Raw genomic sequence first — 254,150 nt, forward strand, 5'->3', positions numbered from 1 at the left:
AAAAGCAAAAATCCCGTTATTTTGTTTGTTTTCTTTCATTTCTCATTACACTTTTCTTGGAATAAGAACTTTGTTTTTGTCCAGCTAGCTTGTTCTACACGAAACACTGTGCATTGTGGTGAATTGACACTAAATGTGGGGCTAACTCTATGGGCCAAGGAAGGCCGCCTACAATGCGAAATTCTGAACTCGTGTACGTCGAAATGCAGCTAAATATCAAAAACAAGACCGCGAAGTAATGGCGTAAATTCATTTTATTTGAAGACTATTTCCACCGCTTTTTAAGTATAAACTACACCGATATCAATTTTGTGGGCGCTATTTATACATAAATGGGTCGTGTGAATAAACAATAAGAAAAAACGTTTCCTTCTAGATTTCAGGAATTTGAACAATAGTTAATTGTTTAAGTTAAAGCAATTTATACAAAGGAAATTTTTTTTTGTACTCGACCTATTATGGCTTGAGTAAATTTTTGGTTTGAAGTGCCTAATTAAAATTTCAATGGCCTTAATTATGAAAAAAACAAAATATTTACACAGCTTTTTAACATAACATTTCCATAGAAATTTCTTACTATATTAGATTTATATTTTTATGAAAAGAACAAAGCGTAAACTTAGTTAGTTTTATTTGTTTCCAAACTGCTTTTATGTTCACACACTTTTAAACCTGCATAGAAGGAAAAATGAGTAGAAGACTGAGCGAATATTAGTAGCGTTCCATTGAGTCATCGAACTCGTGAGCCACGATCAAATCTCATTAGAATGGTCAGGATCAGTACTCTGAGAGTTAATAGCACTCAACAGATGTGTACACATGATAGGGTGTATGTTATTTTCAACCTTTTTTGCCGAATCGCTCCATAAAATTTTACTAAAAAAGTAGGAACAAATTATCAAACTTATAACTAGTATTATTAGTTCTTTAAAACATACCGAAAATGGGATATATTTTTCATATAAATTTGTATGGGATTTTGCACTTAAAAAAGGTTGAGTACTAACAGTTAACAAAGGGATCGCCAGTTAAAATACGTAGGAAAATGTCGGTAGAGGTACCAAAAGAAATGTTTTAAATTAAATAACTTTCGTGCCCAGGCTGATATTAAAAATTTTACTTTTGTCAGGATGTTTGTGCAAAAAGCGATTGCACATTGTGTATTTAACAAAAAAAAATTTATGATTTTGTATCATGATTTGAAGTGAGTATTATGCAATGTTATGGCTTTAATAATTTTTTTCACACACAAAGCTAAAATGAATGGATTGTAGAGTGGAAAAAATATATTAAATATGGGATGCCCTAGTGCACATGTCTGTGCTGCCAAGAACTTAGGGTGTGATGTCAACAATTTCCCACAAAAAACAAACCAACAGAGCCACCCGGCTAATACGAAGCTGATCCGGATAGATATAACGATCACAGCGTTGTTGTTGCATTTGCATGTTAAATATCTATTCGTATCTGGATCACGCTCCATTAGAACGCAACTAATATACTATTTGGTGGCGTTACCAGAATGCTTCATTCCATACAAATTTTGGTTACCTCAAACATTTAAGTACTTGTATCTGTAGAGTGACCAGATCTTTCGGACGCCAATCCGAGACGCCTTGTCAAAATATACATAATTGGGTGGTGTGATTCAAGTATTAGCAAACACATTTCCTTCTAGATTTCAGCCATTTGAACAATAGTTAACAATACTTCTATATTTAAGTTATAGCAATTTATACAAAAGATTTTTTTTTTGTTTACTCGATCTTAAGCAAAATTTTGTGTTGAAGTGCCTAATTAAAATTTCAATGGCCTTAATGATGAATGTTAAGAATATTTGTAAGTGTGGCCAGTACATATTTTCATGATGACACGGAAGCCCTTAATCATATCTACGGTGAACAGCTGTTTTCGATTGCTTTGTCAATCTGTTTTCGTTTTTTTTCTCTCTCTCATCTCAACCACCAAACCGACTGGATCTGCAGGTTTTAATACTGAGTTACAATATAATACTTTGTATTTTGATGATTGAATTATAATTAATAAAATTTAACATTGAGCACTAAACTAACAACATTGTGATTCTTCGTAGCATTTTGGCATCCCTTGCGGGGACCCTTCTCCGTGCATATTAGGAAAATCTTTAAAGTGCATACACAAATTGCAACTACGTGTTTAACCTCAATAGCAAGTATGTACGTAACATTCCTCGTGGTCACTTTAGCAAGGCGTAAGCGTGAATAACTATGGCGCTTGTAAAAGAGGAATCGCTATCAAAGTTCATTCAAAACTTTGGGGCAAACACACATAAAGTGGCGAAAACTAGAAAAACTAAAGGATATCTCAGTGCAAGGCGGAGTTTGCTGGCCGAATACTGGACACGGTACCAGACTATATGCGATGAGCTTGGAACAATGCAGGTAACTGAGTCTAATTCGAAAGCGGTGGCTGACGCACTGTCAGGAACATTTTGCTACTGTTGAAGCAGCATATTGCGATGCGATGGGTGAACTTAATGATGGCATTGATGAACTTTCAGAAACCACAACTGATAGCTTAAGTCAGTCCACACTGATTCGTACCATCCCTAGTTCGCACTTTCATAAACTTCAAAAAAGGAAAGTGGGAAGAATATAAATCTGCAACAGACAGCAGCTTTGCTGCCCTCCCTATCCCGACTGATGCCCGCCAAGGGGAGCGTGCCTTCCGTAAGGTCATTGAATCCGCCTCAGCACATTTCATTCCCGCCGGGAGAATTCCCGAAATCCGGCCCACTTCCCGGCGGAGCCCGCGAGCTTGGCGAGGGAACGCGACCTTATAAGACAGCTTGATCCAGGCGACCCCCAAATAAGGGATATAAACCAACGCATCAGATTGCTTGTGGACGAACACAAGCGGGCGAAATGGGAAGACCACCTAAGAGGTTGTAACCTCTCTACCGGTGTAGGTAAACTTTGGTCCACCGTAAAGTCCCTATCGAATCCGGCTAAGCACAAAGACAAAGTTTCCATCGCCTTTTGCGATAAGGTGCTGTCGGATGCGAAAAAATGCGCGAGCGCTTTCTGCCGACAATATATAATGCATCCTACGGTCGACAAAGATAGACGGAGAGCCAATAGACACGCACATAAACACAAACTCAGCGCGTCACCAATTACCATCACCGCTAGAGAGGTTGAGGACGCCATTGGTCGCGCTAAACCATCCAAAGCAGTGGGCCCAGACGGCATAGCCATGCCGATGCTTAAAAACCTAGGGAAAGAGGGTTTCAAATATTTAGCGCATGTCTTCAACCTGTCTCTTTCCACCTTTGTCATACCCGAGAAATGGAAAATGGCCAAGGTGGTCCCGCTACTAAAGCCTGGGAAACCAGCTAACGTAGGTGAGTCATATCGTCCGATATCTCTCCTATCGCCAGTGGCAAAGACGCTTGAAGCCATTTTGCTCCCTTATTTCCAAGCACATTTGCAGCTAGCCCCTCATCAGCATGGCTTCAGAAAACTCCATAGCACTACCTCCGCGCTAAATGTCATTAGCACCCAGATAAATTGCGGTTTGAATCAATATCCCCACCATAGAACAGTACTCGTAGCGTTAGACCTATCAAAAGCTTTTGATACGGTCAACCATGGCTCGTTACTGCAAGACCTGGAAGGGTCCACCCTTCCCCCATGTCTTAAAAGGTGGACCGCAAATTATCTGGGTGGTCGGCAGGCATCGGTGCAATTCAGAAACGAAACATCAAAACAAAGGAAAATTGGTGTCCTATCCCCGCTTTTGTTTAATTTCTACATATCTAAGCTACCTTCACCACCGGAAAGAGTCACAATCGTTTCCTACGCCGATGACTGCACAATAATGGCCACAGGCCCAGGCCCAAAGATCGATGAGCTATGCAATAAAATAAACGGCTATCTCCCTGATCTCTCCAGTTTTTTCGCCTCGCGAAACCTGGCATTGTCACCGACTAAATCTTCCGCGACCTTATTTACAACATGGACGCCCCAAATGTCGACCATATTGAACATCCACTTCGATGGCACTACGCTACCGACTGTCCTACACCCCAAAATCTTGGGTGTGACGTTTGACCAGGATCTACATTTTGGTGCGCACGCAACCGCAATTGTTCCAAGAATTCAGAGCCGTAATAAAATCCTCAAATCCCTTGCTGGCAGTACCTGGGGAAAAGATAAAGAAACGCTCTTGACCACATACAAAGCAATTAGCCAGCCGATTACGTGCTACGCGTCACCCATATGGTCGCCAAGCCTAAAAACCACCCACTGGAAGAAACTACAGGCCTGCCAAAATACTGCTCTCAGAATCGCCACGGGCTGTCTTCTTATGTCCCCAGAACACCATCTGCCTAATGAGGCGAGAATACTCCCCATCAGGGAGAGAAATGAGATGCTGACCAAACAGTTTCTGTTGAATACCCAGAAACCTGGGCATCCCAACAGACATCTGATTGACGAACCAGCACCGCCTAGGGGCCTAAGGAGTCATCTCCGTAAGCATTTTGAGGAAATACGGCACCTGAGAACCCAGCCGTATGAAGCGGAAAAACACAAGCAGGTCCTTGGTGAACTCCATAGACAGGCGTCGGACCTTTATGTCGGGAATTGCCCGGTGAATCCATTACTTGAAGAAAAATATCCAGAACTCGCAGAAGAGGAACGCATACTCCCCAGGGAAACGCGTGTCACTCTTGCTCAACTTCGTTCTGGATACTGTAACAGGTTAAACTCTTACCTATCCAGAATCAACCCGGACATACAAAATGTATGCCCTGCTTGCAATGTGTCCCCACATGACACCAACCATCTCTTTAATTGTAATGTGGAACCAACGCCTCTAACACCCCTTTCCTTATGGTCCACCCCTGTTGAAACGGCAAGTTTCCTTGGACTCCCGTTAGAGGATATTGATGACAATTTGTGATCGGTCGCGGCTATTAGGTGGGGCGAGCATTGCTACAACAACAACATCCCTAGTTCGCCGCGAACAACCCTTCCTAAAATCGAGCTACCAAAATTCGATGGCTCATTTCAAAAGTGGCTTAGCTTTAAAGATATGTTCATCACATGTATAATTAACGATATTTCGCTTTCCAATGTTCAGCGTATGCATTACCTAAAGGGCAGCCTGCAGGGTGAGCCGGACGCTATGCTCCGCAGTCTCAACGTGATGGATTCTAACTTTAAGATCGCATCGGATCTGCTCCTACAGAGATACGATAATAAACGCCGAATAGTTAAATCGTACTTACGCAACATTGTCAAGCTGCCAGCCATGTCATCCGAATCGGACACATCAATGCGAAAACTGTTGGGCACGGTCACTGAAGCCGTACGCGCGTTAGAACAGCTCGGACGTCCAACAACACAATGGCATGATTGCCTAGTATTTCTTGTAACTGAAAAACTTGATCCGGTGACTTTAAAGGATTAGGAAATGAGTTTAGGGCTTCCAAGCGAAATACCAGAATATGGTGCGTTAACAACCTTTCTGGAAAAACGCATTCGAGGGCTAGAAGCGATGGGATCTGTGGGAAAAACCAAGTCAAGGGAAATGGTACAGACCCATTCGCAGCACCATCAAGCGGTGCGAAGTCATCAAACCATGCTGTGTGGGTAAGCATGCCATTGTGTACTGTCCGGAATTTCGCAAGAAGTCATCGTCGTTGAAATTAGAGTTAGTATATAATGCAAAACTCTGCAAAAATTTTCTCAAAGCTGGTCATACAGTAAATGAGTACACATCAAGTTACACTTGCCAGAAGTGTTCACAAAAACACCACACCCTTTTGCATGATAGTGTATTGCAACCCTCAAGCATTATTGCAGCCCATCACGTGTGATCTGAGAGTTCGGCTCAAACCCAAGATGGCCTCACGTCAAGCCTACTTGCCACTGCCGTCGTTCGAGCGCGCTCTGCCTCAGGCCATGACATTCTGCTGCGTGCCCTGCTGGACAATGGATCACAAGCGTCGTTTATTAGCGAGTTTGCTGCACAGCAACTGCATCTTAGCAGAACTCGCCTCCACGTACCCATAACTGGTATAGGCGGGTGTAGTGTAGGTAAATCTTAGGGCGTAGTCCATTTCACTGTGCATTCACAAACTGAGCCTGACTTCAAGTTCCATTGCTCAGCTTTAGTTCTTCCACGATTGGGTCACCTGATGCCATTGAAACGCGTTGATCCGACACCATTCTCTGATTTTCTTGATCTGCCACTAGCAGATCTAAAGTCCTACGAGCCGGGTTCCATTGATATAATCATCGGGGCGGATCTCTACGGTCTTCTCTTGCGTGGCGAGATTAAGCGTTCAGCCAACAGCTTCTCTACTGCACAAAGCACACATTTAGGGTGGGTGATTTACGGACACTTGGCCAATGCTTCTACCTTACAACTAAATACCACGTTTTGAGCAACCACCTCGATCGAGTTAAATGAATTGGTTCAGCAATTGTGGAAGTTCAATGACATTGACGGCGTTGAAAACAGCTGTAATATTACGCAAGACGAGATTTTTTGCGAGAAGTTGTTTGAGCGTACCGTGCGTCGGAAACCCTCTGGAAGGTATCAAGTTCAATATCCTTTCAAGGAATCTTGTGACCTAACTATACTCTCCGATTCTAAATCAGGCGCCTTTAAGTTATTTGCATACCAGCAGGCTCGGCTGAAAACCGACCCAAAAATGAATGAACTGTACTCAGCATTCATGGGAGAGTATCTGAACCTTGGGCTTATGGAACCAGTTCCAGCCAGTAACAATATGCAGCCAGTATGCTATCTACCTCATCATGGTGTATATAAGGAATCCAGCTCCACCACTAAGTTGCGCACAGTGTTCAACGCTTCAAGGAAATACAATGCAGGCGTTTCTTTGAATGATTGTCTTCACGTCGGGCCCAAGCTCCAAACAGATTTGAACTCTATCATTTTAAAATGGCGAATGCATCGAATCGCGTTTATTGCCGACATTGAAAAATGTTACCGACAGATTTTAGTGAGCAGGGCTAACGCTGATATGCAGCGAATCATCTGGCGTGACGATCAAGGGAAACCCACTATATTTCGGTTGCTCCCGGTCACCTATGGGTTAAACTGTTCCCCATATCTCACCATCAAGGTATTGCACACTCTGGCGGCTGATGAATAGTCAGACTTTCCGGCAGCATCAAGAGTTCTAAAGCAGTCGTTTTACATGGATGACTGTCTTCATGGCGCTGATACGGTGGATGACGCTATTGAAATAAAACAACAGCTACAGAAGTTACTACAGCGTGGAGGTTTCAATCTTCGTAAATGGTGTTCAAACTCAGCTGAATTAAGGCGACGACTCTATTCTCTTGAAGACGATTCAGACCTTTGCTGTGATTTAAGGCGTGATCGCGAAACTAAAGCCCTAGGTATATACTGGTTATGTGACACAGACTGTATCAGCTATAAGGCGAACCTAACGCCCGTATCAGGAAGCATCACGAAAAGGCAGCAACTGTCAGATGTAGCTAAAATCTACGATCCACCTGGGCTTTTAGCACCAGTCGTAGTCAAAGGAAAGGCTATCTGCCAGCAACTATGGTTAACGGGATGTGACTGGGACGACCCAATTCCCGATCCGCTTCAACAAGAATAGCGTCGTTTTAGAGAAGAAGTTCCCCAAATCGAGCAGTTGAAAGTGCCCAGATGGGTCGGAGCCTCACCTAGCATACGTAGTTACCAACTACATGTATTCTCAGACGCGTCAACTGTCGCCTATGCTGCAGTAGTATACCTTCGACTAGAAGACGCAGACAACAACATAAAGGTATCAATACTAACTGCCAAAACTAAAATCGCACCATTGAAAAGGATAACCATCCCGTGTTTGGAGTTGAATGGTGCTCTTCTCGCGGCAAAATTATCTGCTAAAATTCTGTCAACAATTACAATGCCAACAATTCAGACATACTGCTGGTCCGACTCTAAAACTACACTCAGCTGGATTCGGTCAAGTACGGGCAAACATAAACTTTATGTCAGCAATCGTGTAACCCAGATCCAAGAACTCACGCATATAAACTCTTGGAATTATGTACCTACTGCAACTAATCCAGCGGACATTGCCTCCCGTGGTGTGGACCCTTCTGAGCTCGCTAATTTGACATTATGGTGGAATGGACCTCCATGGTCACTCCGCACTGTGAGTGGCCTGACCAAAGCAAAATTTCGTCCCATCTGCCAAACGAGGAATTCGTATCACTGGTGACAGTTCCCACTATCCCAACGTCGACACTCACTGAAACCTTACTTAAAAGGTACTCCAATATAAACACGCTGTTGGCAGTAACGAGCTGGTGTAAGCGATTCATTGCGGCGCAACTGAAGCTGCCACACGCCAAAACACCTTGGTGCACAGCCGCAGAAAGAGCAGTTGCATAGGCATTTTGGATAAGATATGTACAACATATACATTTTGCCCATGAGATTTTTTGTCTTCGCAATAACAAACAAATTAGCTTAAAAAGCAAACTGTTAAAACTGAACCCAATGTTAGACAACAACGGCATTTTACGTTTAAACGGGCGGTTAAAGAATGCAGATATGCCCTTCCATGAACGATACCCATGCCTGTTACCAAAAAGGGACCCTTTGTGTACGTTATTAATTAAACAAGCGCATGACCACACTCTGCACGGTGGCCTTCAAGCCTCTCTCAATTTTTTAAGAAGACGCTACTGGATGATTGATACTCGATCAGTTATTAAGAGTTACATACACCGTTGCATAAGATGTTATCGTTTCAAGGGCCTGACAACCAATCAAATCATGGGGTGCCTTCCCTCTCAACGTTGTAATGTTTCAAGGGCTTTTAGTCACTGTGGCATAGACTATGGCGGACCTTATCAAATTCGCACCACAAAGGGAAGAGGCCACAAAAGCTACAAGGGATATATCGCCCTATTCGTATGTTTAAGCACGCGAGCTATTCATCTGGAATTGGTCAGCGATCTGAGCACCGCTACGTTCCTCGCAGCACTCCGAAGATTCTTCGCTCAGAGGTGCTATAGTGCAGATATTTACAGTGACTGTGCAACAACTTTTGTTGGGGCAAATTCGGAGCTCCGAGCAGATCTGAACGCTTTCAAACAACAATTTGACGCAGCAGCACGCTATGCGGCAACACTTGGGGTGTCGTGGCACTTCATCCCGCCGGGCTCTCCGAATTTCGGCGGCATATGGGAGGCGGGCATCAAAAGCACGAAACATCATTTGAAACGAGTTATGGGGACGCCGAAACTGACATTCGAGGAATTTTATACCGTGCTTAAGCAAGTCAAAGCTGTACTTAATTCGAGACCAATATCTGCATTGACTGATGATCCAGAGGATTTTGCGGCGCTCACCCCTGGGCACTTTTTGGTAGGCGGTCCGCTCACAGCGGCTCCAGAACCCACCTTACTAGATATCACTCCAAACCGACTTAAAAGATGGAAGCAGATGCAGCAAATGTACCACCACTTCTGGGCTCGATGGAGCTGTGAATATCTACGTGAATTACAAGCTCGACGTAAATGGTGTCAAACAAGTTCAAATCTTTCGCCGGGCGATTTGGTTTAGTATACGATGAGCGCTCTCCACCAATTCAGTGGATGTTAGGTCGGGTATTAGAAACGCATCCAGGAGCTGATGGCATTGTCCAAGTGGTTACGGTTCGCACATCGACCTCCACCCTCAAGCGAGCCATATCGAAGCTAGTGGTACTTCCAATTGAAAGTCAATGAGAACCACACGGTGGGCGGTCGTTATATTTCGTCAGTAATATGACGAGGTGGGTGGAATGTTAAGAATTTTTGCAAGTGTGGCCATATATACGGTGAACAGCTGTTTTCGATTGCTTTGTCAATCTGTTTTCGTTTTTTTTCTCTCTCTCATCTCAACCACCAAACCGACTGGATCTGCAGGTTTTAATACTGAGTTACAATATAATACTTTGTATTTTGATGATTGAATTATAATTAATAAAATTTAACATTGAGCACTAAACTAACAACATTGTGATTCTTCGTAACATTTTAAATATTTACACAGCTTTTTAACATAACATTTCCATAGAAATTTCTTACTATATTAGATTTATATTTTTATGAAAAGAACAAAGCGTGAACTTAATTAGTTTTATTTGTTTCCAAACTGCTATTATGTTCGCACGCATTTAAACCTGCATAAAAGGAAATATGAGCAGAAGACTGAGCGAATATTAGTAGCGTTCCATTGAGTCATCAAACTCTGAGTCACGATCAAATCTCATTAGAATGGTCAGGATCAGTACTCTGAGAGTTGGCAGCACTCAACCGATGTGTACACATGTTGGGTTGCCTGTTATGTCTCAAAAATCATCACGAAATAAGCCTGAGTGATCCCCAAATCACGCGCAAATGATCAAGAAATTACCCAGTAAGGACTTCGGAATACGACCCCAAAATAGCTCATAGCAGAAATTTTAAGCCGACGGCTTTCATGAATTTTTTTTTTTTTTGTATATCATTTATATTAGCCAGGTTCAACTAAATTTTTGAATTCTCATGGGCCATCGGATCAAACAAAAGAGATTCGTAGCATGTTCCTGGAAAATTTTTCAAAATTCTATGATTACGACTTTGGACTCAGTTTTCGAGAAGGAAACCGTTTCAAGGAGTTGAAATTATTTTTCGGTTCCAAACAGTTCTGGTTTTGATTTTGAAAAATTAAATGATTTCAGTCGGTTGTGGTTAAGCCATTGATTTCCGTCCGAATATCGACCGCATAGCACCTTTTCTAAGCTGCCGTTTCGAAGACGTCCTAACTTAGAAAACTTTTGAAACACGCCCTATTTCGGAATTCGGTTGAGAAACGCTCTACCTCAGATTTTGTTTCAAAAACGACTTACCTGAGCTAAGGTTAGGTTAACAAGGTGTGCGTGGTTATTGCCGACACTTCCACGCGTAGAAATTTTTGTCCATTGTGAGTGCCCACTGTGTGTGCCTGGTGTCGGCACACTCGTCCAAGCGAGTTACATCCTCGTGGCCCTCAACGTATAACTTGCTCTTCCTGATGAAGTTAAGTGGAAGTGAAAGATCCACCCTCCCAGCCAGACTGTCAAAAACCATGCACCCCGAAATGTCAGTTGTCTTGTTTGCAGTACTGGACATCGGCAGAGAAAGTGCTGAGTTGATTTCTCTTCCTTTTGATCCTGATAGCTTCAGCACAGGGAGCTTGTTGATATGCGCCACCGTCGGAGCACTGGTGCAATGACCTTTTATGACATCCGTTAATACTTTTAATGCAGGGACCTTTTTCTGCAACTCGATTTGTCGGCGTATGCGACTTCCCTCTTTTTTCTTTTCTGTATAAAGCGGTTTCGAAATGGCAGCGGAAATAGCATGATATTACCCTCAGCCGCCGATATGCAATACACGAATTTGCATTAGGATGTTGGAGTAACCGGTTAAAACGACAAGTTGAAATTGCCAAATTTAATATCCCTTATCTATATATATAAAGAAGGATGTATGTTTGTATGCAGCCTATGGCCTCCGATGCCAATCCGCCGATTTTATTCTAATGTGCAGAATAGCTTCACAGCAACCTGTAGAGTTTTCTTGTGAAGTTTCTTTACGGGAAGGGTACAAGGGACGATCTATTCGAACAAATTCTTATCACGGTTCGATTTACCTGAAATTTGGTATATAAGTAGCCCTTTGTCTAGATTAGTATTTACGACAATTTTTTTGGGGAAATGAACCAGGGACCGACTGGGACTGGAACTCATTCTGGGAATGGGACTGGGACTAGGACTGGAACTCATTCTGGGAATGGGACTGGGACTAGGACTGGAACTGGAACTGGGGCTGGGACTGGGAAAATAAGTAAGGGTAGAAAGGGACTGAGAAAGAGTTAGACGAAGATTGAGAGATAGGGATAGGTGGAGCGGAAATGAAATCAGGGAAAGGACAGAAAGGGAGGAAGAGATGCCGAGAAAGAGAAAGGCAGAGGAAGAAATGAATTAAAGGACAAAGAAAAGGGGAGAGTGGAGGAGGGAGAGTAAGAGGTAAAAACTTGTTAAAAGCCATGCAGATAGACCAAAGTGTGGGCAGAACAACGTCTGTCGGGTCTTCTAGTACTTATATATATAACACTAATTCACATACATATAAACATATTTCATGTTTCTCCTCTCTTACCTCTTAGTGCTATTTACCAACACAACGTACTTGGCCATGGCGCAACGATACAAGGTGGCAGCATGGAACAGCTGATTATAAACTTTTTATACTCAGTTGAGCAGAGCTCACAGAGTATATTAAGTTTGATTGGATAACGGTTGGTTGTACATATATAAAGGAATCGAGATAGATATAGACTTCCATATATCAAAATAATCAGGATCGAAAAAAAATTTGATTGAGCCATGTCCGTCCGTCCGTCCGTCCGTTAACACGATAACTTTAGTAAATTTTGAGGTATCTTGATGAAATTTGGTAAGTAGGTTCCTGAGCACTCATCTCAGATCGCTATTTAAAATGAACGATATCGGACTATAACCACGCTCACTTTTTCGATATCGAAAATTTCGAAAAACCGAAAAAGTGCGATAATTCATTACAAAAGACAGGTAAAGCGACGAAACTTGGTAGATGAGTTTAACTTATGCCGCAGAATAGAAAACTAGTAAAATTTTGGACAATGGGCGTGGCACCGCCCACTTTTAAAAGAAGGTAATTTAAAACTTTTGCAAGCTGAAATTTGGCAGTCGTTGAAGATATCATGATGAAATTTGGCAGGAACATTACTCTTATTACTATATGTCTGCTTAAAAAAAATTAGCAAAATCGGAGAAAGACCACGCCCACTTTTAAAAAAAATTTTTTTTTAATTCAAATTTTAAAAGAAAAGTTAATATCTTTACAGTATATAAGTAAATTATGTCAACATTCAACTCCAGTAATGATATGGTGCAAAAAAATACAAAAATAAAAGAAAATTTCAAAATGGGCGTGGCTCCGCCCTTTTTCATTTAATTTGTCTACACTTTTAACGCCATAAGTCGAACAAAAATTAACCATTTAAAATTTGGTAGGGGCATAGATTTTTTGACGTTAACTGTTTTCTGTGAAAATGGGCGAAATCGGTTGATGCCACGCCCAGTTTTTATACACAGTCGTCCGTCTGTCTTTCCGCATGGCCGTTAACACGATAACTTGAGCAAAAATCGACATATCTTTAATGAACTTAGTTCACGTTCTTACTTGAACTCACTTTATCTTGGTATGAAAAATGAACGAAATCCGACTATGACCACGCCCACTTTTTCGATATCGAAAATTAAGAAAAATGAAAAAATGCCACAATTCTATACCAAATACGAAAAAAGGGATGAAACATGGTAAGGTAATTGGATTGTTTTATTGACGCGAAATATAACTTTAGAAAAAACGTTATAAAATGGTTGTGACACCTACCATATTAGGTAGAAGAAAATGAAAAAGTTCTGCAGGGCGAAATAAAAAACCCTTAAAATCTTGGCAGGTATTACATATATAAATAAATTAGCGGTATCCAACAGATGATGTTCTGGGTCACCCTGGTCCACATTTTGGTCGATATCTGGAAAACGCCTTCACATATACAACTACCACCACTCCCTTTTAAAACTCTCATTAATACCTTTAATTTGATACCCATATCGTACAAACTCATTCTAGAGTCACCCCTGGTCCACCTTTATGGCGATATCTCGAAAAGGCGTCCACCTATAGAACTAAGCCCCACGCCCTTTTAAAATACTCATTTACACCTTTCATTTGATACCCATATCGTACAAACATATTCTAAAGTCACCCCTGGTCCACCTTTATGGCGATATCTCGAAAAGGCGAACACCTATAGAACTAAGGCCCACTCCGTTTTAAAAATACTCACTAAAACCTTTCATTTGATACCCATATCGTACAAACAAAGTCTAGAGTCACCCCTGGTCCACCTTTATTGCGATACCTCGAAAAGGCGTCCACCTATAGAACTAAGGTCCACTCCCTTTTAAAATACTCATTAACTCCTTTCGTTTGATACCCATATTGTACAAACAAATTTTAGGGTCACCCCTGGTCCACCTTTATGGCGATATCTCGAAACGGCGTCCACCTATGGAACTAAGGATTACTCCCTTTTAAAATACTCATTAACACCTTTCTTTTGATACCCATATTGTACAAACAAATTCTAGGGTCACCCCTGGTCCACCTTTATGGCGATATCTCGAAACGGCGTCCACCTATGGAACTAAGGATTACTCCCTTTTAAAATACTCATTAACACCTTTCTTTTGATACCCATATCGTACAAACGCATTCTAGAGTCAACCCTGATCCACCTTTATGGCTATATCCCTAAATGGCATCCATCTATAGAACTATGGCCCACTCCCTCTTAAAATACTCTTTAATACCTTTCATTTGATACACATGTCATACAAACACATTCCAGGGTTTCCCTCGGTTCATTTTCTTACATGGTTTTGTTCCCTTATGTTGTCACCATAGCTCTCAACTGAGTATGTAATGTTCGGTTACACCCGAACTTAACCTTCCTTACTTGTTTTTATTTTATTTGATACATCAACTTCCGGCGCAGTACTACGATTTTGACATTTGGCCATCGAATTTACAAAAACAAAGTACATGAAATTTTTATTTATGTTTGTAGGTATGTCACCATGCTGCCACCTTGTATCATTCCGCTATGGTACTTGGCAATGCCGGCTGTAAAAATCTCATATACCAACCTATGACGGGGTCGGATGATTGCAATGAAAATCTTTATTATTATACCAGTGAGAGGCGAAGAAAGCGGCACGTCGACATTAATGTGAAAAAATATGAAACCTAATACTGAAGAGAGCGTGAAAGGACTTGGATGGATCTGCTGATCAAAAGCTTTGTATAAGTCACTCTGTTAAAAAGTATGTTTCGGGAAATGATGTTATTATTGTTGCTGTGAAAGTGTTTCAAAATTCGTACTGTACTTTTTGATTATGAGTTTCGATATGTGTATAGATGTGTGTATTATCTACTTACGGTTGTTTCTGTTAATTTGAATGTAAAAATGTATGAAAAAGAATCTGCGCAAGGAAGCTAAGCAAAACTTTTGGCTATGTTTACGTAAATATCGAAATTAATTTGATAAACGCGTAAAACAAATCTAGTGAAAAACGAAAAAATGTTGGTGTTTTTAGTTTATTTTTTCTTTTTTATTTAAAAAGTAAAAGCAAAATGCAACATAAACTAGCAACAACTGGTATGAACCACCAAGCACCACACACTGCGATGCTTAGGCCCAGTTTTTCAGTACAAGTTCAACTACGGCTATAGTGGTACAGCGGAATCAATTACAGGACGAAAAGTACCCGATTCCGTATGTGTGCGTCGGAGGGGCTCTTAGAGCCGCAATAGAGGGTAATGTTTTGTGCAAGGGTTCCCAAATGGCGGACGAGGCGATACACGTGTACACCGATGGTTCCAAAGTAGTGCATGGAGTAAAGCCTGCGGCATACTGTGCTAATCTGGAAATATATCCTACAAGACGCCAAATCACTTTAGCGTTCAGGCAGAAGAAATAGCCGTAACCAAAGCAGTCGAAATACTAGAAGAAAATTGCTTAAACTGCAGCCGCGTCATCTTTTATATTGACAGCCAAGCAGGAATTAGGGCAATAATTTAGCATAGCATAGCATCTAAAAGTGTGAATCGGGATAGGAAGAAGCATACATTTATGTTGGGTCTCAGGGCATATGGAAATCTATTGGAATGAAGAAGCAGATGAACTAACTAAAAATGGCGCATCCATCCATGCTTGCTCCGTAGACGTCCGAATAAAATTGGACGAGATTACGAGAAGTCAAGAGTTGCACATGATCGACCAAGGGCGAGTCTGTAAAGTGTCGAAGATCATGTCTAGGTTTTAAATTATTACACTAACACAAATACTCGTATCATTATAACGAGAGAACTGTATGCTCATGACGGATATTCTTACTGGACACTGCCTTCTGGTGTCACATGCCTTTAAATTAGACTTTGAGCAGATGAACGAAGTGCGGGTTGGAAAAGGAAACGATCGGGCACGTTTTGCACTCGTGCCCTGCGCTTGCCAAACTAAGAATCGAGCTATTAGGAGTGATAAAGCTGTCAGATCTAGAAGGAGCAAGTGGCATAATTCCTGAAAGCTTCTTGTATATGCCAAGAGAACTGAGTTTTTTTTAAACATAGGCCCTGGTTTTTGATAGGCGTGTTCAGTTTGGTTATTAAATACGAACTCTGGTAGCACTACGGACTCATTTAGTCTGTGTGAGGTCTTCACAGACCGGCCAGTTCAACCTAACCTAACCTAACTGAAGTTTAAACTGAGGATAAAAAGCCGATCTGGTTAAAACAGACGCAATAAAACCAGACAGGTGAAGTCAGAAGGACAACAACAAACATTTGACGGTCCTCATAATCCTGTCATGAGCTTAAAAGTAGTAGGGAGGGAAAATTTTCAGAACTATTTTGCTACTTCTTTAAAACCTTAGTAATGCAATCAATATAACTCCTCATTGCAAACGGTGGCATGAAAGAAAAGTGTAGAGAAAACAGAGGAAATGGAAGAACATATAAAGGAAGTTGGAGGGACGTTGGAAAAGTAGAGAGAACTGGAGAGTGATAGTAAAAGAATGAGATAAAGCGAAAAATTGAGAATAAGGATAAGTGTTAAAGTAATAGTGAGATTAAGACTTGGTATGAGCAAGCGGTAAGAGTAAGAGGAAAAGCGGGGAGATTATGGTACGAATTTGAAGTAATGGAGAAATTGAATGAGCCAATTATGGTTAACTTGGAAATTCAAAGGGGAGAGGAAATAAGAGAGGAAGAGGCCTTGACAGAGGAGAGGGTAGTGGATAGATAGAGAAAGTCAGAACAATGTCTGTCGGGTTTGATCATACGGCTGGGAGTATTGCATGTTTGTCTGTTATTTTCAAAATATTTCGTAAACAGTAATTTAAACTAAGTAACCAACCTGTCGCTGTGCTACTGTACAAACCAGGCATCATAGTTGGCTTTGAAAAAAATGTCTGTTGCAATTCCTTGATTGTCTTTTTTAATATCAAAAATGCGAGTTTAGTGAAATTGTCAAAAGTGTGAAGATGTCGCGTAATCGGTAAGAAAAAAATATTTAAGCCTATTTTGTTTTGTTCTGTTTTTTGTATATTTTTATTAAAAATAGTTGTAGAAATTGAGGTACACCAGTACTGGAAGAGTAAAACCCAATTATATGTGATTTTTGTTGATTTATTTGCTGGCGTACTACATGTAGTACGCTCGGCATTAGAGTACAAAAAAAATTTAAAAAAAAACAACAAATTTTTTGTTTTCAGTTTTTAACTTTAAGTGGAATAATAAGTACTCTAGAAGAATAAAAACGATTTTTCCTATATAACCAATACATGTACATAGTACCCTAACAAATCGTTTAAAAAATATATATATTTTTAATTTATCTTAATTTCTGTAATATTTTATATTAAAAGAACGGTATTAAAAAAAAAATTTGGAAATTGCTTCATCGGGAGGTCCGTCGGCATATCTGGGTTAAAATAAACCTCTGATAAGCCGAAGTTTTTTTTGCCATCAAGTAAATCTATAAGCTATAATTTGTTGAAGCATCGTTGCTGTAAAACTTCCCAGTTACTCATTTGCAACTTTATGATCGTCAATTATCTCATTGACCTCAGCAGTATGTTTCCATATTCTTTAGTTATTTATAATGTGATACTCTGAAGATCCAGCCATTCATTTACATTGACTAAAACTTTCCTATTTCCTCGCGGGAAAAGGAAATAAACTCTCCCACAAAACTGAATACAGACCGCAGGTACAGAAAGAAATACAGACCGTACGTTAATTCATATTTCAAAAAAGCATTAACGTAGTGTTTTTTTATAATATTTAAAAAAAAATCAGTGCTGCAGATAAGTCAAGAAGCAACACTTAAATTTATAAGGGAGAGTATTGTCAAGCGCGACTCCACTTTGTAAAGGTTTACAAGTAAGATATGTATCAGCTGTCCGTTCATATTAAAGCTCATCTGACCTTAATGCTTGTTCTATCTCATATTTCGGCAGCGTTGCACTAATCTGGTACAAAATAGTGTAGAAACTGTAGGGTAGTAGGATGTGTACTAGCTGTAGTACTGTTTTTCGCGGATAACTTTCGAACGGGTCGAAAAATTTTACTTCCGTGTTTGGACTCTTAATGTTGATACACAACTACGCGTCTTTGGATACCCTGTTCTACGACTTTTCTAAAATTTTCGACAGGTCCCATATATACATAGTTCATACTAAATTTGTCTGACAAAATTTACCATCACAGCAACCCATATCTGAAATTTCGCACCTTTTTCGCTAATTATTGCATCGCTGCGTCTATACCATGGCAGCAACCTCGGCAATTTTTACACTTCGGTCCGTGTCAAACGCACGTTACACACTGTTTTGACACTTCGGTTAGTGTCAAACGGCGTAGTGTTAGAAAGCGAAAAGCAAACATATCTTACTTGTAAATCTTTACAATGGCGACTTCATTTTGTAATGTTGTCTTCACCTGTCTGGTTTATTGCAGTATTAAACTGTGACGGGAAAACTGGTCTATAGTTTAACTGGCGTTAGTTAAACTTAGTTTAAGATAAGCTTAACGAACTATTCAGAAATTTGGCCTTAGTCGTAAATATAGAATTTTCATAAATCGGTTCATTGATTGCCGATCATTGTGTAAATGGGCACAATCAATTGAAATCATTTATTAACATGAACACATTGATCGAACAAATTATAATTATGTGATGTGTCAAAGCGATGCCGGTCGTATTTATATATTAAGATTATGTTAAGCTATGAGGACTTTTAGTGTATGAGATTATAGTGCTGGATGTGTGTTACATACGGTTACAGTGGTACGAGCAAAGACAAATTGTGTTCATTCTTCAAAAATTAATCGAATCCGAATTCTCGAGCCTTGAAGTAGAGTAAAATGACGAGGGCCGTAGAGGCGGAGGTGTTGTTAGTAGACAAATAGCTCAATGATGGCAATAAAAAGATACGACCAGAAACTAAAATCAGCAGCAAAAAGCCATTACGTGTGCGTAGCATTTGGGTAGAAACAAACAGCTTAATGGCGCTGCGAGTAACGTGGCGTTGCTCGAGCGCTGATACAGGAGTCATGGCACTTATCTGGACTCAGCGCATCTGTGTTCAGCGTTTATTACGCAAAGACGGGAAGCAGTGTTAGAGCTGCAGTCATGGTAAGGAAACAATTAAACGAGTGTATGCTCTCAAACTGCAGCACTGGAAACCGAGCGGTAGTCGGAATAGATTAGACAAAAGAGCCGTTGCTTATAAAATACGATTAGGCGAGGTCAAAAGAAGTTGCATATGATCCATCAAATAGGAAAGGCGTGGACAGAAGCGTGGAGCTGAAAAATTTCTAAGACCATCTGCAAATCCTACCACGTTACGCTCACAAAGTTGCTCATATCTTTAAAGAGAGAAAATTGATACCTTAAGATGGGCATACGGCCTGGGCACTGTCATCTGGCATCACAAGCTAGTCCTCGTCAGTAATAGCAGAAGTAGGAAGGGTGAGCTGCAGGAAGAAACGGTTAAGCACGTTCTGCGTTCATGGTCTGCGCTCGTAAGGGCTAGGCTACAGCTACTATTGGTGCTAGATCGCAGAAAATTTCTAGTACTCGTCAAGTGGACGGAGTTGTTCTATAACTTAAGCCCAGCCTCCAAATTTCAAACTTCTCTAACGCCGAAATTCCATCTCCAAAAATAACTAAAACAGTGTCATATGCGCAGAAAAGTATGCAACATTTAGAAGCATTTAGGTAGTAGGAATAACAGCCTTCGTTTTCGCCACGCATGCGATCGATTTCTTGGCCTTTGGGCATCTGCCCTGCGCTCGTGCCCTGGACATGATTTTTACCCTATAGCAACCTGAAGATCTGGTATTGGTGCATTCCATCAACTTAACCCCTCGCCGACGCAAGGGATGGAAGCAAGGGATAAAGCTAAGAATTAAAATTTTTACTGATCTCAACTACCCAATGACACGTTCGATTAATTCAATTTGTCGTTTTGATCGTTTATATCGACCAAGGCTCCCAAGGGAGGGACAAACCTTAAAGCTGATTTGTACTCTGAGAGGGCTATCTTACTAACCCTACTTCGTACCCTTCCTTAGTCTTCGACTCTGCTCGTACTTGCAAAAGGACCCCTTGTGAATTTCCTAAATTTTTTTTTGGTGATACCGAGTGCGCTGGGGGATTTGATTTGAAAATGTGAATAACTTTTTAAATAATGAAAAGATATCTGTTTGATTTGATCGCACCTCATATTTAAAAAAATAAATAAAGAAATACTTGGTGCGATTACTAGCGATAGGCTGTATAATGTTGATAAATGTTTTTATTTTAATAAATTATTTTAACCCTCCCGATGACTAGTGCTTACACTCGCAGTGTACATCACCATCATCATTCACTTTGTAACAAATCACCACAGCCGTCCCTGTTTTGCGATAACTGACGTCAATTGAGAGCACCAAGAGAGGTAAATTCTTGCTCAACCTGCCTCTTACAATTCAGTGGACGCCTTGCCCTTTCTCTGCTTCTAAACTGTCCCAAAGTCTTTGGTTTTTTCCGCTGCACTATCTTCATATCTGCGTAAAGCTCATACAGCTCATTATTATACCTCCTTTGATACCCAGTGTTGACAACACGTACAAGACCATACATCTGTTGGAGATCTTTTCTCTCGAACACTCTAAGAGTAATCTAATCTTTCCGCGACACCGTCCATGATTCCGAGTTATAGATCAGAACTGTTGTCATGAGTGACTTCTAGAGCGTGATTTTTGTTCTTCGAGGGAAGATTTTAATATCTTAGGCCAAAATAGCACTTGTTGGCATGAGTAATTCACCGTATAATTTTCGAGATGTCATTGTTTTCGCTGTTGAAGCTGGCTAACAGAAGTCCTTCACAGTCTTGAATTTATGTATATCCGTCAACAGTGACGTTGCTGCCATTGCGCGAATGCGCCGCTTCTCTATTGGATGGCAGCGAGTGCTTCATTTACCGCAAGACCGACTTTCTTGGACTCTTTATCTAAACGAGAGAAGACAGAAAATCTCTAAAACTGTATCAAGCGCGCAGAGAAGCATGCAAAATTTAGTGCTATAGAACTTAGGCGGTTATGACCACATGAATAACAGCTTAACTGCTATACTTAACTTAGGAATGAGACTGCTACTCCTTATAACCGTATGGTATTGTCACGGATATTAACATCACTAAGTTATACCATCAGTAAGGCGATGCCAAGGCCACGATAAGCAGTATTTACTATAAAAGCGGGGCAGGCGAGTAAGAAGTAATTCAGTTTGAGTTGAGCTATCAATCAGTTTGATTAAGACCGCGAGTAGCAAAGTATAAGTGTTATTGTGAAGTACTTTAATAAAGGCCATTTTTCCATTGTTCAATATTGGAGTTATTTATTCAACAGTTTAGTGATTCGAACTTAGCAGAGGAACCTTTTTTTCGTTGCGGGTTGTATAACAGCACCAAATCTCCTTCCTGAAAACCTTCTGAATTAATTGCTTTATCATATCTGGCTTTCATCTTGTCACTCATAATCTTTGTTCGTTGCCTTATCAGATCAAGTATTTCTCTTAGCTCTTCTTCCAAATCACTAGTGGATTTCCTGACATTTCTCTCCGCATTGGCATCTATCCCAAACTTCAAATCAGCTGGCAGTCTAAGGTCATTGCCAAAAATTACTTTTGCAGGGGTTTGCATTGCAGGAGTTTGCTTCGGATGTTGAAATGTTGGCTCATCTCGCAAATGCGGACGCACCCGTGGAATACACCGAGAGGGTAAAAATCCAGAGTTTTATAAATGGCATACGAGACGTGGAAACGAAGCGAGCTACATACGCGAACCCAAAACTGGCATTTGCTGAAACGGTATCACATGCATTGACTCAGGAAACTGCCTCCGTATTGAGTAAACCAGCATATAAGGCTCATCGTGTAGAAGTAGAAAGGCCAGAATGGTTAGACACAATTTTGGAAGCACTGAAGGGATCACAACAGAAAAATGCCGGAGTTATTAAATGTTTCAAGTGCGGCAACCCAGGTCATATTGCACGACATTGCAGCACCGGTCCCAATAGCTCCAACAATGTGGGTGGCCGTAAACGCAGAGCTGAAGGAGATGAGCAAATCTCCAAGTCCACTCAATCGTTAAACTAAAGCGAGTCAGCCGCAAGGGGCGACAGCTGGCTCCCTCAATTGAATGCCCCATAATCTCTATCTCACAAATTGGAAGAAGGTCAAACAATCTTACTGTCGGAGGACATGTGGATGGAAAGGAACGTTTACTGACTGTAGATACGGGTGCATCTCACTCCATCATTCGAGCGGATTTAGGCCACAAGAAGATAACACCATTGCATGGAGCAAGATTGCGTACAGCCACTGGAGAAGACAGCACGGTTCTAGGAGAAGTATCATGTGAAGTCGCAATTGGGAACGTCACGGTAGTACACAATTTTATAGTGGCAGAGATTGTTGATGAAATCATAATTGGAGTGGACTTCATAATCGACCAGGGCATCAAGATCGACATGCAAAGCAAGACTATGCGATATAAGAACATGGATGTACCACTTAATTTCGGCTACGAGAGAGGCTACAGCAGTAAACGAGTGCTGGTGGAAGAGAGTCAGCGAATACCACCAAAATCCGAAGCAGTCATCTGGGCAAAGGTTGATGGAGATTGTGGGACAAACAAATTGTGGGTTGTCGAAGCAGCAAAGAAATCAACACTGAACATACTTGTAGGAAAAACCCTGGCTATGACAAAACAAGATGGACGTATTCCGGTAAGAGTACTCAATGAGTTCAATTCACCACTCAAACTGACTAAAGGAGCTATTTTGGGAAGATGCCAAGAGGCTGAAGTAGTTATTAACTGTGAACAGCTCCAGGAACACGTTTCAGCTAGTAATACTAATCTTTCAAATGACATCACGGCATGGACGCAGGGGCTAGAGGAAGCATATCAGAGTAAGGCAAAGCAACTGCTCCTAAAGTACGCGAACATATTTGACCAGGATGGTTCTAAACCAGGCCGCACCAACGTTGTGAAACATCAAATTGACACTGGAGATGCGAGGCCGATCCGTCAAGCTCCACGTAGTGTTCCACTGGCGAAGCGGGAAGTTGTGAGTCAAATTATACAAGAAATGAGCGACAGCGGCGTCATCGAACCATCAGCTAGCATCAAAATTTGACATAGATTTGATTTATTCTAGTATAGTAAAAATCAATTTAAGATTTATTCTTATAAATTTAGTTTTAGAATACAGTTTAAATGTTTAAAAATGCTTTTTCCTGCTTTTCCTGCCGTATTCGGTAACATTTTCTCTTATTAACGTCCAAATATAGTCCCCCATTATGCTTTCTGTATACTGGCCTTGGTAGCGTTTCTCAAACTCCATTATAACTTGATGAAATCGCTCCCCGTGTTCTTCTGAATGAGCTCCCATATTACCTTTGAATTTATCCAGATGTGAATGTAACATGTGCATCTTTAGCGACATTCTACATCCGATGGCGGAAAAATTCGTAATCATGCCAGTTATCAGCTCATCATAATTTTCATCCCTATGATTTCCAAGAAAGCCATGAACTACTGCCTTAAAACTGTTCCACGCTAGTTCCTCCTCATTGCTAAGTAGGTCCGGGAAAATATCGCAGTTCATAATTTTTTTTATTTGAGGGCCTCTGACAGCTTTGGAAAAAAAGTCTGCAAATATTTGAAAGCTTTAGACTCAATATTAAGAGCCTTCACAAATTGTTTAATAAGGCCCAATTTAATGTGCAATGGCGGCATCAATATATTTTTAGGATCGACAATTGCTTCATGTTTAATATTAAATCTGCCCACTCCATACTCAGTACGTTCAGGCCAATGTTTTTGGCGATAGTGGGCGACATCATTTCTGCTATCCCATAGGCAAAGATAACAGGTGTGTTTGGTATATCCACCTTGCATTCCAGTAAAAAAACAAACCATTTTGAAGTCTCCAATAACTTCCCACTTGTATTCCATATATTTGATTGCAGTTAATAGCATTTTAATACTGTCATAATTTTCTTTGAGATGTATGGAATGTGCCAGTGGAATAGATGGAAATTTGTTCCCATTGTGTAGTAGAACTGCTTTTAGACTTTTTGTCGAGCTGTCGATAAAGAGGCGCCATTCATTTGTATTACAAGGAATACCAATTGCTTCTAAACCTTTCACGTCATAGGAAAAACAGAGTCCATCTTCCTTATTGTAGAAACAAGAAAATTCTTCATGGCGCTTTCTTTGCCGAGATATTCGAACATCAGAAGTAAGTAAATTTCGTTGTTTAAGCCGCGATGCTAATAACTCTGCTTTGTCTTTTTTAGATTTAAGTCTTTTATTAAGTCATTGAGATCTTCAGAGTTGATGAGATGTGGTATTCCTGGTTCAAATTGAGGAACAAATTCGAAATGTACGGATGCAGATGAACTCGGTGTTTGAAAGCTGCCTTGAGGTAATAGTTGCTTTTCCAACACAGGTGGATCAGGTACAGGATTTTGTTCCGAATGTGGTACTGGAGCGGACGTCGATGGTAGTTCCGGATATATTGTTTTCCTTAAACGTTTCCCTTTCAGTAGTTTCACTACACAAAAATAGCAATCAGTGTTATGATTACTCGGTTCCCTCCAAATCCTCGCCACTGCGAACTTCATGGCTCTTTTCTTACCCTGGTACCAAACTATAATAAAACGTAAAGCATTTCATAACAATTTCAGTTATTATGCAATTATATATATATGTATATATATGTATATATATATGAAACAGTTAGTACAATAAAAAAGAGAAAATAAACTTACGCTCCAGAATGCTTCTGCAAGAGTTACATGAAACATATGGAGCCCATTTTTTGTCCTGGTTTTTAACAGGTAGACCGAAGTAGGCTAGGTAGGTCTTGAAAATCCTTGTGTTTTTAGTTAAATCAAACTTTTTTTGTCTTCTTTTAATACATTCGCTACATATATAGCAAAACGAATTAGCCGCCCGTTTACAACTTCTCGAAGACATCATTCCTCTTTGATATGCAGTGTCGCCCACAACGAGTGACACAAGAAACTACAGCTTCTTAAAATAAATTTTACTTACAAAAACGCTATCAGGTAGCTGGCATGCTCTATTGCAGAGCCGGCCACACAAATACTAAAACAATTGCATAAGTGTGTGTTAAAATTGAGTGAAAACTCTCCACAATGTGCTAAAAGAAAATGTGGACTGTGAAGTTTGAAATTAAAAAGGACTTTGGTTATTTGATTTCAAGCTAATCCTGACTATATTTACTTATATTCGTATAACTAAGAACGCGGAGGTCGAGCTAGTCAGATAAAACTTTTTTATAAAAGAAGGTATGGTGTTTATTCAATGCAAAAGTTACTTAAAAAATTCACTTTTTCATTAGGAAAGAACTATAAAACAAAGTAAATGTAAAGATAGAAATATATATTTTCAAAACATAAAGTTATTCAATAAAACACATTTATGAAAATTAATAAAACTAAGGAGAACGTATAAAAATATATTTATATTAAATTGTCAATATTAATATGTATGTTCAAAGGAACTGAATAATACTAACTAAAACGTATTAAAAGTCACTTTAACATTGCAGCATATTGTTTTTATTATGTGCCCAAAAAGTAGCATGGACTTTTCCTTTTGCATTCACTGTTGATTTTAGTGAGTGACAAGCGAAAGCAAACGATCGTGATTACACTTCGTTAGTGTCGGTGTGAAAATACGAACTCAAATTGCACAATGTGCAACTTTTGGCCGGCTTTGCTCTATTGCTAGGCCTGCCAATCCGTCAGTAAAAGTTTCGATGAGTTTCTTAATATGTACTTAACGAATTGCCAAATCTACCTAAAATCATGTGTATATGGGACATTTTATCTCCTTTTTACTGTTTCTCAGCCACATTTTTTTTGGTTTTTTTTTTAAGATGAGTATGTTGTGCTTTATGTAGATCTTTTTTTCGATGCATCGCTGCATCAGGTAGCTATCCGCCGCCCTTTATCGACCGAAATAGCGCGAAAGGACCTACATTAGCCTGGTGCAAAAATGCAAAATTTTCAAATCGCTATAACTTCTACAAAACCAAATATTTTTGATTCGTAATTGCATTTTTTTTTTATCGAATTGAACATAGAATCCGAATAGATAGGGCAAAACCCATGTACAAAAAAAAATTTTTTTTGTTGACCTGTGTTATCATTACTTGGACTGCGCTGTTTTTATGCTCTCAGTCGCCTCGTTCGCCTGTTTCTCACTGGGTGCAGACCTTTTGCGAAAAGCCGTTTCGAACGATTGCCTATTTATTTCTTGTTTCTGTAGCTCAAAGCTGTTTATTTAATTCTATTTTCCGTTTGTTGCGCTTTTAGCTGCTGTTTACACGTGTGTGTAATAACGTTTGAGCTCTTATGCGCTCTCACTGTTATCTTCTATGCATATGTGTATATATGGCTGAGTTATATGCGCTTTTTATTGTTGTGTACATGTATGTGTGGCTGTTTTCAGCGGCATAGGGACGTATCGAAACTGCTAATATTCGCCGCAATTATTATATACAAAAGTGGGTGTGATTACCGTTTTGTCCTTTAGAAATCTGTTGACACAAAACAAAAACAACAAAATCAATAGTGGAAATAATACCAATGAAAACAACAAAAATTTTAATGATAGCAACAACAAAAGCCTCAAGATAAGAAAGCAGGTGGTCTTGAGAATAATAAAATGCATAGTGTCAGTCATTGTGGATGAGACAAGTTCCCTGACAAGGAGTCAAAAACTTCATCTTGAGTATCCTGTCAGAACTATTCACACTTGTTTTGCACACAATGGCGTCAATATTACCAACACAATATTAAGGGTGAGCTGTAAGAATTAGCCATTTCGATATTGGTATTGCAGGGTGGTTCTTATGTAGGGCGGAGCCGTGTGTAGACGCAAGTGGCTAAAGCTTCTGACCGTCATTCACCAGGGAATGGCCAAGGCGATTCTCTTACATGCAATTGAAGAAACTCACCACAGCCGGTCGCTTGGTGCCAAGTATCCTCTGAGTAGCCATTGAGCATCCGTTTAGTGGTGAGCTAATGTGAGAAGGCCAAGATATGGCTGGGCCACTCCGACATAATCGGCCAAGAACTCGCGGGGGGATTTCATCGGCAATGTCTGGCCACCATATGACTCGCCAGGTAAAACCTCACTCCCGTGAAAATACTATACAAGCCTCGGATAAAGAGACACACCCTTGCTGATGACGACCAATGTAAATGTCCGTTGCCTTAATGGAATTGGTGCAGATGCCCGGCTAGTTGAAGGCAAAAGCTGACATCACCGCCATCCAAGTAACTCGGTGGATGATGCAACCAAAGAAAGACAGTCATAAACTGTGACATTTACTAAAGTGGCCATGCAAATAATCGCAGTTTCGGCGTTGGATTCGTGGTGGGTTCACGCATGTGGGCGAACGTTTCGCCGCTATCCGCATAACATCACATATTTTTAATATTTCATTAATCTGCGCCCGAGCACCGATAGAGGAGAAGGACGATGAGGTTAAGGACGCATTCTACGAACGCCTAAAATACACTTTTAGAACGATTTTAACGCCAGGGTTGAAGGAGGACACTGGCCTAACCCAGTCTGGTAAGCGGGCGTCGTAAAAAGAGGGAATAGAATGGGCGATGAGCCCTCCAACCCGCACTTCCTAAATCTGAAAAGACTGGCAGTGTCCAGTCTGAATACCCATCATGAGCCTACAGTCATTTCTCTTCAATGGTAGGAGGAACTTAATTAGTCTAGAAGAGCATAGATTTAAGCTTACATAGGTTGTTAACCGCAAAATCCAAGACCATTGGGAGCGACTCCATTTTTCATAAAGTTTTTTGAAGGATTATCTTTTTGCTGTTTGTTTCGAAAATTGAAATTAGAACCTTAGAGCAGAAGTATTTAACCCACTGTACGCCACGATTTCATACGATTGTGCAATTAATGTTGAATTTTAAATTTAGCTACAGCCAACGTAGGTAAACTTAAAAGAAAAGCCACAACAGTTTGACGCCGGGACTTACGACAAAAAAAATTTGACTTGTGTATACTTTTAACTGTGCATAAGGGCATACGAGTATTTGTATTATAATTCTTTTGCGGCCATAATTATTCTAGCTTCTGCATCCCCATAAACGTGTCCCACCTAGGGGAGCTTCAATGGCACGTTTAGTTTCTCAATTGGAAAGTTGGGTATACGACTGTTTAGGGTTAAGTTGAAGCTACTACCATCTTCTCTGTTTTTGCGCTGAACATTTTCGTGTATCAGCTTATGAAGCGAAAGACCTCCACACACGGAGTGCCTGGACGACATCAATCAACTCTTCACATGCGCCCTCAAAACAAACTCAACGAACACAGTTTTCTCCTGATTCTTCTTTGTCAACTCAAGCTCCGATCTCGTTTTACAGCGGCTGCAATTATTTAATATAGCGGTTTTGGTGTGAACTCTTCCGGAATGCATACACATTAGGGCGGGTCGATTTAAAAATCGCTCATTGCTCTGTAAAATCGTATTCTAGGGATCAAAATAAGAAACTTTGCCGAAGGAACCATACCTCTAAAACGAATTCTGATGTCCCCCAATTTGGGTCGAACTTTTGGGTAGGGGCAAATTTTGAAAAATCCCACTTTGACTCATTTAGAGTGCCCCAATCGAGTCCAAGTGTATGACCGCCCCCACTAACTTTGGAGGCCCGACCTACCGATGCCAGTGGCATACCCCCTGGAACCCCCCTGGGGGTTCACCATACAAACATTTCAAAAAATCGCCGGTTTTGCACTTTACATGAAAAAATCAGCTAAATGGCTATGTGGTAATAAGGCCAATTGACCTTATGGCCGTTGACCTTATGTCACCACACCCTCACATTAATGCATTGTCATCGGTCCTTGATACGTATGCAAAGCTTCAAATAAATCAGACTTCTAGAAACCCGTGAAAATTAAGATCAAAGATTCCGTTACATAGAGGCCAAGCTAATAAAAGCGTGCTAAAAATGAATTTAACTTAGTATATAGAAAAGAAATTAAAAAAAAAATATTTGAAATTAGCGTTTTTACAACCCTTTTAAAACCAAGGCATCACTGTGACCCATTTGCATGTCGTAAACATAGTTGTGTGGGTTTTTTATTCAACGGTTTTAAAAAATGAAGGTATCACTGTGACACAATTGCAGATCGTAAAATTGCTTGTGTTGTTTTTTTTAAGGCACCATAAGACACAGCAGGTAAAATTGAAATTACCATTTCATTCTTATGACCAACGTCTCGTAGACCATATATAACGCAACAGTTTTTGTGAATGCATGAAGTCGTTGTGAAGAACTCAAAGTGTGAAGTGCTAATTTCAGATAAAAAAATATTTCAAAAAAAAATATTAAGTGAAGTGACCATTCCAAATCAAAAAGTTTACAATGAATCCACCATCCTCTACACCGCAAGATGAAGCAACTACATCAACAACTATCGAAACCCCAATGAGTCATAATATACTCGCTGAGTATAAAAGTATGTCCTGACAACAGAACTCACTTCATGGATGTGCACATCGGTTCTTCCACTGGCCTTCTGCTTCTGCAGTTGGTGCTGTTCCAAAAGCGCCGATTCCCCGTATTTTGCTCTCATCTGTTCTATGATGGTTTTTGGTTCCAGAACCAACCACATGGAAGGATCTAGATTCAAGTGAAGGAACAATTCATATGGAAATGCTTTAGAAAACTTTACTAGATGGAGTCGGTCCGCGACTGGCATTGAGAAATTACTCAGTGTATGGCAATTTTTTTTAGGTTTCCATGGTTACGAAGAGTTTAAATGAGTTGTCTATTTATCAGTGTTGCCAGGTTAGCCTTTTCGAGGCTAGATTTAGCCTTTTGTTTTTGCCTTTAGCCTCGAAATTTTAGGTTTAGCTTCGTGCCTTTTTTCTAGCCTTTTTTAATCCGAATGTATTTTTAATAATTTCTAAAATAAAATAATTTCAATAGTTCCTGTGAACACCTAATACCTAATAATATGAGTTCTCTACAAAAGATTAATTCTTTTTCTGCTGAAAATTCGTTGAAAGTTTCAAAGCCAGATGTATTTTCTTACTTTGAAAAAGAGAAGTATAGTTATTCTTCAAGTCAAATAGCATTAATAGAGCTGCAGTGGCGAAAACCTTTAACTATACAATGGAAAAATGTACACTCCACCATGGAATTTTGGTCGGAAGTCCGAGAACATAAAAATGCATTAAACGAACCACCTTTTTTAGAACTTGTCGAATTCATATTTAGTTTTTTAGTATTACCACTCAGTAACGCGGAGGTTGATAGAATTTTTAGTGGCATGAAAATTCTGAAAACTAAATTAACGAACAAACTAAAAATTAAAATGCTTAATGCGCTGCTTAATATTAGATGCTCGTTAAAACGCTTATCTAAATGTTGTAATGATTTTGAAATTAACGATGATCTCATATCTATGGTAAATAGCCAAACTTTATACGCAGACTTAAGCTCTTCTGATTTTTCAGACGGGGAATATTTTATATAAATAATTAGTTTGTAATATTTTTTTTTTTGTATATACACATATGCAATCATTTAAAGTAATTCCATGTGCTAGTCAAGGAAAATGTGCCTGATATATTTTGAAACAAGAAGTTATGTTTAAGTTATGTTTATAAGTTTTTATTTACAAATGTCTAAACTAAAATATAAAAAAAAAATTTATGAATTAACCAAAAAAATTTCTGGCCTTTTTTTAGCTTCTTTTTTTCTAAATTTAGCTTTTTCTAACCTTTTTTTTGCCACTAGCTTCTTTTTTTCATCATCTGGCAACACTGCTATTTATCATTATTTTTAGGAAATCTTAGAAGAATAGTAACTCGTATTGGTTAACCAGGTTCCAAAGCCTTTGGAACACATCCGGTCTTATCCATATTTATGTGCCTCCCCGATTTATTTGGCGTGTTTGAGTCCAATTTTTTGCTATACAGGACGCATTACAGTAAAAGCTACTTCTATACATCTTAAGCAAACTTCATATTCTGGGACCGGATCGTGTTTTACGATCCGTGATCGAAATCAATTTTTTAAATCGCAATAGTTCCGAAACGGTGTGTCGGATTAAGAATATATGCGAAACAGTGGCTATGAGTCCTCATTGGATGCATAATTTACTATAATTTTTAAGAATAGTTTGACGGATTCATAACTACAATTTCAGTGAGTTTTTGTCCTTACGTGATCGTATAACACGATACGAGAATATTTTTGAAAAATCTTTCTGAACTTTTTTTTTCATAAACACCAGATTTTCAAAACTTTTGCAAAAAGTTATAATCTTCGCTGAAAAAGTATTTAGGCTGCCAGTTAGAATGCTTCTTCTTTCAACCAATTACGATGCTGTTGTTGTTGTTTTAGCGATAAGGACACTTTTTGAAGGCCATGAGGAGCTTGGCGTCACCAGAGCCGTGGCATCTAAAGAAACAGGATTCGCCACGGGTAGGTGAGGTTGACTGTTGGGTTAGAGCAGCTATAAATTGCGCTTGAAAGGGTTGCGCTTAGTCGCCTCCTATGGCATTCATACCTCCCGTGCCCTAACCAGCTGGGGAAACGAATTACGATCTTTGGACATTGTTAAACTGAAAAGCTGGGCATAATCATATTAGTCACACAGGACTGTTGAAACTCAATCGGCACGCTTGGGATTGAAATACAATGCCTCAGGGCAGGAAGTAACTGTGGAGCTCTTTCTCGCGTCAAACTGCATTGAATTAAGTCTCAGGTAACGCATCTTTGAAAACAAAAATTGAGGTAATTTTTTTTTTTGAATAAACTGCTGAGTTCGGAGTTTACTTATTATTATTAGGCCTCGATACCTTACGTCCTTTATTTAGATCTATTGTGCTTGACCCTTTAATATACGTAAGTACCTCTTCAGGCTTTTTACTCCATTTCACTAAGGGATTAAGAATCACGCAACATATATGAGAGAGCGTTGGGAGAGAGACGCATTCGCAGAAAATGAGAACCGGCGTTTCGTCTTACAGCTCAGATATATTTGTGTATCGGGCGGATTTAACTCACTAAGGTAATATCGTAGACTATAGTGTACTGTATAGTACCCATTGACAGTTCGCATAACGTCTCTGTATAGATTAATGAGTTATGGCAAATACTCTCTTAGCTGGGAGTATAAAAAATTGGCATACCATTTGCCCTGGGAACTCAATAAAGCGTCTCTTGAGCTGCTTTGTTTCCCATTACTTATCGTGTCTCTAGTGTGTGCCTTTGTGAGTTAACAAAAGGACTATGGGCCATAAAATGCTGCTAAAACACCCTGCTTGGGCACGGTATACTGCCTGTTCATTACCTGTATGTCCATGATACCCGGAACCCATCCTAACATAACTTTGTTTTCGCTCACAGATCATTTAGAACTCCAATGTATTTATCCATCAGCTTGTAAGGCTGCAAGGCACGTAAATCTGCCTAGCTGTCTGACATAATGAGGACACTCCTCGAGAAAAAGCCTCTTCGTAGACACTCTCTACAGCAAATTTCTGTTGCATGCGTTTCTGCCTGAAAAATAATGAAGTAGCATCGCATTGGTATCCATTTCTTGAAGTTCGGCCCATAGATACCAGCTCTAGGTCAGGGTCAGTATATGGACTCCCTATTTCTTAAAGAATTCTGTCCACAATGGACATCTCAACAATCCGTGGGATTCTGAGCGTATAGGATATTGCATCACGTAGTTGCATTGAATTTTCTTATAACTTTCATATACCTCGTCATGTTTCCGCTCTTTGGTTCAGAGATATTTTCAAGTCCTAGTGCAGCAAGTGTTGCCACTTGGTTTATTGGAATAGTGAATGGGGACATTCTCATCGCAAACTAGCCAACGCAGTTAGCTTGGTGTACCCAGGGATGGTTGTGGCATGTATAGTTTTCTCCTCCGGGTAAAATGCACTGATATCACATAACCTGTCTATGATGCGCAGGGCTTGTTGCAATCGATTGAATACTGTTTCGCAGTGCATCCCTGTGATGCGGATTACTAAGTCATCTGCATACAAGTATGCTGGTCAAAAATTTTCTCCATACTCTTTAGGAGAAACGAAATGAGGCTAAGTGGTCGTTACGACGAGGGCAGTTGCTCGGGTTTCCCCTTGTTAAAAATACTACCTTAATCTCTGTCCACGAGTTTGTAATGTAGCCGAACAGTAGATTGCAGTCGCTTGACATTGGTGGGCTTCGTTGCTATGTTTTTTCTCTGCCACTAATAGTCGGAAAGCCTTCCATTAAATGTGAATGTTGATAACCTGCTATACAGTCTGGAATGTGAGTTTTAAGTAAGAGCTTACATGTTGCTTCCGGCTGCTTAGTGTAGTTCCCATCTGCCTTATTCGGAGTGGTTTCTAGAGAGAGCTTTTTGGAGTCGCACTGCTATTGGAAGAGCATTGATCCTTTCACAATGTTTTCTCCAGGTAGCCCAAAGATGGTGTTTACCCGATTCAAAAAAGTTTCCATACCGTTGTACTCAAATGTACTCAGTGCTTCCCACCACTAGTTCTTGCACTCAGTCAACGACATCTTATCTTATTACTTTAAACGAGCAATTCTTGTTTGTTTGTATAGCCGAACGGTCTCGAGAACGGCTCAACCGATTTAAATGAAATATGGCACAGAGATAATGTATCACCTTCTAAGACTTTCTACCTAAGTGTTGCACCTTAACGTTAAGCTAATCGTTTATCAAAAAATTTCCACCGTTTCCGTTGAAACACTTCGAAATATTATCGATAAAGAAATTATCAAGATAAATTTTATCTCGTTTTTAACCGAAACGAAAAGCTTTCATTAACGTTAAAAACGTTAACAAAAACGTGATAATGTATGTTTGAATTGTACTGGCAATGCTATAGCCATGGTGAAGCCGTAAGGTGGTAACAGCGAGCGGACGCACACACAAACTCCATGTAATTTGTTCGTGTAATTCGTAGGTGGTAATGTCAAAAATACTCTGAGAAATGTTCGCACTGTCAAAATTCATGAGAAAAGTTGCAATCAGCTTGGCTAATGCTTTTACCTTTAATGACTCCGCCATCAATCAGCTTTGCCAGCATAGTTTGAAATTAATAATCAACGAAATGACTTTGTTTCGTTTATTAACGTTAATTATCGTAACGAAATGATATCGGTTCGTTGGCATGCCTGGTTGTCACTCAGAATGTTTCGCAAGGTTGCCACCTTTACGAAATTAAAAAAAAATTGCATGAGATATGCCGATATGGTATCAAACGAAAGGTAATTCACACCGCATTACAATAGGGACATTTTTGAGCAGGGTTGCCATTCAGGTTTGCCACCTATTCGAAACTTAAAAAAAATTGCATGAGATATGCCGATATGGGTATCAAACGAAAGGTATTTCACTCCGCATTACAATAGGGACATTTTTGAGTAGGGTTGCCATTCACTCATATTCTATTAAAGCTTTAAAGGAGACCATTAAATTTAAAAATCTTGGTAAAAAATCTTACACATGATTCGACTTAATTTTAAATAATTTTCTTTTAAATGAATAATTGCAATTTCTCACAGATTACTATTAGATAGATTTCTCAGTACAAAGAAGCGTTGCCGAGCGAAGCTCGGTCGCCCAGGTACTAATTATATTAGGGGGACTCATGTAACCGTATAAATGCCTTATAAAGTGTGTAAACGTATAAATTTATCTAGTTTACGCAGGAGCTGTCAAATTTTGTATGAAAAATCATTTACACAATTTGTATAAATTTACGCGCACATTTCATTGTGTAAACGCGGTAAACTCAAAGGAATGCAACCTTGCAGACATTACAGCAGGCATTTTCATCAGAAATCTCCAATATCAGCAAGTAAAGGCGTTTTAGTTTTGATTTTTCACTTAATCTTGGTATTTTTTAATTTGTATAACAATCAAAAAAATGTTTTTGGAAATAATACAGCTGAAAAACAATCAAGTTTATCAAGAGTATTACTAGGTGCGTTCATATAACCGCGTGTGTAAATGGATATAATTTTACACCTTATAAATTTATATGCTATCATGAGTCCCCCTATTAAATAGCTATAATTGATTTTTAAATTCGTTAGTGAAAATTTGGAGGTCACACTCACGTCAAATAAACGGCAGATACGTCATAGTATCTGATTTCCTGACCATACATACGGAACGTTTAGGTTAGTAATTAGCCTCAGAGGATTAACAACAACAAACATCAACAACAAAAGTTTTAAATCATTCATCGGTTTAAGCGAATTTTCAAACTTATTTTACCTAAATTTAAAACCTCTCAATTAACTGCTCTATTTTTTAACTTTGTTAGTTTTAAATTTTAAATTTTACTGAATAATAAGTTTAAAATCTCAGAATTTGTATAAAATAAAACCAAAAAATTTAAAAAGTCTAAAAATAGAAAATAGTTAATGTCTTTGTGTATTTAATTAGCGAGACGTGCTCTTATTGCTTTGTAGAACTGTTTTTGTTATTGATATTAGAGAAAAATTGCAAAGTTTACAAACGGCGATGGTTACTAGGACATGTTTTTCAATTTCATTTCTTCATCACCTGGCTTCTCGGGAGCTGAGTATTGAACTCGAAATCTCCAACATTCATACTTTATACTAGTGTAAAGGCAGATGGCTTTATCCACTCAGCCTGCTTATAAAAGCTTTGCTATAAATCCAATCTCACTAAGCTCTTGATAGCGCGCCTATAAGTATTCCACACAATTGACATTGAAAACATATAAAATTAGTATGTACCTAATGGTGTATAAAGGAATAGCAACAAAAAGGCAATAGTTAGGGACCAATTGCAAAGCGAGCAGCGGGGCATCCATATGGTTGAGTGGATAAATGTATCTGTCTTTACACTAGTATAAAGTATGAATGTTGGAGATTTCGAGTTCAATACTCAGCTCCCGAGAAGCTAGCTGATGAAGAAGTGAAATTCAGAAACATGTCCTAGTGAATGCTTTTGGTTTAGAAACAAAACCAAACTGTAAAAAATTTAAATGTTTCTTCAAAATATTGCGCTAAACATAAGTCGTATTTTTATATACAGCTGTACATGTACACAGGGTATAATAACTTTGATTGGATAACGGTTGGTTGTACAGGTATAAAGGAATCTAGATAGATATAGACTTCCATATATCAAAGTCATCAGTATCCAAAAAACATTTGATTAAGCCATGTCCGTCTGTTAGAAAGATAACTTGAGCAAATATTAGGATGTCTTCACTAAATTCGGTATACGTGCTTATCTGGACGATGACACGCCCACTTTTTCGATATCGAAAATTTTGAAAAATGAAAAAAATGGGATAATTCAAAAATTAATACTGTTAAGCTGATGAAATTTGGTACGGGGATAGGCTCTATGACGCAAAACATAAATTCCAAAAAAAATTGTAATAAGGGCGTGGCACCACCCACATTTAAAAGAAGAAAATTTGGAAGTCTAACAAGCCGTAAATCATAAGCCGTTAAAGATATGACATTGAAATTTGGCAGAGACATTATCCTTGCCAAATTATATATGTAGGCTGTGTGAAAATATCGGAAGTTTCTTAGAATGTTGAAGGGAAATTAGCAAAATAGTCGAAAAATTAACATGAATGAATATTTATGTTTCTTTTTAATTCAGCCACATATTTTTTTTAAGCATTCAGAGCTCCTCTGTGGTTACGACAATATGAATTTTTATTATATATTTTTATTTTGGCGCTATTTGCGTGTCAAGCCACTTTGACAAACCAAGTTTCATGTGCATTTACATGTAAAAAATATCGGTTGCCCTTCGAAGCGACTACAACTTAATGAGTTAATCGACTTGGGCATGATTCAAACTATTTCTGAATCAAAAATCAAACTTTTTAAAACTGTTTTTATACTCAGCTGAGCAGAGCTCACAGAGTATATTAATTTTGTTCGCATAATGGTATCCTGTAACGGCATAAACTAAACGAGATAGATATAGACTTCTATACATATATCAAAATGATCTGGGCGAAAAAAGAAATTCATTTAGCCATGTCCGTCCGTCCGTCCGTAAACCCGATAACTTGAGTAAATTTTGAGGTATCTTGATGAAATTTGGTATGTACGTTCTTGAGCACTCATCTCAGATCGCTATTTAAAATGAACGAAATCGGACTATAACCACGCCCACTTTTTTGATATCGAAAATTTCGAGAAACCGAAAAACTGCGATATTTCATTACCAAGGACGGATAAAGCGATGAAACTTGGTAGGTGGGTTGACCTAATGACGCAGAATAGAAAATTAGTATAGTTTTGGACAATGGGTGTGGCACCGCGCACTTTTAAAAGAAGGTAATTTAAAAGCTTTGCAAGCTGTAATTTGGCAGTCGTTGAAGATATCACGATGAAATTTGGCAGGAACGTTACTCCTATTACTATATGTACGCTTCATAAAAATTAGCAAAATCGGAAAACGACCACGCCCACTTAAAAAAAAAAAATTTTAAGTCAAATTAAATAAAAAAATTAATATCTTTACAGTATATAAGTAAATTATGTCAATATTCAACTCCAGTAATGATATGGTTCAACAAAAGACAAATATAAAAGAAAATTCCAAAATGGGCGTGGCTTCGCCCTTTTTCATTTAATTTTCTAGAATACTTTTAATGCCATTAGTCGAACAAAAATTTACCAATCCTTGTGAAATTCCGTTAACACGATAACTTGAGCAAAACCCGATATATCTTTACCATGGCTTAATTATTAAAGGTTACCCATGTAGCTCTAGACCACCCTGTGCTCTTCACATACCAAACTCCCAAGTCGCTCCTAAAAATAAAAAGTGTAATTTCTTTCCAAACTCCTTTCTGAATAATGAACAAAACTTTAAAACAGTACTGAAAGTCTTACTTTTCAGAAAAAAATCTTAATTTGGTACACTTTTTTAATTTTGATAGTTTCTTTTGATAACATTCGTGATAAATTGAATAATTTTGCTGTAAATTTTGGGTAAATTACAAATAAAAACGCAATTTTGTAACAATGCTGATTAATTTAGCTTTGCATTTATTTTGCAGATGCCACAAATAAGCGCAAATCCTGGTTGCTGTGCTGCACGTTCGCTAAAGTCCCGCAAGTAGAGAACGACGTGCTGTTTTAGTGCACATTCTTGCTGCTGTTCAATAAGGTTGTTCGGTACTCTTTTGAAAACATTTGGTTCAGCCGATTGAACTTTCTGATCTCATTAACGGAGTACTAAGCAACTTCCGGAAGTTGCGTCTGTGTGTAACAGCCAATAGTTTGAAGCCTAGCGTGTGCTGAAGCTGGGCATAGCTAAAGGTTTCTTTGCAGCGCTCCTCGCCGCAGCTAATGCCAATAAAAAGGGATGCCCTTACTTTTTCTTGCAGGCCAGCGACCAGTGATTGTAGCAATGATCCTAAAGATTTATTTTCTTAAATGATGCATCCCGACCACCTATGCTACATCCAGCAGTGCCTGTTTGCGTAGTTAGCTACGGCCTGAAGCGACCTCGTGCAGCTGCTGACCGTCTTAGACTAAGTGATTGGGGAGTTAAATGTCATGAGCGCTGCTTGAGTAAATGCCCAGATGTCTTATTATGTAACCCCATTATTATTTGATTTGAAAGCTTTTGAAACGCAATTTTCTTCGAATACAATTACAGGATAAGACACCAGGACTTCTGCTTGGAAGATACTAGCCGAGCTTGAAAGACGGGCTGACAGCGACAGATAAAGTTGCTGAAAAGGCTTAGGCTCTAACACCGCGGTTCATATATCCCTCTTAGGATTTATTTGAAACGCGATATGCACACCATCGGAAAATTATATCAACTCAGTGTCAAATGTGACTAACAGGTTGTTTACTACGCCCACATTCTCTAAAAAAGCCCTTTGCTAACTCATCGTGTCTCAAAAGGGAATGACAAGATTAAAAAGTTGCAAGTAAAATCTTGTAGTGAAAATTTCCTAACGTGTTTTGATGCTTCACTATATTCCATTATTAGCTCTATTTGTACTCTCTAAGTTCATCCGAGTTAAAAAGATTATTTGCCGTTATGATTAAAACTTAAAATGTATACTTTATTTTAAGGTAATCGTTCACACTACTTTCCATATATTTTTCTCGAATTTGTGGCATTTTTAAAAAGGGGATTTAATTTTTCCCCCTTGTCCTCTCCTTGTAAAAAACAACCATGAGTGTGGAGTGTCACACTTTTAAAAAAGCTACATCCGAAAGCTTGTATAATTGAATCATGTATCTTTACTAAACTTAGTTCACGTATTTATATGAACTCAATTTATCTTGGTATTGAAAATGGGTGAAATCCGACTATGACCACGTCCACTTTTTCGATATCGAAGTTTTCGAAAAATTTAAACAATGCTAATTCTATACCAAATACGAAAGAAGGGATGAAACATGGTGATTGGATTGGTTTTTTGATTCAAAATATAACTTTAGAAAAAACTTTGTAAAATGGGTGTGATACCTACCATATTAAGTTAAAGAAAATCAAAAAGTTCTGCAGGGCGAAATCAAAAGCCCTTGCAATCATGGCAGGAATACTGTTTGTGGTATTACATATATAAATAAATTAGCGGAACCCGACAGATGATGTTCTGGGTTACCCTGATCCACATTTTGGTCGATATCTCGAAAACGGCTTCACACATACAACTAAAGGCCACTCCCTTTCAAAACCCTCATTAATACCTTTAATTTGATACCCATATCGTACAAACATATTCTAGAGTCACCCCTGGTCCACGTTTATGGTGATATCTCTAAAAGGCGTCCACCTATGGAACTAAGACCCACTCTCATTTAAAACACTCTTTAATACCTTTCATTTGATACCCATGTCACACAAACACATTCCAGGGTGACCCTAGGTTCATTTTCCTATATGATGATTTTCCCTTATTTTGTCTCCAAAGCTCTCAGCTGAGTATGTAATGTTCGGTTACACCCGAACTTAGCCTTCCTTACTTGTTAATATATGCACGTTGTCTCTTTAACTTTAATTTCCTGCTGGGATGCTCATGCTCTTGCTATCACTAATACACTTACATTTACATTTTTGCCGACCACTGATGTAAATGCAGAATGCAATACACAGCTAATATTAAACAGCTCTGCAAGAACATGATGTTAGATTACCACTGGTTTCAATGGATTGATATTGATATTAGAAATAAGTACCTAGTCTTTGTTTAAATTATCACCCCTATTCTGCATTTCGACTTGGATTGGAATTTTTCGGTTTGGCAAATTTGTTATTCTGTGTTCCAATCTCTTTCGATCCAACTTCGAATCGTTCGATTTTGTGTATTCTGCATTTCGATCGTAGTTCCGTTTTTGTAAGTTGCAAATTAGTTGGCGGAAAAATATTTTCTTTTTATTTTTTTATTAATTTATAACAGAATTTTAACAAAAATGTAAGTAAAACTTGTTAAAAACGTAGAAGGCTTCATGATGATCGTTTTTTATATGTTTCCAGGTTAAAAACAACATGTCGATGTCGAAGTTCTTGGACGTATTTGGCCCGCAAAAGTATCTAAAACATACTTGAAAGCATCCTTATTAAGTCGAAAGTTTTTTTGAACCTAAATAAGAAAATAAGTCATTAAACTTTACCACTTTTAAGATCAATTTCTTACAATTCGTCACTCATCTCAAATGGATTACACAAATCTCGCAATACTTGCCTTTCCATTCTCGCCTGGCCATTTTCGTATGCGTTGCTTCCCAACTCCACAAATAATTCCGCGGCTATTGATTCTATTATAATAGACAGCTATAATTTGTGTCTGTTCGTTGGGTCCAGTTATATGCCAAAGCAAGCTGCCGGATTAGAGGAAGGGGACGCGAAAACGTAAACAATCATTGCGGAAAGAATAAATAAATCTTTATAAAGTATTTTAGACCAATGCAATGAAATTAGCATCCATAAAATTCAGAAAATGTCAACTATATTCGTGCAGGAATCCGTTTTAACAAAACTTGGTGGCCACGGCAGGGAATTAGCCAAAAGAACGACAAAAACACACATACAATTATGAAAGCGCTTCACTCAAAAAAATATAACACTGAGGCAATATATTCTATTGTTTTTTTTGTACAAAATGACGTGGATAATAAAATATAAACGTTTTTCAGTGTTTTTTACAAATTTTCTTTAATTTATTTTGTTCCAATGTTCACACATTCCGTACAAATAGCTGATTTCGAAAAATCATTTGCTCTTCATCTTCTCGTTACGATTCCGTCGTAATCCATAATACCCAACTTCGACTAAGCGGAGCGTAGAACGGGAACGTAATTGAAATGCAGAATAGGGGTGTATTATGTCTTGTAGGGTACTTTTCGTTTCATGGTTGCTATGGTATTTGGTATGGTGATTTACTAAGGCACATTTTCAAGCAAATGCATAACTTTGTCATCTCATATGCAATTAATCGTGAATTGCTATGCACGTAGGAAGAATCTGATTCAAAACTAAAGACGGAGCACACAATTGTTTCATATCTAAGCTCAAACTTTTAACCGTGTAAATACCTACTTAGGCCCGGTTTTTCAGTAGTTGGTTAAGCTAAGCTTAAACTAAGTTTGCTTAAATTCTAGTCAAATTTAAATTCCAGTTAAACTACTGAGCAGTTTTTCAGTCACAGTTTAAGGCCGCCTTTGGGGTATGCGTTTTGTGTGGCAACATTGGTTTTTTTATTATATAAATAATTTGTAGATACGGCAACAGCTGGATTTTTTTACACAACAAACATGGAAAAAATTCTCCGGCGAAATATATATCTAGTTCCGGAAGTGATATCCAACATCATTATTTAAATATTCTGAAACCAGATAGTTCTCGAGTTGATATCCAACTTCATTCCCAATCACTATCCAACCTTTGAGACATTTTTTAAAATTAAAAGTTTTCCAGTTGATTTCCAACGTCATTAATATTTTCCAATTATTATCCTAATTTCGAGAGATTTTGAGAAATGTATAGTTCTCAAATGAATATTCAACCTGTTGATATCTTACATTATATATTGAGTTGAGGTGGATTTGAAAAAAATCTCCAAGGTGGTACCAACAAAACCAACAGCTGTTTATTGTGACAAATAAAAACAAGGTTGATAGCAGTAATGAAGCGTAATTAATCAAGAATAAATTATATAGGCGGCCGCCGTGGTGTGGTGGTAGCGGGCTCCGCCTACCACACCGAAGATCCAACATCAACATCATAGAATCTTACATTTGAGCCCAGTTAGAGAACCACAAGTTGTTAATTACATTTTTTCAACTTAAGTAATAGCATTTTTTGATTTATAAAAATTCCCTCTTTTGCTGAGTACGCTATGATTCTCGAGTTGAGCCACTATTTCGAAACAACTCTTGAGATTTTAGAAGTATGCCTAGTTATCAACATGGGCTCTAATGGTACTCAAGCCCAAATGCTTGTTGGGTATTTTCGACGCCATTTCGTACGAACGCAGATAACTGATAGGTTAACTGGAGTTTAACCCTGGCAGTTCAGCCGCTTAAGCTTAGCTTAAACTTCAGTTAAAGTAGCTGAAAAACTGCAGAATAAGTTTAAGCGTAGTTTAACTGACAAACTGAGTTGAACTTGTACTGAAAAACCGGGCCTTAGTAAAAAAGAAATTAAACTTTTGATAACTGTACATTAGTATATGTGTACGTACATGCGTATGCATGTTTTATATATGAAAGCGTTTAAGCAAACAGATGGTGAAAGCTTATTTGAAAAAATTATCAAATTTTTTGATTCGGTCCAAAAGAAATGCGTTCGAAATTTTAGTAAGGAAATAAGTCTTTTCAAATTTGTCTTGTCTGTATACTAAGTAGATACTATACCAAAGATAAGAAACTTCGCATTTTATTAAAGATATTGTACAGTGCTGCGTATATTCATGTGTAAGGTAAAAAGAAGAGTTCTTGAATGTTTATTTTAAAATAAAATTTTGATAAAATTTCATTCATGGGAGATATATACAAACGCGCCGGTAGTTTTGCCTTGTCGGGATTAGATAAAGAAACGGAGAATAACTCTTGCCAACAACAACTTTGAACTGAGTAGGCAATTGAAAAGTAAAGTCCCCTCTCGACAAACAAACTTCACGCTCTACAAGTCCTTCATCATACCTGACCTGGTGTATGGCTGGTAAACGTGGACGGTGTCGAGAGAAGATGATATGGCTCTTGGAATGTGCGAGAGAAAAGTTCTCCGGAAGATTTATGGTTCTGTCCATGATGCTGGCGAGTATCGAAGGAGGTATAATGAAGAGCTGTATGAGCTCTACGGAGATATGAAGAATAAAAACCTAAAGGCCTTGCTGCCTAGGTCAAGTTACGCGAATATACGAAGACGCTCTGGCCGAGAATGTATTTCAATCGACACCGCAGTTTGGAAGCAGAGGACGGGGGAGACTTCCACTGAGTTGGGAGAGGCAGGTGGATAAAGGACTTTCCCAAACTTGTCAACGAAGGTCGGAGCTTTAGCGAAAGAGCGTTATCTTGAAAGACAGCAACACCCAGGCGACTCCCAAATCGTGGACATAAACCTGCGCATCAGACAGCTCGTGGAAAATAAAAGCGGCCGAAATGGGGGGAATACTTAAAAAACTGTAAGCTCTTTGCCGGTGTAGCTATGCTATGGTCGACCGTAGAGTCCTTCTCAAGGCCGACATATAACTATGACAAAATTTGTATCGCGTTCCGCGATAAAGTGCTATCGGATGCGAAGAAATGCACGACCACCTCCTGATGGTAATGCGAAATTAGTTTCTCCGGTCTTTAGACGACTTGCCCACAGAGGCACATGAAAGCATAAACACAGGGCGTTTCTTATCACCATCATCGCCACAGATGTTAAAGAAGCCATCGAACTTGCTAAATAGTCTAAAGCAGTAGGCTCGGACGGGCTGGCCGTACTGATGTTAAAAAACCTGGGCTACAAGGGACTAAGTAACCCCCGTCGCTTTTCAATCTGTCTATGGCGCCTTGCGTCATCCCTGAAGCATGGAACATGGCGTGGAAGGTACTTCTCCTAAGGCCTGGGAAACCAGCTAACGTTGGAAACTCTTATCGTTCGTGCAGCTCAAGAACGTAACATCAAAGCACAGAAAACCAAACAAGGGGCGCCGCAGGGTGGTTCCCTATCCCCACTTTTGAAATTTCTCCAATACGGTCGCTTAGCCTAAAAGAAACACACTGAAAGAAAGTGAAGGTCTGTTAAGACAGCGCACTCAGAACTGCCACGGCATATCTACTTACATATGTCCTACAACATCAACTAGACAGTGAGGCAGAGAACTCTCCATTAAGGAGAAAAAACAAACTTTTTGTAGTGTAGTTAAATTGTTAAATTAGGTTTGTAGACAAACCGGTTTCGGCGTTGCGCCATAATCAGTGTCGATTTTCGTTCCGACCCTTTGGTTGCCGATAGAGAATATTGATGACAATTTGTAAGTGGTCGCAAATATTGGATGGAACGAGGCACTGGTATAACAGCAACAACCAAGCAGCTAACGGAGGAGTGTTTGGTCGTTGTCGCTACATGTCGGTTCACGTGATGTGCACATACCTTTAAGCCTCTGCATAGACCTGCCAGATAGATATAATTTATATTATATCATATAAATACACACGTGTCATCTTCCAAAGTAAAGGGCAGTGCCGCATGCAGAGATTCTGCACATCTATTTTGGGCATTATGATTAAATGCAGGCAACGTTTTTCTTCCTTACTTACTTAATAGGCGCTTAAACGGTTATTGCTGTCCAACAAGGCGCGCCAGTCGCTTCTTCTCTCTGCCAACTGGCGCCAATTAGTCACAACAAGGGAGTTTAAATCGTTTCCCACCTGGTCAGGAGTGGGGCCGCCCTCTTTCTTTGCTTCCATAGGCGGGTTCCGATAGAAACACATTCTTAGCCGGAGCGTCATCTTTCATTCGCATAACATGGCCTAGCCAGCGTAACCGCTGCGTCTTAATTCACTGGACTATGTTGATGTCTGCGTAGAGCTCGTACAGCTCATCGTTAAATCATCTTCGGTACTCGCCATCGCCAACGCGTAGAGGTCCATAAATATTTCGAAGAACTTTTCTCTCGAACACTCCCAAAGCCGCTTCATCTGAGGTTGTCATAGTCCATGCTACTACACTATATAGCAGGACGGGTACGATAAGTGACTTGTGGAGTATGATTTTCGTTTGCCAAGAGAGGACTCTACTTTTCAATTGCCCACCTAGGCCAAAGATCAGAGCTTATTTTGTTGTTGTTAGTGTTGATGCTGGTTCCCAAATAAACGAATTATTTTACTATTTCGAAATTATGGCTGCCAACTGTAGGGTGGTTGCCAAGGCACATATGCGCTGACTCTTTGCTCGATGGCAGCAGGTATTTCGTTTTGTCCAGGCATGCTTAACCAACGAACCGATATCATTTCGTTACGATAATCAACGTTAATAAATGAAACGAATTGACTTTGTTTCGTTTATTAACGTTAATTATCGTAACGAAATGATATCGGTTCGTTGGTTAAGCATGCCTGGTTTTGTCCTTATTCACCATCAAACCCACCTTTACCGCGTCTTTTTCCAGTTTGGAGTAAGCAGAACTAACAGCGCGGGTATTTAGGCCGATGATATCAATGTATCAGCATATGCCAGTAATTCCACGCTTTTATAGAATAATTTTCCAGGGCGGTTAAGTTCTGCAGCTAGTATAATTTTCTCCAGCATCAAACTAAAGAAATCGCACGATAGCGGGTCACCCTGTCTGAAACCTCGTTTAGTTTCGAACGGCTCGGAGAGGTCCTTCCCAATTCTGACTACGCTGATGGTGTTGCTCAACGTCATTTTGCACAGCCGTATAAGTTTTGCGGGGAAATCAAATTCAGACATAGAGGCATATAGATAGATCCTTTTCGTGCTGTCGAAGGCGGCTTTAAAATCGACGAAGAGGTGATCTGTGTCGATTCTTTTTGGCGGTTTTTTTCCAAGGTTTGGCGCATTGTGAAAATCTGGTCGATGGTAGATTTACCATGGCTGAAGCCGCATTGATAAGGTCCAATCAGCCGATTCACGGTGGGCTTCAATCTTTTGTACAATACACTTGGCAGGACCTTATATGAGATATTAAGAAGGCTGATTCCGCGATAGTTGGCGTAGTTTGCAGTATCGCCTCACTTGTGTACTGGGTAAAGTACACTTAGATTCCAATCGACGGGCGTGCACTCGTCCGACCATATTTTGCGAAGAAGCTGATGCATGCGCCTTACCAACTCCTCGCCGTCGAATTTGAATAGCTCCGCAAGCAATCCATCAGCGCCCGCGGCCTTGTTGTTTTTCAATCTGGTTATTGCTATTATGACTTCGTCATAATCGGGTGGGGGGACATTTATTCCATCATCATCGATTGCGGGATCGGATTCGTCATCCCTGTGCGGTAAATCGCTGTCTCGATTTAGGAGGGCAGAGAAGTGTTCCCTCCATAATCAAAGTACTCTCTGGACATCAGTTACAAGGTCGCCGTTTTCGTCCTTACAAGAGCTTTCCGCGGTCTTAGAACATTTTTCGGAACTTATAAATACTTAAAGCACTGCACTGTACATTTATACATAAAAGTCAAGTCGACAGATTTCATAATTATATTTATTATATAGTTTATATTATTTGCATGCTTATGGGAATGTAAATAAGTATAGTTATGTTGTTGTATATATGTAGCTATGTATGTACCTACATGTGTATATATGTCTATGTACTAGGGTGGTTTTTAAAATTTTTTTTTCGAATTTTTACAGGTGCTCAGTTCTTAAAATGGGCTGTTTAGTGCAGAAATGCAATTGCAAAAGTTTGAGCTCAATCGGACTTTGCTTTCCCGTGCCTAAAGACCCCTGAAGTTGGTCAAGTCACAATTTTTCGCGAAAAATCATTTTTTTTTTCATTTGCAATATATTATAAATGTTGAAATAAATTTATTGTCAAATGAAAGGAAATTTAATGGACTTTAAAGTATTTAATAGACATTTTCCTATAAAAATGGGTGGTTTAATAGATATGTAATATTTAATGGATCACGTTCGTGTGAAGTGACCTGGTATGGTATTGCGCTGTTCTCTACAATTTTGATCAAGTCAAGTTCGAGTTTATTGATGTTCTATAAAACTTTTTAATATGAATATTTTTAGCACCGTATACGTTCACACCACGTTCATATTGAGCCATAAGGTTTGTTTATTGAGCTGCTCTAGCTTACGCCAGGTTGAATTATTTCACAAAATTGTGTTTCTTTAACACTTTTCTTGCTCTAGGTTGCTCTATCTTTTGTTTCATGAGTATGCTCAAAACAAAACTAGAGTAATCTAGATCACAAAATTTCTGCTCTTGCTTTTTTGTGGAGTAAGTTAGAGCAGAGAAGTAATTGTCAGTCAAGAAAAAATTAATTTTTGAAATCTTCAAAAAAAACTACATAGCTTGCAAGAAAAACCACGATTTAGCATACGTGCATTTGCATTAATTTTGAAAATTAAAAAAAAAAAACCAAATAAATGGAAACTATCGAGATTGAAGTGTTTCATGTCATTTCTGCTCTAAGTTGCTCTCTTTCTATTTTGTCAGCTGCCCTACTCTGCTCTGCCCTAACCTGCTCTGAACTTTTTTTGTTCATTAAACAGTACAAAATAAAGTCAAAAACGTCCCATAAATAATAGTTTATGACTCAACTTGAATATAGTCTAATATTTTTAAAATTCAATTATGCGAATATTGATACTTGAGACTTCTGGCATATTTTAGTTCATTTGATATTTATACATAAAAGGAATTTGCATTGCCCAACTTTGCAGTCGTGTTGATTTTTAAAATTGCCTAGTGTAAACGGATCGTAAAAAATTGTATGCAACAAAGTTGGCAACCATTCGACTATTGAAGAAACTTTTTTTCATGCAGCCCTGTGTTTGTTTACATTTAAAATGGGGAATCCCCTATTTGCTTTTGACGTCACGCTAATAAAAAAGCTTGAGGTGAAATGTTCATTTAATGTTTTTGTGCTTAGTGAATGCAGGATATTTATTTCTACATTAAATTCGAATGGCTTCTACTTCGCTAGTGTTCGCCTCCGAGCTAAAGCTCGAATCTATTTATATATATAACGAATGGAGATCACTTCAAAGAAATTCAGCATTGAAGACAAAATGCCAGGAAGGTAAGAATCTTGCATTCAAATCCAAGCTGCCCGAACTTTTTGATGTAGCAGTGGAAGATGCCATTTCCAAAATGTCGAATAAAGAAGATGTTCGATTTTTGGGAAGTCAGAGAATGAATGGTCGCAAAGATCACATGGAAGGTGTCGATAGGAATACTGCTGGAGCTGATCAAAGAAGAGTGGTAAGAGAGAAAAGAAGAGAAGAAATAAAATCTAAGGAAGAACAGCGCAGAGTACAAACTTCACTATCAGATGCTGGTGAGTTTATATTATATTTTTCCAATTTAAGCCAAAAAAAAACATATGTTTTTAGAAGTTATAGCTTTTATTTTTACCAAATTCAACAGCAGATTTCTCCTACGAACTTTATTTTCTTTTATCACTGCAGCGTAAAGTATGATAATTATCATTAGAAAAAAATAATTGTTCTGGCCTTGAGCTCGAATCGAACCTTGAATCATTTACAAAAAGGCCGATAAAAACAATAAACAAAAATCCAGCATTATCAGTGATTTGCACCAGATGGCGCAACACTGAATAAATATAGTTGGTAAAAGGAATAGAAGTAACAAATTTGCCAGTTAAACAAACCACCGCTGTATAGCTAAATGGTTAGCGCAGCGTGCCTAAAGCGTACTGATGATGAAGGCTTAGCACCCTTCGTAATGGATCTATCTGCGCAGCTAAGGCAGGTTGTCTGAAAAATTTTCTACTTACTATTCCAAAAACAAAATACAATTTTTCAAATTTAGAAAAATTAAAAAATAACAATAAATATCATTAGAAAAAAATTATTGTTCTGGCCTTGAGCTTGAATCGAACCTTGAATCATTGTATTTTTATATCTAATAGAACATTTCTAGAAGTGAAATTTCGGAGAAAAAGAAACTACCCTGTATTGCAAACCCACCCTACTATGTACATATACAGTAGATGTGTTGAGGCTTAACATTGTCTAAATTCTTAAGATAGTTTTGTTTTTTTCTCCATTTTACTTTAAGATGCAACCCTTCCTATCTGTACAACAATATACGCTCGCATGTTTTTATACTCAGTTGAGCAGAGATCACAGAGTATATTAAGTTTGATTGGATAACGGTTGGTTGTACATATATAAAAGAATCGAGATAGATATAGACTTCCATATATCAAAATAATCAGGATCGAAAAAAAATTTGATTGAGCCATGTCCGTCCGTCCGTCCGTCCGTGCGTTAACACGATAACTTGAGTAAATTTTGAGGTATCTTGATGAAATTTGGTATGTAGATTCCTGAGCACTCATCTGAGATCGCTATTTAAAATGAACGATATCGGACTATAACCACGCCCACTTTTTCGATATCGAAAATTTCGAAAAACCGAAAAAGTGCGATAATTCATTACAAAAGACAGATAAAGCGACGAAACTTGGTAGATGAGTTGAACTTATGACGCAGAATAGAAAATTAGTAAAATTTTGGACAATGGGCGTGGCACCGCCCACTTTTAAAAGAAGGTAATTTAGAAGTTTTGCAAGCTGTAATTTGGCAGTCGTTGAAGATATCATGATGAACTTTGGCAGGAACGTTACTGCTATTACTATATGTATGCTTAACAAAAATTAGCAAAATCGGAGAAGGACCGCGCCTAATTTAAAAAAAAAATTTTTTTTAAAGTAAAATTTTAACAAAAAATGTAATATCTTTACAGTATATAAGTAAATTATGTCAACATTCAACTCCAGTAATGATATGGTGTAACAAAATACAAAAATAAAAGAAAATTTCAAAATGGGCGTGGCTCCGCCCTTTTTCATTTAATTTGTCTAGGATACTTTTAACGCCATAATTCGAACAAAAATTAACCAATCCTTTTGAAATTTGGTAGGGACATAGATTTTATGCCGTTAACTGTTTTCTGTGAAAATGGGCGAAATCGGTTGACGCCACGCCCAGTTTTTATACACAGTCGTCCGTCTGTCCTTCCGCATGGCCTTTAACACGATAACTTGAGCAAAAATCGGCATATCTTTAATGAACTTAGTTCACGTGCTGACTTGAACTCACTTTATCTTGGTATGAAAAATGCGTGAAATCCGACTATGACCACGCCCACTTTTTCGATATCGAAAATTACGAAAAATGAAAAAAATGCCATAATTCTATACCAAATACGAAAAAAGGGATGAAACATGGTAAGGTAATTGGATTGTTTTATTGACGCGAAATATAACTTTAGAAAAAACTTTATAAAATGGTTGTGACACCTACCATATTAAGTAGAAGAAAATGAAAAAGTTCTGCAGGGCGAAATAAAAAACCCTTAAAATCTTGGCAGGTACTACATATATAAATAAATTAGCGGTATCCAACAGATGATGTTCTGGGTCACCCTGGTCCACATTCTGGTCGATATCTGGAAAATGCCTTCACCTATACAACTACCACCACTCCCTTTTAAAAATCTCATTAATACCTTTAATTTGATATCCATATCGTACAAACTTATTCTAGAGTCACCCCTGGTCCACCTTTATGGCGATATCTCGAAAAGGCGTCCACCTATAGAACTAAGTCCCACGCCCTTTTAAAATACTTATTAACACCTTTCATTTGATACCCATATCGTACAAACATATTCTAAAGTCACCCCTGGTCCACCTTTTTGGCGATATCTCGAAACGGCGTCCACCTATGGAACTAAGGATTACTCCCTTTTAAAATACTCATTAACACCTTTCATTTGATACCCATATCGTACAAACGCATTCTAGAGTCACCCCTGGTCCACCTTTATGGCGATATCTCGAAAAGGTGACCACCTATACAACAACCACCACTCCCTTTTAAAACCCTCATTAATACCTTTAATTTGATACCCATATCGTACAAACACATTCTAGAGTCACCCCTGGTTCACGTTTATGGCGATATCTCGAAAAGGTGACCACCTATGGAACTAAGGATTACTCCCTTTTAAAATACTCATTAACACCTTTCATTTGATACCCATATCGTACAAACGCATTCTAGAGTCACCCCTGGTCCACCTTTATGGCGATATCTCGAAAAGGTGACCACTTATACAACAACCACCACTCCCTTTTAAAACCCTCATTAATACCTTTAATTTGATACCCATATCGTACAAACACATTCTAGAGTCACCCCTGGTCCACCTTTATGGCGATATTTCGAAACGGCATCCACCTATAGAACTAAGGCCCACTCCCTTTTAAAATACTCATTAACACCATTCGTTTGATGCCCATATTGAACAAACAAATTCTAGGGTCACCCCTGGTCCACCTTTATGGCGATATCTCGAAAAGGCGTCCATATATAGAACTAAAGCCCACGCCCTTTTAAAATACTCATTAACACCTTTCATTTGATACCCATATCGTACAACCAAATTGTAGAGTCACCCCTGGTCCACCTTTATGGCGATATCTCGAAAAGGCGTCCACCTATAGAACTAAGGCCCACGCCCTTTTAAAATACTCATTAACACCTTTCATTTGATACCCATATTGTACAAACGCATTCTAGAGTCACCCCTGGTCCACGTTTATGGCGATATCCCGAAAAGGCGTCCACCCATAGAACTAAGGCCCACTCCCTTTTAAAACACTTATTAACACCTTTCATTTGATACCCATATTGTACAAACGCATTCTAGAGTCAACCCTGGTCCACTTTTATAACGATATTCTGAAAAGGCGTCCACCTATAGAACTAAGGCCCACTCCCTTTTAAAATACTCATTAACACCTTTCATTTGATACCCATATAGTACAAACAAATTCTAGAGTCACCCCTGGTCCACCTTTATGGCGATATCTCGAAAAGGCCCACGCCCTCTTAAAATACGCATTAACACCTTTCATTTGATACTCATATCGTACAAGCAAATTCTAGAGTCACCCCTGATCCACCTTTATGGCGATATCTCGAAAAGGTGTCCACCTATAGAACTAAGGCCCACTCCCTTTTAAAATACTCATTAACACCTTTCATTTGATACCCATATAGTACAAACAAATTCTAAAGTCAGCCCTGGTCCACCTTTATGGCGATATCTCGAAAAGGCCCACGCCCTCTTAAAATACGCATTAACACCTTTCATTTGATACTCATATCGTACAAGCAAATTCTAGAGTCACCCCTGATCCACCTTTATGGCGATATCTCGAAAAGGTGTCCACATATAGAACTAAGGCCCACTCCCTTTTAAAATACTCATTAACACCTTTCATTTGATACCCATATAGTACAAACAAATTCTAGAGTCAACCCTGGCCCACTTTTATAACGATATTCTGAAAAGGCGTCCACCTATAGAACTAAGGCCCACTCCCTTTCAAAATACTCATTAACACCTTTCATTTGATACCCATATGGTACAAACAAATTCTAGAGTCAGGCCTGGTCTACCTTTATGGCGATATCCCTAAATGGCGTCCATCTATAGAACTATGGCCCACTTCCTCTTAAAATACTCTTTAATACCTTCCATTTGATAGACATGTCATACAAACACATTCCAGGGTTACCCTAGGTTCTTTTTACAACATGGTGATTTCCCTTACTTTGTCTCCACAGCTCTCAACTGAGTATGTGATGTTCGGTTACACCCGAACTTAGCCTTCCTTACTTGTTTTATAATAAAAGCAAAATTTTATATACTCAATACCGACACATGCATACATCTATACACACATACACACGTGCATATGCATATTGATACACTTCATTGCTTACTCGTTTTAAATTTTAAATTCAGTCGTTATTTTGAACTGTAAGTGCGCGGTTGAACAAACTTCCGGAATATCTAACTAATAACGGTTCCATAGATCTAAAAGTGAAAGTGCTAGAAGTGAATCCTTTTAAGTAAACGAGCGCGAGTTTGAATTAAAATAAATGCGAGTTTGTGATTAAATCGAAATTATATAAAATATATAGTTCTGCTATTTTTTTTTTTTAATTAAGATTGAAGCAGTTTTAATTATAAATAAAGTGAGTAGTTTTTATCTTTATTTTTTTTTTTTATATTTCATTATTTTTTTATATTCGATTACTTTGAGCCTTAGCAGGCAAATTTATCTAAATTGTCCACACTGTGACTCAGGAGCGTAGGACGTGAGACTCTGCTCGACTTCGGGATGAACACCAAATTTTTTATGGGGTTGGAACAATTTTGTTACTAGATCTGTGCCGGGTGTCCAGTGGATCTCCGGGAATCGTGGCTTTTGTAGCCAGTGACACTGTTTTCCGATACCAACTACAAATACTCTGTATATTTTATATAAATTTAAAAAAACATGCAATGGGTGCATAAGACTGAATCATGTTCCGCATTCTTAGAGAACTACTCGTTTAGCTTTCCTACCAAAAGAAAACGGGACCATTAGTTTAACAACATTTCTGTTCAAAACCTTTGATAGGCTGATAGATACATATGTACATAAAGTCCAATGTGGATGAAAAACAGCTCCCCACAACGCAACATGCGTACATCTAAGGCAAGTCGGTATACACTGCACTGCATAGGGTGGTTATAAGCTTTCTCTATACCCTGAAATATAACAAGGATGTCTTAGGAGTCTGCTTAGACATTGCCGTGGCTTTCAACAATGTGTCTAAACGTGCGATCATGTATGGTCATAACTACATTGAAGTACATCCAACCATAACTAGATGGATCGGCTTCATGTTAAATTGCAGGACGATTACTTTACCATTGGCCACGAAATCAGTGAACAAAGGTACGCTGCAGGATAGGGTGTTATTACCTCTGCTGTGTGCTCTGGTTATCAACCAAGTGCTCAGGCCGTTTGACGAGGGACATATCAAATTTACTGATGCAATTGTCGCAAGTGGAAAGTGCCCTCCAACGAATACCTCTTTGATGGATCGGGCGTTTTAGGATATACATACGTACTTGGGCATTAATGTCGGGTTGACCACCAACGCGGAGAAGAGGGACATGTTTTTGTTTACTAACAGGTACAAGGACCCAAATTGAACCAGGTCTAAGCTCGGAGGGGTGATCGTGCAGAAGAAACTTTGCACACAATATCTAGGAATCATTCAATACACAGAGTTGTCGTGAAAGCTAAACGTGGAGGAGAGAGCGATGAAGGCCTCGAAGGCACTTAATGCATGTAAAGAAATGTTGGACTGTACGTGGAGTTTATCGCCCTCTTTCTCTTTTTACTGGTATATACAGCGATTTTAAAGCCTATCCTATACTGTGGAGTCCTTGTTTGGTGGGCAGTCACACAAAAAAGAACCAACCTCAACAAATTAGAGGGTGGATGCAGGCTATTAATGCTTAGCATAACGGGAGCCCCGAAAACAACCTCGACGGCTGCACTGCATACCGGTCTGCATATTGCACCTGGAGACCCGCAGGCAAAGGGATTCAAGTGCAATACACAAATTTATAGCTTCAAAGCTTCCGCAACCAAATTGTCAACATCACCTAACCGAGGGATACCCTGTTACAAATATGAATGTATCATACACATATTTAGCAGGCGAGGCTCTGGCGACCCCAATTTCCTGATGGAAAAAGCGGGTAGGGAGAGCGGGATGGCGTAGAATGTTTAATGTGGTCATATCAATCGTTAACGAGATGGTGGGGCTAGTACCTTAATGGTGCTTTTTTACCGGAACGTACCGGATCTATATCCGGCAAGCGACCATAGCACTCCCCAAAGCCTTCGGGGAGTGCCTTTATCGTTAACACAACAACAACAACCCGGAGGAAAAGAACATAGCGTTAACAAGTGCATGGAGACTCAATGCCTTGGAGCACTTGAGCGCAAACCATATGACCATAGTAGTAGAACGTCAACAAATATTGGACGAACAGATTACCTAGTTCCCTATCTGCATTTCGATGGGTCTCTTGGACCCACAATATTGGTAGAAGGTTGGCGGAAGGGCGCTAAGATGACAAACGAGGCGATACACGTGTACACCAATGGTTCCAAAGTAATGGAAGGGATAGGGTCTGCGGTATACTACGCTAATCCGGAAATAAACAGACCCTGGAAGCTGCCAGGTCATTGCAGTGTTTTACAAGTGGAAGTAGTAGCCGCTGTTGCTAGCTGAGGACTGTCTTAAGTAACTCATCTTTTTTACCCTGCGCTTAACTTGGCTTAGTAAAAGTTTAGAAAAGGCTGCTTTCAGGCATGTCAAAAAGATTGAATTAGCCAAGCACAGAGGGCTATTTCACCTGTTATCCCTAAGTGCTTTTTTGACGGTGAGTCATTTCGCATGTTAGATACCTTAAGTATCAGGAATTCCCTGAAAATGTTTAGTACATATATGTAGTGCTTGCTCGAAATAGCAGTTTGAAGATTAAGCATACAATCCCATCTGGGTAAAGAACCTTTGACGTCCATCGTAACCAGTAGAACCATTCGTCTTGTTTGTGGTACGCTGTTTTGGCTTTCCTGACTGCATCAATCCTTTCTGCTTGTCATCTAATGTGGAATGCTCTTCCCCGAAACCTTGTTATCGGCTAGACTGTTCTACTCCGTCCTCTATTGCTGACGTGAAGCAGAAGGTTATCTATTATTTTTTCTGAATTGTGCTGCATGTAGAAGTTAGGATTGCCTTTGCTTAATTTTCTGCTCGGGTATTCCGTCAGGTCCTCGGGCTTTCCTAGACTCCATTCATCGCAAGGATGTATTAGGGATTCTGGGTAATACGCTCATCCTCTTTAAGTTGAGTTGGGTAAAAAATTTCCATATTTCATACTGTCCCCTTTCCTCACCTAGCTGGATGGGCGAAGTTTCCTCATTACAATTTTGCATTCTTGCCCTCAACGGCTTCGATCAACTTCTTGGTAAAGCGCTTTCCAGCGCGTGTGTTTGCTTTGTTTTTGTTTAAATCCGAGAATCTTTTCCAATTTTCGTCGTGCTCTTTTTAGTTTTTCCTACAAATTGGCGGGACGGGACCTACATGTTTTATGCCGCCTCCGGTCGGTAGCTGCACGGTAGTTGAGTTTTCATTAAGAAGCTTTTCATGGCAGAAATGCACTCTGAGTGTTTGCCAAACCACTGAGGGGCGACCCGATAAGAAACCCCTTTTTATAATTGAAAAAAAAAAAACTTATTTAAAAATTCTTGATGTTCCTTTGCCTGGAACTTGAACCCAGAATCTTCGGTGTGGTAGGCAGAGCACGCTTTAACCACACCATGACGGTCGCTCTCTTATTTGTTACCAACTTTTCCAGAGCCTCCTTCCACACAAGCAGGTGTGGCATAACCTCCACAGTATTTTTGCTCCTCTTCGTTTTCCTGCATAGCCTAGAACATTGCAAGCTCAACTGACACATGACTATATCTCTCTTTAGCGGTCTCTTCCGCCCTTGATGACAACTTTGTAGTATCCACCTAGAAAGTGTATCATATAAGCGTGGCAAGGTCGGTATTTGCTTTTAACCGGATTTGTTGCCGTGGAAAATGATGTATTTGTGTTAGCTGATACTAACGGTCTCCATCACTTGCTGTCAAAAAGCGCTCGGAGGCAAGCTGCCTGATACTTTGATAATATCGAGGATCTGAGGATCCAAAGCCCGGTCGAGGGTATGTTAGGGTCGTGACAGTGCTGAGTACGGTCGAATGGAGCCCGTTAGTCAGCAGAATTCTCCCTTCGACGGCTTCTTCTTGAAAGTCACTTGAAACTATGAAGTCACCAGTTCAACTTCTCTGCTCGTCTTCAATAAGTTCTAGTTTATTACTGAATTTGCAAATGAGATGGCTAGGAAAGTTTTCGAAATAAATATATATAAGTGAGGCGGACAGCTTCGTACGGGCTATATCCTGAGGAGAATCTAGGAATATGCGAGTAGGGCAATGGACTCGCTGTGGACAAACCGGAAAGATTGCGAGTTCTTCAACTCTTCTGTAATTTCAGACAACAACAACAACATTGCGAGTTCTCAAGGTCCTTATGGCCATGTTAGGATAGCAAATGAATTTAATTCCTTGTAAAGCTAAACAAATATGCAAATGAGAGTACTTACGGGTATCATCACAGGTCATTATGCTATTTCGCCAATGCTCTCTATTCATAACTTTCTATGCTGATGTCCATGGTTTTTCGACAGTCTGGCAGAGGTTGGGAAGGTGGATATTTCGCTTCTACTTAAGTTAATCAGAGAAAGCAATATTTGAGTGGGATAATCAGGGGGCAAGTAGGAGGTGACTATTGCGGTATTAGCAGCAGTTACACGGACGTAGCCTTGTATGTAAACAATGCTCACAAACATTAACGTTAGCGTCCGCTATCCCGATTGCGAAAGTTCCGGCGGTAAAGTTCCCTGCGGATTACTCAGTTGGCTCTGCGTGTGCTGCCAGTTATAAAATAATAGCAAACATTCTTGTGCCTAGATAGATCTACTTTCCAATATCTACTTACCTACCAAGTGCTAATTTCCAATAAGTTGACAAAAGATCACGGCTTACCTCATAAAAACTATTAGGCGTTTTTGTTGTATATGCGATAAATTAATTTATCAGCTTAATTTTTATCTAAACTGAATTCCCTTTTGCCAATAAGTTCAATAAAATTTGCATACACTTCTTAATAAATTTATAATTTTCCGGGAGTTAAGCCCTTAAAAAATTGCCAACATTTAACCAGCAAAATGTTGAACATTTCCTTTGAAAAAGTTGTTTATAGGTACTTACGACAATTATCATTCGCCAATTAATAGCAATTTACAGATTTACATAAATAGATAAACAAATAAATAATCTTGATCGCTGTTTTTTGTGCAGAATGGACCTATGTTTGTTGACATCAATTAACAGAGTTTGAGTGTTATGGACAGATTTGACCGTTTTTATACTTAGTTGTGGCATCGTTCCTACAAGTGTTGGGTCAGGGATTGGCAGCGAAAGGGTATCTACGACTAAGAGAGTTCAACACGTGGAAATCAATCGAATACGGGAACGCTACGATATAGGATGGCATAACAAGACGACGCTGAAACGGAATTACAACTGACTTAATGTCTGACAGCGACCTTATCACGGCGGTTTTGGACTTGCAGGTGCACAACATAAAATATCCTTCAAGGGAGGAAAACGAGGAAGACCTGGACAGTGGTAGGGGAATTACAATTTACACAAAAGCATCGGTGCAATTTAGAAACGCAGCATCCAAACAAAGAAGAATTGAACAAGGGGTACCACAGGGGTACCCCACTTTTGTTTAACTTCTACATATCAAAGCTACCTGCGCCAACAGAAGGAGTCACTATCGTTTCCTATGCCGATGCCTGCTTAATAATCGCCACAGGCCCAGGCCCAAAGATCGATGAGCTTTGTAACAAAATAAACATCTATTTGCCTGATCTCTCCAGTTTCTTCGCCTCTCTAAACCTGACATTGTCACCGACTAAATCATCGGGGACCTTATTTACAACGTGGACGCGCCAAATGTCGACCATATTCAACATCCACGTAAAGGCATCACGCTACCGACTGTCTTACACCCCAAAATCGTTCGATCAGGATCTACATTCTGGAGAGCATGCAGCCGCAATTGTAAAGAAAACCAAAAGCCGTAATAAAATGCTCAAATCTCTTGCCGGCAGCATTTGGGGTAAAGATAAAGAAACGCTCATCACCACTTACAAAGCAGTTGGCCGGGCGATTGTATGCTACGCGTCCCCGATATGCTCGCCAAGCCTAAAGGTAACTCACTGGAAGAAAATACAGGCCTGCCAAAATTATGCCCTCAGAACCGCTACGGGCTGTCTTCTTATGTCCCCAGAACACCATCTACACAATAAGGCGAGAGTACTCCCCACTAGGGAGAGAAATTAAATGCTAACCAAACAGTTTCTATTGAATATCCAGAAATCTGGGCATCCCAACAGAGATCTGATTAATGAGGATACACCGCCCAGGGGCTTAAGGAGTCATCTCTGTAAGCATTATGAGGAAATACGGCACCTGAGAACACAGCTATATGACGCAAAGGCACAAGCAGGTCCTCATTGATATCCACGAACAGGCGTCGGACCGCTATGACAGGATTTGCCCGGCAAATCCGGTACTCAAAGAAAAATAGCCAAAACTAGCAGAGAAGGAACGCACTCTCACTAGGGAAACGCGCGTCACTGTAGCTCAAGTTCGATCTGGGTACTGTAACAGGTTAAACTCTTACCTATCCGGAATCAACCCCAACATACAAAATATACAAAACATATGTCCTGCTTGCAATGTGCCGCCACATGACTACACCGATCTCTTCAATTGTAATGTGGAACCAACGCCTCTAATACCCCTCTCATTATGGTCCACCCCTGTTGAAACAGCAAGTTTTCTTAGACTACCGTTAGGAGACATTGATGATTGTGTGATTGTTCACTCCTATTGGATGGAGCGAAGCACTACTATAACAATAACAGCAACGCCTTGTAATAAAAAAGGTATCTAAAGCTGGAATGAACTCAATGCATCTGCAGTTAAATCAAACATATCCCCTTCCTGATTCATGCAGTGTCTTCCAGTCAGATGTCTATGCCATAGAGAGAACAGCCAGACTTCTCCAGGATAGTACGGTACCAGAAATCAATGTTACGATCTTTTCCAACAGCCAGGCCATCTTAAAGACATTAGAATCCAATGTGGTGGAGTCTTATATCGTACCTTTGTTGAACGTAATGAATTTGCTGATGGGATAGCTAGGAAAGTTTTCGAAATTAAAATAAACGAGGTGGACAGCTTCGTATGGGCTATCTCCTGAGGAAAATCTAGGAATATGAGATTAGGGGCAATGGACTCGCTATGGACCAACCAGAAAGATTGCGAGTTCTTAAGGTTCTTATGGCCATGTTGGGATAGTAAAAGAATTTAATTCCTGCTCAAGATCATCCCAGGTCATTATGCTATTTCACCAATGCTCTCGATTCATAACTTTCTATGCTGATGTCCATGGTTTTTCGACAGTCTTGCAGAGGTTGGGAATGTGGATCTTTCACTTCTACTTAAGTCAATCAGAGAAAGCAAGTCGTTCGTTGAGCACAACTGGGGAGTGTTCTGGTTGGACGAATGTGCCGCCATCCGGCATTCACATTGCAGAAAAATGTATGGAAGTGTGGTATGGGGTAATGCACGCCCTCTTAACTTTACCTAACAAACACGGAGCTTATTTGTTGTTGTCTTTGTTGTTGTAGCGATAAGGACACTCCCAGAAGGCCTTGGGGAGTGTTATCGATGTTGATGGTCCTTTGCCGGATGCAGATCCGATACGTTCCGGTAACATGCACCATAAACTAGACCGACCATCTCGGGAACGATTTGGTATGACCACATGCAACTTTCTAGGCCATCCCGGCCTTCTCTCCCTAGATCCATCAGGAGTTCAGGGTCGCCAGAGCCTCGGCTTTTAATGAAACTAGATTCGCCACGGGAAGGTGAGGTTGCCAATTGGGTTGGAGAAGCTATATATTGCGCTGGCTACCCCTTGAGAGCATTGCGTTACACAACCCTTTGAATTAATTTGGTATTTTAGTCGTCTCTTACGACAGGCATAGCTATCGCGGGTATATTCTAAACCCCCTAACCCGCTGGGGGTATGGAGTTTAGTAATTCTATTCTGTTAACAGTTCATTGTGGGCTGCAGTAACGAATTGAGACTTCCATTTGTAGGTATATACAGATTCTCAGGATAAAAACAAGAATTGAGTAAGCCATATCCCTCCATCAGTTCATCTGTGAGCGCGATAAGTTGATCATATTTTAAAATATCTTATCCTGACTTTTTTGTCGTTGTTTGAAATGGATTAAATCGGATGATAACTACGACCACTTCCTATATACCGAAGACCCTTTTTGATCAAACATTTTCCAATGTTTCGGGAGCCATAACTTGAAGAGGAATTCGCTTCAGCGTCATAAAATTTTGTACATATGTATGTATGTATATTTCACTTATAATGAGAAATTGGCAAAACCAAGCCCACTTTATAGAAAAATGTTAAACTTCGGATCAGCAATACATGAGAGGTCTACCTAAACAAACTCCCTCTGTATAGGACTCAATTTGCATATCAGTCAGGAAAAGCCACGAAGCCGCTATTCATAGCACCACGGAAAAAATTTAAAATGCTCTGGAGTCTAAAAATATAGCCGCGCTGTATTGGACATCTCAGGGGCTTTTGATAACACGACACATCAAACTATCTTATAAGATATGATTGGCAAGGGAATAAGAAAAATCATTATTGAGTTAGGGAATGCTCTCAAGGGGTTGAACTGTCTGCTATCTTGTAGACGCTAGACATAAATGACCTCCTTCAGTTACTTAAATTCAATGGATTTAACACACATGGTTATGCAGATGGCTTAGTATCCTGCAACATAGAGATGCATTTGGAAACAATATCCACTCGCATGCAACAATTCCGGCACATCATAGAAAGGTGGTGTGTGATACTAAAGTACTGTCTATCAATTCTAACAAAACTCTCTTAGTGCTTTTTAACCGGAGAAGAAAACTAACTATCCGTGCTAAAACCATCCGTGGGTGGCACCAAAATCCGACTTTTAACGGAAGCAAAATATCTATGGTAATTCTTTACTTTAGGTACAACTGCTAAAACTCACCCAAAAATATCGGGAGAGGTGTTAAGACGCATTTTGATCCCAGGACCACGAATCCGAAAGCGGAAATTCCAAATTTTATTTCTGTCAAAAGATATTTCCAAAAAACTGGAAATTACAACAACCACATGAAAATTTTCAATTCTGTTTGCAAATATCTCCGAAAAGAAATAAAATTTCCGCTTTCGGATTAGTGATCCCGGGATCAAAACGCGTCTTTTGACACCTCTCCCGATATTTTTGGACGAGTTTTAGCAGTTGTACCCTTAAGTAAAGTATTGCCGAGCTTTCTTCTTTGCGACTAAGCATGGGTGCTATATTCCAAAATGGTATACTGGACATTTGATACTGTTAGGAAGCCAAAAGTCACATATACTGCCTTTGAAGGCCAAAGAACACGTCAGCAACAGCAAAAACAAAACTAGACAAACTGCATCAACTACTTTGTATTGGCACAACGGGTGCGATAAGAACGTCTGCTGTTATTGCACTTAGTGCCTTAGTGGGAATATCTTCTATCCATATTTTAGTAGAGAAAGGGGCAACACTCACGGCATCAAAACTTCAAAATATCTCTAAACAGCGGAAACATGACAGGGCATATGAAAGTAAAAAGAAATTTTCTTACAAAATCCCGTATCTCCCGAATCTCATGGGATTTTTATGAGTCCGTTGCGGACAGAACTTTTTTGAAAACAAGGAATCCATATACTGACCCTGACTCTACTACACTGACGGATCAACATTTGATGACGGAAAAACTTCAAGAAATTGATACAAAATACTAGCCCACCAGTTTTAAGGAAGTTTACGGTAGAGAATGTCTACGAAGAGACTTATGTCGTATGTACGTGCCCTGCAGCCTTACACAATTACTTCTACGCGTCTCTTAATAGTGCTTACGGATATGACTCCTTAAGTTTCTGGGAGGCGGGGCCTCTTTATGCAGTTGAAAAGCCCATGTTTATAGTTATTGTCAAGGCAGCCGGTTCTATGCAACGGAGGGACTTGGAGTTTTACTTGAATAAGTGATATAACTGTAACCCCATTTCATTTGTTGCGCCCTCCCATGAATTGTAATTTTGTTCCCCGATCTGTTCTTGGCCTTCTTCCGTGTTTTGATAGCTGCGATATTTTTCAAATATTATACTCAAGCTTTTTCACCACGGCACGGCGATCAACAATCCCCAAAACTCCGTTATACAGTGTTGCCCGTAATTATTGATTATTTTATTTGCTGATAAATTGTTTTTGCAGATTTTTTATGTTCATTCATAGATTAAGATTTATATATTTATTTAAATAGATTAATACAAAATCTTATTTACATTAAGAGCATTGAACTTGATCGAGAAAAGTCATTAAGTGGAACGATTTGCAAATGTAAAATATTCTATTTCACCATTTTATGTAAATATAGCAAACATTAGAGTGCCACCCAAAAAAAGTAAATTGTTTCGAGCAATAATTATAAAATCTATATAGAACAAGTAAGGAAGGCTAAGTTCGGGTGTAACCGAATATTACATACTCAGTTGAGAGCTATGGAGACAAAATAAGGGAAAATCACCATGTAGGAAAATGAACCTAGGGTAACCCTGGAATGTGTTTGTATGACATGTGTATCAAATGGAAGGTATTAAAGAGTATTTTAAGAGGGAGTGGACCATAGTTCTATAGATGGACGTCATTTAGGGATATCACCATAACGGTGGACCAGGGCTGACTCTAGAATGCGTTTGTACAATATGGGTATCAAACGAAAGGTGTTGATGAGTATTTTAAAAGGGAGTGGGCCTTAGTTCTATAGGTGAACGCCTTTTCGAGATATCGCCATAAAGGTGGACCAGGGGTGACTCTAGAATTTGTTTGTACGATATGGGTATCAAATGAAAGCTGTTAATGAGTATTTTAAAAGGGAGTGGTGGTAGTTGTATATGTGAAGGCGTTTTCGAGATATCGACCAAAATGTGGACCAGGGTGACCCAGAACATCATCTGTCGGGTACCGCTAATTTATTTATATATGTAATACCATGAACAGTATTTATGCCAAGATCCCAAGGGCTTTTGATTTCGCCCTGCAGAACTTTTTCATTTTCTTCTACTTAATATGGTAGGTGTCACACCCATTTTACAAAGTTTTTTTCTAAAGTTATATTTTGCGTCAAAAAACTAATCCAATTACCATGTTTCATCCCTTTTTTCGTATTTGGTATATGATTATGTCATTTTTTTTTTCATTTTTCGTAATTTTCGATATCGAAAATTTGGGCGTGGTCATAGTCGGATTTCGGCCATTTTTTACACCAATACAAAGTGCGTTTAGATAAGTACGTGAACTGAGTTTGGTAAATATATATCGATTTTTGCTCAAATTATCGTGTTAACGGCCGAGCGGAAGGACAGACGGTCGGCTGTGTTTAAAAACTGGGCGTGGCTTCAAACGATTTCGCCCTTTTTCATAGAAAACAGTCATCGCCCTAGAAGCTAAGCCTCTACCAAATTTCACAAGGATTGGTAAATTTTTGTTCGACTTATGGCATTGAAAGTGTCCTAGACAAATTAAGTGAAAAAGGGCGGAGCTACGCCCATTTTGAAATTTTCTTTTATTTTTGTATTTTGCTGCACCATATCATTACTGGAGTTGAATGTTGACATAATTTACTTATATACTGTAAAGATATTAACTTTTCTTTTAAAATTTGATTTAAAAAAATATGTTTATTAAAAAGTGGGCATACCAAATTTCATCATGATATCTTCAACGACTGCGAAATTACAGCTTGCAAAACTTTTAAATTACCTTCTGTTAAAAGTGGGCGGTGGGTCATAAGTTCAACTCACCTACCAAGTTTCATCGCTTTATCCGTCTTTGGTAATGAATTATCGCACTTTTCCGATTTTTCGAAATTTTCGATATCGAAAAAGTGGGTGTGGTTATAGTCCGATATTATTCATTTTAAATAGCGATCTGAGACGAGTGCCCAGGAACCTACATACCATATTTTTCGATACTGATGATTTTAATATATGGAAGTCTATATCTATCTCGATTCCTTTATACCTGTACAACTAACCGTTATCCAATCAAAGTGAGCTCTGCTCAACTGAATATAAAAATATTCGGATTTAAAGGCGCTGTACGAGTATGGGGGTCTGTTAAGCGTCTGTAAAAGTAAAATCAACAAAGCTTGTAGAGTCTGTGTAAACATTGGACTCTTCAGCGTACCTGCTAGGCCGAGTATTAGCGAAGGCAACTGCAAAAGAAAGCGACTGGTCTGGGATTACTCCGTGATGAGGCGCAAAGAAATATACGACTATAGCCAGTTTTGATCTCTTTATAGCATGTTCTACGGAGATACCAATTGTACCTATTTACGCCTGAACAGGTAGTGTCGGAATGGTTCTGTCGGACAGATCCTTTTTCTACTCTCTTGTATACCCTGGATACTATTCGAAGATCCTTTTTTTACCCCTACAGGTAGTGGCGTACATGTCCTCCTTGTCCCCCTATGGATACTGTCGGTCAGACTCTCTTCTTACCCCTGCGAGTACAGTAGGACAGGTTCTCTTTCTTCGTCTTACTGTCGGACAAGTACTCTTTTAACTTTCTGAACTAAGATTTACATATACACTTAAGTTTTCCCTAACCATAACTTTGTACATAATAAGTTAGCTTAAAAAAATGTTCATTTGATTTGAAAAAAAGATTTGTATGATTTGAAAAAAGTTGAATTTTTCTTGAAAATGGACTCAACAGAAATGAGTTTCATTACACTTGAAAAAAAAATCACTTGATTTTAAAAAAGTTTAATTTGATTCGAAAAATGTTTCATTTGATTCGAGAAAAAGTTTCATTTGATTTGAAAAAATTCCTCCTGATTTCAAAAAAGTTTAATTTGTCTTGAAATTGGACTCAACAATAAAGAGTTTTATTAGACTTGAAAAAAAAATTCATTTTATTTTAAAAAAGTTTAATTTGATTCGAAAAAAGGTTTCATTTGATTTGAAAAAAGTTTCATTTGTCTTGAAAATGGACTCAACATAAAAGAGTTTCATTAGACTTGAAAAAAGATTAATTTGATTTAAAAAAAGTTTAATTTGATTCGAAAAAGGTTTCATTTGATTCGAGAAAAAGTTTCATTTGATTTGAAAAAATTCCACCTGATTTCAAAAAAGTTTAATTTGTCTTGAAAATGGACTCAACAGTAAAGAGTTTTATTAGACTTGAAAAAAAAATTCATTTTATTTTAAAAAAGTTTAATTTGATTCGAAAAAAAGTTTCATTTGATTTGAAAAAAGTTTCATTTGTCTTGAAAATGGACTCAACATAAAAGAGTTTCATTAGACTTGAAAAAAGATTAATTTGATTTTAAAAATGTTTAATTTGATTCGAAAAAGGTTTCATTTGATTCGAGAAAAAGCTTCATTTGATTTGAAAAAATTCCACCTGATTTCAAAAAAGTTTAATTTGTCTTGAAAATGGACTCAACAGTAAAGAGTTTATTAGACTTGAAAAAAAAAAATCACTTGATTTTAAAAAAGTTTAATTTGATTCGAAAAAAGGTTTCATTTGATTTGAAAAAAGTTTCATTTGTCTTGAAAATGGACTCAACATAAAAGAGTTTCATTAGACTTGAAAAAAGATTAATTTGATTTAAAAAAAGTTTAATTTGATTCGAAAAAGGTTTCATTTGATTCGAAAAAAAATTTCATTTGATTTAAAAAAATTCCACCTGATTTCAATAAAGTTTCATTTGTCTTGAAAATGGACTCAACATAAAAGAGTTTTATTAGACTTGAAAAAAAAAATTTATTTGATTTTAAAAAGTTTAATTTGTCTTGAAAATGGACTCAACAGAAAAGAGTTTCATTAGACTTGAAAAAAGATTAATTTGATTTTAAAAATGTTTAATTTCAACAGTAAAGAGTTTTATTAGACTTGAAAAAAAAAATCACTTGGTTTTAAAAAAGTTTGATTTGATTCGAAAAATGTTTCATTTGATTCGAGAAAAAGTTTCATTTGATTTGAAAAAATTCCTCCTGATTTCAAAAAAGTTTAATTTGTCTTGAAAATGGACTCAACAGTAAAGAGTTTGAAAAAAAAAATTCATTTTATTTTAAAAAAGTTTAATTTGATTCGAAAAAAGGTTTCATTTGATTTGAAAAAGTTTTATTGATTTGAAAAAGTCATTAACAATATCACTTATTGTTACCTAACCACCAATGTCATCTTTACTGTTAAGTAAAACAAACCTGCTTCCCGATAATTCACTCCAACGCTTGTCGCCCACAACTCAGTCGAGGTCTCCCGCTTCCTCTGCTTCCAAATGCCTGTGACGATCGCATAACATGACCTTAGCTAGGACTTTTTATATCACGAAATATTTTAATCTTGGCCTTTTTACATACCTACTGAATGTTGGTTCCGTATAAAAACGTAGTATTGCAAACTTGTCTGTTGCTTTTTAGGCTTGGTTAGGTTAGGTGGTAGCTGACCTGGTAGCGGAAGCTCACTTGGACAGCATGAAGGTCGGTTGTAATACCACGCTGTTTCGTCCGGGCAAAAAAAATTTACTTTTATTTATGAATCACCCTAATATGCATATGTAAAACTTAAATCTATGTCAATGATTTCTCCATCGTAATCGAAGTGCATTATTCTTATAACGATTTTATTGTAATTATTCTTGTTTTTTTTTGTTGTATTAACAGAAATCAATGAAACAAGATTGCTGTTTTATATGCAAAGGTCGTTTCTCAACGAGATGGACATGGGAAGGTTAAGGCTTAATGCTTAAAAGATAGATTAGATTGTGTGGCGGAAGATTATAAGCAGGAGAAGCTCCTTCGACAGCACAAAACTGTCAGTAATTTTAATCATTAATAAGATGTGTTGTTGTTGTTGTAGCGATAAGGTTACCCCCGAAGGCTTTGGGGAGTGTTATCGATGTGATGGTCCTTTGCCGGATACAGATCCGGTACGCTCCGGTAACACAACACCATTAAGGTGCTAGCCCGACCATCTCGGGAACGACTTATATGGCCACATTAAACCTTCAGGCCATCCCTCCCCAAGTTGCATGAGGAATTGGTTGGATTGGTTGGAAGCTATATATTGCGCGACACAACCCCTTCAATCCCAATAAGTCGAGGGATCAAGGAAGTCGAGACGAGCTACTTTGACTTTGTTTGGTGATTTCACTAAGTATTATCCAGTCTGAAAGATTGGCGTGACAAAGTGCCGCGATGTTGAGGCGATTTAGTTGCCACTACTTCGTATGCGCATATCTCTGCGCTACCCTTCAATTTCGTCATAACTATAAAGGACATCTTTCTCACAGCAGTCCAACAATCTATTTGTCTGCACATTCGGGGAACTAAATCTCTAATGGAAGGCTCCACTCCAAAACTCGGCGTACAGAGAGTCTTTCGCCGTGAAACCAAGGGCAGTGAAACATTACATGTTCTGCGCTTTCCAATTCGGAGGGACAGTTTGGACAGAAAGGATCCTCCTCTATCCCACGCCTATGTAGCTACTGCTTGAAGCCGGGGAGCTTACATAGACTGAATGAGTTCATAGTGTGAATCATACGGATACTCGTAAGGGAAATATAAATGTTAAGAAATTAGTGGCTAAATGGGGCCGTCGCTACACCATTGGGAGTAAGCACGCAGCGCAGGTGCCACGAATTGTAATGATATGTAACTCCACAGACACGACTATGCTTATGTCGTACTATCAATCTAAAACTTTCCTTGTAGATTCTTGGACGTTAAACTAATATAAGAAGACCATTGAATCTGTCATCATGCAACGTAAAGTGAGCCGACCCAAAGGTTGGATCGTCAAACATATCGATCCCACAGCAGTTGATAAAGGTGCTTTTCCGAAGCGTACCAGTTTTATATCAGTTGAAGAACTGGCTTCATGGGGTATACGCGCTTGAGTCTTAGGAGGTTTGTTCAGCGTTACAATAACAGTCACAGATGGAGCTAGATGTGGAGTGTTGAGCACTATCAATGGGAACTGGACTCGGGAGAGCTAAATATTGTTAAAAAATTACCAAATGGTTCAATTTAGTTTCAGTATTTAAGAAAATTATAGATTTGCTTTCTGAAATTCTGTGAAGACTTCTATACAAACTATTTAACATCATTATCATTAGTTTGCGCTTATCCGTCTAAGCCACTTTGGCCGTTGCGTAACAGCCGTTACGTCAACTATCCCAATTTGGCGATAAAGCATACCATATGTGTGTAATAACGTATATCAATTCTTCCTCCAACTGTCGCTCCTAACTCAGTTTAGGGAAACAACCTCTGTCGGTTGTATTCCGGAGCTTTGAATTGGGTGCATGTTTTGTGTGAATGTCCGGAGTACCCGGACATTAGAGATTTAAATAATTTTGGTGTTATAGTTAATGATAATGGTTTCGATGTAAGTGGGGCTCTCTCCACTAGTCGGTCTGTTAGTTTATTGAATGAGTATGGAAGTTTTTCGACGGTGTCGCAATTTGGTGTCCAATGGTGGTTAGTGTGAATGGATGTGTGTATGTGTGTATGAGGTGGGGCTCCAACCCCATCTCGATTTTCTTTTAATTTTTTCCCGGCGTCGCCCGGAGTAGGTGGATACTCAACCGGTAGTAGCTTCGGTTGCGAAAGTCATACCAAGACTTTAAAGTGGTACCACGGAGAGCGATAGCCCGCGGAACTTGCTCCGTTTCTGTTCGCTTGCGGTTGGCCCCTTTGGGGAGCATCGTGATGGTTGTGGTTGATATCCGAATGCGGTAAGAGTTAGTCAGCTTGAATGTGGAGTTGCATTGCAACCGGGTGCCATGACCCTTAGAATGGAATAGGTTTTAGATAGGCCTTCAACCCCACCAAGGTGATGGTGCGTTCACTCACATCATCAATTGGGACAAGGTAGTGAGTCTTGGGCCGGACATGTGTGCATGGATGCACCGTGAGGTTAGGCCAACAATGGCAGGTACTCACGTTGAACTTTGCACTTACATATGTCGCGTGCATACCATGTGCTTAATCTTCCGAAGAATTTTTCTCTCGACACCGTCCATTATTTCGAGTCATACAGACAGAACATTTATAATTAAACATTTGTGTAGCGTGATTTGGTTCGTCGAGAGAGAACTTTATAATTGCGGGACCGCTACTTACTCCAAATGGATACAAATAAATCGAATCCAGGCATTCGAGAAAGTGAATATTCATGCTCCTGGGATTTTGGCACATTGACTGACAATTGCAGCAAATCACAGCGACAATAAATCCTTTTGATTGACTAAAATCACACTTACCAATAATAACTTATTAGCTATAGATGTCGCAGTAGACAGCGTATGTACCAAATACTGCTGTACTGTATTAATTGATCTATATTGTTGCAGTGACGAGAGCTTTGAATGCGATTAGCTGTAAGAGTGATTTTTAACTGCGATTTTTAATGCTTGTCGTACTGTTCACAATTAAGGTAGAAAATACGCTGGGACTGTGAAGTTATAGCCACAGAGTATGTTGTTTCTCAAAAATCGCAGCATCTGTCAACTTTAATTCAGGTGCCACCCCGTGGATAAGTACCCGGGCTAACATTTTTCCTCAAACATGCATATTCCGCTATCCCCTAAAAAGTTTGAATACTTTTACAACCGTGATCTTTGTTGGAACGACTAGGCTAATAATGGTAGATAACTTGGAACTTCAATTGGCATCAGTTTTGAAAAAAAAGAGCAGTAATTTTAAGCGCCAGGCTTCAGGCTTTTTGCTCCACATTACGAAAGGAATAAGAGTCACGTCACCTAGTTGAGAGAGTCTCTGTCGTGCCAGAGCGACGCATACGCAAAGAATGTAAATCGGCCTTTCATCCATTAGTATAAGAAAGCTACAGATTTGTGTATCGGATAGATTTTACTTACTTAGCTGATATTGTAGACTACAGTGTCCCGCATAGTACCCAGTGAGAGTTCGTCGGTCCTCTCTGTTTAGATTAATGAGTATGGCTGATACTTTCGTTGTGGGAGTATACAAAATTTGGGTCAGTCTTTGCCCCGAGCATTCAATCCAGTGTTGTCTGAACTGCTTCGATTTGCAGTTACTTATGGTTTCTCTAGTGTGTACCTTTGCCAACTCACAGAAGTGCTATGAATCTCAGAATGCTGGTATGGCACCCTGTTCGCCCGGGAAGCCATCCTTCCTTTTTTGGCTTCCAGATCATTTAGGACTCCAATGCAATCATCCACTATTTTAGAAGTAATTGTGTAAGACTGCAAGGCGCCTAAGGCTGCCAAGTTATCTGGAATAATAAGAATACTCCTCACGGATAAGCCTCTCTTCCGCAATAGAACATGTACTTCAGCCTGAAAAATAGTGGCGGCGTTACCCACTGGTATCGATATCTTGAAATTCGGCCTATAGATGTCAGCTGCCGTTTTCTCGTCAGCAAATTTGGATCCATCCGTGAATCAGGATCAGTATATGAACTCCTTGTTTCCCGTGACAATTTAATGGTAGGCGCCGAAGTTGCAATACGGGATTTCCTATGAATTTTCTCATTACCTTTATATGACCTGACATGCTTCCTCTCTTTAGCTCTGAGATATTTCGAAGTCTTAGTTCAATAAGTGTGGCCTCCTTCTCTGTTAGAATAGGGGAGGGGGATATTGCCACTAAGGCACTAAGTTCTCAGCTGGGGATGCTCTCATTGCACCTTTAATGCCAATACAATCTAGTATTACATTAGGAGGACTAGTTTTGACAACTGACACTTAACATTGTTATGTCCTACGCAATTGCAATGGGGGCACCTTTGTGGCTGCCTTTGATTGATCAATTTATATGCACATTGTTCAGATTTAAGCACTGTTTGTATAAGAATGACTGCCAACTGTACCGGTCTGCATCCGATTAGCACCAGCTCGGAGGTAGTCATAGAATCCGTAGTGTTAAACTGTCGCATTGCGTTACTGTCTCCTATATTCGCCACGGGGTAGTACATATATGTATGATTCGTTTCCGACGTTTCTCGCAATTGGCCTAAGATCAAATACGCCGATACGGTTAAAATCGAGGTAAATTGCATATGTGTTGGTGGAAACCTTCCGCATCAATTTCATCAGAGGTAAAATCGTTGCTAAGTTAATTTGATTGTGATTATACCGGCGGTGGATGCAAAAGCTCGGCAATATAGTAAAAATATGTTGGCGCTTGTAGTATGCTAGCGTAAGAATTTGATTGATGCCGATTTCAGATAGGCAACAAACATTCACGACGTACATAATTGTTTATGATTGTAGAATAGTGGTCCCCGTGCGGGTAAGGGGTTAGAATACACCCGCGCTAGGTATATTGAACGAAAAAGGCGAACAAAATACCAAAAAAACTCGAAAGGGAGCAATGCGAGCACGTGCATCGCTTACGTGACCCTATCACGGTCAATAAAAGCTGTAACGCGGGGAGCAAGATAAGCCAGATGTGACCTGTACATAGTGTATCGCTTGATGCTTGTGCACAGGTCTCACCTCCTGGATGATGCACAGTCAAACACACAGACAAACAGACAGACAGACAGACAAAAATTTTAAAAACTATTCATTTGCTCAGTTGCTCTATCTTCAATGTACAGACATCGGCCTGTTAAAAAAAATGTAAGGCGCGATAACCTTTGAGGAGATTTACGCCGAGCTTCTCTTCCAATTCGCGTCGTGGTCCTTTTAATCTTTGCACATATTGGCAGGATGAGACCTACTTGTCTTATGCCGACTCCATCTGCAATGCAGATGAGTTTTCATTCGGCCATATTCCGTCTGTGCGGCAGTCTGTTTGTATGAAAACTAGTGCGTCAATTTTTGAGATATCTTAATAAAATTGGTGAGGGGGTATATCCGATTAGCCATTTGTCGGAACCGGCCGGATCGGACCACTTTAGCATATATCCTCCATACAACCGATTTTTTAAGAAAATGGGATTTTTGTCATATCATCCTCAATTTATCAGATTGAAGCATCAAACTTCACCATATGCTTTTGTATATAGCAAATATTGGTGTCTGAAAAAATGATGAGATCGGTCGTGTATATAGCATATATCCCACACAACCGATTGTTTAGATAAGAAAGGTTTCATAATTTCTGCCCCATTTTAACAACTAGAACTTCAAATTGCACTAAATGCTAACGTATATAGCATATATTGTTGTCTGAAAAAATCATAGAGATCGGTCGTATATATGGTGTGTATCCCAACCGATTCTTTAGATAAGAAACTTTTCGCAATTTCTGTTTATCTTAAAAATCCCTTAGGTATGTACATCTGTTCACTATATATTTTATATCGCATAGAGCGGCTTATTTGGATATTACGAATGGGATAAGATTGATCAGCCCAATTCATGAAAGGTATGAAGTCTTCGGCACTTCTTCACTTTGTTTTTTTTTAAGAATTCGAGTATTGAGAGCGAATACCGGATATCAACTTTCATTTGCCAGATTTGCCCCTCACGGCTGCGGCTGCAATATTTACATGGTAATAATGATATTCACGCGTTTCTAATCGCCAAATGTTGTAACAAAATGTTGTAATCAACCTAAATCATGCTCCACCTCAACACGTTATGCATGCAGCATTCGATTTTCACAATCCAAAGTTCCAGGGCCGGATTAACAAGTAGACAGAATAGGCGGTTGCCCTAAAATCGGGGGTCCCCGAAAAATGAAAGACTTCTAAAATTTTCTTAGAAACATAAAATTCTAGAGAGTGAAAGGAAAATATAATCAGAACTGTAAATAAATTTTACTCAAATAAATAAAACTCAATTGACTGTATTCAAAAGGCGACGACCGACAAACTAGACAAGGTTCCTAAAAAGGACATTTCCGACTCATTTGACAAATTGTATGAGCATGCAAAGAAGTCTATCGAAGTGAAAGGAGATTATATTGAATAATAAAAAAGGTTTATAACTTTTCTTCAGTTGGAAGGTCATACTGGTGAAAGTATAGCGAATCAAACTTTAAAGTTTCTTACTGAAGACTGTGGTTTAGATATTCAAAATTGTAGAGGACAATAATATGACAACGCATTAAACATGTCCGGGAAGTATAAAGGTGTGCAAGCAAGAATATTTAGTTTGAATGAGAATGCGATCTATGTTCCCTGTTCCGCGCATTCTCTTAATTTGGTTGGATGGAATGCAGTGAAGTGCCGTTTTTATGCAGTAGATTTTTTCGCCATTATGCAGACTTTATATAATTTATTTCCGCTTCCACCTATCGTTGGGGCGTATTAAAATATAAAATAAACAATGAGAATACTTTGAAGACATTGTCAACTACACGCTGGGAAGCACATTCGAATGCGACGAATACAGTTTACGATTCATTTGATTCATATTAGAGGCTCTAGAAATCATTGCTGATGATGAATCACAAAATACTGATACTAGTTATGAGACGACGTGTATCGCGAATAAAATGCAAAAATTCCAATTTGGTTTCATGTTGATTTTATGGAACTCTATTTTGACTGCTATGCGTTCAGTTAGTAAGTTATTGCAAAGTGAAAAAGCAGATTTGCAAACGTGTGGTTTTTTGTACGGATTGTTAGAAGAGAGTTTAGTTTCATTCCGTGAAAAGTTCAATGATTTCGAGGAAAAAACAAAACAATTATTACCTGTAGTGGAATTCGCTAACTTATAACGATGCGATTTGTTGAGATTTTAATTAACGATTTTGTCGGTTGCCTTAGTTTTAACGACTCGAAATAAATGACATTTAAATTTTGTTTTAATAGTAGAAAGATGGCAGCACAGCTTTGGTAGTTAACCAAATATTTAAATATTTATTTTTTTAAAATATTATGTTATTTATTTTTGAGTTTAAATATTTTCCAAACTAATTAGAATTTTCTTTTTTTGAAGTTATTCAAAAATTTTAAGTTAACACGAAAACTCAGTTAAAAATTATTTTAAAACTTAAAGTAAAGAATACAAAGTAGTTAACACTATATTTACTCCCCCTCCAAGAAAATTTTAAACAAACAAATTTTTAATTAATATTAAATGTAACCTTTTTTTGTTTTTTGTTCTTTAATGTATTTGTATTTAAATTAGTGTTAATAAGTATGTTTGCTGGTTTAAGTAAATCAATTGAAATATTTTTAATAGCATTTTTGTATTGAATTGTAAATGTTTTATGTTTCTTAGAGATAACTTTAAAAGGTCCTTCATAAGGTGATTCTAAATTAGATTTACGGAGAACTTTAACAAAAACATACTCACAATTTTCTAATTGTTTAGGAACGAAAAAATTTTCTTTGTTATGATGAAAAACTTTAGAACGAACAAGCGAAAAATATTCTCTTATTTTATGAAGAGCGTCATTAGAAAATTCATGTTCTTTATTACTATTTGAAATAATTAATTCACCAGGTATACTAAGTGTTTGGCCATAAACAAGTTCAGCAGATCAACATTTTAAATCTTCTTTAATAGAAGTTCGTAAACCAAGAAGAATGAATGGTAAAATGTCAGACCAATGAACCGAGTCGTTTGATGCTATAATTGCTGCTTTTAAAGTTCGATGAAATCTCTCTATCATGCCATTTGCTTGGGGATGGTAAGGAGATGTATGAATTTTATGGGAACCTAAAAGTTTAGTTAATCCGTAAAAAATGTTGATGTGAATTGTGAACCTTGATCTACTGTAATATTCAATGGTATACCAAATCGTGGTATATAATTTTGAATAAAAGTTTTTACTATAGTATTTGTTGAAATATCTTTAAGTGGATAAGCTTCAGGCCAACGTGAAAATCTGTCAATAATTGTTAAAATATAACAATTTTCATTTGAAACTGGAAGAGGTCCAACAATATCCATATGAATATGTTCAAAACGACCTGATGGTATTTGAATTTTTTGAATAGGAGATTTAGTATGTCTTGAAATTTTGGACCTTTGACAATTGATGCAAGATGAAGTCTAATCGTTAATTTATTTACGCATGTTAGGCCAATAATATTTATTTTGAATTAATTTTCTAGTTGTTCTTATACTTGGATGAGATAATGAGTGAATTTTGTCAAATATAATTCTTCTCATAGAATGTGGAACAGAAGGCCGAAAAGGTTGTAGAGAAACATCACACCATATATTTAAATTAATAACTGGAATATGAATTTCTTTTAAATTATTTTTAGAATTTTGATCAGAAATGGTTTTTGTAAAAATGTATCAGTTTGTTGTTCTTTATATAAAGTTTCTAAATTTATATCTTGAGTTGAAATTGCATTTATTTCTGAAATACGGGAAAGTGTGTTGGCAACTATGTTGTCTTTTCCACGTATATATTGAATATCATTTGTAAATTGAGCAATATATTCAAGATGACGTAGTTGACGAGGAGATCTATCTACTTTAGAATTTAGAACATGAATTAAAGGTTTATGATCAGTATAAATAGTAAAAGTTCTACCTTCAAGAAAATGTTTAAAATGTTTAATTGAATTATAAATTGCCAAAAGTTCACGATCAAATATTGAATATTTAGTTTCTGTTGTAGTTAATTTTCTTGAAAAATAAGCTAAGGGTTCTAGTATGTTATTGCTAGTTTGTTGAAGAACTGCTCCAATAGCAACATTTGGTGCATCTACTGCTAATGATAAAGTACCATTTTTGTCGAAATGTGTAAGTAAAGTATTTTTAGCAAAAAGTTGTTTAACATTTTCGAAAGCTGTTGTGGTTTCATTTGTCCAATTCAATTGTTTGAGTTTGTTTTTAATTGCATGTGTTAACATTTCATGCAGAGGACTAAGTTCTGTTGCTAACATTTTAATATATCTGTGATAGTAATTTATCATACCTAAAAATTTTTGTAATTTATTTATAGAAATTGGTTTTTCAAAATGTGTTATGATTTCAATTCTATCTAAAGATGGTTTAATACCTTCGCCTGAAATTTCGTAACTTAAAAAATTTAATTTATTTACACCGAGAGTACATTTTGAAGGTTTGATATTTAAATTATATTCTTCAAATCTTTTGAAAACTGCTTTTAAATGATTTATATGTTGATCTTCATTATCACTGGCAATAAGAATATCATCAATGTATGTAAATACAAAATCGAAATCAGAAAATACTTCATTAATAAAGCGTTGGAAAGTTTGAGCACTGTTTCGTAAACCGATAGGCATTCTTACGAATTCAAACATTCCAAAAGGGGAAGTTATTGCAGTTTTATGAATGTCTTCTTCTGCCATTCGAATTTGGTGGTAAGTACGCACAAGATCAATTTTGGAAAAAAATTGTTTGTTTTTTAAATCAATTGTTAAATCGTGAATATGTGGTAAAGGATACCGATCTGGTGTAGTAATAAAATTAAGTCTTCGATAGTCTCCGCAAGGTCTCCAATTATTTGGTTCTTTTTTAGGAACAAGATGAAGTGGAGATGCAATAGGAGAATTTGAGGGTCTGCATATACCCGTTTTAACTAAAAATTCAAATTCAGCTTTAGCTATTTTAAGTTTGATTGGATCAAGACGTCTGGGTTTCGAAAATGGTAAAATACCTTTTGTTTCTATCCTGTGAACCGTATGGTGTTTAACTTTTTTAGTATAATCTGGTTCACAGGTAATAGATGGAAATTCATTAAGTAATTTTGAAAACTTATTTTCGACAATAGGAATTTTGAGTGAGAAAATATCAGAAAATCCAGAAGATCCAGTAACTTTAATTTTTGTAGTAGAATCCATTATTTCTTTATTTTTAATATTGACAATAGTTCCGAATTTTTCTAAAAAGTTTGCTCCTAAAATTGGTGTATCAATATTCGCAATAATGAATGGAAATTCAAAATATCTTCTTAAACCTAAATCAATTTTAAGTAGTTTTGTACCGAAAGTTTCAATTGAAGAACCGTTTGCTGCGGTCAAAGTAAGATCCGAATTTCTTTTATAAATTTTAAATTTAGAAAAAGGAATAACTGATACAACTGCGCCGGTATCGATAAGAAAATTAAGTTTAATTGAATTTATCAAATATGAATAGGCGACGAGTAGGTTTAATAATAGTTCCATTATCCGTCACCGTCATAATGGATCGTTTCAGTTTAAATTTTGTTCGCAATTTGAATTACGATTTTGATTAAAATTGCATGGGGGTATACATTTAAGAGCGTTATTCTTAAATTTTTTGTGATACCAACAAATAGTTGTTTGTGAATTAAAATTACGATTGTTTGAAAAATTACTTGATCTTGAAAAATTTCGAGATTTAGATCTATTTCTATCTTTAGATCTTGAACGGATTTGTAATTGATTAATATCATTAGACATTTTATTTAAATTTTGATAAATAGCCGTAGTTAATTCAGTTAAATTTTTAACGCATTGTTCTAAAATATTGTTATTTATACTTGAGGCTACAGGAGATTTGGAAGAATGAGGTTTATTGATTAAATCAAAAAGTTTGTCAGCTAAAATAATAATTTCATCTCTGTTTTGATTCTTATTGGAAGTCAAATGAATTTGTATATCTTGTGGTAATTTACGAATCCACAATTTAAAGAGTAATTCTTGGCTAACTATGGAGTCAGAACCTATAAGTGATTTCATAAATCTGAATAATTCAGATGGTGAACGATCACCAAGTTCAGTTTTTGAAAATAATTGTTTAATCGTTTTTCTTCGCTAAGAGAAAATCTTTCACATAGAATTTTTTTGATTGTATCATATTATTAAAAAGAGGAGGAGGGTTAATAACATCTAAAATTTAAATATAGTATCTCGTTGAAGAGTAATTAGAACATTTTGAAATTTTAAATTATCATCATTGATATTGTTAATTTCAAATTGTCCTTCCACAAGTAAAAACCAGGCATCGGGAGATTCTTGCCAAAATTGTGGTAATTTAATAGATTTAGTAGAAGAAATATTTGTAAAGTTATCTTGTGTTGAAGTATCTTGTGTTATATTAGAGATGTTGTTTTGTGTTGTATTAATGTTAGAATTTTGAATTGTATTGTGAGTCATTGTGTTATTTGAATAATTGTTGTTTTGATTTTCCGAATTTGTAAACTTACGGGTTCGTATTGGTGAACGTAGAACCATATAAAAAAAAAAAATTAAATGAATAATTTGAAAATTAGAAAATATTTAAGAATTTTCTTTTGGAAAGGGAGTTAACAACAAAAAGATACTAATAAGATAATAGTTGATAGATAATATTAACAATTGTATATATATTTATATTTAAATCAATAATATTAAAAAAATAAATAAATAATAATTAAATTTAATTAATTTTATATTATAAATTCTTTAATAAAATAATTATTTTAAATATATATATATATATATATATATTCACATGAATATATTAACATAAAAAGTTAAAAAAAATATATATATATTTATTGAAATTTTTATTGTTGAAATATGGATTGATGATTTGCAATGGCATTTACGTTATTCGAGAAATTTTAATTGTTGATATTGATAAATATTTTCGTTTTGATTGTAGTTGGAAGTCTGGCCAGTCTGGTGATGAGAAGGTCTATTGAGTTATGTATATTGATTTCCCTGATGAGCAAATAGCTTTCATAAATGTAGAATGCACAAATTATACAAAATCTCAATATGACTTTAACTGCGATTAGAATATTAATTAAGTTTGTAGTGAAAGTCAAAATCTCCTAATCTACAAATCCATTTCCTTCAATGCAATCTATATGTTATTTAATTGAAATCATTTTTCTTCTGTAAATTTGGTTGCTTTTGCAAATCAAGTCGTGCACTTAAAAATGTTATATGTATGTCTGAACATAATGAAATATGTACATATATGCAATCATTCAATTAGATATTTGACGTTTAAGTTTTGGTAGATATTTCTTGTCTTCTATTTTGGACACAAAATTTCACTTAATTAGATTGTAATCCTAATCAAATTTTAAAATAGGATGAATTTGTAAATTTATGATATATTTTCTATCAAAACTTCTATGTATTATCATTAAATATGCGTCAATGATTTTATAGTTGCCGCTGATGTTTGTTGTTGTTCGACTATTTGTCGTCTAGCTGCTAATTCAGTTTATTTCTTTGTTGTTCACTTTATTTCGCAGATATTTCACATTTCGCCACAGTTATTAAGTTAAGTAGATGTTTTGTTTTCAAAGTTTAATTATGTATTTTATTTTACAAGTTCACACTTAAATGGTGTATATCTTTAGTGAGTTTGAATAACAAATAGATAAAGTTCTTTTGTGTTCAATTTATGGTAAAATTCTTAACAATTAATTGACCGATTCAAGTTATTGTTGTTCGTTGGCGCTGTCAATTTTTACAATTCTATAAAAGATTCGCGCAAGATCGTCAATATATTTGGTAGTTAACCAAATATTTAAATATTTATTTTTTAAAAATATTATGTTATATTATCTTTGAGTTTAAATATTTTCCAAACTAATTAGAATTTTCTTTTTTTGAAGTTATTCAAAAATTTTAAGTTAACACGAAAACTCAATTAAAAATTATTTTAAAAATTAAAGTAAAGAATACAAAGTAGTTAACACTATAACAGCTTAACGAAACCGCGAAAAGCACAAAATGAATGCCAAAAATAAATAAATTCCGTATAATAACTGCTTTTAAAAGTCATTATTGTGTAAGTTTTTACACATTTTAACAAAAGGTAAGTAAATGCGGTATTAATTTATTTTTTCCTCTGTTGTTATGGCAGTTATTCTTGTACCCCTTAATTGATCGTCAAGTTGAGAAATAATATTGTGACGAATATTAGCAACACTAATGGATACTATCATATCTAAGCCGATACTAAGCAATGACTTGTATGCACATCAACAAATCAATCATTATGTCTACCCATATGTACATACACGCAGCGGAGAGTAACGCCAAAACACATGCACTCCCAAAAGTATGCAATCATTTGTGCAAGTATCACTCACATATGCACGCGCATGGGCTATGAGAGAAGCTATAAAATCGTGCATCTGTAGTTATAGCTAAGAAATTTATAGCTTGTAAACGAGAAGTAAATTCTAGAAATAGTAACGCCTAGAAGTATGCGAACGAGAATTCACAGAGTATAAAAAGAGCTAAAGCTGAGAATCAGAATGAGTTTGATTTAAGCACGCTATCTGTCGGGAAGTAGTAGTGTTATTTTGAAAGTAGACTAATAAAGACCAATTTGTATTATCGAATATTGGAGTTATTTATTCAACAGTTTATTGATTCGAACGTTAGCAGAAGGTTGCAAATAAGAAGAATTGCACTAAATTCGTTACAATTGGTGTCAGAAGAGGAATTGTTGAATAAATTCTGAAGATTTTGAATACAACTTAGACAATGCAAAGTTGACTGAATTAATGATCCAGCAACTGCAAAAGGAGTTGGAGTACCGTGGATTGAATACAACCGGCAATAAAACCGAACTTCAAGCACGGCTACGAGAGGTAATGGAGTCGCAAGGAATTGATGTGGACGAGTATGTCTTTTATACTGATGTGGAAGAGCCAGCGACTAAAATGGAGGAGAAGATAGAGACTCCGAATCCATTGACAAGTGTTCACATTAATGCGATACTAGCAGTGTTGAAGCAAATGTCGTCACAAATATCAACCGAAATGTCATCTCAGCTGGAATCCCAGAAGACATATATGTCATCTCAACTGGAAGAACAAAAGACAAATATAACATCTCAACCGAGATTGAAACACTGAGAGGTAGTATATAGGAGTTGCAACTAAATCGCCCAGCAGTTTCAGCGAGTAATCCAAAGGTAAAAACACCATCCTTGACGGTTCTGTCCCTTTCCAGATGTTTAAGCTCCAGTTTGAGAAGACTGCATCAGTGAACAACTGGAATTCTGAAGATAAAGTTGCTGCACTGTTCGTGGCATTAAAAGGGCCTGCAGCTGAAATCTTGGGCGGCTACCGTGGTGTGATGGTACCGTGCTCCGCCTATCACACCGTATGCCCTGGGTTCAACTCCCGGGCAAAGCAACATCAAAATTTTAGAAATAAGATTTTTCAATTAGAAGAAAATTTTTCTAAGCGGGGTCGCCCCTCGGCAGTGTCTGGCAAGCGCTCCGATTGTATTTCTGCCATGAAAAGCTCTCAGTGAAAACTCATCTGCCTTGCAGATGCCGTTCGGAGTCGGCATAAAACATGTAGGTCCCGTCCGGCCAATTTGTAGGGAAAAATCAATAGGAGCACGACGCAAATTGGAAGAGAAGCTCGGCCTTAGATCTCTTCGGAGGTTATCGCGCCTTACATTTATTTTTTTTTATTTAGCTGAAATCTTGCAGAGTACAACGGAACAACTATGAAACATTGATGAGCGCTATAGAGAGGCGATACGGAAGCGAACACAGGAAACAGATATACCAAATTGAGTTGCAAGACCGTTACCAAAAATCTAACGAGACTTTGCAGGAGTTTGCTTCAGACATTGAAAGACTGGCTCACCTGTGAAATACACTGAAAGGGTAAAGGTTCAGAGTTTAATAAATGGCATACGGGACGTCGAAGCAAAGCGATCTACATACGCAAACCCAAAGCCAACATTCGCAGAAACGATATCTAATGCTCTGATTCAAGAAACAGCGTCGCTTCTGTGTAAGCCAGTTTTCAAAGCACGCCGTGTGGAAGTAGAAAGGCCAGAGTGGATAGACGCAATTTTAGAAGCTTTAAAAGGAACGCAACAGAAGAATAATGGTGCAATCAAATGTTTCAAGTGCGGTAACCCAGGTCACATTGCTCTTCATTGCAGCACCGGTCCTGGTAGTTCCAACTTGGGTGGCCGTAAACGCAAAGCTGGAGGAGATAAGCAAGAGCGAGTCAGATGTAAAGATCGAAAACTTGCCCCAGCTATTGAATGTCCTGTGATATCTGTGTCGCAAATTGGAAGGAAATCAAGCAGTCTTACCGTCAGAGGGAATGTCGATGGCAAATAACGTGTACTGACTGTAGATACGGCGCTTCCCAAGGCAGTCGGTTCTATGTACCGGAGCAAGGACTGTCATTTCAGTGTAACCCCATTTAATTTGTTGCGTCCCTCCCACAAATTGTCCTCCTCCCAGCAGCTCCTTGCAGGAGGACTGCTCCATATTCTCTTGCTCCGGGAAGGTATCGAATCCAATCCGGGTCCGTCTCCTGACCCCGGTCCTGAGAAATGGTTTTGCTGTATCTGCCGGAAAAGAATCTTTTTAGGACGGTCATACTGTGTTCAGTGTGTCTCGTGCAAGGGATGGTTGCATCGGACAGGTTGCTCTGGGCTTGATCCCAAAACCCCACGTCCACGTAACTTTTATAATTCTTTTGCGGCCACTTGCTGTTCACGCCCAAGGGCGTCCCGTAGTCTACGCCTAAGCGCACCCCCCCCCCCCCCCCCCCCCCCCACTACTTTCCAGCAGCCCCGCTGCTCAGCAAGCCACAACAAGTACCCGCTGCTGCTCGCGCCCCACGGCGCCAACAACTCAAACAGCTGCTACCACTCATAACTACTATCTTCGTAGTAGAGTCGGTTGCAATGCTGAGCATCAGCCCCTGCCCCCGTTTTCTCCCCCCTCTTTTCCGGCAGCAATCGTGCAGCTCTGGGAAACAGACTCTTAGTCCCAACCTCCGTTTGCACCGTTTGCCGGCACAGAATATATCTGTTTGCGAAATCCGCCCTATGCAGCTCCTGCTTTGGATGGTGCAACTTCCCTAGATGTTCTGGTCTCCGCGACGGCAACCCCCCGACGGGTTTCATCGCGCCATGTTGCCAGGTCACAAACCCAAATTATCCGGGGACCCCAATGCTTGCCCAAGGACGCCCAGTCCCAGAGCCACAACAGAAATTGCGTCCTGGCCTTCCACAACCCAGGCGTAGTCACCCGTCGCTTACCCTCAGAGTGGCGACGTCTCCCCCTATGCACTTCAGAATTCTGCAGTTAAACTGTAATGGACTAACTGGGAAGATTACGGAGATAGTCGATTTCATGAAGCGGCACAACATCCGCATTGCTGCGATTCAAGAGACTAAACTCACAGCAAGATCTGCATTGCAGACCTGCTCAGGGTATAATGTCCACAGAAAAGATCGCGAGAGCGGAAATGGAGGCGGCCTCGCGTTTATCATACACCACTCCGTGCAATATTATATATTTGATCCTGGCATCGACCGCAGGGACAATGTCTTAGAAGGTCAAGGCCTATCTAACCGGTCAGGCGATGCAAACCTAGAAATCATCAACATCTACATCCCTCCTGCCACTTGTTGCCCCAGTGGATACCGCCCTAATATCAGAGCCTTACTCACTGGCAACAATCGCATTATCTTAGGCGATTTCAATGCCCATCACGATCTATGGCATTCAAATTTGCGGGCGGACAGTAGGGGTGAGATGTTGGCGGATCAAATAGAAGAAACGATGTTCTGCACAATAAACGGAGACGCCCCCACACGTATGGTAGGAAGCTGTCACAGTTCGCCATATATCTCAATCGTGAGCGCGGAACTCGTAAAGTGCGTCAACTGGCAGCCGATGGTAACATTGGCATCCGACCACCTGCCTATACTTATTTCGCTCGAGCGTACCGCCGACTTCATCGTCACCGAAAAACGCACTTTCATAAACTTCAAAAAAGGAAAGTGGGAAGAATATAAATCTTTTACAGACAACCTCTTTGCTGCCCTCCCTATCCCGACTGATGCCCGCCAAGGGGAGCGTGCCTTCCGCAAGGTCATTGAATCCGCCCCGGAACGTTTCACTCCCGCCGGGAGAATTCCCGAAATTCGGCCCCACTTCCCGGCGGAGGCCGCAAACTTAGCGAGAGAACGTGACCTTATAAGACAGCTTGATCCAGGCGACCCCCAAATAAGGGATATAAACCAACGCATCAGATTGCTTGTGGATGAACACAAGCGGGCGAAATGGGAGGAGCGCCTAAGAGGTTGTAACCTCTCTACCGGGTAAACTTTGGTCCACCGTAAAATCCCTATCGAATCCGACTAAGCACAAAGACAAAGTTTCCATCGCCTTTGGCGACAAAGTGCTGTCGGATGCGAAAAAATGCGCGAGCGCTTTCTGCCGACAATATATAATGCATTCTACGGTCGACAAAGGTAGACGGAGGGCCAACAGACACGCACATAAACACAAATTCAGCGCGTCACCAATCACCATCACCGCTAAAGAGGTTGAGGACGCCATTGGTCGCGCTAAACCATCCAAAGCAGTGGGCCCAGACGGCACAGCCATGCCGATGCTTAAAAGCCTAGGGAAAGAGGGTTTCAAATATTTAGCGCATGTATTCAACCTGTCTTTTTCCACCTTTTTCATACCCGAGAAATGCAAAATGGCCAAGGTGGTCCCGCTACTAAAGCCTGGGAAACCAGCTAACATAGGAGAGTCGTATCGTCCGATATCTCTCCTATCACCAGTGGCAAAGACGCTTGAAGCCATTTTGCTCCCTTATTTCCTAGCAAATTTGCAGGTAGCCTCTCATCAGCATGGCTTCAGAAAACTCCATAGCACTACCACCGCGCTAAATGCCATTAGCACCCAGATAAATTGCGGTTTAAATCAAAACCCCCACCATAGAACATTACGCGTAGCGCTAGACCTATCAAAAGCTTTTGATACGGTCAACCATGGCTCGTTACTGCAAGACCTGGAAGGGTCTACCCTTCCCCCATGTCTTAAAAGGTGGACCGCAAATTATCTGGGTGGTCGGCAGTCATCGGTGCAATTTAGAAACGAAACATCAAAACCAAGGAGAATTAAACAAGGGGTGCCACAGGGTGGTGTCCTATCCCCACTTTTGTTTAATTCCTACATATCTAAGCTACCTTCACCACCGGAAGGAGTCACAATCGTTTCCTACGCCGATGACTGTACAATAATGGCCACAGGCCTAGACCCACAGATCGATGAGCTATGCAATAAAATAAACGGCTACCCCCTGATCTCTCCAGTTTTTTCGCCTCGCGAAACATGGCATTATCGCCGAATAAATCTTCCGCGACCTTATTTACAACATGGACGTCCCAAATGTCGACCATTTTGAACATCCACGTCGATGGCACTACGCTACCGGCTGTCCTACACCCCAAAATCTTGGGTGTGACGTTTGATCAGGATCTACATTTTGGTGAGCACTCAGCCGCAATTGCTCCGAGAATTCAGAGCCGTAACAAAATCCTCAAGCCCTCGCTGGCAATACCTGGGGAAAAGATAAAGAAACGCTCATGACTACATACAAAGAAATCAGCCAGCCGATTTCATGCTACGCGTCACCCATATGGTCGCCAAGCCTAAAAATTACCCACTGGAAGAAGCTACAGGCCTGCCAAAATACTGCCCTCAGAATTGCCACGGGCTGTCTTCTTATGTCCCCAGAACTCCATCTGCATAATGAGGCGAGAATACTCCCCCATCAGGGAGAGAAATGAAATGCTGACCAAACAGTTCCTGTTGAATACCCAGAAACCTGAGCATCCCAACAGACATCTGATTGATGAACCAGCACCGCCTAGGGGCTTAAGGAGTCATCTCCGTAAGCATTTTGAGGAAATACGGCACCTGAGAACCCAGCCGTATGAAGCGAAAAAACACAAGCAAGTCCTTGGTGAACTCCACAAACAGGCGTCGGACCTTTATGCCGGGAATTGCCCGGTGAATCCAGTACTCAAAGAAAAGTATCCAAAACTTGCGGAAGAGGAACGCATACTCCCCAGGGAAACGCGTGTCACTCTTGCTCAACTTCGTTCTAGATACTGTAACAGGTTAAACTCTTACCTGTCCAGAATCAACCCCGACATACAAAATGTATGCCCCGCTTGCAAACACCAACCATCTCTTTAATTGTAAGGTGGAACCAACGCCTCTAACACCCCATTCCTAATGGTCCACCCCTTTCCTTGGACTCCCGTTAGAGGATATTGATGACAATTTGTGATCGGTCGCGGCTGTTAGGTGGGGCGAAGCACTGCTACAACAACAACAACAACAACTGTAGATAAGGGCGCATCTCATTCCTTGATTGGATCTGATTTGGCCAACAGGAGAGTAAAGCCATTACCTGGATCAAGGTTGCGTACGGTCACTGGCGAGTATAACCAAGTCCTGGGAGAAGTGATCTGTGAAGTCTGAATTGGGAAGGTCATGGTTCAACACAAATTCGTTGTGGCGGAGATCGTTGATGAAGTCATATGGACTTTTCAGTTGACCATGACATCAGGATCGATATGCGGAGAAAGATTATGCGCTATAAAAGCAAGAATGTACCACTTAACTTCAGTTTGGAGAAAGGGTTCAGCAGTAAGCGAGTGCTGGTAGAGGAGATTCGACAGAGACCACAAAAGTCAAGGACAGTAGATCGGGCAAAGGTTGATGGAACGAATGGACCAAACAAATCAAAACCGAAGGTACCTGCGAGAGAAACACTGGCATTGAAAAACGCTAATGGACGCACTAAAACGAATGAAAGAATTCCTCAGAATGAATGCAAGGGTGGTTTCAAGCCAGGGCGCACTACTGTTGGGAAACGTCGGAACGATACTAATTATGTGAAGCCAATCCGTCAAGAGCAAGCTCTACAAAGTAGTTCATTGGCCAAACAACAGAGTGCGAGGGAACAATCCAGGATAATGAGTAGTGAGATGAAACGCAGGTACGATGAGAACAATAATTCGGAAGGTTTCTTGGCGGGAGATTTGGTACTGTTATACAACCCTCACCGGCGGAAAGGTGTTCCATCCAAATTTCGGTGCAGTTGGGAAGGCCCGTACAAAGTTGCGAAGAAGATCAGTGATATCATCTACCGCATACAAACAATTGGGAAACCACGAAATAGAAGAGTGGTTCATTTGGATATGCTGGCGGCGTTTAGATCGGGGAAATTGTCTGATCGGGAAGATCAGACTTGGGTGGAGGGCAGTGTGACGAATATTAGCAACACTAAGGGATACTATTATCTCTAAGCCGATACTAAGCAGTGACTTGTATGCACATCAACAAATCAATCATTATGTCTACCCATATGTACATACAAGCAGCGGAGAGTAACGCACAAACACATGCATATATCTGAGATACTCCCAAAAGTATGCAATCATTTGTGCAAGTATCACTCACATATACACGCGCATGGGCTATGAGAGAAGCTATAAAATCATGCATCTGTAGTTATAGCTGAGAAATGTATAGCTTGTAAACGAGAAGTATTTTCTAGAAATATAAACGCCTAGAAGTATGCGAACGAGAAATCACAGAGTATAAAAGGAGGTAAAGCTGAGAATCAGAATAAGTTTGATTTAAGAACGCAATCTGTCGAGAAGTAGTAGTGTTATTTTGAAAGTAGTCTAATAAAGACCAATTTGCATTATCGAATATTGGAGTTATTTATTCAACGGTTTAGTGATTCGAACGTTAGCAGAAGGTTGCAAATAAGAGGAATTGCACTAAATTCGTTACAATATCATGATCCAAGTCTGGGGCTAGTCGGTACAGCTTTCGAAACTCTGTTGCATGCAAGTGGAATGGGTTATCTACTTCTCTAAGAATGCGTCTGTCCACTGGCGATGAACTTAGTAATTCTTCATCTTGTGATAAAATGTACGTCAAGTACATTTGATTTATAAATAAAGCAACTTTTCGTGTTTGAAAGTATTTAATTAAAGTTCCGATTTTCTTTTATAACTAGACTTGCCAGAAATGTTAATTTCGTGATTTTTAACGCAGTTAATTTACTTGCCGATGATTTAACAACACAGCTGATACAAAATAGTTACTGAATAACGAAATCGTTATAGTTATCGATTCGCAAATAAAGTGATGGAAAATGTCGTTAAAAAGTTAGTGAACTGGTGTATGTTATACAGAAATCGTAAAACGTACTCGTCGTAGAAAAAACCAACGTAATGACGGAAATGCGCCAGAAGTTCAGAAGTAGAATTTTCCCCTCGCGATGATCAGGCCCGGCGAGAGGGGGGGGGGGGGGCTGAGGGGATAATTTACCCCGGGCCCCGGCTTTGGAGGGGTCCGGGAATCTCAAAATGCTATTCAAGCTTTTTGCTTACAGAAAGTAAACAAACCACACCTTTAATCACGTTTCTTAGATAGCAATCATTTTAATTTTCAAAAGATTTTATAAATCTCTTAACGGGTCTGCACCCCGCATAAGGTGTTGTTGGTTTTTGGCGTCGGCTTTGTAGCATAAAGTTGAGTTCGTTTTCTGTTGCAGCAGAACAATTCGGTATGATGCAAATTCTTATACAGCGATATACATGTATGCATATAAATATGTAAAATATGGTAATTTTGATGTTGAGATTTGGTTCATTTTAGTTTGGGGGCCCTTATTTTTTTGCCCCCGGGCCCGGATTTTCTCTCGGCGGTTCTGGCGATGATTTTAGGACAAAAGGTTTCCTCGAAATCATCGACAATCTTCACAGTCAACTCAAACGACGTGCGGAAGTGTATATGGAAGTTTCAGAGCGATTTGAATTTCTCATAAACTTTTATCTAAGTGATGGAGACCTCCATGAAGCTATAAATAACTTAGTTCGTTTTTATTCTCTAGATTTGGAAGACTGAAACAATTCGAAAGTTACGTGAACTCCAGATACACTGATGCACAAAAAAGTCATAGTCATTTGGATAAGATTTTAATGGAACATCAATTAGCCAATGTATTTCCTAGCACAGAAATAGCTCTTCGGATTTTCTTAACATTAATGATCATAAATTGTTCTGCCGAACGATCCTTCGCGTATTAAAAATTATCAAAGCTGCTGAAAGAGCTACAACGCGACAAGAGCGATTCGAGATGATAGGTATACTTTGCATTGAGTCAGATTTATTGAACAAAATCGATATTGATGATATAATTGATGAATTTGCCGAAAACAAATGTAGAAAACGACATGTTTAAAATATAGATAGTAATTCTATTTATGTATATTATTACATTGTGACAATAAAACTTGTATGAAAGATAAAAGTTTGTATTTTTTAATCGAAAAAGAAGGGAACGGACGTGGAAAAAAGGACCCCAAATTGATGGTTGCCTAGGGCCCTTTGAGGGTTGATGCGGCCCTGCAAAGCTCTTCAATCGAGATGCTTATTAATTTAGAATAAAGCAAAGAAAAAGTTTTTAATTTAATATTAATTGCATTTATTTGTTTAAATTTAACATTTCAATGCTTGACAACTAGAAAGTTTACACATACCTATCAATGTCATTATGCCTACGTCACACTATCACAAATGTGTAGCCGATGAAGCTTTTTCGCTCTGCAGCGAGAGCTTACGTATCAATAATCTCAAAAACGGTATTAAAAGCGACGAAGTGGTATGTACAACAATAAAATAAAAAAATGTTATCAATTTTGAAAAGCTCTCACCCTACAGGTCGACATCAATTGCATTACGGACGATGCGCCATCTACCGGTGGCGGCAAACGTGACAAATGGAATCGTGAAATAGAATTTCTTTTTTCGTGCATTGCTCTCTCTGTGGGTTTGGGCAATGTTTGGCGTTTCCCTTTTATAGCGCTAGAGAATGGTGGTGGCGCTTTTGTTATTCCGTATGTTATTGTGCTCTTACTTATTGGACGTCCCATTTATTATATGGAAGTATTAATTGGACAATTTGCGAGCCGTGGAGCGGTGAAAGTGTACGATATGGCGCCCATTATGAAAGGTGAGTTAGCGAACAAAACACATACCGTGAAAGAGAAAAACGTTTTTTTTAAATTGAGAAAATTTTGTATGTTTTTATAAAGCCCACCATTGATATGATGAATCGCACGGCTGCGGATATTTCTACCTGTGCATCCAATGTCGGGTTGACTACTAACGCGAATCTGTTGTTGTTTATTAAGAGGTACATTAAGTGTCACCTTATTTGATGCAGCCGCAAAAATACCATTAGGCGCCCATTACTTTTGAACCAAAAAAGTTATTTGATAAAATTGTTTTCTACTTAAAAAACATGTCACGTATTAAAAACTTCTCACTTAATCTTTGCAAATCAAAAAAAAAAATGAAAACCCAGTATTTTGATTAAAATTAGGCGTTATGACCAATTTGTTTTGAAGTGCAAGTTATATAAACTCCACTTGTTCGACCCTACGTTTCGCTAGGCTTCCTAGCTTCCTCAGGGGTGATGTATTTATTTGCAACAACAAATATACATTAGACATCAAAAACGAACAGTCATGGTATATACGTACAAACATATAACAATACTTACAAAATTTACCACTACTTCTGGTATCCACTACCACTTTTCACTGGTATCATTGTCATACTAAATTTTGATTATAAACATAAAAGGTATGTAGCTGCAATAAAGTCAGTATCTTCTTTCTTGTTTACTGTGTTTTATGTTTATAATCTAAACTTAGTATGACAATGATACCAGTGAAGAGTGGTACTGATTTATGCCCTTTTGTGTAAAATAGCATTAAGATAAATTTTGTAATTATTGTTATATGTTTGTACGTATATACCATGACTGTTTATTTTTGATGTCTAATGTATGTATATTTGTTGTTGGAAATAAATAGATCACCCCTGAGGAAGCCCAGCGAAACGTAGGGTCGAACAAGTGGAGTTTATATAACTTGCACTTCAAAACATATTGGTCAGAAAGCCTAATTTCAATCAAATTATAAAATTAAATCGACCGGAAATACAATAAATTAATGAAAACCCAGTTTATTTAGTATGAGCAGTTTATTTGATGCACTCAGCTTTTAATGGTAATGATCACGTTACTTTAACGTTTTTGGTAAAAAAATTAAAATTATATTTTTTGTCGGTTGAATTAGTACATTTTTTTAGCGTTAATGAGTAATTTGCTTACTAAGAACAAACTAATTTTTAAAAAGTGGGACGACGTACCAGTGTAGAAAAACGAGAGTTGGTAATTCACCACGGCACGGGAAAATTCATCGTTCAGTAGCTGAAATGGTAAATACTCCATCGTCTACAATTCAGCCCATAATCGAACGGTTTTAAAAAGAAAATAGTGTAAAAAACAAAGGTAGAGAAGCGCCAGATAAAATATTGACACAAACTGGGGAACGATATGTCTTTAGAAAAATTAGTGAAAATCCCAAATTATCGGCACAAAAATTGGCTGATCATATGAAAAACTTCCTTGGGAAGGAATGTAGTGCATCAGCAATCCACCGTATCTTACGATCACATAATTTTCATGGTGGAGTTTCCCTCAAAAAGCCGTTCATTAATTCAAAAAATAAGGTTAGTCATTTGAAATTCGCCAAAAATCACCTTTTGAAGGATTCGACATTTTGGAATACTGTAGCATTTTCTGACGGGTCCAAGTTTAACATATTTGAGTCGGATGGAAGGTCGATGGATTGGCGTAAGCCCAACAATCAGCTTAATGCGAAGAATTTACGTGCGTCTATGAAATAAGGCGGAGGGAGTGTTATGGTTTGGGCATGTATGGCTGCTTCGGGCGTTTTAAGCCTTGTTTTTATAGATGGATTCTTGGATAAGAACATGTATCTTAACATTCTAAAAGAAATCTTGCTCCAAGTGCTGAAAAACTGGGTCGGCGGAGAAACTTTAGATTTTATCAAGACAATGACCCAAAACATAAATCTGGAATTGTGCAGGAGTGGTTGGTTACTCCTTTTTCATTACTGTTTTGTTTGTAAGGACTAAATTGAAAACGTCTAGTTTTTAAAAAGATTGTTTAAATCAAAAATAATGCTAATATTACCATGTCCTTTAATTTTTTTGAATATCTTTTTTTAATCAAAAGTATGGGCTTTGAAAGGTTATTTTTGTGACTGCATCAAATAAGATGACCCTCACTGTATATGGTCCTCAACCGGACAAGGCCTAAGCCAGTTGGGATGGCGTTGGAGCAGAAACCTTGTACAAAATATCTAAGAACTATTCTAGACAGGAAGTTGTCGTAGAAGCGCAACGCGTGAAGGAGGCCTCAATGCCACTTTATGCATGTAAGAAAATGCTGCGACTTATTACCCTCTCTATCCCACTGGGTATTAACAGCGATTCTAAAGCCTAATATATACTATGCAGCCCTTTTTTGGCGGACAGCCACACAAAAATGAACCTCTCTAGAGGCTGTATACAGTGAACCTCAATGCTTGGCATAACGGGAGCCCTGAAAACAACCCACACGGCTGCACTATATGCCAATATGCAAATACCACTTGTAGACGTGGTGGCGAAGAACATAGCGTTAACAACTGCAACAAGGCACAATGCCACGGGGAAGCTTGAGCTTTGACCATGCGGCCATAGTTGTTTAGCGTCATCAAATATTGGATGGGCAGATTACCTGATCTCGTGCCTGCGCTTCTTACGGATTTTGGAGCCACAATAAAGGTGGAAGGTGGCGGACGAAGCGATACACTTGTATACCGACAGTAGCTAATTGGATGTGTAGGTAATGATAAAGAAAGAGGTGTAGGAAGTTTGCAAGAGGAAACTAGGGCTAATACCACCAGCTCTAGGAGTGACAGCAATTAAATTGAGAAGCATCAATTCGAGCAAGCTTCTAGAAAGAGCATGGACTTGTTCGGTGTATGTGAGATCCTCACGGACCGACTAGTTCAAGATAACGTATGAAACATTATGAACACATTGAGTCACATGTGTGATACTTACGGACCGTGGCCAGTTTAAACCATTTATTTGAGTGAACATAGGTTCTCAACCTTTTGCAATCCTTTTCATTTGATCCCAATAGGACTTAGCAGCATCGTCTGCCCTAACTGTCGAAACTTTTAGTAAGCTACAGAGTTGACAAATATTGATGAACTTACCTGTATTTTGTACAGGGTGAATCTATACAAGGTGATGGCAAGGGAAAGCTAATGACACCTGGTACTGAATTCGCTTGGGTTTTGTCCTAGCGGATGAAAGATCGCAGAAAATCGCAGCAACAGCTTCGTAGAAATCGCCGTGACTGTAATGACAACCTCTTCTTTGTCACAACCAGTCCTTCCAGTAGAGGCAATAGTAGACCCTAACGCCAATTGGCCTGCGACTGAATAGCGCTGGATGTCGCAGAGAACTGAGATGGGAAAAAATCACAGCGACTTAAAAAGGCAGTAACAGATAATCTTCCATTCATAGTATGTTCTAAGCGGGATAGTAAAAAAATCTCCCAATAGTTTGTAGTTCTATCAAACGAGCAATGGAGTAGTTGTATATATCCTATTAAAAACCTTCCAAAAGAGTAATCTCTTATGACTTTTGCGACAAATTTGTAGTCAAAGCGGTAAATTACTAAGCACAGACCAAGGAGGAGCTGCCGAACCATTATCAAAGTATTCTATGTTAAGACGGCATCAAACTCAACCACTTGCATTACGTTACCCTTAGCTCGGAACACAGGTACTTTCAGGAGGCAGAGTGTTCAAACCAAGGCTACCGCAGGTGCGAAGGCAAGGCCAATGCAGTCCTAACCTGCCATGGTCCTGACGATAACGGACTCCTCCAGCGAGTAACTTGTCTATGGCTTAATCCGAATCAAACTTCACCTCTACGTCAAGGGGACTACCTTCTCGGTCCATTTTTAGTTGAGCTATTTAAGGTCAACTGCCCAGTGTTATGAAGTGAATGGTGGGAGTGATTCGATAATTTCTGCAGAAATAAAATGCTGCAAGAGTCATTTCATTCGAAAAAGAGTCGCCCCTGGTACTGCAGCCACGGTCCGATAGTATGAGGTGCGTGAAGTGCCTTTCACGCACCAAACAAGTCACTCAGGAAGAAAATCCGCTAGATTTCAGATCCAGTTTTCATTACGGGTGATGTGCTTTCCTGTTTACCTGCCCCGAATCTGGGAGCCGGAAGAAGTCCATGATTATTCATGGCTCACGAAAATAGTAGAAATTGGAAAGGTAGTGAAGGTTCTAATCTGGTGGTAAGTGGCGCATGCTCTCAGGACTCGCTAAAGAAATTACTTGAGTCTCTTTTTTAAAGGTTTCTCTCATAGTTTATTGGACCAGGTGAGTCGTGTTACAGTTTCTGAAATACACTTACATAACTGGTGCCTTACCAGTCAAACGATTTTGGCCTTCGAAAAAGTCCCGCCAGTCGCTTCTTCGGGAACTTAAGTCATTGATTCGTTCTGTTTTATTGATTTTCTTAAATCTTAAAATTTATTTACATACTTTTTTATGCTGCTGTCTGCGTAAAGCTCGTACAGCTCTTCCTAAGTAAACGCCTTAATAAACTTGCAGCTATATACACCCGACACTATAAGTAGAAGGTTATTCAAACTGCATACAGCATCCCACCTTGAGGTAATACAGGAGCCATGGGTTTGCAGACTAAAGATATCTGGCCCTAACAACTGACGTACTATTCAACGAATCCTCAGTTAGGCAGACGGGTTCGCAAGTTCTGTGTTCGGGTCCTGCACTCGCCAGGTCAAGGCTCCAGCTATAAGGGGTAGCGGAAGAGTTGCCAGATCTCGAGGTAGCAATTAGGCTAGGTCCTACAAAACTTCTAGTATTTGCCAAGAGGACGGAGTTATATTGTAACAACAGTCCTGCGTGCTAGACATATGACTCCTTTACGACGCTACCCCCAGGGATAGAGGCGATATTGGGGAATACGAGGACCTCCGAAATGTCCTTTTGATTTTTCGGGCTTGTTTTTGTAAGTTGTGTTTGTGTGTGTAAATGCATTGTGCCGAATGTTAGCCTCACTATGCTGTTAATAAATAAATGTACAACAATAATAAAGCAAGCAGCCACACTTGTGTACATGAACATAACAAAGTAATCCATTTACACACGTTCGTAGAAGGCGATGAAGAATATCTCACATACACATATCATCAGCTAAGAGCAGAAGTTTTTACTCACACATACACACGTATATAGCTAAATAACTAAGTATGCGATACAACTGTTCCATGTTCGTGAAAATTCTAGACCTTAGGAGAAATATGCGAACGAGGCAACATAGAGTATAAAAACAGCGCAAGCTGAGGAATAACTAATCAGTTTGACTTAAACACGCTATTAGTTGTGAAGTATAATTGTGAAGTACTACTCCCAAAGTAGTCTAAATAAAGACTATTTTGCAATACTGAGTATTGAAGTTATTTATTCAACAGTTCAGCGATTCGAACGTTAGCAGAAGGTGCAAAATCATCGAAATCCCCCAAAATTCATTACTATAAATTATATATTCTTAATTTTCTATTTGCAGGCATCGCCTATGGCCAAGTTTACGCTACAGCATTGGCGTCTACTTACTACGCAGCCATCATGGCGCTTACAATCAAATACTTACTTGCGTCTTTTTCCGAAATATTACCTTGGTCAATATGTGAGCCGGCATTGGGTGGTAATTGTGTTTCGATGTCTACATACAACGCAGGCAGCACTGGAAATGTATCCCGAGAAAATATGATCTCCTCTGCGGAATTGTATTTTACGTGAGTAAAAAGTGTTTCTCAAATGTGCTCATGAAATCATCAAATAATTTCTTTTTTATCTGACCAAATAGTAAAGTAGTGCTACGTGAAAAAGACAGTCTTGATGATGGTATTGGGCTGCCCAGTTGGGATCTTGTGACGTATTTGTTTTTTGTATGGGTAATGATTGCAGTGACGCTGATTAAAGGTATTTAGTTGGAAGTTTTCTTAATAAAGTTGTAAAGTTAAACAACATTTTTCTTTCCACAGGTATTCAAAGCTCTGGCAAAGCTTCCTATTTCCTCGCGCTTTTCCCATACGTCGTACTTTTCATTTTGCTTGGTCGTGGTATGAGTTTACCTGGTGCTTTGGATGGTATTGTATATTTTCTAAAACCACAATGGAATCAGTTGCTTAATCCTGATGTAAGTAGCTTTTGGGATTCATTTTACACTTTTATTGATTTATTTTTATTTGTGTTCTTTGCTAGGTTTGGTATGCTGCGATCACGCAGATGTTCTTCTCTTTGGTGATTTGCTTCGGCACATTGATCATGTATGCCTCCTATAATAATTTTAATAAGAGAGTAACCAAGTGAGTAATTTTCGTGGGATTTTTTATTATCTCTTATATGTATATTAAGCCTATTCACTGGCATAATTTCAGTACAGATACTCCCTAGATGATGTATTTTCTCCGCTAAATACTATGGTTCGAGGTTGCTAAAAAACCTCCATGACATACTCCCAGGAGGCTGGCAAACGACAGCTCACATGGACATCTTTGCTCTCGCTACAGCCGCATTCCATGTTTGTGGAGGAAAACAAGGGTAGTTTTCATCCCAAAGTCGGGAAGAATGGGACACGAGCTGACGAGCCGTTTTAAAAACACTTGAGAGACTATTTGATACACTCATAAGGGAACTTATCGTACACGTCCTGCTATATGGTGCAGAAGTATGGAACATGACAATATCAGATGAAGCTACTCTGGGAGTGTTCGAGAGAAAAGTTCTTCGAAAAATTTATGGGCCTCTACGCGTTGGCGATGGCGACTACCGAAGAACATTTAATGATGAACTGTACGAGCTTTACGCAGACATGAACATAGTCCAGTCAATTAAAACGCAGCAGCAACGCTGGCAAGGTCATGTTGTGTAAGTTAAAGATGACGCTCCAGCGAAGAAAGTCTTTTTATCAGAACCTGAAGAAGCGACTGGTGCGCCTTGTTGGACCGTTTAAGCGGTTAAGTGCCAATTGAATAAGTAATAAGGGAACTTCTTGATGGGACTGATTTTAGGTTCATTCCTTCCATGATGAGTGAGATCATGGATGTAATGTTGGCAAAAGTAGGTAGCTGAGCACAGAATATGTGACCTTGAGGCTAAATCCGGAGAAGACTGATCTGCTACTCTTCACGGGTAGTATAAATCACCTATCTTTGAAATACCAAAGATAAGCCGCCAGCAATTAGCCCTATCAAATTGTACCAAGTATCTGGGGCTACCAATCAATTGGAAACTCAACTGTAAAGCGAGCGTGGAGCTTCTTCCTAGGATATACATGTACATTCTATGTACGTCGGCGTAATCCGCACTCATACCCAGAAAATCTGGGGACTGTAAGGATACTCAGAAAACGCATAGTAGTATCCTCACTTTACGTCCGGCTCGAACTTTTAATTCCGAAATCAATTATTATCCACGAAAACTGCAGGTCAAGGGCAGCGTTAATAATAACATTCCAAATAGGAATGCTTGGAAGAGGGATGCGGTTGCAACTACCTACAATATACAAATCTACAACGACAGCTCTAAAATGAACTCAGGTGTGGGGACTAGAGCATCAACTAGAAAATTTTTTTAGTAGGTCATGAAAAAAACCTTAAAAATCAAAATCGAAAAAAAGTCGCAGGCTTCAAAATTATTTTTTTGGGTATGCGTAGTGGAACTTTTTGTTCCTGAGCTCAAATCGTATCGAAAAACCGATGGCGCTACATCGGTTAATAAATCGACCCAGTCTAATGTACATAGCATTGTTTTCGGTTTGTCGGAGAGTACTATAAATAGAGATTGTTGATTTAATGTTATCCAGCCATCACTCAAGTAAGAAGCTCAGTATTTTTCCGACGCTATGGGGAACTTAAAGCGGAATTACGTACTGGTATTCTACGCAAATAGCGTGTTAGTATCCTATGGGAATTTGAGACTTTCTACTTACTAATAGTAACACTTACTTTACCCTTGAAAGTGGATGAAGATCAACTAGTGCCTTTGGATCGAAGTCTTATCTGTGTCCCTGATAACTATCAGTGGGTGTTGTGTTTTAACGACGAAATACTCCTCCATGAATTTGGCAAGTTTTGCCAGTAATCCAAGGCCGAAGTTTCGTAGCTCTGGCGTTCTGATCTCACTGTTATTGCCTTGGCTTGCCTGACTAGATATGTATCGAATGTGTTATGAAATAGAAACCTCGAAACTACACAGACTTCCAGAGCTATGTAGCGCTTAGTCGTACTTCTTAAGTTCGCCAAATCCATTCTTTCTACTACGTAGTAAATTAGCAGTGATGTTTTCCGGAATCCGTTGAGTATATCTCAACGATTTAAAAAGCGTCCCTCCAAGGTGTTTGTTTGTTTACCATTTGCCACCAGAATATGTATAAATATACTTAGGAACAGATGTTACTTAAATCTTCAAGGGAATCATCAGTCATCATTGATTTGCCGCCTAATCGCGGGTCATACCCACTAGAACTGACACCAATTGGGAGCATCAAGGGAAAGGAAGCCTTTGTATTTTTGTTTCCCCAACTCGGGTAAGATTCAAGTCTCAGCTTGCTCAGTTGTCGATAGAAATTCTTTCTGGTTTTTTTTATTCATTCGCAAAACCTCATCGGATCAGTATGCTGATACACCTCACCATCAAATTTCCTTCGATAAACGCCATTTTCATCCCACGAAGGGTCATAAAATTTCCGAAGAACTTTTCTCTTGAATATTAAATCAGAACAAGTATGATTGGAAACTAAAAGGGTTCCAAGTTAAATTTCCTCTCATTCGGAACTATATCGTAACCACATGAAGCATTCGAAATGTCGTTATCTAACCTAGCAAAACTTTTACCTCCAATCTCTCATATTCTATGTTATATTACTTAATTTTTCTTATTTATTATCTCTATCTTCCCATCCAGAGACGTCATGATTGTCACCACAGTTGACACTTGCACCTCATTACTCGCTGGTTGTGTAATCTTTGGAATTCTAGGAAATCTTGCGCATGAAACCAATACCAGCGATATATCAAAGGTAGTTAAAGGTGGCGCGGGTCTGGCTTTCATCTCATATCCAGAAGCTATAGCGAAGTTTAAATTATTTCCACAATTCTTCGCAGTGCTTTTCTTCTTCATGCTCTTCGTGCTAGGTAAGTAGGAGGGAGGGGGCAGGGAGGGAGGAGACGAAAGAGTGAAACAAATGACAATCCCCGCGTGCCAATGGACAGTGATCCAGATCCCGATAAAATCTTTACATGAAAATATAGCAACAAATTAATGCATAGGGATCGATTGGAATCTGGATCACTGTGAATTGGAACGCGAGGAATGTTGATGAAACAGGAAAAAAGTGTCGTTTCGCTCAGTGTGCACCTAACCTTCTTCCAGGCGTCGGCAGCAATATCGGTATGTCTTCTTGCGTTATAACTGTGCTTAAGGATCGTTTTACCCACATACCACAATGGGTAATAACAATCGGATTTGCGATCACCAGCTTTCTTTGCGGTCTAATCTACACGACGCCAGGTGGGCAGTTTCTACTCAATTTGGTAGATTTCTTTGGTTGTTCGTTTATAGCGCTCTTTCTAGCGATTGGCGAAATTTTGACTATTTCGTGGATTTACGGTAAGACACACAACACGACTTACGTGTTAGTGAGTTTCTTATGACCTTTTTACTATGTCCAGGCGTTAAACGCTTCTGCAAGGATATCGAATTCATGTGCGGCATAAAAACGGGACTTTATTGGCGCGTCTGTTGGGCTATATTTACGCCAGGGCTAATGTTTCTTGTGCTCGTCTACACATTAATCAATTATAAACCGCTCGAATATAAGGGTGTGGCATATCCTGAATATATATATAATATTGCATGGTTATTGTGGTTTATAGGCGTAGGTCAGCTGCCATTCTGGGCTCTACATACCGTTTATAAGCAACCAGGGGCGACATTGAAGGTGGTGAGTAATTATTTTTTTTTTATTCTTATTATTTTTACGTATTTAATCAGCGAGACAGGCTTATATTGCTTTATACAATTTTAATACCCAACGTGTACTTGCATTTTTTGATTGGATAACGGTAGTTCGTAATGGAAGAAAGGAATGGAGTTAGATATTAACTTCCATCTATCAAAATTATCCATCCGTCTGTCCGTTCGTCCGTCCGTTAACGCGATAATTTGAGTAAAAATTGAGATATCTTTGAGAAAATGGAGAAATCGCCCAATAGCCGCACATTTTCGATATCAAAAATTTCGAAAATTGGAAAAATTGCGAAAATTCATTACCAAATACCGATAAACTGAAGAAATTTAATACATATATTGATCATATGATAAGAAATACAAATTTGGAAGGATTTTAAAAATAGGCGTGGAACTACATAAACAAATATGTATAGTCATTCAAGCTATAAAAAAATACCAAGCCCTTGAAGATATCATGTTAATATTTCGCAGGAGGATGGTCCTTACCATTGTGGCGAATATTAGCATCACTATGCTGTTAGTACATAATCACAACAACAAAAACAACCAGCAGCCACACTTATGTACATGTACACATTAAAGCAAGCAGCCACACTTATGTACAAGGCAACGAAGAATATTCCATACACGTAACCAGCAGCTTGAAGCAGAGAGATTATTTCAACAACACATATGTAGTCATCAGCTAAGAGCAGAAATTGTTACTCACATATACTCACGCATATAACTTAATAACCAAGTATGAGATGCAACTGTTCTAGAAGTCATGTTCGTGAAAAGTCCATCTTAGGAGAAATATGCGAACGAGGCAACAGAGAGTATAAAAGCAGCGTAAGCTGAGGAATGACTAATCAGTTTGATTTAAAAACACTATTAGTGAAGTATAATAGTAATTGTGAAATACTACTCCCAAAGTAGTCTAATAAAGACCATTTGCAATACTGAATATTGGAGTTATTTTTTCGACAGTTCAGCGATTCCAACGATAGCAGAAGGTGCAAAACGAGCGGAACATCCCAAAATTTATGTTTATTTATAAAAATTGACGAAAACGGTTGATGACCACGCCCCTTTTAAATAAAAAAAATCGAAGATGAAATTTCGGTTATACGTTACCATAGATAGATAAGGCGCTGGAACTGGGTATGTTCGTTGACTTTATGACGAGAAAGACAAATTTAGTAAAATCTTGGAAAATAGGCGTGGCACCGCCTACACTTATAAGTAAAATGTTGTAAAGTTTTGCAGCCCGTAAATGAAAAGCCATTGAAAATATCCTGCTAAAATTTAGCACGAAGATTATCCTTACATTCATTTATATGCTGTCTGAAAATAAACGAAATCCGCTGACGACCACGCCCACTTTAAAAAAAATCCCTTTCGAAATTTCGAAGAATGGAAGAAGTGTGCTATAAATGTTTGGCCCCAGACCAATAAATTAATGAAACTGCATATGTGGATTGACTTTGTGACGAAAATTAGAAACTTGGTAACATTTTGGAAAATGGGCGTGGTACTGCCCACAATTAGAGGAAGAAAATTTAAAATTGTGAATGCAGTAAATGAAAAACTATTGAGGATTTGGCATTCGCTATTATAAATAAAATAAATAAAATAAATGAAAGGCGCGATAACCTCCGAAGAGATCTAACGCCGAGCTTCTCTTCCAATTTTCGTCGTGCTCCTATTGATTTTCCCTACAAATCGGCCGGACGGGACCTACATGTTTTATGTCGACTCCGAACGGCATCTGCAAGGCAGTTTTCACTGAGAGTTTTTCATGGCTGAAATACACCCGGAGCGCTTGCCAAACACGGCCGAGGGGCGACCCCGCTTAGAAAAACTTTCTTCTAATTGAAAAACCTTATTTCTAAAATTTTGATGTTGCTTTGCCCGGGGTTTGTGGTAGGCGGAGCACGCTACCATCACACCAAGGTGGCCGCTATTATAAATACAACTCGCTAAATTAACGAAATCGGCTTACGACCACGCTCACTTAAAAAAAATGTTTCCGATATAATTAAATTAGACTGATTTACCACCTCAGTAGTGATGGGGTGTAGCAAAGTAAAAAAAAATAAAAAAAATAAAGACTTTGTAAAATCGAAAATGGGCGTGGCGCCGACAGTATTTAAAAGAAGTAAATTTTAAATTTCTGCAAGCCGTAAATCAGAGCCGTTAGTGTCACTTTGCAATTTTGCAGAATTATGTTTATTAGTAATATATTTAGATCTGAGGAAACTTCGTCAACGAGCATGTCTACAGGCAATATTTGCATGTTTATAAAGGGTATTTTGCAGTTTCATATCATTTTATGTTTGCGACATCCTTTTTTAAATGGATCCTTTATATGTGTACTAGCAACCCGCACCTTGTTTCACACAGGTTGCAATGTTTAAATATGGTAATTTGTTATTGCATTTTGAATTAATGATTCAATTAAAAAATAAAGATAATTCATATCCTTTCGTTTCTTTTCCCTCTTTCTCTTCCTTTTTCATTTCCTTTCCTTTCCCGTCCTTTCCTTTCTTGTCCTCTTGTCTCCTATTCTTTCCTTTTCTTCCGTTTCCTTTCCTATTCTTTCATTTCCTGTCCTTTCGTTCGCTGTCAGGTCCTGCCTTCTCCCTTACTTTCCTCCCCTGTAATTTCCTCTCCGTTTATTTCCTTATTGTGAAAAGCTCGGCTCAAAAACTTATTTGAATCGTAACAATAAATTATTGTTAAAATATTAAACTGCATGGATGAAATTTAAGGAAAAAATTATCTTAATTAATTGTTTCCATTTCCTCTCCTTTCATTTCCTTTCCTTTTCTTTTCATTTCCTTTCCTTTCTCGTCCTTTCCTGTCCTCTTTTCTCAAATTTCTTCCTTTTCTTTCATTTCCTGTCCTTTCGTTCGCTGTCCGGTCTTGTCTTCTCCCTTCCTTTCCTCCCCTGTAATTTTCACACCTTTCATTTCCTTTCCTCTTCTTTCCTTTCCTTTCTATTCCTTTCTTTCTATTAGTTGTCAACGACAACCCTATTAATATAAAAGCACTACAAATCATTCCACAACATATGTTAGTTATGATACACAAAAGCACTACAATATGTTCCACAATATATGTTGGTTACCATACACATATACACAACATTTAAAATTAGAATACACAAGCTCTTAATAGCAATGTAAAAGCTCAGCACCTGTTGCTATAAAAGAAGCGCTCTCAAGTGGTCATCTTTCACTTTGCGATTTTCGTCCACTTGAGAGGTAAGCTAAAATACTAACGTATGTGCAATATTAGTTGAACAGTGATAAACTGGTCGCTAATATTGTTCATCATAAATAATTAATATTAACGGTGCTTAGTTGAACAGTGATAAACTGGTCGCCAACATTGTTAAATATAAATAAATAATATTAACAATATCTAGTTGAACAGTGACAAACTGGTCGCTAGAATTGTTAACAATAAATTAATAATATTAACAATATCTAGCTAATAACATTTTTAACACGTACTATAACCCTACTTTTGTAATCCTTTTTTATTTAAAGTTTTTTTTGTGTACTATACTACACTGAATTTACACTCCCACAGCCACATCTAAATAAAAATCATTGTGAACCCAGTTCCTCCACTTTTATTTGGAATAAAATAACTTATAATTGGCGCCCAGCATCGTGGCAAACCTCTCGAGTAGTTTAAATACATATCGCCGAAGCGATAGAATTGCAAAGCGAACTAATATTAGTAACAATAAAATGGCTAATTTGTCTCCTGAACTGTTTCAAGAGCTTATCAATATTGTAAGCCGATGTAATGAGCGTAGTGGTACGTTAAGCACTTGCACTGCTCGTTACGCAGGAGAACGCGATTCCACAAAAGTTGAGTAGTTTATTGCAGCTGTAACTACGTTTAAAGTTGTAGAAAAAATAAGTGATGCTGCCCCTATCACTGGTCTTCCCATGATTCTAAGGGGTGACGCAGCAGAATGGTGGCGCGGTGTACAGGCACCTAACACTTTTGAAGATGTTATGCGTATGTTGCGCGAATCTTTTTGTCCCCCTAAATCTGACTGGTGAATATATTCCGAAATCGTAGAACCAAAACAAGCTAAAAATGAACCGATGGACACTTTTGTTGGCAAAAAGCGTGCTCTTTTTTCTCAACTCTCGGATGCTCCGAGTGAATCCGTCCAAATCGACCTTTTTTTGGCATGATTCATTTGCAAATTAGGGACAGGGTGTGTCGTAAGCGCATTAATACATTCGACGATTTGTTAGCCGAAGCTAGAGAAGCAGAAATGACCCTGCGCGAACACAAAATGTCGACCGTGAACGCTGATAAAGCTGTTGCTAACGCAAGTGGTCCGGTACGATGTGCTTTTTGTCGCAAAAAAGGGCATAGCGCAGAAGCGTGTTTCAAAAAGAAAAATGAAGAAATTAAAGTAGCTCAAACACAAGCAATTGCTAACGCAATAGTAACAAAGCCGAATTATGCTTGTTATGGTTGTAACGCACCTGGCGTTACTCGCGCAAACTGTCCAAAATGTTCAAAATAAACCATCCACTAGCCATGGTTCGGTAAGTTTCAATTCCATAACAGTTCCAGTTGGAAGAGACATTCCGATTGCAAGTGTAAGTCTGTTTGGGGTATCTGGACAAGTCCATTTTGATAGTGGCACTCGAACTAGTGTAGCTAGCGCAAACTTAAAGCGCGTAATGGACTTTAAAGGGTGCACATACCGCAAAGTTGAATGGGAAATTACTCTTGCCGACGGAAGTACGAAACTTCAAAATTGCCTCACAACCAATTGCGATATAGTAATAGGTGGGCGTACCTTCAAAATTCAATTTATGATCCTACCAGAATCAGTTGGCAATAAAACGCTAATTGGCACAGATTTCTTGGAACAAGCGGAAATAGTTTTAAATATGGTTCAAAGATACTGGTTCTTTGAAAGTAATCCAACGCAACATTTCGATTTCGCTACCCCATTGCCACTAGAATTAAACATTATTGAAATTATACAAGTAAGCTCAACAAAACGTAAGCCCGAGAAAGCGGCAGTCAGAGAAGTTGAACAGCAAAAAGTGTATATGTCCGAGTTTGAGTATTATGGTCCTGATTTGCCAAACGATTACTCACCGCGTATTGTACAAAGTATTTTTAGAGATTCGATTCCACCCAACATGATTACACCTGAAAGGCCAATAAATCCCAATTTTTTTACTGGTGTTACCTATAACCAAAACATTGCTGATAAGGTAGACTTATTTTCTATTGATTTTAAAGTACTGAAGGAAAAAGATGGCTCAGGGTTGGAAGTATCAGAGAAAATTGAACTCGACAATATGCTCAATCCCACGTAAAAGTTTTTGCCGCTTCGTGTGGACCGACGCCATATACACAACATTTTATTGATACTGGCGAGCACGAGCCGATTGCATCACCAGCGTATAGATTATCATTTTCTAAGTTAAAGGAACTAAAAGCTGAGATTCACAAAATGCTCGAAAATGATGTTATAGAAGAATGTGAGTCAGCGTGGTCATCACCTGTGGTTATGGTGCCTAAAAAGGATGGTGGTACTCGTGTATGTGTGGACTATCGGAAGTTAAATGCTATAACAAAGCCCGACCGATACCCCTTACCTCGTATGGATGACCTATTGCACGCTGCAAAAAGCACAAAATTTATGACCACTCTAGATCTTCAAAGTGGGTATTTTCAAATCGCTGTTGCTGAAAGAGACCGAGACAAAACATGTCTAATTACGCCTTTTGGTACATTCCGGTTTAAAAGAATGCCGTTTGGTCTCTGCAACGCACCTTCCACATTTCAAAGACTAATCGACCGTTTTAAGGCAACGCTGCCAAATGTACACATTTTAGCATATCTTGATGATATAATCATTTGTTCACCATCATTTACAGAACACTTAAATGACTTAAAAAGCGTACTCTTGAAGCTGGAAAAGTTCAAGCTGCGCGTTAATTATAGTAAATGTCGTTTTTGTTGCGCAAGTGTTAAATACCTTGGTCACGTCTTAACGACCGCAGGCATACAAGTTGACCCAGAAAAGACTCTGGCGATTACACACAGGAAAGAACCAAGAAATATCAAAGAATTGATATCATTCATACAAACCTGCTCTGGGTATCGGCGCTTTATTGACCGATTCGCTGAAATTGCCAAACCGCTTACGGAGTTAATGAAAAAGAATGCTGAATGGAAGTGGAGTACACCACAAATGTCCCTTTCATCATTAAGGCGGACGCAAGTGCTTATGGCTTGGGAGCTGTTCTTATCCAGGGGGAGAAAGAATGCGAACATCCTATCGAATATGCGAGCCGACTTTTGACAACAGCAGAAAAAAATTATTCAACTACCGAACGCGAAGCCCTCGCCATTGTATGGGCATGTGCGAAATTCAGAGGCTATATAGAAGGCACTGAAGTGTTATTGGTGTCCGATCACCAACCGTTAAAATGGTTAATAACCATAAAGTCACCAACAGGCCGCCTAGCAAGGTGGGCACTACAAATACAGCAGTATAATTTCAAAATCGACTACACACCAGGGAGAACAAATTCGGTTGCCGATATGTTATCGCGACCACCCTGTAACGAGGAAGAAATTGAAACAAACTGCATTTGTGCTTTGTGTAATAAACCTGATGAGCTGCGAGAAGAACAACTAAAAGACAGCTACTTGAAAAATATAATTCATTCATTAGAAGAAACCAACGAAAATGCCAACTTATGGTACACTCGTGGCTATGTTTTGAACAACGGCGTATTGTATTGTTACGCAAACGAGGATGCAGATGACGCACAGCTCGTCGTACCTGATCACGAGCGCGGAAGTATTTTGAAAACATATCATGATGACAGCACAGCTGGCCACTATGGAGCAGAGCGAACTATAGCACGTATTCTAAGTCGTTACTTCTGGCCAGGAATGCGAGCCGAAATTACAAAGTACGTTAGAAACTGCATTGAATGCCAGCGATACAAAGCAAGCAACATGAAGCCAATTGGATTGCTTCAAACAACAAGTAGCAAACAACGATTCGAAGTCGTTGCCGTAGATTTATTTGGTCCTTTGCCAAAAACGGAAGATGGCTATCAATGGATCCTGATTGCAGAAGATGTCGCTAGTCGTTGGGTAGAATTGTTCCCTTTAAAAGAAGCAACTGCCGAAAATTGCGCAAAAATCTTAATCGAAGAAGTTTTTTTACGATATGGTGTTCCTAGGCGTCTTAAATCTGATATTGGCGTGCAGTTCGTATCCGCAATTAGGCAGCAAATAGTTTACTGCATGGGAATTCACCAAGTTTTTACACCTGTTTATCACCCTGAAAGTAATCCAGTCGAACGCAAAAACAGAGACCTTAAGGCTCAACTAGCGATACTTGTCCAAAATCAACACAATGTGTGGACTATAGGTTTACCGTCCATACGATTTGCAAAGAACTCAGCTAAGTGTCAATCAACCAGCTATACAGCAGCTTATCTCACTTTTGGAAGAGAATTGCGTACATTCGATGACGTAGAGCATGATATACGCACAATAACAGAAAATGAAAATTTTATTCCACAAATTACACCGTATCTGAAAACAATTGCAGAAAATTTTAAAAACGCTCGAGAGGTAGAACAAAAGAGCCAATATCGTAACAAGATGTATACTGACAATCATAGACAACCACAGGCTAAAATCGATATGGGAGACGAAGTATTGGTTACAACTCACGTACTGAGTCAAGCAACGAAGGGTTTCACCTCGAAATTTGTACCAAAACGTGATGGGGCTTATATCGTCAAACGAAAAATCGGTGCAACCTCATACGAAATTGTATCAAAAGCTGATCCAAACGTACCACTTGGGACATATCACGCATCCGCTTTAACATTATACAAAGGTACCAATGCAAACCAAAATCCAACTACAGTCCAACCTATTCGGAAACGAGGAAGAACAAATAAACGTGTGATGGCCGCTACGTTTACTTCACGTTCATCAAAGGGGAGACTGTAGCATAAGTATAATTTAGTAGTATAACTATTTACTTTTAGTAGTATAAATGCTCATTCAGTACTATTAGTGTTCAACGACAACCCTATTAATATAAAAGCACTACAAATCATTCTACAACATATGTTAGTTATGATACACAAAAGCACTACAATATGTTCCACAATATATGTTGGTTACCATACACATATACACAACATTTAAAATTAGAATACACAAGCTCTTAATAGCAATGTAAAAGCTCAGCACCTGTTGCTATAAAAGAAGCACTCTCAAGTGGTCATCTTTCACTTTGCGATTTTCGTCCACTTGAGAGGAAAGCTAAAATACTAACGTATGTGCAATATTAGTTGAACAGTGATAAACTGGTCGCTAATATTGTTCATCATAAATAATTAATATTAACGGTGCTTAGTTGAACAGTGATAAACTGGTCGCTAACATTGTTAAATATAAATAAATAATATTAACAATATCTAGTTGAACAGTGACAAACTGGTCGCTAGAATTGTTAACAATAAATTAATAATATTAACAATATCTAGCTAATAACAATTTTTAACACGTACTATAACCCTACTTTTGTAATCCTTTTTTATTTAAGGTTTTTTTGTGTACTATACTACACTGAACGTACACTCCCACAGCCACATCTAAATAAAAATCATTGTGAACCCAGTTCCTCTACTTTTATTTGGAATAAAATAACTTTTATAATTTAATTTGTCTTTACGACCAGCATACAAATTAGCATAAGAATTATATTGAAGAATTAAATATACCTAGTGCACAAATATTAGCATATACATGCAAACATACCAAAAAATAAAACCTTTGTTTAAGAGTTTTAAGGAAAACTTCAATATTTTTAAGGAAAGTGTATTTTTCAAGAGATGTGTGTGTTCTTAAACATTTATGTTGCATTAACTTGGCAGCACACATAAATGTACATAAATGTACATACATATGTCAAGCGTATATGATATGAAAATCCATACATACATCCATACCATATAAATATAATCCCGAAGTTAAATAACGCAGCGAATGCTATGTATGTACGTATGTGACGCATCATGCCTCACTCAAACTAATTTGCGCGCACAGTTGACGCACTGCATTTGTTGGTAAAAATATTACTTTTGTTTAAACGAGTTGGCTGATATAAGAAAGGAATCAAGTACTTTTTTTGATGCAGGACGAAGGTAAATATTTCAAGGTTTTACTGTAAAGTAGAATTTTCTAAATCCTACTACCCGTTTATGAGCTATAGCTGTGCAAACAAAAATGTTATGATTTTTTACTACATTTTGGCAATGTGACACGCCCCTATAATACATACCTTCAAATTATATTGAAAATATCCATCTCACGTAGCTAAGCTTTCAAATGCAAAAACCCGTTTTAAAATCGGAGCATTCTGAGTGAAGTAATGTGCGTACAATGACATTTAGCGACTTTATTTTATAAGATTTATAGATATAGAAGATAGATATACATATATATCAGAGCACACTTTGGGTATATAATGTTCGGTTGCGCCCGAACTTAGACTTTCTCACTTGTTCTTTTTGTTATTGATGTTAAAGAAAAATTTCAAAATTTACATACGGCGTTGGCTACTAGCAGATGATTATGAATTTCACATCTTCATCAGCTAACTTTTCGATTGCTGGGTTTTGAACTCGAAATTACCTGCATTCATACTAGTGTTATGGCAGATGCCTCTTTCAACTCAGCCATCTCTCAGTATTAAATTTTTGTTGCTATTACTTTTATGCACACATACATACTTCCTCTATGTTTTTAACCTCAATTGTGTGGAATATTTGTGTTTTTAAATTCAATGTTACTGATCATGTTCTGTTGAACGAGCTCAAAGATATTCCACACAATTTGGAATAAAAACACAGAGCTGATATGTACCAGCGTATCAAAGGAATAGCATTAAAAAGACAGTACTTAGAGATAAATGACAAAGCGTGCAGTGGGGCCTTCAAATGGCTGAGTGGCAAGAGGCATCATCTGCCATTACACCAGTTTGAATTCAGGTACTTTCGAGCTCAAAACTCAGCACGCGGAAAGCTAGCTGATGAAGAAGTGAAATTCAGAAACATGTCCTAGTAACCATCGCGCTGTGCTAAGTCTTATTTTAACTTTATTATTATTTTTTTTTATGCTTTCCAGAAATTCCAGCAAGCCATCAAACCCAAAACGAATTGGGGTCCTGCCTCTACCGAGAAGCTAGAAAAGTATATTCTTTTTATGAAAAATGGCCAAAGCTACAATTACGAAGATAGTTGGACAACTCGCATTTATGAGAACATTTTTGGTTAATATTTAATCGAAAATTATATAAGTTCTTAGGACCTAGTTTAAAATAACGAGATTATCTTGATTGTTGTACTTAACTCACAAACGTTAAAACTAGATTTCCCATATAATCTGTAATTACGAACAATTTTTATTTATTTTTTTTTTTTTTTCAAAGAAAAAGGTCCACCTCAGAGTATAATCTCTAATTGGAACCCCAAAATAAAAGAGAAAAGTGAAAATTTTTACAGAAAATGATTTATTTCCCAGCGATGGAACTTATGTAAACGCGTAGATTATTATATATTGACAATTTATTAGTAGATTAAGGCATGTGTAAACGTGGTCTAAGAGTGTCTTACCTTTTTAAACAAATCCACAATGATGTTTTTGTTATTTGCTTTTAAGATAATTGAATGTAAGAATCACAATTTTAGTTTATAATTTATTTTTAATATTTTCATTACGGTTTTTAGTTTAATTACTTATAATACAATTTTTAATGTTTTTTTTACTGTTAATTAAAGAAAGTATTTAGCTGCTATTTGTATTAAAATACATTATTTTAATAAGTTCTTATAGAATTTTTTTTATTGTGTACATCATTATAATTTGATATGCACTTAATTTTTATAAGTACTCTATAGAGACGCATTCGAAAGTAGCAGAAAGGGAAAAATGTGTATGCTACTTTTTGCAGAAATCGGATGTCGGACTGTCATATTTCAAACAAGCGCCTACAATTTCTTTCCTTTTTAGTTATAAATGGTATTAATTTGTTTTTTACAAAGCAGCTGATTCATATATTATGTGGGACGAAAGTACTTATTTTACTATTGTACTATTTTGGTATTTTTTTCAATTATACGCAACTCAGTTCTTTAACTTATTCTAGAAATTGAGATAGTATAAATCATAATGCAATAAAACCAGACAGGTGCAGTCAGTAGTACAAAAAAAAATGGCCCTCATAATCAGGCTATGAATTTTTAAGTAGTAGGGAGAGAAAATTGTTGTTACTATTTCCCTACTTTTTTACCACTTTATTAATGCAATGTGCGGAAAAAGTCAAGTTCGGTATAAATCCACATTTGAAAGGTGAAATCTACAGAGAATTAAAATTAAAAAACAGGAAATGGAGAAGGGAAAGTAGGGAACGTTGGAGGGAAGTCGGAAAAATAAAGGAAGCAAGAGGAAGAGGGAGAGTTAGAGTGACAGTAAAAGTAAGAATATGGGTAATGGTTCGAGAAAATTATGTATATTCGAACGAGCTCAGAAGGACGCATGGAGAACCACAAAGAAATAATGAAAAGAAAAATAAATAACACCTGGACGACTATGAGATATACTGGAAAATTAACCTATAAATTGGCAAACTTTAAAAAAAAAATACAACATTAACACAGCGTTCAAAACATTGAACAGTCTAGGGCGAAAACTAAGAACTAATACCAACTCAGAGGCTCCATTTAACAGCCACGGCGTTTACAAGCTTACCTGCGAACGCCAACACAGTTACATAGGACCAATAGGACGGCAAATAAGAACGAGGTTCAGAAAACACATTAGAGATTACAACAAAAAAACATCGAATCCAAACATTATAGGGTCTAATTTCGCGAATCACATGGTCGAAAATAAATGTTCCCCAGCAAACAGCAAGAAAACAGTTAGGGTCCTTCACATACAAGCAAAATGCCGAGGTCTCAAAGTACAAGAAAATATGGAAATCTACAAATAGAAAACATTTGACGGTAGAATAATAAACGAACAGATAAATACAATTTCTGACAAAATATTTGAGCCATTCTAACTTGTTACAAGAAGCAAAGTTATCACACAGGTACAACAGACAAACACAAAACAATAAAAGTACCAAAGTAATAAACTCACAAAGAAGGTTGAACGATTAGAATTACTGGCTTTTACCTGCCTCAGCCAGCCACACAAATCGATCAGTAAAAACCACGCTCGGTTCTGTATGAACACACAGCACATACGCATAACTAAATGTACATAAGCATCAATTCTGACAATACCTGCTCATGTACCTACGAACTATAAATACAGGACAAACGACAACAACAGATCAGAACGAAAATCGACACTGATGATGGCACAACGCCAAGCCCGGTTTGTCTCGAAACCGAATTTGACAAGGGATGACGGAAAATCGTTCCAATATACATCATTTATCTGCCCTGTCGGAAAATCAACAAAACAAGTCGGTTTGAGAAAAAGTAAGAATAAGAGCTTAACACCAAGATTAAGGATAATATTAGGATAGGATTAAGAGTAATAGTGAGAGATGTGTGATATTCTACGAATCGACCTTCGCGAAGGCACACAAATTCTCGGCTAAGCAGATGGCTATATCTTCGTATCAGTGGCCAAAAAACAAGATCTGCTGCAAGCATTATGCAATGACGTCATAGGAAGAATAAAGCAATAGCTGGCGAATATGGGGCTGAACATGGCATATTTATTAGTTAACATTGTAACTTTAAGCTACCAATGCAAGGAAGTTTCAAAAATAACTGGAACCCTAGTGCGAATAATGCACAACATCGGCAGGCGAAGCGAAGCTACCCGTCAGCCATTTTCCAACGTAATCAGCTCGATAATATTATACGCAGCACCAGTATGGCATATAATCTGCTTTTACACCATCGCAAACCAACGTAAGCAATCTACGTGCATGATGAGATAATCGAGCTAGGGTGGCAGCAAAAAAGGACGAGGCCTTGCTTTAGGAGGTCGGTCACTCCCGCTTACTACACTTAAGGGCTCATCGCGTTTTGCAGCATATGTTCGCCATCTGCAAGCAGGCAACTGCAAGATGCAGGACAATATGCCTTGCTAGGAGTGAAGCACCAGACCTACACATCCATATGAGTCCCTGCGCCATCAGGATATGCGGTTGACGGGAGTGAAGTTACAATAAACTAGAAAACAGATAGTACACTCGCTAAAAGCCGACGTGACTTTAAGAACATGTTTTTCAATTTAAGAGCCTGAGTGGGCCAGCAGGACGGCTTTTGATCCTAAAGTCGCGAAATTCAGCCTGTATGATGTACTTTTCTAGTTGCGATTGATTGACTTCGGAACAGAACATCTGTTTAACAGTCCAACCGGCTCTTAAAATTCTCGAACCGACAATGTTACTAAGCAGTGAGGGCATATGACGCACTTAATACTTACCGATAGTGATAAAGAGGGGCTTAGGATGATGCTTGCTACGATAAGTCCACGAAAACTTTAATAGAAAATCTGCGAGGTATAGAGGAAAGTTTTACGATTGGGTCAATATAGTACCGGAATGGAAGCTATGAACAAAATCGTATGCTTATTGATATAGATGTCGCAGAAGATGACGAGCCCACCAAGGCGGTTAAGAGCCAATTAGTGATGATGATTACATATATTTAGCGATGCCGCAAAAAACTTGAGCTCATCTCTCTTTTTGCACCTAATAAGAAGCAGTTATCGGTAAGCGTTTGATCACCGTGAAATGACAATTGATATATACAACCGACTACTTAGTTCCCTACCTGTGCTTGGATAGGTGTGTTTGAGCCACAATAGAGGTGGAAGGCAGGCGAGGCGATACACTTGTACATTGATGTTTCGAAACTAATGTAAGAGGTCGGATCAGAAAACTTTCATTGGACTTGGAAAAAAGTTTCATTTGATTTAAAAAAAATTTATTTGAAATGATGTGGCTTGAAAGACTCATTTGAAAAGAAAAAAGTTTCATTTGATTTGAAATAAGTTTCACGTGACTTGAAACAAAGTTTATTTGCAACGAAAAAAGTTTGAATTAAGCGGGGATTGCCCTAATTGATTTTAAATGTATGAAAACATTTGATTGAATCAATTTTTTAAATTAATTTATTCAATAATTTGGGAAAAATTTAAACAACGTGACATCAGGACGGACAAGGCGACAACTATTTCGATTATACCTTGTAAATCTCTGCAAAGCCTTTTCTCCCTGGAGTGGGATTTAAACTCGCACTCCTACCATGGTTGAAGTGTTACAAACGCATTAGACGACATTGGTTAATTCTTTATATATATAGAACAAAAACAATAAAACACCAGTTTCTTTAAAACCTGCCAACAACAAAAAGCATATTTTGGCGAATATGTTACTAAATAAACACAACAACAAAAACAGCAAGCACCCACACTTATGTACATGTACACATTAGGGCAAGCAGCCACATTTATATATAAGGCAACGAAGAATTTTCCATACATAATACCATCAGCTAAGAGTAGAAGTTGTTACTCACACATACACACGCATATGACTAGAAGAAAAGCATAAACTACAGATATACACGTACATATGGGGTATTCCATGCCATTTCGACCAATTTTGAACCCGACCCTTTAGAATTGGCTGGAAGTTTTTCTTCTTTTTCTAGCTTACGAAAGACGTTTTTCAGAAGTTTTTCAAATTTTTTCATCCTACTCAAAAAAAGTTATGAATTTAAAAAAAAAACACCGTTTTTGTTTTCAAAATGCTATAACTTTTTCAAAAATTGACCGTTTGGGATCTTTTTTGTTTTAAAAATTTGTTTTTAAATGTACTTTTAGGAAAAAATTACAAACAATTTTTAAAGTTTTTTTTTTATCTTCTGATTATTTTCGGCCTTAGATTTATAAATTTTAAATATTTAACGAGCTCGAGGCCATATACATATATATTCAGATTAAAACCAGTATAGATTTTATATATATGTATATATATATAATTTTATTTAGTCGATATTTCGACCTCAATCTGAGGTCATTCTCAAGACAGTAAAAAACAAACATGAAACATTAAAATCATAAAACATATAAAAACCTATTTATACAAGAATATACAAGAAGGCAATAGAACCGAAAAAAAGGGCGAAATTCGAAAAATCTCGAAAAACTGAAAAATTACAACAAAAAACTTTAAACATTTTTTTTAATTTTTTCAGAAAAGTACATTTAAAAACAAATTTAAAAAAAAAAAAAATCCCAAACGGTCAATTTTTGAAAAAGTTATAGCATTTTGAAAACAAAAACGGTGTCTTTTTTAAAATTCATAACTTTTTTTCAGTTGGATGAAAAAACTTGAAAATTTCTGGAAAACGTCTTTCGTAAGCTACAAAAAGAAGAAAAACTTTCAGCCAATTCTAAAGGGGTCGGGTTCAAAATTGGTCGAAATGGGATGGAATACCCCATATATAGCTTAATAACCAAGTATGAGATGCAACTGCTCTAGAAGACATGTTCGTGAAAAGACTAGACCTTGGGAGAAATGGGCGAAGGAGGTAACCGAGAGTATAAAAGCAGCGCAAGCTGAGGAATCAGTAATCGGTTTGATTTAAACATGCTAGTAGTGAAGTATAATTGTGAAGTACTACTCCCAAAGTAGTCTAAATAAATACCATTTTGTAATACTGAATATTGGAGTTATTTATTCGACAGCTGTCGCCTTGTACGTCCTGGTATCACGTTGTTTAATGTTTTCGAAAATTATTAAATAAAAGTTTTATTTGATTCGAAAAAATTTTCATTTGCGCTGAAACAGCTATATATAATTGAAATTAATAGTTTAGATCACCGTACACCGTTATTAATTAAATTAATTACGAAGGCTATGTGAATGCTCTATAAAGTGTATCAAAATCAACGCTTGGCAGGACTCATTTCTTTTCGGCGGCGGTAATAGCAAGCATATAAGAGCTGCGAAAGTTAAGATAATGATAAATTTATATTTGTAAAATTTTTTCTTTATTTCATAATTGCGGAGCTAATTCGAAAGAATAATTATTTTTACAAACATTGTTGAATATTTTTTTTTGTTTTTTACGTTTGTATGTACGTATAGCGTTTCTTAATTTGTTTTATGCCTTAGTTTAGTTTAGCACGTTAGTGTTCTTAATTTCTATACATTAAGTAGATGGATTGGAAAACTATTTAAACTTGTCATAAGCTATTTTTAATTTTACTTCAAAAATTCTTAATTTATAAATTTTTTTTTTTTTGTAATTTTTAACAGCAGCTTAGTGTTTTTTTCTCTGAGTGTGTGCTTGAAATTTCGCATAATTGATTTTTGTTTAATTTATCACAGCATTTTTGTTTGTTTGTTAAGATATTGCTATTTAATTTCTTGATTCCTTAAATGTTTACTACGTATTTTAATTTATCAGTTTTGATCACAAATTTTAAAAAGATAAATATATTTTTTTTTTATTAAAGCTAAAATGCTTAGAATATAATCATTCCGAGCTCATATTTTTTATACTTGACGATTTCTTAAAATTTTTTTATTCAGAAGCATAAATACTCATCAATTAATTTGTCAATCTTCAAGTTCTCTGAGTTAAATTTTCGACCGCACTGCATACCACAGTCACCTTTCCTAATCTTTTAGGTCCTCTTTCGACAACTTCTATAGTCCAATTAAGCTCATCGATCTCTTTAATACCGCATATATGGTTCCTTATAGCGTTTTCTGAAGCTCCATGGAAGACCCATAATAAAATCTGCACCTCTTTAACACGCTTATGTTATCTTCACTTGTTTGTAACTCTCCAGACTAGGCGCGCAAAGGAGAGTTAGACCCATCCTGGTTCAAGCATTATGTAATGACGAATAGGTAGAATAAAGGAATGGCTGGCCAATACGGGATTGGAGTTGGCTAGCCAAAAGACAGAAGTGCTATTAGTAAGCTCCAAAAGGTCGACGAACGAGTTAGTCTTAACTGTTGGGTATCACCAAATCACCTCAAAGCATTTTCTAAAATACATAGGAGTGCACGTTGACTCTAAGTAAGTTAACTTTCAAAAAGCACTTCAGAGCGGTGGGAGAAAAGTACCAAAGTGAATGGAGCACTTATGCGAATAATGCCTAACATTGATGGTCCGAGCAAAGCTACCAGTCAGCTATTGTCCCCAGTAACCAGCTCATAATATACTATACCAGCGTAGTACGGATCTAAACGGACCCATCAAAAAGATATATTAGCAGCATACCGACTTGCAGCTATAAGAATAGCAACTGCTTATCGGACGGTGTCCGACGACGCGATCCTGGTTCTAACCTTGAAAATCCCAATGAACTTACTGGCCGTTCTGTATAACACTAATATCAAGCGACCATCTGAAGACGCCAAGAAAAGTATAAGGATACAAACAATATCTAAGTCAGAAGAACGGTGAAAGGCCTCGAGTAAAGGCCGTTGGATCTTCACGTTAGTTTGGGACGTAGCTCAATGGAATGAGCGGAAGCACGGAGAACTGAATGACCCCGAAGGTTTAATGTGGTCATATTAATCGTTCCCGAGATGGTCGGGCTAGTACCTTTATGGTGCTTTGTACCCGGAACGTACCGGATCTGTATCCGGCAAAGGACGATCAACATCGATAATCACAATCACACTACCTTCGAGGAGTGTCTTTATCATTAATACAACAACAACAACAGTACTTGGTACTCATGGAAAGTTCGGTGCTGATCTCAGAAACCCATTTCATGTTTACTGGCAGAAATAATCGATTTCGTAATAACTTAAATGCCTGCAGTGTTTGTGTTTATTTATTTGTTATTTTGTTGAAAAATCGAATAAAGTATTTGGCTAAAGCTTTCAGAGATTGTATTGAAATCACGTACATACACACACAACGATGCGAGTGTTTGTGTGTGTGTGTGTGTGTGGGATGCTGCGATTTGCTTAAGCAGATATAAAAAATCTCATAAAGTTTCGTGTACTAAATTTTTATTTTGAATTTACTTGTATATGTATTTTTTTTTTAAATCTATTATAATTATTTAGAATACAAAAAATATATGTATTTTTATTTTCATATTTATATAGTACGTAAATTTTTCTAATTTATCATATGTCTCGAGTTCTTGCCAAATACATACACAAATTTACATACTTACATACATACATATCTACTTAACTCAAAATTGCACCAATATTATTGCCATCGCTTTTCATTCTACTTAATAGCTGATTGTTTAAAACGGCGTTTGCTAAGCATTTTTGTTTTTTAAATATTTTTTTTTTTCTTATTTTTTTTTGTTCATTATTTTCAATTATGACTAAAGTTTTAGTGATGCTTACTCGCATTGCAATTTTTTTATTATTATAAAACATTTTTTTCAAAATTTGATATTTTCTAGTTAAGTGCGCATAATTTCTTTTTCTACAATTTCTTGTTTTATAAATAAATAATATTTTGTTTATCAACGAGTCTACCACTTCTTGCTGTTCGCTTATTTCCTCTTAATTTTTTTATTTTTTTATTTTATTTAAATTTTCTTATTTTCTTTGCTAAAAATTTCTACAATTTTTTTTAGTGCTCTTACTAATTTTTCGAATTTTTATTGCTTCTCATTATTTCACTTGAGTTTTTTTTGGCCAACTTAGGTTCGGTTTTTCAGTACAAGTTCAACTCAGTTGGACAGTTAAACTACGCTTAAACTTATTCTGCAGTTTTTCAGAGAGAATTTTTTATAAAGCAAAAACTTCTATTATTTAAGTTGAAAAAATTTAATTTCCAACTTGTGGTTCTCTAACTGGACTCAAATGTAAGATTCCATGCTACAGTATTTCCAAGAAAATAAAACAAAATATGTATAATTTATTTTTGATTAATTACGCTTCATTATTGCTATCAACCAGGTGTTTATTTTTCACAATAAAAAGCTGCTGCTTTTGGCGGTACCACCTTAGAGATTGTTTTTCAACTCCACCTCAAACCGATATCCAATGTAGGATATCAACTGGAGAAATATGTTGGATATTCATTTGAGAATTGTACATTTCCCAAAAGCTCTCAAAGGTTGGAAAATATTTGATAATGATAATCAACTCTCGAACTCTAAATTTTACAAAATTTCTCAAAGGTTGGATAGTGATTGGATAATGAAGTTGGATATCAACTGGAGAACTATCTGGCTTAAGAATAATTAAATAATGAGTTTGGATATCCGGAACTAGATATATATTTGTTCCATGTTTGTTGGGTAAACAAAATCCAGCTGTTGCCGTATCTACAAATTATCTAGATAATAAAAAAGCCAATGTTGCCGCACAAAAAAGCAAACCGCAAAGGCGCCCTTAAACTGTGAAACTGAAAAACTGCTCAGCAGTTTAACTGGAGTTTAAATTTGACTAGAGTTTAAGCAAACTTAGTTTAAGCTTACCTTAACCAACTACTGAAAAACCGAGCCTTAATACGCTGCTTTAATTATTTTGCTGAAATTTTGTGCTTGCGGTTGTTTTGTGTTATTCTTTAAAATATTCCTAGAACACTTGTATTGGCTTGTAAAGTCCTGTATAGCCGCAAAGGCGCGCTCTCAATGCAGGAATCAAAAAGGCAGCTGAGGAGATATCCTTGAGCAATTCGGCACATTCGCACACTAACAAATACATTTTATCACCTCGTTGTGATGTACTTTTATGTAATGCAATACGACGTAGGCCAGCGGCGCGAGGTAAGTAACTGTTGGTGTGAGTAAGGAATGAGGAAGTAAACGAGAATTTAATATTTTTGTTAAATTTAGCAAATTTTTTTACATAAAAGTAAGATTTTTTATTATTGGAAAGGTTAGGTTAGGTTCAAGTGTCTGCCGTACGCGTCGGAGCGGCACACGCAGTCCTCTATACGCCCATTGTGAAACCACACGGATTAGTTCCTACTCTCCTAAACAAACCCGTTTCGTTGAGTTTGTGAAACCAAAGATTATCGAAAAGTAAAGATGTTGCAGGCGCAAACTTCGGTGGAAAGCAGCGGAGCGTAACAAATTCTAGTAGGTCACTTTCACCACACCAAAAACTTTAACACAATTTTTAAAATAATTTAAGCACAGAAATACACTGATTAGAGTTAAAGTTACAATTCTGAACACATGAGCTGAATAAAAAGTGTACAAATACAAATATCCTTTCCGCATGCGGTCCAATACAAACGTGACCAGTAAGAAGCCCCACAACTAAGGAAAGAGCCCTCTAACGGAGGGTGAAAAGCTCACGCGATCTCTTCTCATTCCATTCCGGCCGTGTGACATCTATCATGGTGCTACTTTATTTTGAGCTTGCAGGTGGAGAGCGGCATGCCCAACCTCTTCCAGGTTGGCGAAAGTGGAAGGGAGGTACCCTTTATTGCAAGCTCAACCGCCATCTCATTATCTGATATGCCCCGGAACCCACACCAGATGCAGAGTAAACTGTTCAGCCATCACGTTAAGTGATCTGCGACAGCCTGCTACAGTTTCAGAATTAGTTGTGACAGAGTTAAGGGCTTTCAGCGCTGCTTGACTGTCAGAGAAAATATAAATGTGCTTCTGTGAGACTGCCTTCTGCCTAAGGCAGTCCACAGCGTCTTGTATAGCCACAAGCTCGGCCTGAAATACGCTACAGTGATCCGGAAGGCGGAACGATCTTTGTATGTCCAATCGTTCCGAATATACATCCCTTCGACCATGTTATCCAGTTTGGAACCATCTTTGTAGATTTGAATGGGTCATTCTGGGATTGATATCTCGTATCCCTTGTTAAAGTTGGTAGGTAGTTTGCAGAAATCTCTCCATTCTGGTATGCAGAATAAGTCCAGAATATCAGTATGGTGGTCAGTTTCCTGAGCCTAATTGCTGCGCATGCCGCATATTTTATTTTTTAATAGGTTCAGATTGGAAAGTATTGTGCCTAAAATTTGCAACAGCGGTTAAGATCGAAAAAATTAAAGCATGATCGGTGTTAAATGAGGCACGATTTTACCAAGAGCAATCAACATAGAATGGAGAAGGTGCAAACAGCCAGGCCGCCTTAAAGACACTAAAAGCCATCGTGATGAAGTCGCATATCGGGCGGTAGTGTCGAGCCGCGTTGATGTTCATAAAGCAGCTCAATATCTCTCTTTGCTGGGTCCTTGGCACAGCGTTATTGAAGGGAAGGAATTAGCGCAATACATACCAGGAAAGGTTCCGAAATGGACATAGCTGTTGCAAAACCAAAAGTAATCTATGTTTCCTTAGTTTGGTGGTCGAAGACCAAGCAAAGAACCGCAATAACAAAATAAGCAAACTGCCTCGACTAGCTTGTATTTGCATAACAGTTGCATTGAGAATGTGCCCTGCTGATTCTCATAGTGCCTTGGTGGGAATAATACCTCACTCCCCTATTCTAATAGAGCAAAAGGCAACACTTGCTGCACTTAGACTTCAAAATATCTTTGATAGGGCATATGCAAGTACGCTCAGAATTTCACGGAATTTTTGTATCCATTGTAGATAGAACTCTTTGGGAAACAGAAAATCAATATACTGACCCTGACTCAGAGGTATAGTTCACTGATGGATCAAATATTTATGCCGTAAAAACGGGAGCTGCCATCTATGGACCAAACTTCAAGAAATCGATACCAGTGGGATGCCGATGGCCGACTATTTTCCAGGCAGAAATTCATGCAATAGAAGTTTGCGGTAGAAACGTCTTTGAAGAGGCTTATAATCGAGTATCCTCACTATACAGAATGATAAGATGACCACGAAATGTTCGGAAATGGGCATAAGCAAGGTGGACAAGCCAATGAAATCAACGCACGAGATTAGAGCAACGGATTGGCTGTTGACCAACCGGGTTGATTTTAAGATCTGAAGGTTCTCAAGGCCATGTTTTGCTAGTAAAAGAACTAGCTAATCAAATCTGCCAGGAGTGAGCTTTCGACCGGTGTCATCACTGGTCATTGCGCAATTGCACCAATGCTCCGCCACCACATGCCATCAAGCTCCCCTGCAGAAGCTGGCAGTATGAGGATGAAGAGGAGTAGCTTTATCGCTTTCTCTGCCGGTGTCCAGGACTGCAAACAACATCTCTGGTAGCACGGTTTTTCAATAGCCTGGCAGAGGTTGTCTATCTAATCGATCACAAAAGGATAAATTAGCCATTGATAGTTTATTCGTGCTCTGCTGTTATAGAGCCCATATGTTTTTAAACAAAGAGAGTATTAAAATACTTTATTCTTGAAATTTTGACAATAGAAGTTGAATAGAATGCTTCTATGTAGGCAGCGTCTTTTCTTTCGGTCGCAACGCGACATTTTTCATTATTACAGTTTTTTTTCGTTGGTCGCCGGGAGCCAATTTTTTCCTCGGCAACAGTACGAAGTGCTTTGGATATATGCTCGCACTGCTCTTGCATTCCATCGGGTTGAGTTGTGCTCTCAGAGAGAAGATGTGAGAGTTGAGTTGCGAAATCATTGGCAGTCTGTTGCGATTGCAGCCTTTCGACGTCTAGATTTCCTTGTAGTTTTTGTTCTCTGGTTTTAGCCCGGCAGAGGTGGGAACGTATTTTGGCTGCAACGAGATAATGGTCCGAGTCGATGTTAGGTCCTCAGATCGTGCACACATCTAAAACACTGGAGGCGTGCCGTCCGTCTATCACAACGTGATCGATATGATTGCGAGTATTTCGATCGGGGGAAAGCCATGTAGCTTGATGTATCTGTTTATGCATAAACCTCATGCTGGATATGACTATGTTTCGAGCACCCGCAATTTCAATCAGCCTCAGTCCATTATGAGAAGTTTCGTTTTGTGGGCTGAACTTTCCGTTAAAAACAGCTTCTTTGCCCACCCTGGCGTTAAAGTCGGCACGACTTTTATATCATGGTTGGGACAGCGCTCGTATGTGCGTTCTAATCTTTCATAGAAAGCGTCTTTCAACTCACCGTATTTCTCCTCTGTCGGTGCATGGGCGAAGATGAATGATATATTAAAAAAAAATTTTATTTTATTCGGATAGCGGCGAGACGTTCGTCCAAGGGCGTGACCGCCAATACTTGGCGACAAAGTCTCTCTCCCACCACGAATCCGATGCTCAAACTGCGCTTATTTGTATGGTCACTCCAATAGATGTCACAATTTTTAATCCTCTTTCTTCCTTGCTTCGTCCGATGCATTCCTTGGATGGCGGTGATGTCAGATGTTGCTTTGACGAGGACGTAAATTTAAGTGCCTCTCCCCCCCCCAACGTTCTTTTATTAGCCATATTGAATATATATAAATACTAAATCACATCATTTCACTCACCGATATAACATTCGTGCTCCCGTCCAGTATAACCAATTCTTCTCGAATCGTTCACCATCATCACCTTCGAAAACCTAAGGGAAAGTATTCAATTGAATAAAAAATATATATTAAATATTTCACTTATGTATGTAGGTAGGTATTAATGCATCTTACAACATAAGCAACAAGCTGCGAAAAATGCTGCTCGTACAAAAACAAAATTAATTCCGCTTCTATGGAAGGCAAATCCTTGTAACTGTGAAGCCTTGACAATGCATTAAAAATGCTATCGCATACCTCACAGTAGTAGTCACTTCGTCATGTGTGCCGTTACGAGTAACGTGTAAGTCGTAAGTGCTTTCTAAGTCTTGGATATACATATAAAAAACAATACACCTACATACTTTAAAGCCCCAAGTAACCCAATAAACATTTTTGTTCAAGGGAACTCGAGATGCATTTGAGAACTAAAGTTTGAGAACTTCTCTTCCAATTTGCTCCCTTAAATTTTTCCTACAAATTAACGGGACGTGACCTACATGTTTTATGCCGACTCCGAGCGGCATCTGCAAGTCAGATAAATTTTCGCTGAAAAGCTTTTCTTGGCAAAAATACACTCTGAGTGTTTGCCCAAACACTGCCGAAGGGCGGGCGCGCTTAGAAAAACAGTTTTCTTAATTTTTGATGTGGCAGGGGGAGCACTCGCTTTGTTGGTTGTATTCTCAATTTGAATGTTCCTTAACTAACAACATGGATCGATCTTTTTCAACAATTATGTCGCCTTAATGGTATTTTTAATCCAATTTGATGTAATCGAATATCGTGCGGAGGTGTCGAGCCACGCTGGCGTCCATAAAGCATCTCAATGTCTGCGTTTGCTGGGTACCTGACCACAGTAATGTTGACGATGGTAAATTTTCGGATGAGAGGGCCAGGAAAGGTTTTGAGATGGGCAAAAGCGAGACGAATAACTCCGTGTCAGTACCGCCGGTTTATTTCCTGATAAAAATCAAGGAATATGAGATTAGGGCAACGATATTGCTGTGGACCAACCGGATTTATTGTGAGGCCTCAGGGTTTTATGGTCATGTTTGGATAAGAAAGTAGCTAGCTTTCTTCACAAGCTCAACAAATCCGACAGTGGTGCATACCACCAAGCTCCCCCTGCAGAAACTGTCAGGATGAGAAAAAAGAGGAGCATATTCATTACTTTCTCTGCCGATGTACAGGACTGCAAACAAGACGACTTAAACTTCTTTACGCGCGGCTTTTCGACAGTCTGGTAGAAATTGGGAAGGTGTATCTTTGACTCCCATTCAAGCTCATCAGGCCGTGAAGAACATGTCAAAATTGAACACTGATAAAATATCAAACGCCTTTGATGACAAAGTGCTGCCGTATTCAAATAATGCGCAAGATTCCAAGTCTCATATGAATTTTCTTATTATTTTGTCCCGTGCGCCACCTATCAGGCATTTTTTCTCCTTTTGTTGCATTGTCAAAGTGACCTGATCTAAGTGTAAGATCTCAAGTTTCCACGTTAATTGGAAATTATTTAAAAATGTATCGCAAAAAGACTTAGCTGGCAATCTGTCAGCCTAACTAGAATTTCATGTTTCTTAATATCCCTTCAACATAGCTTTTTGGATACCACAATTAAATTCATTTCAGAAAATAAATGCCTCCTGAGGTATGGGATTTACTAGTAAGCGCGACTTCGGAGCCAGGAGTCGACTTTTCGATGGCTGTTGAAAAGACTCGAGGAGCATCTTAGCATGACTGACCGTCCAGCTGCATCGAAATTTGCAGCTTATCAAGCCGAAAGGGGAGTAAAACGAGGGCGAAGATAGTTTCTTCTTCTGCTACAATGATAAGCAGGCAAAAGGTAAGAAAGGAGGGATCAGAGCTATTCGAAATAGGAAGCTACTCCTACACTCTTCCTCCTGTTAGAAGTATAAGCGCACCAGCAAGCGAGTAGAGCCCAATTCTCTGGTTGCATCAGCTAAACGGGGAAAAGGGAGAAATATTGAGGTGATATCAAGAACTAATATTGGTTTCAAAGATTTGTACTCACAGAAAGCACCGTGTACCTAAACCCAGATTGAACCTTATTTTAAATGTTTCGCAAAATGGGCTCTGCATAAGTGAGGCCACGCAGAGCTTATTTGTTTCTGGTACAGCAGCCAATGTTGAGGGGTTAGCAGCTGTGGCATGACGCCATCGAGGTAAAGTGTATTCACTGAGTAGGGCACTCCGATGGATGTCAGATTCAGAAAGTAAAATGTGATTTGGAGAAAAATTGGTCAGGCCATCTGCAACGCCATTTTTCGTTCAAAACTGGTAAAATTACCAGAAATCCACTGATAATAACATTACTGTTGCAAGGGATGGGAGGTCTGTACTGAGTAGGAACTCCTCCAATAAATTTCAGATTAAGGTGACAAACCGGGTTCGACGCTGAGTAATTTTTAGTGCCATATTTGGTACAAGAATGGAAAAACCCGAAAATCAACGGATACGTTTACTGTTTCGAGTAAAGGACGGTCTGAACTGGGGGCACTCCAATCGATTTCAGGTTGAGAAAGTAAAAAATTTGGTTGAGAAGCAAAACGTATTCGGTGTTAAGCCATCTTCAGTGCAATTTTTCGTACAAAAATGGAAAAAGTCCCCAAAACGTGCCACTTTTTTTATAACAATATGGAATAAATTTCCGAAATCCAATGGCGATTACATTGAAGTTTCAGTAAAGGCCTCCAATGAGGACATTCCTATGGATTTCAAGCTCAAAATGTATAGACGCTTTCGGCGTTGAGCCATCGTCTGTGCTATTTAAAGTACGAAAATGGAAAAACTGGAAATACCTTCAATGTTTCAATCTAAGACATAACTTTACTGAAAACGGACCTTAGTCATCTTTGCATGGAACGAAATAAAACTTGCTTATGTTCTAATATTTTAGTTTACTCTTGATTACATACGAGTAAAAGACCGATTACCCATAATTCGATCTCTATACAAGTATTTTTCGATTAATAATCCAAATGCACTTTCCCGTTCTCAATTATTAAAACAAGTTGGAAATTAAAATTGGAGAAGAGGTTGTGTAGTCGCCTAGTCTCATATGATGAGCCACGCCAAAAAACAAACATTGCATGAATATTTCTCAAACCTTGCGATATTCACAGAACATCAAGCGACATTCCGCAACTCTTCTTGAGTTAAACTTAGTTCTCAACTAAAAATAGAATATAGCTCGGATTCGCAACAGAGATATTCGTAGTATGGGAATGAGAAAAATGCACTTTGAAATTCGCACTCTTCTTAGATTTCAGCTTGAACTCAAGGGTAAAATGTTTACTGGGTTGGTAACATTTTGTGCATTCACACTTACATATATACATACATGCATACCTTAAAAACACTGATTATATAGCCTGTTTCTGGGGTTTGCGATTTCTTAAAGCTTCCACTTTCATTAGGCGCCAATACCAATGGCGGACGGCATATGGCAGCCACTTCGCTGTACAAGTCCAAAGTATGAGCGGCAGTATATCTAAATAAATAATAAAAAAATATAAAATAAAAAACGAAGAAAAAGATAATATTCAATTATGGTTTAGGTATGTACATATATGTAAATATTGTAACGAATTTAGTGCAACTCCGCTTATTTCACACCTTCTACTAACGTTCGTATCGCTAAATTGCTGAATAAATAACTCCAATATTCAATTATGCAAAATGGTCTTTATTAGACTACTTTCAAAATAACACTTCTACTTCTCAACAGATAGCGTGCTTAAATCAAACTGAATGGTCGTGCCTCAGCTGGTACTGCTTTTATACTGTTCGGTTTCCTCGTTGGCATTTTTCTAGGCGTTTCTATTTCTAGAATTTACTAGTTAGTTACCAGCTATACAATTACCAGCTATAAAATTACCAGCTATAAACTATGTTTATAGCTTCTCATATGCGCGTGTATATGTGAGTGGTACTTGCACAAATGATAGCCTACTTTTGTGAGCATCTCAGATAAGATATACGCATGTGTTTATGCGCTTCTCTCCGCTGAGTGTACGTACATATGTGTAGACATAATGATTGATTTGGTTATGTGCATACAAGTCACTTAGGCTTAGAGATGATAGTGTCCCTTAATGTTGCTAATATTCGTCACAATATGTAAAATCCAATAAATCGTTGGGGGATTGTTGAACGGGTGCAATGAAGGGATTTATGATACTTTTTTTTCGGACGAATAATCTCTTCGATCTAAGAAATACATCATCGTCATTAGTGATAACTCCCACGAAGTGAGAACACCAAAGGAGTTCAAGTTTTCCTCCATCTGAGCGCCTTCGACTATTCTCTTAACATGGCTCAACAAACGAAGCCTTTGGGTTTTTATTCGTACACTTCTTTCGATACACACCATTGGCATCAACAATTCTGTATAATTTTTTTTCTCGTATGAGGCAAAGGCCATCACATATTTTCTCTCCGAAGTCCATAAAATAAATAAATGTAAGGCGTGATAACTTGCGAAGAGAGTTTTCCGGCGGAGCTTCTCTTCCAATTTTCGGCGTGCTGCTTTTAATTTCTCCCACAAATTGGCGGGACGGGACCTACTTGTTTTCACTGAGAAGCTTTTCATGGCAGAAATACACTCGGAGTGCTTGCCAAGCACAGCGGAGGGGCGACCCCGCTTAGAAAAATGTTCTTATAATTGATAAAACTTTTTTCTAAAATTTTGATGTTGCTGTCCCCGGGGCCTGTACCCAGAATCTTCGGTGTAATAGGCGGAGCAGTCTACCATCACACCACGGCTGCCGCCATCCATGCTGCAGTACATACTTTCCAGCAATAAGAAACCTAAGGAGCATGATTTTTTTTCGTCTTCGAGAGGACTTTATTTGGCAAATCCAAACAAGCTTTACAGGTAATACAAAATTCGACAAAGCTGCATACAGACAGTTCCATATTAAAAAAATCTTTGAGCTAAACAAAGATATCATGCGTTCAGGTTCTCTTACCCTGCGCGTCTTCAAGGATTTGACGTAGTGTGAAATTCGGATGATAGAACTACCAGGTCTAAGGCCGCACAGATTACTTCCAATCAGGATGTCGACTTTGGGCTTCACTCTTTCGTCAAATTGGCTACGCGATAACTGAACGAACTGCGGAAATTCCTTTCTTGTGGATTTGGCTGAGCTCAGTTAAAATTAAATTGACAGGTTTCGGCGTCGGTGATTGAATATTTCGGTGGGTAATTGTTTATACTGGATTCTCACCTCGTCATAGTTGGGTGGCGGAGCATATGTATATTCCATCGACCCGACTACCCGGGTTATTCATCTTCCTCCCTTTCTAGCTATGAGGAGAAGTAATACCTCCCATAACTTAAGTACCCTCTATACGTTGGTGACTATTGTCATTATTGCTGGACTTCACAGCGGTCACCGCTGATAGCACCACTCAGTCCCACGTTTTTTCCTGCTAAGTAGGCGTCTCTCTTCCCTTTTCGCGTTGCTGCGGCCTGCTCTTACTCATCATAAAATCTTCTTTTCCGAGACCTTCTTCCATGAGAAATGTGCTCCCACTACTCGGTTACATTCGTCAGGTCGAAGACTGCTCTTCGCAAGCAGGTTTAAAAGTAGTAATACTAAAATCGGCCAGCCATCGCGACTTGGACTTAACGTAATTTCGCTTTTAAAAACATCAATAAACAGGGATAATTGAACTTCATTCAACCCAATGCGTATTTGTCATCCCAACGCGCAAATAAAGTCCCCATTACCTTAAAAGAAGTTGAAACTGAGTTTGCTTTGAATGAAGCCCGTTCGGGATAGAGCAGACTACACTGCTCCTGTTTGGGAACCGCAGACTACTTTGTTCCATCGTAATAACTACTTGGGAACCTCTGCGATATCGTCATACGTCGGAAGTCATTCAACTCCTTCAACATAACATCATATTTAATACATAATAACTGCATAGCCTACTAAAGCTGTTGAGCGCTCACTAGCATGTATTTGCCTAATAACAAGCGTACATACATATTTACATATGTATGCCTATCCCTATGTACATACAAAGCGAATGCAAGTTCAATGCCAGCAGCATCATACGATCCTACCGCTACGCGGTCAATTGTTACAGTCCACTTATTGGGTTTCAATATTTTCTATTATTTTATTTTTTCTTGATTTCATTGTTCTCTAATTTCCTTTGTTAAACCCTTTACCTATGTAATTTATTTAATAAGTAAATAGACACCTTTTTGGTAATTGAAATATTAAAGTAAAGTCAGTCAATTTTTGTGCTCATATGCATACCGACGCGATATTACCGTCGGTAAATCAATAAAAAAGTTAAAGTCAACTGAAAATACTAAGAGTTTTATTTTAAACGGACTTAGTGAAATCGGTTGCTGGAAATTAGCACACGGGCTAATTAGTCTTGTGTTTATCGTTCGTTACCATAAAACAATTTGGTCCTTCGAGCCGGATCGTGCGGGTTCCGGTCTCTAATATCGATATTTGAAAACTGATTCGCGTGGGAATCAATCAAGTGCGAACGATAAAAATAACAAAAACTGTGTATTTGCAAAAAACTTTAATATTTCATTTGCCAATCATCATTTAAAAACTTGTGAATCGCATCAAGACAAACTTAATCGGTTATGTCAAAAAAACTACAGATATAGTGTAGTTGAGAAAAAAAATTAAACATTTCATTTTGGAAAAAAATATCTAAAAACTAAACTGTGAAAGTGGCGATACTCTCTTATATCGAAATCATAAAACAAATACAAGAGCTGTGTATTTTATTTGAACAAATTACAAATTTAAATTTGGTTTGAAACCATTAACTTTTTATATCCAAACAAAAACAAGTAAGGAAGGTTAAGTTCGGGTGTAACCGAACATTACATACTCAGTTGAGAGCTATGGTGACAACATAAGGGAAAATAACCATGTAGGAAAATGAACCGAGGGAAACCCTGGAATGTGTATCAAATGAAAGGTGTTAAAGAGTATTTTATGAGGGAATGGGCCATAGTTCTATAGGTGGACGCCATTTAGGGATATAGCCATAAAGGTGGACCAGGGGTGACTCTAGCATTTGTTTGTACAATATGGGTATCAAAAGAAAGGTGTTAAAGAGTATTTTATGAGGGAGTGGGCCATAGTTCTATAGGGATATAGCCATAAAGGTGGATCAGGGTTGTGTCTAGAATGCGTTTGTACGACATGGATATCAAATGAAAGGTGTTAATGATTATTTTAAAAGCGAGTAATCCTTAGTTCCATAGGTGGACGCCGTTTCGAGATATCGCCATAAAGGTGGACCAGGTGTGACCCTAGAATGCGTTTGTACAATATGGGTATCAAAAGAAAGGTGTTAATGAGTATTTTAAAAGGGAGTGATGCTTAGTTCCACAGGTGGCCGCCGTTTCGAGATATCGCCATAAAAGTGGACCAGGTGTGACCCTAGAATTTGTTTGTACAATATGGGCATCAAACGAATGGTGTTAATGAGTATTTTAAAAGGGAGTGGGCCTTAGTTCTATAGGTGGACGCCGTTTTGAAATATCGAATATCAACTTAAAGGTATTAATGAGGGTTTTAAAAGGGAGTGGTGGTTGTTGTATAGGTGGTCGCCTTTTCTAGATATCGCCATAAAGGTGGACCAGGGGTGACTCTAGAATGCGTTTGTACGATATGGGTATCAAATGAAAGGTGTTAATGAGTATTTTAAAAGCGAGTAATCCTTAGTTCCATAGGTGGACGCCGTTTCGAGATATCGCCATAAAGGTGGACCAGGGGTGACCCTAGAATTTGTTTGTACAATATGGGTATCAAAAGCAAGGTGTTAATGAGTTTTTTAAAAGGGATCCTTAGTTCCATAGGTGGGCGCCGTTTCGAGATATCGCCATAAAGGTGGTCCAGGGGTGACCCTAGAATTTGTTTGCACAATATGGGCATCAAACAAAATGTGTTAATGAGTATTTTAAAAAGGAGTGGGCCTTAGTTCTATAGGTGGACGCCGCTTCGAAATATCGCCATAAAGGTGGACCAGGGGTGACTCTAGAATGAGTTTGTACGATATGGGTATCAAATTAAAGGTATTAATGAGAGTTTTAAAAGGGAGTGGTGGTAGTTGTATATGTGAAGGCGTTTTCCAGATATCGACCAAAATGTGGACCTGGGTGACCCAGAACATCATCTGTTGGATACCGCTAATTTATTTATATATGTAATACCTGCCAAGATTTTAAGGGTTTTTTATTTCTCCCTGCAGAACTTTTTCATTTTCTTCTACTTAATATGGTAGGTGTCACAACCATTTTATAAAGTTTTTTCTAAAGTTATATTTCGCGTCAATAAACCAATCCAATTACCTCACCATGTTTCATCCCTTTTTTCGTATTTGGTATAGAATTATGGCATTTTTTCATTTTTCGTAATTTTCGATATCGAAAAAGTGGGCGTGGTCATTGTCGGATTTCGTTCATTTTTCATACCAAGATAAAGTGAGTTCAAGTAAGTACGTGAACTAAGTTCATTAAAGATATGTCGATTTTTGCTCAAGTTATCGTGTTAACGGCCATGCGGAAGGACATACGAACGACTGTGTATAAAAACTGGGCGTGGCATCAAACCGATTTCTCCCGTTTTCACACGAAACAGTTATCGTCGTAGAATCTATGCACCTACCAAATTTCACAAGGATTGGTAAATTTTTGTTCGACTTATGGCCTTGAATGTATTCTAGACGAATTAAATGAAAAAGGGCGGAGCCACGCTCATTTTGAAATTTTCTTTTATTTTTGTATTTTGTTGCACCATATCATTACTGGAGTTGAATGTTGACATAATTTACTTATATAATGTAAAGATATTAAATATTTTGTTAAAATTTTACTTTAAAAAAAAAATTGTTTAAAAGTGGGCGTGGTCCTCCGATTTTGCTAATTTTTATTAGGCATACATATAGTAATAGGACTAACGTCCCTGCCAAATTTCATCATGATATCTTCAACGACTGACAAATTACAGCTTGCAAAAATTTTAAATTACCTTCTTTTAAAAGTGGGCGGTGCCACGCCCATTGTCCAAAATTTTACTAATTTTCTATTCTGCGTCATAAATTCATCTCATCTACCAAGTTTCGTCGCTTTATCTGTCTTTGGTAATGAATTATCGCACTTTTTCGGGTTTTCGAAATTTTCGATATCGAAAAAGTGGGCGTGGTTATAGTTCGATATCGTTCATTTTAATTAGCGATCTGAGATGAGTGCTCAGGAACCTACATACCAAATTTCATCAAGATACCTCAAAATTTACTCAAGTTATCGTGTTAACGGACGGACGTACAAGGCTCAATCAAATTTTTTTTCGATCCTGATTATTTTGATATATGGAAGTCTATATCTATCTCGATTCCTTTATATATGTACAACCAACCGTTATCCAATCAAACTTAATATACTCTGTGAGCTCTGCTCAACTGAGTATAACAAGTAAGGAAGGCTAAGTTCGGGTGTAACCGAACATTACATACTCAGTTGAGAGCTGTGGAGACAAAGTAAGGGAAATCACCATGTTGTAAAAGGAACCTAGGGTAACCCTGGAATGTGTTTCTATGACATGTGTATCAAATGGAAGGTATTAAAGAGTATTTTAAGAGGAAGTGGGCCATAGATCTATAGATGGACGCCATTTAGGGATATCGCCATAAAGGTGGACCAGGCCTGACTCGGGCATTTGTTTGTACGATATGGGTATCAAATGAAAGGTGTTAATGAGTATTTTAAAAGGGAGTGAGCCTAAGTTCTATAGGTGGACGCATTTCGGAATATCGTTATAAAAGTGGACCTGGGTTGACTCTAGAATGCGTTTGTACAATATGGGTGTCAAACGAAAAGTGTAATAAGTGTTTTAAAAGGGAGTGGGCCTTTGTTCTATTGGTTGACCCCTTTTCGGGATATCGCCATAAACGTGGACCAGGGGTGACTCTAGAATGCGTTTGTACAATATGGGTATCAAATGAAAGGTGCTAATGAGTATTTTAAAAGGGTGTGGGCCTTAGTTCTATAGGTTGACGCCTTTTCGAGATATCGCCATAAAGGTGGACCAGGGGTTACTCTAGAATTTGTTTGTACGATATGGGTATCAAATGAAAGGTGTTAATGAGTATTTTAAAAGGGCGTGGGTCTTAGTTCTATAGGTGGACGCCTTTTCGAGATATCGCCATAAAGGTGGACCAGGGGTGACTCTAGAATGAGTTTGTATGATATGGGTATCAGATTAAAGGTATTAATGAGAGTTTTAAAAGGGAGTGGTGTGAAGGCATTTTCCAGATATCGACCAAAATGTGGACCAGGGTGACCCAGAACATCATCTGTTGGATACCGCTAATTTATTTATATATGTAATACCTGCCAAGATTTTAAGGGTTTTTTATTTCGCCCTGCAGAACTTTTTCATTTTCTTCTACTTAATATGGTAGGTGTCACAACCATTTTATAAAGTTTTTTTCTAAATTTATATTTCGCGTCAATAAACCAATCCAATTACCTTACCATGTTTCGTCCCTTTTTTCGTATTTGGTATAGAATTATGGCATTTTTTCATTTTTCGTAATTTTCGATATCGGATTTCGTTCATTTTTCATACTAAGATAAAGTAAGTTCAAGTAAGCACGTGAACTAAGTTCATTAAAGATATGTCGATTTTTGCTCAAGTTATCGTGTTAACGGCCATGCGGAAGGACAGACGGACGACTGTGTATAAAAACTGGGCGTGGCATCAACCGATTTCGCCCATTTTCACAGAAAACAGTTAACGTCATAAAATCTATGCCCCTACCAAATTTCAAAAGGATTGGTTAATTTTTGTTCGACTTATGGCGTTAAAAGTATCCTAGACAAATTAAATGAAAAAGGGCGGAGCCACGCCCATTTTGAAATTTTATTTTATTTTTGTATTTTGTTGCACCATATCATTACTGGAGTTGAATGTTGACATAATTTACTTATATACTGTAAAGATATTAAATTTTTTGTTAAAATTTTACTTTAAAATTTTTTTTTTTTTAAGTGGGCGTGGTCCTTCTCCGATTTTGCTAATTTTTATTAGGCGTACATGCAGTAATAGGAGTAACGTTTCTGCCAAATTTAATCATGATATCTTCAACGACTGCCAAATTACAGCTTGCAAACCTTTTAAATTACCTTCTTTTAAAAGTGGGCGGTGCCACGCCCATTGCCCAAAATTTTACTAGTTTTCTATTCTGCGTCATAAGTTCAACTTATCTACCAAGTTTCGTCGCTGTAGCTGTCTTTTTTAATGAATTATCGCACTTTTTCGGTTTTTCGAAATTTTCGATCTCGAAAAAGTGGGCGTGGTTATAGTCCGATATCGTTCATTTTAAATAGCGATCTGAGATGAGTGCTCAGGAACCTACACACCAAATTTCATCAAGATACCTCAAAATTTACTCAAGTTATCGTGTTAACGGACGGACGGACGGACGGACATGGCTCAATCAAATTTTTTTTCGATCCTGACTATTTTGATATATGGAAGTCTATATCTATCTCGATTCCTTTATATATGTACAACCAACCGTTATCCAATCAAACTTAATATACTCTGTGAGCTCTGCTCAACTGAGTATAAAAAAGAAAAAAGTTAAGACGTTGCAACATAGAGTCGTTCATTTGAGAAAAAATAACTAACTGCAAATAGTGAAATACCTACTTGAAATTTTTATAAAATATTTAAATTTAAATTAACAAAATGAATGTTTTGACGAGAAGGCGTGGTTGGGCTAAGGCAACCATATCCCGTGCATATGATGCAGCTCAAAATATTGAGGAGACAGTCAACGCGGAGCTTTTGGCAAATCGCTTACAAAAGCTAGAGCTAAGTTTTAGTGAGTTGTCTGAATTGAGCAAGCAGCTCTACGAGTACGAGGATCAAGAAGGGTTCGTAGATCCAGTAGACGACATACTGGACTACGAGGATAAGTATTTTACGGCTCATGCATTGCTGTCCACCGCACTGAAAGGCAAGACTCGAGACCTGCCAGGTGCGTCGAATGAAGATTCGATCAACAAGTTGGCTGGTTAACAAGCTGCTTTCCTCGAACGCCTAAATGAAACACAAACTATTTCAAATATCCACTTATCAAAAGTCCAAGTACTAACGTTTTCCGTTAGTTATCAAGATTAACCCTCGTTCAGGGATTTATTTACGGGTGCCATCGATCAAAAGAATAATCTAACACCGACACAAAAATTTCATTATTTGAAGTCCTACCTAGCTGGAGAAGCCTTGCAGCTGGTGAAGCATTTGGCGCTGACAGATGCAAATTATTTGGAGGCATGGGATCGTTTGACACAGCGGTATGATCGTAAACCGCTTATCGTACGATCGTTTATTCAATCCTTTTTATCTCTTCCTACTTGCCACACGGCAAATGCGAATTCTTTGCGGAAAATAACTGACGGAGCAGATGAAGTCATTCGAGGACTTAATGCTCTCAATTCCAACCAACGTGATCCATGGCTTATCCACATACTTTTGGGCAAGGTGGATGACGAAACAAAGAAGGATTGGGCAGAATCCAGCGACGTTATAACGGAACGGACATTTGAAGAGTTGCTGCAATTTTTAGTTCGCCAGTGTGATTCTCTGGAATCATGCCAACCTAGTACTCATTCAGCAGGTCGGCGGGCTGCCGTAGCACATTTTGCAAATTCATCAAAAGTGAAGCACACTAATCAGTGTGTAATGCAATGCACAGATGTGCACACCCTAACTCATTGCCCTAAGTTTAAAGCACTTGATATTAATGCCAGACGAGTGACTGTGAAAAATAAGAAATTGTGCTTTAATTGCCTAGGTAGCTCCCACCAGTTTAACAAGTGTTTGAGCTCTGTGAAATGCCGTGTTTGTTCTTCCGCCCATCATACTTTATTACATTTTGAAAATAATGCCAAGCCCAAAGATTTAGAAAGACAAAGTGTAGCCAATGTTGGAAATGCAACAAGTAGCAAAAATAGTGCAGTTCAACCTATTGTGAGTAATCATACAATTCAAAAAGTCAAAATCTCGTCGCAAACAATTTTACCTACCATTCTTGCTAGGGTAAGTGATAAATGGGGCACTGTGGTAAACTGTCGAATGCTGATTGACACTGGGTCAACAGCTTCATTCGTTACAGAAGCATTTGTTCAGTTGGTAGGCGTAGAGCGCAAACATGCCCGTGTTCCAACTGTAGGGCTCTCGTCGAAAAGCGTCGGCAATATTCGAGGTCGGGTAGTTCTTATACTACTCTCTGCAAATAACGAAAATAATGTTGAGATTGAAGCGCTTATTCTTCAGAAGCTGACTTCAATACTACCACCTCAATCAATTCATTTATACGAGCAAACCCGTAAGCAAATAAATCAGTTATCATTAGCAGATCCAACTTTCGGAATTCCTGGTCCAATCGACATGATTCTTGGTTCTGATCAACTTTGGAAGATTTTAACGGGTGAAAAGATACAATTAAACAATCAAACTTTGACTGCTTTAAATAGTTCATTCGGTTGGGTAATCACTGGGTCATGTTTATCTGAGGTGGTGTGTCCAAGTCAGGTGTCAGTAAATCACGCGTTGGAAGATGTAGATTACCTGGTTCGATCACTTTTTGAAATGGATAGTTTACAATCATCGAAGAGGAAAATCATCGAACACGATCCGGTAGAAAAGTATTTTTCTTCAACAATGCAACGAGCTGAGAATGGGACATACGTGGTCAAATATCCATTTAAAGCCGATATAAAACCCATCGATGACACTTCGCCGCAAGATATTTCGCGCCTTAATAGTATGGATGCCAAACTGCAACGTCAACCTGCGCTAAAACAACAATACACAGCATTTTTAAATGAATATCTTGAGTTGGGACACATGGAATTGATTCCAGAGCAGCAGATTAATGTGAGTACTTCAAAACGTTTTTATTTAGCACATCATCCCGTAATTAAGACTGACAGTTCAACAACCAAATGCCGGGTAGTTTCTGATGGTTCGCTTAAAGATTACTCTGGGTATTCATTGAATGATCGGTTACATATTGGTCCACCGATTCAACGCGATTTGTTTGGTGTCTTTTTACGTTTCCGCCAGCATCGGTATGTGTTCGCAACCGATATTGAGAAAATGTTCCGCGGCATAAGGGTGCATCCAGAACAAACTGATTATCAACGCATTGTACTCAGGCATGAACAAACAGCTAAACTTCAACATTACCGATTGCTAACTGTTACTTATGGGCTTGCGTCGTCTCCTTTTCTGGCTGTGAGAGTTTTAAAACAAATTGCGGAAGACTACAAAGCAGAATATCCCAATGCTTCACGCGTTCTTGAGTACGACGCATACGTAGATGACATACTCACTGGATGCGACACCGTCGAAGATCTGATAGCTCTGAAGAAAGGACTTATAGAACTCTTATCAAAAGCTAATTTCAACTTGAGAAAGTGGAGCTCAAATTGTTGGCCTCTGCTTGAAACTTTACCAAAAGCAATCTGCGAATTTAATCCAATTGCCATACACTCTCAAACATCGGAAACATCTGTAAAAATTCTGGGGCTACATTCGAATCCGTTTAGCGATCAACTACTTTTGAATATTGGTGATCCTGTAATTGAGCCGAAACCTACGAAGCGAATGGTGTTGTCAGAAACTTCGAAGATTTACGATCCATTAGCACGCCGTCGTCGAGAGGGTTACAGTGACTCCTTTTTATCCACATACGAGCTCCAACAAGCTAGAATCCAATTACTGAAAGGCGCGCAAGCTCATGCATTCTTTAAAGACATTGATCAATTACAAAATTTACAACAACTACATTGCAAATCTACGCTGATCTGGTATTCACCATTCATAGACGAATCAGGTGTACTTCGGGTTGGTGGTCGCATAAAACATGCAGATATAAATTACAATATAAAGTTTCCGATTATACTACCTAAAGACACCAAAAATTTCGCTACTCATCGTAACACATACGCACGAAATCAATATGCGTGCAGGTGTCGAAGCGACGTTCGCTCTTGTTCGTCAACAATTTTGGATTTTGGGCTGCATAAACTTAGTAAGGAAGGTCATATTTGGTTGCAAAACATGTTTCTTGCAAAGAAGAACAACCAGCACTCAACTTATGGGTAATCTGCCATCAGCAAGACTTCAGCCCAGTCGGTGTTTTCTACATTGCGGACTTGACTACGCTGGCCCTGTACGCATAAAGTATTCAAAAACGCGAAATCCAAAAATTGGTAAAGCTTGATTTGCCATATTCGTCTGTCTGTCTTCTAATGCCCTACACATCGAATTGGTGAGTGATTTAACAACCGATGCCTTTTTAGCTTCTTTTCGCAGATTTATTGCACGCCGAGGAAAGCCCAGTGACCTTTATTCCGATAATGGTACCACCTTCCACGGTGCAAAACGAGCTTTAAACGAACTTCAACGGCTCTCAATATTTCATGAAGATCGGGCAGAGGTGGCTCAATCCTTAGCAAACGAAGGCGTTAATTGGCATTTCATCCCACCCTCAGCACCACATTTTGGAGGATTGTGGGAAACTGGAGTACGATCTATAAAATTACATTTGAGAAGAGTGATTGGAGACAGCTTACTTACGTTCGAAGAATACAGCACGGTACTATGTCAAATTGAAGCTATTTTAAATTCACGGCCTCTGTGCAGCATTTCTGATACAGATCTCGATCCTCTTACTCCGGCACATTTTTTAATTGGCGAACCGTATACATGTATGCCTGAGCCATCTGCTTTAACTACAAATTTTAACCTAAAGCAACATTGGCCCAATCGGCAGGCTATGGTTCAAGGCTTTTGGAAACGCTGGCATACTGAGTACTTAACCTCTTTACAACAGAGAAATAAATGGCAACAGTCCACTACTAATCTTGAAATCGGCAAACTGGTCGTATTGAAAGAACCTAATCTCCCACCATCAAAGTGGATTTTAGGACGCATCGTCGAGGTGCATAAAGGAGATGATGATCTAGTACGTGTGGTTACCATCAAAACGAGCAAAGGAGAATACAAGCGTCCAATTTCAAAGGTAGCGACATTGCCTTTCTGAACGCGTCGTTCAGGGGTGGCGGTATGTTTGGGAACCGCAGACTACTTTGTTCCATCGTAATAACTACTTGGGAACCTCTGCGATATCGTCATACGTCGGAAGTCATTCAACTCCTTCAACATAACATCATATTTAATACATAATAACTGCATAGCCTACTAAAGCTGTTGAGCGCTCACTAGCATGCATTTGCCTAATAACAAGCGTACATACATATTTACATATGTATGCCTATCCCTATGTACATACAAAGCGAATGCAAGTTCAATGTCAGCAGCATCATACGATCCTACCGCTACGCAGTCAATTGTTACAGTCCACTTATTGGGTTTCAATATTTTCTATTATTTTATTTTTTCTTGATTTCATTGTTCTCTAATTTCCTTTGTTAAACCCTTTACCTATGTAATTTATTTAATAAGTAAATAGACACCTTTTTGGTAATTGAAATTTTAAAGTAAAGTCAGTCAATTTTTGTGCTCATATGCATACCGACGCCATATTACCGTCTGTAAATCAATAAAAAAGTTAAAGTCAACTGAAAATACTAAGAGTTTTATTTTAAACGGACTTAGTGAAATCGGTTGCAGGAAATTAGCACACGGGCTAATTAGTAGTGTGTTTATCGTTCGTTACCAGCTCCCATAGGCTGCCACGTTGTGCCTCACGCCCTAGCGAGGATTCTATTTCTATCAACACTCTCTGTTTGAGCAGACACAACTCTTCGGGAAAGCGCCAATATAAAGGTTTTTCGTTAACCGCAAAGAGCAATAAACAAAATCTAAGTAGCCAAACTTCTATTGACTCAATAGGTTGATAACCTTTATAGCTTATACAACTTTCACCCCCGCCGATCCGAGGGAATTCTGTTGCAAATATGACACATATTTAGCAGACCAGGCTCTGGCGACCCAAAGCTCCTCATAAAACTAGGCGGTGGAAGCGATTTAATATGCTCCCAAGATAGTCGCGCTAGTACCTTAATGGAGCTCTTTACTGAAACGTAGCTTATCCATAACTGACAAAGGATCATTAGCACCGATGATACTTCCCATAACCTTCGGCGTGTGTCTTTATACCTACAACAACAACAATAATAACAGCCAAACTTCTACATACACTGATACTCACTTTAATGCTTTCGGTTCGAACTTCGAAAGTGAGGAAACACGTATGCCCGAATAAAAGTTCGATGGATCCGTTTGTGTAGTATTGATCAAGTAATATGAAATGAAAGGAAAATCCGCTGTAAAAAAAAAAAAAACAAAAACAAATCTCATTAAATATTTCATCCCAAAATTAGTGCAGATAAGTGCGTGCACTCACCATTCTTTTCCATATTCGACAACAACATCCCACCAACAGCGGTATTCGCTTGCTGTACCTCCGAAACGAGCTCTGATGCAACAGCGCGTTGTTTCAGCAATGGATGAGACAATGGTGATTCGAGCATTGGATCAATAGGTTCTAAAGGACTCATCAAATGTACGAGTATGCATAATTTTGGATCAGAAACTTCGAGAATGCTGAGAGGACTGTTGGTCTTGCCATCGGCCGAGGGTGCGGGTAACTGTGGAGGATGTTAGACTATGTTAGCGAAAACTTTTAATTGCATTTACTAAGCTGTTGTCTTACCGGTATTCCCGCTGGCAGAAAACGGTCGACGCTATGTACTGGTATGATGAAACAATCACGATCCAACGCTGACAACGAAATGGGTTCGGAGCGTACGGCGCTCGAAGTACCGGCCCCATTATCGGCGCCAAAATTGACTGCAAAAATTCAAATTGATTTAGTATTGATTAAGAATTGCATGAGAAGTTTTAGTATTCGTTTCGTTAGAAAAGTTATTATGTAAGAAAACATTTTAGAGGTAATTTTTATTTTGATGCAAATCTTTGTGAAGCTTTTATTTTAATAGATTTACAAAGCTTGGTAATTAATAAACAAATGCATATAATTAGTTAAATCTTTTACTTCCAGTAGTTTATAGAAAGCTTTGATTAAAACACATACACATACATATATGGCTTATTGTCGTATTATTTTCTAGAGCTTTTCAACCCCTTGCACAGCCGAGCCAATGAAGTCTGCTTTAAGGCAATTATTATTAATCATTGAAGATTGAGCTGTGACGCTAACTTTATAAACCTGAATTCCAATGTCAACACCTGTCTAAAATGCCACTGTGGACATAAGCTGCCCCGAGGCACTGAGTCTCGTTACAGTTGTTGAAGCTGTGTTCTTTGCCACCATGTCTACAAGTGGAATATGCCGAATGGCGTACAATGCAAAGAGCTAATCGTTTGTTGTGACAATTGCAACTTCATCTGCGTGAGCCGAACAGCGTTCACAGCAGAGGTGATAACACCCCACCCTGCCGCGTGCTCCTGTCGACTGATGTCGTGTCGTGTACGTTATGGCTAGATGTACTTCAATATAAAATGTCTTAGAAGACTCGTAAGGCATACTCCTTATAATCTACGGTTTTCTTTATGTTTATTACCGCCCTATGTAGTGCAGTGTCTACCGGCTTGCCTTTGGTGTACGCATGTTGTGTTGTGGAGAGCAATTATTCATCCACATTGGACTTTATGTACACATCTATCGACCTCTCAAAGGTTTTGAACAGAAGTGATGTCAAGCTAATGAGCCGGGTGCCTTCGGAATATATGTATGCGACCGATCACCCCCGCCTTTAATAGGAAAGCTACACGAGCAGCTCTCAAAGAGTGTTGTACCTGTTTCAATTTTATACATCCATCGCATATTATTTTAAGTCATTCCACGAACGTTCTACTTTAAATTTGTAACATGGCTGCGAATATACCATCTGGGCCCGGCAATCGAAGTGTAAGTGCTCTACTTCGGCTCCTCCGAATCATCTCCCGATGGGAAATGTGTGTCGAAAAGCAGCTCAGGGGAATCCACTACTACGCGACAATTCCTCGTTCGCTTTCTTTATTAGTCTCTGTACTATGTTTCTTTTGCTAGGACTTTCCTTAACTGCGCTGTTTCACTAGAGCACTCGATGTCCGCGCAGAAATTTTTCCATGAGAGTCTCTTCGCTTTGGAAATTTCACGCTTGTAGATCATCAGCAGATCCCTATAATCGTCCCGGCACGCTTTGCTTGTCGCGTTCTTTGCCAGCTTGCACATTGATTTGACCTGTCTTTTAAGACGACTGAGCTCATTGCACCAATCAATTGTCTACTCAGTCCAAAAGTAGCCCTTGTTGGCAAAACCTGTTCTCCGTTTGATTTCTAAGCTGACATTGTTTTTGCTAGAGAGAAGAGAAAAGAGGAAAGAAGAAAGATATAGAGCGGAAAAGCCGTAAGGGAAAAGACGGAGAGGGAGAAAGAGACGCAGAAAAAGAGAAATGCAGAGGTAATAGTGAATAAAAATATAAGGAAAAAGGAGAGAGAGGCTAAGGGAGAGTAAGAGGTAAAAACTGCTTAAAAGTTATGCAGATAGACCAAAGCTAGGGCAGAGCAACGTCTGCCGAGTGGTCTACTAGGGTATGTATATATTCAAATTAAAAATTCAGAAAATAAAAACAAATTATGCTTGTTGTAACCAGTGTTGCCATTTTAGCTCTTTCAGCTAGATTAAGTTTTTTTTCTCCGTTTAGCTTGAAAAGTTGTAATTTAGCTTTAGGGTTTTTTTTTAGAAATTTTTTACATTTTTTTGAAAATTTTTGAAAATCTAGGTTTAAACAAGTGAGGAAGTCTAAGTTCGGGTGAAACTGAACATTATATACCCAGCTGTACACTTTAACTGCTGTTGTTGTTTGTTTTTTGTGCTTAATATTATTACAAGGCTGCGCAATAATACATATACGTATGATTCTATACTGAACTAATTTTTCTTCGAGTTATGGCTCCCGAAGCATACAAAATTGCTTAGTCATAAAAGGGGCGGTGCCACGCCCATTTTTTAAAATTTGAAGTTTTTCCTATTTATTGTTATAAATCCACTTGGGTAATGAAATACCATTGATATACAGCTCTTTTTTGCAAAGATATATCTTATTTTATTCGTCCACGACCCTTTTAAAAATATTTTATATAAAAGTGGGCGTGGTCCCTAACCGATTTCGTTAATTTTTCTTTAAATCATTCCTTATAGTAAAGGCTCCCTCTCTGCCGAATTTTGTTACGATAGGTTTAACGATTGTTTATTTATGGTTAAAAATATTTGTAAAAATGATTTTATCACAAGTGGCCGGTGCCACGCCCATTTAAATTTTTTTTTTTTAATTTTTTTCAAGGGGTTCAACATTCTATGTGTATTATTTACTAAATAATCATGTTTTTTGTGTTTTCCAAAATGTTATATATATAAAAAGTGGGCGCGGTTATCATCCGATTTCGCTCATTTTCAATGCCAATCTATTCTGGGTCCAGATACGCTCGTGTACCAAATTTGGTGAAGATATCTCAATATTTACTCAAGTTATCGTGTTAACGTAAGTGCTATGCACACAGAGTATATTAACTTTGATTTGGTAACGGTTGGTTGTAAAGGTATGAAGGAATCGAGATAGATATAGACCTCCATATATCAAAATCATCAGTGTCGAAAAAAAATTTGATTGAGCCATGACAGTGGTTCATTTGCTATTCAAAATTGAAAAAATAAACTACGGTTTTTGAGGTTGCGTATTTGCGATGACGTAGCAAATGCATAGCCGTATAAAAATACTACACCAGTTTGCAAATGCACTGATGCTAGGCCATTTGCACAAAATCCTGAACTCCCTTATTAAGGGATATTTATTTGAAATATACCGTTGAGTGTAAGGCTTATAGCTCATATAAAGTAAAACTTACACAAGGATTATTATAAGCTACTAGAAGACCCTGCAGACGTTGTCCTGCCCTAAATTTGGCCTATCTGCATACATTTTAATAAGCTTTTTCCGCCTGACTCTGCCCCCCCCCCCTTCCCTTTTTCCTAATCCTTTCATTCACTCCTCCCTCCGTTTTTTCGCTTCATCTATCTCCATATTCGCTCATTCTATGCCTTTCTCAATCTCCTTCTCTCTTTTCTTTTCTCTCAATTCCTTATCATTCTTTTGCATCTCTTATTGCCTGTCCCAGAGGGTGGTATGTATTTTATTCTAGTCCCAGTCCCAGTCCCACTCCGAGTCTCAGTCCCAATCCTAGTCCTTATCCCAGTCCCAGTCCGTCTCTGGATGATATATTACTCTGTACCAAAGCACTCATCAACAGCTTTCATTTGATATCCATATTCTATAAACACATTCTAGATGTACTCGGGTCCACGTTTCGGCCTATATCTCGAGACCCTGTACGTCGATCGCAACCAAACCTATGTAGTATCCACCGCGTGAGGTTTACGCAACTTGTGTGAAAGTTTGAACAAAATCGACCGACGCATCTCTTCAAACACCGGCAACCAACTAACGCACATTTAGCCTTTCTTTATATATATATAGATTTTTATTTTTCACACTTCACTATAATATTAAAACGAAATGCAGATTTTCGTTGCTTTTGAAATTCGGCTTAAAAATTGCACATGGAACAACTAAAGACTCTCCTGAATTAAAAAAAATATCATAGTACCTCTAAATCGCGGTCCCCCTCAGAAACCCCCACCCTCTCGGCGGGCCTGGTGATGTGATATACTTGATATCATTCGCTATAATATTTTTTATTGATAAGCACGTTGTTTAATTAAACACCAACCAATTACACGGAAGTATATCCGCACCCCTGAAAATGTGAGTGCCGGTGCGTATACGTAACATTTTATTATTACATATAAACATATAAAAAAATTGCAATAAAATGATATTGCGACTATAAACTGAGATATAACCTATTCTATCTTTCAAGCTAGGTCAAACTACAGACGGAGTTCAAAACAAATTCGAAATCGGTTCAGTAGTTTAGGAGTCCATTTGCGCCAAACATAGTGACACGTGCTTTTTATATATTAAGATAAGGTAGAATATAACAACCTTATTATAAGGCTTATGGATCAACAAAAATAAGGCTTACTTACATACGGCCTTATTAAAAGAAACTACTTGCTGTATTAGGACCTTTTATATAAGGCTTATAAATAGTCCACCTAAAATACGGCTTACATAAGCTGTTATAATAACGAGGTTGAATAAGAATTGGTGTACCATAGAATAGCCTTATTATAAGTTTTATTGCACATATAAAATTGCTTATAATGAGACACGGTCTGACTTCAAATTCCTTTATTCATATTCATATCAACCTATTTCAAAATTTTATTTAACTGGTGGTCACTCATCGGCAGTGGTTCGGCCAGCACAAAAAGTGTCATGAAAATATTCACTCCAAAAATTAATTTGCCAGATATCGTTTGGAGTCGGTGTAATAGAAAGTTGCCTTAAACTATTAGCTTTTTTCTTCTACTTTATTTTCTCTATATTTTTCCTGTATTTTCTTTAATATTTTTTGTCGCCCTCCCTCCTAATACGTTTTCAGTACTGGTGTAAACTATATTAAAAAAAAAACTAACGAAATACAACGAAATACTAGTTCGTTAAAAACAAATGACCTAGTTTGTATTTTGATAGATTTTTTTGACATTCGGCCATTTTTTCTTTATTTTTTCTGACAAATGAAAATTTGTTTTCAGTTTGAAAATTTTGTGAATAAAAATGTATCTAAAATCAACTTTCTTGAGAAAAAAGTGAACCATCAGAGACCAAAGTAATTTTCCCGTGTTATTTACATTGTTTTAATTGTTAAATATGTTAATGAAAAATAATATTTAAATAAAATAATTAAAAAAAAAATGTTTATGTTAAACGGTTTTATTGAAAACAATACTTATATTAAGTAATAATAATACTAAAAGCTAGAAAATAATTAGGTAGGTCCTAGGTACTAGTCATCACACTCCTCATCAATCAAGGGCGTTGATCAGACAATTAAAGAAATAAAATTAAATTTCTAAAAATGTGATGCGTAACATAACCTGATTAAGGTTCAGTTGGTCTTACTTATGACTATCAATAGAAACTTGACGCGTCCAACGCTTTTATTTAATTGGCTGCTCAGCGCCCTAGATTGATGAAGAGTGTGATGACTAGTACCTATGACCTACCTAATTATTTTCTAGCTTTTAGTATTATTATTACTTAATGTAAGTATTGTTTCAATATACCGTTTAACTAAATTTATTTTTTTGTAATTATTTTATTTTCAAGTTTTTAGTCTTTATTCAATTGCCAATTATTTCTCATTCTATTTAGTTCATTTAGTGACTCATTATTACAAGGACTCTTTCCTGACAACTTGTTACGATCTAAGTCCTCAATACATAATCCTTCCAAAGAATTTACTCGTCTGTGCGCCACGTATGCTTGTCCCACCTCGAACTCAAAGTATTTTGATGTCACTTCTACAGGACTGTATGTAATATGTGTTCAAAATATGAGCCAAATCGGACCACAAATACGATTTTTTTGAAATATTTCGATCCATGCGCCACCTATCGAAGTTTTTTTCTTATTACATTGTCATCGGGTTCTGAACTATATTCCAAGTTTCAAGCTTGTAGCTTATCGGGAAGTTACTTAAATTTCATTTACAAAATTCGTGCCAGCCAGCATGTCAAATCAAGGTAAATAAAACCGTTTAAAAATAAACAAAAGCATGTCAAACTCACTAATTTTGGGGGAATAGCGGTCTCGCTTTTTCACGGTAAAAATTATTTTTGTATTTTGAAGTTCCGATAAAGTGTAGTCAGTTTTTCTAGCTTGGAATCCAAGACAGCTTTTTATTTTTGGCAATCTAGCCTTTTTTCTGAAAAAGTTCTGGCAACACTGGTTGTAACCTATCCGAAAGCAACATCGACATAACACAGTGTTTAGTGAGCTCCTTTGCTGTTTATGCATATTCATGGCATCAAAAAGAAAAAATCAAGGTCAAAATATTTGAAGTTAAATTTGTTCAAATGTTTAAATCTAGCCAAAAAATGTAATCTCTCAAACGCCTTTTTGAAAATAATTGCTCTCTTGAGGTAAATAATTTTAGCTTTTCCTTCACTTGCCAGGCTTTCGTTGCAATGTTAGGCTTAAAAAGTAGTGAAATAAAAATATAAGAGGGTAAAATATTGAAAAGAAGTTAAGCAGGTGGATGGGCGTGTAAAGTGCTGAGGTTGATGGTAGCGATTAGTATTGATGTCATAAGTTTAATATAAATGTATTTTTTGTTGTTAAAATATTACAAAAGCGTTTAGGATTTATTTTTACAGCGAAAAAACAATTTTAGTTTTTAAACAACAATTTTATTTTTTTTTTTTGTGTTAAATATGTAAACATGAATTCAGTGTATAAACTTTAAATTTGCACTTAGTTAATATGACACTTTGTTTATTTATAAAATGTATTGTTTTTTTTTTTTTTTTGGTCAGTCGTGTTAAACATTGACATGAACTGAGAACAGAAAGTCAAACCTTGCCTGCCAGCTTGTAAACGGGCTGCTGTTGTTGTTGCTGCTGCCGCTGCATTCGAAAGAACCGTAGCGACCTTATCATTTCGTTCCCTAATACTACTATTCCATCTTAATAACGAAAAGGACGGTTTACGATCAACCAACGGCTGCGGTGCGTCCATTTCATATTGTTGTTGTGGTAGTGAAAGTGATGTTGCTGTAGTCGATAATTGTGTGCCCGCACCCGAAAAGGCAGTGCACCTTTCTGCAATGAGTTCTGTTGATTTAAAGGATGTTTTGTTTTGCTCACTTAATTATTTTTGTATTTTCGTGTACGATTTGTTGTTGGTTGATTTTTCTTTGTATTAGTAATTGTGTGTTGTAATGGTTTTTTTTTTGTGGTTTGTATGGGAGTTATGCTTAATTTTAAATGTGTCTGTGTGATTTAGATTGCGATTAGAGTGTACCTTCATAGTTTAACTCAGCAATATGTCTAAACTCATTTTTTAAATCGACTACCAAAAATTAAAAAAAAAAACATAAAAAGGGAAACTTGTAGACTTTTCTTATTTTGAGACAAAGCTAACAAACTCGCGTCGCCTCAGAGACGAATCCCTCGTGTATTTGCACTATGTTAAACGATGGCAACATATTATTTGACACTTACTTTCACCTTCCTGTTTGACATAACGTAGGAAACGTAACGGCCGAACGAAAATGATAGAGAATACCATAGCTAGACGAAATCGTTTGGAAGCGAATCGTTCGTCTGAGCTATCGTTCGCAATACATAATTAAGCCCTTAATTAACTTCTTAAAATCGGAATCTAGCTCAGCGAGCAGAACACACGTCTCTTATTCGGACAATGCCGTAAAGCTAGGGAAGCTTGTAATCAGGTAGGGAGTGACCTGCCAGCCAGAAAAGGAAAATCAAGAACAAGATAGATTGGTGAAACGCACCCTAGCTCAGTGACGGGCAGAATTAAGAATTTTCCAGGGCTAAGGTGCAGTAGTCTAGATCCAACCGCAACCAAAGTAGCAAGCGCTGACATTGCAAACTATTCAGTGGAAGCAGGTTGAAGCTTGTTCGCTGACAAAGACTTTGCGGTCTCTTAGCCTAGCATCCTGCTACATGGTTCACAGGGTCAAGTGAAGACGAGATGATACTTGTATGTGTACAATAATATATTGACGGCTAAGTGGAATAACACTCTATCTCAGTTGTAGTTTCGAAAACGTCCTATCTCAAAAAAACGTTTCAGATGACGACCTACTTTAGCATTTGTTTCAAAAACACACTCTCTGAGCTCAAATTCAACACGTTTTAATATCAGCTGGGGCGTTTATGAATAAAATCCTGAGATAGGGTGTCCTTCCCCCCAGCGGTTTAGGGGGCTCAGAATATACCCGCGGCAGGTATGCCTGTCGTAAGATGTGACTAAAATACCAAATTGATTCAAGAGGGTGTGTATCGCAACCCTTTAAGGTTTTGCCAGCGCAAAATATAGCTTCTCCAACCCAATTACCATCCTCACCTACCCGTGGCGAATCTTGTTACTTTAACAGCCGAGGCTCATGGATCTAGGAAGTGGGCGTTATGGCCTTGAAGGTTTCATGTGGTCATACTAAATCGTTCCCGAGATGGTCGGGCTGGTGCCTTTAGGTTGCTTGTTATCGGAACGGACCAGATCTGCACCAGGCAAAGGACCATCAACAACGATAACACTCCCCAAGGCCTTGGAGGAGTGTTGTTATCGCTACAACAAACTACAACATAAGGTGTCCTTCAACCAAGTTCTGTAATAGGACGTTTTTCAAAAAAATTCTGAAATAGGGAGTTTTTGAAAATTCAATTCAATTCTAAAATGGGGTGTTTTTGAATTGGCAGCCGAGATAGGGTAACATGGAATATGCCATAATTGATTGTCTTCTGAGCATGATATAGCACGCATAACTGGATGGTCCTTTGGAGGCCTTCATTCTCATAACATGCCTATATCAGTCCTTCACGGATACAAGGTCTTCAAAAGCAAGAAGAAAGGATCGTCGAACAGCAAGCCTATCTTGGTCGCCACATGCGAAAAGTCTCTGGAGCAGGGTTCCATAGCACAAGCAAGCGAAAGGGCAATCAGTTTAAATTTTTCCAGACCCATGCTCTAGAGGCGGACTTCCAGATCTCCATTGCCATTCGCATGACCAAATTGAAGGTCTCTCGCAGTAATATCATCCCGGATAAGAACAGCACTAAGGGGCTAGAAGGGACAGATCAACTGGTGCAAGGTGTCAACAGCCAACAAACTTTACTAACAACAGTGGCAATTTCGTTCATTAGCCAATGCAAGACACATGGTGTGGGGTAGCTCCTCAAACAACGAAAAAAGTGAGTTCCTTCTACATATTTTCACGTGTATAGTCCCTAGTTTGGATATATTTCAAGGCTGAGACGAAGTCCTAGGTCTAACATTGCCTATGAGTGTCAGACGCTGGTCGAAAACTAGAAATACTACCTTTCGGAGCACCGGTGGATTTTCTTCGACTTACAGCTAAGATCAGGCCAGACTCTTTGCTACATGAACCCTAGAATATCAAATTGGAATTGATGTGTAAGACTCCCAACACCAGCATTGAAGTTGAGCGTGTACAACTCTGACATAACCTATCCACAAGAAGTAGTAAGAAAGTTTAAGCTGGCGGTAACAACATTCTTCAAATTCACCCATTTAGTATTAGAAAAAAGAAGTCGCCACACTCGAGTCATCCAGACTGAGTAAATTTCTGTCTAAAGAGTTTTGCAATGCTCTGTACATGTGTTCTCAACTATAAGAGGAGCTGATAGTTGGAAAAAATAAGTTCCAAAAAAGCCCTTACCTATCCTTTATATTTAAGGCACTTGAGAGGCTTTTGGACATCCCCGAGGGTTTTGGGGGTGTTATCGATGTCCCTTGCCGGATATAGATCCGGTACGTTCCGGCAACCAGCATTATGAAGGCACTACCCGACCATCTCGGGAACGATTTAGTATGACCACATGAAATCTTCTAGGCCATCCCACCTACAAACCCCCTAGATCCATTAGGCTGCTAAAGAAACAGTATTCGCCACGGGTAGGTGAGGTTGACAATTTGGTTGGAGAACATATAAATTGCGCTGGGAACCCTTTGAAAGGGTTGCGCTACACAACGCCCTGAATTAGTTTGGTATTTTAGTCGCCTTATATGACAGACATACCTGCCGCAGGTATATTCTAAGCCACCTCGGGAGACAAGCTCGGTCATCACACTTACTGATGTGCATCAAAATGGCGCCCAGAGCGAAAATTGGGCCCTGTCTGTCCGACAATCATCGCATATCATCCATTGCATGTATAGCACAGTCATTCACCGATGGTACGGAGCTTTTGTCTCGTGTTTCACTTGATGTCTCTACAACTCCGTGTAGGATTGGCCGCGAAAAGGGCTCTACGAATAAAAGATTCTTGGTGGAAATCAACCAAATACGGGCACGCGAAGATATTAGAGAACATGACAATGGACAATTAAGCGGAATCATAACTAAACCAATGTCAGGCACCGACCATGTCACGACAGTTTTTGACTCCCAGGTGCAAAATATAAGATCTTCTTCAAGAAAAGGATAGGAGGAAGGCTTAGACAGTTGTGGCGATATTACCATCTACAACAAAGGCTCGAAAGTAGAAGGGGAAATTGGAGCTGGAATGTTCTCTAAGCACCTGCAGTTAAATAATACGCACCGACTTCCTGACTCATGCAGTGTCTTCTAGGTAGAGGTCTATGCCATAGAGAGAGTAGGTTGACTGCTTCAGGAACTAACGTGATGTTTGAGAGCCGCACCGCTTTAAAGGCATTACAATCCAACGCGATAAAGTGGGATATAGTGCGGAGGTATTGATCCTCGCTGCCGCTCATAAGCTTCTTAATGGCTCTTTTTGTTGCGTCTCTGAGCACAGCGAAATCTAAGGGAATGAATTCGCAGATGACACGAACAGGAAAGGTTGATAAATGGCCATAAGCGATGCGGACAGCTCCGTATGAACACAGCTGCGTATTTCCTAGAAAAAATTGCGGAATATAAGATTATGACAACGGACCTGCTGTGGACGAACCGGGTTGATTGCTAAGTCTTAAGGTAGTTATGGTTATGTTTGGATAGAAAAGGAACTAAATTCTTTCTCTAGCTACTCAAATCTGAAGTGAGGGTACTTACGGCTGTCATCACAAGACGTTGCGCTATTAAACCAATGCTCAGACAGTGGCGCATACCCGCAAGCTCCCTCTGCAGAAACTGTCAGGACGGGGAGGAATATAAGTTGACTCATCACTTTCAATGGCGATTTTCAGGACTGCAAATAAGGCCAATCAGATTTATGGGTGCATGGTTTTTACTAAGTCTGGCAGACGTTGGGAAGTTGGATTTTTCTTTTCCGCACACTTAAGTTCATCAGAGGAAGCAAGTTCGTTGAAGACCACTATGAAGCCATCGACTTGGACGAATGTGCCACCACCCGACAGCTACTGAGGGCACTCACAATGGACCAAAAAGGAATTCGAATATAAGTGTGTGAGTTTCTCACGCACGCCCTCTTAACATAACCTGACCTAACATAAGATTTACTAAACATTAAAGCGAATTGTTCTAAAAAAAAAATGTTTAAATATATTAATGAGTGATTAGTATAGCTGATGTTGGTCTTAGTTATTGTAGCAATGGGAATGGGTATGCCTTGGACACAGAGAGGAAGATACAAATTAAGGTTAAAAAAGGTAAAGAAGAAAACGAAAAAGTTATAATGCGATGTAGCAATGCGTGCGCCTAAGAGCGCCTAAGAGCCAGCAATAATTTCTACAGGTGCTCCTCTAATTGTGAGTTTGAGTTAATTGTGCTTTGTTGTTGTAACTCATGATACAAGAAACAAGGTAATTCCATTGTAAAGAATCACCAGGACAGTCAAAGCGAAGTGTATCGTTCGAAAGCTTTAAAAAAAACCGACATATTGCGTTGCCCGAAGAGATTAAATGCTTCCCTTGTCAGTTTATCTAAGAGGTGTTCTGCTTAAAAACCGTAGCATTCAACTTTGACGTCTGGGAATTCCTAACCACCAAACTTCTGGTAAATTTTAAATTCGATCAAATCAAGCTAATATCCCCATTATTTCAAAAGCTACTCACATTTTCAAGTTAAATTCTTCGGCACATTTTTCCTCTCTACAAAAAGTGTTAGGTCAAGTCGAGCATTCACGAGAGCTACAAAGTCTGTAAAAAAAAGTACTACGCCTATGCGCTCGTAGTGATTATTTACGACGATCAGCTAGCAAGCTTCATGTCTGTCAACTCTGCCTACTTTAATACAATCCCTGAGACTTATACGAATGCATTCTCGTATGTTCACGAAGTTAAGTATTAGGGCTTCGTAAAGACGGTGTCTCACTGAAAGAAATCTGGTCCAATACGCTGACCCGCGATGCGACATGAAAAATTATCAAATGCCAAAGGATTTCTTTCTTCTTGATACAGAGTAATGGCCAAGGAGCTGTACTCATAAGTATGGCGTTGGTTATATATATATGTATATACATATAAAGTTTCTACTAACGACTTTCGCAAATTTTATAAATATATTTATCTTTTACATCATTTAAAAATACAAATCTCTGCTACAAAGAACTAACGGCACTAAGTGTTTCATCAAGGAAATGGCATTTCAAGGGGTCCTAAGGCTTCGGCCGTTGGGCCTTTGGAGGGAGCGTACATATGGGCACGGCCGCATCCTGCTCAATATTAACGACTCCTGCATCACGTCAAAAACGGACTACATATGTCAAGGGCAGCCTTGGACACAAACTAGACAATTCTCTTTCCCACAAGGAAAGATTTGAAAGATGGGGGACCACTCAGAAATTCGACATCTCGGTTTTCACGGAAGGATTTAAATAGCTTGCGGAGTGGGAGCGGGAGTATTTGCGACTATCCCACCCACGTACTTATGTATGCGGCTTCCCGACTCGGCAAGCGTGTTTCAAGCTGAGATTTTCGCTATCCACTAGGCGTGTAAAGCGTTAATGGATATCAATAGTAACGGTAACAGAGTAGCCCCATGAAACCTTCTAGGCCATAACGCGCTCCCACCTCCTAGATCCATAAGGAACTTCGGGCCGCGGCTGTTAAAAAAGGATTCGCGACGGGTAGGCGAGGTTGACAATTGGGTTGGAGAAGCTATATATTGCGCTGGCAATCTCTTGAAAGGGTTGCGCTACACAACCCCTTGAATCAATTTGTTATTTTAGTCTCATCTTACGACAGGCATACCTGCCGCGGATATATTCTAAGCTCACTAACTCGCTGGTGGTTGCTTATTATTTAGGTCTAGCCAGTAACAGCAGGTCAAGGAAGTGCGAGCTGCGGGAACAAACGGTTGAGCACGTTTTGTGTTCATGTCCTGCGCATGCCAGGTCAAGGCTCCAGTTACTAGGGACGGCAAAGTTGGCAGATCTCAAGGCAGCAATTAAGCTAGGTCTTACAAAGTTTCTAGTATTTTCCAAGAGGTGCGAGTTATTCTATAACATAAGCCCTGATACCTGTTTGGGGTTCTTCCGTTTGGACGTCGAACAAATTCTGGTAACACTATGGGCACATTCAGTCTATGTGAGGTCTTTTTATTGACCGGCCAGTTCAACCTAACCTAAACCTCACCTACATACATATATTGGATTGGGCAACACTTACTAAGTTTTGACATAGAAAGCAGCTACAATAATCTATTTTATTTTTCTAACAAAATTGCCAACATAACAATGGAATTACTTCGTTTCTTATACCACGGTAACTACGAAAAGGAGTATGTGTATTTGATTGTTATGGAAAATATATATTTTTTAGATTGTTTACGGAAATTTGGTGTGTATAATTTTTTTAACTACAATTTTTATTTATTTGTCAAATTTCTTTTCAAAGCGACTTATTGCAGAATGGTACAGCAATCATTTATCATCATCAATTAAAGAAGTACGCCTACCTTCCCCTACATCCGCACCTGGACGACTTGGAGCAAAAAATAAATGTGTACGATAATGAATATCCTCCTGTTGTGTAGCCATGTCACGTGAACGTTTTGTACGATTAGCTTTCGTTTGCAGCTTAGTGCCACCGCCACCAGATTTTCCACCGCCTCCACCTTCGCGAAAATGCTTACGAAACATTAAATTCATTTTCAATATTTGTGTTTATTTACTTAATTCAATTTGTATGTATGTAGTATATGAAGTTGTTGTAGCTATTGTTTTGCATTGTAAATGTTTTTATTTTTGTTTTTTAACACACAGATGTACATTTATTTACTTGGTGTCGTGTATGACATGGCGTATGAGTAATATTTTTATTGGCAATTGATGTGCAGCTGAACCGGATTTGGGTTGGCTCTTATTTCCGTTGAATTTGCATTAAGTTTGAAGAAGCAAACGTTTTAATGAAGAAGTGCGCAGTTTTTGTTTGTGTAGTTTTTGTTGTTGTTTATGTTTTAGTAAGTATCATTGCTCGTCTTGCTGACGTTGCTGTTTAGCGACAATTTCACAAACTTTTATTAGAAGCGGTTATAGTGCTTGGTAGCGCTTGTTGTTGTTTTTGTGAGCAGAGTTATGGTTTATCGCATATAAATTATTAACATTGAGTTGCGTGTGAGAAGTTTTGTTTTTTTTATTTAATATTAGAAGATTTTGTTCTGAGCGAAAAAATTGTCCCGTCTCTCCCTCTCTCTGTTTTTGTTGTTGTAGCGATGGGGACACCCCGAGAAGGTCTTGGCGAGTGTTATCGATGTTGATGGTCCCTTGCCGGATGCCCTTAACAAGCACCATAAAGGTACTAGCCCGACCATCTCGGGAATGATTTGGTATGACCACATGCAACCTTCTAGAACATACCGCCCTCCCACCCCCTACATTCATTAGGAACTTGGGATCTCCAGAGCATCGGCTGCTAAAGAAACAGGATTCATCACGTGTAGGTGAGGTTGACAATTGGGTTGGAGAAGCTATATATTGCGCTGGCAACCCCTTTGAGCGGGTTGCGCTACACAACTCATTGAATCAATTTGGTATTTTAGTCACCGTTTACGATAGGCATAGCTACCGCGGCTATATTCTAAGCCCCTTAACCCGCTGGGGCACACTTCCTCTCTCTCTCGTTCCCATTAATCCTCTCCCATCCCTTGTTCTCCACCCACTTCATCTCTCTCTCTCTAACTACTATGTTGTTGTTGTAACTGCAAAAACGCTCCTCGGAGTTTTAGGGGAGTGTAGCGGATGTGTGCAGGCCTTTGCGTTTAGGAATCTGGTACGCTCCTGCACCAGCACGTTGTAATACTAGCCTAACTGCCACGAGAACCACTTTTGGGGGCTTGTATTATGTCCGTGGAAAGAGGCTAGTGAAATATACAGACTCGAGGATTCCCAGGGAACCCCTAATAACTCATTACAGATTTCCAGTTTCTACCGTGAAGACTTCCAGAGAAATACAGCATGAGTGTGGGCGATGCCGGCATGATTACCAAACTAATTCACGGATCGCTCCAGGGTAAAGAATTGAAGCAAAAAAATAAGAATAACACTTGGTGCAACTGATCTCCGAGGAGATTAAGACTGAGCTTCTCTTCTAATTTGCACCGTGCTTCTTTGAATTTTTCCTACGGATTGGCTGGATCACAGCCAAGGGAGGCCCCATTACAAACACCTTTTCTAATTCTAATTGAAAAAACTATTTTTTTCCTTTTCCGGAATTTGAGTCATATCGGGTGTGATAAAATTCATCAGCAGATATCTAAACTGTAGAACTGTCATATCTAAGTGCGGGAACGATAACTAAAAGGAAAGTGAAAACTCTTTGGCTCTAGCTAGAACACGCATAGAGTGTCTGAACAAGCACTTAATTGCTTATTTAGTGAATCTTGGGTCCGCTGAAATTGAAGGCATCCAGCGCTACATTAGACAAATTAGACAAATTGGTTCAACCTTTTACATATATAAAGGAGGAAAGACATCAGATCATTCAATGGTAACAACATGGGCCAGCTTGCTCCACTGCTTTGCTGTAGGGCAGCCGTTATAACCTAACCTAAGCTTATTAACATTTAACGACAGCATTATTTTGCACAAATAGCCGCTTTCATTTTACTTTACTAAATTTCTTCATGGAAGAAAATGGTAACGCAGACATAAATAATATAAATATTTTTGCTTTAAATGTACAAATTTTTCAGTTCGGCAAGCTGTCATCAAATTAATGACAAAAAAACAATTATGCAGCCAATTAAATCCAAACACAGAAATGTTGCTAATTTTTCGCAGTCAAGTGAGAGCCGCACACAAAGTTGTTGGCCGAATCGTCAAAGAAGAATTTTTGCCAAAATGTTCCAAATGAAAAGTTGGGGGGGCAGAGAAGTGAGAGACAGAAAGAGAGTACGAAATATTATGTATGAAAAACACATTGAAAACGAAATATAGGGGAAGGGGGAGATCAAGAGAAAGACCCAAAGAGGCCTATTTAGTTGATGCATGGCATGAAAGTTTGCGTGTCCGCTTGGGTAAAATAAATAAACAAAACAAACGGCAATATAAAAACGCTAAAAATAAAACAATAAAATAAACAAACAAAAAAGCAAACACAAAATCCCAAAACCGGCAAACGAGCAAGGTTAAATTGCAATAAATCACTACAAAAGCGCCAGCAGCTACTCAACTCACTCACTCACCCTCCTTACATACTCAAACGCTCATACTCAAAATCAGTCAACCACACTCACTGTACTCACACTCACGCATTCGCTTGTTAGCTCATTATTTATACAAACACTCACACGCATATATCCACCCTACTCAATTACAATCAATACTTAGCAAATAACGGAAATTGCCATATCCGCTGTAACGGTAAAATTAGAGGAAATAACAAATTGCCACATTTAAGTGCAATATTGACTTGAAACGTCAATAAACACGCAATGTTAGCACGCATTTGTGTTTAAAATAAATTACGTTTGCTTGTTTTTCCTTGTAATTACACAATGTTATTTGTTTATAATTTTAATTTCTTTGTTGTTAGCTTCTAACTACAAGTCCAAGCCGTTTTGCTATACCCAGTGGTTATAACATTTGGCAAAGACCTTGATCACGCTCACATAATATGTATTTAAGAAGTTCGTATAGAGAGAATGGGATCACAAATGACATCTCAACTCAAAAACTTCCCAGAGAGGAGTCTCAACGTGGAAATCAAGTCATTCCTGAACAACGTAACCGGATACAAGTCATTATTTGGTTCTAAAAACTACTACGAGGAGGTATAAGATACCACCTCTCTCAACTCCAGTGCTGGCAAACACAGTGCTTAAGTTAAGTGAGTCCGCCAACTATCTAGGGCTCATACTTGATAAGAAATTGAACTGGACACAAAACACCACGGAACGTGTCCGTAAGGCCACGGTTGCCCTCTACACATGTAAGGGGGCAATTGGATGGAAATGGGGTATGTCCCCTATGATAGTACATTGGATATACACGGCCATAGTTAGACCAATATTGCTATACGGGGTGGCGGTATGGTGGCCCGCCCTGAATAAATCCTCGACGGTTCTTGCTCTTCAAAAGTTGCAACAATCTGCATTACTATGCATAAGCGGAGCCATCCGCACAACTCCAACGGAGGCTATGAATGTGATACTGCTACTACTACGCATAGATATAGTAGGCATAAAATATGTAGCATGTGCAGCTATTAGGCTGAGGAAACTGACCACATGATCTCACTGCAACCATACTGAAATTCTCGACAGATTCTGCATACCAGAATGGACAGATTTCTGCAAACCACATACCAACTTTAACAAGGAATACGAGATATTAATCCCTGAGAGAGAAAAGTGGGTGAATGACCCTGATTGGCCCACTGACAGCATTCAGATCTATACAGATGGATCTAAACTGGATAACAGGGTCGGAGGGGGTGTATATTCGGAACGATTGGAGATACAAAGATCTTTTCGCCACCTGGACCATTGTAGCGTATTTCAGGCCGAGCTTGCGGCTATACAAGACGCTGTGGACTGCCTTAGGCAGAAGGCAGTCTCTCAGAAGCACATTTATATTTTCTCAGACAGTCAAGCAGCACTGAAAGCCCTTGACTCTGTCACAACTAATTCTGAAACTGTAGTAGGCTGTCGCAGATCACTTAACGTGATGGCTGAACAGTTTACTCTGCACCTTGTATGGGTTCCAGGACATAATAATGGAAGCGGAATCCAGGTGGAAGCATCATTATAGTAGCCACACGGCAAAACTCACATGACCGGAATGGAATGAGAAGAGATCGCGAGAGCTTCCATACCAGGTAATGAGATGGCGGATGAGCTTGCAAGAAAGGGTACTTCCCTACCACTTTCGCCATCCTGGAAGAGGTTGGGCATGCCGCTCTCCACTTGCAAGCTCAAGATAAAGGAGGCTCTACTGATGGAAGCGGGAGCCAGGTGGAAGCATCATGATAGTAGCCACACGGCAAAACTCACATGGCCGGAATGGAATGAGAAGAGCTCGCGAGAGCTTCTCACCCTCCGTAAAAGGGATTTTCCTTAGTTGTAGGTTTTCTCACTGGTCATGTTTGTATTGGACCGCATGCGGAAAGGATTGGCGCTCCAATTAATGATTATTGTAGAAGCTGCGGCAACGAAGAGGACCCTGCAACTGTTAGGCATCTACTCTGTGAATGTCCAGTGCTCGGTAGAAGAAGGCAACGTTTTATGGGCAAGATGTTTCTCGTAGATCTGACTGATATAGCTGAAGTCAATACACGACGCTTAGTTAGCTTCACAAACTCAACGAAGTGGTTTGATTAGGAGAGTAGGAACAAATTCGTGCGGTTTCACAATGGGCCTATAAAGGCCTAGGTGTGTCGCTCCGATGCGGACGGCAGCCACTTGAACATAACCTAACCTAACCTTCTAAAAACCAAAAGTCAACGATATGTTCCCTACCGTCACCAATACAAACAAAAAAAAGCTATAAAAAGCACAAATCCTATAAATCTGTGGCCGTAGCTAAGCTTTGTGGAGCTAACTCGACGCATGTCAACATATTTTCCGTCTCCACTTAAGCAATGAGAGTCATATCGTCCAATATTCCTCGGCTGGGCTATCAAATCATTACCGCGGCAGTATGGCAAGTACCAAAAGTGCTAGATCCTGAACGTATGGCATTAATTAACTTCGGAGAGTGTTTCTTTAGTTACAATAACAACACTATACTCTTTTATTCCATTATTGTTCCCATGTTCACATAAGCTGAGAGTGTTATATCATCCGAGATTCCTTATTGATTTCATTCCCCTAAGCAGTAGCGGTTGCTTCGTCTGAAAATCCTTAGTACTATGAGGTGATAGATTCAAAACGTGCCGTATTTATACTCGCGTACCTGAGGGTAGCCAGTTATCAACATGGTTTCCGCAATGTATATAGCACCACCGCTGTGCTGAGCTCATTGAAAGATTTCGAATAGTCAACCACACAATGATGATCCTAGGCAAAGAAAACATTTGGCTTCACCCTGCACCGAAGAAGTCGATTGCGAATTACCTGAATGGTTTAATCTGCGGCTGTGTGTGTAGGGAGTATAAATGGCTGCACCTCAACGGGGCCTTCGCGATACCATCAGCCTAAAAAAAAATGGTGACCTTAATACAGCAGAGGCTATAACTTCTTTTCTTTCTCATATTTAATATAAGATCGCTGAGTCCACTCTGTTTGTCAGATGGTATTGCGATCAGGTGAATAAAGAAACAGCAAAAGGCCGATGGTGGTATGCTCGCCTCTAAGAGGCAAACAACTCATAAAATGACTGTAAAGCAGGCTAGCGGCATCGAAAGGACATGCAGATTTTAAGGTTAAGGGATGCCAGTAGCTACCGCGAAGGAGAAGAGACATAAGTAGTGGCGATAGGGCAACAAGAAAGTTCATGATTTTTAGTAAAAAAAGGACGTGTGGCACTCGGGGACTGCCGCGGTAAAGCTATTGTATATTATCAACTTATGCAATTATAATATTTATACAACATTTTGTTTTCTTTGATATTAATTCAAGTTAACCTTTTTCGGCGTGGTGACCGATAAGAAAAATATTTTTTACTTTTATTGAATAAATGAGAAGTTAATATTTAATTTTCACTTTAAATTTAACTTTAACTTTATTTTTAACTTTAACTTTAACTTTCACTTTAACTTTAACATTCACTTTAACTTTAACTTTATTTTTAACTTTAACTTTAACTTTAACATTCACTTTAACTTTAACTTTAATTTCAACTTTAACTTTAATTTTAACTTTAACTTTAACCTTAACTTTAGCTTTCACTTTCACTTTAACTTTAACATTCACTTTAACTTTAACTTTAACATTCACTTTAACTTTCACTTTATTTTTAACTTTAACTTTAACCTTAACTTCAACTTTAACTTTGACTTTAACTTTAACTTTAATTTAACTTTGACTTTAACTTTAACATTCACTTTAACTTTAACTTTCACTTTAACTTTAACATTCACTTTAACTTTAACTTTATTTTTAACTTTAACTTTAACTTTAACATTCACTTTAACTTTAACTTTCACTTTAACTTTAACATTCATTTTAACTTTAACTTTAACTTTATTTTTAACTTTAACTTTAACATTCACTTTAACTTTAACTTTAACTTTAACTTTAACTTTAACTTTACCTTTAACTTTAACTTTAACTTTAATTTCAACTTCAACTTTAACTTTAACTTTAACCTTAACTTTAACTTTAGCTTTAACTTAAACTTAAACTTTGACTTTAACTTTAATTTAACTTTGACTTTAACTTTAACATTCACTTTAACTTTAACTTTCACTTTAACTTTAACATTCACTTTAACTTTAACTTTATTTTAAATTTAACTTTAATTTTAACTTTACCATTCACTTTAACTTTAACTTTAACATTCACTTTAACTTGAACTTAAACTTTAACTTTAACTTTAACTTTAACTCTAACTTTAAACTTAACTTTAACTTTAACTTTCGCTTTAACTTTAACATTCACTTTAACTTTAACTTTATTTTTAACTTTAACTTTAATTTTAACTTTAACTTTAACTTTAATTTTAACTTAAACTTAAACTTTAACTTTAACACTCACTTTAACTTTAACTTTCACTTTAACTTTAACATTCATTTTAACTTTAACTTTAACTTTATTTTTAACTTTAACTTTAACTTTAACTTTAACTGTAACTTTAACTTTAACGTTAATTTTAACTTAAACTTAAACTTTAACTTTAACTCTAATTTTAACTTTAACTTTCACTTTAACTTTAACATTCACTTTAACTTTAACTTTATTTTTAACTTTAACTTTAATTTTAACTTTAACTTTAACTTTAATTTTAACTTAAACTTAAACTTTAACTTTAACTTTAACTTTAACATTCACTTTAACTTTAACTTTCACTTTAACTTTAACATTCATTTTAACTTTAACTTTATTTTTAACTTTAACTTTAACATTCACTTTATCTTTAACTTTAACTTTAACTGTAACTTTAACTTTAACTTTAACTTTCGCTTTAACTTTAACATTCACTTTAACTTTAACTTTAATTTTAACTTTAACTTTAACTTTAAATTTAACTTTAACTTTAACTTTAACTTTAACTTTAACTTTTACTTTAACTTTAACTTTAACGTTAACTTTAACTTTAACCTTAACTTTAACTTTAACTTTAACTTCAACTTTAACTTTAACATTCACTTTAACTTTAACTTTCACTTTAACTTTAACATTCATTTTAACTTTAACTTTAACTTTATTTTTAACTTTAACTTTAACTTTAACATTCACTTTAACTTTAACTTTAACTTTAACTTTAACTTTAACTTTAACTTTAACTTTAACTTTAACTTTAACTTTAACTTTAACTCTAACTTTAACTTTAACTTTAACTTTAACATTCACTTTAACTTTAACTTTCACTTTAACTTTAACATTCATTTTAACTTTAACTTTAACTGTAACTTTAACTTTAACTTTAAATTTAACTTTAACTTTAACTTAAACTTAAACTTAAACTTTATCTTTAACTTTAGCTTTAGCTTTAACTTTAACGTTAACTTTGACTTTAACTTTAACTTTAAATTTAACTTTAACTTTAACTTAAACTTAAACTTTAACTTTAACTTTCACTTTAACTTTAACATTCATTTTAACTTTAACTTTATTTTTAACTTTAACTTTAACTTTAACATTCACTTTAACTTTAACTTTAACATTCACTTTAACTTTCAATTTAAATTTAACATTCATTTTAACTTTAACTTTATTTTTAACTTTAACTTTATTTTTAACTTTAACTTTAACTTTAACTTTAACTTTAACTTTAACTTTAACTTTAACTTTAACTTTAACTTTAACTTTAACTTTAACTTTAACTTTAACTTTAACTTTAACTTTAACTTTAACTTTAACTTTAACTTTAACTTTAACTGTAACTTTAACTTTAACTTTAACTTTAACTGTAACTTTAACTTTAACTTTAAATTTAACTTTAACTTTAAATTTAACTTTAACTTTAAGTTTAACTTTAACTTTAAATTTAACTTTAACTTTAACTTAAACTTAAACTTTAACTTTAACTTTAACTTTAGCTTTAACTTTAACTTTAACTTTAACATTCACTTTAACTTTCACTTTAATTTTAACATTCATTTTAACTTTAACTTTAACTTTAACTTTATTTTTAACTTTAGCTTTAACTTTAACATTCACTTTAACTTTAACTTTAACTTTAAGTTTAACTTTAACTGTAACTTTAACTTTAACTTAAATTTAACTTTAACTTTAACTTAAACTTTAACTTTAACCTTAACTTTAGCTTTAACTTTAACTTTAACTTTAACTTTAACTTTAACATTCACTTTAACTTTAACATTCATTTTAACTTTAACTTTAACTTTATTTTTAACTTTAACTTTAACAAAAAAAAAAAAAACTTTAACATTCACTTTAACTTTAACTGTAACTTTAACTTTAACTTTAACTTTAACTTTAACTGTAACTTTAACTTTAACTTTAAATTTAACTTTAACTTTAACTTTAACTTTAACTTAAACTTAAACTTTAACTTTAACTTAAACTTAAACTTAAACTTAAACTTAAACTTAAACTTTAACTTTAACTTAACTTTAACTTTAACATAAACTTTAACTTTAACTTTAACCTTAACTTTAACTTTAACATTAACTTTAACTTTAACTTTAACCTTAACTTTAACTTTGACTTTAACTTTAACTTTAACTTTAACTTCAACCTTAACTTTAAATTTAACTTTAACTTTCACTTTAACTTTAACTTTAACTTTAATTTAACTTTCGCTTTGACTTTAACATTCACTTTAACTTTAACTTTCGCTTTAACTTTAACATTCACTTTAACTTTAACTTTAACCTTAAGTTTAACTTTAACTTTAACTTTAACTTGTGTAAAAGTGCTGAGATCGCCGGTTTTAACAACCCCCGCTAAAGCGACCTTGTCGGTAATGCCCACACAAGGCACCGAATCGGCGGAAAAGACAAAGGCGGCGAAAGCACAGCTGCAGAATAACCCCAGCCAGTCAACACCTGCTACTGCAAGGGAAAAAGCATCGGTCAGCTCACCCAGTGTCGTTGCACAGCGCGCTGTTGGGAAGGAGAAACGTGCGACTCCGCCAAGAGGCTCACTCTCATACACAAGCCTCGAAGGGAAGAGCCAAGACGAACTGCTGGAGTACGCGGTATCAGTGCTGCGCGAGATGCAGGAAACCGCTCTCAAGCAGAAGACCGTGTCCAAGGACATAAAAACCGGTATGGCTCTTCTCGAGGAAGCGTTAAGCTGCATGGGATCGTTAAGGGCCCAAAAGGTAGATGAGAGCAGAGAATCGGGCCGAAAAAGCAAGAGGGCACGGACGAGCTCAGATTCCCACTCGGAGGACTTGGAAGCCAAAAAGAAACGAGATGAAAGAACAAATACGCTTTCACAAGGTGAGTCTTGGTCCAATGTAGCGCGCCGGAGGCTGAAACCGCGGGCCCAGCCAGCCAAGCAGGCAACCCCCGTCCAAGCTCCTAAAGCTCAAAAACGGGCGAGAAAGAGGAGACAAGCAGCAACGTTTGTGGTAAAACCTGTGGAAGGCAAAAGCTATGCCCAGGTACTAGGGGCCATACGCGGCCAGCTCCGCCCTAATGACACAGGTACGGTGGTACGGTCAGTACGAAAAACCAAATCTGGTAACGTACTGATTGAAACGGCGCGCTGCAGTGACCAGACGGCCTTCAGAGCAGCTATAGGTAGTGCAGTAGGAGAGGTCGGTGAAGCACAACAGCTCTCCAAGCGGATGAAGTTGGAAGTACTTGGCATGGACTGTCTCACAACTGAAACAGAAATCCAAGACGCAATAAGGAGGGAGGTCGGAAAAGAAGAAATCACTAGACCTCTCAGTGTCTCTGTGTTCGCAGCAAACCAAAGAGAACAGAAAATGGCGGTCGTCGAAGTGGACGAGAATATTGGCAACGCCCTACTCAAAAAAGGTAAAATTCCTATCGGATGGATACAGTGCCGAATCAGACAGCGAGCAGAAGTACAACGCTGCTTTAGGTGTCTCGGCTACGGACACCGGAAGGCAGAATGCAAGGGTCCAGACAGGAGTAACGCCTGCTGGAAGTGTGGGCAAAGCTGCCACAAAGCTTCGGCCTGTACCGCAGCTCCAAAATGTTACCTGTGTAATACACAGAAGCTCGATCATGTCCCTGGATCTGGAGCATGCAGCATTTTCAGAGCGGCACTCGCTGTTGCAAAGGCCAAAGTCTCAATTCAAAAGTGATTAGTTTTATCCAAGGCAACCTAAACCGGAGCAGACTTGCTGATGAGCTACTACAACAGTTGGTCTTAGACCATAAAGCTAACAGCGTTATCATCAGCGAACCCTATAGAGCCCGAAATGATTGGCATATAGACAACACCGGCACCGCCGCAATCTGGATGACAGATGCAAACGCCAATATTGTGAACCGTGTTGCCGGACAAGGCTACGTCCGCCTAACTACGAATAATACCACAATAGTAAGCTGCTACTTGTCACCGAATGATCCCATTCAAACGTTCAGGGACAAGCTTGAACTTATTGAAGACGACCTGAGGGACTTAACTAGTAACCTGGTTGTGGCGGGAGACTTTAACGCAAGAGCCGTCGAATGGGGAATGCCGCAGGCTAACACCCGTGGAAGGTTAGTCCTTGAGATGGCAGCCAGGCTCGGTTTGAACGTGAGTAACACTGGTACGACCCCTACATACCGACGGCCAGGCTTTGGATACTCGATCCCCGATGTAACACTAGTGTCAGAAAGCCTGCTGCTGACCGCTGATGGATGGAGAGTCATAGAGGATCTGACTGGCAGCGATCACAACTACATCACTTTCCACCTAAACGATCCCGGTCAGAGGCAGATTCCGAACGGGCCACGCAGAACAAAAGCATGGGACGCATCCAAGGTCGACTCTGCCACGTTCTCCGCATCAGTACTGGGGGATGCCCGACGGATAATCAACAACTCCAGTCCGACGGAAGAGACGGTTGAAAAGACAATGAGCTGTCTTCGCCACGCTTGCAACCTCTCTATGCCACGGAGGGGAGTGTGGAGGGGTAAAAAGCAGGTATACTGGTGAAATAGCGAAATCGCGGAGCTGCGGAAAATATGCCACAGGATGCGAAGGCTAGCAACTCGCGCGCGCGGCAGGCCTGAGGCTCTAGAAAAGTCGGAAGCGTACAAAGGAGCGAAGACTGCTCTTAGTGCTGCCATTAAGCAAAGCAAGCTTAAGTGCTGGAAAGCGCTTTGCGAGGAAGTGGATCGAGACCCATGGGGGCAGGGATATAAGATAGTAATGAAGAAGTTCCGTCCGCCAAACCAGCTGATGGACGAGAATCAAATAAGGAACATTGTGGATGGCCTGTTTCCCACCCAACTGCCTAGGGAGGGCGGGTACGTTACCCATGAAGATCGCAACGTGGAACCATTCCAAGAAGAAGAGCTTAAAACTGCCGTGCGAACTATGAAACCTAGGAAAGCATCTGGGCCCGCCGGAATACCCGCGGAGGCAATTAGACTAGCTGCAAACGACTGCCCAGAATTTATGTTGCACATGTACAACAAATGTCTCGAAGAAAGAATTTTCCCCACCATATGGAAGACAGCACGACTGGTTCTCATTCCAAAAGGGAAAGGAGATCCCAACTCTCCATCATCCTACCGTCCCCTATGTATGTTGGACACAGCAGGGAAATTGATGGAGAGTCTCCTGAAGCAACGCCTCACCAGAGCGTTACAGGACGCCGGAGGACTGTCGCCCAGACAGCATGGTTTTCGGAGGGGGCACTCCACAATCGATGCCATAGCAGAAGTTATAGACGCAGTCAAGAAAGCCGAGACAGCGTGCCACAGAGCAAGACCTATAGTGTTGCTGGTCACGCTGGACGTCAAAAACGCTTTTAACTCAGCTAGGTGGGAGGACATGCTTGAGGCACTAGAAAGCACTTTCAAAGTACCGCAATATTTGTTAGAAATTTTAAGGGACTACCTAAGAGAGAGGTATTTAATATATGAAAGTACTCACGGTCAAAAAAAGGTAAAAATAACAGGTGGAGCAGCCCAGGGTTCGGTACTAGGTCCCGATCTCTGGAATATAACTTACGACAGTCTTCTTCGATTAGACATGCCAGAAAGCACCTTCTCGTTGCATTTGCAGACGACGTGGCAGCTGTGATAACAGCACCAAGCTGCAAGCTGGCACAGCTAAAATTAAACCAGGTCATGCGTAATGTAAATAGGTGGATGGCTGAGCACGGTCTCCAGTTAGCAACAGCCAAAACGGAGATCGTCATCCTCACAAAGAGACGTATTCCCACTACCAGGAACATGATGGTTGGGGACCAGCCAATAGAAACACTCGCTTCAACGAAATATCTGGGAGTGAGGTTAGACAGCAAACTCAACTTCTCGGATCACATACGAGGGGCCTGCGAAAGAGCTGCGCGCATAATAGCGCAGTTGAGTAGATTAATGGCAAACACAGGTGGCCCAAAGCCATGCACAAGGAAGTTGCTTGCATCAGCCTCGGATTCTATACTCTTATATGGTGCAGAAATCTGGGCGTACGCAATGAAATACCGGAAGAACCGAGTCGCCCTCACCTCGGTCCAACGCAGAGGGGCGCTGCGAATATCTTCGGCTTACCGCACGGTATCAGCTGAAGCTGTCCTGGTCGTTGCGGGAACCATACCGATATATCTTCTCGTTGAGGAAAGAAAAACAATATATGACAACGGATCGCAAGCAAGTAGAGCTGCTGTTGCCATGCAGGCGCGTGAAGAATCGATCCGATGTTGGCAAGATCAGTGGAGCAACAGCATCGTAGGAAAGTGGACTAGGGAACTAATCCCTGAACTGAATCCATGGTTGAAGCGACCGCACGGAGAGGTAGACTTTTACCTGACCCAGTTTCTAACGGGACATGGTTACTTCCGCAAATACCTACACAGAATGGGTAAAGTTGATAGCCCGAGCTGCCTGTACTGTGGGGAAATAGACGATGTACGCCACACCTTCTTCGAATGCAGGCACTTCTCCCATCAGCGAAGGAGGGTAGAAGAGGTACTTGGCGACCTATCCCCGGGCAGTGTCATTAATAACATGACCTGTCGAAGAGACAGATGGAATACGGTCAGCACATATGTGAGGCATATACTTACCAGTAAACGAGAAGACGGATGCCTAGCCCATTAGCGTGAGAGTAGCCATAGAGCTCACGTAGCGCGCACCCGTACCCGAAGTAATGCTAAACGCGGTCCCAGGTACGGGGATTTGCGCGGGCCGTGGGAGGTTAGGTTTTAGTGGGTAGGCCTTCATGGAAGAAGGGATTCCTACACTCGAAGAGTCTCGCAGTGAGGCTTAAATATCCCGGTCAGTGCATAAAGCATTTCCTCCTTCCACGAAACACAAAAAAAAAAACAAAAAAAAAAAACTTTAACTTTAACTTTAACTTTAACCTTAACTTTAACTTTAACCTTAACTTTAACTTTAACTTTCGCTTTAACTTTAACATTCACTTTAACTTTAACTTTAATTTTAACTTTAACTTTAAATTTAACTTTAACTTTAACTTTTACTTTAACTTTAACTTTTACTTTAACTTAAACTTAAACTTTAACTTTAACTTTAACTTCAACTTTAACTTTAACCTTAACTTTAACTTTAACTTTGGCTTTAACTTTAACTTTAACTTTACCTTTAACTTTAACTTTAACCTTAAATTTAACTTTAACTTTATCTTTAACTTTAACTTTAACTTTAACTTCCACTTTAACTTTAACTTTAGCTTTAACTTTAACTTTATTTTTAACTTTAACTTTAACTTTCGCTTTAACTTTAACATTCACTTTAACTTTAACTTTAACTTTAACATTAACTTTAACTCTAACATTAACTTTAACCTTAACTTTAACTTTAACTATAACTTTAACTTCAACCTTAACTTTAAATTTAACTTTAACGTTCACTTTAACTTTAACTTTAACTTTAACATTCGCTTTAACTTTAACATTCACTTTAACTTTAACTTTACTTTAACTTTAACTTTAACTTCAACTTTAACCTTAACTTTAACTTTAACCTTAACTTTAACTTTAACTTTCACTATAACCTTAACTTTATTTTTAACTTTAACTTTCGCTTTAACTTTAACATTCTCTTTAACTTTAACTTTAACTTTTACTTTAACTTTAACTTTAACTTTAACTTTAACTCTAACTTTAACTCTAACTTTAACTTTAACTTTATGATCCGGGGTGGGCGTGAGCATAGCACCTGCTAACAAGCCAACCTAATATAAACGCACGCAAGTCATTTTCTGTCAAAAATGTCTCATGCACATACAACTTGTATGAGAGCAACTCAAATTGAATTTGCTGCGTGAAAACCTAACTCGATTTCCAATTTTTGTTCTGCGTGACATTTAGATTTGACGTTTGCACACATGCTTTACATTGTCGCAACGCATGCTTATTTGGGTTAGGGCAAAAAAACGCCGGTTGTTTGCTTGTGCTAAAAAAACGCAGTGCGGTCTTATTAGGTTGGTTTGTGAGCGTCCATATATGTATACGATAAGCAATAGCACAATGGCTACTTCGTGAAAATCAACGACAGCTCTTATAGTTTGATTTCGATGGTCGTACGGTGAGAAAGTGTCACACGCGCGCTTAAAACAGAGTACCAAAGGGTGCGTATGACACATGTTTACCGTTCAAGCATTGAAATCAAACGACTCGCTACGCGTTCGTGTTTACTAACGCATTCTCAATTTGGTAACCGTGTAAATGTAGTGGTGCCCACCGCTGTTTATGATAGAGATCCAATTTTATGTATTTGGCCTGTTGCTAACACCGAACCTTTACGAATCTTTTCAAACCTTTTCGAGCCTTTTCGGATCTTTTTTGACAAATATCCGTTACGGTTTTTTTTTTTGATTTAGTCGCCAAGCCCGCGATAAAATCTATGCAATAGCATAAAAAGGTTAACCTTCGCGTTCTGATAGAGGAAGTACTTTAGGTTTAGTTCGGATTTGTATGTGTAGGATCAGCGCGTGTCCTTTTCGGAACTGTTTCGAAAATATTTCCAAGCCGTTTTGGAATTATTCCAGGATCATTTCTTTGTTAGTCAACCGCTCATATCTTTACAAACGATATATGTATAATTAAGACCAACTGAAACTGAATCAGGTTATGCTACTCCTCACGTTTAGCGCCTTATGTAGTATGTGTTCAAATATGAGCAAAATCGGAGCAAAAATACGATTGTTTACGAATTTTGTAATAGAAATTTAAGTAACTTCCCGATAAACTACAACCTTGAAACTTGGTTGCTCGCTACACAGAGTCAAGCTAAATAAAACCGTTTAAAAAACCGATGACATGACCAAAACCAACCAATCTTTCCTTCCATAATATTACAACTCGATAATTGGTCGTTAACTAACCTATAACTCTCCGATTACAATTGGATATCAAACCGATAAAACGTAGATAAAATATTAATTGAAACAAAACGACAACAAAAATTCGATAATTTTTAGATAATTTTGTTAACGATTCGATTACAATTCCTTAAAGATTCGATAAATCCTCGATAACGTTGTTATCGATTATAAACCTAGCAGAAAAACAGAGGAATGTCCTGCAAAGAATTTTAGAAACAGACAAATCAATCACTTTATGATGAAATTTGGTCAGATATATTCTGACCTCTTTTCAGTTTTCTTGTTTAAGGGACAAAACTATGTATAGCGCAATGAGTCATTTTTTCTCGTGTGAACCAAAATTCCTAATAAAAGACCACTTTTGGTATTATATAGTGGTAGGTAACTGTGAATGTGAATGACTGCGACCTGGCCTCAAACGTTTAACCGATCATTCTGACATCTTTTCAAAGAACAGCAAAGGATTTAAAAGTCACAGGTGGCCCCTGTTTCCCTATTTATCCTCAAAATCAAATCGCAATAAAATTAAAATCCAAAAACAAATACCCCCAAATCAGAATCCCCACCTTCTGTGTGAAAAACATTCAAAATCTCAAGAAAAATGTGGGGTTCCGTTTTGGGGCTACTGCTTTGATATTTCTAGTTTGGGGACAATGTAGTTTGAAATTTTTTTCGATGGCACTGCCTTTCTAAGAGTATAGCCATTTTGACCTTCCTTAAAAAAATGATAACCATTCAAAACACAGTAAGAGAATATTTTACGGAGAGCCACAGCCTGGTATATAATGACTCATTTCAACTGGGCTCACATGTTTTCCGTGTTTGTACCCTCGAATAAGCACAGTATTTTTGTACAATAAAAATGAAGTGACACTCGAGATTTATAACAGTTGTCATTTTTAAAAAAATGTAACGCAATCAATTTTAATTACTGTGAAAAGTGTGTAATTTATTGTTGCGTTGAGTCGTGGGAGTATATCAGTTACACCCACATTTCCATGCCCATACACATACGTACATTCATACGTTTGTAGTTTGATGTGATTAGAGGCCGATTTTTCAGCAGTTAAACTCAGTTTGTCAGGTAAACTAAGCTTAAATTTTTTTTTTAACCTGTTCAGTCGACTTACTGAAGCTTATGCTGAATTTAAGCAGGATTGTTAAGTTATAGTAAACCTATCAGTTATTTGCGCGCGTTTGCAATGACGTCGAATATACCCAACAAGCAATTGGGCTTCAGTACCATAAGCGGTCATGCTGATAACTTGAAGACTTCTAAAATCCCAAAAGTTGATTCGAAAAAGTGGCTTAACTAGAGAATCATAGCATTCTTACCACAAAAAAGGGAATAATTTATGAAGCACAAAATGCTGTTGCTTAAATTGAAAAAAAGGTAAGTTCCGAACTGTACTCAAGTTTGGTTCTCTCATTGAACTCAAATGTAAGATTAAGTAAGTGGAGAATGATGTTGGATATCAACGAGAACTGGATATACTCATTTCTCTAAGGCTGGATATATATTTTTCATGTTTGTTGGGTAAACAACATTCATCTCTTGCCGTATCTACAAATTATCTAGATAATAAGAAAACAATATTGCCATACAAAAACATTAAAGCAGGCTACACTTGTGTACATGAACACATCAATCATTATTTACACACATTCATGGAAGGCGAAGAGAAGTACATGCACACACATAACTAGCACCTCGAAGTGAAAAGATATCTCACCCACACACACATGTAATCATCAGCCAAAGTTCTTACTCACACATACACACTCATATAACTAATTACCAAGAAGGAGATACAAGAATGCTAGAAGGTGAAGCGTCTAGACCTTTGGAGAAATATACGGACGAGGCCACAGAGAGTATGAACGCAGCGCAAGCTGAGTAATAACCAGTCAGTTTTGATTTAAACACGCTATTGGTTGTGAAGTATAATTGTGAAGTACTACTCCCAAAGTAAGCTAAATAACGACTAGTTTCCAAACTGAATATTGGAGTGATTTATTCAAAATTTAGCGATTCGAACGTTAGCAGAAGGTGCATATATAGCAGAAATCCCCAGAATTCGTTACAATACGATCACGGATCGAAAACTATCTTCGCTCAAGTGATACAAATTAGGCTATTCAACTATCTAAAAAAATAATAATATATTATGGATGTAGTGAGTACGCGTTGTCCCTAGTTCACATATTTCATTAATCGGATACACTATTTCGGAGGTATTGTGTTTTGAAAAACGGCATTCGATCACGGATCGTATGTTACGATTCCGCCCTGGTCTGTAGTTTAACTGGAGTTTAAATGTGACTGGAGTCTAAGCTAACTTAGTTCAAGCTTAGCTATACATATGTACGTCATAAAATGAAAGTGCACATATGCAACTAGTAAAAAAAAGTAAAAGAATAGTAAAAATATACGAACATCACTTTTATTGTATGCAGATTGACTTTATCGTTTTTTTTTGTGGTTGAAATGAATGCAAAGCTTTCGAGGGGAAAATGGACATTGGTATATTATTTTTATGCAAATATGAAAATTTATGTTTGATTGCATATAGAGCAATATTTCAAAGTGGGATTTTTGCTGTATGGAAAGTGGCGGAGCTTGTCCAGGTTAAATTGAAAACTGCTTCACTGTATGATAATGAACGATAAGAACTTAACTCGATGTAAGCATATATTCTTGGTTTCGCTAAATAACATAACACAACAAAATTATGGCGGTTCGTTGCAAAAGATTAATCTTATACTTATGTATATCTCAGCACTAAGCAGCTAAGGGCCACAGGCCTCTTTGAACAGTTTGTACAAAATTTTTATTATTAACGCAGTTCGGTTGTTAAAGAAATGATTTTATCCAAAAAAGAAATATTGAGTGTAGGCCGAAATAGAGCAATTTAGAGAGCAGAATTGAATGACTTACTTTATCAAATGCTTTTGAGAAATCAATATAAGCAGTATTAACTTGATGATGGCTATTAAAAGCAGATAGAGAAGATTTACAAATAAGTCACATTAGATCTACCGGACACAAAACCTGCTGAATGTCAATAAATAAACGCCAGATGGCAAAATACTGTGGCGAATTTTAGCATCACTAAGCTGTAAGTAAATAAAGGCACAACAACAAAAACATTAAAGTAAGCTACACTTGTGTACATGAACACATAAATCATCATTTATACACATACATAGAAGGCGACGAAGATATATCTCACACACACATGTAGTCATCAGCCGAGGAAGCTACTCACATATATACACGCATATGACTTTAAACTACAAATTACATGTATATAGCTGGTAACCAAGAATGCGATACAACTGTTCGCGAAATTACTAGACCTCGGAGAAATGGGTGAACGAGGAACCCTTGATTATAAAAGCAGACAAGCTGAGTAATAACTAATCAGTTTTGATTTAAACACTCTATAAGTTGTGAAGTGAAGTATAATTGTGAAGTACTTACGAGGTAATTTAAATAAAGACCAGTTTTCAATACTGAATATTGGAGTTATTTGTTCGACAGTTCAGCGATTCGAACGTTAGCAGAAGGTGCATAATAACCAGGATTTGCCTAAATTCGTTACAAAACTTTTTTTGGTTCACAATATACTCAAATAGTTTTGAAACAGTTAACAACTTTGGGGCGGACCTATAATTTGCTACTTTGTTCTGTTGTTGTTGTATGAGGGCTTTGCCTCATCCAATAGGTGCGACCATTCAAAAATTTGCATCAATATTATCTAACTGTAGTCAACATGAAACTTGCAGTTTCAACAGGGGTGGACCAGAGTGAGAGGGGTGTTAGAGGCGTTGGTTCCACATTGCAATTAAAAGAGATGGTTGGTGTCATGTGAGGACACGTTGCAAGCAGGACAACATGTCCGGGTTGATTCTGGATGGTTAAGAGTTTAACCTGTTACAGTATCCAGAGCAAGATTGAGCCAGAGTGAGGCGCGTCTCCCTGGGGAGAATTTTTTCCTCTTCTGCGAGTTCAGGGTATTTATCTTAAAGAATGGTTGCTGGTCTATTCCTGGCTTGGAGGTCCGACGCCTTTTTTTGGATATCATACTTTGTTCCAATTGCCACTTTTGATAATTGGGCTATTGAAGGCTATCTTCATACATCGATAAACTCACCACCCTTGAGGGATTTGTTGAAAGTAACTAGAAGTGGGAGCGCCAGTGCCAAACATTTTTTTGAAAAGATAAGACTATAGGTCGTCTATATCGGTATGTGTTGATGATTTTATGTTTTTAATTTCCTCTACCACATCAATAATGGTTAGAGTCAACCAATTGATTAGTGGAGCTATTACCCTGAGTATGATTAACGCTTAAGAAAATGTCAATAAAGTAAATCTCAGAAGTATATTTATATAGTAATATTTTTGGAAACCAAAGTATAACTCTTACAGAAGAACACTCAATATTAGCAGATTAAAGCCTCCTGTTGCTGTTGTTGAATTAACGATAAGAACACTTCCCGAAGGTTTTGGGGAGTGTTGTCGATATTGATGGTCCTTTTCCGGATATAGATCCGGTACGTTCCGGTAACAAAGCACCATTAAGGACTAGTCCAACCATCTTGGAAACGATTAATATGACTACATTAAACCTTCTAGGCCATAACGCCTCCCATCCCCTAGTTCCATGAGAAACTTTGGGACGCCAGAGCCACGCCTGCGAAATATGTGTATAATATATTCATATTTGTTACAGGAACCTCACGTGGGTGAGGTTGACAATTGGGTTGCGGAAGCTTTGAAGCTATAAAGCTTTGTATTGCGCTTGAATTCTATTAAAGTCTCCTAATATGCAGAAGATACTATTACCATAAAAATTAAAAATATTGTATACATATGAATTGTAGAGTGAGTCCAAGAGTTTAGAAGGTGGAATGTAAGACGCGCAGATAAAAATATCAGAAAGTCAGCGAACTGAGACATAAAGTGGGTGGAAAAGGCAATCTTTCTTACTTAGTTCTACAAATTACGATTGGAAGTGATGGCGTATAGCTATAGGGACTTCACCACCCTCGAGAGCCCTTTCTTAGAAAACTTTCGGTCGTCGCGTTAGCATTATATAAATTGGCGGGAAAGAATTTGCCATCCAGGAATTCAGAGTTGACCCAGGTTTAGATTAGGACAAAAACATCATAGTCCATGTGCGCAGTCAAATTGAACAGTGAGTTGACTGCTATCTTCCATCAACGGTTAACCGTTAGTTAATGTGGTATCACAACGCCCCTTAAAAATGTTCATATGAGCTGGTTCCAACTAATAGGAGCAGCAGCCACCCAACTTAACTTAATCCAGGCGAAACGTTGACCTCGTGAGCTCAAAATAAGAAAATGAAATATGCTTAATCTATTCCTAGTAAAACCTACGCTTTCTGCATAACCCGTCAGTATGACATCAGCCCATGTGGGGCCGCAAGTCTCTTCTTTCGATAATTCTCTATAATACTCCCTTGAGAGAAATAAAATTTGTTGAAAAAAAAAATTTATTGATTTAACAAACTTTTTTTATACCCAGCTGTAGTTGTACACAGGGTATTATAACTTTGATTGGATAACGGTTGGTTGTACAGATATAAAGGAATCGAGATAGATATAGACTTCCATATATCAAAATCATCAGCATCGAAAAAATTTTGATTGATGTCCGTCCGTCCGTCCGTCTGTCCGTTAACACGATAACTTGAGTAAATATTAAGATATCTTCACCAAATTTGGTACACGAGCTTATTTCGACCCAGAATAGATTGGTATTGAAAATGAGCGAAATCGGATGATAAACACGCCCACTTTTTATATATATAACATTTTTGAAAACACAAAAAATAGTAAATAATACACCAAGAATGTTGAAATTTGAAATGTGGACTGATATTGAGTATCTTGATAAAAATTTGAAAAACATTTTTAAAATGGGCGTCGCACCGCCCACTTGTGATAAAATCAATTTTACAAATATTATTAATCATAAATCAAAAATCGTTAAACCTATCGTAACGAAATTCGGCAGAGAGGTTGCCTTAACTATAAGGAATGCTTTGAAGAAAAATTAAGGAAATCGGTTAAGGACCACGCCCACTTTTATATAAAAGATTTTTAGAAGGGTCGTGGACGAATAAAATAAGTTATATCTTTGCAAACAAGAGCTTTATGTGAATGGTATTTCATTTCCCAAGTGGATTTATAACAATAAATAGGAAACACTTCAAATTTTAAAAAATGGATGTGGCATCGCCCCTTTTATGACTAAGCAATTTTGTATGTTTCGGGAGTCATAACTCGAAGAAAAATTAGTCCAGTATAGAATCATATGTATATGTATTATTGCGCAGCCTTGTAACAATATTAAGCACAAAAAACAAACAACAACTGCATTTCAAGTGTACAGCTGGGTATGTAATGTTCGGTTTCACCCGAACTTAGGCTTCCTTACTTGGTTTTTGTTATATATTGCTTAAGCCCGTAGACGAGATTTGTTAATTTATCAATAACACAAATTTAGATTAATGCAAAAATTAATGGGACACACAAAAAAGTATGTTTGAGTGTATGTTAATGGATTCATTTTCCTATGAATTTTTAATATTTTAGTGACGTAACAAACATATAAGAACACAAGTGCATACAGACAGATAGGTATACATAAGCCAATTTTTTTTTGTTTGTTAAGAAGGTGAATAGTAAGAAAAAAAACACTGTTCAACGCTCTCCAATCTATACTAAATTCTATTCACTAATAGGAGGACGTTTTTTTTTTATTTGAAAATTGGAAAATTGTTACAGTGCAATATTTTCTAAAATATTTTTTTAGAATAAATTACTATTCCACACGCGAACCACTGTAGACATACGTTGATTAAATAATAACTTTTTTCTTTTTTTGAAATAATAATTTTTATTATTATGCAATTTTTTTCGCGCACGTAAAAGTCTTTAACTTTAAAAAAAAATTTAAGTTCCAGCAATTTATTTTTTTTCATTAACATTCGTAATACGTTTTTTAAATTTGCACAACAATTTTAATTAAAAACTGCAATCAAATTTTGCACTTCACATGCGAACAAAGAAAGTCACGACGTGAAAAAAAATTGTATCTCGCGCGCGTCACGGCTTTTGTCAAAGGTCTGCCATTGACATTCGTCGTCTGCGTTGCGTTCGTATGCCTTAAAATATTATTTAAAAAATAGTTTATAAATAAATTCTACTTGTGCTACATATAAATAGCGACACGTTGATATACAACCGAAATACTGAGAGTACGAAAATCTTGTGATTCGTTTGAAAGTGCTGTTGAAAGCACTTTGCACTTGGCACTTGAAAATGTCATATAGCTGATCGTGAAAATTTTTAACAGCTCTCAAATAAACGCAAATCGAGAGAGCCGTTTTATATGTTTTTTGTTTGTAGAGTAATTTTATAATTTTCAAGCAACAAAAAAAAAATAAATAAAATTTTAATTAATTTGAATGCATGCACTCATTTATTTTTCGAGCTCTTTTTTTATACACAGCTGTACTTTTACACAGAGTATTATAACTTTGATTGGATAACGGTTGGTTGTACAGATATAAAGGAATCGAGATAGATATAGACTTCCATGGAACGAAATCATCAGTATCGAGAAAAGCCATGATAAAGCCATGCCCGTCTGTCCGTTAACACGATAACATGAGAAAATATTGAGATATCTTCACAAAATTCCGTATACGGGCTTATCTGGATCTAGAGTAGATTGGTATTGGAAATAAGCGAAATCGGACGATAACCACGAACTTTTTCGATATCGAAAATTTTGAAAAATGGAAAAAATGGTCTAATTCAAAAATCAAACAGATAAGCTAATAAAATATGGTGGGTGGATTGATTTTATGACGCAAAACATGAATTTCAAAAAATTTCGGAACATGGGCGTGGCACCACCCACATTTAGAAGAAGAAAATTTGAAAGTTTAACAAAGCCGTAAATCAAAATATATTTAACGGGTATTAAATTAAAATTTTGCAGGTACACTATCTTTTGTCAAATTATATTCACTAAGTGAAGATAATAACAATCGTCTAAGAACCACGCTCACTTTTCCTAAAGGTCTAACCTTTACAAAGCTAAGAACAAAACTTAAAAATTTTCGAAAATGGGCGTGACCCACCCCTTTTTTGTTATTCTTTCGAACAAAAATCTCCCAATCCGAACGTACATTTTTGCATAGCTTCAACTGTTATACATTTTTGCCCATTCAAGGTCATTAGTGACAGCCTCTGTATCCTTTTTGCTTCTGATCAACGAAAATGATTTCCGAATAGAACAATAACAAAGCAAACAACAACCGCGTTTCATACTTATTATTAAAAATGCATAAGCTTAACACTGGCTTATAATAATTGAATATTCAATTATTATGTTTTTCTAAGAGAAACTAAAAAGAAAGAAAGAAACATTTACTGGCATATTACGATGGTACCATTTCGCAAACCGCCAACGTAATCATCATCAAACAATTTCCTAATGTTATCAAAGGTTTCACCGAGATTCGAAACGCGAATCACACTGTGAAACTGCAGTTGCCTTAACCACTAGGCTATCCTGCTAGTATTTGTTTGCATGCTTATTTGAGTTTTTCTCATTTCTATACTAACAACACAATTGAGACGTTCTGGCTCTTTCAAGTCCACAGTTGGGTATGTAATGTTCGGTTTCACCCGAACTTAGACTTTCTTACTTGTTTTGTTTCGTCACTCATACGCTACGTATGCTTTTTGAGCGTCGCATGATTTTATATTGAACGCTTTCAGCAAACGCAACCGTTGATTAACCATTGACTGATTACTTGCTGAACGCACTCTTGAGTGTTTTTTATCTACGAAATGGTTGGAATTTTATGTCAAATTATTGGCCTTCAATGTCATACAATTTTTAAGCTACATTCACGCAACGGGTTTTGATCGACTGTGGGACAGTTATTTGACAATTCAGGGTATTTTTTATGAATACAAATTTGCCATTTAGTATTATAGTTAATTGTGAAAAATACTTTAAGAAGGTTTTTTCCTTGAAATAATAATTTAATTTTGGAGCTAACCCAACTCGCCGTTCATATAACAAAATTTCTATCACTAAACTAACGGGAACATGTTTCCAACATACCAGAAATAGTTGACTTCAGTGAAAACGACCATTAGGATTCGGCTTATTATGCAAGTTTAGTTAAGTGGAGATACACTCAAAAAAATAATGTCTGATGGTAATGGTATACTCAGTGCAGTCAATACTTCTTATTCTGCAGCTGAGACATCTTATGTTCGAAAAAAAAATATGCCATACGCCTTCGTTGCTGCTTTGTCAACTAGTGTAGTTACTAATACTTCCTCTTCTTATACCTCTTTTTCTGCTTCTACTGGCCAAGAATCAATGCTGCCGTCCCCTCATGATGCTGCTCCCGCTACTGGTACTCCGACTGCGGCGCCAGTGTTTCCAACCCATATGAGTGCAACTAATTTAGATGAACCATCTGCAGCTGCTGATAACCAAAGCGATTGGAATACTGTGCGTAAAAAAAAGAGGTCTAATAAAAGCAAAAATAAATCCTCTGGTTCTAGTACAGCAAATTCTTCCCAAAGCGATTTAAATTCAAATCTGTTTCAAAATTCTGGTAACAATGATTCCAGGGCAAATATCAACGCTAGCCCCCCAAAAAATGCAAACCCTCGGAAATTAATTAAACCCTTAGTTATTGGGTCGAGCTCCAGTAATGAGTTACGAGCTGTTGTCAGAAGAAAATGGCTCCATATATCTCCCTTTTCTACTTCAGCAACAGCTGACCAGGTAAAACAATATATTGCTAGACATACTGGTATGGAAGAAAACTCCATTATTTGCAGTAGTCTTAGCAAGAAAGGTGTGGATCCGAGCTCTTTGAGACACCTTAATTTCAAGTTAGGCGTTAATGCCAGCTCATATGCGATGCTGTTGAGGCCTGAACTATGGCTTGCAAATATTGTTGTGGGCCCGTTTAAATTCAAGCCAAAAAACGACGAAATCCAACCGATGTCCGACGGCAATCGGTTGGGTTAGATGGAGGAAATAATCACCTAAGATTATATATGAAGAATATGGCTGGTGTTAGAACAAAATCCCAGCTGGTGCGGCTATTTAGCTCCCATGAAGAATATGACGTTTTCGTCTTCATAGAGAAGTGGCTAAATGAAAACTTTTTCAGCGAGGAATATTTTGATCCTTTGTTATACAATGTTTTTCGCAAAGATAAAAATTCAAACCTTACTGGTTGTGCACGAGGTGGTGGAGTTCTCATTGCGGTACATTCCAAACATCATGCTTCTGAAATCATACGGGAAAATAATAGTGCGCTACTTGACCAGCTATGTGTATGCATTCGAGGCTCATCAGACCCTGTTTTGGTTTGTGGTTCATATACACCGCCCAATAGTAACCACGACTTATACACTGCACATGCCGATAATATTACGTCACTGGCATTTAACAAAGTTGGTGGTGATCATCTCTGCGTGCTGGGTGATTTTAATCTGGGTAATGTTAAATGGTCACAGACTATGTCAAAATCGGCTTTAATAGCATGTGAGGTCATTGGTTCCATTGAAATATATTTAATAGATAGTTGTTTAAGTATTGATATTAAACAAATTAATCGTTTTTCAAATAGACTAGGTCGTACTTTGGATTTGATATTTTTATCTAATAATCTAAATTTTTCACTTTTTGAATGTATTTCTCCTATTAGAAAATCCGATTTGCATCATGTTCTATTAGTTATTGATCTGGAATTTTATAAATTTGCCGAAGCTAGTACTACCAGCTCTAATTTTTCTTTTAATTTCAAGAGATGCGATTTTTCGAACTGTTCAAATAAATTGGGATAATTTGTTTTGCAGTCTTGAGGTTTGAGATATTTAAGTCTACTGTTCTGCAAATTTGTAGAAATGTTATTCCCTTGGCTTCCAAAAAGAAATACAAGGTGCCCTGGCATAATAGAGCCTTGATGAAACTCCGGAATTAGAAAAATAAATTTTTCCATAAATTTAAAAGAACTCAAAATCCAACGTTTTTCAAATTGTATAAAGAGTATGATAAGAAATTCGCGTGTCTGTATAAATTCTTACACAGAAATTATATTTTAAATTTTGCAGAAAACTTTAAATCTAACCCAAAATCATTTTGGAACTTTGTCAACTCGAAGAAATCGGTTTCGAATATTCCGTCCTCTCTTTTCTTGTTGAAAAAGCTGCCGATACTCCGGAGGACGCGGCAAATCTTTCTGCTGAATACTTTATGAACAATTTCACTTCTGATTCTGTCAATCATGATAATATTACTTTTAATATTCAGGCTTCTATTGACTTCGGTAATGTAGTACTGTCTAAGGAAGATGTTCTTAATGGGCTTATTCGGCTTAAGACGTCGACGAGTATCGATATCGATGGGTTCTCAGCAATTTTGTTTAAACAATGTGATTCCCTAGTATATCCACTGTTGTTAATTTTTAATAATTCGTTACAGGTACTTTTATTGATGCGTGGAAATTAGCGTTCATTACACCTATTTTCAAGAGCGGCAATAAAAATGATATTACTAATTATAGGCCTATTTCAAAACTTTCCACCATTGCGAAACTCTTTGAATGTATCATCCAAAATAAATTACGTTTCTGTGTTAAGAATTTTGTGTGTCCAGCGTAGCATGGATTTTTTCCAGGACGTTCAACTGTGTCTAATTTGACTATTTTCTCGGATGACTGCCTCGCAGCTTTTCAGGCAGGATATCAGGTTGACGCTGTGTATACTGACTTTTCCAAGGCATTCGATCGGGTTTCCCATGTTATTTTGATAAAAAAGTTAGCCTGTTTGGGCTTTCACTCAGTATTTTTGAGTTGCATTGAATCCTATTTATTCAATCGCCGTTGCATGGTTGTAGGTGATGGTGTTAGGTCTCATCCATTCGTTGCTTCCTCCGGTGTTCCACAAGGTAGTATCCTGGGTCCACTGTTTTTTGTCATGTTTATTAATGATATTCGCTCTTGCTTCTCTAAAGTAAGATTCTTGCTGTATGCAGATGACCTTAAGATATACTTGCCTATTCATAGCCTTCATTATGCGGTATTGTTGCAAGAAGCTTTGGATAAACTTAGTAACTGGTGTAATAATAATCGGTTATCACTTAACCAAAAAAGTGCTTTCAAATAACTTTTTCGAAGCGTGTCAACTTAATTGATACCGTGTATCAAATATCAAACTCGCCCCTGTTGCGGGTTAGTGAAATTGAGGACTTGGGAGTAATATTTTTTCGTTTTCGTTTTCAAGTCATATTAATATGTGCATTGCTAAGTCGTATGCTATGCTAGCTTTTGTTAGGCGTCATAGCTTGGATTTCAGTCACCCGTATACGCTAAAGCTTTTATATTCCGCGTTTGTGCGATCCAAACTTGAGTACGCTTGTTTCATCTGGTCTCCATATTATTCCTGCCATGTTGCAAGAATTGTACGAATCCAAAAAGTATTCGTACACTTTGCATTACGCAGTCTGCGCTTCTCGGATCCTACCCCCACTTATAAAGCTCGTTGTTTATTGATTAACTTAAAAAAATCATTGCAGGACAGGAGGACAATTTTATCGCTGTCGTCCGTTTTCGATTTGTTACGTGGGGTTGTTGATTGCCCTGTGCTCTTCGAGAGGATTTTCATTAATATACCGGCTAGAACTCTTCGTGCTTCTGAGTTTTTTCATATTGGTGTTCTTAGGGCTCTTTATGCGCGGAATACTCCAATTACTAGAGCCTTAATTTAGTTCAATAGAATTTCTAAATTTTGTGAGATAGATTTTTTTTGTTCGAAAGATGGCTTTCTGAGTATTTTAAATACTTTTTATAAGTAAGGTAATTTATATTAACATTATTAACTACTTTTTACTTTTATAATTAGCCTACAAGATTCTTTTTTAATTGGCTTAAATAAATAAATAAATAAATAAATAAATAAAAAAGACACCAGAAGAAGGTTCTAAGAATGGGCATAAACCAAATCAGAACAAAAAGTGTGGGAATTAGAAGAATAAGGAAAAACCGTAGTGAAAATATAAAAAGAAGTGGAAATTGAAAGGAATTTCATGGTAAAGGGAAAGGACTTATCCCTTCTAAAATAAAGGAAAAGTTAAGGAAAGTGGAACAAACGAACAGAAAGACAAAGGGACGGTATGGCGTACAAGGTTTATTGTGGTCGCATTAATCTATTCCGAGATGGTCGGGCTAGTACCTTAATGGTGCTTTGTTAACGGAAAGTACCGGATCTGTATCCTGCAAAGGACCATCAACATTGATCACACTCCCCAAAACATTCGTGGAGTCTCTTTATCGTTAATACAACAACAACAGCAACATGGTGATAATGATGATGATGTTGGTGGTGATAAAGATAAAGAGATAAAGAGAAAAAGAAAAGGAAGTCGGTGATGAAGATGTCGATGAAAACTAAGTCAAAGTCGAAGTCAAGAGAAGAAACTTATCCCTTACGCTCACTTGCAGAACTTTTCAACTCAGATTTTGTTTTAGAACTTGTCAAAATTGTTTGAGTTTAACCACTCATGAGAACTAGCTGTGACTTTAAACGATAACTTGCCGTTCTGCAATTGGGCCTCTATTCCAGACTGCTGACAATATTCGTATTACCGGTAATATTAAATTCTGGTGGGTTATGGGCCTAAGAGTTTTTCCGCGGTAAGGCAAACCTTTCGTAAAAAGCGACTGAGCCGACAGTTCAAAAGAACGGAGGTGTAAAAAAATTGTACATGAATAACTAAACTCATTAAGCTACATACTTGAAATCTCACACTCAGTTGGTTACGCCGATACAATACAAAAGAATTCCGTTGAATGGTGCTGAGGTTGAGATAATCAGAAAATTCTTAACAGACTTGGACTTAAGCGGCCTACTTTGTTTGTTTGCCGCTGCACTAAGATTCAACTTATTATACGGCATTACGGTATTGCGGCCGGGCACTCAAGGGAAATGACACAATCTGAAAAAAAGGTTAAGACAGCGATGAGGGGCACTTTCCTTCAGACCCACAAATGCTGTGAAAGTCTCTGCTCAAGTTTATTTTACTCCAGCTGTAATTGAATACAATTATGAAGCGGTATCAGATTTGACTTTGTCAGCATTGTGGGGACTATTTCTTAATACTTCTGTTAAGTGGGCTATTCTCCGACCCCCCCCCCCCCCCCCCACCTATAGATAACAAGTTTTCCATTAAAATCCTACAAAGGCATATATAGCTATACTCTGGGCAGTGGTAATTACTCGGAAATCCTTCGCTCCCTTTGTGTATAAAGATGCCGAGCAATTGCTGTGACAGTCAGGCGGACCTAATAGTCATAATAGCCGCTCTATGGCTACTATGTTAGAATTCACTCCGACAGTCAAGCAGCGATCAAACTCCTTCAGGGTAAATAAAAGATCTACATAGAAGATTACTGAAATTCACTCAACGGACTGGGATCGTGGTACACCATTGCCGTGATGAGGGTCAGAGCCGTGTACCCGGCTACTGTTAGGCCGACGAACCAGAGAGGAGGGACATTGGTCAGGAGACAGCTTAGTTGTTTGATGATGGAACCTGTTACTACAGATAAGCATCAGAAAGCATCTTACGAGTGGCTGTGAAGTCGATCAACGTTCACCCGCTGATGGGACAGTAGATCGAAAGACCCCTTATTTGCCTACTCTGTATGTAATGTCGCAAAGCATGAAGATATTACGGTGGGGACAGTGTTCTGATGGGCTTTCAATTTGTCACAAAATGAGTCATCTGATGGCGTTAAGACACAGATAAACCTTATGAAGAAGAACCAAACCTTGATTTGGATCGATGCCCAACGCAAAGTCACAGCAGTTAGTGTAGATTTTGAAAAAACTGCGTCAACTGGCAACCGATGCTAACCATAGCCATCCTACCAAGAAGAGTTCAAGAAATTCGGCCAACTTCTCCAGTAACCTTCAAATCAGGGACATACACTTGCACATCAGATAGCTTGTGGAAAAATAAAAGGGGGAGAAACGGAAGGAATATCTAGAAAATTGTTTAAGCCACCCTGATCTCTTATTTCACTGCAAACCTTTGTCTTACCAACCACCAGCATCTCTTCCCAAAATTACATAGCACTATTAACACTCAAACACCCTTGAACCAAAAACCATATCACGGAACAGTACTCGTACCGCCATCAAAAGCGTTTTATCAAAAGCATTTGACAAGGCACATTGGTAGAAGACTTGAAAGGGTCTACCCTTCCCCCTAGTTGGACCAAAAACTATTTGAGTGGTCGGCAGGCATCGGTCCAGTTCCGTCACATAACATCTAAACCAAGAAAGAATTAAACAAGAGGTGTCGCAGGGTGATGCCCTATTCCCAGTTTTGTTTAAATTTTACCTCCCTTCCCCACAAAAAAGAGTGAATACTGCACCCTACCCTCACAAGAAAGTATAAGAACTACATCGTACGCCGGTGACCGCACGATAATGGCAATAAGTCCTGGCTGCTCCATAGATGAGCTATGCTATAAAAATAACAACATCTTCCTACTTTTTCAAGTTTTTCGCTTCGCGCTACTTAGCACTATCACCGACCAAGTTTTGGAGACTTTAGTTAGGATGTAGACGTGACAAATGTCGGCAATATTAGACATGCACTCGATGGTATTATGCCACCATTGTCCGATACCCAAGAATACTGGGAGTGACGTTATAATTAAAGCTCAGAGCTCTCACAAAATCCTGAAGTTCCTAGCTGGCAGCGCTTGTGGTAAGGAAAAATAAACGCTCATTACTACTTATAAAGCAATTTGCCAGCCGCTCGTAAGATACGCGTCGCCCAGCTTCAAAGAAACACTTTGAAAGAAGCAGCAGGCCTTTTAAAACACCGCGCTGAGAACTGCCACGCGATGTCTTCTAATGACGGCATAGTAACATCTGCAAATGAGGCGATAGTACTCCCCATAAAAGAGAGAAACGAAATGCTGGGCAACCAGTTTCTTTTAAACACTCAGATATTAGAGCATCCTAACAGACATGTAATTGATGAGGTCTTGTCTCCAAGGTATAAGAAACATCTCCGCAAGCAGTATGAAGAAATCCGGCATACAAAGAATCAGCCGTTTGAAACAAAAGAGCATAAAAAGGTCCTCGGGGTCATCCACTAAGAGTCGGACAAGTCTTATGCCGATGTAAACGCGCCGAACCTTGTTCTCAACGTACCATATCCGGAACTAGCTTTTGAGGAAAGCAGACTTCCCAAGACGAACCGCGTTACCGTCGCACAACTTCGACCTGGGTACTGTAAAAAGCTAAACTCTTACTTACCCAGAATAAACCCCCAACATAAGCAATGCATGTACTGCTTGTGACGTCATCCCATATGACATCAACCATCTTTTCAATTGCGATGTGGAACCAATGAGTCTGGGACCCATGTCTCTTTTATTCAACATTGTTGAAACTCCAAGTTTCCTTGTGTTTTAATAAGACGTACCGATGAAAATTTGTGAGTGATATCACCAATTAAATAAATAAATGCAAGGAGCGATAACCTCCGAAGAGATTCAAGGCAGAGCTTCTCTTCCAATTTTGGTCGTGCTTTCTTTTTAATTTTTCCAACGAACTGTCGGTCCAAAACCTACATGTTTTATGCCGATTCCGAACGGCATCTGCAAGAGAGATAAGTTTTCAGTGTAAAACTTTTCATGGCAGAAATACACTCGCAGTGTTTGCCAAGTCACTGTCCAGGGCGGGCCGCTTAGAAACACTTTTTTTCTAAATTTTCGATGTTGCTTTACCTGGGGCTTGAACTCAGTATCTTCGATGTGGATAGCACCTATTTCGATAGGAAATGAACTCCCTTTTGCCTCTGAAGTACGTTAGTCTAGTCTCTTTCCAGGAAGTTAAATAATATCGATCAAAAGATTCCGATTTCATATGCTATTTGTTATTATCTCAACCCGTGCACAACATAGCGGAACTTTTGTCTTTTGTTGTATTGTGTCAGTCCCTAGCATGGCGGAACTATACAAGCTGGCAGCATGGTGACATACCAAACATAAATAAAAGTTCCATCTACCTTTTTTTTGTAAATTCGAGGGACTAATGTCAAAATCGTACAACGCCGGAAGTTGATGTATCAAATTAAAAAAAAAAGTACACAATCAGCTGTCCCATACTGCCTCTTGTATAGTTCCGCCATAGTCCCTTGAATTATGTGTGAGGTTTCAAGTTTGTAACTCAATGGAAAGTCTCTTGAAAACTGAAACCCTTAAATTTTCCTAAATATCTAGATCTTTGCATCACCTAACAAAAAATTGTTCTCTTTTTGTGGCTATTTCACGCTGTTCGGACTCAAGCTTCTAGCGCAATGAGAAGTAACTTACATGCGATCGCAAGACTACACATGGTCTAAAGGGATCTACCGAAGATCTCTTACTGTCTCAATCGCAGCCATTTAAAAGTTTCAAGTCCCTAGCTCAATGCTACTTATAATTTACCAAATTCGGACTGGTCACGATCCCTGCGTCATCTAGCGACAGTTCTTCCTCTCTTGTGGAATTGTCATCGTGTTCTGTAATATGTGCCAAGATTAAAAAACCTTTGACCTATTTAACTATAATAGCAATTCCTTCACTTTCCTGAACGCATGATTGGAGCGTACAACGTTTTTCGAGCCGCCCATGCATTTGCCTTGAGCGTGATCATCAGACGAAATCGTAATGCGACAGGCGAGATGCATCAACTAACTAAATTACTGGCTCGTTATACGATTTATATTGAGTCGTGTTCATACAACTTAATTTAGCTTACACAATAGTAATTTGATAGCTGGTTAGCCCATCTCTACAGCAACAACATACCTTTCTTCAGACTGTCAAAATGTACGTGTTGGTATTAGTATTGGAATGGAATGGAATGAAAACATAAAACATTGAAATTTTTGTGTGTTGTAAGAAAATGTGTTCAATGTTTTGTCTTCATTTTAAGTTTAACATCTTCTTTTGATAATCCCTACTCCAGTGAAATGAAAAAAATAAAATCAGCTGATGAGATGAGCCAACCATATAGTTGAGCCACCCGTAACTGACGTCTAAATCTATTCAATAAACACACTTTACATGGTTGCATTTTCAGTTTGAAACAATTTATTACGCAATTTTTTTTTAATTGCCAATTAATTATATGATAAATTGCGTAATAAATTGCCGAAATGGTATAAATTGTCAATCTGGTGTGTGTTTGTACATAGTATTATTCAACTAACCTATCAAATCGAATCATTAAAACTTTGTCCGCACTCATTAAATTTAGCACTACTTGCTGAAATTTTGCCAATTAGCAATTCCAGTCTAAATACGTTTTCGCTATTATGTTAAAATGCTAAACTTTTATATAAAGCAAACGTAGGAGAAGGAGAATTAATTTCCTTTAGCTGAAGAAAAAAATGAAGAGTTGAAGCAAATAATGAACCAACCGGCTTTAGTTAACACTCAATTAACATTTTGCCGGCAAAAGCAATGCCAATTTTAGAAATGCTTAATGCTTTTGTATGGCAACTTAACCCATTCTTTGCCATCTTTTACCTATCCATTGAATTCTTCACAATTTCAGCAAATAAGCAAACAACCAAGCAGATGCAAAGACGCGCTTTCCGGCAAATAGAATTCCGTATGAGAGTGAGAAGATTGTTTTAGTGTACACACCTGTAGTGCTCATGAATTTGTGTATGGCTGTATATGTGTGTGTGTGTTTATATGGGCTGATTTTTATTTGCTTACACGAAATGAATGTCCTTGCCTTTTGCAGGCGACCTTACTACATACATAGAAAAATAGTAAACAAGAAAGCTCTCGAGCGTTAGCAACAGTTCAACCAAAGATGGACGTATTCACATCATCGGCCCTGCAGTGAAATCAACTACATATGTAGCTTTCAACTAAAAAGCAGTAGTCTCATTTAGATCTGTGGACTACTATGCTCACACTAGATGATACAATCGGCCTATATATTCTTACTGTTTTTTTGAATCCTGATCCTAGACGAAACCTTCAACTTACTGAAAAGAATTTGATTTACCCACAAGAGCATTGAATGATGATCAATATCTGAGCCCTGCTCATCGAAGAAAGATTGCATGATACAAAGTATCTAATGTGCTGTTTCCATTTACCCGGAGAAGAAACAATCAATGTCAGGGCAGCTTCAGATTTCTACAGAAACTAAGCTGCGAGGGCTCGTACTAGGCGAAATTCTCAAGTGGAAGTGTAATTAGGAAGCAACCCTTAACAAAGCGACAAGGGCCCCCTTGCCGCAGCGAATAGTTCCATGTAGATTAGGACTACACAAAAGCCGTCAATCACAAAATTAAGTAAAGTAGAGCGTTTCGAAAAGTTATCGATTTTCTATCTGAGCCCTACCAGTTTGTTATCGGCGTTATCGATTTGTTAAAATTAATTGAGATGTTATAAAATATTTATCAATTTGCTATCGGAAAGTTATCGATTTGTTATCGCAGTATTCTCGCTCTGTTAACGGCGAGTTATCGATTTACAATCGAATACTCATCGTTGCAAAGGCCTATCGAAAGTTTTCGATTTTCTGTCTGAGTCTAACCATTTTGCTAACAGCGTAATCGATTTACTATCGATTGATGATAACTATTGATCTGTTATCAAAAACTTATCAATTTGCAATTGAAAAATTATCGATTTGTTGTCGCAGTATTACAACTTTATAACCGGCGTGTTATCGATTCACAATCGTAACATATACCAATAAAACTTCAACCTAAAATGGACGACACATCTGTAACCCGTCGATAACAAGCCGATAGCAAACCATACCGCAGTCCATGGGACGGCGATAACAAACCAATAACAAACCGATAGCTCAACGATAATTTTGCTACCGACAATAAGTCGATAATAAAATAATAAGCAGTTGTTACCTACAATAAGTCAACAAAGTTCTTCTCAAATATCCTGAAATTATTTGTTTCTGGTTAAGTTACGCCTACATTTTTGGCAACGTAAAGCGAGGAAATGCCTTAATCGGGTTATTAACCCTTTTTACCACTCATTGTGAGGCAGCAAAACCTTATCTTCTACAGCCTTCGCACTTTTCCTCTCTGGTAAAACGTTTAGCACTATTTGAAGTACAGAATAGCACTGCGTAAGCTTTTTAGCTAAACTCACGTAGATGGGCCAGGCAACCATCTTCTCGTTTCGCGTGGAGAACATTCCTCCTATATCTATGGATCATATCTCATCTGTTACTTATGCATCATATCTTCTAAACGAATCTGTTCGGGGTAGGTTACCAAGTATCTATTCCAACTTTCTCCGCTGTCGTGCAAAGTGATCGCATTCAAAAAAGATGTGACATTTATGAAAATGGCAATGACCAATCAGAAATTGGGTTAGGAAAAAAACGACCGCTAAAATTAAGGCATTAGTTGCCTAGTATACTTTGCTGCAGCACGCCTGAATGACCTGGAAGTTGTTGGATGGACGCCTGCTATGACTTCGTTTAAATGGTGTTGATCTTAGCAGTGTGCTCAAAGCTAGAAAGAAGGAATTTAAGAAAGATTTTTCTGCGAAGTCCGTAAATCTAACGTAAATCTTTCCTGTAAATACCGAGTCACTATAGCTTTTTCCAAGTCGAACTTTCGACCATTTTAGAAATTGCAAAACATTGTAAGTAAATTCGTCTTCGTAAAGTAAAGACGTCTTACTTACCACTACATACGCTCCCACTGTAAAGCGACCAGCAAACGAATGAAAGGCATAGACACAATGCACGTGATCACTTACCAGAATTTCATTCGCGATTCATTTGCTTCCGCTGTGCAATTGAATCTTAATCTTAAGTACAAACATTTGCCCCGATTAGCAGCTTGCCATCATCGGTTGCCAATCGACCGGTTCTTCCTCCTCAGTTCACCGCCGTCGACATTAATTGGTCAGTCATTCACCGTTCACCCATCTCACTGTTTTGGCTTGACGTATCCGTTCCCCGACTAAAGGTTGACTCCTCAATAATTTTCCTGGTGACTTTGAATATCCATCGTCCGACTTAATCGGCAGTTTTGGTTCCATGCAACACTTCTCCTCTTAGCATAATCAGATGACCTAATTCCACGCTTTCTTCTTTTTTTGGTCAAACTGTGCTCTCTATTGTTGCCGATTTTTACCTTATTCGAACCGATTTCACTTCGTCTAGGTAACGGTGCGTCATAGTATCGGATGCAGTTGTTGGCAAAGAACACTTTTTTCTCTCGATGAAGTTAGAGGGCACATTTGAGTATCGGTATTTCGCTACCATGGCTTTAGCTATCACCCTACCTTCTATGTTCCCTGCTTCTAGCATATTCTGTTTGTTATCAGTGGTAATTCTCTTTCTGAGGCGTTAATACATTCTCCACTAATTTCAAGCCATTTTCCTAAACTCTGCCTACAACATATTATCTGTCGGAGTACTCGGTTTTTGACGCTGGCCTCTAGTATTGTGTGCATACGCGACCGTTCCACCATATCCAAGTGTACGATTGTACCTTACCTTTGGAGGTCTGAACAATACTCCATTTAGCCATCGCAAGGAAGCATGCTGACGTATTTGGTTCGCCCTGCATCAATCCTACTACAAAACTAACTAACTAACAGCAACTTTTTATAGATCATCATTTTTCAGTGGACGTTAGTCGACAGGATTTAATGCGATTTGTGCCACGGTCCGGGACTACTTTGTCTTTTCGTTCATTTTCTCGAGAATAACCGTACACGCAGCGTCCTTTAGAAACTCCGAGTATGCTGGCTTATCTCCGTAGCCTTCACTTTAATTTATCAACCATTTCATGACTGTTTAAGTGACTTAAACTATCAACATTTTCTTTCGTTTGTTTCATTAGTCATTGATTGCGCTTGTAATTCTCAACTGGTTAGTGAAATATTCTGAAGACATAGTTTACATTTTTTATTCCAAAGCGGGGTTTTTCAAAGCAAAATAAGGTGGATCGCCCCCACTGAATACATAAAAAGTGTAACAGGCGCATAGCGCCCTCTCTCTGAACAATAAAATAATATACAGTCCACAAAAATTAACAAAATAATATAATTATAAAAACCGATTCGCCCTCCGAATCACCAAAGCTTAGACAATCACTTTTTGGCATATTAACACTATTTCCTTCCTCTCTCTATCTGCTTTTTCATAATGCGAGGTACGTGGCTCCTAGCTATTTCGAGTTCCTCCTCGTCTCTTGCAATCTTCATAGCAGCTAGCTTGCCTCACGATCCCAGGAACTGAGTCGTTCCCCCTCACTACCGTATTTTAAGTACAGTCCAGTCACCTTCAGCCGATCACTGCCCCTTACTCCCAGAAAAGTCCAGCCCTCGCACAGCATCCTCCGCGTCTCGGGCTAGTTCTTTGTAACCGATAGTCCCCTGTCTCTCTATGACGCGGAATAAAATAGATAAAGGCTCCTAAGCCGCTGAGTCGTCCCAATAACGGGCGCCATGGAATTCAGCTATGCGCTCACACTCGTTACAAAGTGCCTACCCTAGTAAGGACTGACAGCGGCATGATCTGTAATATTGTTTAGCGAATTTTGGCAGCGATGCTTTTACATTGTATTAGAATTGCCAAGAAACCTGAGGCGAACCTCAGAATCCAAGTTTTCAGTGCATGTTACCTATCCTATCAGAAAACGCGACTTAGCTTGTAATTATGATGTGGCTTTATCAGACTCTTGTAAGGAGTGCTTTTCGATTCCAGCTTTTTATCTATCGCAGGGGACTCATGAGAATCAAGGAAGTCTTCCAGACTACCTTGGGTGTAAGACTAAATGAAATTGGACTATATAGAATTGTAGAATCTGTCTGTAGGTTTACATTCGTGATGTGGTGCCTTGCGGCCTTTTTAAGACTAGTTCGATCGCGATTGTTGACTTAGTCCTTTGTATAACTTGTGTGGTACGTCCGTGTAACGGTGTTACACTTACAAGTGTATGTGTAAGTGTGCCTGCCTTAGATTGTGCCGTGTTTATAGGCAATGCCGGCGAAAGCCAAGGAGATAATAAAAAATGGGGACATTAATGACAAACACATTCAGTCAACGATGTTATGACTACTTAAGTATTCACATACAATGAGTACAAATAAGGAAATGTAAAAATCCAGATTAAATGTGCAATAAACAAATATAAATAAATCAAATTGCAATGCATCATGATTGTTAAATAAATTGTTACATAAACGAATTTCTTTTTCGTGTGCAGTTAAAAGTAGATAATTTATTCGAATGCTATTAAATCAAAAATATTTAGGTAAGAAGCAGAATATTTGTAACTTTTTTGAAAGCAAGCAACTATGTTGTGGCTCAACCCTTTCAGGAGGTTGCTAGCCCAATTAGGAGTGAATCCTGTTGATCTAGCAGGAGAGGCTCTAACGACCCCAAGTTCCACACGGTAAGAGGGGGTTGGATGATGTAGAAGGTTCCACATGGTCTCCAAAACCTTTGTAAAGTCTCTTTATCGCTACAATGGCTTCTAAATGGAAAAGGAAACTGAAGCTGGGATATAAACAAAGAACTCATAGGTCAGACATCCTACCTGGCATCTTGGAGTCATCAGCAACTGAATAGAGCTTTGGAAGCATATTCGACTGTCACCTACATGTGGTTGAAAGCAGCGATTAAAATTCAGCAGAGCAAGCAAAAGAATCAGATTTAGCTATGCTCGGAAATTCTTCCCACATTATAATTGTACACACATACTATCAAAAAAATATAGTTGCATTCGAATATAGTTGTCAATTGCATAAGAATTTCGGACCTCGTATCTCAATAGTCTCCTTTCACTGGGTTTCTTTGCACAAAGAGAACGAAACTTCTAATGAGATGGCCAGGAAAAAAAGCTTCCGAATGAACTTTAAAAAAGCTGAAACTAAAAAAGATCATCATTGTGTGAATCCATGGCGAAAATCGAGGAACAAAATCTTAGAGCAATGGACCAAGCGAGAAGTTTTCGAAGTCTCAGGGACCATTTTTAGATAGAAAAAATGTTTGCTTCTTAATATTAATGTACAGTTCCCAAGTTCCCATTCCTCGAAGCATCCATGGCCACTCAGAAACTATGTCAGGTAGACACAGCCGAAGTAGCAGTCACCTACCACATTTATATAACTGTTATATAGCTGATTTCGATTGACGCTTCCAAAGTTTTTCGCATCTCGTGTCAACCAATTATTTGCCGAAGTCGAATGAACCTCCTTGCACTGCTCTTTCTACGAGCACTTTTCAGACTCGTGCTTCGGCTCTCCAATGATGACACTTCCAAATTAAAAAATCTGAACGGGTTGCTTTTACGCAGTAAGCAAAGCGGGAAATAATTCAATCCCCTTCAGCAAAAATTATAGTAGAAAAGTAGCTTTAGTAATATGTTAGTAGCGATAATAAATTTATAATTGACAACAGGTTATAGGGGAAATAATTCATTATCTACTAAATATTTCGTAAACCGATAAGCGTTATGTTGGTTTGGTCATTCTTTCAGAATTTGTTTGAAGAATGCCGTACGTCAGCGTTCTATTCAAAAATATACTATCTCAAAATTTATTGCAAAAACTCCCTATCTGAGCATAAGTTCAATGCATTTTGACATAAGAGGGAGTTAATGAAAAGCATTCTGAGATAAGGTGTTCTTCAACCTACATAATTCTGATATAGAGCGTTTTTGTGACTCTAAGTAATTATGGCTGTTATGATGTTGTGTAGCAAAGTAGTTTCACAAAACCATAAAAGTTAAAAATGAAGTATTGAAATAAGATACTTTGCCAAGATAATCACAATCACAAAAAACATTTTTTTGCGGTTTATTAAACTTCCTTTACAAACCAAAATGCCACAAAGAGACTGTGGAAATAAATAACTTCCATAAAATATGTCCTTGTTACTAGAATTTATTCAATTTCGCTCAAAAAATATCAGGTGACTTTCGTATTTTATACTTTTTCTCCGTTCGTTTTGTGATTGTTGTAATGCTGTTGAGTACGGCCTATAAAAATTATTTTGTTACAATAACTGAAACTTATATGAGTACCAACGTGAGTAGTTCAACAAAATAGTCCATGTGTAAGTATGTATGTATTTATTTATTTATTTTTAGAACATAATAAACCCAGAAAACATTTACGACCGAACTAAAATAGTATGAGTCATAAAGGGGTTTGAACATGTAAAATTTATTGTCATATGCATATGAGTCATATATGACTCTCTAAATAATAGTGTGGCAAATGATAGCATCAATATGATGTAATTAAATAATGCACAACAACAATAAAGCAAGCAGCCACACTTAGGTACATAAATACATCAAAGTAATCCATTTACACACGTACATAGAAGGCGACAAATCTCTCCCATACACATATGTAGTCATTAGCTAAGAGCAGAAGTTGTTACTCACACATATACATGCCTATAGCTAACACGGTTGTCACTTTGGGTCCATTTGGACCAAAAATGGTCCCTTCCAACCCCATTTCGTCCACTGGTCCAGTTTCTTCAATTTTGGTCCTTTTTCGTCAGTTGCCACAATTTTGGTACTTTTCTTTCTTTTTCACTCAGGTAAAAATTCACAATATTGGCCAAAAAATTTGCAGCACATTCGTTAACCCACATATAATTTTGAATTTACTTGAATGGATTTCTCACCACAAAAAATTGCTCAGTCAATAAAAATGTACGAGAACAGTGACATTTCACCTAGGAAATAATTTATGCGAGTCGTTAATTGTTGATGAAACATCCAATTTATGAAAAAAAATCTTGTTTAATATTTATAATAATAATGACTAGATATTTCCATCGGTTATTAAATACTTAGTGAAAGATTTTTGTCACTAGTAGAGCTAAAAGTATGTATTTCAAATGCACTTGCGCCTCTAAGAAATTTGACAAGGCTTGCAACTGATGACGCGTGGAGTTCAATGAATTGAAAACTAAGTAAAAGAATGAAACTAATTTATTTTGTATTAAGTATACTTGCCACTTACCTAGTTCAAGGCTACTGAGAGATATTGAAGGTACGTCGATATTTAAATCTATTTTCACCCAGCACAAGAAATATTTTATCTGGAAGGCAGAAATACTTCTTGAAGGCGATAACTTTATAAATGTAAAACGAATGCGATTAAAAAATTTTATTTTTATATTCAGCTTTTGAAGCAAATGCAGATTTTGGAAGAAATATTTTGTGTAAAATTATCCCCGTAGGTGCTAGCATTAACCCCTGATGCCAGGTATCAAAACTCACACTTACTGAATCTATGCTAGGATATTGTAACGAATTTACTGCAATTCCCCTTATTTGCAATCTTCTACTAACGTTCGAATCACTTAACTGTTGAATAAATAACACCACTACTAAATAATGCGAAATGGCTTTTATTAAAGTACTTTCAAAAATAACATTGCTACTTCACAACCAATAGCTTGCTTAAATGTAACTGATTTTTGATGCCTCAGCCTGCCGCTTTTATACTCTTCGGTTTCCTCTTCACCCATTTCTCCTAAGGTCTAGTAATTTCGTGAACCTGATGCTTGTTTACTAGCTATATACACGTATATTTGCAATTTGTATCCATATGCGTGTGTATGTGTGAGCGGCTGATGATGGCATGTGCTTGTGAGTATCTCTCTCTGTTGCACCGCACGTATGTGTGCAGACAATGATTAATTTGTTTACGTACATACAAGTGTAGCAGTTTGCTTTATTGTTGTTGTGGCTTTATTTACTTTGTATCAGATTAGTGATGGGAGTATCACTTAGTGTCACTAATATTCGTCATAATATAAAGTTTAAACGTTAAGAGAAAAAGTAAGCATCTACAGAAATAGAACTAACAAAATTGCTTAGTTTCATTTATGTTCTACTGAGTTTTCCACATAGTTCGACCAGAACGCAAATTTTTGAACCCTTCCTTACTAAAACTTCACTGCGCTATACATTTTATTTCATTGCAACCAAGAACATAATGCTGGAACTAAAAGCTCTAGGTTCACAACGTCCGGTTGGTGAACGACATACACCTATTCTAGAAATGTGAAAATATAATACCATGAACTACATTTTATTTTTGTTTGTTCCTTGAAATTAAGCAAAGTATTTATTATGTCCAGTAAAATTTTATATAGAAAACCATGGAAATATCCTAAAGTTTTGTATTTTACAACGAATACGACCTCCTTATATACCAATAAAATAAAACAAAAATTTGGTCCCTTTTTTTGAGATTTGGTCCTTTTGAAAACATGGTGTGGCAACCGTGATAGCTAAATAACCAAGTATGGGATACAACTCTTCCATGTTCGTGAAAAGTTTAGACCTTAGAAGAATTATGCGAACGAGGCAACAGAGAGTATAAAAGCAGCGCAAGCTGAGGAATAACTAATCAGTTTGATTTAAACGCGCTATTAGTTGTGAAGTGAAGTATAATTGTGAAGTACTACTCCCGAAGTAGTCTAATAAAACCCATTTTGAAATCCTGAATATTGGAGTTATTTATTCGACAGTTCAGCGATTCTAACGTTAGCAGGTGTATAATTATCAGGAATTTCCCAGAATTCGTTACAATAAGCTATAATTATTATTATATGGCCAAAAAAGTGATACATGACTTATTTAGAGCAAACTCTAAGCCAACTAAGACGCAAAATATATCGAAATGCACTCAATAAGGATATCGAGGCGCGAACTCGCAACTGGAATTGTGACTGGAATCGACCGAAACCGTATTAGAGACTGAATTCGAAATAGTCTCGATAACCAGAACCAGAAACTAGAAGGGATCAAGATACCCGAAACAAAACTGTAATCGATACCGAGGTAGAAGCGCTCTCCATAACTTAAACCAGAAACCGGAGCAAATCTTAATTCTGGAAACGCTACTAGTATTGAAACTTATATTGAAATCGAAACTGAAATCGGTATAGGAGTAGGAGCCGCCTCTATAAGTAGAACCAGAAAATAAAACGGGGCTAGACACCCGGAACCGAAATGGGAATTGAAATTGGAATCAAAACAGGGAACTAGACGCTGAAACTAATCTGCAAGAAATATCGTCTAAGAATCCATTTCGTATGAGCTATATCAAAAGGCTAATAACTAATGGATCTCCTCTTTGGAGGAAATTTTAGAAGCTCGGAATTCTCAACTGTCGGATTTTTTAAAAATTCACGATATCTGGATGGATTGATCACAACAAAGAAAGCCTTGAATTGATATCAAAATCTTTAAGCCACTCGCTAGAATATGCCCCATGGACCTATAAGAGGCAAGAACACATTGAGTTCTTTGCTTACCACAATGTAAAAAGCTTGCTTCATCCCCAACAATACTCCAACAGGATCGACGGATGCAATAGAAATTTTCGCACCTACGAAATCCAAAGAGCTTAAGACACATTGTCCAATTTTGAATAATTAACTTGATAGGTCATGATGGATGGACTTGAACATTCATTATATCCAATTAACGGCAGTCTTCGAATGCCCGACGTCAGTGATGCGGGGTCTGGTGGAATAAGAGTTGACGCTTACAAAAACTTAGCCAATGGCAGCAATAGAATACCAGATTCACATCGGGAGCATTGCCGTCCACTCCTCGAAAACTTCGGTATTCTTATCAAATTTCAATCTGATCGTCCTTGACCTTAAAAAAATTCAAAACTATAATATTGTAACGAATTTACTGCAAATCCTCTTATTTGCCCTTTTGCTAACGTTCGTATCACTAAACTGTTGAATAAATAACTCCAATATTGAATAATGGAAAAATGGCCTTTATTAAAGTACTTCACAATAACACTTATACTTTGCAACTAGCTTGCTTAATAACCAAACTGACTGATAGCTTAAATGAAACTCTACTATTGCCCGACAGATTGCGTGCTTAATCAAAAACTGCACATAGCGCCTCTGCCGCTGATGCTTTTATACTCTGTGATTTCCTCGTGGCATCTTCTAGGCGCTTCCAGAATTTTACTTAGTTAGTTATAAATTTCTCAGCTACAACTACAGATGTATAATTTTTATAGCTTCTCTCATACCCCATGCGCTTGTATGTGTGAGCGACACTTCCACAATTACAATTGCATACCTTTAGGAGCACCTCAGATAAGATATCTGCATGTGCCTGTGCGTTGCCTCTCCGCTGCGTGTACGTGATATGTAGACACAATGATTGAATTATTGATGTGAATTCACGTCACTGTCCAGCATCGGCTTAGAGATGGCAGTACCCCTTAGTGTTGCTAATATTCGTAACAATATCGATTGCGTCGATATTTTCACCTACAGCTCGAAGTTTTATTTTCAATGAAAATTCTACTTTTCAAATGGCCCAGAAGGTCCACAGTTCTTTCGTCAACCTTCTCTTTCTAACCAATGATCACAAACTCGATCTTGTAAAGGCTGCCCAGGCAAGTCTCGCCCAGCCTTAATAAAAAAAAAAGATGTACTTCATGCTGTCCAATCGGCTGTCTTACAGCCTGCTACTAAGAGCGAGTCACTATTTGAAAATGACACATGCCGCATATATGAGACCTTCTACAAATGACTGCTGCTCCAGAGATTACGATGAAGTGGAAAGCCCTGAGCAAAGCGATCCCCAAACGAACGATTCTTTGATTATCAAGCAGATTTTGACTCTAAAGAATCGAGGTGGTTAGTTTTCAAAGCTCTTCGAGAATTTACGGAAGACCGAAGCGATATCGGAATGCACCAAAAGACCTATGAATTTCGGCCTAAGAGAAGGACAGCTACCCTTACCCATCTTATATTAAGGTTCGGTACAATAAGAGTAATATCGGAAGTCAATAAAGGAAATACAAATTATATCAGGAAGGCATAATAATATCAAAATATGAGAAAAATAATCTTAATATATAAAAACCACGTGTCACAAAATTGTTCGGCCGCGATGGACTCCTAAACTACTGAACCGATTTTGAATTTGTTTTGCACTCCGTATGTAGTTTGATCTAACTTGAAAGATAGGATAGGTTATATCTCAGTTTATAGTCGCAATATTATTATATTGCAATTTTTTTATTTGTTTATACGTAATAATAAAATGTTATGTATACGCAGCGGCACTCATATTTTCAGGTGGTGCCGATATACTTCCGTGTAATTGCTTGGTGTTTAATTAAACAACCTGCCTATCAATAAAAATATTATAGCGAATGATATCAAGTATAGCACATCACCAGGCCCGCCGAGAGGGTGGGGTTTCTGAAGGGGCCCGCGATTTGGAGGTACTATGACATTTTTTTTTTAACTCAAGAGAGTCTTTAGTTGTTTCTTGTACAATTTTTAAGCCGAATTTCAAAAGCAACGAAAATCTGCATTTCGTTTTAATATTACAGTGAAGTGTCAAAAATAAAAATCTATATATATAAAAAGAAATGCTAAAATGTTTGTTAGTTGGTCGTCGGTGTTTGAGGAGATGCGTCGGTCGATTTTGTTCAAACTATCACACAAGTTGCGTAAACCTCACGCGGTGGTTACTACATAGGTTTGGTTGCGACGTACAGGGTCTCCAGATATAATCCAAAAGGTGGGCCAATGAATGCCTAGACAGTGTTTATACACTATGGATATCAAACGAAATCTGTTGATGAGTGCTTTAGTAAAGAGTAATATATTATCCAGAGACGTACTGGGACTGGGATTAGGACTAGGACTGAGACTGAGACTCGGAGTGGGACTGGAACTGGGACTGGAACAAAATACATACCACCCTCTGGGACAGGTAATAAGGGATGCAGAAGAATGAGAAGCAATTGAGAGAAGAGAAAAGAGAGAAGGAGAAGGAGACTGAGAAAGAGATAGAATGAGACGAAGATGAAGATAGATGAAGTGAATAAGAAGGAGGGAGGAGTGAATAAAAGGATTAGGAAAAAGTTAAGAGGGGGGGGGGGGGGGGGGGGGGGGGGCGGGCACAGTAAGACGGAAAAAGCTTATTAAAATGTATGCACATAGGCCAAATTAGGACAGGACAACGTCTGCCGGGTCTTCTAGTGTCATATAAAACTTGAGCGAGTCTTTTTTTTAATAATATTTACGGAGCTTATAGTAATAGAGTCGAAAAAGTGCTGTATATGAAGCCAGGCAGAATCATATATGATTCCTTTCTAATTACTTTAGCCGTATAGATAAGTTCAAGCTTATGATCAATGAGCATCACAAGAAAGGCAGAATTTATATACAGTCTCTACTTCCTTAGACCTCAAGGAGTATTGATCCAAACGTAAATAGCCCCTGATTGCTGTATTGGCCGATTGATGTGACAATCTGGCACGTAGCTGCAGTCACAGCGAACTCATATGGCAGTATTCAGATAATAATTTTCAAACGACTTGCATAAGCGCCGTGACGAGCAGAAACTGTACACGATTCAATATCAAATCTCAAAAAAATCCAAACAAAGCAGAATAATCCTTTGACAGGTTTTGTGACAATGGAAGGGATCTGGATACAAAACAGATTTTTTTGTTAAGTTATACTTCATTGGGCGCGTTATGAAAAAATTATGACAATGAAATTTTAAGAATATGGGACATAGAAGTCACAGGTTTAAAAAGCAGTTTGCGTGTGTGTTCGCTGTGAATTGTACGAACAAACTTGCTTTGAGTGGCGTGTGTGTATGTTTTCGAAACAAAAACCAGCATTCGCTAGCTTTATTTAACTTCGGGAGTCTATTAAAGGTATGTATGGATGTACGTATGTATGCATTTTCAATCCATATCATGACCAAACTAAAAAACCCTGGCAAATACTAGAAGTTTTCTAGGACCTATGCAGCTTGCTGCTTCTATATCTCATAGTTCCATCACTCCCAACAGCTGCAGTCTTAGTCACGCAAGCGCAGGGCATGATCACAAAACATGCTCAATCGTTTCCTTCTCCAACCCGCACTTCTTCATTTGTCATATTCAAAGGCATGTGACGTCAGAAGGCAATGCCCAGTCAAAATATCCGTCATGAGTCTACAGTCCCTTATTTATAATGATAGAAGTAATTTGTTAGTCTAAGGTTGTAAGACCTACACATGATCTTCGACACATTACAGCCCCGTGCTTGGGTCGATCATGTGCGTTTCATGCCTTATCTTAAAATAGCTTAATCTAATTTGGACGTTTGCGGAGCAAGCTTCGAGGGATGCGTCATTTTTAGCTAGTTCATCCAGCTTCTCATTCCCATCTAACCTCAATAGCCCTTGAACCCAAAGTATATGTATTCTCCATATCCCGATTCAAACTTTTAGATGCTGTGTTATGCGAGATTATTGTCTTAATTGTTGCTTTGGTTACGGCTATTACCTCCGCCGGAAAAAAACCCTATAGTGATCTGGTAGCTTGTAAGATCTGTTTATTTCCGGATCAGCACAGCTTAATGATACCAAAGAAGTATAACTTCTCACTCCCATACATAAGTACCCACACTCGTTTTTTTCACATAGGAAATATATGGTTTTTTTTCTTTCATCTTTGATTTGACAAACACTCCGAGTGCATTTCTGCCATGAAAAGCTTCTCAATGAAAATTCAGCTGCCTTGCCGTTCGAAGTCGACATAAAACAAGTAGGTCGTCCAGCCAATTTGCAGGGAAAACTAAAAGGAGCATGATGCAAATTGCAAAAGAAGCTCGGCCTAAAATGTCTTCGGAGGTAATCGTGCCTTGCATTTATTTTTATTTTATTACTCCGAAAGTTTGCTGGGAAATGTTTGACTGCAAGTGTGCTCATATGATTAAATACCCGCCTGCTTGCTACTACATAAAATAAACTCCTCTGTAAATATTTAATCATATGTTATGAGAATATATTTTATATATGTACATATATACCTACACACAGGCACAAGCTTATGCTTGTGAATATCAAGCTTGCATCCTTCGTTTATTAACGTTCGTTTCAAACGTACCCTGCAGAAAAAATTTGAGACAGCCAAGCAAGTTGACAGTTTTGCACTATTTATAAAATGATATAAATATGGATAGTTTAATAACCACCGCCGAACTGGTGGTAATCGGATGCAGGGCGGGACAGTTGGTAGCCACATTTGTACCAACAGCTCTTAAGTCTGAGCCGTTGATATTTGAATAAATTAATTAAAGGCAGGGACTTTTTAGAACCATCTACGACTAAGGCTGTTAGCAATGCCTTCGTAAGGTCGGCAAAGGGGAGCAATTGCTATTTTTTTGGATATCACGATGTTAGAATTGTCACTAGAAAGCAATGCGAATGTACAGAATTAGAGCTTGCACCGTTTGGAATTAGTGAGAATCTCTGCTGCGTATTAGAAAGAGATTTACGCCAATCACCTTACTGACGGCGTTACTTTAAAAAGCTTAATTTTTCTATTTAAAAAAATAATATTTCGGAAAGATTTTTTTTATATGTATTTAAGGAAATAAACGCCTCAAAGTCTCGCGGATCGTTCAACAAATTTCAGGAGTGGCTCTTGCGGAGGGACTGTCCTTCGTTCACTTACTCCAGGAAGTTTTCGAACCTAACCCCGGTCTAAGGGACTGGTATTGCTGCATCGGCCGGAAAAAATTTAAATACTTAAAATGGTCACACATTTGTCTGCCTGTCTCGTGCAAAGCATAGTTTTACCAAATGAGATATACTGGGCTATCTTCTAATACTCGTTGTCGACACGATTTCTCTAAATCATTTGTGGCTCCTTGCTGGTCACGCACAAAGGCGATTTACGGTTGATTTTAGTGGTCTTTTAATACTCATGACTCTCATGGTACAGTTTTAACGATTCGCATTAACGCTGGGTTATTGTTAATGGCGCCAAAGGGGGCCCCCAATTTGTTCAGCTGTTTTTAAGAGCTATAGTTTCCGATGTGCGAACAGTAGCAATCCTTACCACCAATCGCTACCACGCCTCCTGGCTCTCACACCACATGCCGGCACAAAAGAACTCATACCTTCGTCATAGTCACTATCCTAGAAGCTCTAAGTGTAGCTCCAAAGACTTCCTAACATATGTTTTTTGTCGCGCTATGCTGCCGAGCACTACCAAAGAGACACCTTCAAACGTTAGGGAGTAACTATTCGGCCAAGGATGCGCCCTCGAAACCATAAACAGTCCAAGTGGATGTCATTGCGTAACTCATAGGTAAAAATAGTGTAATTCTCGGTGCATCTACATAATTAAAATTTTACAAGGACCCTGGAAAAAATTTTTAAAATCGTTAAACCGATTTTAAGTTGAAGGATGTAAAGATTATATGCTCAGTCCAAACTCTTGTTTTCCGGCCATTTTATTCAAGAGTTCATTTTGAATAACCGCGTAGCTTCAGTTTTCAGACTAGTTCGACTGACCACTACGTTAGGAGCCGTAACGTGTAGGTGATATTTAAACTTGGTTGATATGCTAAAATCAATATGATTCACTCCAAGGGGCTAGATAGGATAGGGCCGCTAACTTTAGGAAACATCAAACCGGGAGACTTGGGTGTTGAATGGTGAAGTGTGACAATCAAAATTGACACTTCAGATACTATTTTATAGTTTCGCAAATAAAAAACAGGTGTTTGAATATAAGGCCAAGTGATTTTTCAAACACTTTTCATACGTTTATATATCTTCAACTTAAGTATGAGGTGAGAATCATTTCAAAGGAATGTTTAAACGCCTTGAAACTACTAAAGGATTTTGCATCACTGATCTCTAATGGGTATGTTTGTTTTTATGCATTTTTATTAGGCTTAAACGAGATTACAGTCTGATTTATGTGAATGCGATATTAATGAGACCGCAATATTTGCAATGCCGTCAAGCAGAGGAAAAGAGATAAAGAGCATAAATGCGAAGGTGGATGTGCATGAAATTGGATGAAAGTTAAAATGTTCAAAAATTATATACACGAACAAAGAGATTGTAATTGAGTGTGCTTGTGATTTAATATTTAATCATAAAAGTTGTATTTATAGAATTTGAAATACGGATGGGGGAATTTCAATGCAATTTAAATTATTTAAAAACCTCATTTCAGCATAAAGGACATGCAGCGTGTTTAGGATGATACAGTGACTAAGATATCTACATATCTTATAAGTAGATATACTTGACATAGGAAAAAGCCAATGGGATACCTACTAACAGCCTATATTGGTATAAAGCCGACATTTTGTTGATCAAGGGATGATGACAACTCTAAGTTTGACTTATCTTTACCATGAAATTATTACTCAAGAAAAATCGAACCTTTGAGGGAGCCTTCATTATCCTTTTATGGACATAAGATCTCAAGGGATGACAAATGCTCCCAATGCAGCGACCTCTAGCTATCTTCCACAAACGACTGGCGTGTATGTGCATCAGGGGAGGTATGCGCACATACCCCACAACAACGCTTGAAGCTATCCTCGATCTAACATCGCTGCACATATCGATAGTGCAGTCAGCCAAGCGAACCCTCCTTAATATCGCCAAGGAGGGCTCGGGCAAAGGTAAATTTATATCGTCCCGGAGCATGGAGGAACTGAGAGAGAAGATCAGAACCTCTCAACTCCCGAGGGATGATATCCTCAGGCAGATAGTTTCTGAGGAAAGATATAAAGTAGAATTGGGAGAAAAGGGTACATGGAAAGAAAGCAGACTGGAGAGCATTCAGCAGCTACATAAAATAGTATAGTACACCGATGGCTCGAAGACGCCAGAGGGGATTCGGACCCAGAGCGAAGATATCAATACCTCTGGGAGCATACCCGAGCATTTTTCAAAAGGAAGTATTCGCCATAAGCCAGTGCGCAGACATGAACCTCCAGCGCGAATACTCCAATGAAACAATCGCCATACTCAGTGACAGTCAGGCCGCCCTCAAGGCAATCTCGACGTTCGAAATAAAGTCAGCACTGGTCCTTGAGTGCGTTGAAAAGCTAAATCATACGACCCATCGGTCCTAAGCCGTTCCTGCCAGTAGGCGCGCAGGAATTTAGAGGTGGAATTTATTAGTAGACGAGAGGGGAAAGAGGAAAAACACTGGTGCAATATGCCAGGCCTGAGATAATCTAAGTTACTGTTAGGGGGTTACAGCACAACTCGATATTGTATATGCTCCAGGGTAACTGGGATCGGTTTATCTACTACAGATAAATTTGAAAAAAAAAGCCCAGAAAGCATGATATTGCAGTATCGAATACACTATTAATCCAACTACGATGGGAGGAACAAGTGAAGAACTATGTGGTACTCCTTGATGTTGCCAATTAGCCCAAACTAACGAAACGAGAAAGAAACCGGCGAACTTTACTTAACGGTAAAACCTGGGTAAACAATCAAGCAGCAATCAACTTCTTCGACTCGATTTAATCGTTTAAACAGATTTTTTTTTTGTTTTTTTTTTTTTTTTAAATCCATTCGAAAAAATCGGTTCAAAAATCAAATGGAAAGTGTGAATAAAATTATGTTCCGGTGTTCAGTAAAAGGCAAAAATGCTCTTGAGAAATATTAAAATTGCGGCTAATGGTAGCATAACTATGCTGCTACTAAATAAATGCACAACAACAATAAAGCAAGCAGCTTGTGTACATCAACACATCAAAGTAAGCCATTTACACACAAATAGAAGGCAAGGAAGAATATTTCACACCCATAACCACCAGATTAAAGCAAGTAGATTTTCTCACATACACATATGTAGTCATCAGCTAAGAGCAGAAGTTGTTACTCACACATACACACGCATATAGCTAAATAACCAGCATGAGATACAACTGTTCTAGAAGGCATGTTCGCGAAAAGTCTAGACCTCAGGAGAAATATGCGAACGAGGTAACATAGAGAAGAGAGTATAAAAGCACCACGAGCTGAGGAATAATGAATCAGTTTGATTTAAACATACTAGTAGTGAAGTATAATTGAATTTGTGAAGTACTACTCCCAAAGTAGTCCAAATAAAACCATTTTGCAATACTGAATACTGGAGTTATTTATTCGACAGTTCAGAGATTCGAACGTTAACAGAAACTGCAGAATAGTCAGGAACTCCCAAAAATTAGTTTTTGAATCATTCTTGCATTGAACTTCTGTTTTCTCCAAAGTTGTATTATGTATGCCCTGTAAGTTCGTTTGGGCAACAATTCAAATTATTAAAGGCTTCAATAAATTGTATATTCTTGTTTTAATATTCTCGGCACTCTCAAACGTTTTTTATACACAGCTCTTTTCCTAGAGCATCCCTAGTGAAATTTTAAGGTAACTAAGAACATTGAGTAGAACATTTTATGGCTTTTGTGGCCTCCAAAATGCAGCTGAACTTTCTAAAAAGCCAAAGTAAAAAGAATCCTTCAGTGAGTAAGGTAATGGATGAAGATGTTTTATTTATCCAAAAAAGCTTTTAAAATTCTGGAGTTTCTACAGCCTAAATCTGGTGGGCGTTCAGTTGCAGTACGGTATAACGTTTATAATATGCAATAATTTGTTGAAGTTGGTATACTAAGGCATAAATACATTCCGAAACTAGCTATACTATCGCGAGAGCCTTTTTTTGCCCCCTCAAAACTTTGGTAGCATGGATAAGGACATAACTGAAAACAGCGCTACCAAAGTCGTAGCCGACTGATTTGGGTCTGACTTTACGAAAAATGTTATACTGGTACGCATGTGAAGTGTCTCGGATAAGGTAACTCCGGGTCAGGGAGAGCTGAACTAAATTCCTAACTATTTCTAGTATCACCTCACAAATTCCACTAGTTCGTATATCAAAAGATCATCATATCAGCTGCAGGGTAGAAATAGGAGATAGAAATATCCCCAGCGGATTAATGGGCTAAAAATAAACATTATCGTGAGGTTTTCTGTAGACTTAAGAGGAGGATTGTGTAGAATAACCTTTTAAAGCAATGAGTTGGATATCACATAACTGTAACGAATTCTGGTTATGTAGCAAGTGAGGCTCTGGCGAACCTAAAAGGCAGTTACCACAGCAGCGGTAGCTCACTCGAATAAGACCGATGTCGACCCATGAGTAGTACTTCGGAGATCCTAGTAAGCCGAGGCCGAAATATTTTCGCCGAGTTGTGGCCAAAGCTGACAGTGACCTATCAAAACCCCCAATCACCATTTACAGCCGAGCCTTGATGGTTGGTTGATGTACCGCCCGGATACCAAAATCCAAGCCCAAGTAGAGCACGGGACGCCATTTTCTTCTAGAATCAATTGCTGTAGATTGAGTATGGCTGGTTGGCACTCTGTTCAAACCATTTGGTGCGGACAATGAACCTGTTGACACTTTTACAGAGCATTTAACTAGTTACTTAAGTTCCAGCAGTATATAACTGCTCATTGCTAAAAACCTAGTGTATGTTAGAGTTGCCTTCATCGCCGCAGCTCCTGCGAATGTTGTTAAGAGAACCCCATTCTCACAGCGTGCAGGCCAATGGCCCATTGTTGTGGCAGTGATCATAAAGATTTCTTTCCTTGACCTATTTAATAGGTCCTCTGTTCTCTTACTATCGTAATACGGCCAGGTTTGCTTGGCTATCTTGCAGGTGTCCGAGGAATGACAGTTGGATACTGCTAACTCTTTGAATCTGCTATGTATGTTTCTTTTGATTAATGTAAGTGGGCGTGCCTCTCCACCGCCTCCACTGCCCTTGCAAGTTCGTCTGTCTTCTGGCCAGGTACCCATATAGGGGTTATGTTTGCGAAGTTAACTGTGGCTTGAAACGAGCTCATGTAGCTGCTGACGGCCCAAGACAAAGTAATGGTGGAGTTAAGTACCGTGAGTGCTGCTTCGCTTTCTGATTAAATTCACTTTTCGCGCCCTCCAACAAGTCCTCCAATAGGAGCTGTACTCCCTATCTATACCCATAACTTGCGCTTGAAAAATACTAGAGAAATTTTGTACAAGAACTGACATCGACACCTTAAGATGTTTGCAGAACACCGCAGTCCATTCCGGAACCGTCAGTGTAGAGTGAAATTACGTCTCACCATATCGCCCGTCCAGTCTCCTCTTGAGGAGAGCCTGAGCCTTGGCGAACCCAATAATTTAAGTATAATGCCTGCCATCCACTTTCGGTTACAAGGATCTCGCTACCTGTCACAGGTAGTGTCCACCCAGCGTTTTTTTTTAGCTGATTCGTTGCCCATATATAGAAGAGTAGACCACAGCTTATCAGGGGAGCTCCGTATTCCCTACAGCCATCTACATTCGGTTCAGTCGTGAACATGCACTCTGGCAGACCCCCTCTATAATAGCCAAGGACATTGCTTTGACCTGGACCCAGAAATTCTTAAACTTAAAATATTTGTATGCAACCGCAAGTGGGACAGATATTCCAATAGCAACCTCGATCGCACCACAGGATGATTTTAATCTAAAAGTAGTTCGCCGCAGCCCCAAGCGAGGGCAGTCATTCCCATATCCCTCTCAATCGTACATTAATTGAACTTAGACCTTCAATAGCTACTTGTTTATTCGATGAGTTGTTGAGTTCTCTAACCGTGGCTGCACTGCACAGAATCCCATTCATCGCATCCGCAATCATACAGCTCATCAATAAACTTTCTTCGGTACACGATGCGTTGTTACGGGAAGAGCTATGCATCTTTTGAAGAACTTATCTCTTTAATACTCCAAAGGTTATCCTTACATCTTCCAATACCTTCCATCATTCAGAGCCAGGTACGCCGACAGACTTATAGAGAACCCATCTATCATCCCACAGCTGTATAAGAGGTAACAGGTCGAAGGCCGTCAGTAGACATCTTTATAGAATGCCTAAAGTCCACAATAGTTCCTGTAATGGTTTTGATACTTTGTAAAGAAACTTCCTCCCCCAGTTTCAGTAGGAGTACTTCATTATAGGCACAAGTCTTAGGCTCGCACAACTAAACATTCATTTACACAAACCCATCATTTTGGTTATAAAACGTTTGACTCATTAAAAAAAGTTCCTCCCCAAACAAACAAAAAGCATTAATTACAATCGCAACATTTAGTTCAAGTGATCCCGACACAGTTTGTAATGCTTTTCACCAACCATTGACGCCACTCATTGCGGTAAAATTCTGCATTTACAGATGAATTTCAATGCCGCACAGCAAAATATTTAGCAACAAACAAAAACACACGAGAACCAAGAACTAAACAAGAACTTGGAACGTAACAAAAACCGAAATGCCGGTATGAATTAAGCCAAAGCTACACAAGAAACTATTTACCACCCCTTTGTTATGCGGCTCACTGCATTTTATTTGCTCATCTGTGTGCGAAGACCGAAGGACGGAATGAAGTAGGACAAGCGGATCAATAGAGGTTTGTTGGATATTTTTTGCTGTATTTGGCACTTTTATTTACTACTTGGGCATGTGAAAGGTTTCCACTTGGCCAAAGTCTTAAATGCGCCTTTTGTATTCATGCGGTTTGTCATAAAAGTCAACAAATACCTGTTGCACTTGTGTGGGCGAATAAATACTCAAGAAAAGGGTAAAAAAGAGTTCGAAATAGTTCGGCCACCGTGGTGTGATGGTAGCGTGCTCCGCCTACCACACCGTATGCCCTGGGTTCACACCCCGGGCAAAACAACATCAAAATTTCAGAAATAAGGTTTTTCAATTAGACGAAAATTTTTCTAAGCGGGGTCGCCCGTCGGAAGTGTTTGGCAAGCGCTCCGGGTGTATTTCTGCCATGAAAAGCTCTCAGTGAAAACTCATCTGCCTTGCAGATGCCGTTCGGAGTCGGCATAAAACATGTAGGTCCTGTCCGGCCAATTTGTAGGGAAAATCAAGAGGAGCACGACGCAAATTGGAAGAGAAGCTCGGCCTTAGATCTCTTAGGAGGTTATCGCGCCTTACATTTATTTATTTTTTATTTCAGCCACTAAGAGGGTTATAGTCCCATTATTAACTATGATACTCAAATTTGTTGGTATAGGAAATATCGTCAATGTATGCCGAGCTTTGACCCACGCATGTACCATGAGCAGCTCTTTAAAGCCGCTTTATTGATATCGCTAGAGATGGGCAAGCTTTCATTTCAACTCAGGTCAAATGAAACTTTTTTCATTTTAAATGAAACTTTTTTCATTTCAAATGAAACTTTTTCAAGTCAAATGAAACCATACTACTAAGGTAATTGTCAATATATTTATATCGTACTTTATAACGCGTAAGTATTTATCAAATTTTTCTTTAAGACAACTATTTCTAATTAGCCACATTGAAGGCAAAATTTTTGTTTAATTTTCTTTGTGAATTTAAGCTGCAGTTAAGGTCGGCTTAGGTTAGCCTTGCCTTTTGATCGTTTCAATTTTTAACAGATAACGTAGCAGGGTTACGCTAAGCACCTTATATACTACAGTTTAACCACCCACTTAAAATAAGCACCTATATTTTTTACTTGTATCTACACCTCTTATATACAAAGCATATTCTTCTTCTACATATACTTCGTTAATACTTACTTACTTACATAACTTACTTACTTCGTTAATAACGTAGGAATAAAGCAACGCAGAAGGAACCAAAGAGCATGATGTGAGCGTATTTCCTATTCACTGTCTGACACCAACTAACACATCGGTTGAATCCTCTGTATTATGCTTTTCTCTTCGACCAACGTCTTACCAAACAACATAGAACGATAGCAAGGTATTGAGAGAAACATTACTTTTACCAACTATATAGTAGAGCATGTGGACTGTAGAGAGATCTTTTTTAACTTTACTGAAAAACATAACGATAAAAAGTGATCTTTTCTACTCTACGGCGTAGTTACATTGCACTTCACTCTTTTGGGCCTTTGAAAACATATATATTTGTTTTTATTCCATTATTTTTCATTGTATATTGTATTTAAATGTAATACTTACAATATATATATTAGAATGGGTCGATTTATTAAACGATATCGCGCCATCGATTTTTCGATAGGATTTGGGGCCAGGAAAAAACGTTTCACTACGCAAACCGAAACAAATAATTTTCGAGCCTGCGAAATTTAATTTTTTTTTTACTTTTTTTGACTTTGATTTTTAAGGGTTTTTCATGACCTACTAAAAAATATTTCATAAGTCCGACCCAAAAGCGTCCGCTAAAAACGTTGGTATACATGAAAATTATACAATCCAATGTAATTTTTATAGTGTTCATACTGTTTAATGTGACAAAGTGTACCACAAATCAATGGTACCGATTTTCTATGTAATTAATGGTGTAATTTTTGTAAATTTTATTTAATTTTAATTTGTAATTTTGTCAACGGCCACATCTAAGAATATTACGCCCCTGATGATGCAAAGGAAATTTGGCGAAACGTTGGGCCGTAAGGTGGAATAAACTTTGTTTTATAGATATAGATATAGAAATAGATCAGAATAGTTTAAAGGAAACTTAATTTCCGAAAATTTTTTTAGTAGGTCATAAAAAACCCCTTAAAAATCAAAAAAAGTTTCATTTAAAATGAAAAAAGGTTCATTTGAAATGAAAAAAGATTCATTTGAAATGAAAAAAGTTTCATTTAAAATGAAAAAAGTTTCATTTGACCTGAAAATGCTATAGTTCGGCTACCGTGGTGTGATGGTAGCGTGCTCCGCCTACCACACCGTATGCCCTGGGTTCACACCCCGGGCAAAGCAACATCCAAATTTCAGAAATAAGGTTTTTTAATTAGACGAAAATTTTTCTAAGCGGGGTCGCCCGTCGGAAGTGTTTGGCAAGCGCTCCGGGTGTATTTCTGCCATGAAAAGCTCTCAGTGAAAACTCATCTGCCTTGCAGATGCCGTTCGGAGTCGGCATAAAACATGTAGGTCCCATCCGGTCAATTTGTAGTGAAAATCAAGACGAGCGCGACACAAATTGTAAGAGAAGCTCGGCCTTAGATCTCTTAGGAGGTTATTGCGCCTTACATTTATTTATTTTTTATTTCAGCCACTAAGAGGATTATAGTCCCATTCTTAACTATGATACTCAAATTTGTTGGTATAGGAAATATCGTCAATGTATGTCGAGCTTTGACCCACGCATGTACCATGAGCAGCTCTTTAAAGCCGCTTTATTGATATCGCTAGAGATGGGCAAGCTGTCATTGCAACTCTGTGAACGAGATGTTCTCAATAGATATTCACTGGTATAAAAAATTCTTGAGACTTCAATGGTTTAACTATCAGGAACATATTGTTTTTTGGGAAGGTAACATCCCTCTGGTCGTACATCCGTAAAGCTTTCTAGGCAGTTCCATTAAACCACAACCAACTATGGGGTATATTATCTCCAGTAAATTCGGTTACACTATCCAAAACGTCGATGTGTTTGCCAGACGAATATCGAAGAGCAACTCCGCTTAAAAAGCTCACTTTCTAATTACAGAAACTGTATTCTAAAAACTTGTATGTCTTTCCGGGCTTTGAAGCCGACACATAACGGCGGCCGTTTATTGAAAAATACAAAATTGAATAATACAACGACATATTTAAGACAGACGGGACGGCATGAGCACCTTCCCGACTTTATAAGGTTAAATTGCGCCAGGCTGGACGGATTACATTTGCCGTATGTTACAGTTCCCGGTACAGACATGGGATAAATATGTTAGCTTTCTAAGGCGATAGATCACAATCTGCACTAAAAAAGGGAGGAGTTTGAAGAACACTCTCTGGGTCCCTTTGATGCATATAGAGACTAAATATGTTGCGTTTATTCTGTTCCTTTTAAGCCTTAAATAATATCAATTTTTTCTATATTTTTTTGTTTTGTTGAAGGAATATGAGGATCTAATTTATTTACGTCAGCGGTACGTTGACTACTGAGTGAAAGATCATCCTATTTTAGCAATTAATAAAAGAAGCTGTGACCTTACAATTTGTTTGAAAAAAAGCTACATCCCGAATCGCAATTTATATAGAGGTAGGGCCCTTCGAATCTGAAACCTTCTACTCAGCCATTTGAGGCCAGTATATATGACGCTGAGACACTTTGCGTCGCATTTACTGGCATTCACATTCACCACTATATAATACCAAACATTTCACAAAGGCCATTAGGTTTACTGTCACTCACGGAGGTGAATGAATGCTCATATATCATACGAAATCTAGTTCACACGAGGAAGCACGACTCGTTACGTTATACATAATGTTCCCCTTAAAAAGAAACTCAAGGAAGTACGTCTAGAAAATTAATGTTTCTAAGTTAACAAGAGGTCGTCCATGGGTTGATTTTAAGTCACAACGGGTACCGGCAAGCTATCATTATCAGCTTATTCGTTATAGATATTATTATCTCTGCGTGATCGGTTTGTTATCGGCCGGCTTGTTATTGGCATTGGCTAGTTATCGGCGAGCCACAGATGTGAAATCAATTTTTCAATTTAAGTTTTATGACTATCTGTTTGTTAACAAACCGATGAGTCATTGTTAACAAATCTATAACCCGACAACTTTTTGATAACATACTGCTAATAAATCGATAATTTTTCGATAACAAATCAGCAACAAATCAATAACATGCCGATAACAAATTGGTAACACTCCGCTAACAAATCGATTATTATTCGATAGCAAATCGACTTTTTGATGAAGCAAACATAACTCTTGTATTAAAATTTGATAACTTTTCGATAGCAAATCGATATCTTTTGGATTGCAAACCGATAACTTTTCGATTAAAAATCGCTAAAATTTCGATATACACATTAATAACTATACGAATTCACGCCAATAAAGAATTGGAAACAATTTGATAACAAATCTTACTTTTGCGATAACTTTTATAAAGTTTTCTATAACAAATCGAAAAGCTATGGATTGCAAACCAACAACTTTTCGATAAAAAATCGCTAAAATTTCGACGTGCACATTAATAACTTTTCAAAATCATGCCAATTGCTAACAATTTGACAACAAATCGATTTTTTCGATAACTTTTATAAAACACGCCGTCAATTAATGGATAACATTCCGCTAACAAATCGATTATTATTTGATAACAAATCGACAACTTTTTGATTAAGCAACCATAACTTTTGGATTAAAATTTGATAACTTTTCGATAGCAAATCGATAGCTTTTTGTTTGCAAACCGATAACTTTTCGATAAAAAAAAGCTAAAATTTCGACGTGCACATTTATAACTTTTCGCATTCGCGCCAATATAAAATTGGTAACAATTTGATAACAAATCGAATTTTTTCAATAACGTTTATAAAACACATCGATAACTTTTCGATAAATTATTGACAACTCCTAGATAATAATGCGATAAGTTTTCTATAACAAATCGATAACATTTTAATAACATACTGATAATTTTTTAATAAAACATCGTTAATAAATTGAAATTTCTAAATAATTCAAACTTCCTTTCCTTTCTTTGCTCCCCTTCCCTTTCACCGTCTTGCTTGCATTGATCTGCTGTCTGTGCCTTGCTGCCCACATTATGCTATAGTGTAGTGACTACGACTTACGCTTACATTTCTACGCTTACGTTTACCATTGTTCAGACAACGAAAATAGTTACTCACCTTTTGAATTCGTTTGAATGGATGACATTGGTATGGCCACACAATTTGGTGCCGATTTCGATGTGGACATTCGTCGCTGTATTTGCATTTTCTCGCCGGGCGGCTCATTGCTCGGACACAAAGTATATGCGACCTTACTGCCACGACCAGGTGTTGGACCAATGCGCGAATAACGTCCGCCACCACTTACAGCTGTTGCCGCTGCTGCTGCTATGCGTTCACCCATCGTGGCACTCACTAACACACGCGCGCTCACTCTACTAACAAATAAATACTAAAATAGATGTTGGTTTATTCACGCGATGTTGTAATGTTATTTTTTATATTTAGGATAATTGTAATTACGAATTACGTCGATGCTGCGTAATTTCATAGCCATGATGGTTTCAAATACACACTCAGACACAATTGCATACGCGCATGTGTTTATGCATTTATTTATAGCACACATTATTGTAGCACGCTTTTAGGCGCTTTCACTTCACGTTGCTGCTGTTGAATGGCATTGTTTAAAAAATAATTGGCTTTTTATTAAGTGTAATGACACACATTCATACATATTTACATATGCATATACATATTTTCATACATATTTACATACAAAATTTAAATGAAACAAGTAAGGAAGGTTAAGTTCGGGTGTAACCGAACATTACATACTCAGTTGAGAGCTATGGTGACAACATAAGGGAAAATAACCATGTAGGAAAATGAACCGAGGGAAACCCTGGAATGTGTTTGTATGTCTTGTCTATCAAATGAAAGGCACTAAAGAGTATTTTATGAGGGAGTGGGCCATAGTTCTATAGGTGGCCGCCATTTAGGGATATCGCCATAAAGGTGGATCAGGGTTGACTCTAGAATTTTTTTGAACGATATGGGTATCAAATGAAAGGTGTTAATGAGTATTTTAAAAGGGAGTAATCCTTAGTTCCATAGGTGGACGCCGTTTCGAGATATCGCCATAAAGGTGGACCAGGGGTGAACCTAGAATTTGTTTGTACGATATGGGTATCAAATGAAAGGTATTAATGAGGGTTTTAAAATGGAGTGGTGGTAGTTGTATAGGTGGTCGCCTTTTCGAGGTATCGCCATAAAGGTGGACCAGGGGTGACTCTAGAATGTGTTTGTACGATATGGGTATAAAATGAAAGGTATTAATGAGGGTTTTAAAATGGAGTGGTGGTAGTTGTATAGGTGGTCGCCTTTTCGAGGTATCGCCATAAACGTGGACCAGGGTGACTCTAGATTGCGTTTGTACAATATTGGTATCAAAAGAAAGGTGTTAATGAGTATTTTAAAAGAGGGTGGGCCTTAGTTCTATAGGTGGACGCTTTTTCGAGGTATCGCAACTTAGACTTTGTTTGTACGGTATGGGTATCAAATGAAAGGTGTTAATGAGTATTTTAAAAGGGCGTGGGGCTTAGTTCTATAGGTGGACGCCTTTTCGAGATATCGCCATAAAGGTGGACCAGGAGTGACTCTAGAATGTGTTTGTACAATATGGGTATCAAAAGAAAGGTGTTACTGAGTATTTTAAAGGGAGTGGGCCTTAGTTCTATAGGTGGAAGCCGTTGCCAAATATCGCCATAAAGGTGGACCAGGGGTGACTTTAGAATGTGTTTGTACAATATGGGTATCAAACGAAAGGTGTTAATTGTAGTAATTGAAACCACGTATTATTTTTTAACAAAACTTTAAATTATATTTAAAAAAAAAAGCCTAAAAGTATGCATCAAATTCTTTCTTTATTTTTCACAACAATGAAGATTTTTGAAAATTGAAAAATCAATATTGAAACTTAAAATATTGATAATACATTTAAAAATTACAAAGTTCAAAGTAACTAAAATACAAAGTTAAATAAAAATAATAAGAACCCTACATTACTCCCCCTTCAAGAAAATGTATCATTAAACAAATTGAACGTAACTCTCTTTTTATGTAAATTCTTAGTGTTGTTTTAATCTATCAATAGGAATAGTTTTAATATTATTATCTATTTCAAGTTTAAAACATGTTTGGTCTTTTTCCACAATTTTGTAAGGTTCTTCATATGGTTGTTGTAATGAATGTTTATTAATGACTCTAACAAATGCAAATTTACAATTTTGAAGATCTTTTGGAACGTAAATTCCAGTATCAGAATCTTTATGATGACTTAAATTTGATCTAACATTTCGAAAATGTTCACCTTAATTACTTAAAATTTCAGTTGATGTGAAATTTTTAGCTGATGGCACAACCATTTCCCCTGGCAAACGAAAACCATTTCCGCTGGTGTAGCCGAAATATCTTCTTTGTAAATAGATCGCAAACCAAGTAATATAACCGGTAACTCGTCATACCAATTATTTGTGTCCTCTCTAGCTATTATAGTAGTCTTTAGTTGTCTATGAAACCTTTCAACCATACCATTTCCTTGAGGGTGATATGCGGATGTTGTAATTTGGTGACTACCGAGTAATTTGGTTAACTCTGAAAACAATTTCGATGTAAATTGGCTACCTTGATCAGTTGTTATCTTTAACGGAACTCCAAACCGAGAAATATATTCTCTAAAAAACTTATTTACAATTGTAGTTGCTGAAATATCTTTTAATGCATATGCCTCAGGCCAACGGGTAAATCTTTCAATAATCGTTAAAATATAACGATGTCCTTTTGAAATAGGTAATGGTCCAACTATATCTAAATGGATGTGTTCAAATTTATTCTTAGGAATTTGAATTTTAACAACAGGGGATTTTGTATGACGATAAACCTTAGATTTTTGACAATTAAGACACTCTTTTGACCAAATATTAATATCCTTATTCATATTAGGCCAATAATATTTTTTAACTATGAGCCGTCGTGTAGCTCTTGTACCCGGATGTGCTATTCCATGTAAAATATCAAATACTGTCTTTCGCAAATTACTCGGTACAAATGGCCTAGGAGTTTCTCCTGAAATTTCACACCAAATTTTAAAATTTAAAATGGGAATCCTAATTAGTTTTAAATTTAGATATTGAGAATCAGATACAAGTTGATTTAAGTCGTCATCTTTTTGTTGCTCAGTTTGTAAAATTTTAAAATTCAGTTCTGTATTATATATTGCATCAACCTCAAAAGCTCTAGATAGCGTATCTGCTACAACATTGGATTCTCCTTTAATGTATTGTATGTCATCAGTAAATTGTGCTATAAATTCCAAGTGTCTCGTTTGTCTGGGACTTCGTTCTGTTTTTGAATTTAAAGCAGTAGTTAAAGGTTTATGGTCCGTATAAACTGTAAATTGTCGTCCTTCCAAAAGATATCTAAAATGTTTTATATTTAAATAAATCGCCAATAACTCCCTATCAAAAGCACTATATTTAATTTCAGTTGGAGAAAGTTTTTTAGAAAAGAATGCAATGGGCTCAATTTTACTATTGTAATTTTGTTGTATAACGCCCCCAATCGTTGTGTTAGATGCATCTACTCTTAAAGATAATTTAGCATCTTTGTTAAAATGATTTAACAATATCGTAGATGCAAACTTATCTTTAATGCATTCAAAAGCTTCATTCGAATTCTCGTCCCATACCAAAGTTTTGTCGCGTTTCTTACTTACTTTGTTAATTAGCTCATAAATTTTGTTTGTAAATTCTGCTAGTTTTGGAATGTATCTATGATAATAATTTACCATACCAATAAATTTCTGTGCCTGCTTAACTGATTTTGGACTTTCGAAATTGCGAAAGCTGATACCTTTTCATCGGAAGGTCGAATACCTGTTCCAGAAATGTTATGTCCTAAAAAATCTATATTTGTTACACCAAAAGTACGTTTACTTGGTTTAATGTTTAAACCGTACTCTGTAAGGCGTTGAAAAAGGATACGTAAATCTTTTAAATGCTGTTCTTCGTCTTTACTTGCAATAAGTAAGTCGTCAATGTAAGCATATACAAAATCTAAGTCACCTACTACCTAATTTATAAATCTTTGAAAGGTTTGTGCAGAATTTCTAAGTCCGAAAGGCATTCTCATGAATTCAAACATACCGAAAGGAGTTGTAAAGCAGTTTTATAAATATCTTCTTCAGCCATAGGAATTTGGTGATATGCCCTAACTAAATCTAATTTTGAAAATATATTTTTATTATGAAGGTTCATATTAAAATCCTGAATGTGAGGTAAGGGATAACGATCAGGAACCGTTACAATATTCAATCTTCTAAAATCACCACATGGACGCCAATCATTCATCTCTTTTTTAGGTACAAGGTGAAGTGGTGATGCTACTGAAGAATTTGAAGGCCGACAAATGCCTGTTTTAACTAAGAAATCAAACTCCGTTTTCGCGACTTTGTATTTTACCGGATCTAAGCGCCTGGGCTTAGAAAATGGAAGACTACCTTCTGTTACAAATCGATGTACTGTTGTATGTTTAACAGGTTTAGTATAATCTGGCTCTGAAGCAAGTTACGGAAACTCTTTTTAATAATTTTGTAAATTTATTGTCAACCACAAATAATTTAGGTAATGGAATATCACAAAGGTAGGATACTGTATTAACTGAGAGATTGGTTAATGGATCTACTAAACGTTTATGTTTAATGTCTATAAGAAGACCATATTTACAAAGAAAATCAGCGCCAATTATTGGCTTGGCTATATCCGCAATCAAAAATGTAAAGGGAAATTCAGGTCTTAAACCTAAATTTACGTTTAAAATCCTTTTCCCGTAAGTGGCAATTGTTGAGCCATTAGCTGCAGTGAGAATTATGTCTGAACGTTTCGTATGAGGAAATTTAGACGCGGGTAATACCACTATCAATTAAAAAATTTTGTTCGTTTTCGCTATCAAAAATAAATAAGCGACGCGTGGAAAATTTTAAATTTCCGTTGTTCGTCGCTGCAACAACGGATGAATTTAGTTTGTTGAATCTTTATTTTTGTTATAAGAACAAGGTTGTTCACAACTTCTAGCATTATTTCCAAATTTGTAGTGAAATCTACACAACCAATATGGATTATTACGCGAGTTAGAACGATGCCTATCAGAATTTCTAAAATTATTCCTAGAATTAGAACGCGACCTAGATTTATTCCTATACACTTCTGTTTTAATTTCTGCTAAATCCAAAGAAAGTTTCTGAAAATTTTCACACATTAAAGAAGTGGTTTTAACTAGATTTTCAATAACTGAATTTTGAGCTTTTGTATCTGATATTGTATTTACTGAGAAAACTTCTTTTTTATTCATAACTTCAAAAATGTTATTCGCTAATTTTACTAATTCATTAATATTATTAGAACTTGAGCTAGCCAAAATTGCATTTAAATTTTTGGGAAGTTTTCTCAACCAAATTCTCTTTAAAATATTTTCACTAAGAGAATGTCTTTCTATTAAAACTTTTTTGAGTTCACTAAACTTGTTAGTGAGGGGAGGGTTTTGGATAAAATCTAAAATTGTTACTATTACGTCTTGTGGAAGTGCTGTTATAATGTGTTCGTATTTGGTATTCTCTTGAGTTATATTTTTGGTGCTAAATTGTGTTTCAGCGTGTATAAACCACGCTTCTGGACAACTAGTCCAAAATTGTGGAAGTTTGACAGATGTAACACAAATTTCGGAATTATTTTGATTTGCATATGGATTTACTAATTCTTCTTGAGAAGAATTATTCTGTAAATCAATAAGCAAATCATTTAAATTTTGTGTGAGTGTAGAAGTGTGTGTATTGTGTCGTGGAGAATGAAACATTTTAACTAAATTGAAGAAGGAGTTTACAAATTTAGTAAAATATTAAATATCAATATTAAAAAAAATATTTATATTTTATAATAACTGTTTAAATAAACAATATATATATATTTAACTTAGAACAAACCAACCTCAAAATTCTTCTTCCAAAATTTTGTTCCCTATTAAATTGTGTAATTGCTTTAAAATTGATTGATGAAATTTGACGATGGTTTTAATATTGTGCAATGGTTTTAAAATTGATTGATGAAATTGGACAATGTATTGTGCAATGGCTTTAAAATTGATTGATGAAATTATGCAATGGCTTTAGAAAGGATTGAGCCTCTGACAGATTGATTGATGCTGGTTTCACTATTTTGAAGCATTTGAATTTGACAAATGTGGACCTCCTTTTCAATAACTTTCGTTAATTTTATGTGATTTAATTAAGTTAAATATTTTAATAGAACGTTTCATTCGCACAATCGCATAAATGACTTTTGCTCAAAGAACTCATAGGTTCCAAATCAAAAATGCATAGCAGGTGTTAGAAGCAAATGTCGATTATGATACGACTTAAATTGAGTATATATATACTTTTCATTGAGTTATATTGTTTATTTAGTTTTTTTTTTTTAAACACAAATTGTATAATTTGTGGCGGTGTGCACTACATTGCGATTTTTATCGAATTGAACAGCCGTTTGAATTATCTTGGTCAAATATGACCTCAAAATAAAAACGTTTTTGATAATTCCACCACACCAAGTTACTGCAAAATTTTAATTTAAGAATGTTCCATAATAACTACAGTTGCGTTTAGGAATCCCGTATAATTTATATATTTAAAATCGTTTTTAAATATTTGTATGATCACACACACAATGTTTCAAAATAGGCAGAGATCGCCAATGTAGTAATTGAAACCACGTATTATTTTTTAACAAAACTTTAAATTATATTTAAAAAAAAAACGCCTAAAAGTATGCGTCAAATTCTTTCTTTATTTTTCACAACAATGAAAATTTTTGGAAATTAAAAAATCAATATTGAAACTTAAAATATTGATAATACATTTAAAAATTACAAAGTTCAAAGTAACTAAAATACAAAGTTAAATAAATATAATAAGAACCCTACATTAATGAGTATTTTAAAAGGGAGTGGGCCTTAGTTCTATAGGTGGAAGCCGTTGCGAAATATCGCCATAAAGGTGGACCAGGGGTGACTCTAGAATGTGCTTGTACGATATGGGTATAAAATTGAAGGTATTAATGAGGGTTTTAAAAGGGAATGGTGGTAGTTGTATAGGTGGTCGCCTTTTCGAGATATCGCCATAAAGGTGGACCAGGAGTGACTCTAGAATGCGTTTGTACAATATGGGTATCAAACGAAAGGTGTTAAGGAGTATTTTAAAATGGAGTGGGCCTTAGTTCTATAGGTGGAAGCTGTTGCGAAATATCGCCATAAAGGTGGACCAGGGGTGACTCTAGAATGTGTTTGTACGATATGGGTATAAAATTAAAGGTATTAATGAGGGTTTTAAAAGGGAGTGGTGGTAGTTGTATAGGTGGTCGCCTTTTCGAGATATCGCCATAAAGGTGGACCAGGGGTGACTCTAGAATATGTTTGTAAGATATGGGTATCAAATGAAAGGTGTTAATGAGTATTTTAAAAAGGCGTGGGGCTTAGTTCTATAGGTGGACGCCTTTTCGAGATATCGCCATAAAGGTGGACCAGGGGTGACTCTAGAATGTGTTTGTACGATATTGGTATCAAATTAAAGGTATTAATGAGGGTTTTAAAAGGGAGTGGTGGTAGTTGTATATGTGAAGGGGTTTTCCAGATATCGACCAAAATGTGGACCAGGGTGACCCAGAACATCATCTGTTGGATACCGCTAATTTATTTATATATGTAATACCTGCCAAGATTTCAAGGGTTTTTTATTTCGCACTGCAGAACTTTTTCATTTTCTTCTACTTAATATGGTAGGTGTCACAACCATTTTACAAAGTTTTTTCTAAAGTTATATTTCGCGTCAATAAACCAATCCAATTACCATGTTTCATCCCTTTTTTCGTATTTAGTATAGAATTATGGAATTTTTTTCATTTTTCGTAATTTTCGATATCGAAAAAGTGGGCGTGGTCATAGTCGGATTTCGTTAATTTTGTATACCAAGATAAAGTGAGTTCAAGTCAGCACGTGAACTAAGTTCATTAAAGATATGTCGATTTTTGCTCAAGTTATCGTGTTAACGGCCGAGCGGAAGGACAGACGGACGACTGTGTATAAAAACTGGGCGTGGCTTCAACCGATTTCGCCCATTTTCACAGAAAATAGTTAACGTCATCAAATCTATGCCCCTACCAAATTTCAAAAGGATTGGTAAATTTTTGTTCGACTTATGGCATTAAAAGTATCCTAGACAAATTAAATGAAAAAGGGCGGCGCCACGCCCATTTTGAAATTTTCTTTTATTTTTGTATTTTGTTGCACCATATCATTACTGGAGTTGAATGGTGACATAATTTACTAATATACTGTAAAGATATTAAATTTTTTGTTAAAATTTTACTTTAAAAAAAATTTTTTTTTTAAAGTGGGCGTGGTCCTTTTCCGATTTTGCTAATTTTTATTAAGCGTACATATTGTAATAGGGGTAACGTTCCTGCGAAATTTCATAATGATATCTTCAACGACTGCCAAATTACAGCTTGCAAAAGTTTTAAATTACCTTCTTTTAAAAGTGGGCGGTGCCACGCCCATTGTCCAAAATTTTACTAATTTTCTATTCTGCGTCATAAGTTCAACCCACCTACCAAGTTTCATCGCTTTATCTGTCTTTGGTAATGAATTATCGCACTTTTCCGGGTTTCGAAATTTTCGATATCGAAAAAGTGATCGTTATCGTTAAATAGCGATCTGAGATAAGTACTGAGGAACCAACATACCAAATTTCATCAAGATACCTGAAAATTTACTCAAGTTATCGTGTTAACGGACGGACGGACGGACGGACATGGCTCAATCAAATTTGTTTTCGATCCTGATGATTTTGATATATGGAAGTCTATATCTATCTCGATTCCTTTATACCTGTACAACCAACCGTTATCCAATCAAACTTAATATACTCTGTGAGCTCTGCTCAACAGAGTATAAAAAAAAAATTTAAACAAAAGGCGAAACTGTCAAAGAGTTATTATTTACTAATTGCGTTAGATGTCAGCCAGTGTCAGTGGCTGATTGGTTGTTTGGCTTTTTGCCAAATGAGCTTCTAATATGATATTGTGTAAAATCCTCGCATCACTAAGGTGTTAGTAAATAATCACGCAACCACATCTTGCTACAGTATTGGCTTAGAGGCTTAAAATGCTTTTGGTAATGTACTAAACTGGTCAGGAGCTCAAAGAAATTATTTTAAAGTGTGTTCAACATTTTTCCCTTCCTCCATTAAATCCAAGGCTAAATAGGAAGTTACTTATTATCCAAACAAGAACAATTTCTAGTGTGCTACTTCCAGATTAAAAATTTACGGGATCTACTCAGTCCACAGTGTCTTATCCTTCTATTAAAGCAACTAAAGGATTATTAAATGTGCGGTAACTTCGTGACCATCTGAAAATGCCAACAAAAGCGCAAGGTCACGAGCAATAGCATGGTGACAAGAAAGGTGGTAAGAATTGAGAAAGGGGCGCTTCATGTTAGTTCGGAATATAGCAGAGTATACGGCGAACTAAGCTATCACCTCACACAGGTATTGAGTGGGCACGGAGGTTTCAGGGAGTATCTTCATAAGTGTACAATAGAGGAGTATCCTTTCTGTCCAACCTGTCCCAACGAATTGGAAATTGCCCGCGTTTTCATGGCGAAAGACTCTCTGTACACAGATTTTTTGGGAAAGAGCCTTCCATTAAGAATTTAGTTCCCTCAATGTGCACTGTGCGCCTTAGCAGCCACGTTTATACTGTGAGGGACTTCATCTATATCGGAACCAGCATAACTAGCGAAGCCAAGGTGAACAATTAAGGAGTAGAGTCCTCTCTCGACTTATAAAAATCACTCTACAATCGCTCTAGTAGTCACTCATCATACTTGACCTGATGTATGGCTTGGAATTATAGGCAGTATCCAGATATAGCCCTTGGAGTGACGTGAGAAAGGGTTTTCGGAATATGTATAGTACTGTCCGTGATGCCGACGGCGAGTATCGAATGAGGTGTATGAAAATAGTAAAATATTACAGCGAATAAAAGCACAAAGTCTTCGCTGCCTATGTCATGTTATGCGATTGGAAAAAGACGCCACGGCAAAGAAAATGTTTCTATCGACACCTGAGTTTGGAAGCAAAGGAAGCAGAAGACCTCCATTGAGACTTAGTATCCCTGGGTGGTATTTATCCATTGTTATTTTATGTGGTCTCATATAGGTCATACATCTTGTTGTCGTTGCTGTTGCAATCGATGTTGATGGTAATTTCCGGATGTCGATACAGTACAAACATCTCACAATACATTTAATAGAACCACTTGAGGTCGCCAGAGCCACGCCTGCTTGTGAAACAGTATTCGCCACGGTTGGTGAGGTTGACAATTGGGTTGGAGAATCTATAAGCTGCACTGGCAACCCCTTGAAAGGGTGTATCTACACTAGAGATATACTCCGCCGATAAACCCCTCCGCCGCCGATTTTATCGTTTTTCGCGCGCCGCCGCCGTTAGAATGTCAAAAATATCGGCGCGGCGGCGGCGGCGTCCGGCGCGTTACTATATTTTCGACTGTTGTTGTTGTAGCGACAAGGTTGCTCCCCGAAGGCTTTGGGAGTGTTATCGATATGAACAATAAATAGCCTAACAGTCTTAAACGAGTAGAAAATATATCGATGTTATCACTCCCAGCGGTTTAGTGGGTCGGAATATACCCGCGGTAGGAATGCTTGTCGTAAGAGGCGACTAAAATACCAAATTCAAGGGGCTGTGTAGTGCAACCCTTCAGGTTGCCAGCGCAATATAAAGCTTCTCCAAACCCAATTGTCAACCTCACCTATCCGCGGCGAATCCTGTTTCACTAACAGACGAGGCTCTGGCGACCCCAGCTCCTCATGGAACTTAAGGGATGGGGAGAGAGGGATGGTCTGAAGGTTTAATTCGGCCACATAAATCGTTCCCGAAATGGTCGCGCTAGCACCTAAATGGTGCTGTGTTGCCGGAGCGTACCGAATCTGTATCCGGCATAGGACCATCACATCGATCGGCTATTTATTGTTCATGGTGAAATTTGGTCGTATATGGTCGAAATAGGTATCAACGGATGCACATCACTGCCAGTTATAAGAAACTAAATGCGAAATTTAACTGTTTCTAACTGTTCAAAAGTTATTTAAAAAAACAGGCACTTTCGATGTCGGCTTAAAACGGACTTTGCATCACCCAATTCACCAAGTTATTAAAACAAAACACTAAAAGAAAAGTTATATAATACATTTTTCTGCTCACTTTGCATATTTTTTTCAAAAAATTAATAATGAACAAAAAATTACCCAAAAAAGGTGTCGAATTTTATATCCCGATTGGCTGAAAGAATAAGCGAAATCAGTGATGCAAAATCCTTTAGTAGGTTCTAGGGGCATAAACACTCCTTTGAAATGATTCTTACCTCATGCTTAAGTGGAGGATATATGTACGTGTTGTTGTGTTGTTTATTGGCGAAACTATACAATAGCGTCTGAAATGTTAATTTTGATTTTCACACTTCATCCTTCAACACCCAAGTCTCCCGGTTTGACATTTCCTAAAGTTGGCGGCCCTATCCAAAACTAGTCCCTTGGAGTGAATCACATTGATTATATCCTATCAACCAAGTTTAAATATCACCTACACGTTACGGCCCCTTTTACAAATGTGAATACAGAGGCACATATATTTACCAGGTGAGACTTTGTCCTTCGCAAGAACACTCAAAGTACTGAAGCAAAAGCTTTCCCAATACAGTCGAACCAATGACCGTGTGTGCTGCTACCCTAACGTAGTGGACAGTCGAACTAGTCTGAAAACTGAACCTACGCGGTCATCCATAATGATCTCTTATATCACAAGGCCGGAAAAAAGCAGTTAACATCGTTCAACTTAAAATCGGTCGACTTTCATTTTAAAATATCGTTTTGGTTTAACGAAAACTATTGAAATCAATGTTGTGAACACAAACGTCTGCAAACTTTGGACTACATTTTCAAAATTGTATCCAGGGTCCTTGTAAAATTTTAATTATATAGATGCGTTGAGGATTATACGATTTTCACCCATGAGTTAGGCAATGACATCCACTTAGACTGCTTATCATTTCGAGGGCGACATCCTTGGCCGGATAGTTACTCCTTAACGTTTAAAGGTGTTTCCCTGGTGTAGCTCGGCAGCATAGTGCGACAGAAACATCCGTTAGAAAGTCTTAGGAGCTGGAGCTTCTAGGAAAGTGACGTCGACGAAGGTATGAGTTCGAAGTCGCAGTCCTATAGCTTCTGTGCTAGCATATGGTGTGAGGGTCAGGAGGCGTGATAGCGACTGGTGGTCGGGATTGCTACTGTTCGCACATCGGAAATTGTAGCTCGAAAAAACTGGATGCGCCCTGTGCCACGAGAGTCATGAGTATTAATAGACCATTAATAGCAACCATAAGTCGCCTTTGTGCGTGACCGCCAAGGGGCCACAAATGATTTAAAGAAATTGTGTTCGCGACGTTTATTAGAAGTTAACCCCAGGTGAAACTACGCTTTGCACGAGATATACAGAAAAAAGTGTGACCATTTTATGTATATCTATTTCTTTTCAGCAGACGCAGCAATACCAATTCCAAAGACCAGGGTTAGGTTCGAAGCCTCTCTGGAGTAAGTGAACGAGGGACAATCCCTCCGCAAGGAGCTACTCCTGAAAATGTTTCAACGATCTACGAGATTATGAGGCAAACACCCCGGATCTTTCCGAAATGGCTAAAACGTCCAATACCTTAAATACATACAAATAAAACCTTTCGTAAATATTATTTATTTTAAATAGAAACATCAAACTTTTTAAAGTAACAATACCGGGGTACGCCGGCGCGCTGCCCACGCCGCCGCCACCGCCACCGATAAAGTAATCGGCGTAAACCTCTACTCTACACGACCTCTTGAATACCCTTGAATCTTTCATATAGCTCGAGTGTACCTTTTGAAACTGGAAAGTTTTAAGGACCTCGTTAAGAAGATTGTGATGCTTATTCATTAAATTGATAAGCATGGCAAGATACCGCTACAGCAACAACATTTATAGAACTACTCATATACAGTATTATTTATCTCGACAGCACTTTAGTATGTCGCCTGCTCGTTGCTCTTATGTCAGGGTGCTGTCTTAACTTAACCTCCAAAATCGTACTATCTCTTAACTTTCGAAGAATATACCAGTTCCCTCTCCGCAGCAGAATCGATTTTTATATTAGCTCTCGGGCTCTCACGTTCGTTGAATCTGGAAATACGTTTACATTTTTTCGCAATAGGCTTCATAAAACCGCCTATAAAGGCTGCTGCCGCTTTCGTTCAGTTACAAAATAGAATGTATATTGTGGCGAGTTCTATACATCACTATGCTGCTAATAAATAAATGCACAACAACAATAAAGCAAGCAGTCACACTTATGTATATGTACACAATAAAGCATGCAGTCACACTTCCATAGAAGGCGACGAAGAGCTTAAAGCAAAGAGATTGTCTCACATACACATATGTAGTTATCAGCTAAGAGCAGATGTTGTTCCTCACACATACACGCATATAGCTAAATAACCAAGCATGACATACAACTATTCTAGAAGGCATGTTCGTAAAACGTTAGAAGAAATGGGCGAACGTGATAACCGAGAGTATAAAAGCAGCGCAAGCTGAGGAATCAATAATCAGTTTGATTTAAACACGCCATTAGTGAAGTATAATTGTATTTGTCAAGTACTACTCCCAAAGTAGGCTAATAAAGACAATTTTGCAATACTGAATATTGGAGTTATTTGTTCAAAAGTTCAGCGATTTGAACGTTAGCAGAAGGTGTATAATTATCAGGAATTTCTCAGAATTCGTGACAATATTTTAAGCGTAAATTAGATCGCGTGCGACTTTTTGCCTTAGGTTTTATTTTGCCTTCCCACTTTTAACACTTAATCCCATCACACGACGACCACTTTTACTTTTACTTGCAAATTTGTAGTCGAAGCAATACACACACAAACACTTACACATATGCGTTGCGCCAGCGAACCATAAAAAAAAAGCAAAAAACAATGAAACAGATGTAAAGGAAGCGTGAACGTTGCAAGGACACGTGCAAATGCCAAACACGTTTCACACGATTGCCGAATACAATTGCAAAGAATGGACAGGCGAAGGCGGAACTCACACGAAAATGAACGAACACAAATGCATTTATTTGCGCATTGCTATGAATATCTGATTGTTTTAAATTAAAACACCATGAAGAAGGCTCGCATTTGCATCCTTGTGGCCGTGAAGCTTAAAATAACACCAACACTTTCATTAACTACCGACTGACCGACACTTTATTTGGCCTTTCACAGTGCAACCATGCAGCTACCTGCCATCTCACAAAACAAAAACAAATAAAGAACAAAGGCAAATCAAACAAAAAATGTGAACAAGCGAAAGAAAATGAGAGTAATAAAAAAAATAAAAATATAAATAATCTATGGCTCTTGGGACTGCATTCTTAGTTGGTTACCAGTATCCGCTAGCAGGTGTTAGTACGTACGTATGTAAATCCCAATCAAATATCTTAACAGCAAAAAACCCACACACACACGAAGACACGCGATGTATGACCCATTCAACGTAGCACTCTCGAAATGCACATCTGCCCTCGGTGTCCTGTCAAAAACTGCCGACAGCAGCCACGCTAAATTTGAATTGAGTCCCGGCTGAAAAATGTCAATAGCGGCAAATGCACGCCGACAGACAACACGAATGCTAAAACGCTAACAAACGAAGCACTGTGTACGTGGAAAGCAAAACGTGATTGTTTTGAACTCAACTAGAAGGCATGGCCATTCCGCCCATTCGCAAACCAAATCAAGGTGTAAGACAGGCCGCAAGTAGAGGGCGCGGTACAATGACATTTTTCATATAGATGCGTTTAACACAAGCTTATGCATTCAATAACATCGCCACAATCAACCAAGATGTTGCGGAACTTCAGACTAGGCAATTGGAAGGAACTTCAGACTTGGCAATTGAAGTTTATTACGCATTGCCCACTCACATACAAAATTTCGCGAAGCACTGTTGTAAACATTCTCCCTATACAACAAAAATACTTGCTAACATATTTTGTGTCGTATTCGATTGTTATATTGCAGTTTTTAATTGTGAAAAATGTTGGAAAATTTACCAACCAGTGGGAAAAATAATTTCACTTGCAAAGTGTGCCAACACCCTTAGCCAAAGCAAATGTCAAATTGTTCTCCCTATGATTTGCTTGGAACAAAATTGAGGAGTTGGCTACTTTTCACTACCAGATGGCGCCAGTGTCGCTCGTTCTACCATTCTCCATAAAAATACGTACAATCTACTCATAATGCATAAGCATGTGTTAAACTCATCTATATGAAAACTGCTAATGTGTAGGAGCTATAAGTGTTAGTTACAATTGCCGCATGCAATAAAAGCTCACTATATCGCCTGCTACTGAGCTTTTTGTTGACATAGCACGAGACTGCATTGTAAACAAAGACATCAGTGTCGTTCAAATTTAAGAAAAACAAAGGGGATCATGGAAAGGGTAACATACCCCCTTAAAGGCATCTATGAGATTGTTATTTAGTGGGTGCTTGAATACGATAGCGGTGCGTGTCTGTTATCTCAAAGCCGTTGAGCTTTCATTTCCTGTCCTATATTCATATCTACGAAAGATTTGAGCAGCTCGTTATCAAATTTCCTGTGATACACGCCATTGGAGAACAGGAAGAAACTAAAGTCTTGCGAAGTATTTTTCAATCAAATACTTTTACAGCCTTCATATCGTATACTGTAATTGTTCTTCTTCTTCTTGTAGCGACCATCTCGGTAACAACTGATATGATCTTATTGAACCATCTAAGTTATACAATCCCTTCCTTCCGCGAGGAACTTTAGGTCGCCAGAGCTTCGTCTGCAAAAAAAGTATTCACTACTGGTAGGTGAGTACGGCAATTGGATTGAAGAAGCTATGTACTGCGCTGGCGACCCCTCGAAAAGTTTGCCCCACACAACCCCTTGATGTAATGTTACATGCTTCTGAACTGATATGAAAAGCTGCTAATAGAGAATAAGTTTTGTTGGCTGAGAGAAGAATGTCTTTTTCCATTACCTACTCAATTTAATGGTTGGCAATGATGATTCTTTACAGATGGTATTCCTACCCATATCCGGCGTTTGCTGTGAGGGAGCGTGCAGACTGCTACTGATATAGGTGAATGATGGCGAAGATCACCCCAAAACATCAACTACACAGTGATGCGAGAAATAAAAGTGATAAATAAAATGATGAAAGAACAGTAAGCAGTATGAAGGAATCCATTACTTGAGAGTCCCGCCATATGAAAAAAAGAAGCATCATAAGGCCCTCAGAGATATCCATAAAAAGGCGTCCGACCAGTGATATCCCAGGGAACATTAAACCCAACCATCTTTTCAAGTGCAATTTGGACCCAACGCCTCTAACACTGTTCCAACCCTGTTGAAGCTGCAAGATTCCTTGGACTCCCGTTAGAGGACATTGATGATAAAATTGAAATTAATGACTGGTCGCACCTAGTGGATGGGGGCGAAGCACTGCTACAATGCAGTGGTTAGACTTGTACGAGCTCTAGGTGGCAGCAGAAAAAACAGAGTTGATATTCGTAACAAATAAGCGCTTAGCGTTAGAAGTTGGCTTTGAGACCGGATCCGGAAATATTACCTCAAATAAGGAAGGAAATTATTTAGGCGTAAGATTAGACTCCCAACTAACATAATGGGATCAAATTCAACTAGCAGAAGCATGAAGCACCAGAAGTTTTAGCGAGAAAAACTTCCTCGTTGACCAAAAGCTTCTAGATGTAGATACTTCGAAAGATACTCGTGCAGAGTAAAAAAAGGCTAAAGTTCGTAATTGCGTTTGCTGCGATGCAGACGGGGTGGCGCAGAACACACCTTCAAATACCTCGCCACTGAGCCAGAACCGACAAATGCGCGCACAAATAACCGGCCAAATCACCCTCCATATTATTACAGCTAAAATGCTGAGCTGCGCAAAGGAACAGCAACAAAGATTGTGATTTCTGGGAAGTAAACTTAGTGAGAAAATTCGGAACCTAGGCTCAACTAGTAAGTTCTTAAAACATAGTTAATAATTATCGAATGTCTGTTATTGTATCGGTAGGATAAATTAAACTGGTAGGTCAAAAAGAGCTTTTAATAGACTGAATGCATCCATAGTGTAGTTTGACCGCCAAACGGTAAACGCAATAAAGTATCAGCCGCTTCCTATGGCAGCCGGTTCCAAGTACCGAAGCAACTCGGGATGTTTTTTTCCAACCAAGTGTTGTCATTTCAGTGTAACCCCATTTCATTTGTTGCGTCCTTCCCACAAACTATCATCCTCGGAGCAGCTCCTTCTAGCTGGACTGCTCCGTGAAGATATTAAAACTAGCCCCGGTTTCAGGATGTGGTTCTGCTGCATATGCCGGAAAAGGATCTACCTCAGACGGTTGTACTCTTGTCAGTGTGTCACAAAAACGATCGTTGCACCGTTGGGGTTATTCTGGGTTAGAACCCAACGTTCGGCGGTATGTTATAAGATATGTTATAAGACCGTAGACTGTACTGACAAGTATTGCCTGGAAATAGACGGCTGCAGGTTCCTGAGATGTGTGAGAAATTATAAGAGCTTGTTGCGTGTGGAAGCCTCGAGGTGGTTTTTTTTTTTTTGTGACCAGTACTAATGAAAAATTTACATTCTTCATGTAATCTTAAGTCGCCCGAGCGTCCGCAAGTAAAATGGTATGCATGAAAAAGAGAGTACTCACGCAGGCATGGATAAAATCCTGTCCCAGAAAAACCTCAGTATATCCCACTAAGTTAAGACGCCACTGAAATTAGTGCAAGTCAAAAACTTTGTCTTGTCTTAGCACTCGATTGTGTAGCACGTGGCTTATCCCAGCGAAGAGTTCATTGCGCATTGAGAATCAACGTGTGTGTTTTGTTTCGGTAGTGAAAGCTTTGTCCTTTGTTAGGGGTCGGGTAAGCACACGCCCCGCACCGGCCCCGTTGCTGCTGTGCCTGCCAGAATATAGCTTTACAACACTGTTGATAAACTTTTGTCTATTGTGAGCGGTCGCACTTCCGGTGTGTTGTTAACTGTTGAGCGTATTAACCGAAGCTTTTATGGACTTTATGCTTCTGTTGAGATGTTTGTGCTTTAGAGAGGTTTTTCATGCAAGAATAATCAAGACGCGTGTTGAGCCTATCAGGTGAGAGACTATCGCTTTCAAATATAAGGCGGCGTACACACAAGAGCTGCCACTATTTAGATTTTAACTCGTTGCTAGTGAGGGCAAAGGTGAGGGATAGCAGCGACAGGCAAAGTTCACTCAAATCTAAGTGTAAAAAAGCAGACACGTATTTCAGACCAGCTATAAAGCATGCCACCTGGTGAGAGACGCGACATGTTTTTAAAATACTGTTTGAAAAAGTGGCAGCAGATGATTACTGGAATACCGCACCATTTGTGGCTTTAAAAGGGCTTAAGATCTTGTGAAATGTTTTGACGGAAGAGCACAACAATTAGGAAAGATTGATGATGGCCGATATTTAAAGACGCTACGGAAGCGTGCAAGAGAAAGAGATATAGCAAATAAAGTTACAGACCATCCTGCAATAGCTAATCCACTCGTTGAGTACATTAATAGAGGAAAAACCCAAAGCTTTATAAATAGAACACGGGATGTGGAATTGAAACGAAAGGGACAATTATTAAAATGGTGAGTTTATAAAGCCCACAGCTTGTAAGGTGAATTGAAGCTTGGAGCTGAGCAGGAAACCATACGAAGATGCGCAAGCTGGGCTTGAAAAGACCAAGTAATGTTACCGTTTTTTGGATACGCCCAAGGAAATAAACTGGCTATCACTCCGCAAAAGGGTTTATCACATTCCATTATTCGAAGTGACTTGGTCAGTTAAGTTGGAATCACCAACAGGTGAAGAGTACCATATTGGGAGAAGAGCACAAATAGCCATAACGTAGCATATGATGCAATATCACATCTTAACATTGCATCGAATCAGGTTGTATTGTACGATATATCACTTTTTAAAATCATGTAAGCTCATGTCACACAGTATGATAATACTTAATACCACATCAAAAATAGAGCCACATCATAGGTTATGTTATTAAGCTTTCAAAGGTCCTTACCTTGGACCATCATCAATCTTTCCTAATTGTTGTGCTCTTCCGTCAAAACGTTGTACAAGATCTTAAGTCCTTTTAAAGCCACAAATAGTGCGGTATTCATACCATACATATATAAGGTCACACGATATGATATCACACGAAAAAAAGTTAAATCGTACATCATGATTTCGCGCAAAAATAAATTCTTATCATATGGTAAGGTATCACGAACTATTAGATAAAACTTAACGACAGATATTACATAAAAAATTCTTGTCTTATGACAGGATATCACTTAAAATTGTCATATCATAAGATGTAATATCCGTTAAAAATTTTCATATCATACGACATGATATCCGTTAAAAAGTTTCATATCACACGACATGATATCACTTAAAAATGTCATATCACACAATATGATATCACTTAAAAAGTGTCATATGATACGTCATAATATCAATTTAAAATGTCATATCATACGACATGATTGTGGAGATTGAAACCACGTTTTAAACTTTATACTATATTTTATTAATTCGCTTAAAAATATACGTCAATATTTTTTATTTTTCACAACAATCAAAATTTTTGAAAATTGAAAATCAATATTGAAATTTAAAATATTGATAATACATTTAAAAATTAAAAAGTTCAAAGTAACTAAAATACAAAGTTAAATAAAGATAATAAGAACCCTACATTACTCCCCCTTCAAGAAAATTTATCATTAAACAAATTGAATGTAACTCTCTTTTTATGTAAATTCTTGGTGTTGTTTGTGTCTGTTGTCTCAATTATTGCCGGTTTTAATCTATCAATAGGAATAGTTTTAATATTATTATCTATTTCAAGTTTAAAACATTTTTGGTCTTTTTCCACAATTTTGTAAGGTCCTTCATATGGTTGTTGTAATGAATGTTTATTAATGACTCGAACGAATGCAAATTTACAAGTTTGAAGATCTTTTGGAACATAAATTCCAGTATCACCATCTTTATGATGACTTAAATTTGATCTAACATTTCGAAAATTTGCACGTAAATTACTTAAAACTTCAGTTGATGAGAAATTTTTAGCTGATGGCACAACAAGTTCCCCTGGCAAACGTAAATTCTGACCGAAAACTATTTCCGCTGGTGTAGCCGAAATATCTTCTTTGTAAATAGATCGCAAACCAAGTAATATGACAGGTAACTCGTCATACTAATTATTTGTGTCCTCTCTAGCTATTATAGTAGTCTTTAATTGTCTATGGAACCTTTCAACCATACCATTTCCTTGAGGGTGATATGCGGATGTTGTAATTTGGTGACTACCAAGTAATTTAGTTAACTCTGAAAACAATTTCGATGTAAATTGGCTACCTTGATCAGTTGTTATCTTTAACGGAACTCCAAACCGAGAAATATATTCTCTAAAAAACTTATTTGCAATTGTAGTTGCTGAAATATCTTTTAATGCATATGCCTCAGGCCAACGAGTAAATCTTTCAATAATCGTTAAAATATAGCGATGTCCTTTTGAAATAGGTAATGGTCCAACTATATCTAAATGGATGTGTTCAAATCTATTCTTGGGAATTTGAATTTTGACAACAGGGGATTTTGTATGACGATAAACTTTAGACTTTTGACAATTAAGACACTCTTTTGACCAAATATTAATATCCTTATTCATATTAGGCCAATAATATTTTTTAACTATGAGCCGTCGTGTAGCTCTTGTACCCGGATGTGCTATTCCATGTAAAATATCAAATACTGTCTTTCGCAAATTACTCGGTACAAATGGCCTAGGAGTTTCTCCTGAAATTTCACACCAAATATTAAAATTTAAAATAGGAATATTAATTAACTTTAAATTTAGATATTGAGAATCAGATACAAGTTGATTTAAGTCATCATCTTTTTGTTGTTCAGTTTGTAAAATTTTAAAATTCAGTTCTGTATTATATATTGCATTAACCTCAAAAGCTCTAGATAGCGTATCTGCTATAACATTGGATTCTCCTTTAATGTATTGTATGTCATCAGTAAATTGTGCTATAAATTCCAAGTGTCTCGTTTGTCTAGGACTTCGTTCTGTTTTTGAATTTAAAGCAGTAGTCAAAGGTTTATGGTCCGTATAAACTGTAAATTGTCGTCCTTCCAAAAGATATCTAAAATGTTTTATATTTAAATAAATCGCCAATAATTCCCTATCAAAAGCACTATACTTAATTTCAGTTGGAGAAAGTTTTTTAGAAAAGAATGCAATGGGCTCAATTTTATTATTGTAATTTTGTTGTATAACGCCCCCAATCGCTGTGTTAGATGCATCTACTGTTAAAGATAATTTAGCATCTTTGTTAAAATGATTTAACAATATCGTAGATGCAAATTTATCTTTAATGCATTCAAAAGCTTCATTCGAATTCTCATCCCATACCAAAGTTTTGTCACCTTTCTTATTTACTTTGTTAATTAGATCATAAATTTTGTTTGTAAATTCTGCTAGTTTTGGAATGTATCTATGATAATAATTTACCATACCAATAAATTTCTGTGCCTGCTTAACTGATTTGGACGTTCGAAATTGCGAATAGCTGATACCTTTTCATCGGAAGGTCGAATACCTGTTCCAGAAATGTTATGTCCTAAAAAATCTATATTCGTTACACCAAAAGTACATTTACTTGGTTTAATGTTTAAACCGTACTCTGTAAGGCGTTGAAAAAGGATACGTAAATCTTTTAAATGTTGTTCTTCGTCTGTACTTGCAATAAGTAAGTCGTCGATGTAAGCATATACAAAATCTAAGTCACCTACTACCTCATTTATGAATCGTTGAAAGGTTTGTGCAGAATTTCTAAGTCCGAAAGGCATTCTCATGAATTCAAACATACCGAAAGGAGTTGTAATAGCAGTTTTATAAATATCTTCTTCAGCCATAGGAATTTGGTGATATGCCCTAACTAAATCTAATTTTGAAAATATATTTTTATTATGAATGTTCATATTAAAATCTTGAATGTGAGGTAAGGGATAACGATCGGGAACAGTTACAATATTCAATCTTCTAAAATCACCACATTGACGCCAATCATTCAACTCTTTTTTAGGTACAAGGTGAAGTGGTGATGCTACTGAAGAATTTGAAGGCCGACAAATGCCTGTTTTAACTAAGAAATCAAACTCCGTTTTTGCGACTTTGTATTTAACCGGATCTAAGCGCCTGGGCTTAGAAAATGGAAGACTACCTTCTGTTACAAGTCGATGTACTGTTGTATGTTTAACAGGTTTAGTATAATCTGGCTCTGAAATAAGTGACGGAAACTCTTTTAATAATTTTGTAAATTTATTGTCAACCACAAATAATTTAGGTAATGGAATATCACAAAAGTAGGATACTGTATTAACTGAGAGATTGGTTAATGGATCTACTAAACGTTTATGTTTAATATCTATAAGAAGACCATATTTACAAAGAAAATCAGCGCCAATTATTGGCTTGGCTATATCCGCAATCAAAAATGTAAAGGGAAATTCACGTCTTAAACCAAAATTTACGTTTAAAAGCCTTTTCCCGTAAGTGGCAATTGTTGAGCCATTAGCTGCAGGGAGAATTATGTCGGAACGTTTCGTATGAGGAAATTTAGATGCGGGTAATACCGAAATTTCTGCTCCACTATCAATTAAAAAATTTTGTTTGTTTTCTCTATCAAAAATAAATAAGCGACGCGTCGAAAATTCTAAATTTCCGCTGTTCGTCGCTGCAAGAACGGAAGAATTTAGTTTGTTGAATCTTTGTTTTTTGTTATAAGAACAAGGTTGTTCACAACTTCTAGCATTATTTCCAAATTTGTAGTGAAATCTACACAACCAATTTGGATTATTACGCGAGTTAGAACGACACCTAAAAGAATTTCTAAAATTGTTCCTAGAATTGGAACGCGACCTAGATTGATTCCGATACATTTCTGTTTTAATTTCACCTAACTCCAAAGAAAGTTTCTGAAAATTTTCACTCACCAAAGAGGTGGTTTTAACCAAGTTTTCAACAACAGAATTTTGTGCTTTTGTATCCGAAAAATTATTAACCGAAAATACTTCATTTTTGTTTATCACTTCCCAAATATTATCTGCTACTTTTGTTAATTCGGTAATATTATTAGAACTCGAACTAGCTAAAATCATACTCAAATTTTTAGGAAGTTTACGCATCCAAATTTTCTTTAAAATATTTTCGCTAAAATTTGATCCGGCTAATATAATTAATGAGCGATAAAATTCTGATGGCTTACGATCACCCCTCTCAGAATCGTTTAAAATTTTATCAAGTTTCGAATTTTTGCTAAGTGAGTGTCTTTCTATCAACACTTTTTTAAGTTCAGTAAATTTGTTATTAATGGGGGGATTTTGGATAAAATCCAAAATAGTTATTATCACTTCCTGCGGAAGTGCTGTAATGATGTGTTCGTATTTAGTGTTTTCTTGTGTAATGTTTTTAGTACTAAATTGTGTTTCGGCATGAATAAACCGTGCTTCCGGACAATTAGTCCAAAATTGTGGAAGTTTTACTGAAACTGACAAAATTTCATTTTGAGTAGCATTTGCATATGGATTTGTAATTTGTTGTTGAGAAGTGTCATGTGATAAATCTATCAAAGTGTCGTTTAAATTGTTAGTAAATGTAGATGTTTGCGTATTATGTTGTGGTGAACGAATCATAATGAATTAAATGAAAAGAGAGTTAACTAACAAAACAGTAAAATAAACTAGTAATTCTATAAAGAAAGAGTTTACAATAATAATAATATATCTATATATTAGTATACATACATAAACACATATAATATAAATATAACTGTTCACCAAAATACTTGCTGTGAATATGCAGTTTGTTGCTGTTAATGCAATGGCTTTTGATGTTTTAGCTGCTCAATCAGGGAACTCAAAAATAACAGTTGTGTTTATGCAATGGCTTTGTTGAGATTGCGTGTCCTCAATATAGTTGGATGATACAATATTGATGAGTTAATTTTTGTGTTGTTGTTGTTATTTAACATCGCATCTAATAAGAGCAACCGAAGTAGTTATTTGGATCAGCTTGAAAAACTGCACATTATTCTACAAATTCTTGTTGATACATGTTCAATCCGGATATACGGTCTTGATGGGAATTCGTACGATGTTACAAATCTTTGTACTGAGTTGAAATTAATGAAACTTTCTGCATTAGATATTGGTTCTATGTGAGGTAAACGTTCGGGTAACGATATACGAAATTCGTTTCGTATTGATTGTAATATTTTCTTGGATGCTATGGCTGATAAAGGCGTAAATGTTCAGTTGTACGTGTCCGAGTGTTTCACCACCAAAATATTCATATTTTGTTGATTAAATATTTGTTTTTGGTTTTTGCTTTTGTTTAAGTTATTTCCAATTCGGCGAGTATGCTTTTTAACCGATGTAAACTGGAATGAATGCCTGTTGTTTTGTTAATTATTCTTTGTTTGAGAGATTCGTCTCATTTTGCACAATTTACTTTTTTTTTTTGTCCGTTATCTGTTATGCTTTTATTACAATTCGCACATATTTGTCTTTTTTTTTTTAAATTTTCACAAAAGTTCACTTTATCACTAAAGCAAGATCGCCAGTGTGGAGATTGAAACCACGTTTTAAACTTTATACTATATTTTATTAATTCGCTTAAAAATATACGTCAATATTTTTTATTTTTCACAACAATCAAAATTTTTGAAAATTGAAAATCAATATTGAAATTTAAAATATTGATAATACATTTAAAAATTAAAAAGTTCAAAGTAACTAAAATACAAAGTTAAATAAAGATAATAAGAACCCTACAATGATATCACTTGAAAAATATTATATCATAAGATATAATATCCGTTAAAAACTTTCATACCATACGATATATCACTTGAAAAATATCATATCATAAGATATAATATCCGTTAAAAATTTTCATATCATACGATATGATATCACTTAAAAATGTCATATCACACTATATGATATCACTTTAAAAATGTCTATCAAACGATTTGTATCACTTAAAAAATATCCATATCATACGTTTTGTATCACTTAAAAAATTTCATATCATACGATATGAAATCACTTAAAAATGTCATATCATACAATATGATATCACTTAAAAAATATCATATCATAAGATATTATATCCGTTAAATATCACTCAAAAAACTTCATATCATACGATACACTTAAAAAATGTCACATCATAAAAAATTGTAGATATCAGTCCAAAAATAGACCATTTGTATCACTTAAAAAATATCACATCATTAAAAACGATATAAATTAAAAAATGGGAAATCACACGATATCATCTAACGGAAGTCCGAGGAAACTCAGTAGTTTCAGCAGGGGTGGATCACAAACACCCTTTCGTGTTAAAAGCGTTGTTCAAATTTCCAATGGAAAAAATGGTTGGTACCATGTGAGGAGACGTTACAAGCAGGACATACATTATGGATGTCGAGATCCGACGCCTTTTTGTGGATATTACAGACAACATGTGCTTTTCTTCTACATATGGCTTAGTTTTCAGGTGGCGAATTTCCTCATATTGCTTGTGGAGGTGACTTCTTAAGTCGTTGGAAGGCGGGACTTCTTCAATCAGATATCTGTTGGAATTCCCAGGTTTCTGGGTATTCAACAGAAACTCTGGGGGTAAGAGATGGGTCAATGCGTCTGGATTGGAGAAGGCTAGGTCGCAAGTGCTCTTATGGCCTTGGGACTGTCCGTCCCTGCGTGAGGGGAGCGCTAACTCGCAGACTACGGGCGTGCACAGCAAGGTGCACAAAAGATTTGTAATGTTAAAGGGTCGGCAAATATTAGGATCTAGCCCAGAACCCATTCGATACAACCATTCTTTGCACGTGAAACACTAGCATGAGTGTGACCGTCCTACAAAGATTCGTTTCCGGCACGCGAAGCAAAACCATTACTCTGGAACGGCATAGGGTTCTGGACCGCCTCAATACCTTCCCGGAGCACGAGAATATGGAGCAATCCCACTGCAAGGATCTTGTGGGAGGGACGCAACAAATAAAATACAAGTTTTTGGTGCAATATCCCATCGATAAGATTTGAGACGATTTTCTCTTCCGATTTACGCCGTACGCTTTCTAAATTTTTGGAGTTGCTTTTTCCCGGGACTTGAACTCATAACCTTCGATGTGATAGGCGAGCACGCTACCACTAAAACACGGTTGTCACCATCTTAATATCACATTAAAAATAAGGTAATTTCAATGATATAACTTTTCATATCACACTATATGAAATCACTTTATAATATCACACCAATCACCGGCCCCGTTGCTGCTGTGCATGCCAGAATATAGCTTTACAACACTGTTGATAAACTTTTGTCTATTGTGAGCGGTCGCACTTCCGGTGTGTTGTTAACTGTTGAGCTTATTAACCGAAGCTTTTATGGACTTTATGCTTCTGTTGAGATGTTTGTAAGAGACGTCAATCGTCAAAAAGTAGCGAATTTGCTCGCTGGAACGAAGTAACGAATGTTGACTGAGACATAGTCGGCCAGTTGTTGCCCATTGATATTCGCATTTATTTTACTCATTTGTGGTGTATTCTCCTCGCGCCATTATGAATGTGGGGAAATATGCCAAAATTAAATGAGCTCTTTGCAGAGTTGAGTGTTTGTGAAGTTGCAGCAAATTGCAGAAATTTTTGTTTATTTCTGCTGAGCAATTTCTGTACGAACAAAAACCAATTAATATGCCTAAATGTATAACTTCCATGATACATTTATGAATTATCTCATCCCTTTGTATTAATAATTTAAAAAGTACAAAAATGCATGTAAGTACTGTTTTGCCGACGGCATATACACACTAGAAATCTATGCATATTAAAAACTTTTATGTTTGAAGATAATTAAAATGTTAGGAATTAGTTATAAATATATAGGCACATAGCAAAGAGCCACATAGTGGCAATTGATTGAATTGGAATTTATTAAAGGTTGTTGGTAAAAATGTATTTATATTAACAACGTTTTGCCGACGGCAAACGCATATGCCCAATTCTCAATGAAATTAAAGATTTATTGGGTTTTTATCTGGACTATGGATGGGATGGTTGTTGGGTAAGTATTACTCAAAGCCTGGTTTCATCAGTCAAGTCGAAAGATAAATGCACTTGACCAGCACCAATTCCACCCTTAAATATGTATGTATATGCATATATAAACATGAAGCATGTGGCGGTCGATCAGCTGTTGAGCATTGTATCATTGAATATATGTGTATGAAAATACAAACCAAAGTCACCAAAGCAAAAAGTACAAATGTACATACATATAATACTCCAAGTAAAGGCACACATGCATAAAAACTTTGGTCGCTTTGATACTGTGGCAGCGTCTTAAGATATTAATAAAACAACTTGCCACTTTCCGCGTTATGAAGCGACCAAATAATTTATGTAAATTCGCGTATACGGATGTGTATATGTAAATATCAATGCTCGTAGCAATTAGCCGACGAAATACAATATGCACGAGCCAAATTATGTGTCGTCGGTGGTTAAAAGTGTTGCCGTTTGTACCTTTAACAACTCACAGCTAACAGGGGAATTTATTATTAATACTAAAATAAACGAATTTATTGCTCTTTTGCGAAATAATGTTATATTTCTTCGCAAAATTACTTTAATTCATTTCGCCGCTCCCATTTATTAATTTTTATCTATGAAAATAATGTAAAATTCTTACTTTGTACTGACATGTGATAAACAAGTCAGCATATACAGTATGACGTCACAATGCGAATTCAGGGCCAGAAACGGGTAAAACACCACTCTTATGTAGCAACTGCAACACAGTTGCTGCAAATTTGGCTGCGTGACTGCGCGAACAATTTTTCGGCAGAATATGATAGGGGGTTTCAAATAGCAAATAAAAATGTCCATACGCTGTGACAACTCGGCAATTCAGGATATGAGAAAATTATTTGCAATAATTTATATGAACAATGGATGGAAATTTTTAGATTATATTGCTAATATGTTAGTGGACATTTACTAGGCAATATCTGTGCATGTTTATTTGCATTTTTTACTACCATATTAGTACTTTCATACCGGCTTATAAATAGTTTGGTATTATTTCAAAGGAAAAGTGCGGGGTTATGAAAGTAGTTATGCGCGTCATAATGAATACCCCCAATATGCATCGAAGTTGGAATTTACAAAATCGCAAAAATTTGTCTTTTGACGATTTTATCAAATGCCATGTTGCCGAATTGCAAAATTCTATCATCAATTTGGACAACTTAAGAAGAAGCATTTATGAATGAAAAATCAAAAGGAAGCTAGTTTTCAGGATTTTGCGATTTACATACAAAACATGAGCATACATATGTACATATGTATGTGTGCTTGTGCGTATGGTTGGATGGTTGAAGTCAATTTTGTTTTGTTTGTCAACATGCGAATATAAAAATATTTCTTAGCTTACATATGAACATAGATTTGTACATATGCTTGTGCGTAAGAATAGTTTTTGTTGGAATTGGTTGATTGAAACAGTTTGTCTTTTATTTGAAAATGTGAATGTACAAACATTTGTTAGCTTATGCATGGATATATTGGTATCAATTAAGTGGGTGGGAAATGGGGGTGTAGGCTGATCTTTAGTTTAGGAATATATGTGTGTACATATATACCAATCTAGGTTTGTTTATACCCACTCACCATTTAGGTGATTCAATTTTCAATTTCCCTACATATCAATATAATTTGATTACTCTTTCTGGCAAAATGAAAGATGTTAATGTGAATTATAAAAGGCATGGCCTTAGTTCTATAGGTGGACGCCTTTTCGAGATATCAGGAACCTACATAGGAAATTCCATTAAGATACCTCAAAATTTACTCAAGTTATCGTGTTAACGGACGGACGGACGGACATGGCTCAATCAACTCAGCTCTTCATCCTGATTATTCCGGTATACTTAATGGTGGGTCTATCTATTTTCCTTTGAGGACTTACAATTTTGGGTTTCGCGACGAAATTAATATACCATTTCATTTTCATTAAAGGGATAAAAATTTTAGCACTCCCATATGCCCTCACATATAATTTCGAATCGTGAAAATGCTTGAATTTCTTATGAGAGTGCCAAGAAAAAGCACTCCCGTATGAAGCTCAGGAACTTGTGTATGATAAAAAAATTACACTAATAATTTGACAACTATGTTGTATATTGTATATAGTTAGGAACTAGGAAAAAGTTAAAGCAGCGGGGACAATTTCCACCGCCTAGGGCAGCGCCATGTTAAATTCGCCAGTTGAGAACATGTAAAAGAGATAGACGGCGAACTATCAGTGGTTCAGAATGCAGTAGAAATACACTAATTTTGAACTAGAGGCTCTCCTTACGGGGTAGTTCTTTTGCTAATACATATATGTATTTAAATTTGAACATTTAAGTACTTCAAAAGTTTTCAAATTCAATTTCCAATGCAAAATTCGCGGAAATGTCTACATTCGCTTTTAGTATGATTATTGAAACCCAAATTCCGACGATATATGTACCTATATATAATATGTTCCCACAAAACTTGAGGCTAGAGGTCAATGTAATTTTTCGCTACTTTCAGAATTAAATTTTTGGCTGTTTTATGTTGGTGATATAACTATTGACATAATATTTTAAGCAAATATTTTGTAACATGAAACCAAATATTCTACTTTTTCCGACCTCAAACAATTAAAATTTTTTAAATACAAAAAAAGTTTCAGTGAACATACAATTTTGTACATGTATTGTGATTCGCACTTTCATATAAAAAATTTTGAGCAGCACTACTTTTCATTGAAAATCTTATTTTTTTTCACATACACATTTAGAAAAAATATATAAAAATTTTAATATTTATACAAAGATATTCTTCAAGACAAGAAATAATGTAAATTTCCCCAACCATTTTTCCACCTACGGCTTTCCAGAAAATTCATAATGGTTGGACAATACCTACAAAAGTTGTGCGCTATTTGAACCCCATTTGAACAGGTGTATATCGGTCAAGTTTGTTTGCGAATTACCTGTGGTTCATCAAATAGTTCACTTCCGCATGCTTTCTTTCCCTGATAAAATAACATTATTATGTAGTATCTTATTTTCAATGAGATATGAAAAACAAATGCATGATAATCGCATTCAAAAATGACTCAAAATTATCAACCAAAACGATTGAAATATGTTCATGAATATGATCATAAAATGACTGAAAAGCAATCAAACATCACTCTAAAATGATAACAAATATTTCACTCTGAATGCTTTAACATTTTGCAGAAGTTGCAGTCACACTCAACTTCCACTCAGTCAATTTTTATTTCCCCACACCTGGCTGTCAAATTGAGGACAAGATGTGAAGGCAACTGGCCGACTATCTCTCGGTTAACATCGAGTAAAATTTCTTTCAGCGATCAAAAATTTCTGAAAAGAAACGAATAGCCGATTGACGTCTCTTATTTGTGTGGCAATTAACAAACTTTCATTCATAATTCATAATGTCCTCGCCCCGCTGCGCACGCAACTTTTAATGATTCTGGGTTCGAATACCAACATTTTATTTATTTTTATATTTTTTCTTCTTTAAATCATCTCAGTGAATCAACAACCAAAATCATCAAAAAAGGTGTTGTTTCACAAGGCCACAACAGAGGAAGCCCGAAAATGTATAAAACAGCCCAATTTCAATTTCTTTGTTGCTAGTGAAGGATAGCAGCGACAGGCAAAGTTCACTCAAATCTAAGTGTAAAAAAGCAGACACGTATTTCAGACCAGCTATAAAGCATGTCACCTGGTGAGAGACGCGACATGTCTTTAAAATACTGTTTGAAAAAGTGGCAGCAGATGATTACTGGAATACCGCACTATTTGTGGCTTTAAAAGGACTTAAGATCTTGTGAAATGTTTTGACGGAAGAGCACAACAATTAGGAAAGATTGATGATGGTCGATATTTAAAGACGCTACGGAAGCGTGCAAGAGAAAGAGATATAGCAAATAAAGTTACAGACCATCCTGCAATTGCTGATCCACTCGTTCAGTACATTAATAGAGGAAAAACCCAAAGCTTTATAAATAGAACACGTGATGTGGAATTGAAACGAAAGGGACAATTATTAAAATGTAAGGTGCATTGAAGCTTGGAACTGAGCAGGAAACCATTTGAAGATGCGCAAGCTGGGCTTGAAAAGACCAAAGTAATGTTACCGTTTTTTGGATACGCCCAAGGAAACAAACTGGCTATCACTCCGGAAAAGGGTTTATCACATTCCATTATTCGAAGTGACTTGGTCAGTTAAGTTGGAAGCACCAACAGGTGAAGAGTACCATATTGGGAGAAGAGCACAAATAGCCATAACGTTTCATATGATGCAATATCACATCTTAACATTGCATCGAATTAGGTTGTATTGTACGATATATCACTTTTTAAAATCATGTAAGCTCATGTCACACAGTATGATATTACTTAATACCAAATCAAAAATAGAGCCACATCATAGGTTATGTTATTAAGCTTTCAAAGGTCCTTACCTTTGACCATCATCAATCTTTCCAAATTGTTGTGCTCTTCCGTCAAAACATTCCACAAGATCTTAAGTCCTTCTAAAGCCACAAATAGTGCGGTATTCATACCATACATATATAAGGTCACACGATGTGATATCACACGAAAAAAAGTCAAATCGTACATCATGATGTCACGTAAAAATAAATTCGTATCATATGGTAAGGTATCACGAACTATTAGATAAAACCTAACGACAGATATTACATAAAAAATGCTTGTCTTATGACAGGATATCACTTAAAATTGTCATATCATAAGATATAATATCCGTTAAAAATTTTCATATCATACGACATGATATCCGTTAAAAAGTTTCATATCACACGACATGATATCACTTAAAAATGTCATATCACACAATATGATATCACTTAAAAAGTGTCATATGGTACATCATGATATCACTTTAAAATGTCATATCATACGACATGATATCACTTGAAAAATATCATATCATAAGATATAATATCCGTTAAAAACTTTCATATCATACGGTATATCACTAGAAAAATATCATATCATAAGATATAATATCCGTTAAAAACTTTCATATCATACGATATGATATCACTTAAAAATGTCATATCACAATATATGATATCACTTGAAAATGTCATATCACACTATATGATATCACTTTAAAAATGTCATATCATACGATATGATATCACTTAAAAATGTCATATCACACTATATGATATAACTTTAAAAATGTCTATCATACGATTTGTATCACTTAAAAAATATCCATATCATACGTTTTGTATCACTTAAAAAATTGCATATCATACGATATGAAATCACTTACATATGTCATATCATACAATATGATATCACTTAAAAAATGTCATATCATAAGATATTATATCCGTTAAATATGACTCAAAAAATTTCATATCATACGATACACTTAAAAAATGTCATATCATAATAAATTGTGGAGATCAGTCCAAAAATAGAAAACCATTTGTATCACTTAAAAAAATTCACATCATTAAAAACTATATAAATTAAAAAATGGGAAATCATACGATATCCTCTAACGGAAGTCCGAGGAAACTCAGTAGTTTCAGCAGGGGTGGATCACAAACACCCTTTCGTGTTAAAAGCGTTGTTCAAATTTCCAATGGAAAAAATGGTTGGTGCCATGTGAGGAGACGTTACAAGCAGGACATACATTATGGATGTCGAGATCCGACGCCTTTTTGTGGACATTACAGACAACCTGTGCTTTTCTTCTACATATGGCTTAGTTTTCAGGTGCCGAATTTCCTCATATTGCTTGTGGAGGTGACTTCTTAAGTCGTTGGAAGGCGGGACCTCTTCAATCAGATATCTGTTGGAATTCCCTGGTTTCTGGGTATTCAACAGAAACTCTGGGGGTAAGAGATGGGTCAATGCGTCTGGATTGGAGAAGGCTAGGTCGCAAGTGCTCTTATGGCCTTGGGACTGGCCGTCCCTGCGTGAGGGGAGCGCTAACTCGCAGACTACGGGCGTGCACAGCAAGGTGCACAAAAGATTTGTAATGTTAACGGGTCGGCGAATATTAGGTTCTAGCCCAGAACCCATTCGATACAACCATTCTTGGCACGTGACACACTAGCATGAGTGTGACCGTCCTACAAAGATTCGTTTCCGGCACGCGAAGCAAAACCATTTCTCTGGAACGGCATAGGGTTCTGGACCGTTTCAATACCTTCCCGGAGCACGAGAATATGGAGCAATCCCACTGCAAGGATCTTGTGGGAGGGACGCAACAAATAAAATAAAAGTTCTTGGTGCAATATTCCATCGATAAGATTTGAGGCGATTTTCTCTTCCAATTTACGCCGTACGCTTTCTAAATTTTTGGAGTTGCTTTTTCCCGGGACTTGAACTCATAACCTTCGATGTGATAGGCGAGCACGCTACCACTAAAACACGGTTGTCACCGTCTTAATATCACATTAAAAACAAGGTTTTTTCAATGATATAACTTTTCATATCACACTAAATGCAATCACTTTATAATATCACACCAATCTATGATCTTCATTGATGTGATATGAAATCGTTTCTTAAGATCACACCCCTATTATCATATATATTATTTCTAATTGCTGTTTTTATGTACGCGTCCCTTATTTGGAATCTAAATCTATAAATAAAGTTTTGGTTTTAAAGTTGGAGAATCGGGCTATTAGCGAGCTTTGGGCAATTTTGGTCGTAGTGCTGTTGTTTAGCTATATTATATTAAAATAATTTGCTAAAAATAAACGATTGTGAGCACACAAAAAAATTTATTTGTACTATGGCACTATTGTGAATCTTTGCACTGCATTACCGGCAGTTGCTCTCATACGCCAGATGGCAGCGCAAGTTTTAATTGATTGATAGAACAGCTGATTTCCGTTGATATTTGATAAGGGACTTTTAGATTGGTTGCGGAAGATGCGCACGGGTACGGCTCGTATAATACAATTTCGTTTTATCAGATAAAGCCTAGAAAGATTAGAGATCATATCACATCACAACCTGACGTCGTCATGTCATATAAAATTTGTGACCGTAACGATTATGGCTTTGTCTTGATAATAGATTTTTTTTGCAGGTCTTACACATATTTAATCACCCTTATCGCGAAGCTCACACGGAAAAGTGTTCGCCTTCACTCGGGTGAACTTTTTCCGCCTATCAGTAATTTCGGACGAACAAAAGTTCACTTCGAAACAGCTGATGGATGCTCTATTGTGAATTAGCAGTGAACAAATAATTTACTTGCAATTGTGTAAATTTGGTAAACAAGCACAAATTTCCTTAAAAGACAGCATAAATAGAGATAAAAAATTTATAAAAAATTTTTAGTATTGCACTTAGGTTGGTATGGATTGGGCGCGAGGAGAATATACATAAATGTGAAAGCGATTCGAAGGCAATTAAGGGACTGCTCTTACCATTTGGATCTAAATGATCCACTGTAAGTTATTTTCAGCACTTTTGAATAAAATGTTAACTATTTATACCTTTCATGAACATGAAATGGTATACTAACTTTGGTCCGATGTTTGTAACGTTGAGAGATATAGGAGATAGACTCCCCATTAAGTATACCGAATTGATCAGGGTGACGAACTGAGTTGATATAGCCAGTCCGTCTGTCCGTCCGTCTCTCTGTTTGAACACAAACTAGTTTGAACACAAACTAGTCCCTCAAATTTTGAGATATCTCAAATAATTTGGCACAAGGATGTATTTTTGTATTATATTAGACATTTGTCAGATCCGGTAGGATCGGACCACTATAACATATATCTCCCATACAACCGATCGTTCAGATAAGACGAGTTTGGTCATTCCTGCCGCAATTTAGAAAGTATAAACATGAAACTCGGTAATATATATTCTAATATATCATGGAAGATATCCTGAAAAAATCACTTTGATCGGAGCTATATATAGTTATATCCCATACAACCGATCGTTCAGATAGAAAGATTTTTGTCAATTTCTCCCTTAATTTAGAAAGTACAAACGTGAAACTCGGTGATATATATTTTAATATGTATATCATAGAAAATTTTCTGAAAAAATCAGTTTGATCGGAGCTAAATAAAAAAAAATAAATGTAAGGCGCGATAATCTCCGAAGAGATCTAAGGCCGATCTTCTCTTCCAATTTGCGTCGTGCTCCTTTGGATTTTCCCTACGGGCGACCCCGCTTAGACAAATTTTCTTCTAATTGAAAAACCTTATTTCTAAATTTTTGATGTTGCTTTGCCCGGGGTGTGAACCCAAGGCATACGGTATGGTAGGCGGAGCACACTACCATCACACCACGGTGGCCGCAATGATCGGAGCTATATATAGTATATATCCCATACAACCAATCGTTCTGATAGAAAGATTCTTGGCAATTTCTCCCTTAATTTCCAATATAAAAACGTTAAACTTCGTGATATTTATTCTAATATATCATAGAAGATTTCACGAAAAAAAACATTTCGATCGGAGCTATATATAATATATATTCCATACAACCGATCGTTCATATAGAAGGATTTTTAGCCATTTCTCCCTTAATTTCCAATATAAAAACGTTAAACTTGGTGATATTTATTCTAATATATCATAGAAGATTTCCTGTAAAAATCATTTCGATCGAGAATATATATATTATATATCCCATACAACCGATCGTTCAGATAGAAAGATTTTTAGCCATTTCTCCCTTAATTTCCAATATAAAAACGTTAAACTTGGTGATATTTATTCTAATATATTGTTACGAATATTAGTAAAACTAAGGGGATGCTGCTATCTCTAAGCCGATGCTAAGCAGTGACGCGAATTCACATCAATAATTCAATCATTATGTATCTACATAAACGAAACAATAATTGCGTCTACACATATGTACCATGTACGTATACGAGCAGCGGAGAGCCAATGCACAAACGCATGCATATATCTTAGATACTCCTGAAAGTATGCAATGAGAAAAGCTATAAAATTGTGCAATTGTAGTTACAGCTGAGAAGTTTGAGAGCTAATGGCAACTAGTAGATTCTGGAAGCGCCTAGAAGATGCAACGTTGAAATCAGAGAGTATATAAAGCAGCAAATGTAGAGGCGCTGAAATTCA

The 254,150-nt window shown here is 37.8% G+C and overlaps 2 protein-coding genes across 20 annotated transcripts; one reads left to right on the forward strand and one right to left on the reverse strand.

Annotated features, from left to right (window-relative positions):
- The first annotated feature begins 53,352 nt into the window (after window positions 1-53,352).
- Window positions 53,353-119,216, forward strand: LOC137243843 (sodium-dependent nutrient amino acid transporter 1). Of its 2 annotated transcripts, none has more exons than XM_067772032.1 (11): window positions 53,353-53,571; window positions 90,432-90,568; window positions 90,628-90,919; window positions 96,451-96,679; window positions 96,751-96,866; window positions 96,929-97,083; window positions 97,149-97,252; window positions 99,852-100,081; window positions 100,320-100,556; window positions 100,619-100,890; window positions 111,129-119,216. In XM_067772032.1, the coding sequence occupies exons 2-11, from the start codon at window positions 90,461-90,463 to the stop codon at window positions 111,276-111,278; spliced, it is 1,893 nt and encodes a 630-aa protein (XP_067628133.1). In that variant the 5' UTR covers window positions 53,353-53,571; window positions 90,432-90,460; the 3' UTR covers window positions 111,279-119,216. The 2 variants fall into 2 exon arrangements, with proteins under 2 accessions (XP_067628133.1, XP_067628134.1); XM_067772033.1 differs by having other exon boundaries at window positions 90,436-90,568.
- Window positions 111,686-218,161, reverse strand: LOC137243844 (uncharacterized). 18 transcript variants are annotated; one of them, XM_067772037.1, is made up of 10 exons: window positions 178,927-179,090; window positions 156,298-156,377; window positions 155,975-156,146; window positions 148,968-149,222; window positions 142,134-142,270; window positions 141,825-142,068; window positions 141,630-141,744; window positions 127,737-127,878; window positions 124,344-124,417; window positions 111,686-120,757 (listed from the first exon to the last, which is right to left on the reverse strand). In XM_067772037.1, the coding sequence occupies exons 1-10, from the start codon at window positions 178,952-178,954 to the stop codon at window positions 120,559-120,561; spliced, it is 1,446 nt and encodes a 481-aa protein (XP_067628138.1). In that variant the 5' UTR covers window positions 178,955-179,090; the 3' UTR covers window positions 111,686-120,558. The 18 variants fall into 18 exon arrangements, with proteins under 18 accessions (XP_067628138.1, XP_067628137.1, XP_067628136.1 ...); XM_067772036.1 differs by lacking the exon at window positions 156,298-156,377 and having other exon boundaries at window positions 178,957-179,393; XM_067772035.1 differs by lacking the exon at window positions 156,298-156,377 and having other exon boundaries at window positions 148,968-149,210; window positions 178,927-179,393.
- Between the last annotated feature and the right edge of the window lie 35,989 nt (window positions 218,162-254,150).

This window comes from Eurosta solidaginis, chromosome 3 (assembly GCF_040869045.1).
Source record: "Eurosta solidaginis isolate ZX-2024a chromosome 3, ASM4086904v1, whole genome shotgun sequence".
Classification (NCBI taxonomy): Eukaryota; Metazoa; Arthropoda; class Insecta; order Diptera; family Tephritidae; genus Eurosta; species Eurosta solidaginis.

Bases quoted from the DNA above. Each gene is read 5' to 3' on its own strand.
- LOC137243843 (XM_067772032.1), top strand. From the start codon at position 90,461: ATGCCTACGTCACACTATCACAAATGTGTAGCCGATGAAGCTTTTTCG. The intron at 90,920-96,450 runs GTGAGTTAGCGA...TTCTATTTGCAG, and splicing joins TATGGCGCCCATTATGAAAG to GCATCGCCTATGGCCAAGTT. The intron at 100,891-111,128 runs GTGAGTAATTAT...TATGCTTTCCAG, and splicing joins CAGGGGCGACATTGAAGGTG to AAATTCCAGCAAGCCATCAA.
- LOC137243844 (XM_067772034.1), bottom strand. From the start codon at position 179,091: ATGTTAATGAAAAAAAATAAATTGCTGGAACTTAAATTTTTTTTTAAA. The intron at 142,069-142,133 runs GTAAGACAACAG...CATCCTCCACAG, and splicing joins TTCTGCCAGCGGGAATACCG to TTACCCGCACCCTCGGCCGA. The intron at 120,758-124,343 runs GTGAGTGAAATG...TCACACCAACAG, and splicing joins GGAGCACGAATGTTATATCG to TTACTTACCTCGCGCCGCTG.